The 243793-nt window shown below is 38.7% G+C and overlaps 8 protein-coding genes and 1 long non-coding RNA gene across 20 annotated transcripts; 3 read left to right on the top strand and 6 right to left on the bottom strand.

Annotated features, from left to right (window-relative positions):
• Positions 1–2957: 2957 nt before the first annotated feature.
• Positions 2958–14792, bottom strand: LOC307008700. Its single transcript, XR_013799878.1, has 4 exons — positions 14606–14792; positions 13070–13275; positions 12887–12967; positions 2958–5240 (listed from the first exon to the last, which is right to left on the bottom strand). It is a non-coding gene; the product is annotated as an uncharacterized lncRNA (long non-coding RNA).
• Positions 14793–36440: 21648 nt separating this feature from the next.
• arhgef37 (Rho guanine nucleotide exchange factor (GEF) 37) lies at positions 36441–56342 on the top strand. Of its 3 annotated transcripts, none has more exons than XM_079630146.1 (13): positions 36441–36833; positions 43110–43408; positions 43973–44102; positions 45305–45452; positions 45591–45790; positions 45928–46058; positions 46240–46344; positions 46640–46753; positions 48532–48849; positions 50343–50471; positions 51550–51745; positions 52715–52887; positions 54812–56342. In XM_079630146.1, the coding sequence occupies exons 2-13, from the start codon at positions 43121–43123 to the stop codon at positions 55019–55021; spliced, it is 2142 nt and encodes a 713-aa protein (XP_079486272.1). In that variant the 5' UTR covers positions 36441–36833; positions 43110–43120; the 3' UTR covers positions 55022–56342. The 3 variants fall into 3 exon arrangements, with proteins under 3 accessions (XP_079486272.1, XP_079486270.1, XP_079486271.1); XM_079630144.1 differs by having other exon boundaries at positions 36441–36821; positions 54812–56340; XM_079630145.1 differs by lacking the exon at positions 36441–36833 and adding an exon at positions 41324–41449 and having other exon boundaries at positions 54812–56341.
• A 42258-nt stretch (positions 56343–98600) lies between these two features.
• On the top strand, positions 98601–139457 carry ppargc1b (peroxisome proliferator-activated receptor gamma, coactivator 1 beta). 2 transcript variants are annotated; one of them, XM_079631731.1, is made up of 12 exons: positions 98602–98770; positions 126267–126452; positions 128040–128234; positions 130785–130907; positions 133536–134448; positions 135161–135206; positions 135604–135668; positions 136713–137253; positions 137340–137415; positions 137544–137662; positions 137764–137894; positions 138839–139457. In XM_079631731.1, exons 1-12 carry the CDS (start codon positions 98690–98692, stop codon positions 138928–138930), a joined length of 2568 nt encoding a protein of 855 aa, XP_079487857.1. In that variant the 5' UTR covers positions 98602–98689; the 3' UTR covers positions 138931–139457. The 2 variants fall into 2 exon arrangements, with proteins under 2 accessions (XP_079487858.1, XP_079487857.1); XM_079631732.1 differs by lacking the exon at positions 130785–130907 and having other exon boundaries at positions 98601–98770; positions 138839–139452.
• A 2016-nt stretch (positions 139458–141473) lies between these two features.
• pde6a (phosphodiesterase 6A, cGMP-specific, rod, alpha) lies at positions 141474–160147 on the bottom strand. The gene is made up of 22 exons (XM_079631730.1): positions 159553–160147; positions 156770–156922; positions 156328–156417; positions 156081–156221; positions 154782–154856; positions 154571–154635; positions 153769–153835; positions 153494–153541; positions 153205–153354; positions 151645–151788; positions 151323–151388; positions 151097–151243; positions 150141–150248; positions 149480–149589; positions 148674–148761; positions 148399–148499; positions 147224–147331; positions 146984–147047; positions 146307–146381; positions 145883–145966; positions 144491–144659; positions 141474–144029 (listed from the first exon to the last, which is right to left on the bottom strand). The coding sequence occupies exons 1-22, from the start codon at positions 160027–160029 to the stop codon at positions 143980–143982; spliced, it is 2580 nt and encodes an 859-aa protein (XP_079487856.1). The 5' UTR covers positions 160030–160147; the 3' UTR covers positions 141474–143979.
• A 681-nt stretch (positions 160148–160828) lies between these two features.
• Positions 160829–164656, bottom strand: tmem216 (transmembrane protein 216; the record flags this gene model as incomplete). 5 transcript variants are annotated; one of them, XM_079631734.1, is made up of 6 exons in its annotated part: positions 160929–161077; positions 161289–161490; positions 162872–162964; positions 163059–163152; positions 163257–163270; positions 164537–164656. In XM_079631734.1, the coding sequence occupies 6 exons, from the start codon at positions 164652–164654 to the stop codon at positions 161062–161064; spliced, it is 537 nt and encodes a 178-aa protein (XP_079487860.1). The 5 variants fall into 5 exon arrangements, with proteins under 5 accessions (XP_079487859.1, XP_079487860.1, XP_079487863.1 ...); XM_079631737.1 differs by having other exon boundaries at positions 163240–163270; positions 164537–164616; XM_079631733.1 differs by lacking the exon at positions 163257–163270 and having other exon boundaries at positions 160829–161077; positions 164520–164654.
• Positions 164639–178014, bottom strand: matr3l1.1 (matrin 3-like 1.1). Of its 2 annotated transcripts, none has more exons than XM_079631728.1 (22): positions 177891–178014; positions 175725–177211; positions 174885–174946; positions 174606–174644; positions 174464–174513; positions 174257–174384; positions 173208–173318; positions 172166–172291; positions 171788–171904; positions 171562–171686; positions 170296–171397; positions 169495–169570; positions 168863–168897; positions 168620–168751; positions 168140–168279; positions 167844–168030; positions 167589–167720; positions 167367–167497; positions 166671–166728; positions 166332–166470; positions 165433–165554; positions 164639–165311 (listed from the first exon to the last, which is right to left on the bottom strand). In XM_079631728.1, the coding sequence occupies exons 2-22, from the start codon at positions 176994–176996 to the stop codon at positions 165282–165284; spliced, it is 4314 nt and encodes a 1437-aa protein (XP_079487854.1). In that variant the 5' UTR covers positions 176997–177211; positions 177891–178014; the 3' UTR covers positions 164639–165281. The 2 variants fall into 2 exon arrangements, with proteins under 2 accessions (XP_079487854.1, XP_079487855.1); XM_079631729.1 differs by having other exon boundaries at positions 177895–177971.
• Positions 178015–187411: 9397 nt separating this feature from the next.
• LOC307008729 (uncharacterized protein) lies at positions 187412–214122 on the bottom strand. Of its 2 annotated transcripts, none has more exons than XM_079631811.1 (21): positions 214009–214122; positions 210133–211031; positions 209619–209680; positions 200418–200456; positions 200196–200299; positions 199648–199706; positions 199373–199489; positions 199156–199281; positions 198914–199075; positions 198699–198823; positions 198025–198586; positions 196397–196517; positions 196186–196205; positions 195950–196072; positions 194873–195001; positions 194670–194792; positions 194467–194597; positions 194070–194367; positions 188617–188755; positions 188283–188398; positions 187412–188107 (listed from the first exon to the last, which is right to left on the bottom strand). In XM_079631811.1, exons 2-21 carry the CDS (start codon positions 210898–210900, stop codon positions 188054–188056), a joined length of 3378 nt encoding a protein of 1125 aa, XP_079487937.1. In that variant the 5' UTR covers positions 210901–211031; positions 214009–214122; the 3' UTR covers positions 187412–188053. The 2 variants fall into 2 exon arrangements, 1 of the variants encoding a protein (XP_079487937.1); XR_013799898.1 differs by having other exon boundaries at positions 187776–188107; positions 194471–194597; positions 214009–214113.
• LOC307008008 (uncharacterized protein) lies at positions 206259–209147 on the top strand (the record flags this gene model as incomplete). The annotated part of the gene is made up of 2 exons (XM_079630563.1): positions 206259–206541; positions 206677–209147. 2 exons carry the CDS (start codon positions 206259–206261, stop codon positions 209124–209126), a joined length of 2733 nt encoding a protein of 910 aa, XP_079486689.1. The 3' UTR covers positions 209127–209147.
• Positions 214123–218811: 4689 nt separating the features above from the next.
• On the bottom strand, positions 218812–242307 carry LOC307008261 (uncharacterized protein). 3 transcript variants are annotated; one of them, XM_079630975.1, is made up of 21 exons: positions 242198–242307; positions 236960–237785; positions 236445–236506; positions 235291–235329; positions 235065–235168; positions 234427–234485; positions 234111–234233; positions 233821–233946; positions 233547–233711; positions 232787–232911; positions 232115–232700; positions 229159–229279; positions 227029–227045; positions 226806–226928; positions 226396–226524; positions 226180–226302; positions 225962–226092; positions 225564–225861; positions 219959–220097; positions 219335–219450; positions 218812–219151 (listed from the first exon to the last, which is right to left on the bottom strand). In XM_079630975.1, exons 2-21 carry the CDS (start codon positions 237650–237652, stop codon positions 219098–219100), a joined length of 3333 nt encoding a protein of 1110 aa, XP_079487101.1. In that variant the 5' UTR covers positions 237653–237785; positions 242198–242307; the 3' UTR covers positions 218812–219097. The 3 variants fall into 3 exon arrangements, with proteins under 3 accessions (XP_079487101.1, XP_079487100.1, XP_079487102.1); XM_079630974.1 differs by lacking the exon at positions 242198–242307 and adding an exon at positions 241746–241880; XM_079630976.1 differs by lacking the exon at positions 242198–242307 and adding an exon at positions 241746–241832 and having other exon boundaries at positions 236960–237672.
• Positions 242308–243793: the final 1486 nt, after the last annotated feature.

The raw sequence follows: 243793 nt of genomic DNA on the forward strand, positions 1-243793 counted from the left end.
CTGCATGTCCTATCATCTGTCTATCTAGCTTTCTGCCACATTTATTTAGCATAAAGTGACGACGGAATGATAGGGAAAAGGAAGGAAAAAATGGGTTCAGGAAATGTTGCAGGCCAGATCTGAACATGCACCACCTGAATAAGCACTACACTTCAATGTGTCGGAGCATGGGCACTTACTTCCAACTCCTGTCTTTGATCCCTTTTTCAAAGTAGAGAGGGAAATAGTCACAGTAAAAACGGAGGCCTTACAAACATTTCCACATGTCACTTTGTCCAACTTGAAAGGGAGGCCAGCACAAAATTGTTCTTTCCTGGTCTAAACTGCCAGTTCCACTCAGGTTCTAGACTGATGGGAGAACCACAGAGGGATATGGAGCTTCCAGAGACCAGAGACCCTAAAGCCCAGCTGTCATTTACTAGGTCATGAAATAACGGTGTCCTACCTTCTCTGCAGAGTGGTTCTAATAACTATGCTATTCCCAAAAGCATTGCTTTGAGTGATGAATGTGACTGGATGTTGGATGTTCACTGGGTGCAAACTCCAAAGAGAGGAAAAAGAATTAGTCTAGATTACAGCCATGTACAAAAAAAATATTTGCATGCATTTCTCAGAACTTATGTAAAAGCTCCAGCAACAGCAAAAAAAATAGTGAAAACTATGACAGACCGTGTTGATGTGCTTCATTGTCCCGGTCAAAGTGTTGACTAGATGAGTACAGTGTATCAAGTCCATGGTCATTTAATACTAAAGAGTCACAGCTGCATATTGACCTCAAATGCAGGACGGAAAACGATTCTAGGAGTTGCTGTTGTAAGGCTCTACGTTAGCAAGCACTTTGTTCTAAACCTGCTATTCTAGCCTGTTTAGTGGGTCAGTGAAAGAGTATAGGACTACAGCTATATCACACATACTAAATTGTTAAACTAGCCCACCTTCTCTCAATTACTGACAAATCACAGTAATTAGACTACCACACTTACTGTATCAGGAAGGCCACAGAAACACATGTCACAACGGTGGCACCACAAACAGACCAGGTGACAAGATTTAGTTAGCAGTGGTGATGAATGACAGCTCGGCTCATTGTCCAGGACAACCCAGCATGGAAATTCATGCTGGTCTAATTGTCTTTTTAGCAGGTAAACCCTAAGATACTGACATTAGATTTCAATTACACAATGTCTAATATCAAGTTAAAAGATATCAAATGTCTAGTGGTCAATTTTCTATCAATATAATCAAGTGACACAGCTGTTCAAGACATCTATTCAATACATCTATCAGCTCAATACAAACACATAAAAGCTGTTTTTTGTCCTCATTCTAATAACTGCCTTTCCTTGCATGGCTACAAGATATTTTATCACCCTCCGCCATCCTCAGCTCCACCTATTTTCTGACAACTCTTGGCCTCTAGTTTTGTTCCCAGTGGTTAACTTGAACTCACAGGGATTGCAGTCTGGACATCTGTTTAATTTATCTTCTATGTTATTATTGCACCTTTTTTTTATTCAACATTACATTAATTATTGTATTTATATTGTTGTAAGTTTAAAGTATAATGGACCTTTATTTGAAGAAAGTGGTCCGACTGAATTAATGTAACAGCCTTCGGTTTCATGTACAGTCAAACTTAAAAAACCTCAGGGAACCATCCTACATATTCAAGATGAATATACCCTTTCTAATCCACTGAATAATATCCAAAATTCACAATTCAAATGTGTAACTAAACATGGGCCTATGCTGTAAACATGTCCTGTTAAATTTACAGTAAAAAAAAAACAGCTGTTGTTGCCAGAAAGTACAATGAAAAATAATACGATGGCTATGTTTCAGGCAGATTGGTGCCTGTACATTCTACAACAGTTGTTGTCAATGGTCACCTTCTTGCATGGTCATTAAGCCATGGCCCAATTTTTTAGGAATTAGAACCAAGCTAATTTATTTCTCAAAAAATGGTTGACAAACACAAATACCGTCCCAAAACACTGATGAATGAGAATAATGCAAGGCTATTACACAGCATAACTACAGTTACCATGGTAAATACACAATACTAACCTGAACTGTTAATAAAACCAATGGATACTGCATGATCCTGATCAACAGAATTAACATCATAAATACATATAAATCCTTACCAGCTAACACACAACGTACCAGTTATGTAATTTACAGAGCTCAGCGTAAGTGGCCTGTCCATAAAACATGGCCAGTACTTATACTATGTAGACGGTGAACAAGGTCATACACACAGGCCAGAGTAACAAACATGACACTAAAATAATAAAATAAAGAAATTTTCGAGGAGGCTAGCAATAGTAAGCTAGCTTTGAAAGCATAAGATCTCACCCTCCCTTCAGAGCGTCTCCAAAACCACACCTCCTTCAAAACACATGAGATACAGCAGGGAGCAAACAAAAGCATCACGAGTGACGGCATTAAACTACCTAATGTCTTAAAGCACATAACATTACAATAATCATGAACACAAAACAACTTAAAGAGCACCAACCTGTACCACCTGACTGCTGCAGATTCATTTTGGCATTGATAGTGTTGCCATTGAAAGGCATAAATTCGAGTTACAAACCGCTTTGAGTATAACATCACGGATTTCCATCTCTTCCAAAGTACAGTAGTTATGGCGAGAGCGCAGAATTCATTGTTTTGGTTCAGGATGAACTTTAAAATGCGGCTGCTGTTTCAGTTGCGGTACTCTGTGACTCTTCTGTAGTAGTAGTAGTATTTTATTGATCCCAGTTGGGTAATTAAAGTGCATTAGCAGCAATACATTAAGACAGAACACAAAACATACTATACACATATCATAAACAGACAAATTGCCAAAAAAAAAAAAAAAAAAAAAAACTGGAACAAATGATCCAGAATCCTTTAAAAGATTTTTACTATATAATTTTAACAGTTTCTGTAAAAATTACAAACATATTTTTTTACAGTGTAGAGAGCTATAATACATTATTTGACTCTTTTACTGCTCAGGAGCTCTTGGCCATCACAGCTCAATCTTCTATTACACGCCGGATCCCCCACATGATGACATCAGTGATTTAGTGTTGCAGCCTGGTCAAGGTTACAGTCATGTTAATTGCACTTGGCCCAACCACTGTGAGTGTGGTCTGTAAATGGGATACTGCCCATAAAATCATAAAATACAGTCAGAGGCAATGACTGTTTCTGGGGTCCACCATCACTCCAAATCCTGTAAATGATAAATCAGTGACAAATCCAGAGACAGCTGCACAGCGTGACAACGTCCTTACAAATTCTAAATAAAAATTCGGAAGAAGTCTTGCTGTAGAATGACATGATGACCAATGATCTTCAAATGTTTGAGGTTAATTGTGAACCAGCTATTTAGTATCTCAACTATGCAAAATCTATGCTCCGCTGTTTATGAGAAAGTTTAATATGTAGTTTTGTGAGGTGCTGTAAACAGAGAAGATGTGGCAAAGTGTCGGATGGCCAGTTTGATTGGATCCACGTGGCTTTATGAGACTTTGGCAAGATTCAGGACTAGTTTTGGAAAACATTTATAAATAAATAAAGTCAAATTATTGCATTGCTTCATAATAACATAACTAAATAGTTAAAATTTATACGTTTTATAAAAGGTAAATTCATTATATTACTTACTTTTTTTTTTTAATCTCACGATCAGGTGGCTGAATTGCTTTCTTCCAAAAAGCAACAATTTTCAAGCGATGAATGTACACCCATGTATAGATATAGCACCATTTACAGCATAGACAATAAACATTTTTATGAAATTCTTGTTTTATAGCATCACATATATTGCATGCGTGTACGTATAATGTAAGGTTAACATTAATGTAACAAATGTAACATTTATTATGAATTAAAAATAGACTACTTGCTGTATTAAAGGATGACTGAAAGTTGCCTAAATAAGGGCCATTAAAAGGCAAATAACATCGCATTTGTTAGCTGGGTTACTTAAAGAAACCTGAACTATGAATTATGAAAATATTATATAATATAATATTAAAATATTATTATCTGCAATATCAAGATGATAGGAAAAATAAAATCAAACAACAGTTTGCCCCAACACAGGACGTGGACTAAAACTTGTGTGTACTGAAATGTACCTATTCTTTCCCTCTAGATGTAAAATAAAAAAATGGAAGTTCATAAGTAAATCCTCATTTCCCATCAGCTTAGGGGCATGTTGACATTTTGAATTAAGGTTATGAATGTCTGTGACTTTTATCCTATTGAATGCATGTGCTATTATTATATTATTATTATAATAAATATCCTAAAACCCCCCACATTATTTAGGGTCCAGTTCATAATTCATGTCTGAAGAAAAGAAAACGCTGGGATTAAGAGGCCAGGTTTCTTTTGATTAGTGTGGCAGATCTAAAGGCAGGAGCAGAGACTCGGCAAGAGTGAATGGATAGAGGTCAGTGGCTAATAGCAAACACCCCTCACTGGGGGCTGAGCAGGGGGCCAACGAGAGGGGCTCAGTGAGTGTCTGAACTAAGCTAATCTAATGTGAGCGGGGCTTTCTGCAAGGCCTCCGCCAGACCTCCACTGAGCCAACGAGTCTTCTCGGTCTTCCTGCTTTCCCTGTGCATCTCACAAGCTTCTTGATCGCTGCTGAGCTCATTTAAAGCTCCTGCTTCTCTGTATTTCCTATCCTTTATCTCAATCTACACTTCTTACTAAAGACTTCCCCGGCCGGCTAGCACAGGTGAATTTCATTATGCTGCTTTGAAGTGGGAGTGGCGCGGGAGAGTAGATGGTGGATCAATGGTAAGCCTCTGTTCTTCTACCATGGACCTATTCCCAATGATCCCCATTACTGCCGTGGCCCAGTGTGGGGAGGAGGAGAAGGGGGGCGCAAGCCCAGCATGGCCCTGCTGCTTGCCATTAAGACCTCTCCATGCTGATGGATATAAAGTCTGCACAGAATGAAAATGCATCTGTTGAACAATGACAAATCAGTATCTTATCAATTATGAATAAAGCAGCAGGCATGGTGACCATGTGGAAGATCTCAAAAAAAAAGAGAGGTTGAGCGAGTTCAGTACTGGTGCTCTAGGAAGCCAACATTCCTGCTCTGGATTCTAGGGAAACGAGGTTCTGTAAAGGCCATTCACATTGACGGTTCCTTGATCAGTAATTTAGTCATAGGTACTGTCTTCTCATTTACATCTGGCGTTCGGAAACAGCACATGGTCGATCTAGGGAGCAGAGACAATGACACAAAAAAACACAGTCAGTGAAGCTGAAATGGTCCCAGTCGAGGGTATTACAGGCATTTAACGCTGCCAGGGAAAGTATTTGTTTGAAGCCTCTACGTTTTGGTTTGCTGCTCTTTATATCCGGCACGATTTATCGCTGTTTTGATTGCCCTTTCTGTTATCGGACCGGCAGTGTTTTCACTGGCCGTGAGGAATGTGAGCAGGAATGTGTTGATGTTACTGTAAAGCCCAACACGCATCTCATACTCAGCACCTCCATCTCAGACCGATAACAGCCTCTATCAGATTGGAAAGAATGTAACTGGCACAACCCCCCAGATGTCTTGCTGTAGCCCATGAGAGTTAGGGGGCCCCTAATACACATGCTCAAGAAACTGATACAAACTTTGCAGACAAACTTTTTGAGTGATACAGAAACTCAAGTAAATCAAACCATCAAATGGGACCTTGAACCAAATTCTAGGCAGTATAGGGAATGATGAAAAATGCATGTGGACTGTTCAGCTGACTCTAATGCACTATGCCAAGTGAGCTTTAAGATAAACACTTAAGTGACTTGACTGATATTGAACATGTGATTTTTGGTGGGATTGAGTACGGTGCACCTGCAATAGTCTTGGCCCCAATAGCGAGGGTTATCTATAAAGAGTTGCTGGGTCACTATCAGTTCTGTCTTTAACACCCTTGCCTTGCACATCCACACATGCATGGGCAGAGGTTACTTATTGATGAAGCACAAAATACAAGTTGAACAGGTGAACTTTACAGCAACGGTGTCCACAAGACCTCATCTCTGCAGTCCTACATCTGAGAGCAATTCGTCGTGTTTTGAACGCATCCAGACTCGAGAAGAGAAATGACATTCCAATTTCTCTGCAGGTTATTTGTCATGCTGCCACCTCCGCCTGCTGGCATCATTAATCAAGGCCTGCCATTGGAGGATGTCCATTCAGGTCCCTTTAATTTCCAGCCCCTTTTATCAAATGAAACCGTCCCTTTTCATGACAGTGAAGAGTCCACATGCTTCAAGTTACTGCAGACGTCTAGCCACTGAGGGAACTTCTAACTTGCCGGCAGGGGAAACCGAGGCTAGTGTCGGGTGTCTCAGCTCCAGGTGTGATGTTATTTTATTGGGGCCTCCTCCTTTCTTCTCTCTTGAAGGTTCTCTTTCTCTCTCTCTCTAAAGATGGGGTGCCTCTGGAGTGGTGTTTGTCTTGAGGTCACAGTACAAGCTGTTGTCTCCAAATGAGGCCGTAAAACACATGATGTAAAACATTCATCCTGTGTATCGCTCTGTCTCTACTCCTGCCAAGGCTGGGTGAGCTGTACCATAAAACATCAATGCTGTTGTCTGACTCATCGCATAAGGACATGGAGGAAACACACACACACACGTGATCACAGCCATATGTGTCTGTCTGTGTGTTACCGAAAACACATCCGACAATTATACACACGCCATCTAAAAAGGTTGATAAATGATGCTGTATAAGAACAGGAAACGTTTGACCAAGTTTATAAGATTGCACTGAAGTTACATTAAGCAGACAACTGTTAGGATAAAAACATATGTTCAAATTTACAGTTAGCAAAATTTGTGACATGGAGGGAGAAAATGCATTTATCTAGATTTTTACAAAGGCAATTTAGTAATTTTGAATATAAATTTATGTAATTATCCAGTCGCTTGGGTAGAAATTAAACTAAATTGCTGGTTGTAATACAATGCTTGCCATGAGCTGATAACAGGGGAGGCTAGGCAGCAAAAAAAAAAAAAATCTGTGGTGGCTCTTAATACTAGTTTTATGCTTAACTTAATTTTGAGATTTTAAATAGGATGCTTTGCACAGTAATTTCAAGCCAGTTTATTGAATCAAAATCCAAGTGGTATGCCTTCAGTTTTAACACATAAGGATGTTAAAAACCCTTTTGTACTTTCATAATGTTTCAGTTTTCATTACCTGTCATAGATTTCCTTTCCCAGGATAATAATAATAATAAGGAAATGGCACAAGCTTGTAAAAAAGATATGTGGTGGGATAACCAGGATTAGTCCCGTGATTAATCCTGCTTTGACTAACTCCACTGGGAATTCCATCAAAAGGCCAGCGATTGTTTAATTGCCATCCCTGTTTTTCCCAATGCTTTACCTCCCTCCTTTCTGCCGGTGAGGGGGTCCTGCTGGAATCCGGCAGCCCCCACACACAGACATAGAATTGCTTTCAGATGTGTATATCGGGTTTGAGAGAGGGGGAAGCCAGTGTATCTAGTGTGGTTTAGGACCGGGCGAGTGCTCTTCAGAGCGCCAGGGTTCAAGAGCCATGCCAAGGGCTAGAGAATGTGAACATATTGGTCCTGGGGAGAAGACCTTTGCATTCGTCCCCATGTCCCACTGCTGCTTCAGTATGATCAAAGAGGCAATGAGAACTGCAGATAAGACGTACGGATTTGATTTCAGCGTTGCTTCAAACGGCAGGCTTTATCACAAGTCCCAAAGCCATCAGACTAAACCCCTCACAGTGGTTCACCTCATTCATCTGGTCTACGTTACAGATAAAGTACATTTTAGGGCCATTATACCCACTTTTTTTACTGATGGATCCATTGGGGGTGGGGAGCAGGATAACATCTTGTTTGTAGATATTTGTAAACAGTCTTTCAGTGGCAATGCAACTGATGTGGGAGTCTGAAACCCACTGATCAAACTACAGAAAACTGAAAGAATGATATCTCATCATGCCCCCCTCCACCCCCCACATAGAGGCATGATGAGATATCCATCTTGCTCTACCCTTTTCCAGATATCAAAGTGAGAAAAACTACACTGTGGATGAAAGGCTGCTACCATGTTACCATAGATTGGATGTTACTGTAAAACTTGTCCAAAGATTGACAGCAGAGAAATAATCAAAAGTTGGCGCAGTGGTGGAGGTTAATCTCGGTCTGACAGTTAAATATGACTGATCTTTCTTTATTTTTACTTTTGATAAACATGATTACACTCATAATTGGGTAACATTACAAACGGGCAAATACAAAAAAGATAATATAACAGATAAATATCGAACAACAAAGAGGCCAATCATCTGTGACTAAAACATTAAAAATATTAAATTGCTTCACCCCTTGTGGAGGACAATTGCAGAAAGTCAATGTAAGCTCTGGAAAGTAAAAGAGTATAAACAGTGTGTTAGCTGAAACAGCTTTAGTGGTGTATGGTATGAGTCTTGTTATCCAAAACTGGGGTGTCAGATAATAATCAGCAAGACACCTGCTGAGCTTTCCCAAAAGCCCCTCTGCATGGGGCCAGCATTAAATCCATATAATAGTCAGTTTTCAAGTGAGACTGGAAGCAATTTCAGCTTCTGATAAATCCAAGCATTCCTATTGGATGCATTTTTTAACGATTATTTAACAGGCATACATTAAGTAACAGGCTTTTAATCTGCCGGGTTCTTTGAAGAAATTGTTCACAGTTAAAAAGAGCTCAAAATAGAAGCTGCTTCGGGTGCAGGTTTATTTGTTTACTGTTGTTTAACAGGAATTCATGCAGTCGATATTCTCTTACTCTACAACTCCCGCCTAGCTTTTTGCACTCGCAACAGCCCAAAAATGATTCCTTTACACATTTTACTGCCAAATAGTTGCAGGAAACAGTTTGCCAAAACACATTTGGCAGTGCAAAACACACACTCGAAAATGACAATAAAAAATTTTAAGATGCTCCAGAGGGCCATTTTAGACTTCCCTTCCTCTACCATCCACAAGTGCCAGTTCTTTGGGTCCAAAGGGCAAAAACAAACCCCACAAAAGGCTTTTTGGCTACTGACATGGACTGGTTTGAGTTTGAGAAGTATCAGTGTGAAAAACAAACACATGCTGCTTCCTCACGCAATTAAACAGTGTGTATGCCACAACGCTTATGGCCAATAGCACATAGCAATAGTTCTCTTCTCCAGTGACCTTCTGCTAATTTTGATATTAAAAGATTGCACAAATTTATGAGTTCATTGTAGTCAGCAAATAGCTGCATGTTCTAAGCCAAATGTAACATCAAATTGTTCTTTGAATTTTCTACTTTTACGTTTATAATTAAATAGATGAAATAAGATCACTCATAATAATCGGCAGACAGGCAGAGTATGAAACAAATGAAAAAAGTATGTTCTATGATACACTGATAGTGTCAGATTACTTATACATTCAGAAATGTTTATTTTCGTTTGTTTACTTGCCCTGCCAACATTTTCACTTGCAATGTATTTTTATATTTGCTGTAATTAGGTTTACAAACATCACTATTTTCAATTTTTTCTTTAGTACATTTTTCCTTAGAGACCAAGCCAGTGGGCCATCCTCATTGAACTGTACACCCAACACTTCTATCTGGGAGGTATTCCAGAAAGCGAGATGGGTCTGTCTGCGGACTGCAAGAGAGGGGCGTAACAGGAAGTGGGCGTAACTTGAAGTGGGCGTAACTTGAAGTTGTCCAAATCACACAGAACCACGCGATATGTCAAACTCTAAGCGAGATGTTGTCGGTAATATGCCAGCTTGTATAGAGTCAACGGTAATAATAGTTTCCAGAGATAACCGTGTAAATCGAAGTGTATAAGTAATATTGCAGCCTTTTACATTGCAGCAAGGGCAGAGCAAAGCGTCTGGAACTTTGAGCTTGTCAATCTGTCTCGCTGAGTGTCACACAGATGCCAGGTCATTCTACAGAAACGTCCACTTCTATGGCAAGATGTCTTAAAATGTATATATTTTTCTAACGTTTAAACTTAGACCACATTATTAGATTACCATTTGACTTTATGAATACACATCAATGACAGCTTAATGATTTTTTATATTTTTTTGTGTATTTATTTAAAGACCGCATATACACCATTTTTTGTCACTGGTGTTACCTTACTTATTTGGCAATAGCCTATTAACGTTTTTTTTATTTTTTTGTGATTTTAAAAAGTGAATCAAGTTTTAAAAAATTATATTTCATTTCTAATTGTTTTTTGAACTTTCTTATTCACAAAACATAAAGCAGAACGACTGTTAATATTAAAATGTATGCATTTGGCAGACGAAAAGTGTGCTTGAATGAGGTTAGTTCATTTGCGCAACCATGTATTTGCTATAACTATGAGCATATTTGAACACCAGTTAAAATCAAGTAATGATGCAATCCTTTAAATCTTAACTTTTGAGTGTAGCAGAATTAAATGGATGTAAAATTAAAAATAATTTTACAATATGTAATTTTACAAATAACATATTGTTTTGTTTTAAAATGTAAAGAAATTGTAACCCTAAAGTGACTTTTAAGTGTAATATTTCTGTAAAGGCTAGGGGCAGAAAAATGGATATTTCCATAGAATGACCCAGTAGTAGATCACCCTGGAGTGGTCGCTTTCCATTTAATATTATATTATAATAATTATAATGTAAATGTATGGGTAAGATGTCACCTAATAGATGTAGGCTACATGCATAGAGGTCGCATAATTTATTGTTTTCTATATCAGTTTACGACTGTTTCCTCTTTAATTTTTTTGTGCAGCTGTGGTGCTTTTGAGGTTTTCAATTAAAATATTTTGTTATGGGTGTGCAGTGTGCTTGTTGTTCATTTGTCTCAAAAGTATCATAAGATTTGTTTGTCAGCGGCGCATTTAGCTGTTCATTAGTGCTGTTGATATCAGTCAACATTTTTAATCATCAGCAAATCAGGAATACAATAAGACATCAAAAGATGTTTAAAATTATTTATTTAAAAAGGAAAAAATAAATAAAAATAAAGCCCAATTCCAAAACGATATATTAGAGCATGTTCCACACTTTAGTTGAGGTGGGAAGAATAATTGATAGAAGGATTGCAATATTGTTTTCTTGCAATACATTATCAGTATCTGGCACTAATGCAGATTGCAGCTTGCTTTACTGTATACCAAAACAAGCATTTCGGTTCTTGAACAGCTAAGAGTCAGTTTAATCAACTCTACGCGAGAGCAAAAGCATACGGAACTGTCTGTTCTCAGATCGCTCTCACGGTACTTTGATATCATACACCGACCGGTCTGTGCAGCGCTGCTTTAAGTCGAAAAAACAGTGAGCAACTTGAAGTGGACGTAACTTGAATGGACGTAACTTGAAGTGGGCGTAACTTGAATTGACGTAACTTGAAGGGGCGTAACTTGAAGTGGGGTGTAACTTGAAGGGGCGTAACTTGAAGTCTTGCAGAATGCAGACAGATACTATTGGAGAAAGCAGGTTATGCATAGTCATACCCAGGTAATATGTTTACGGATAAGTCAACGGATGACTCTCAGCCTTTGGCAGAACCGTTGGCTGAATGTCTGATATAGGCACACAAAATGGGAAAGTTTCAAAATCATCATCTGATTGGTTGAATTCTACGGGATTTCTTGTCCGCCAGGAAACAAAGCCGTCATGACGTCAGACCTCCTCATGGAAGAGGAAATACGTCGCGTTTACAACTGTGACAATTTATATATTTATCATCAAACAAGCAACATAATTCTTGTTCACACTAATAAATAAAAAGATTGTAAAAGGATTGCACAACCACCCACTATACGGTAATATGTACTTGAATGTAAAATCACCATTAAACAAAAGACGTAGGAAGAAAAAGTATGGCACCAGAGATGGTGGCTAGCTTCAATAGCTTAAAAAATGCTGCCTTCGGAGGAAGGCATCAAGGCACATACGAATCCAATGTTAGCTTCACTTCCGGTCTCCTGAAATACCTTCATCTGGTTGGTTTTGGAAGGCATCATATATGTATTCCTCACTGCCTTTAAATAAGATTGTGTTTGATACATTTACATTCAGCATTTTTGCGAGTTTTGCAAGTTCAAAATAAAGGTCTGAGCTCGCCTTATGGCTCTGATGTATACTCTTATCACACATTAATAAATTACAGTTGAAATGAAAACTAGAGTCTGAAAGCTTTCAAATGATAGGGCCTATATAGTTTGAAAATATTTAGGTATAGCCTATTATAGAAATATGTAGGCTAATGGCAAATGTATATCCCACAAGTAAAATGATGACAGTTAACTAAACGGTCCCAGAAATGCAATAAAATGGAAATGTTAATGTAGTTAATTTGTGTTTTAAAATGTATTTTTACTTGTGAATGGAGAATGTGGTTGAAATTAAGGAAGACATCACTGAGGTTATAGTGTTTGATTTGGCATTTCCTCTTAGGATTGGTTGAAAGGTTTGAGAATTATCCCATTCCTGTACCACTAAGACAGCTGTTGTCTTTTTAAAATGACAGGCCAGATAACAAAACTGAGTGATGGATCATGGCAAAATCACAACTGACTGTGTGGAGGGGAATACACAGGTCAGCAGTGCAAATGGGAAGAAGGGACATTTTTCTCTCTATTCAGCCAATTGTCAATTCAATTCAGCAAGTCATTTCAACTATTGTACACCTTCATTTAAGCAGTGGTTTATGCGAACGTGCACTGATCACTACAGTCATATACAACTATATATGTTATAATATATAACACAAAGCACTCCCGCATGGCTAGTTTTCTTTCAACGTAGTGTGAAAACCTTTAGCAATAAATGATCAATGGAGACACACTGACCTGGTCAAAAGATATCAGACGTTTTATTAGGCAGAGAGAAAGTGAATCTCACTCCAGCACCTCCAAAGGCAACATCTGGACCTTGTCAAATATGAGAGATAGTGTTGGACAAAAAAAAAAAAGAAAAAAGAAGACCAAAAAGGTTTCAATAGTTTAAATGAAAAACATGTCATTCAGGTTTACCCCAAGGCTGTTGTTTTGTACAGCTGTGCCAAGATCCTCATCCCAAAATCAGGAGGTGCTGAACCGGCCATTGCGGAGATGAATGGACAAAGCAATGTGGCTTATGTTAAGGGCCCTCAGTAGGACACGATTTCATTGTACAGACTTTGCTCCCCTGAACCGTGGCCTCTTCTGCTGCTCATCTCAGGGAAGCAGCAGGTCTAGAGCTGCAGATTCGGAGAAAATTAGGCTTTTGTTTAAACAGAATGGGGTTGGCTCAGTTGCTTGGAGGCATAAATGTAACCACTAACCACATAATGATATAGCATGACTTGCAATGAAAGCCATCGCTATAAATTCACTTAAAGAGTAGCTGACATGATTTTGTCATTTTTGGATCCTCTAAATATCTCTGGATCAAATCGCTATTTTGTAAACAGCGTTTATTTGTCTTAGTGTGTGATCCTCTGGCCGTGATTTGTTTGCCGTTGTTCGTGTTTCAGGGCTTGAATTTCAGAAGAACGCTTAGTCTGTAGAAATCCAATCTAACTCTGTGATTAAAGCATACATTAACTTCACTACTTGTTTTTTTTACTCATCCCAGTCTTGGGGTGGACATAATGGGTAGATGAATCTTTGTTATAAACAAGAGAATCGTGTTGTTAATGGCTATCCCAGGTGAAAAAGACGTAGTATTAAATGGATTAAAAAAAATTCTTGAAATTCAAATAGTACTGTATGTATTTAATACTTTTGTATTCCCAACATGCTTATTTGAAGTGCATTAAAAAAAAATCTAAGTATACTACAAGTACCGTGGTAATAAATATAGGCCTATTCTCACTTTTAAGAAATAAAAACAAGCACACTTGGTACTTATGGTACACAAAAGTGTATAAATATATATTAGGCCTACACTTATATGCTGAACACAAGCTTACTTTTAATATATTTCTAAAAAGTAGGCTATACTAGAAGTACTTTGGTAATGCATAGCCTATAATGCTTAGTTACACTTTTAAGAAATATGCTAAACACAAACATACTTTTAGTGAAGTTTTAGTGTATTTACAGAAAACATACTTATGTTACTCTTAAAGTATATTTTATGTGTACTTTGTGTAAGAACATAGCAAAGTGATTAAGATTTTAGTGGGTTTAAAATATATGTAGGTTACTTTATAAACGCTTGGCCTATACTGCAATATATTTCAAATATTTATGTAGGCTATTTATCATTTTAATATTTTGAAAAACATTTTTTATATTTACAATGTACCGACTTAAAATGTATTATAAACATTTGTCAACAATTAACTTTTTGAAATTAGTTAATTTCATTAACTATTTCATCCCCATTTGTTACTGTTATGTCCAACAAGCCGCTATCACGCCCCACCACAGGTGCTCTCACGCAGTGAAAAATACATCAGGGAGCAGAGAGCACAATGACAACACGCTGACAGACAGGACAGAACAGGTTAGCCTACTTATGATATTACATAAAGTCTCAACTTTGGTAATTTTTAAACGAAATTTAAACAATAAATAGCCTACCGTTTTGTGGCTCTTTAATGTGTCTGATCGCTGTACAGCCAAGCTGCTCGTGAACCGATCATCTTTTCCTTCTAGTTAATTTATAGTATCAAATAAACATAAATGAACATAAGAAGGAATGTTGTTTTAAACGCGGAAAGACGTCAGTACACACCGGTTTTCAAGTAAAAATCCTCCAACGTTGATACTCTCCTGACTGCTTTGTCGGACAAAAATGGTGGATTCGGCAGATGGCGGATTATGATTGGTCAGATCGCCTGTCAATCAAATCGGAGCCTCTGGGTCAAATATAATAGAAAACGTAGTGTTATGTGTGTGTGTTTTTTTAACCCAACTTCAAGTTTGCATGGCTTTTGGAACCTCATGATTTTGTGATTCTTGGTAAGATTTGTATTAAATTAACGTTACTTGTGTCTGTGCCAGTCGTATTTTTTGACACAAAGTGTTTTTCAGTGCAGCTACGTCCAATTTGACCAATCAGAGCCAAGCTTTTCAAGTCGAAGTCAGACGCGAAGAGATTAAGATTCTGCCCTCAGAAGTTACTGGTAATTTTTTTAGTTTGCATAAATAAATAGCTCACTGTTTCGTTTTTTCTTAAGTGGATAGGTCTAAAAACTGTGATAAATCTGTTTGAATCTATGTGGTGACATTTATCTGTCTTAAAACAACTAAACATTGTCCAATGCATCTAAAACATAATTAATTATTATAACATGTACAACATTACATTAACATTATTTTTATCAGCAAAATTAAGCTGTCTATTTTTGATTTCCTGAACAATTTAGCTTCATTGTTATGATGTAAATTATCTCTGAAAAGTAAAAAATAAATAAAAAAAAGTTTTATTTAAACACACACACACATATATATTACTTTTTTGTGAAATATTAATATTTGTTGTTTTTCAGACCAGCTGCTATAGAAGAAGACAGAGACACGCAAAGAAGAGTGTAGTAAATTTAATCTCACATCACCTCTGTTATAGAGATTTTTGAATCAGGCCTTTTGAAATGTGATTTGGTCAGTTTTGGTATACACAGGTTTCTTGTATACAAACAATACCGGATGCGCGCGCATCCACGAGGCAAGACCGCTATATGTTATGCCGAGTTCTGTAAAAGAACATTGTAATTAACGTAGATTTCGCATTGTTTGTAAATTCTTGTTGACTCAATAATAAACTGCAATTTCAGAGTTGGATCTGTTTGCTTGTGTTTCATTTGCATATTAATATAACATTATGTAAAACGTTAGTTACTTGACTAGAATGAAATTGTCCAACTAAGTTTGCGAATCATAAAAACATGACATACCCTATGCATTTAGGTTAGTTTACAGCACAACAGCTCCGCGTCATCTCTGCTTCTGCTGGATATAGCCGTAAAGACTGTTGCTTTCTGCCTCTTAGATGCGCGCGCATCTGTGTGATGACGTTGCACAGAAACCCGTGTATAGGAAAATGTTAGCAACGTGTCCATTTCAGGTGGCTAATTTGTAATTCATTTGAGTCATTCCTATAAAAATCTGTTTATTTTTATTTTTTTTATTTTTTTTTGTAAAGCTGCAAGTCTATCCTAACTGGCAGAGATTAAGAGAGTGCATGTTAGCATGACCACAAGACTAATTCATGGGATATACCATAGGTTTAAATAAACCACAATTATCAATATACAACATCTCTGGTTGCTTTATTGCTGCAAAAAACTATCAGTGACTTTTTGATTGAACTCTGCTCACTGTAAGTGGTGTTGGGCTTCTTCTAATCTTATGTTCAATGTAACTCATAGAGTGCTGTATAGTGACGACAGACAAGAGGATAAAAATGGACACTCATGTCTAGCTTGATGAGGATATAGTCAAAGCTTTGAAAGGTAAACTGAGAAGTCAACGGAATTCTAATGCACATCTATGCAAATTATAATAAACATATTCAAACATGGATACAAAAATGTTAAAGGGTTAGTTCACCCAAAAATTAAAATAATGTCATTAATGACTCACCCTCATGTCGTTCTAAGCCCGTAAGACCGCCGTTCATCTTCGGAACACAGTTTAAGATATTTTAGATTTAGTCCGAGAGCATTCTGTCCCTCCATTGAAACTGTATATACAGTATACTGGCCATGTCCATAAAGGTAATAAAAAGATCATCAAAGTAGTCCATGTGACATCAGTGGGTTAGTTAGAAGTTTTTGAAGCATCGAAAATACTTTTTGGTCCAAAAATAACACAAAATAAGACTTTATTCCGCATTGTATTCTCTCCCGGGTCTGTTGTCAATCCTTCACAGTTACGCTGATGACGTGTATTTCTGGTGCGCCCGAGCTTCATTTATAGACTGAGGGAAACGCACGCTGTAAAAGTGTCTCATCCGCGACATGCACATTTACGCACCATTAAAAAAATGATATCCACGCAAACAATGTAGAATAGCTTGAATATAGCGTGCGTCTCCCTCAGACTGTAAACGAAGCTCGGGCGCACCAGATAACACGTCATCAGCGTCTTACGTCAGCGGCGTCACTGCGGAGTCGTGAACGCAGATTCACAACAGACCCGGGAGAGAATACAATGCGGAATAAAGTCTTATTTTGTTTTATTTTTGGACCAAAAAGTATTTTCGATGCTTCAAAAACTTCTAACTAACCCACTGATGTCACATGGACTACTGTGATGATCTTTTTATTACCTTTATGGACATGGACAGTATACTGTATATACAGTTTCAATGGAGGGACAGAATGCTCTCGGACTAAATCTAAAATATCTTAAACTGTGTTCCGAAGATGAACGGAGGTCTTACGGGCTTAGAACGACATGAGGGTGAGTCATTAATGACATTATTTTCATTTTTGGGTGAACTAACCCTTTAATCATTGGTTAATTTTATATCAATTCTTCTTCCCTTTTACAGATCCTATGATAAAGCAGTCTTCAAATAATACAGTATCTGAACCACAAGCCCTCAGTTGTGGAAAATGCGAGTTGTACTCGAAAGAAGTGACCGTCCACTTGGAGATGAAGATGTGACATTTAAACTCATCTGTTTTTTTGTTCAGCCGTTTGTAGGGCTAAATTAGCAAATAATGCACATAGACATATTTACTTCTGCATATTATTTTTCCGTAACTTTTGTGATGCTTATTTAGTGATGTAATATTAATAATTTTCAGTAATACAGGTATGACAGAAATGTCCTACAAAAAAATTATAAAAATAGCACTGCCATAGCATTTCACTGATCTTTCACGTAGTATGTATTTTGTTTAAGAGATTATATATGCTGCTGTACTTACTATATACTGTATTTATTTTGCAATGTACTCAAAAAGATAGTATATTAAATTAAAGTGTTCTTGATTTCAAAGTGTGTGTCTTAACATTTATATTAAATTATTTAGCACTTTTAATATACCATTTTGAATACTGAAAAAAACAGCTTTATAAAAAACTAGTAGTGTAATGCTAATACATTTCTAATGAGCTCAAATGCTATTGAAATGTTCTTGAAGCACATTTAAATGAACTGCAGAAATACACTTAATGTACTTGAAGTGGTTCCATTTAAGCACAATTTAATATATTAAAATATATTGTGAATAGCTTAAAATTGATCTGAAGGATAACTTGAAATACACTTAATATCTTGAAGTTGTTTCAAAATAATACATTTATTCCATTAGTAGTATAATTTAAATATATTAAATATGTCCAAAAAAAGCACAATTTAAATATATTTCCTTTTCACCTGTATTTCAAACACTTGTTTGCAATGTAAAATATACACTGAATACTGTCCAGTATGTGAAACAGTACTCTGTAATATTTAAACAGTATATGCTACATTGTTGTCCTGTGACCTCATCATGTTGCATGTTTAATGCACCAAGTGGTAATTAGGAATTAAAACAACTGACCAATTTTCAGTAAAAACGTGTTACAGAGGACATTCATGGGACATTCTGTGTACTCCAGAAATAGTAAGAGTCTATTGTAGCAAAGTTCGTTATTGTGGGAAGGAGGCGGGAACCGGCGAACATTCACAGCCCCTCACGGACGACTGCTGTCACATAATAAAACACAACATAAATCCAGTCCTGGCCTCTCTCGTTCTTCACTGTCGTCGCTCCTCCTTGTGTGCTTCTGCTCCTCCGTGAGAGATACGAGACCGGTGCGTCGCACAAGTGTCGCTCATTATCAATCACACCACCAGGCTCGTTCTCCCACGGCCCTCTGCCTCGTCCTGCTCGCCACATCCATCCATCCATCCATCCATCCATCCATCCATCCATCCATCCATCCATCCATCCATCCATCCATCTATCTATTTATGTCTATCTATCTATCTATCTATCTATCTATCTATCTATCTATCTATCTATCTATCTATCTATCTATCTATCTATCTATCTATGTATCTATCTATCTATCTATCTATCTATCTATCTATCTGTCTGTCTGTCTGTCTGTCTGTCTGTCTGTCTGTCTGTGTTGATAGATAGATAGATCTTGGCATCACTGGTGTGTATTTTTGTCTGTCTTTCTGTCTGTCTGTCTGTCTGTCTGTCTGTCTGTCTGTCTGTCTGTCTGTCTATCTATCTATCTATCTCTCTAACCTCCTAGATGATCGCTTTACACATTACCCCATTTGAGCCAAGGCATTGACAAAATAAATATTGTTCGCCCCATGTGTTGGGATCACTGGTGTGTATTTTCTGTCTGTCTTTCTGTCTGTCTGTCTATCTATCTATCTTTCTATCTATCTATCATATGTCTGTCTGTCTATCCATCTATCACCTGTCTATCATATGTCTGTCTGTCTGTCTGTCTATCTATCTATCTATCTATCTATCTATCTATCTATATCTATCTATCTATTTATCTACCTATCTATCTGTCTGTCTGTCTGTCTGTCTGTCTATCTAAATCTATTTATCATTCTATCTATCATCTGTCCGTCTGTCTGTCTGTCTTTCTGTCTGTCTGTCTGTCTGTCTGTCTGTCTGTCTGTCTGTCTGTCTATCTATCTTTCTATCTATCTATCTATCTATCTATCTATCTATCTATCTATCTATCTATCTATCATATGTCTGTCTGTCTATCCATCTATCACCTGTCTATCTGTCTGTCTGTCTGTCTATCATCTATCTATCTATCTATCTATCTATCTATCTATCTATCTATCTATCTATCTATCTATCTATCTATCTATCTATCTATCTATCTATCTATTTATCAGGCCACCTAAAAAGTGTAGGTAGGCTATATGAAATTCTTTGAAATCCAGTTAATTTAATTTCTTCTTCCTTAAAATGATATTGCAATTTCAATTCCGTTTATTACCTCAATTAAAATTCAGAAATGTATTTGGAATTTAAAATGATTTCTCAAATCAGTACCGAAACTCTTCAGTGCACTTTAGTGATCAGTTGAGTGATAATCTCTCTAACCTCCTAGATGATCGCTTTACACATTACCCCATTTGAGCCAAGGCATTGACAAAATAAATCTTGTTCGCCCCATGTGTTGGCATCACTGGTGTGTATTTTTGAGAACGCTGCCCCCTTGTGGACTAAAACAATGATCTTAACCTATGGCATCCAATTTGGCAACCAAACAGATATTTTTGAGGCATGCAGGCAGACGTTAACATTGTTTTCTCAGGGATAAATCACGACCTCATGGAGCACCACAGTCTAGAGCGCTTTCACTGTCATGCCCAGACACTTGCCATTTACCACATAGTTGTTTTGTTAAGGCAGCTCAGTTCTGCTGAAAGTGCTTCCCTTAAATCACAATGGGCAGAAGTGAAATGAAGATAAAGACTCTGGACACACTAATCTAGACTGCAGGAGGGATGCATGGGGACCAGGATGTCCCCTCTCCCAGCCCCCTGCTCCTCCTCACACAGCTCACTTTGGAAAAAAGTGACGCGTCAGCACTTTTATAGGCAACGGAGTCTGCCATTGGGCCACAATCTGTTTCCTCAGCACCTTCCCGGCAGTCCAATAATTCTGAGCATTCTGAAGCCCCCAACTGCACACCCCCCATCCAAAGCTTGGTCATCAATCTCTCACACCACTCTGGAATGGAGCCTTGGTTTGTTAAGGAGCTTGACAAAGCTATTTTGGTTTTGCGTAATTCCACCACTCCTGTATAAATTTTGGTTTTGATTTATTGCATGTGTTATTGCTTGTCACACTTAGATATAAATCAATCAGAATTAATCAAGCAATAAAACGCATCAGGAATTCCCATAAGAGCATGGTTTGAGTGTGTCTCCGAGATTTTTGTTGGCTCTTTATAAAGGGAATTACATTCTATGATATCATTACATCTGTCAGATTAAATGAGGACATCGACTGGATTTAATTAACGACTTGAAACATAAAGCATAATTGATTGGTGTAACTCAAAGAATGCAAGCCATTTTTTCTGGCTGCAATAGTCTCGGCTATTAAGGAAATGCTTATTACCAGAACATTTCTCAGCTAGAAAAACCGGAAAGCTGTTATGACTATAATCGTTTCTCAATGGTTTTTTGAGAACTTTATGGAATGCAGCCCCTCTAAACATTTAGTCTCTTCCTGAGATTGATCAAGTTAAAATATAACATGTTTCTGAAGTTTATATGACGTGAAACATTTCTTCCTGTGTGGCTACATTTCTCAGAGATTCCTTTTCCATGGCTAGAATAACTACCGAGATTCCTGAGTGAGAAAAATAATTGCTGTATCATTTCTGTGGATGCCAGAGCGAAATGTACATTTGGCACGTACTCAAACATAAAACTCAAACCAATTTTTATAGCTGCAAAAGCCGATTACTGCATATTTTAGGAATTAAAGGTGGAACATTACGTGCTTGTCATAATATTTGCAAACTGTGTCCAAAAAAAAAAAGATTCCGTTTACTAGTTTTCAGTTGACTGCAGGGGAAACCAGCTTGAGAAATTACACTTCATATGGCCTGTTGATTAAAGAGGCCGACACTAGTTTAGAATAAGATTATACACTACCAATATGTGCTTACACAGGCAAAACAAGATGGATTTAAAATCATTCTGATAATAATTTTTAAGAGCCAGATCAGGTTAAAAAAATAACTTTAATAACAGCTTTACATATAGGCCTTGTGACTTATTATGCTTGTGATATTAAACTGCAGATACCTTAAACGAAAGTTATTTATGGCAGAGATGTTGTAACATCAACAGCAGATCAGCTTCTGTATTACATTCAGCAAAACACTGCTTTTATTTAGCTATGCACAAGTTAGATTTCTGTGAATGGTTTCTTGTGGTTGTTTTATTTAAACATTAGCCTATAGTATATAGGAGCATGAGGGTAGGCAAATTCAGAGAGGTTAACAATAGCAAGTTAGCTTTAAAAGCATGAGATCCCACCCTCCCTTTAAAGCGTCTTCAAAGCCACACAACAAACACATTCTGCAAAGCGTTGCGAGAGACGACGTTAAATTACTTCATGTCTCAAAGCACATAATTACATTAATAACGAATGTAAACAACTTCTAGAGCTCTTACTTGTACCACCTAACGGCTGCAGTTTAATTTCGGCGTTGATAGTGTTGACATAGAAAGCATAAATGAGATCTGAGCACGTGAAAGAGTCTGAGGACGTGAAAAGCTTTAAAAGCTTCGGGTAGAATGAAGCCATTTTGTAATTACGGTTATGACATGAACGCAGCATAAGCTCGTTGTTTTGGTTCAGGAGAAACTGTAAAAGGCAACTCTACTATTTGTTTGCGGCTCTCTGGCCGTCTACAGCTCTATGCTGTATGGAAATACGCTGATGACGTGTGATGTCTGCGCGAGCAGGGTGTGTGGAGGTATGGACATACACACAAGGTAGTTGGATATCATCATTGCATTCAGACCGAATGATTGATCCAACATTTTTTGGTCCTCAGATATCCACAAAATATATATTTTGACCACTTGTATTATTGATTGGTATCAGGACGTGAAGAGAGTTTCAACCAGTAGCAAAAAGTGTTTATGAAACAAAAAATGCCTACCCTACCTTTAACAAACGCATTATTTTTCATTATCTCTTTGTTTAACTTTAAATCATATTGAACAGCTCGATTGCACAAGTCTGTCACTGGCTGGTCCAAATAAATCGAGGTCTTGGGTGAGGTGGAGGCATTTAGTGCTAGAACATTACGAGGTTGTCTGGAAAACATCTAAATTAGGGAGAGAAGGAGTTGTGTTTTTCTTGAGACTGATGGTGGTTCAGACTGATAAGAAATCAGACGAAACAGAGGGCTGGACCATATAATGGAGAAATGAGCAGAGTACTACATCTGCTGAACATTATGATCCCCAGAAGCACATCTGAAAGAACAGACTAATGAAGATATTATGCTCTTTTGATTAAAGCTGAAGTGTGTAATTTTTGGGATGTTTAAATACTTCTTCCTCACAGCTTAATATGCAGAGACAACTACAAATAAGTCATTTAGGAGTTGATCTCGCCAAAGAGAATAAATAATGTCGCAATGCTATTAAAACATTGCTGTATCCCAATATGCACTTCCCTATAACATGTTAAAAAAAAGTATGGGAAAAGAGTAGTATGTCTGAATTCACAGTACTTATAAACAGTAGATGAGACTTTTGATTAATTAGCTGCTATTGGTAAATTACTAGATGAATAACGAAGTGTAGTAAACGGTAAAACTATTTGCGCTAAAAAACGGTATATTTATGATTATGATGGTAGATTTGCAATAGTTTGCACGACCAATCAGCGTAATGGACTGTTTTTGGAGGACACAGAAAGCCCCACACATTCAAGTTATAATTGGCTGTATCCGCTCTTATGTTCTTATGCACCTGCTCTTAAATTAACTCTTTCTCCGCCAGCGTTTGTTTTATTATATTTTATTTATTTATTTATTTTAAAGTTGCCAGTCAGTGACAGCATTAAAAAAAAAAAAAAAATTCACAAAAATGTCACGGCACCCATAATATTTTGTTGAAAGAACAGAATCTCTGCTTTAAAAAAATACAAAAAAGATGGCCCAGACATGCATTCTTTTTTTCATTAGCACTTGAATGTTGTGTAAGTTTCATAGCAAGGCAACATTTTGAACAAAATGCTGAGAAAATAGTGTTTTTGTCAAAGACTATGTTTGGATCGGATTCAGAACAATGATTAAAAACATGGAGTAGATTGAGTCCGTCAACACCCCCAAAACTTGCACAGTCCTATACCTCATCCTGGGTCAATATTTCATTCGTTAACATTAAGCAGTTTTGATTTATATGCTGTTGAATGTTTAATGATTGCGCTATTTTACATTGCGCATAGGCAATGCTTCTATCGCTTGTTTCTGCTTTTTCTTTTCCTGTGTTTTGATCTGTAGATTCTGTACTCATTTAGAAGATGCGTAATAGCGCCCCCTACCGTACAACAGTGAAAGCATGGATTACCGGAAAATTCCATCAATGACGGGGAGAGAGTTAATAGTTGCAAAGTAATTACTTTTTCACAATACGCAATTTCGGACACAGGCTGACAACAGGCAGAATTCAGATTATCATGCTCTTACTCTGTCTGTCATATCTTTAATTAATAATACAGTGGGCTATATATAATGGGAGTAGTGTTCTGAAATAAGCCAATGGGGTTGGTTGGTTGGTTGGTTGGTAGTGGTGGAGAAATGAATTATTAGTTCTCCCCCCAAAAATGTTTAATGCTGTAATCGTTTACTCACCCTTGTGTTGTTTCAAACCTGTACAACTTGCTTTCCTCAGTGAAATGGAAAAAATATATATATCGAAGAATGTTTTAGCTGTTGTTGATACTCACAGATAGTGATGTAGTACTCGAGTCCGGTCTCGGACTCGAGACCGGTCTCGAGACCGATTTCTGCTTTCTCGGACTCGTCTCGGACTCGTTCCTTCAAAGACTCGGTCTTGACTCGGACTCGACCCTTCAAAGACTCGGTCTTGACTCGGACTCGTTCCTTCAAAGACTCGGTCTTGACTCGGACTCGACCCTTCAAAGACTCGGTCTTGACTCGGTCTCGGACCACAGTGGGAGGAGAAGGAGAAGGAAGGTAATTTCAGACCGAGTCCTCGAGTTTTTTTTCCAACGCATTTTTTTATGTTCATATAAAAAACACACAACAATAATAATAACACATAACAAAACACATAACAACAATAATAATAAAATCCAATGTTGACGGGCATTATTTAAAAAAGACATCCCATGGTGCAATGCATACTGCCGTCAGAGTCTGCTGCGAGAGTGTCAGTGCTGTGTCAGACACTCAGTGCTGACAGAGTCCGAAATAATAATTTCGGTCAGTGTCTTCTTCAGTTGCTGCCTGGTGTGAGCGGAGGCAAGATGAGCAATTTTTTATTTGCTCTGCATGTCCTAACTATGATTAAAAAAGTCAGGGTGGGCTTAACATGTTGATGACAGAGCAGCACTGTTGAAGCAGTTTAGAAAAATTGGCAGAAGATAATGCATGTGGTAGGGATTTTTTTAAAGATAGTAAAAGCTTAGTCCATATTAAGTTATTAAGACTGCTCCTCTAAACAATTCCCAATCTAGCTTAGTCTGTAGGCCTAACTGTTGATTATTAACTGGGGTGATATTAAATCATGAAAAATCACAAAATCTCGACTCGGACTTGCTTCCTCAAAGACTCTGTCTTGACTCAGACTCGACTGTATTTGAAAAACAACGGACTCGGTCTCGACTCGGACTCGACCCTTCAAAGACTCGGTCTTGACTCGGACTCGACCCTTCAAAGACTCGGTCTTGACTCGGACTCGACTGTATTTGAAAACCAACGGACTCGGACTCGACCCTTCGAAGACTCGATCTCGACTCGGACTCGGCATAGGCGGTCTCGTCCCCATCACTACTCACAGACTGTATGGTTAGCATCAAAGCTATCGTTTGCATTTTCAATCATCTCAATGACAGTGTCTCGGCTGATGAATTGCTTTGAAATAATATAGCCACGCTAACCAGCCAAACCTTGTTCCATTGGCATTTGACTTAGCGTTGTGCTCCCTTATTATTATCATCCCCGTAACAGAAAACAAACACATCACACATCTCATAAAAGGGCCTGAATTCTGTGAATGTAGTGTAAAATGCTGCAGTGATTCATGCCAGGACTAGTAATCTTTGAAAAATCTCTCAAATCATTTCCTCTTTCTCATTACAGAGCTCTTAAAATGCAGTGCCACAACAACAACACTGGCAGTAATAGCAACAGGGTAAACAACATTGACTGTGTGACAACATAGATGAATGGCCTTCGAACAGAGAGATGGCGGATCAAAGAGGAGAGCGCATGGCAACACCAGAAAACATACAGCGTAGTGTGTTATCAGCTGGTCGAGGGGCTCTCCCAGAACTTATCTCCCCCTCTTCTGTGAATCTCCTCCATAAGCAGGTAGATTACACTCATCACCTGCAAGCCCTTCAAAGGCGTATTTTCCCTGCATGTGCTTTAGCAACAGTCGTCAATGAGAAAAGCGATCATTGTCAGAGGTGTTGTGCAAAGAAATGCCCTTTTGTTGACTCGACTCCTGTCAGTGAGATCTGACCGCAAACGAGAGCGTTATCCAGTGGCGGGATCGAGATCGGGCCCCGTCACGCCGAGTCCTGTGTAGTTCATCCAGGGGGAACTGGGCTGACATCCTGAAAAGGGAAAGGAAGAGGAAAGAGCTGGAACACTGACGATGATAGTCACCTTCCCTCCCTGATTATCTTTCGTGATAGAGGAAACGTGCCTCGCTGCAGTCTGCACGGCCATACGCTGTCGACGGAGGAACAAGTCTTTAGTGCTCCATTGCAAAAAAACTCTTTTGTCTCATATCTGTTGTCAGGAAAAACAAGGGTGTTGGAGATATGGTAAAACAAACACAAAAACGCACACTACATCCTGGCCTGTGGTAAGTTTATGTGCAACAATCCTGGCTGAGGTAACAGCCTGGCCAAAGGTTTAGTCATTTTTAATTCCAGGTGAGAGAGTGAACATTAATATACCGCGGGCTCTTTGCAGAAATGAGCCCATAAAAGATTAAAACACGAGGAAAGTAATCTCACGTAAAGGGGCGCAAAAGAACAAGAGGGCTTTAAATCAGTAGGCTGAAGTCATATATGAAAATAAAGCACATTAAACCGGTATGCTTAATAATTTATAGAAACGACATCGGTGTGGAATGCTTTTGCTATGCTCAAACCTAATACATTTTTCATGCTGGACACACTGTTGATAAGTATGGATCATGACAGATGATTTACAGGTAGGCAAACCAAACGCTACATGGGACGCATATGGAGCAATGAGTCTGTGCTTTTTTTGCTCTTACTTTAAATTCAGTTTCTCTCCTCTGATACAAACCATCAGGCTGGAAATGAAATGACGAATAGTAGTTATAAAGCTTCTGATAATGCTACACAGAGTTTGTCACCTTGTCGCAGGAATAGTGTTTGTGTTAAGCTTTCTTTTCTCCCATAAATGCATTGTACCAGCTTGATGGGTGTGATTGGGGAACAACACAGCTATAAATCTTCAATCCAACCTCTCTGCAACGACCTTTTAGACCTCCGCTTACAAAACACTGCCAACCCTGTGTGCAGTTTGACTCGGAATATTTCAATGGTTCGTTATTTTTGTCTTTTCCATTTTTGCACATTCACTTCTGTGAACGCTTAAGCGACGGGCTTGTGTGTTCGTATAATTAATGAACTGTACGCTTACTTGTGTGGAGTGTTGCGGTAAACATGATCTTTACGAGTGTGGTGGCAGAAATGTTCTGACTTATCCTGGCAGGCCCAGTGCAGCAGGACTAGACTGGAAAAGTGTAGAGTATGAAGTCATAACTCTGACGTTAGAGTATCTTTCAACACTCATTAAAACAGGCCGGTCAGTTTGAGTGACCTCACTGCTTGGGTTAGGCTGGTATAATGATTTTGTTTGGAGACGGAATATTCGCATCAGATTGCCAGTGAAACATTAAGGATAGGATGTGAAAATAACAAAAATGATGTCTTTACCTTAAAATCAGTAGTCTCACATTTTTCTCACAATTCTCACATACAATCTGCTCCAATTTGCCACTTATTGTGTCCAGAAAAGGTCTAATTAGATGGTCAGAAAATGACTGACTGACATAAAGTTACTCTTTTTGTTTTTACTCTGTGGGGGTAGGTTATCTAAAATAGCTGATATTGCAGAAATAGTCTAACAACGGAAAAAAAACATTTAAATAATTGCACAGCAGTGTCAGTCAGCAGGCGGCTATAGGCAGAATACACCAATTAAAATATTATAAATAGTATATAGAAGTAATAGGCTTTGTCAATCTATAAGTAGTAAGTGCATTTAAAAAAAAAACTCAATGTACAGTTCTCTGTTTATACTGCCTCAAACATCTTTAAAGGTGTTTCAAAGCATTGATGCCTCTAATCTCAGCAAATGTTGTTAAATAGAGTGAGTTTTGTTTCTCAGAAATGCTATTTTTACATTTTAGCGTTATTTTTACATTAGGGAAAACACGATTTTTGTACATTTTTCTCCTTATGTTTTTCTTAAGGAGGACATACAGTATTATGCCCTTTTACAAGGTCTTACTAGAATAGGGTTTCATGCCTGAATGTTCAAAAACATTATTTTTCACATATTTATTGCAACACCTCTCTCCCCAGTCTGTCAGTAACACTCTGGGGTGTGTTTCTCGTACAACGACATAACTCGCTGCTTCACTACCATAGTACGGTGCATCGAAATCAACTACCGGTAGCTACAGTATTGTCGTAAATTGGTCATTTTTTTTGACCAACGACAGCTCTCGACCTGTGTTGTGTGTTAGTGTGTTGTGTTATGTGTTGTGATTGGTCACAATCAGTGTGTTGTGATTGGTCAACAACTTCCGAGTGTGTTTACCGTAACCGCAAGATTCAACACACTAATAAACCCAACTCAACTAGGCTTCGCCCCCCTTTTTTACGTAATGTATTTGGCGGGAATTATTTAAATGAGGAATATTGTGACATTTTCGTTCCAAGAAGAAAATTCAAGACTAGTTGAGGCATTTCAAGGAGTTCAGAAACAGTGCGCACTGATATACTGCAGTGTCCGACTGCATCTTGCATTACTACAAACCATGACCCAAAAATAGTACGCCCCAACTACAAGTTAGGTAGGTTCGACTTGAAGAGGCGCTAAGCAGACTGATCGGTTCCTGTGTAATTTATTTTATGTTTTATTAATTGCTGTTATTTCATACAAGTTAGCCTTACATTTCATCCATAAAGAAAAATAAATGTACTTAAAAAGATTGTTTCACACTTGTTTCTTTGCGGGAGTCAAACTTGTTTCTTTGCGGGAGTCGAAACTTGTAGTGGCTGTAACTTGTAGGGGTGTGGTTTGTAGTAATTCGGGTGCAGACAGACTCTTCTCCAGAAAACATCGATTTTTTTTCCTGTTCTTGTGCCGTTTGTTCTATCATGTTTTCCCTTGCAATGTACCTCAAGTATGTAAGTGGAAAAAAATTAAAGGGAGAAAAAATAGCCTCAATGAATGAACTGTAATGCTGTCTAATAAAATCAGCAACATTCATCATGGGGGGCCTTTGAGAAGATGGCATAATCATTTCATAATCATAATCATGTCAAAAGATTTCCAAGGTTTCAATCACACCTACAAATAGAGACATGCACAAGCAAGCAACACTTTCATAAGTTAAACAATGACGCGGTAATATGTGGAGTGTCCAACAGTTGCCCATTGTGTACGATTGGAAGACGGTCAATGCGAGAGATACATGTGCCACGGTGTTTGAGCGATGACTAAGAAACCCACACGGTTGTGATTACGGTGTATGACTGCTCATTGAGTTTGTTAACTCGGCGTGGCTGTATATAGTCATTTCTGGGTCGGCCAAGGTACCCTCCGGCTATGTTGAGCAGAATGTAATGCTTTTACAACTTGGCCCATTACAGTTTAATACAGGTTTATTTCCCCAGCTCATGGTAAATCTCTCCCCTTTCCTCAACAAGCCCCCTTTACCTAGCAGGGCCAGTTTTCTGGGTACCTGGTTTCGTCCAACTCAGATCCAGATGTGCAGGAGGAAGAACACTATGGCTGACCAGTGCGTATTTATCTATTCTCATTCTGCATTCTCTACATTTGAGAGTCATTCTGCATTTCTGCATTTGACCTCTCGGAGGTCAAATGTGCTCACTGAGAACCCCCTTGAAAGGGACCTGAAAATTGTGCTGCCAGCCGCTTTAGATTATTTGTGCCCTAAAAGTCCTGAAAAGGGAACAAGGCTCAAACCACAGCAGAAATTACTGAATTCTTTCATAAATGACTACATTCGTTCTTGCCTGCACCATTGTGGCTTGGCTAGTATGCCTTGTTTCTTATGCTGCAGGACATCCATTTTCACCTTTAAATGAATATATTGCATAGCAACTGACCACCATGTCTTTAAACACAATTAGAATAGCTCAGATTTACATTCAATTTCAAAACTGAAGGACGTTGGTAGAATTGGTTTAAACATTTTGATTCAACATGCTTCTGAGAAATAATAATGGCATTCAGAAGTATGAGGCCATATTAAAAATGTAAATCAGAATCTACCGGTAAATATAATCTAAAACCTGGCAAGTTTTCTGAAAAATAAAATGAAATAAATAAAAAACAAAGAAACTTTATGACTTAATAATACTTTATTCTAATTGGTCAGTCCTAATATTCAGCGGTGATTATCTCTATTCATCCTTCATGTTCATCTTGTCACTAGGCCTGTTGTTTTGTATATTATATTTAATAGAATATTATTTCTTAGTTGGAGCTTTAAAAGAATATATGATACTGTTAAAAAATTTGGCCTTGATAAGATTTTTTAAAATGTTTTAGAAAGACTCTCACGCTCACCAAGGCAGCATTTATTTGTTCAAAAATACAGATTTTTTTTTTTATATTGTCAAATATGATTCAAATTAAAAGAACGGTTCTTTATTTTAATATATCATTTACATTTTCTTCAGTGTCACATGATCCTTCAGAAATCATAATAAAATGCTGATTTGATGCTCAAGAATGTCAATCAATGTTGAAAACAGTTGTGATGATTAATATTTTTGTGGAAACCGTGATTTTTTTTTTCATGATTCTTTGATGAATAGAAAGTTCAAAAACAGCATTTATTTGAAATAAAATCTTTTGTCACATTATAAATGTCTTTACTGTCCCGTTTGATCAATTTAATGCATTCTTGCAGAATAAACGTTTTTATTTATTTAAAAACAAAAAAAACGTACTGACATCCTGATCGCCCAGTTGGGGTTTATTTAATGATGTATATTGAACGGCTGACTGCACATTATCCCTTACATATTTAAGATTGGTACGGAACAAACATATTTAATAGAAGGATTTTCACCAGTACTCAGACTTTTAAACCCCACTCTATTTATTTGTTCATTCTTTTCTCCCCTCTATCTTGCGTTCCCTGATTTTATTAGAGAGAACATGTTTGTTAAAGCTGCCAAACCAATGTACGCCATGACATGCACGGCCACGTTTCCCTACAACCTAAATTTGGACTAAGAGACAGAGTGTTGTGCTGAATCTCGATTATACAATTAGACAAGGCAATAAACATGTAACTTATATAAGCAAGAACCATGGCCAGCAGGCCAGCAATATTTTATTTGACATGGATACCCCTTAGCTGCAAATAAACCACAATTGCCTCGCATCAACCCAGACTTCTCGTTCACATCATTCAGCCATGATTGCTGGCAAACTACCAATTAGCAGCTTATGGGACGCGGCTATGCAAATGTGGGCTGACTGGGCTTAGACGCCAATCAATGGCAGGCTGAACCAAAATCAATGACACAGTTGACATGTTTTAATGGGCTCTGGGTGAAGCCAGGTGTCTCTGCCAGCCAAGAGATTATTTTTGCTTGTGGTAAATAAAAATGAAGCCTTACTCTCAAACCCAACAACCCTTAACTCTTCCTGCTCCAGTTCTCTCTTTCACTTATGACCTACTTCCTATCTGACCAAGTCTTACTCACAAAGAAATCACTCAGGTAAGGAAATTGTGAGCCAGGGATATTCTACCAATCTTCAAACACATCTTCACAGGAATCGAGACAGCCAGGAGGAGGTTGCGGACCGTGCCTCAGTCTGGCAGGTGAATAAGGCTCTCTGTTTAGTTGCTTTAGCGTCGGTCGCTTCTCATTCACTAATATTTATGTGTGTGGGTGTAGCAGACGTAGGCCAATAAGAGCTGTGCATGTAAACCTCACTCCCCTGGCCTCAAGAGGTGCTAGTGACTGACACTAGCATATGCAGTCTTTAGCATCCTTGCTAGTGCGTGCTTCCCACACCGGAGACACCGGTTCGAATCCTGCTCGGAGCGGGTCGAGTAGTACTGGTTACATTTGATGCCGTTGACAAGGATGTGACTGAGATTTAGGGGGATGACTGTAATAGACGTAGGCCAGTAAGAGCTGTGCGTTTAAGCCTCACTCCCATGGCCTCAAGAGGCTGCCGTCTTTAGCGTCCTTGTTAGCGCGCCCGCCTGCCACGCCAGAGATACCGGTTCGAATCCCACTCAGAGCGAGTCAAGTAGTACTGGTTACATTTGATGCCGTTGACAAGGATATTACTTAGATTTAGGAGGGTGACTGTAATAGACTAGCAAGAGCTACGTTTAGGCCTCACACCCATGGCCTCAAGAGGCTAGCGCGCCCGCCTGCCGCGCCAGGGACCCCAGTTTGAATCCCGCTCAGAGCGGGTAGAGTATAGGACCCGTTACATGGGCACACATATTATGACAAAATCAAATAGGACGTGGAAATATCTATATTAACAACGACAGCCTGCTCAGTATGAGGCTCTCGCTCTATGGATGGTGTTTATCTTGGGTGTTTCGAGGGACTTAATGTACCGCAAATTCATATGTATGAGTCTCTGTGTGTGTGTTTATACTGTATGTGGTATAGTGAAATACAGGGCAAGAACATGTGGGAGAGCTGGAACAAGCCCTGGAGTGCATTAGTCCAGGTTCTCTAGGTTTTTTTTTCTTAAGTTGAACATCAAAGGTAGCCAATTCTTTCTTGACTCATTGGACCTGGCGTACCCTCACAAAGAAAAAAAGAAAGAAAAAAGAATAGGTTACAGTCTATTGCCTGTTGCAGAGTATGAAAATCAGTGGAGCGTATGAAAAGAAATGGACGATCATATTCCATAAACTTTTTTTATAAACATAAACGCCTGATAAAATGAATCACGCCTCTTTTTGGTTCAGTTAATTAAGGAAAGGCTCGCTGCTGCTTCCAAATGCTTAGACTTGCTCATACTGCCCCCTCCTGGTGAATACAGGAACATGAGATGTTTATTGTCATTAATTGGCTGTCAGAGTGAGACTTGCATAAATTGACCCCCTGGTGAGAAACTAATTTCCCAGTGCTCAAAGGACATAATGGTCAGCACTTAACATAAATGACAAAGGTGACTCATGCTGTTGGCTATCACACTACAAATGATGGGGATCATCAGGAGACAGGGGACTAAATTAGCCTTTTCTGGTGGTGAGTGATTCGGCCATACTCATTTTGAACGAATGATTCTAAATTAAAGAAAATATCCCCTCTTAAGGGATTCCTGCTTAACTTTGTCCAAAGACAGATGTTCCCACCAAATATATACAGTATGTGGAGAGTGGTGATATCATTACAAAAGAAACCAGTCATTTCATGTCTTGTTGTTGGAACGTATTATGATTATACACGGTATTTTTTTAATGTTCATTTTAAAAAGCAATTGTTGAACACTCTACTCTTGTTTAGTGTTAACTGCATTGGTGGTTAGAGGACATAATGACAGGTTGCTGTTTCTGTGTGCTGTAGTTTGTTTGATAGGGTTGGGCTGTTATCTGTTGCCATAGCAGTGTAAAACTGACCTTTAATGTGTGCAAAGCCTTCATTCTCATGTGTTGAATTGTTTTTTTCCTGGAAGAAGCGTTACCTCACCAATATCAGGAAACCACAGCGCTTCCAATCTGAGTTGGAATCAAACATGCATTCATGGAAGAGTTATGTGTGGAATGCACTTACTGGCAGACAATTAAATGTGCGTAGTCACGATTTTACCTCATTTTTTACTTACTCAGTTGATTGTGCAAAATTACGTTACATGTCATGGCTAGCTTGTCAACTGGATGCAAAATTATACCTTTCTAAGAACAATTTAAGAAGATTTGTGGTGCTGTTGTAGGAAAAGTAGCCATGAAATAGGGAACATTTTATTGCATTTTCTTTTGTTTTTATAGCATTTTCTTTTTCTTTTAGAGCTTTTATTAAAATCTACTGTCGGAAAGCCTTCTGTAAATGACAAGCAAGGCAGATGGAAAATGTGCATACTGAAATAAATGGCTATATAGAGGTAAATATCTACAGTATAGGGGAGACCAGGGACAGTCAATAACACCATTAGTTTTAATCAAGAAGAAGAAGAAGTTGTAAGGCTCTGTAAAACTACAACAACAACAACAAAAACTCTGGTAAGATTGTCTGGTTCATGGGGCAGTTAGAGGATGGGCAAAAATTCCCACACATTTTAATGGACTAAATTATAAAAATGTCGGTAACACTTTACAATAAGGTTCATTAGTTAGTTAATGCATTAACTAACATGAACTAACAATGAGCAAAACATTTGTTACGGTATTTATTAATCTTTGTTATTGTTAGTTAATAAAAAAAATACAGCTGTTCATTGTTTGTTCATGTAAGTTAACAGTGCATTAACTAATGTTAACAATTACAAATATTAATTGAAATGAATATGAACTGGTGGAAAACGAACCAAATCACAAAATCATCATTACAATTAAACAAGTTCACCCCACTCTGGCACAACCCAGAATTTATGATACAGAATAAACCTCTATATTTTTCCATTTGGGCACAAAAAGGAATCACACATCTTCACCACTTATTTGAGAACCACTATTTCATGTCATTTAACACACTCACACAGAAATACGGGGTTGGGAGAGAACAATTCCTTCAATATCAACAACTTAAACTTCAAATTAAAGATAAAATCACACTTACCAACAATACATTACAGCCTTCTCAGCTTATAGAAGACCTTATGAAAGTTAATAACTTAAAAAAATTAACTTCTCAGCTATATACAATGATTTCCAACCAAAACACAACAATAACACTCCCAATAACCAAGTGGGAAACCGACTTGACTGTCTCTTCCAACCCTGAGTACTGGGAACAAATCTGTAGGAACATATTTTTCATGACCGATAACACAAATCTGCAGCTTATACAATATAAAGTCATTCACAGAACTCACATCACTCAAAGTAAAATGTTCAAAATGGGCCTAGACAATACCGATATTTGTTCACAATGCACTTTAGGTCACACAGACGACTATTTACACGCCATGTGGCACTGCCAACCAGTTCATTCTTTTTGGATTACAGTCACTGAGACACTTTCCACTATCTTGAGCCACAGAATCCCATCGTCATCATCACTTTGTCTCATAGGCGACTTCTCTGATATCTATATCCCAAAAAAATACAGGAATCCGTTGCTCATCTCTCTAGCTGTCGCTAAGAAAGTAGTTCTCCAAAACTGGAAATCAAAGAAATCTTGCCATATCAATCACTGGAAAAATTTAATCTCAGAACACATTTCAATGGAGAAACACAATGCACACAGAAGGAGGCAGATATCAGCCTTTGAAGACACCTGGTCCCTTTTTTTTTTTTGACATCTTGGACATTTCATAATATCAAATAAATATAACTACAAGCCAAGTACATTTCCAGACACATACCACCCCCCTTTCCGTTATATAAGTTTATATTATTATTTTTTCTCTTCTTTCATTCTTTTTTCTTCTTCTTGCTTTTGTCCCTGCAGCTATCACTTCATACATACACATAGGCATACACTATCGAAACCTATGCATAACATCTCTAAACCTTTTTTCCCCTCAAATACCCTTTTTTATTTAATTTAATTTTTTAGGAGAATTTGCTCAAGACCATTCTATTCAATAATAATTATACGTTCTTGTTTCCCAGTTGTGTTGTCTCCTTGTTGTTTGTCTGTCACCTTGTCGTGTCTTATATGTTACGTGTTACACTTTGTACGTGGTGCTATAATCCCCCCTCCCCTTATGTACCCAGGGACTCACAAAAGGTTATGCACCGTATATACATGTATTGTCTGTATTATAATATATTGTGTATACAGTTTGCTGTATTAAAAATAAAGTTGTCCTCCTAAGAGGGGGGGGGGGGCGTGGTGGTGGGCCAAAAAAAAATGAATATGAACTAAAATTAATAAATGCTGAAGAAGAATTGTTCATTCTTATTTCATATTAACTAAGGTATATGTAAAGTGTCACAGAAATGTCTATGTTTTATTTTAGTGTTATAACCCACCCTAGTGGAGTGTATGTGGAAACAGCTCTTAAGTAAGCTATTTGTTTATAAATCTAATTGTATAGAAAAAAAAATCTATTTTTAGTCGAGACTTAAGATATTGACCATGAGAAACATAAATACTATAAAGTGTGCCCAAACCTTTGATGCATATGTGGTTTGATACACACACAGTACTATATAAAATGAAAGCCTGCAATATAAAATTAAAACATTGCAAAAAAACTTTTTTCCCACTGATCTATAAGTAATCCGTCTAAAAAGATCAGTAGCTGTACCTCAGGCGCCCACGCGATGTCTCTGTTTCCCAGTTAACCTTTAGCTGCAACCATAACAACGGTTTGTCTTCTGGTTTACCACCACTGCGTGGCGGCTACTAACATTTCTAAAAAAAAAAAATCAACGCATCAGAAGCCTCTCTGCAGCATTCCTCCGATTTAAAATGCGAATGAGAAAAACAATGTATGTCATACTTCTCATGACTAAGCTACTCGCGCGGAATGATCGGAATGCGTGACGCTGGGCCTTGCGCGTGAACCTGTTCCTGAGCGCGAGGACCGTAAGAACAGGTGGAAGGTTTTCAAAGCAACAACATCAGTCTGTCTCGCTTTCGAGGTCGGCTTAAACTTGACAGAGCGTTAAAGTGCTCGTAGTTGCGATGTTTCTGTGTTCTACGTCCGAGGAATCTCCGCTTTAAACACAATACAGGTAAGAACACAGGTGAGATGCAAACGTGTACATTTAGTGCTACATTAGAGATTTCAAACATAACATTAAAGGGACAGCTCACTCAAAATGAAACTGATGCCATTATTTACTCAACCTAATTTTGCTTCAACCTCATGTGACTGACTTACGTGGAAATTTAAGATGACACATAATAACAGTCAGTCACCATTTACTTTTAAGTTTAATTGTATAGAAAATGATTTATTAGAGGCTGTAACTCTTACACGAGGGTGTGGAAATAGTAGCATACTTTTTTTATTTTTGAGTGAACTATTCGTTTTACGATGTTTAATGTGGAATTTTGTATTATGTGAGTGTAGTCTGTTGATTGTTTGTTGAATAAAGTGAAAATATGTATTCTGTTATGCAAGACAAATGTCAGACTTAAAATATTATCGTATCATAATCATACAACACTGTTTTTTTCACATTTTAATTTTAACCAATTTAATTTATTTGCATTTTTTACTTTTTTGTTTAGTTATCACTAAAGGTGTGTTATCACAAAATATATGTGTTGTATGTAGCCTACTTTTCTTAGTGTTGTTATGTTAATAAATACAATTAGAAAACAAACCCACACGGAATCTCCACTTTCCACTTAAGGCTGCAGTCTGAGGTTTTGTGCAGTTGACATGATACCTTAAGTATAGATCACACAAAAATGCTCACCTGCCTCATGTCATTCCAAACCTGCCAATGGAGGGAGAGAAAGCTCTCAGATTACACTGTAAGACTTTCGGTCACCTTCGGAACACAAATGAAGATCTTTTTGACGAAATCTGAGAGCTTTCTCTCCCTCCATTGACTGCTACGCAACTGCCATTTTGACGTTTCATAAAGGGATAGTAAAACTAATCCATATGATCAGAAACAGAAGCTCAACCGAACCTGCTTGACTCGCAAGAACAAACCTCTTGCTGAAGCTCAAACGTGCTGCGTAACACGAGAATGAACCTCATTGGTTCTTGCTGAAGCTCAAGCGTGCTGCGTAACACGAGAATGAACCTCATTGTTTCTTGCTGAAGCTCAAACGTGCCGAGTAACACGAGAATGAACCTCATTGTTTCTTGCAGAAGCTCAAACGTGCTGCGTAACACAAGAATGAACCTCATTGGGTCTTGCTGAAGTTCAAACGTGCTGCGTAACACACGAGAATGAACCTCATTGGTTCTTGCTGAAGCTCAAACGTGCTGCGTAACACACGAGAATGAACCTCATTGGTTCTTGCTGAAGCTCAAACATGCTGCGTAACACGAGAATGAACCTCATTGGTTCTTGCTGAAGCTCAAATGTGCTGCGTAACACGAGAATGAACCTCATTGTTTCTTGCTGAAGCTCAAACGTGCCGAGTAACACGAGAATGAACCTCATTGGTTCTTGCTGAAGCTCAAACGTGCTGCGTAACACACGAGAATGAACCTCATTGTTTCTTGCAGAAGCTCAAACGTGCTGCGTAACACGAGAATGAACCTCATTGGTTCTTGCTGAAGCTCAAACGTGCTGCGTAACACACGAGAATGAACCTCATTGGTTCTTGCTGAAGCTCAAACATGCTGCGTAACACGAGAATTAACCTCATTGGTTCTTGCTGAAGCTCAAATGTGCTGCGTAACACAAGAATGAACCTCATTGGGTCTTGCTGAAGTTCAAACGTGCTGCGTAACACACGAGAATGAACCTCATTGGTTCTTACTGAAGCTCAAACGTGCTGCATAACACGAGAATGAACCTCATTGGGTCTTACTGAAGCTCAAACGTGCTGCATAACACGAGAATGAACCTCATTGGTTCTTGCTGAAGCTCAAACGTGCTGCTTAACATGAGAATGAACCTCATTGGGTCTTACTGAAGCTCAAACGTGCTGCTTAACATGAGAATGAACCTCATTGGTTCTTGCAGAAGCTCAAACGTGCTGCTTAACATGAGAATGAACCTCATTGGGTCTTACTGAAGCTCAAACGTGCTGCGTAACACGAGAATGAACCTCATTGGGTCTTACTGAAGCTCAAACGTGCTGCTTAACATGAGAATGAACCTCATTGGTTCTTGCAGAAGCTCAAACGTGCTGCGTAACACACGAGAATGAACCTCATTGGTTCTTGCTGAAGCTCAAACGTGCTGCATAACACGAGAATGAACCTCATTGGGTCTTGCTGAAGTTCAAACGTGCCGAGTAACACGAGAATTAACCTCATTGGTTCTTGCTGAAGCTCAAACGTGCTGCATAACACGAGAATGAACCTCATTGGTTCTTGCAGAAGCTCAAACGTGCTGCGTAACACACGAGAATGAACCTCATTGGTTCTTGCTGAAGCTCAAACGTGCCGAGTAACACGAGAATGAACCTCATTGGTTCTTGCAGAAGCTCAAACGTGCTGCGTAACACACGAGAATGAACCTCATTGGTTCTTGCTGAAGCTCAAACGTGCTGCGTAACACAAGAATGAACCTCATTGGTTCTTGCTGAAGCTCAAACGTGCTGCATAACACACAAGAATGAACCTCATTGGTTCTTGCTGAAGCTCAAACGTGCTGCATAACACAAGAATGAACCTCATTGGTTCTTGCATGTCAAGCAAACATGCTTGAGCTTCCATTTACCACAACGGATGTGTGAGTTGATTAATGTGTATGTGAATCAAAGCCTAAATTCAATCTTTTCATCATTTGTATACAAAGCGATTGTGTCTTTTCAGAAAACTTGTACTAAACCGCTCAATTCATATGGATTAGTTTTACGATCCCTTTATGAACTTTTTAAAGCGTCAAATTGTTAGTTGTGTAGCTGTCAATGGAGGAAAGAAAGTTTTCAGATTTCATCAAAAATATCTTTTTGTTTTCTGAAGATGAGTGACAGTCTTACAGGTTTGGAAGACATGAGGGGGAGTAAGTAACATAATTTAAATGTTTGGGTGAACTATCCCTTTAGGCCTTGTCCTGCAGTGTGACATGCTATACTTCTTATAAAACTAGTTAAAAGGTGGCATGAAACGAAAGTTGTGATAGTCTTTTCTTCCCTATTGTGACATGTCCGAATGAAATGGCTTCTCGAGGAAGAAAGAATTTAGGGCGGGACTTGATTTTGTCCCTGGGGAATTGATTGGATGGTTGTGGTTTGCTATTGGTCGATCTCATGTGAGTCACAGGTGCCCTCGCGCCAGTAAACGGAGAAGAAGAGATGAGAAGAGATGTAGAAAGCAAAAGGGAGGGGAAGCTATTTTGATTAAAGATTTTGAGAGTACATGAGTTTAAATCATTTATTATATCCTGCAAGATTCCATAAAAAAAAAAGGAAATGTCAATTTTGAATTCCTTGTGACTTTAAACAAAGTCATCTAGGCTAATACTTAAATTATATGTATGTACATTTATTATGAGTACAAACCTCATATTAATTGAGACATTACTCTTAATATTTGTACTGTAAATTTGGCAAATGAATCCATCCATTTGTGTCTAAAGTGACTTGTAGTGGGTTTAAGGTATAGATTTTAAAATATTTTTTTATTGAACTGCAAAAAGCTTAAAACAAATGGAGATGTCTCTAAAAAAAATGTCTTACACAATTCAATACTGCAATATACATCAATATGTTTTCTCATTATTAATTACATTACAGCATAACAATGTGAAGACAAGTTAGCCTGAAAAAAATGAAGCATTTCTTAATGTCTTATGGTGCAGTCAAATTCACCGTTGTTCATCAAATTTTCACATTTCAATAGGAATCTACACGATTAAGAATTTCGAATAAAGGTGAAATATTTTCGCACACAGATTTCGCAATAGGTTCAAGTTGGTCATGTGGATTTGACGAACAGAAAACCGTTTGTTTTGAAATTGGTTTATACATTATTGACAATATAACAATGGACCTTTTTTTTTTTTTTTTGCCCATTTTGCTGATGTGACCGAACCTCTAGTATTTGGATAACCCCCTTTTTTTGGCCATACTTGCAGTACAGTGCAAGGTCCCAAATCCTAAAATTCTGTTTAAAAACGAGTTTTTAAAAAATGTCTAGATTTTCAATGGGGTTTCTAACTTGCATAAGTGTTTTGATCTCAATTTGTGCAAATTTTAACCTCTTAATGTTAAAAACACTTTGTCCATTTACATCATGAAGAATGTGTCTAAAATAGTTGGCTTAATGGCTTTTGTTTTTTAACAACTCTGACCATCAAGTTGGCGAGTTCTTTCCTGGCCACATGGGTCTTTTGTTTACTGCAGTTGCTGCACAGCTGAGTGTGTTGTACACCAGTTCTTGAACTCCTGCCATCCAATCAGCTTCATCCTGCGCAGGCGTCACTTCCTTCCCAATGGATACTGCAGTCAATCTGTGTATTCATTAAAGTGTGTGTCTCTGCAGTGGTCCTATCCGGGATCCCCACTGCTAAAATCCCACCTCCCCCCGGCTCAGTCCTCCCAGCTGACCCACCCATCCCCCCCTTCCCTCACACAGTCGTGCCACATGAGGCCCTGCAGTGTGACTCAGTGGACAAACTTACACCATTCTGAGAGTCTGGCCTGGGCTTTCCCCAGCTGCACACCTTGTTTTTTTCCAGCGCTAGAGACTCCAAGGGTTAGTTTTTCCCATTCTGTAAAGGTAATTATGCATTTGGTTATTTTCTTGGGATTGTTCTTGTAGTAAACCTGTCATTTCTTTAGTCCTTAAGTACGGGTTTGCCATACTGCAGTGCACCACTGTTAAAGCTCTTAGTGAGCGAGAGTAAGCTCTGCGCTACATGCTGAGTTTGTGGTTTTCACTTTGAGCGTGCTTGCCTTGAGCACTTGTTACAAGTATGTTGTTTCCTTATTAATGGCTACGGGAGTACGGATGTGGTAAAATTTGTTCACAGTTTTTGTTTGTGTGTATAGATGTGCTTGCATATCTATATGTGCTTGTGGGTGTAGCTGGAATTGTAACAGAGGTGTTGATGGTCTATGAACCTTTAATTATCTTCAATGACTGCACAAATATCATAAAAGTTTACTTAGTCAGACTTTGTCCTCGGTTGCTTTGAGTTTGTTTCTTTTTTGGATATGCATGTACGTTTTAATGCAATTGCAATCAAAAGCTGTCTTTAGTCATCTGTGAAAGTGTAAGGGTCTTCAGACACATGGTGTTTCACCCCCTCTGGGTAGGTGACAATACAGAGCGCTCAGCCCTTTACGGGTGGTCCTTATAGAGTGATTGCAGAGTCTGGTTTGTGTGTGTAATAGTCTTGATTGATGGTCAGCTTTAACATAATTGTGATGAATGAGCTTAAAAGGGAAGTTCATGCAGTTCATACAATCCAAGATCAGCATTCTTTTAAGCAGTCGGAAGTCATTACTTTTTAGTGAGACTTGGCTATTTGAGTTCAAATTAAAAATATTCAAATCAAATGTGTTACTTCCTACAGTGGGTTTTAGCCCAATCAAGCTATTAACTAAAATTATTTAAAATTTGTTTAAAGTAGGGCTGCGCAATATATCAAAATATTGCAAATGTACATATCGCGATATGCATATCATAACGGCTTGCAATAACTGGTGTCATGGACAAAGTCCCTTACTTGACCGAATAACTTTTTGTAGCTTTAATAAGAATCAGTGTGTATTTCATTCATACAGTGAAGATTAAGCAGTGTTTTATTTTTACATTTGATTATTCCGTTTCTGTAGTTAAGTAAACCTAATTTAGGCCTTGTGAAAGCCTAAACCCCCGCTAAGCTACAGTAAAACTGCTGTACTCTTTCAGAAGTTGTAGGAATGCTTTCTACTGACAAAAAGAATGTGAAACATGTATGTAGGTTATATAATTTTAAATATAATTGTAAGTTTTTTTACACTCTTTATGCTGTATCGAATATCGCATTATTTAATGAGTTATCGCATATCGCGTTTTTATTCAATATCGTGCATCCCTATTTAAAAGTTCTTGGTAATTAAAATGAAGCTGAAATAAAATATGAATATTAGATCAACATTATTTCAGTTAGTTGCCAGGGCAAAATGGCTAATTTTGTACTAAAAATAAATAAAAATAAAGCAGAATAAACTTAATAAAATGGCAAAAACACATAACAGAATTACTAAAAAAATGTCATAATAACACTGAATCAAGTTACAGTCTTTATTTTACTGTCCAAGTACACAACACAGTTTATAATTGATTTTCTTTGGGTCATATACATATTGTACCATCGGACAGGTAAACCGTGCTACCTATTAAGTTCTTGAGAAATAGAAAAGCTGTTAAACCACGTCTATATGTATTTTAGGCATTCCTGCTATGGCGAATTCGCTGAAGGCAAATGTAAGATTGATGGCCAAGGACGAGATCAGAGAGGAGAAGGAAGAAACTAAAGAAAGGAATGACACCCTGGAAGAGTCTGCAGAAGAGGAAGAGAATGAAGAAGAGAGAAAGGCACGGGCCGCAGCAGAGGAGACATCAGCCCGAGAGAGAGCCGCTCAGAGGCAGATCATGACTATAGAGGAGCTGGTGCAGACTGAGAAGAACTACCTGAAACATATGCAGCTCTGTACAGTCACCATCAACAACAACCTGCAGAAACTCCAGGTACTCAAGTTCTCTTGTAGTCACTTTCACCCATTAAATATCTGTTAATGTGCCACACATCTGTTATGTACATGGCCAACTGCCTTCGGTGTTGTATATGTATTGCTTCCACCACCACTGAAATACTATTGAAGCACTCTATCATTCCTATATAAATATAAACATATTAATAATCTAATTGGATAATACAACAATTAGCCTCTAAACTCTACTTTAAGTAAATGTGTTCTTACATTAGTTACAGGCCAACATACTACTTCTATAAAAACAAGAACTTATGACATGATCAAAAACTAAGCAAATATAAACAACAAACAATATACAAAGTAATATTAAAGAAAACAAGGTAAATAAAAAATAATAATTACATCATATAATAAAAATAATAAATCGAATTGGGATAATACTTATATTAATATTTGATTCAAACCAAGAGAGAATGGGCAATAAAGCAGAAATGGCTCATAATTGGGACTATGTGATTTTGCTTCTCTTATATTTGAAATGTATAACCATTGTAGGTAAACAAGCTTTACTAATATCATATTATTGGGTCCCTTGCAGCCTCCTCCACCGAACCTAGAGAACATGTTCCAGCACATTGATGAAGTGATGGATGTTTCCTGCAGACTCCTGAGCCTCCTAGACCAGGCACAGATACATCACAGCGACCCGAAATACCTGCAAACTCTCTGTGAGTACAGCCGGACAGACTGGAATTTCCAGTTCACATCCGATTTCTCAGTTCTTTCGCAGTCATGCTGTCTGCGTGTCATGCTCACCTACAGATCAACATATTTTTTCCGTGAGCTCATGGTTGAAGAATCCAGAACTTGAATTTCAAGATGAGAATAATGATGTTTGAGGTTTAGAATGTTAAGTGTAAATTCCTTTTGTTTGGATCTCTCTTATGCTGACTAAGGCCATGTGTCTACCAAAGGTAGTCTCTAGTCGCTCTAGTCGCTATTCTGAAAACACCTAGCTATAATGGGCGCTTGAGCGTTTTGGCAGCGCAGCATTTTTTTTCAGTTGAGAGAGATACTTTGCTTGTTATGATACGAAATATCCGCAAAAGTGTTACTAGTATCTCATTTCACATTTTGTTTATTTGTTGACTCTATATTAAAATGTTGATACAATATAAAGTATTTTCTCTGGCTCTTGTTGTAAAAAATTTTTTCCCATTATTATGCTTGTTGTTGTCATCTGTTGATGTTGTACAAGCAGAATGTGGCTGTTGGTCGGTGTGGTATTAGTCCCGCCCCTCCTCCACTGTGATTGGACGGTTGGGTGAAGTTTGCTATGAGCGCTGCGTTTACCCAAAGTTGAACATTCTTCAACTCTGAAAAAAACCGCTCAGTGCCTCCTCGTTACGCTCATGGCGTTTTAAAAACGTGGCGTTCCCATTGAAAACAATTGAAAAAATATGCCAGCCGTGTGAAAAAAACACTTTGGTGGATACACGGCCACCAAAAGTCTATACTTTTTTAAAAATCAAAAACGCAGTAAAAACAGTAATATTGTGAAATATTATTTCATTGTAAAATAACTTTTTATATATTTTGTTTTGATATATTTTCGAATTACATTTTTTTCCTGATGATCCTTCAGAAATCATTCTAATATGCTTATTTGCTGCTCAAGAAGCAGTTCTTATTATCAATATTAAAGACAGTGCTGCTTAATATTTTTGTGGAAACCATGTACAGAAAACTTTTATTTAAAATGGAAATCTTTTGAAATGTCTTTTCTGTCACTTTTGATCAATTTAATACATCCTTTCTTTAAAAAGAAAAAATCATTCTTACCCTAAACTTTTGAACGGTAGTGTACTGTATGTTATATGGAAATGTAAATCTTGTTTTATATTATAAAGTATCTTATTCTTTCTCTCAGGTGACTCTTTCCTTAGTCTGTCTCAAGATATAGAGATGGCCTATAAGGAATATCTTGCCAACTACAACAACATCACTGCTCTAGAGAACAGCTACAAACAGAAAGAGGCCCTCTGGTTAGAAATGATCCGAATCATCAAGTCATCTGCGTAAGTTCATAAACAACAACCAACTGAGGTTGTGTATGTCTCGAACAACAAGCACAATGACTTCCTTCCCAGACAAATACACAAGTGTATTACCCAACATTCCTTGCATTTTTGACCCCTGATCCCGTCTGTGTTCAGTCCTGATGTGAATGCGTCCACTCTGAGTTTCTTCCTGGTGATGCCGGTTCAGAGAATCGCCCGTTACCCCCTACTGCTCCAGACCATCCAGAAACACACAGACCCCCGACACCCAGCCTACCTCATCCTGGAGCACACCGCTCACACTGCGGTCCAGATCAACTGCAGGATCAATGAATACAAACGCTTCCGTGAAGTGGGTGAGAACATGCACGCAATTTAGAAAGCAAAGCTGATCGAAGCAAAGTATGGAAATCCATTGATGACAATAGCATAAAAACATGAAATGCTTGAGGTTGTGATTTGCTTGATTATCCTCATTCTCTGACCGTCACAGCTGACAAGTACAAGAAGACAGAGAACCTGACCATCAAGGACAAGATCAATCGACTCAGTGGCCACAGCATTGCCAAGAAGACGGCCCGGTTTAGCCAGTACATAAAGCATGAGACAGGAATGGTGCCACAGGTAATTGACATACAGTGATACTACACTGAAGAACAATGCTTGGTGTAAACAAAGGAACAGAAATGTCTGGCATGTTGAAAGAACCACATTGTTTCCATAAAGCATCAGACACCATTGCCACATAAGATGTCTTTTTACAAACAATTCTTAAATGATTATTTGTAAATCCATCCCATCATAGGTAAAGGATGAAGAATATGATGCTCTTGCTGGCTTCTTCTTTGTCCTGGAGAGGGGCGTCTCAGAGCTTCATGATAACATGGAGGCTTATCTCCACCATCTACAGGTTTGCTTTTACTGTTCTTTCTCTCAATGGCTATAGTTACAAATTAACGTAAAGAGTTGATCTCCTCATTTGTTTTGGCGTTCCCTCAATAAGAAGCAAGTACGCCCATTGATCAAACTCTTCAACATTTTCCATTGTTATTCCAGCTGGTGAATGAAAGGAAAATAATGTGTGAGGGTTGATCCCAGGGCAGATGGAAGGGGTTTCCAGAAATTGTGCAGTTGAGATTATGGCTGTGCGCTTGGAGTGTTTGTAAAGATTTATTTAACCATCTGAGCTCTATTTCTTTGTTCAGAGGTTCCTCAGCTGCAGACCAGAGGAAGCTGATCTTGATCTGGAAGGGGAGAAAACTGCCTTGTTCTCTAAAGAAATCACAGTAGCACTCAGACAGTGGATTTACCCCTCATATGTAAGACCTTAAGGAGATTACAGTTCACATCCTTCTGAGAGATTTAGTTCTTGTGAATCTTTCAAACTAAGTTGTGTTTTTTGGGTGGGAAACTTAAAACCATTAGTGTACATCTTCAAGCTTTACAGCTTCTCTAGCAAAAATGAGTATAAGAATTAAGTCATTTTATTTGGGATGAATGAAACAAGGATGTGAATGGACAGAATGACTGTTCAATATGTTGTACTGTACCTAAAAAAAAAAAAAAAACTATTTTTTTGGAGATTATGTATATTATTACTTAATATTAATTTACACATATTGGAGTGGAGCATGGATGATGTAATTTTGTAGGCAAACCAGCTATAAGCATCACAATAGGCCAAAGGATTTTCCCATTGACTTTTGGATAATTGCAGAAAATAAGCTCTGTGACCAACAACGACATGTTTTTTTAAAGATAACTTTCACAAATGAACACGTTATGAATTTCAAGTTAGTTTAAGTTAAAATACCGGTGCTTTCCAAGACAACAACAAACAAAACAAGACTGTAAAGACGGAATAGTGAGTAGATGAGTTTATCTGTTCAGCGTGAAGATATTTAGGGTCCGGCAAATTAGCATGAGCGCAATCCTATAAAAGCGGCAATGGGAGTGGAAAGTTCTGCCTGTTCTACTGACGATGCGCAAATTAAAGAACACCGACGCATCCATTTCCATAATGACCAACGCAATCTACCAAGAGGAGTGCAAATTAGCGTCTGGTTTAAAACATGCTTTTTTGTGAGTTAAATAACTAGTGCGCAAACACCAGTAAATTGGCAAGCGCAAACCTTACTAAATCACCTTGCATGATTCTTTTAAATACTCTCCTCCCATAAATCTTGCATCTGAAATGGAAACTCCTACAAATGCATATGCATAATTCATATTCAATAAGGTCAGGCAGTGCTAATTTTTCATTTTGTGTCTTTAGTAAATTCTGACAGTAGTTTTTTAATGCCAAATGAGGGTTTGTGTCAGTGCAAGCTGTTAGTAAATCTGGCCCTTAATGTTACCGACAACCTCTGTAGTCCCATTTAGTCACTTGTTAGCAATCGCCTTTTTCAAGACACATAAGCCTTTAAAAAAATCATAAAGGGGGATTACTGATGTATTTTATGTTGTGAGATAAAACCTCAAAATATCTTGAGTTTGTCTGAACTACAGATCTTATTTTAGGCATTTAACCAAAAAAAAAACACCCCATTGACTTTAGAACAATTGAACCGTAAGTGATATGTTAACTCGTTTCCAGGTTTTAGGACTCATTCCTGCAGCACTTTGTTACACGCTGTACCTCTATCCCTCACTGCCTCATTTTTGTACATGTCAAATTAAATATGGCATCTTTGAATAAAGTCTGGATCACCAACATTTGTCATGACACCGTATTTCTTCTCTGTGGTGCCTCTATTCGCCACTTTAGTTTTCTCCATTCATCAATGTCTAACCCTGCTGGAACCAATACAGCTGCAAAAACACCATGTATCATGTAGGGATACAAATTGTGCCAAGATCTTTTAACTGTTCACCAGCCATTGAAATTATGGTTGAAATGGTCGCACACAGCACCCTTTTTAGCAGTATTTCTCTTATTTGAGAGGAAGACAGCGGTTTATGCATTAAAGGGACGCAAAAATAAATAAAATTATATCATTGATCAGTTGTTGGTTATTGATTAAATTAACCATCTACATTTCTTGTACTGTATCTTGCCTCCTGAACTTAATTTGTACATCTAATCTGCTACTTACAGGAGAGTCGTTTGAAGACCCTAGTCTTCAAGCCCTTGAGCTCACTGCAAGAGCTGATGGCAGGACCACGAAACCTCATCCGCAAACGTCAAGACAAGCTCCTGGACTATGAGCTAATCGAGGAGAAGAGTAGCCTGAGTTTTGAGGAGCAAGCTATAGCTAACACCTACAAGACCATCAACACTCTGCTACTGACCGAGCTGCCGCAGTTCAACGGGAAAGTCCTTCAACTCCTGTGGGCCACGCTGGAGGCCTTCAGCTGCCTGCAGAGAGACCTGGCGGCGGATATGGAGCAGCTCGCCACCAGCTTTACCCATCAGGTACTTTTTATAGGAAAAGATTAAATACTCAGGTTTTACTAAAGGCTGAGGACAAAATACAGTGAGGTTTAGTTCACACTTGTAGTTTGGTTCTTTTGTTCATTTGTTCATTTAGTCCTGGTTAACTTAGCATTCACACTGTCATTTTTAACACTGAATCTAAAACAAAAAAACGGTTTTATGATGTACATTTTGGAACTTACCGAACATCCAAAACAATGTTGCCTGCTGGGCTAAATGCGGTATTTTTACCAGTTGAGAACTCGTTAAGATCTTATAAAATGTGTAGAGTCAAAACAGCGCCAGGAATTCTTTCACACACACACACACACACACACACACCCACACACAAACAAAGATCTGCTGCAAGGACAGGGCGTTTCTGACACCTGTACCAAACTATAGTGGGCAACATAGCTCATATGATGAGAAAAACTATGATCAGAAATGCGTCTCCTCGCAGCAGATCTCCGTTTGTGTTTGTGACAGAGCGATTCCTGCCACTGTTTTGACTACTTTACACATTTTATAAGCTCTTCAGGAGTTCACAGCTCCATCATATACCATTGTATATATGCACATGCACTCTTAGAAAAAAGGTACAAAAACTGTCACTGAAACGCTACCCTTTAAAAGGTTCTAATATGTACCATTTAGGTACCAATATTTACCTTTGACGTACTAATATGCACTTTTGAACCTTTATTTCTAAGTGAACAGCAAGCGCATTTGGCACAACACACTGCATTGTTTTAGATGTTTGACAAGTTCCGTTGAAAAATATACGCATTTTTTGTGGTTATTTGTTTTCTTTAGCTTATGTGTTAAAAATGACAGTGTGAACGCCAAACGAACCAAATGTGTCATTTTCTTTTTTGGTCTGGACCAAAAGAACCTAGAGAACCAAACTAGTGTGAACACACCCTAAATCGAACCAAACCTGAACACACCCTTAGAGATAACCTAGTGAATATTTAATTTCTACAGTGCCTAATTCTAGGGTGAATAAAAATGTATAAATGAGCTTACTACTTTCAATCAGATCCTATAATTATTTTTTTAATCAACCACAAAAATAAAAAAATAACAATATTAAATCAGCATAAATTAAATGCAGTACATATACTGTATACATTTACAAATTAAATGTTTTTTTTTTCACATGAAAATCTCAAAATACAAAAAATCTTAATAATGCAAAACTTTTAATTTTTTTGTCATGCTAAATATTATTTATATTCTTTTTCTTTCTTTATTTTGGAGTAAATTATAACCTGGACATGTTCTTCATAGGTGTCACGAGGTTCACCTTAACAGTCATGTTATGTCATCCTCATGATTACACTTGAATACCTATCAATTTCAACTGTTGAATGTTCTGTGCAATAATCCACCACTGAACGACACGGCAAGCATGTGGTTGGAAAAGTGTTATTAAATTTAGCTTTTTGCCGGCTGGCAGTGTTTATGAATTGCTCTCTGTCTCCTGGCAGCTCCCACACAGTTATTTGGAAGCTGGTGAGTTCTGGAAGTGGGCAGAGACTTCGGTGCTGGAGGGTTCGAGGAGGATGGAGAGCCTGTGTCAGAGTGTTCAAGATGAGCTCAATGCTCCCATTGTGCAGGTCAGTTCCAACACAGAGACGCACTATTGTCTGTTGCCGGGTGGAGACGTCTTCCTACGGGACACTTTGTCCCCTTACTGCAGTTTAACGGTGCCTGTGGACAGTGTTGGAATACAAGCATAGCTAAATGCAGCCATTCATTCATCTTGATGTAATTTAGACCTCATGTGTTTTACATCAATTCATCCATTAATTTCGAACATACCGTAGTAAAATATGTCATGTCCTGGGGTTACTGTATTACGGGTGGCCCTAAACAGCTGCTTTTTATTTAGTCAAATGCAAATAACAGCAAAGATATACTACCGGTCAAAATGGTAGTGTATTTGACCAAAAATGTTGGGTACGGGGCTTGATCATGCCTCAGAACTTGATTGTTTTGTGAAAACCGAGCTATGATATTTATGGGTCAAAATATCATTATCTTTTATATCATTATAAAATATATAAGATTCATTATCAGAAAAGAAAAGCTGCTTGAGAGGAGATGTTCACTGATTAATCAAGGAAATTAAGACTAGAAGCATTTACATTTAAATAGTCCATTATGATTTCATGCTGTGTAAATATTTTAATATCATCGTCTTTTGTCAAGGTAAGCAGAGACCGCACCATTGGCATGTTTCATATTTCATACTTCTCTGTCTGTGAAGTCATGTCATAGGCATTAGACCATCACTACAGCTAGTGACACAAACAGATGATATTACCCAGAGTCTCTGCGTTCAGGTTCTAATCAATATCATGTCTGCCATCACTAAGAAATCAGTCTTGATAAGTTTCAAGCGAAGGCAGAAGGATCAAACAAAGAGATGGCCTGTAATCTTCAGAAGTTTCCTGAAAAAAAGGGATTGGGATCCAAATGTAGATCACCGATGTAAATCATTGGAGTATCTTCCTCTCATGTTCATTTCCTTTCTCTGTTTCTCAGTTTAAAGTGATCCAGCACTGTAATAACTGCACTTCATGTACATTTACATTTTGATTATAATTTACTCAGCTGCATGCAATATCACGTTAAATTTGATTTGGTACTAAATAAAACTTGTTTTTCTGTTTCATGTCTGTGACGTCTCAGCCGCCCAATTCTGCGTGCGAGCAGCGTCTCAAGGCTCTGAACGCTAAGCATGGCTCGGAGAAGATCTACCAGCTGACAGGCCCTGTGGTGGGCACCCGTGACCTTGACCTGACCCTCAGTAAGGGAGAGCTGGTAGCTGTCGTCAGTGAGATGGACACGCGAGGAGACCGTCGCCGCTGGCTGGTTGATGCAGGAGGTAAAACTGGCATGTGGAAACCTGTGGAGAATTAGGTCATGGTGCATTTAAAGACAACTGAGCTGGAATCAGTTTATACCTGAAGATGTATTATTGGGGGAACAAGATTGATCCATTTGATTCTCTCATATACTGCATGCAAATGGGCCTAAGAACAAATTGGAAAATAGCTATGCAAATGCAAACAAAAGGTCTTTTCTTAAATTAAACTTGCTTTAATGCTCAGAACAACCCCTCTGCCAACATTTAACTGCTTTAAAGCAAAATGTAAACCATCTCATAATGCGAATTACACTTAAATGCAGTGATATTTTCATAGCATGTGGTATCTACAAAATGGAAAGATTAGGTCTAATGAAAATAATGGAGGTGTTCTGTAATAATAATCTATTTAAATAAAGTGGTGCTAGAGAACATAGTCTAAATGTATTTTAAACATTCATATTTTGTCTAAAATTGCTTTTCATATTGTTTCTGCTGCGCTGCTTCGTAGTTAATGTTTTGACTTTAGTACGTTCCTTGGACCCAGAGAGGTGAACATAAATCAACCAACCAGATTTTAGGTATCGGTTTATAGTTAATGTCAAGTTCAGGCGTACAAGAGTTAGGGGCTTCTACACTTCTATACTCCTTATTCACCTATCATTTCCCTCTGATTTAAAGGCATAAATTATGGGTTAGGGGTAGGAATAGGGTTAGGACTATGTTTTTGGACAGGAATTTTGTTCTGGGATCAACGTGTCTTATTTTATCTGAGTGTATATATATATATCATATACCCAGTATAGATAGTATTACCAGTACAACAATTGCTGCTGAAAGCCTTTGGTAATGCTATGACTGACATCTGCTGGTCAAGTGCAGTTAAAGCACTCTTTCAAATCAGCTTTCATCCATCTGCAGAATAAAGCTATTTAAATATGCGAATTTGAGTGTCTTGATTTTGACTTTGTTTTTCATTTTCTTCAGGCCCGAGGGGATATGTGCCTGCTTCAAAACTGCAACGCTACCACCAGATGACCGTTGACCCTCCACAGTCTCCTCATCTGAACGTCGTGTCCACTGGTCCAGGTCCCCGAAGACACTCCTACACACCCGGAGCCCAGCCGCTCCTAAACAACGTGGCCACGCCCTGTTTTCAGGTGAGTGACACACACAGGCACAGACGTGCGCTTTGACTGACGGGTCATAAGGCCGCCTAGTTACTGGGTCTGATTCGTGTGTCAAACAGAACGAGACCTTTGGAGATTGATGGCAGGTTTGCAGTATCTCATGATCATCAATCACACACTTCAGCATTTGTGAATTCAGTATTGGAAGAACAGAAATGAACTGCCGCTCCTTGTCAGATGAAGTGATATACTCCATTATGGCCACCTACACACACACACACACACACACACACACACACACTCACGGCACCCACACATACACTCTGGTTCAGTCATTTGCTTGATCTGACAGTCAAATGGTTCCATATCATTGTGGCTTCATGTTTAGGAAAGCAGAAATGTGGGAGGCAGATTTTGACTGTGGGAGAGAGACTGCTGTTGTGACTGTAAAAATGTGACACATTTTTCTGAACAACCTTCACAGGTTGTTTATGATTGTGACTGTGACAGTGCAGAAATTCTCTTTCAGCTTGTGAGAAAACACGACTGGCTAACATTTACGGCTCCCAGATCAATTATATATTGTTTGTAGTCTCATGTGGAATTTTTTTTTTTATAACTTTGCGTTTACAAAGCATTGTTTTGTAGAATGCGAGTTGTTTGCCCATGCAGAACTCACCACAGTGGTGTTCTGGGGGGCTTTTAGCATATTTATGACATTGCTTATTGGCACAAAAAAATCTCCCTAGATATGATTTAGGGCTCTCTTGAATAGATTTTTTGATTTAGACATTTATGCTATGTATTATAAATATACCATGTATCAAAACTAAAATTAGCTTGTCTATTTTTATTTATTAGTTAGTCATTCAAATATATTAGTCTAGTTTTAGTTTTAAAACTAATTTAAAAATGAGTCTGTTTTTTTGTTACCAATGTCACTTTGTGTGAAGTCGGCATGAAATGAATATTCTCCCTATTTTAAAAAAATGCATGTTATTGACATTAGGATAGATCTGCTGCTGCAACTTTTTCATTCAACTTTTAGGGCTATAGGTTTGTTCAAATCCCCGTGAGAAGGTGTGATCAATAGTGAAGCTAGCCTTAGCAAACACCACTAATGAACATGATTCATAAAGCATTATGGGTATTAGCCACAGGGGGGAGCACTTCATCTAATTTATCCTTTCAGATTTTCTTTTTTCCACCCAGCTATTTTTATTCACTTATGAGCTGTAATATCATAAACATCCCACTCTTAACACTTGAACATGTCTCAAGCACATTGTGTAACACTAAATACCTCTCGACTTTCAAATATAAAAAGATGTTGCATATACTCGACAGAGCACTCAAAAAACACATACCGGTACATTCTCTAGACAGATTTTTTTTTATTCGGTTTTGCAATTTGTGTGGGTTTTGCCATTGGCTGCGTTTACACTTGGCATTAACATGCGATCACCATGATCCGATCAAGCAGATCGGATCATAAGCCAATCAGGACACGGTGTGTTTACACCTGTCCACGATCGGACCTCGGGCAAAGTCGACCTGAAGTGGTGGATTTTCTTTTAAAAACAGTTTTCAGTCGGGGGACATTTTACAAATCTCGCAAAATGAGGAGGATGAAGAGGCTGCAAGTACTAAGAATGTGGATAGATGCCGTAATGGAAACGGTACAGGTACAATGGGTGGGGTTTTGTGTGACGTCCACCTGTGAATGCAGACCCGATGGCTGGATTGCGTTTACATTACACTGAGATCCGATCACAATGCGTCCTCGAAAACATTCCGATCAGAAGCGGGTTTACACTCGTCTTTTCAATGCGTATGTGGACAACATCCGGACACAGGTCGCATGTTAATGCCAAGTGTAAACACAGCCATTGACTCACAGAAAATAATTCTTATTACCAATCAGACTGAAACGCTCTCCGTTCTCCATTTGCAGGTGTACGCGAGCTATGACTTCACCGCGAGGAGCAGTCGGGAGATTTCTCTGAGGGCTGGTGAGCCGGTGCGGGTGGTGGAGCCTCACGATAAGCGTGGAAACAAGGAATGGAGTATGGTGGAGACACGCGGCCAGAGAGGCTACGTCCCCTCCAACTACCTTGCCATCCTCCCCTCTGTGATCGCCTCACCCACCTTCCCTTATCGCTAGCTGTGGATAATATCCATGACAAAACATCATCTGCTGCTGCTGCTATGAGTCTGCTAGCCAGTATCCAAACACACACACCATGAGAAGCACTTTCCCTTTAGGGCTCTTCATACGTGATGGCTGCTGTTTGATGCGTCATTTGACTGGTGTATGTACTGGAGTGGTGCTTGTGCCCTGCTGTGGAGTGGTCGTCCATATACTTGATCTCCGCTTTGCCCAGGGCTGTTACTGGTGGAGATAGTTTTATCCAATGAGAGAAGAGCTGCAGGGGCATGCAGACATGCTGTTGTAGCGCACAGCTACTGGTGGAGTGTGTTGTTTCCTGCACTTACCGCTTGGATCAACACCTCAGCCGTCCGTCGAAATGATGCTTTGGGCTGCCCTGGTACTAACTTGTCTGCTTCACTGTCTTAATATTGAAGAAACCGAGAATATGGATCTTATTTTATGAGTCAAACCTCTTTTGCCCTGGTTTCCAGCTAACTTGAGATGACTAACATGCAGACTTAAAGACAAGATTTTACAAAATATTATTACAAAATGATTGCTTTTGCACCATTTCAGTAATACTTGATTACTGTTTTATTATTTAAATGTATACACTGGATCTAAAAAGTATTTGGACACTAAGGACACAAATTATTTGTCCTATAAAATAATGCATGTCATTAATGCATAGATAACGAAATATCAATCCAACTGATATCATAAAAGCACCAAGCAGTACTTTTCACATAAAGAAGTTTGTTAGGTTGAACATTTTTAAACGATAGATTTATGGTTCAATATTAAGGCAAAAAAAAGTGGTCGACCAATATATTGCCTATGACAATAATTGCCATTTAAATATATATATTTATTTATATATATATACAGTTTGCCTGATAAATGTTGGCAGACTTTTATTTTGACAGTGATGAGAATGCCTTAGGATCTCCTGTTCTCCAAATTGGATGCGGAAAGGAGAATTCTGTTGTCACTGGAAACGCATGAACGACAAATTTTAAGTTCTTCACTTCAAACTATGCTGTGCTATTTATGAAATTAGCGTCAGGAGGTCTTTATTTGAGAAAATATGATCCCAGTGCGCACATATTTGCCAGATTACTGAGTTTACGTTCTATGCCCTTTTTGTGAAAAATACTATAATATGATTACAGAATCAAGAAGTTGCTATCTAAAGTATAAATCTTTTTATTCTGCAGGTTCGGTCATTATTTTCATATTGATTCATTTAAAAATTCTTCCAATTTAGTAAATATTACATCAAGTAAATACAATTACAATATGTGATATTTACTATTTTTACATTAAATTGTATGATACTATATATATATATATATATATATATATATATATATATATATCGGTTTTATATCAACCATTCGCCTCCCTGCTCTCAAAAAAATATCAGTTTTTATCATTATTTTTATCAATATCATTAAAAAAATCTAGCAGTCGACCACTCAAAAAAGGATAGCCCTTTTTTTACAGTCCTGTTCCCCATGTACATACTATATTACTTTATATTACCTAGTACTTTCTTAGTTAAGTAGATACACATAAGTGCACGTACTATAAAATAAAGTGTAGTGATACTTTCTAGTTGTCAAACATTAGTAGTTAATAGTTAATGTGATTAAATACACATTATTATGATTTGTTTGCATGTGCTTGTTGGATTGATATTTATTTATTAATGCAATGACATTCATACATTTTTAATTGCATCTTAAATGTCCAAATACTCTTTGGAGCCACCGGGTGGTGGATTTCAAAGACACTGTAATGATTTTGAATCGTTAAGCTATTCTTATTGCTTGCATGCAGATTCAGAACTGCATTGTTGTGTTGCTTACTTCATAACCTCTGTGATGAAGGACTTATTGAAAAATTCAAACGTGCCGAGGATCTGCTGCAGTGTCCGTCATAAACAACTGTCTGCCTGCAGTTGCATCTGCTGTCCACTGGAGGCACCAGAGCATCCTCTGTGAAGACTCATGTTACCTTTACCCAGTGTTGGATTAATCCCCCAAACAGAATCATGTATTATTCATCTGATCTTCACAATCGCCTTAACAGGGATCCATCTCCCAGCTGCTTTTCCTCCTGGTGATACTACCCCCTGAATATGGCATCATCTGCACATATGACTTTGAAGAGATATTTATGTTATTTATTATTCCTCATGTCCACTCTAAAATTGAACTGATTCAAGTCTTGAATTAAGCCTTCAGAACTGTTGAAATCCATCTCATATCTTCACATGTCTGCTGTTATTTTGAGAAGCTGTACTGCAAGCAGCTTTGGCTGAAATCTTCTGCCTGACCTCGGAATGCTCTATTTGTGACCAGCAGATTAAAACACTGACGTGAACAAGGCTGAGTGTTTCTTGTCTACTGCAGAGGTTTCTTTTGGAGATATGCATTGGGTTGGAGGCTGCTTTTAGCCCAAGTGCAGCTATTCCTCTGAGAATGTGCAAATGTCACCACGGCAGGGCTGATGATGACTGTGTTTTGTCGTGCTGCGGGCAGAGTAGACACGCTGCGGTTCATTGTCCAAAGAGAGCACCGCCTGTCAATCTCTCCTACTTCCGTTAAGAGCTGCTTGTCAGCTAAGCTTTGATCCTCTGAACGCCTACAGCTACTGCTTCCTCTATGCGACAGAACTCAAAGCTCTATAAATAAATTTCTCTATTCAATGGTCTAAAAATAGCCGCTTGTCGGCAGGACCCCTCTATGGCGCCCCCTGTAGGAGCTTTTGGGAACTGAAGCTGCTGTTCCTCTTCCTCCTCTGGGAGGTGGCGTCTCTCACATTACATTAAATCGTGCCCTGGCCCTTCTCTTCGTCTTCGCTAAAGAGCCGTGGGGAAATGCTACAGTAATTAGATATATTATGTATCCCTCACAACATTACATAGCCTACTATGAAGCATTTCCTAGTCGGCGAGCAAGCAAACCTAACACCCCTATTCTATCTCCCTGCTTTAGATGTTTGTTTGTGTGTGTATTAGATGGAGAAGGGCGGATAAGCTATGCGATAGGGGTTTATAAGTCTGCAGTAAATATTGGTTGTCTTTGTGGAACTGAAAACACACACAACCCTAAAGCTTGTTTTCATTTTCAGTATTTTTGTCTTATTTTCGGGAAATGGTATCTTTAACATCTTTAAAACAAACATATTTTAACCCTTGTGCATTGTTCAAATTTCCATCCTTTCGTTATGTTCGTGGCTGAAAACAGCCACTACTTTAAACTGCTGTAAAAATTGATCAGATAAATATTTTTTTGCCATTTTTTTTGCATAAATCTATTAATCAACCTCAGTCCTGTTCAAAACTACTAAATGTTTTAAAAAAAATCAAGATTTTAACTCTTTAATTGCCAAATTCATAAATTATGTAACTGATTTGGGAGGGGAAAAAACACAAAATTACTTATTTTCAATATAAAATGTGATTGTGGACTGGATTTTTTTTTACCTTTTATCACAGTCTTGGACATGTCAAAGATTAGAAACAACATTGGTTTTGATGCATTGATAGTTTTTGTGCAGCATCAGATTTTAACTTTTTCTCCCTCATTTACTGTTCGTGGCTGTTTTTGCCCCATTGACTTCCATTATAACCACATTTTTTGATTGCAAAGCCATGACACCATAAAATCATGTATTTTTGATTGTTGGTGGTTTTCCCTGTTGGGAAGAGGTAAAATTTGTAATTTTTACTGTTGATAACCAGGTGGCACCATTAACCCTTTAGATAGGCCTGTGCAAAAAAAAGCTTAGTTTCTGGCTTTTACATGGAGTTATATGGAGTATAATAGCATAATAAAGTGTGTGTGTGTGTGTGTGTGTGTGTGTGTGTGTGTGTGTGTGTGTGTGTGTGTGTGTGTGTGTGTGTGTGTGTGTGTGTGTGTGTGTGTGTGTGTGAGAGAGAACTTGATGCGTCTGAGAAAATCAAAATATGCACCTCAGCTCTCAGAACTACATGGAGTAAACAAAAACCAAGTAAGTGTATTTATGCACCTGCTGCCTTTTGATAATGAGAAATGCAGACTAAACAAAAACTAAGCAAGTGGATTTGAACACTTGCATGCAAGCCTGCTGGTCATTTGATGGTGAGAAGAGCAGCAAGCAACATGAGAAAGGGCTTGACTTGCAGTGAAGTTTTAGAGATGATCATGCAGCCCGACCCCTCCAGCGAGCTGCAGGATGTATTGTCTTCTCCCTCTGACACCACAGACTCAGGAGAGGCAGACCATTATTTGGATGTGGCACCCTCATCATCCTCTCTAGCTTCCACTGAAGGCGAGGAGGATTCGGAGGATCCTGGGTCTGGGTGGATTGTGAGAAACGGTGAAGTGTGGTTTTCCACCAACGCGGAGACAACTCCCTTTCTTCAGCCTGCCAGAGGCATGACTTCATGGCCGACGCGCTATGCCATCGCAAGGGTCCAGAACATTGATTCTGTGTTCAATCTGTTTTTTACGGGCGCCGCACAATGAGAAACTGGACCGGGGTGGACTCCACAGATCTCCGTGCATACATGGGGCTACTGATTTTGGCCGGCGTCTACAGGTCCAGAGGGGAGTCCACACGTTGCCTGTGGGATGATCACAGTGGTCGTGCGATTTTTAGAGCCACCATGTCCCTCTCAAGATTCAAGAAATCACCAGAGCTCTGCGTTTTGGAGGTTGGTCATGCTGACAATGAGGTCAATCATCTCGTCGGCCATGAAGTCATGCCTCTGGCAGGCTGAAGAAAGGGAGTTGTCTCCGCGTTGGTGGAAAACCACACTTCGCCGTTTCTCCCAATCCACCCAGACCCAGGATCCTCCGAATCCTCCTCGCCTTCAGTGGAAGCTAGAGAGGATGATGAGAGTGCCACATCCAAATCAGGATCTGCCTCTCCTGAGTCTGTGGTGTCAGAGGGAGAAGACAATACATCCTGCCGCTCGCTGGAGGGGTTAGGCTGCATAATCATCTCTAAAACTTCACTGCAAGTCAAGCCCTTTCTCATGTTGCTTGCTGCTCTTCTCACCATCAAATGACCAGCAGGCTTGCATGCAAGTGTTCAAATCCACTTGCTTAGTTTTTGTTTAGTCTGCATTTCTCACCATCAAAAGGTAGATGCATAAATACACTTACTTGGTTTTTGTTTACTCCATGTAGTTCTGAGAGCTGAGGTGCATATTTTGATTTTCTCAGATGCATCAAGGTGAGTTCTCTCTCACTCACACACACACACACACACACACACACACACACACACACACACACACACACACACACACACACACACACACACACACACACACACTTTATTATGCTATTATACTCCATATAACTCCATGTAAAAGCCAGAAACTAAGCTTTTTTTTGCACAGGCCTATATAAAGGGTTAATGGTGCCACCTGGTTATCAACAGTACAAATTTTAATTTTTACCTCTTCCCAACAGGGAAAACCACCAACAATCAAAAATGCATGATTTTATGGTGTCATGGCTTTGCAATCAAAAAATGTGGTTATAATGGAAGTCAATGGGGCAAAAACAGCCACGAACAGTAAATGAGGGAGAAAAAGTTAAAATCTGATGCTGCACAAAAACTAACAATGCATCAAAACCAATGTTGTTTCTAATCTTTGACATGTCCAAGGCTGTGATAAAAGGTAAAAAAAAATCCAGTCCACAATCACATTTTATATTGAAAATAAGTAATTTTGTGTTTTTTCCCCTCCCAAATCAGTTACATAATTTATGAATTTGGCAATTAAAGAGTTAAAATCTTGATTTTTTTTAAAACATTTAGTAGTTTTGAACAGGACTGAGGTTGATTAATAGATTTATGCAAAAAAAATGGCAAAAAAATATTTATCTGATCAATTTTTACAGCAGTTTAAAGTAGTGGCTGTTTTCAGCCACGAACATAATGAAAGGGTAGTGAATTTGCCCAGAGTGTACTGTTGAGTTTTTGAAAATTTTCAAAGCATTTTCCTAAAATATGTGTAAAAATAAGCTTTGTCACCAAAAATCATTCCATTTGCTGAAACACGGAAAAAGTTATGGCCAAAATAAGACTCAAAAATACCCCATAGTGGCTGAAAACAGCCACAACAGCACATAAGGGTTAAAGTAAAATTGCATGAGGTATTAAAATATGTTCACCAATATATCAATGGCTCAAAGATAACAGATTTATCAAAGATAAAATGCTGCAGCATTCAATGGAATTTATGGTTAAAATGGAAAAATCGGGGTTGGAGTAAGAAATTAATTTAAGATCATGTAAAATAAGTTGTACTGCCTTAAATATAACGTAAGTTGATATTATTTTACTAAAAGAAAAAAATATTATTGTTATATGAATTTCTAAATTCGTTGCGTTTTCCGGTAAATACCTAAACGCATTTACAGTACTTGAGAAGCAAAATTGCTTAATATATTAAGATGTTTTTTGAGAACAAATCTTTATATCTTATATAATAGCTAATACTTTTTTGTTTTAAGCATTGAGGAAAACACGAAAGTCTTAATATCTTATGTAAATATTGTGTAAATGTTATTATTCATTTTAAGTACATATTTTTTTTTAAATAAATTTCTGTACAACAAGACAAGATTTTTTTCTGTAGGAGGGAGGGATTGGTGGAAAATCTTTATTCAATATCCAGGAAGACTTTTTGTCCCGGCACAATCAGGAATCCTCTTGCTGTCAGAGCCAGAGGTTAGCAAAGAACAGCTTGTGTTAGTTAGTTGACCTGTCAAAAGCTGCTGTGTAGAAATAGACACTGTGGCCTTGTCCGGCTTACTGCTCAGACTGTATTTAGTAACTTTTTGGCGCTGGTGTCATGATTGTGTTAGGGCTGTCAGCTGATCTGTGGCACAACCTACTTTAACCCACACCAAAGCTTGTCTTGGCTTGATGTTAAAAGCAAAGTGTAGGCGATTTGTTCCAGAAATGTCTTTTTATTACACTGGTTGAAAGTCTTCAAATCCTAATAGCAATCACTATGTTAAGTGGTCTAAATATATTTATATCCATCTGTGGATGAATAGAACAATAACATTTTCGTCCATTCATTGCATTCGGTCCGAATGCAATGATACGATGTCCTACCTGCCCGTCAACATATATATTTTCATACCTCCGCACACCCGTCACACGTCATTATTTCATGCGTTTCATGCTATGAGTTACAGACATAAGTCACGAGCACTGACACTGAAACAGCAGCCACCTTTTACAGTTCATCCTGAACCAAAACAACGAGCTTATTCATGCCATAACTATTGTAATTTGGAAGAGCCTTTCAATGGCAACACTATCAACACTGAAATGAATCTGCAGCAGTCAGGTGGTACAGTTGTTTGTTCATTATTGTTGTAATGTTATGTGCTTTAAGACATGAGGTAGTTTAAAGGTACAATATGTAGTATTTTTGCAGTAAAATATCCAAAAACCACTAGGCCAATGTTATATACCCAGGGTTTCCGTGGGTCTAAAAAAAGTCTAAAATTCTGAACTTTAAATTTAAGGCCTTAAAATGTCTTAAAAACGGCCAGATTTTCATCCGAGGTCTTAAATTTTATTTAGTCAGGTCTAAAAAAGGTTTTACCCTCATTCATTTCCAGAAACGCTGGCTGCAGAAAGTTATTACAAAGTAGCAAAAAAGTATCGAGCCGTAGCCTAAAGCGGAGCTTTAGAGGCTCTCCAACACGCCGCTCAGCTGCCAGTAGCTCGTGGCCTGACTGGAGGTAGCTCGCCAAGGGGCCGTTCAAATGTCGCATCTTTTGCACGCTCAAGTTCGTTCGAATCTAGGTGTACAGCAAGCCCGCTCGATCAAGCCCCGAAGTAATAGTGAAAACGCGACCCTGGCACGCACTAGCAGCACGCCCGCTTTTGGTCCGACAGTGGAAACGCGGCTATTGAAAGCTCAGTCAACATGAAGGATGGGGTGCACCCAAACACAATAGGTGTTTTTCTCTTCTCCGTAAATAAATATTGTAGCAGAGCTACAGCAAGCGTTTATCAGTGGTGGAAATCCATTATCTACTAAACCTTTGTCGTTGTGGAGAGCGCGGTGCAGATCCATCAGCTTGACGACAAGATCCAGAATTCCGCTTAATGCTTTGCGTCATCAATATACGCCTTTTTTATTGTAAGAGGTTAGCAACCACTGCCGGCAAAAAAAATCCTACATATTGTACCTTTAATGCCGTCATTCGTGACGCTTTTGTTTGCTCCCTGCTGTATCTCACGTGTTTTGAAGGAGGTGTAGCTTTGGAGACGCTCTGAAGGGAGGGTGGGATCTTATGCTTCCAAAGCTAGCTTACTATTGCTAGCCTACCTTAAAGCCCAACTGAAGCCCCTCGATACGGAGGACTTGGTGCACAGTTTACACTCCAAGTCCCTTGCGGTCCCAATGCGAAATACAGCAACACTTCTCAGACACCTCCTTTAGTGACCTCTGAGCGTGTCTGTGTGAGAGGGAATGTAGACTCAACAGATCACACATCTGTTTATAGGACTGAACTCTAAGCTTCTTAAGTTCAGAGGTCATGGTCATGCCTATCTGACATTAGAGGCTAGGGTATTTTTAGAGGGTACGATGTGGAAAGTCTTGACATTTTTACAAGGAGATAACTTGTAAATCTTGTCAAGTTATAAAGCTATCTTTTTCAAGTCGTGTGCATAAACATCATATTGGCAAATAGAGATGAATGTGTTGACTTTCTGTTGACCTACATACACGCTGGGCCATTGAACTTTCGTCCCCTTAAATCCTATTGGCCTTTCAGTGCGAGACCAGGTAGTCATGGAGCCCGTCCAGCACAAGCAGCCGAGAACAGATCTGATACATTAGCTCACTGAGGATCCAAACATGGAGCCTCCATTTGCAGTGGTCTCCGATTTTCCCCAGGTTTGCATAATGTTTTCTCTGGATGTCGAAAAACACACTTCCTTGCCCTGCGAAATGTTGCATCGGAGTGTCATTTTCCTTGATTTGTGTATGTGTGAGTTCTGGAGAAGAACCATGTTGAGCGCCACAACCATCAAAATTGAGACTTACCTCATTTTGCATCCACCTATATTTAAACCATGCATATGTAACCTGCATATAGATTCCTGTCATTCTCTCAGATCTCTCCACCTTTGCTCTTCCCTTTCAAGCTCTTGTAAACAGTGCTGGCCTAGAATGTCAATGATGTCAGGCATCAACAGGGGGGCGTAGAACTTTGATCTTTGGAGAAAAGGGTGCGACGGGGTTTGTATATGTTTAGGGGTCATGTTCATGAGTGCTCTAGTTTGTAGCGCATGTCCCCTCTGGTAATCTGATGAGATACTTAATCGCTCTTGTCCGATGATCAACTTACAGGCTGTCAATAATTTTTACTACGTGAATTTCAAATGTGTCGCGGCTGAATACTTTGATCTCAAACGCTTTTCTGTGTGCGAGCATTCACATCTAAATTGACATCTCCCAGTGTTAGAAACCGCTGTGGTCAACAACGACAAAAATAGTATTATTTAAGTATGTTATAGTGATATTGATATATAATTTAAAAAATCGGGCCAAATTGTGCAGCCCCACAAACAAGCATAAAACCTTTTTTTACACATTTTATCTGAAATGATCAGAAAAATCTCTGTTGTTTTTCCCGCCCAATCGTGTAGCCCTAATACCAGACTCATTCTTGTCTACCAGCACAAAAACCTCTTCAAGAACATCCAGTAATTGTTCGATCCCACTCAAGGTTGGTTTTCTGATTGCAATAATCTTAAAAGTTTTATATTGTATCATATTTTTGGGGGGCTGTCAAGCTGAGAACACTTGGCAAGCCTCAACATATCTTAGCGCCTAAAAGCATTGATTGAAGAAGCCACTCAGCTTTGCAGACGGTATTTGCGCTGCATGATAATGCAGTTTGTGTAGAGACCCTATCCTATCTATTTGAAAACGCATAAGGCAGATTATAGCCATAAAGGAAGCTATAGCCACAAATGGGGATCATAATGGCGGTGGGAATGAAGTGACCCATCCGCTCGCCCACGCAGGTAAGATTTGTTGACCTTTCAGAGTCCATTTCACGCCCTCGTATCCAATGTTCCTGTGGCTGTCATGTTATGGAAGCCTGTCCTCCTCCTGATCATCATAAGGACATATGATGCATCTTTGAGAAGAAGGTTCTCTTATATCCATTTCATTGGGTCGGGTTGTTAGATGCGTGGAGGCTGACACTTCTTCCCTTCAACCAACGTTAAGCTAATAACAAAAAGGCTTATAAAAGCACTTTCAGTTATTTGTGTTAAAATGTGTATATTATTTGAGCTGGAACAATGTTAAAATGTTTTTTTTTTTGTTTAAAAGAGGTCTCTTAATCTCATTAAGGCTGCAATTATTTAATCTACAATACAGTAAAAACAGTAACATTGTAAAATATATATAATGTAAAAAAATAATAATATTTACATGTAATTTAACGTGCGTGTGTGCGTGCGTGCGTGCGTTCTATTGAGCTAATCTGAACCCAGAATATTCCTTTAAGGCCTTTTACAGTTCACTAGATTTGTCAAATCATTACTTACCTAGAATCCTCTAATTAATTCAGAGATATATAGCCTACACTGTGTATTAGGAATGCTCATAATATTGGATGTGTGCTGTTTATTTCTGTTGTGACAATCCCCTCAGTGCTGGCGAAGAGCTGTTATTGCTGGCAGTTCGAATACCAGCAGCCATCATTCTTTGAAAACTGACACGCGCAATCTTTTCATACAAGTGTGAGGAAAATAGCCCTGTCGTTCACCTTCCCAAAGGCTGGTGGCTGGGAAAGTATCCAGGCGGGAGAGGGGAGGGAATACTGCTGCTGCGGATCCCATGTCTTTACCCACCCCGAGTTCGATCTCACGGTTTGTTTTGAGACACAGTGATCATGTGCCCAACTCCTGTCTTCCCAAATCCATCATCTCCTTGTTCTTGAGTTATAGCTTTTCCCATCCTCACCTTAATGGGCCTGCTGGGAAAACGAATAGACATCATTTGGGTTTAGCTGTTGTTGGTAGACTATGTTTTGTTTAGATACACACATGGCGATGTTTTGAGAACTTGCTTGGTGGAACTTTGAGAATGTTCAGAGGAGATTAACAAAGAACAGAATGTAAACACTCCATGGAGCTGCTCCTAACACACTTTCATTAAACGTCAGTAAACCTGTCTGTCCAAAAGCATCTACATGTATCTGTTTAATGCGATCTGTTTAGCATTATTGGGAAACATTTTGGTGTGTTATATAAATGTAAACTAGATTTTTACATAAAAGATCATGTTTGTGTTATTGTTCCTGCATGTGTTTTGCGAAGATGTTTTCAGTGGGTTATTTAATTGCTAAAGCATTGATAAGTCATTGTTATGAAGTTTCTAGGTGGTTGTTCTGGTGGTTAGCACATTGTGGTGGTTGTTAAGGTGTTGGTATGTGGTTGCTAGGGTGTTCTAGGTGGTGGTGAAGGCATTGCAAGGGTAGGTTCTAGATTGTTCTGGTGATTGTTAGCGCTTTAGCACTTTCTGTTGGTTGCTAAGGTGTTGCTATGTGGTTATAGGGTGTTCTGGGTGGTTTGCTAAATGTCTTGTGGTGGTGGTTAGTGCATTCTGGGGTTGCTAGGTGTTATGTAGTTGCTCGGGTGTTCTGGGTGGTGGTTAAATGCTTTCTGGTGGTTTCTAGGTTTTCTGTTGGTTAGCACATTCTTTTGGTTGCTAAAGTGTTATGTGGTTAATATGGCATAATGGTTGGTTGCTAGGGTTATCTGAGTGCTGGTGAAGGCATTGCATGGGGTGTTCTGGGTGGTTAAATGTTTTCGGGTGGTTTCTAGTTTGTTCTGCTAGTTATCACTTTCTTTTGCTTGCTAATGTGTGGCAATGTGGTTAATATGGTTTTATGGGTGATTGCTAAATGTATTGTGGTGGTGGTTAGTGCATTCTGGGGTTGCTAGGTATTGCTATGTAGTTGCCAGGGTGTTCTGGGTAGTTAAATGCTTTCTGGTGGTTTCTAGTTTTTCTGGTGGTTAGCACTTTCTTTTGGTTTCTAAGGTGTTGCTATAGGTTATAGCAAACCCATAAAGTGTGCTAAGGTGTGGCTATGTGGTTAATAGGGTGTTATAGGTGGTTGCTAAATGTGTTATGGTGGTGGTTGGTGCTTTCTGGGGTTGCTAAGGTGTCGGGTGGTTGTTAGTGCATTTTAATGTGGTTGCTAAGGGTGTTTTGGTGGTTGTTAGAGCACATTCTTGTTGTTGCTAGTGCAATTCTAGGTAGTTGCGGTGGTGTCCTGGTGGCTGTTAATGTCTTGATAGATGTTTCCTAGGTTCTGTGTAGTTTCTATGGCATTGGTAAGTGGTTGCTAGGTTGTTACTATGTATTATAGGGTGTTCTGGTTGTTTCAAGTGTGTTCTATGTAGTTGTGGTAGTAGTTGACACATTCTGGGGTTGCTAAGGTGGTTGCTGGGGTGTTCTGGGTGGTTGTTAGTGCAGTTTGTATGGTTGCTAAATGTGTTCTAGTGGTTGAGTGGAGCATTCTGGTGGTTACTAAGGTGTTGCTGTATAGTTGCCAGGTTGTTCTGGTTTGTTGCTAGTGTATTCTAAGGGTGATCTAGGTGGTTGCTGTGGTGTTCTGGTGGCTGTTAAGGTCTTGGAAGGTTAATCTGTGTAGTCGCTAGGGCATTGATTAGGTGGTATCTAGGGCATTGATAGGTGGTTGCTAATGTGTTAGGCTACTTGGTGGTTGCTGGAATATTCTCTCTCTCAGAACGGTTCCACAGGGAGAGCAAAGGAAAGAGCGCTCTCTCTCTCTCTCTCTCTCTCTCTCTCTCTCTCTCTCTCTCTCTCTCTCTCTCTCTCTCTCTCTCTCTCTCTCATTCATGTCTGTAGCACAAATTGAGTGGGACAAGTTACACAGTGAAGTTTAAATCCTTAAGCATGAGCAGTAGTAATAGTGAGCAAGCACCACCAATCATTCTTCCTTCTGATCATTCAACAGCTTCCTCATTTCACACAGTTGTTGAGCCATTTAATCATTTCATTTCCCCCTGTAGGTCTGGTGTCTGTCCATCTCATCAAGTAACCTTTCATTTTCACATTCGCTGTAGCAGCTGCCCTGCTGCTTCTTGGTCAAGGTTGCTCAGCAGCTCAAGGTCAGGCGCACAATAGCGCTGACAGTCGAGGAATGCAACTGCGATAAAAATGTCGTTGGTCCCAGTCCTGAGGGCAGTGCTCCATGCAGCCTGCAGCCCAGAGAGATTACGGCTCCTCATGGGGCTGTATGCGATAACCACGAGCCACTGCAATGGAGCTCTTTCAGACCTCTCCGTTTATGGGGTCACCTCTGGCTCGTCACACGGTAATCACTCTTGCCGGAAACACCTGTTTCAATTCGCCAAAATAATCTTTAATGCAGATGAAGGGATTTCAAAGTCTAATCTTGGCATTTACTGCCTTTTTTTTATAAACCAGCCCCTCTGCACTGATGCACAACATACTGCAAACTTGGGACTTATTGTTTTGCCCCTACTGTAATATGCTTTGTGTGTAAACACAGCCCGCAACAAAACCCTGTTTTCAGTGTAAATAATCTGCAGGAGACAACTAGAAATGAAAACACAGTCTAAACCAGTTTTGATTCAAACATAAACTAATCCCAAGAAGTCATGAAGGAAAATTAACTTTCTTTTTTTTAATTATTCAAAGTCCTTTTTCTCATTTTAACTCCATGAATGTTCATAAAGACAGCCAGGCAGAGCGAAGGTGTAAATCCTATTGTGCTTGAATATAAAATAATAGTATATTAAAATGTGCCGTTTTTGTGTAATAACCGCCTGGCCTTTGAGCTGAAGCATGAATTGTGAATCCCCCTCAGGCGACCAGTCACGTGAATGATTGGTACTATTGCTGTCTGGAGCTGTATTTATGGACTGCTAATGTGACCACTAGGGGGAGTTTTGTGCTGCTCTGTCTGCCATTGCAGCAAAACAAATAAATATCCTTCCTTTTTATGTGTCTCATCTGTAATAATCTGCCTGCAAATCATAACAAGCAGATAATGCTTTTCCATAGTGGCAGTAATGAAACGCTCCACACACTTGCTGAGGCAGCGCGCCATATCTGAAGGTTAAGGTGTCCTCGACTTCCCGCCTGTGGCGAATAGAGATTTAAATTAACCAGTCATTTTCTCTACAGCTCTTTGATATTAAATGGGGGAAAAAAATGACGAGGCAAAGAAATGAAAAATCAGAGTTGATATCCGTGAGCAGAACTCTGAAATCATTCCGTTTTGTGGAGCACAGTGTCACTAAAAACCAGGAACTTCAGAAACAAATAATTTATCAGCATGAAATGACATCAAGCGGCACTCGTCTTCGGTTTACTGTTATTGCTGTCAATATGGAAACAGAGGGGCAGGTCAGCATGAGTGCAGTGCAGAAAGTACTGGCGAGTTTTCATAAACTGAGACGGGGTCATTTCAGTGCCCACAGTTGCTTGACCTCTGTTCCCCGCTGCCCTGCTGGGATTTGCGTCAGATTATGGCTTGCAAGGAAATTGCTCTCCATTTCTCCCTCCCTTTTTTGCGTCGTGCTGCTGTAGATCCCTGAAGTCACCCAGGTTTGTTCGGTCTATGGCAAACCGAGCCCTAAGAGTCTTAAGCCTAATTTGATTACATCATGATCGACAGCACTCATGTCTGACACGAGTCCCGGAAGACATTTTTCCGTCCTCCGCTTTAACCGGTCCAGTGAAACATTGACACAGTGGAAAAAATGATGATGAAATTTAGTTTTGTCAACACTAAGCTTTTGGTCCCATGACTATATACATCACCTGTCCAAATGTCACATAAATATTTGGGAAAATTCCCCATGGAAGCACATTCTCTTGGCCATGGACTTTTCCAAACTATTGTTTTTATATATTTTACATTTACCATCTATATACTACAACTATCTTATTGTTTTAGTATGGGTATTGTATATGCACATTTTCTTAATATTTTGCCAAAATGTTACGTACAACCAGAACCCTCTGGATTTGGGCTACTGTGTCCCATGATGCAATGCGCTTGTAAGAAACAAATAAGGTCGTTGAAGATTTTGATCAAGAAGTTTATTGTAGCGTAGCAGTGACAAAACACAGATGGTTCTCAGTTTACCTCACCTGCTCCCGTTCTACAGTTGATAATCATTTGCTCGTGGTGTAATCCACTCAAATGGGGCAGTAACAATAAAACTGGTTGACTTTGTTCTTCTTTATTCTTCAATGATAATTAAGCCATTTTGGGGAATGAGCGTGATCAACCGCCTATCTTGGAGTGGAATCTGGGTCGGGGCAGACTATAATTTCTTACACACTTCACTTTACCTTTAATTTCTGCGAAGAATGAGCCAGCAGTGATATCAACACTTTTAGACATCTTCTGGATTCATTTTTTTTATTCAACATGTCAAAATTAAGACAGTTAAGACAATATTGGAGCAATATGCAAAATAATGTACACTAACATTTAAATGTTTGTGTTAGTCTCACGTGCTCACTAAGGCTGCATTCTTTTGTATCACAAATACAATAAATCAGTAATATGGCGAAATATTATAATTTATTTGAATATGTTTTAAAATGTAGCCTTTAATCCAGGATTCAATGTCACATGATCTTTCAGAAATCATTCTATTATGTTGATTTGCTGCTCAAGCAACATTTATTATTATTATCAATGTTGCTGTTGTGGCTAAGCTTCTTTGAAGAAAACATTTGAAATAGAAATCTTTTGTAATATAATTGTTTTTATTGTCATGACCAATTTAATGTATTCTTGGTGAATCTGACCCCAGACTATTGACAGTGTTGTCATACCTGTACTACTATACACGGTATCATTTATATTTTGTTTGTTTGATTGTTTTTACTGTACCATGACTGCACTGTTTGCAATATGTATAGGCTACTATACATATCCATAAATGCGCATTTTCTCTATGCGTGGAATATGATGCCTGACTTACCAAAATATGATTTGCCAAAATATACATATATGCCTACTTTTTCCCACAATGCAATGTATTCAACGTTTCATTTCTAGTATGGCAAAGTATAAGCAATTTGTTTTTATCTTAATTCATTTATTGAAACCGCCAAAAAGTATACAATTTTTAAACATGATTACAGTACAAATACAAAATAACTGTAAAAGACTCTCTGATTTAAAGCAGAGGTCACGTGAAAACAATTTCAAAATCGAATATTACGTTTTGAGATATTTATTCACCGTACTGTTTACATATATTCCGTTTAAAGGTAGGCTAGGCAATTTCGGAGAGCTTTGAAAGATCCCACCCTCCCTTTCAGAGCGTCTCCAAAGCCACGCTTCCTTCAAAACACATGAACACACAGAAGAGTCTGCAAAGCGTCACGAGAGACGGCGTTAAATTACCCCATGTCTCAAAGCACATAACATTACAATAATAATGAATGTGTAAACAATGCACTGACCTGTACCACCTGACTGCTGCAGATTCATTTCGGTGTTAATAGTGTTTAAATATTCAGACCGCTTCTATTATTGATTGCTATCAGGATGTGACCTTTAAAACAGTATTTTTTTCTATATGGAAACTTTCTTTCCCGAACATAGTCAGAGATGTTTGGTACGAACCATCGCTGTTTGTATTTTCCAAAACCGCAATGACGAACTAACTTTAATATAGGGTCTAAATGTAATATATGTGTCATAAGCTGCCGTGTGATTTCTAAAAGCCCTCTGCACATCTGCGTATGTGATGAGTGATGCGAAGATGCCATGAATAGACACCTTCCTGGAACACCTGTAGGCTGGGCTCTAATCTAACAGATGGCTCTTCTGATCAGCACTGCTGTTTGAATACACTACAGATTTAACGCTTCTGTAGGGTAAAGTGAGAGCTCCCAAAGATGTTTTGGCATTTGTGATTCATGCTTTTACTATTGATCGCAGAACACTATCTGTTGAGATTGTTTGATAACGTTGCATAACTCGGTCGATTGCTCGTGCTCTAAGCCTTTATTAACCTATATCTAAGGTGGAACAACGTTGATATGCTGATGCAAAAAAAATGGATTTGTTCTTATTTCCTGTAGCCTTTCCTGGAGGTAACATGATGCTCAAAACCACCCCCTCGCATCGGAAGAATCAAGTAAGTAAGGCATAATGTACAGTCAGCTGTCATTATCGCAAAATAAATCCATAACAGGGTTTTTTTTTTTGATCAATGACCATGACTGTACATTATCTCTCTTATTACACAGCTAATTAAAGTAAATAAATGGACATGACATTCTGGTTTGAGTTTAATACAATGTTAAGGCCTGGTTTCACAGACAGGGCTTAGATTAAGCCAGGATTAGACCTTAGTTCATTTAAGTAGCTTTTAGAAACGTGCCTTAGAAAAAAATACTATTAGTGCGCATCTTGAGACAAAACAACTGACATATTTTCAGATTTTTCATGTCAGTGGAGTGTCAAGTTGCTTTCAGTTATAACAGCTCAAACGTGGATTTTAGTCTTGAACTAACCTAAGCCTTGTCTGTGAAACCAGGTGTAATAGGACATTAAAGAGCAAGGCATGCACAAGGATCACTTACACCGTCTATTTGAAATATAATTACAAAAATAACTGTTTTGTCCATATTATGAAAGTCACAGCGGTCCAAAAAAAGCACTTTCTCCTTATGTTCCATGTGGGAAAGTTGTACAAGGTTAGAATGGTATGAGGGTGAGTAAATGATGACAGAAATTTAAATGTTTGGGTGAACTATCCTTTTAAGGTCGCTGCACACATCACCAGAGAAAAGTCTGTTGACATTTTGATTAAACATGACAAGGTCAAAACATTTGATTAACGATACATGTCCATGGATGAATTGTTCACAATAAGATCTGTAAAATGCCTTTAGAAAAATACACAGGCTGAATTTTCATTTCATGCTGACCCTGGGACTTGGTGCAATATGTTGGTCATGCGTTCATGCAAGCGTTTGCAGATACCTGTGTTATGAATTATATGCGTTCAATACCGCATAGAGAGCAGCCTTCAAGATATGGCCAAGGTTTAGATGCTCCGATCCAGATATCCAGGCTTTCACTCCAGAATTGATGCACTCATGCGGAGGAGGTGTGTGTTCTGTGTCCCTGCCTCCTGCTGTGTGTGTGTGTGTGTGTGTGTGTGAGTAGAGAGCGTGATGTGCTCATCAGAGCTGAGTTCTTAATCCCAGGAGATAGAGCCGCCCATCCCCACGAGCTGAATAATGGATGGCCGCTTCAGCAGTCCAGCAATCCACAGCTCAGCAAAGACAGGACAGGACAGGACAGGACAGTCTTCCTGTGCTTTCCAACCTCACAGGTCACAGCTAAGAAAACCCTGACCGTGCAAACCAGTACTGTTATTTGAATGCACCAATGTGCCGTTTGCATCTAATACTTGACTGGGCGGATTTACATGTTACAGGTTAAATGTAGTAACTTGACCGTACTCATAACGCCAAACCACTTTTCCATATTTCCAACCCTCCATCTCTGGCCTCTAATCTGATAAGCATGCGGGCAGATGTTTATCCTGCCTAATTCATCCTCCCAGCTGATGCACGATGTAATCCCAGAGTGTATCCCACTGTGACATCAGACACCGTCTCGCGTGTGGTGTGCGAGGATAAAGCAAGGATGATTTCTTTTTCCATCCCGTGAGCTAGCGTAGCTCATAACGTTGTTATGACAGCACAGCCTCCAGCAAGAGACCGTTTGCTTGGTCCCTTGTAATTCCAGGAAGAGCCTGAGTTAATGTGTACCGGTCCTGTTTTTCGGCCTCTTTTACTTCCATGACCTGTTTATCACCCGCTTGCCCTTCATGCTAAAGTCAACCAGCAGTCAGACCACATGGTTAATTCAAAGCCAACTATTAACAAAACAGTGAACGCTTATCGGGATAAAGGTGAGCCTGTTGCCAGCACAATCTGTAAATGATTATTTCACAAATAAGAAAGCTGTGACCTCTGGATATTAAAATTACAAGCATTAGCAGTTAGCATGTAAATATGCCTCTTTTTTTCATTTAGAAGAATTGAGTAGGGGAGATTTCTAGATGTCACGCATCTCAGTAACTTTAAGATTTGTAGTTAAAAGTCCAGTTTCACAAATAGTTTAATGGTTTTGTAAGATGGTTTCAAACTCCTAGGTCTTCATTTAGGATCATTTGTTTATTCAATTAACAAATTAAAGTTGTAACGTGTTATTTGGCTGATTCACCATTGTTTAAAATGTGCTGAAAAGCCTGTAATAGGGTGTATATGGCAAGTTCCGGTGTGACAACATCATGCACTGCCACTGTGTTTAAAAAGTCTGTCATCATATCTCACCCTCATGTTGTTCCAAACCTGATTTCCGTTCATCTTTGAAAGATATTTGAATTAAAGATGAGAGATCTCTGTTCCTCCATTGAAAGTCTAATCCACCAAAACGTGATAAATATTGATCAACGCATAGAGCACATAAAATATGGTAAACATAAACTTGAACGTGCAAGCTAGCAGGTTTGAGCTACTGTTTACCATATCTGATATGCTCTGTGTGTGTGCGTTGATCAATGTTTATCTGTGAATAAAAGCCTAAATTAAATCTGTTTATCATATAAACCGAGTGTGTCTTTACAGAATGCTTTGATAAACCACTTGATTATAGATTAATTTAATGATTTATTTAAAACAAAATCCTAACGTTTTTATTTGGGGGGTTGGGGTAGGAAAATCCCGGCACCTGTGGTTGCCAGAATAATTTTGTAAAAATACAATAAAAATGCTAACATATTAACAGAACAACCTGTACATTTTACAATTTAAAACAGTAATTTACAAATAAATAAATAAATAAATAAACCGATAAATCCAACAGCCAGTTTCTGCTGAATTATCAAGGCCATGGTGATACTAAAATCTTTGTGTCTTTCACATGTAATGACAACCACCATAATAACACAGGGGTAAAGAGAAAACCACACGATGAATCAAATCTCATCACAAGTAGCTTTTCCACAAGTTGAGGTAAATACTAATGTGTCATACACACATACAAAATGCAATCATGGTAACAGTCGGCACTAAGGCATTCATTTAACAACATAAGATAAATAAAAGATACATAGCCTATATGTTATTAAGATGTAAAGTGTCGCACAGAGAATTACGGAAATATCTGTTTATGACTTTTCACTGTAATTCAAAAGATGATTTGTTCTTTTTACTTCCAAAACGGTACATTTAACAGTATTTTGCTGTAAAATTACAGGGAATAAGCTTAGATCTATCACAGTTATTCACCATATATAGTAAGGGAACTTTAAACATGATACAGTAAAAACTTGTTAATTGGTTGCAGTCTTTTACAGTTAAAATTACAATAATGTTTGGCCACATTTTAGAGTAGGGTCCAGGTCTCACTATTAATTAACTATTAACTATGACTTTTGCCTCAAACTCCTAATTACTGCATATTAATAGTAGTTAGGTATTTGATAAATTTAGGTATTGGGTAGGATTAAGGGATGTAGAATATGGTCTTGAAGAATAAGGCATTAATATGTGCTTAATAACTAATAAACAGCCAATATCCTAATATGCATTATACTAAGTGAGTTAATAGTGAGAATTACACCCTAAACTAAAGTGTTACCTAAATTATTTTACAGTAATGTCTCTCAGGTTTTATAAAAAATTTCTTCATCTGTGTTTTGAAGATGAATGGTATGCGGTATACAACAGTACCATGTGTGTATGCTTTATGGATTTGGAATGACATGAGAGTGATTAACTGTTGACAGATTTTTTTTTTTTTAATCTGTAAACTAACCCTTTAACATGCTATATCAGCTTTGGTGGATATGGATACATTCAGTGGATATATGGTGGATATATTCAGTAGCTTTTCTGTTGTCAAGACTTTAGTGAATATGTCTGTACAGGCATTAACCTTAAAAGTGTGTGGCAACTAGTTCAAGTCTTCTTTATAGCCTCCATATCTACTTTAACATCATTCCAAAGTTCTGCAGAAAATTCCTACAAACACAGCCAAACCCTTTTACTACAATGAGCTTGAGTAAAAAAAAATCTCTCACTCAATGCAATAGAAAACACCCCTGTCATAAATGATGTCTACATTGCTTTGATACAACCAGACTGCCCCACCCATACGCTATTCATGTTTACATAAAAAATTTACATTCTTAAAAAGATCCCAGACAGGACATGCATATTTAACGCTAGTTTTATTTAGAGGACAGATTTTATGGCTTTTTAGGGCTATGCTAATGAAGTGTTTTTGAGCTCAGTGCACATGCTGCTCATGTGCATGTTTGCACACACTGACTGCTGGCTATTTCAGCTGACGGCATTGATGTGGTGACCTCTATGTCCTGGGCCGGAACTGTGCTGCTCAATAATACATCAGCATGTTCTTATGAGAAATGCAGCAGTTGAGGTAAACCCAGCAGTGTTGGGTTTGGGGTGCATGCATTTTTCAAAGCCCACCTCTTCTTCTGTTTCCTTGCTGCTTTTTTAAGGCATGCTTCTCCCTCCATTAGTCATCAGCGTTTTAGCTGATCTTGGTCTCTGCTATAGTGAGTCAGTGCAGCCGTTCCACCCACTCGCCACAAAAACGTTCACGTACATATCCGCGTTTAATCGCTAGAGGTTGGAGACAAAGAAATAGTCACTCCTTTATTGGATGTAGTTGCATGAATCACTATGAAAACCACCAAATACGCGTGCAATGTTTGTCTTCATATAAATCATCCTTACAAACTAGCAGACTGGAATATTTTTCCTTGGTTTTCCAGTTATGTTGGATTTGGTAATGTGTCACTCAGCTAGAAGGAAGCAGCGTATGTAAATACAGTTAGTTTGAGATGTATGCCATAGATGAGTTGTTTTTAATTAATATGTCGTGAACGCATCTGAAGTGTCTTTACTGTCACTTTAGATCAGAGGTGTCAAACTCAGTTCCTGGAGGACCACAGTCCTGCAGAGTTTAGCTTCAGCCCTTATTAAACGCATCTGATCCAGCTAGTCAATCCTTCAGGCTTATATTTGAAAACTACAGGGATGCTTCGGATCAATTTAATGCATCCTTGCTGATTAAAAGTAAAATAAATACTGACCCCCAAACTTTTCAACGTTATATATTAATAGGCTAAAGTACACGTGACTTTCTTTGCTCCAGTGATTGTTGTGCCACGTTGGAAGTGTTGATCAAACCTCTGAGTGGGTTTCTATGCGTGTATGCTAACAGAATGGCCCTACAGCAAGCGCTCCCTCCTGATTTACAGGTGCGTGGCTTGCACTGTGTCTAATGAGAAGCCTTCAGCCAGGTGTTGAGGTGACTGGGGTTGCCTGGGCTACGCTGTGCACCTCGCTGAGCTAGCTGGAAGCGTATAGCGCTGAGCTAATGCAGAGACACTGTTCTGACAGGAACGGTTCCACAGGGAGAGCAATGGAAAAGATGGAGACACTACACCCCCCATCTCTCTCTCTCTCTCTCTCTCTCTCTCTCTCTCTCTCTCTCTCTCTCTCTCTCTCTCTCTCTCTCTCTCTCTCTCTCTCTCTCTCTCTCTCTCTCTCTCTCTCTCTCTCTCTCTCTCTCTCTCTCTCTCTCTCTCTCTCTCTCTCTCTCTCTCTCTCATAGTCTTCTAAAATAAATATATGTTTCACCCACAGTCTGTCTGGCTCATCATCGCTCCCGCTGTTCGCCTGCAAAGTCAAAGTATTGAATCCAGCAGATTAACAATATCTTGCCATTTTCAGCAGCTGGACTCTTACAGTGAGCCACAACTTGATGCTTTCATTACATATGAGAAATATCTATAGCCTTTGATTTTATGTGCTATGTTTACTTTGTTTTTTGAATGCCAATAGCTAGGCCTATAATGTCATGGAGCGAATACATTCATGAAGGTTTAGTTTTTTGATACACATGGAGTTTGTTTAATCTTAACCAAGCACATGCATTCTGGTTGTTGTTTTTATGCATGGCCTGGAAATTTTATTCATATCATAGTGTTTTCATCCAGCTTTTTTATGCAATATCCCAAAATGTTGTTGGGTGATTCTATAATTGCAGTAATTTTTTTCATGTTTATTTTTCCAAAAGTTATATTTTTTTATATATATTTTTTTACTCATGGTCATGGATCACAAGACCTTACAGGCCATAACAAGATAATATTTTCTGTAAAAAGTGTCTTATATAGCTGAAAATCATGATTTCTTCCGAATTAGTGCATTTTTTCCATCATGTTACATTTTGTAATCAAAATATTTTATTTGAATTTTCTTTCGGTAATATTTCATTTATTCTATTTATAAAAGCCATAAATAGTAATTTTCCTAATTCTACAACATTGTTTAAAAATAACTTTTATTTTAATAAAAATGTGTCCATAAATCGTGTGTCAATTCTGTTACCATACCGGTATAATTATCTCCCACAACTAAGATATAGTCACTGATAAGATCTGAAGTACTGAAAGGTATGTGTGGTCTCTCTGAGATATTTTTATCTAAAAAGTTCTTACACCAAGAGTTGTCTTATAAAACGTCAAAATTATTACCACAATATCAAAAGGAAAACAGAATTGATCACTGATCTCACACTGGGTTGTTTACAAGTCTTTTTAATCATGATTTCCTTAGTGCCATGTGCTCTTAGCATTTATGCTAATATGTGGCGTTTTTGGCTAAAAGGTTTTAAATTGTCAATTCTGTTACCGTCAAACTATGGTTACCAAGACTGAATAACAATGTTGAAAGTGTGTAACAGAATTGACAGTAACAGATTTGACAAACAATACTATAAAAAATTGTCTATATATATATTGGCAACTAACTGAATAAAAACATTTAATATATATGCTAAAATTACTAAAAACTGAAATAAAAAATCTATTGAAATATTTAAATAGAAGAAAACAATGTGAATACTGATAATATCAAAACCTCTAAATTCATATTTAATATGATATCACTATCTGTAATGAACCTTATTTAAAATATGATGTGAATGGCTAAAATAAATAAGAATTACACACTGGGTTGGAGTGTGAACAGAGCTGTGTTCTGCTCCGGTTTGATGTACTCTTTGCTCTCATCCCTTGAAACATTCACAGCTGCACACGTTTGCAGGTCTGTACGGCAAACATACATGCAGTAGAGATGTACCGCGTTCCATTATCCGCTTCATCAATACTGAATGATTCAAGGCCTGAATCTGCTGCCATCCCCTGAAACCAAAGCTGAACCGTATCGCTCTCACAGAATCCGCTCTCCTGCTCTTTCCTGGCACGTCACTCACTCGCTCCTTTCCCTTTCTCTGTCGCACTGTTTGTGAGACATTGAAATTACATTGGTTATTTCGGGAACGGAGGGGGTTGAAGTTCACCTTTGAGAGTTGTATTTCCGCCATACCGGAGAGGGCACACGGATCCATTCCTCCTTTGTGACAGGCGGCTATTTCCAGAGCTGATCACATGACATGACAATAAGCACGCATGCACATCCCTACTGACACCAGCCTAACAGCCAGACTGGAGCCAAACTACATGCACTTGGATGTGTTTAAACTTTAAACAGAACCTGAAGGGTGAGATGCGCTTGCTCCCCAAACTCCCAGCTGCTCTATTCTTGTTGTGTTAAATGCACCGGGTGTTTTTCACCCTCCACATGCGTGCGATCGAGAGAGATGCACGAGTCGCATTAACATGCTTAACTCCTCACATTACCGGCAGCGCGTTGCTTTCTGAGCAAATCTAATGGAGCTGCATCTGTTGGTTACACCTGCTGTACACCATGTGTTTCCCATGTTCTCTGTTTTCTGTTCTTCTCGGTTCACAGGGAAACATTTCACAGCCGCAGTCGCCCCACATGACTATAGAGAGTAAACAACTGAAATCTCTGGCACGCTCAGAGTGAGTTGAACTGTCTGTGTCAGATCGTGACATAGCTTCATCCTTGCACCAAGATGGGACCACCATAAGGCCCTTGTAACAACCCAACACAAGCACAGCTGCCTTATAAGGGCTTTACCCGCACATCAACACAAGTTTGTTGCACCTGCAAAGGGTTAAAGATCATGTGAGGTCTGTTTTCCGCGCTATCATCCATGTGTGTATTTTAAACAAACAATGTTGGATTTAACCTTTACATGCCGTTATGATAACAATGGGGGATGTCCAAAAGGCGTGGCCACAGTGCTTTGGTAAGAGGACGCCACGCTCTTGTTTTGAATTCCTCCACTCCAACTGTCCAAATATCCTGGGAAGTTGGCAACTGGTTCTGGTTAGTCACATGGTAGGAAAAGTACAGCTTTGAGCCAGAGGAAATACAGAATTTCACATTTGATAAAGATCTGACTAAAAAACTGCGGACACTTTATACAACTAAGAGTGGGTGCACACTGCAATTTATCCGACTGTTGCTTGTCAGACTGTACAAACATGATCATCGCTGTAAGCCATGTCACACTTTAAGATCTCAATTGTTATTAATGTCAGACTGTAGAACGTGTCCGGAGTTTTACATCAATCAATGACACGTTCGGTGACATTGAGCTGCATTACACGCGGGATTGAAATGGTGTTTACAAAGAAATCTTTAATGTTTTTTTTGATCATGGCTTGTCTTGAAAAGCTTTTTGGCCATGAGAGACCAATTTTGCAAATCCTAAAGAATCCTCTGATCCTAAAATCTGAAGTCTTTGGTTGTTAGTTTGACATGTTCACAGACAGCCGATTAATAACCATTATGATCAAATTTTACCTCTGACTAAATTCTGACTGTGTCAGAAGATTTGACTCACAGTCCTGCAGTGTGACTTCTTCCTATGACGACCGTCAAATTGTCTTGATTGATGTAAAACTCCAGACAAGTTTAAGGCAAGTGCACACTACAGGATTTTAAAATGTTGGGCTGAACTGTGCAGTTCACACTACATGACTTGCTCTCTGTGAAATCAGGAGTGTTCAAGTTGTTGAGCTGTTCACACCACACGACACAACGTGATTGATCCGCAACAGGAGGTAACTCACTACACGAGGTGACAACAACTCTGTCAGCCAACGATTCTATCTTGTCTACAAACCACGTTTTATCACGAAGAAATCACGCGATAAAACGAACCTGAAATGACGCATTACAGCACGCGCGCCACTACCCAGCGAAGAAGAACACAAGTACACAACACGCGAGTCTTTGTTTGAATATGGACGTCAGAAAGAAATTAGTGCTGCAAACTGTTTGCGCGATGATTTGCTCTGAAAAAAAAAAAATCCCATAGACCGTATATAAATGGTATTTTCCCAGTGACCTCAACCCATGCCTTGCTCTGATTGGATGTAGCTCATGACATCACATGTGGTTGAGTCGTGCGACAGCTCCAGATATCTAGCATGCTAGATATTTTTCTGGGCTCGGCGACGCGTTCGCGAGGCGTCTGCGAGCGTCTTTGATGCGTTGTTGGCTCTTTCATACTAACAGATTGGCGAGCGTTCATTGGCCGCTAATCCCCCGCGATTTGCACGCGATAACAACCCGACCTGTCGGCGAGCTCAACGCTTTGCAAATCGGGCTTAAATCGGGCTTAAAATCCTGTAGTGTGAACTAGGCATTACTTGCGTGCGTCCATTTTTAACACCTCTTGACTGTCGTCAGAGACAATTTATATAAGAGACATGCCACTTCCTCAATCCTCAATACAACTATAAATAAGGAAAACCCATAACGACAAAGATGGCGGTTGTATGCACATGTCCCGCCCCTCCCGCTGGAAAGCCAATCATCTGCTTTTAACAGTCAAGCCGGGAAACATTTAAGCCTATCGTCTGGTTCCACTGACGCATGCGCACAGTTGAGGTTTTGCCTGTTGGTGTCGTGAACCCTTGCGCTTGCGTAGTAAAAGTATAACCTGTGGGGGAAAAGGCGTTTTAAACCTTATTTTGGGGCAAAGTCAACTAACTTTTTCAGCGATTTTTATCATATTTTACTGCTGTTTATATACATGCAGTTTTTATGTCACTTTAAGTGAAAGTGCAGTTCTGACTCTCTGCCCATTCATTTAGATAGGAGCCTGGTCTTGTTAGTCCGAAATAGCTGCCCGGAGGCGTTGCCAAGATGGCGGCCGAGTGGCACGACTTGCCTAAAAGGACTTTGCTGTCGTACAGTCTGACATTAATGACAACTGAGATCTTACAGTGTGACATGGCTTACAGAGAAGATCATGTTCGTAAAGTCTGACAAGCAACAATCGTAAAGCACTATTATAAATCGCACAGTGTGCACCCAGCTTAAGGGTTGTTAACATTTGTTAATGCATTATGTATCATGAACTAACAATAAACAAAATAATTTACAGCATTAATTATAGCTTCATGTTAAATATTATTTATTATTATTATATTATGATTTATATGTTAAAGGGTTAGTTCACCAAAAAATCTTCTAAACCAAAATGAAGATATTTTTAATGAAATCTGAGAGATTTCTGTCCCTCCATCGACAGCTATGCAACTACCACTGTGACGCTGAATTGAGCTTAGTCCAAATTTTCTGAAGAGACTCACTTTAATTGATGGACCAATGAGTTTTATTCTTGTGTGTTACGCAGCACATTTGAGCTTCAGCGAGAACCAATGAGGTTCATTCTCGTGTTATTCGGCACGTTTGAGCTTCAGCAAGAACCAATGAGGTTAATTCTCGTGTTACTCAGCACGTTTGAGCTTCAGCAAGAACCAATGAGGTTCATTCTCGTGTTACTCGGCACGTTTGAGCTTCAGCAAGAACCAATGAGGTTCATTCTCGTGTTATTCGGCACGTTTGAGCTTCAGCAAGAACCAATGAGGTTAATTCTCGTGTTACGCAGCACGTTTGAGCTTCAGCAAGAACCAATGAGGTTCATTCTCGTGTTTCGCAGCACGTTTGAGCTTCAGCAAGAACCAATGAGGTTCATTCTCGTGTTACTCAGCACGCTTGAGCTTCTGTAAGAACCAATGAGGTTCATTCTCGTGTTACTCAGCACGTTTGAGCTTCAGCAAGAGCCAATGAGGTTCATTCTCGTGTTACGCAGCACGTTTGAGCTTCTGCAAGAACCAATGAGGTTCATTCTCATGTTACGCAGCACGTTTGAGCTTCAGCAAGAACCAATGAGGTTCATTCTCATGTTACGCAGCACATTTGAGCTTCAGCAAGAACCAATGAGGTTCATTCTCGTGTTACTCGGCACATTTGAGCTTCAGCAAGAACCAATGAGGTTCATTCTCGTGTTACGCAGCACAATTGAGCTTCAGCAAGAACCAATGAGGTTCATTCTCGTGTTACTCGGCACATTTGAGCTTCAGCAAGAACCAATGAGGTTCATTCTCATGTTACTCGGCACATTTGAGCTTCAGCAAGAACCAATGAGGTTCATTCTCGTGTTACGCAGCACGTTTGAGCTTCAGCGAGAACCAATGAGGTCCATTCTTGTGTTACGCAGCACGTTTGAGCTTCAGCAAGAACCAATGAGGTTCATTCTCGTGTTACTCGGCACATTTGAGCTTCAGCAAGAACCAATGAGGTTCATTCTCGTGTTACGCAGCACGTTTGAGCTTCAGCAAGAACCAATGAGGTTCATTCTCGTGTTACGCAGCACGTTTGAGCTTCAGCGAGAACCAATGAGGTCCATTCTTGTGTTACGCAGCACGTTTGAGCTTCAGCAAGAACCAATGAGGTTAATTCTCGTGTTACTCGGCACGTTTGAGCTTCAGCAAGAACCAATGAGGTTCATTCTCGTGTTACGCAGCACGTTTGAGCTTCAGCGAGAACCAATGAGGTCCATTCTTGTGTTACGAAGCATGTTTGAGCTTCAGCGAGAACCAATGAGGTTCATTCTTGTGTTACGCAGCACGTTTGAGCTTCAGCAAGAACCAATGAGGTTCATTCTCGTGTTACGCTGCACGTTTGAGCTTCAGCGAGAACCAATGAGGTTCATTCTCGTGTTACGCTGCACGTTTGAGCTTCAGCGAGAACCAATGAGGTCCATTATTGTGTTACGAAGCATGTTTGAGCTTCAGCGAGAACCAATGAGGTTCATTCTCGTGTTACGCAGCACGTTTGAGCTTCAGCGAGAACCAATGAGGTTCATTCTCGTGTTACGCAGCACGTTTGAGCTTCAGCAAGAACCAATGAGGTTAATTCTCGTGTTACTCGGCACGTTTGAGCTTCAGCAAGAACCAATGAGGTTCATTCTCGTGTTACGCTGCACGTTTGAGCTTCAGCGAGAACCAATGAGGTCCATTATTGTGTTACGAAGCATGTTTGAGCTTCAGCGAGAACCAATGAGGTTCATTCTCGTGTTACGCAGCACGTTTGAGCTTCAGCGAGAACCAATGAGGTTCATTCTCGTGTTACGCAGCACGTTTGAGCTTCAGCAAGAACCAATGAGGTTAATTCTCGTGTTACTCGGCACGTTTGAGCTTCAGCAAGAACCAATGAGGTTCATTCTCGTGTTACGCAGCACGTTTGAGCTTCAGCAAGAACCAATGAGGTTCATTCTTGTGTTACGCAGCACGTTTGAGCTTCAGCGAGAACCAATGAGGTCCATTCTTGTGTTACGAAGCATGTTTGAGCTTCAGCGAGAACCAATGAGGTTCATTCTCGTGTTACGCAGCACGTTTGAGCTTCAGCGAGAACCAATGAGGTTCATTCTCGTGTTACGCAGCACGTTTGAGCTTCAGCAAGAACCAATGAGGTTAATTCTCGTGTTACTCGGCACGTTTGAGCTTCAGCAAGAACCAATGAGGTTCATTCTCGTGTTACGCAGCACGTTTGAGCTTCAGCAAGAACCAATGAGGTTCATTCTTGTGTTACGCAGCACGTTTGAGCTTCAGCGAGAACCAATGAGGTCCATTCTTGAGTTACGAAGCATGTTTGAGCTTCAGCGAGAACCAATGAGGTTCATTCTTGTGTTACGCAGCACGTTTGAGCTTCAGCAATAACCAATGAGGTTCATTCTCATGTTACGCAGCACATTTGAGCTTCAGCAAGAACCAATGAGGTTCATTCTCGTGTTACGCAGCACGTTTGAGCTTCAGCGAGAACCAATGAGGTCCATTCTTGTGTTACGAAGCATGTTTGAGCTTCAGCGAGAACCAATGAGGTTCATTCTCGTGTTACGCAGCACGTTTGAGCTTCAGCGAGAACGAATGAGGTTTATTCTCGTGTTACGCAGCACGTTTGAGCTTCAGCGAGAACCAATGAGGTTCATTATCGTGTTACGCAGCAATGAAGGGACAAAAATCTCTCCAATTTGATCAGATTTCATCAAAAATATGACAGAAGACTTACGGGTTTGGGGGGACAGGGTGAATAATGTGATTGCAAAATTCAGAAAAACAAATAAGCTATTTGAACAAATTGTCAAATATATATATATTTATTTATTTATATTTAAATACATTTTTTATAACATAATTCGGTCAAACTTTATTTTAATGTGCCCTTGTTTAACTTCACAAACTAGTAATGATTAATGTTAACAACGTTTCACAATGTAGGGACATTAACTAAATGAGCAATATCAGAGCAGCCAGAAAACCCTAGCAACATGGTGGCGAGAAAATTAAAGAAAAATCTAGTTGCCAAGTTCTGTTGTCTTCGTTTTGATTCTCCTGTGTTTACACAGCTTACAGCAGGCTTCTGATAAAGCACCTGCTTTAGCGCAGCAGAATGAATGGTGATTCCTTCAGAGGTGTGGTGAATGAGGGTCTAAGCGGCCTTGAAATGGCCTTGCAGTGTAATTAGATGGAAGCTTATCATCTCCACCGGCATCCCCCTCCCCATGTGACCGAGCACAGCCATTGATCTGTGGGCTGCTTCTCCACTGACCTAAACCAGAGTCTCTCTCCGTGCTTTTCTCCGGGGAGAAACTTCAGGGAGGGAGAGGGTTGTTCCGAACAGAGATCCTGATTCAAGGATGAATCCTGAAATGGGACAGCCACATGTGACCCAGGGAGCAGGCGGCGCTCTGATGTAAATGGTGCTTGGAGGTCACCCTGGCTGAGCAGCTGACTCTCAGACATGGAGCGACACCCCTGGAATTCCAGGCCATTCGTGTGGAACTAACCTTCCACTTGTGGCAGTTGTCCTTGAGTAATGAGAGTGTTTTTTGAGCTTGGGTTGCTGACAGATGCTTTTTTTTCTTGTGCCATAAAACCAAGCCGACTGACCTTTGACCTACCTCAGCCAGGGCGGATTACTAAATGAACAAAAAGCCAATAAGAGCTTTCTTAAATCTCAATTTGATCCTTTTTGAACTGAGAGAATCTGACAGTTGTGATTTGGAGCTGCTGTACAAAAAAAAAAAAAAACTAATGCAGTTATTGTGACACTCAACCCCTCATCTGGAAGAGAACTTTCAAACATTCCACATTTCCTGTTAGTACTTCACAGGTGTCTATTAGCTCCAGACTTCCATGTAAAGTGATTTCATAATCAGATAATCTCTGAGGTATTCATCCAGAAAGCAGTAAAGCGTTCGTGAATAATGATCCGTAGATAAAAGGAATTAGAACAGCATCTTGGAATCATTTCATGAGCTCCACTTTCTTTTGTAGACAATAACCAACAGCGTTTTTTATTACTTTTTTACCCCTCTGTGATGGATGCAGCGTTTCCTCAATGCCTCAACACGTATCATCAGATTGATTTTGTCAGGATAGATAAGATAATGAATGCAAACATTCCAAGTCATCCGAGGTTGCACGGCGTGGAGGGCAGCAGAGAGCTTGGCAGTCTTGAATATCACAGGACTTGGCCAAACTTACGCTGCCCTTTGATCCTCTTGGAATAATAATTAATAAATGACGATGTCACGCCAGTCACCCCAATATTAATTTAAATAACAAAAAAAGATGGATAAGAGGAAAAAATAACTAGAAGAGAGATACAGTTTAATCACAAATAATTTAAGATAAATACAGGCTGATTATAAATGTATTATTATATATAAATATATTATATTTTATAATATATTATTTTTTTAATTATTCATGCAAAATCATATGATTTATAGATGCATGGTATATACAGTAATATCAATATTCATTTAATCAGAAAGGTTTCAATAAAAACAAAATAATTTCACGCAATATTTGCTATCTTTTTTTATTCTTAGAGTATTGTCCCATTCGCTTAGCTCCATGCTATCATAAAACTTTTGGAAATAAGTAATGGGTTTTGATACACATAATTACTGTAAATCGGGATGCTTTCCTGTTTCTGTCTAAATTATAGAGTATAATTGAGAGTATAATTAAATCACATTACTGATGGTTGGTTGGTTGGTTGGTTGGTTGGTTGGTTATAAGATGCAAAAAGCATCTTACACAGAAAAACACAATAGCAAAGAAGAATGGCGTGTATAAACTGTGTGTGTGTGTTATTCTGTTCCTTTTGTTCTCATTGGTTTCTCTTTTTTCCTTGCATTTATTTTGGACATCACAAAGCTTTACTATTGAAAGGTGATGTAAATGCAGTCTTTATTGGCACACATGCTCTTTACCCTTTGCTCTCTTTCAAAAGCTATTTTATACTTATTTTATCATTCCTATTTGATAAGTATTCAATTACAATGAAGATAAACCCCACTTTTACAGTTCTTGAAAAAAGGATTGGCCTCATACTCTATCACAGTGACCAGAGTTCAACTAACCTGCCTAAAGATGTGTATGAAGTACTGCAGTAATAACAAAACTTGATAACAATGATGTCAGTTAAGTTAGGCTGCTTCTAATTCAATGCTGAATATCAAATGTCTAGTCATCATGTTTCATATAGGACCAAAACTAAGTTCTGCAGAATTATGTTCCTGATTTCTGTGTTATTCTTGATATGTCCAAAAGAGAGAGACAGGAAGATGAATGTATCTACTAAAGTATTAGATGACCATGTCTGTGTTGCGGGGGGATCTTGCCTGAACTCGCTGCACTTCCTCCTCCACCGATGAATCAGGATTCACTTCCTTGTCATGTGGGAATGTGTTGTCATAGACCTGTCTCAACCTGATAGATTCTCACACTCCCCTCAGGAGGGAAACTCCTACTTCCCCTTATTTCATCTTTTTGTTTTGTTTTTTCATGAAAACTAGAACAGATTTTTTTTCATTGCGTTTTTGTGCAAGCTTATTTTTTGTCGATTTTGTGAGGTTGGGGATTTCTCAGTGGGTCATGTGCTAGATAATCTTTGTGTAATTGCAAAAGCTCTCATCTCATAGCAGCAGCTCACGAAGAGTTCTGCTGGGTAAGGCTTTGTTTCAATGGGAGTATAGGTAGTACAATATAACATATATTCCTTATCGGTTTTCTTTTGGTTTTATTAGCATCATTCTTTTCGCTCAACTCCTGTGCTCTCCTCTCTCCTCTCCTCTCATCACATCTCACTCTTCCACTGGCCAAGCCCCCAATCTCTAAGGTCAACGGATGTACCTTAACAGATGAGCAAATACACATTAATTATGTTGCGATGGCTGATGTCCTCTGGGCAGAATGAACCAATGGTTGAAGCCAAAGACCCTCCCCCTACCCTGCAGAGCTGTGCTTACATTAAGCAGACTTAGTAAGCTAGTATTCTGGTCCACCTCCAACAACAGCTGTTGAGAGAGACGGACAGAGGAAATCAAAGACACTGACATAGCATTAGTCATCTTTCCCCATTTAGAAAAACAAGAATAGTGACCCATTCCTAATTGCAGTAATATTCTCGATGAAGCAAAGCATCTATGTTCCAGTCAAGGGACAAGCATATGAATCCCAATGGAAAACTCATCAGTTTGTCATTTCAACCAGTGAAGCGGTTTGATTCGATAAGTGCCTCGGTAAGCGAATCTGTCTGCTGGAGACCTATTTTTTGTGATAATAAAGTTGCTGAGGGTCGGACACTTGGTGAAAACGCTGACAACATGTGGGCATATGGGCTGGAGGCCTCCAGCCGAGCCATACCGATAATAGATGAACAGCTTTGTTTTGGTTGTCAAGGATTATCTAAGTCACATGGGATCGTAATGGAGAGACCAAATGTAAGTTATAAGATATTTCAAACGGCATCTTGTGGAGCTCACCTAATGGCCTGATTCAAGTCAAGCTCTCCTGCTTCATCATCACAACGAAAGGGGTTATGAAGGAGTTAGCAGTCGGAAATTTACACATCAAGCTCTTTAAGACTTTGATGTGAATGGGAGAAAAGATCATCTTTAGGGAAAAACTAATCTGTGCAGCCTCTTACGTAACAGAGTTATGAAAGAATCAACGATTCCCATCCTTGGTCTGAGTTAAATGGAAGTAAGTCACGTTTACATGCGATAATCTTCATTGGTGCAAACGTATTCTTGACCTATCCAGAGATGCCACCAGATTTATTTCTATTTAGCTCCATTTTCCTGCTTGGTGAGAACAAGGTGGAATGAAGTGAGTTGTAGCTGTTGTATAATCCCCATATGACTAACCACTGCAGCAAGGATTGAACCAATAGCATCTTTCAGAGAGAGGAAGCCAGCATACCCAGTCACCACCTGACTGTCCCCTTTTTAAATACCATTCACAATCATACAAATAGCCCTGTGCATGATTCAATTACCTACGGATTCAGCACCATGGGAGTGTGCTTCTGTGATAAGAAGGTAGGGTTATCAGGACCCATGTCTCTTGGCTCCGAAGTGGCAAGGAATTGCAGAGAAGGGAAGAGAAAACGAGAAGCTAGGGGTCAGTTCCTTCCATCAATCTGCAGTCATCCTGTTGGGCCTGGCTCAAAGCAACCAATCATTTGGGTAATCACAGGCTATTGTGTGGAATTTCTTTGCATAGTCAGTTATGCTAAATGTGTTTGAAAGTGTGGGTCTGGTGGTGGATATTGGAAGACTGTGAGTGATGTGATCCTACTGCTCAGTCATGAGCAAAGCGAAATTGGTGTGAATGTCACATGTGGAGAGAGACTCCCTTTGCACTGTTTAACCTTCCTTCAAGCTCTGCTCTGTTGATAATTCTTCATCGTGTAAATGTCAAGATATGCCCACGATATCTCCAGATACGCCCTTGGGCTACCCAAGATTGCATAAATGTAAAAAAACAAAACAAAAAAAAAGAAACATATTTTTCCCATTCTTACCTGCTCTTCCATCTGTTCCCCTTCTAAGGTGACAGTCTACTGAACTCATATAATGTCCTTCAAAAAGCACATGATTGCGTCCTTGAGATTTATAGAGATTTCCACTTCGATGTGGGTTCTTTCATGCGGTGAACTCATACATGTGTATGTGTGTGCGATTCCTTGTCTTCAAGCGCTTGCAATTCAAGGTCTTCCTTCTCATTGAACAGGATCAATGTTTATGACTTTGATTGTTAAGCATTTTTTCAATATTTCTAAACGTGTTTGTCACTAAGCTTGTGAAACGGTGCTGCCGGGATTAGAGCCATTTGTCCCTCTTGGTGCTCATGGCCATAAATCAGCGTGTCTCAGAGGAGGCAGAGTAGCGTAGCGCTGGAGCGTACAAAGTGAGAATGGAGGAGCACTAGACTGCACATTGGTTCCAATTCTAATCTGGCCTACTTTGGCTGGGCGGCATGTGCACTCAGCGTTTCAGCAGGTGGGCTATCAGCACAGACTATAGCTCAACCTCTCCCATGCCCTGATAACACTAGATCCTTCACAAAACAAAGACCCAGCTGAGACCCAAATCAACCCTGTCTGATGTTATGGTTTCAAAATGGGAGGCAGTTATTGAAATTAGTTCCTGGGATCATGTATAGCGATAAATGGATATACCAATGGTATACCATGAATGGATTGTAAGTCGTTTTGGATCAAGACAACTGCCAAATGGATAATTGTTACAACACTGCCACTAAAACAAACTAGCAATCCAATCCAGAAGGGTCTTGTTCCAGCCACTTATATTCATTGGAAAGGAAACCCTTGTCTGGGAAATTTCATACTCATTAATTTTTAAACGCTTGGGTGGACAATAGACTCAAGGGATGACTGATAGGGATGGCCTTGCTATATAGCATGTAGCTAACTCAGCTGGCACCTTCTCTTGGCGTTCTGGGACAGTGAGTCTTTTAGATCCTGATTGACCATGATGGGCATCTCCTTCTGGTCTCTACCCCTCAGCTGTCCAACACTGTGACAGTCACATGTCAACAACTCCCTAAAGGACTACAGGCCTGATATCAGCATCTCAGTATCACTACAAAAACATAACACACTTCTTTCCAGTGGTGTGCAGCAATGGTGTCAACCATTCCTACCCATATTGATAATTACTGCATGGTTAATTATTCGGAAGCAATAACGGCCTTTTTCTTCTTTTCTGCAAATGCAGTGTAAATAGGGCATGCAGATGGGGAGAAGCCAGTTGCTACAAGTTTGGTAAATGCATATTCATGTTGAATTTAGGCACTTTCCACAAAGCCTAGTTCATAAACACAGCGCATTTGAATAGTAAAAAAAGGTGGTTGGGTTACTTTTGAAGGCATTGATGGGTGTGTCTTTGAAGACTCTGGTAGGTTTAGTGATGGAATGCCACACATGCAGCAGTGTACACACATGCTGGGATGACTAAGGCTCAGACACTCTCAAACCATTGCACATGGCCCCGCAGGTCAATCGCCCACAGACCCCAGACAGAAAAGGCCTCTATCTTTTGTTCAAAGCAAACCCTTGTTGTGATATGCACTGGAATAATGGGAAATTCCAGATAGTTCAGGTCAAAGATAAAAGTGAGGATTTGAGCTTCTTGGTCAAACCTCCAATTTTGGCTTTCACCTATTCCCAGAAGATGGACTGAGACAAGTTTCTAAAGCATCTTGTTTTTCCCAATTTAACTTAAGGATCCTTTAGGCTTCGATTGATGTCAGAGTCGCAGAGTGTGTAGTCTAAAAGAAACAACAGCAACAAACATAATTGTAAATATTTTTCTGATGCAAGTTTTTTTGTTTTAAAAGACATGCATTCTTCTGTCGTACAGTAAAGTGTTGTCCTAATTCAGTATCTGCAGTCAGATGAGATGTTGTCAGGCTACATGTCAGTCTCATTACTCAGACTTTATTTTCGTAAAGAAATAAAAAGTCTCTCACCTCAGAAAAATATAATTCCTATGTAACCAAAAAAAATAACCAAACCTGGTTTGACCCCTGTATGCATTCTCCAATTTGGCATAACCCTGACTTTTATTTTAACAAAAAGATTTCTGTAAATTGAGTCAAAGGGGTATTACACACCTTCATCATTTATTTTATTATAACAAGTTTATCTCCTTGATTTAATTTCTAAATTTGATATCCCTAAAGGAGAATTCATTCATTATTTACATATAAAGAAGCTGATTGAAGATACAATAAATATTAATTATTAATACACTTTAACCTTTTTCATTTGTTACTCAGATTAAAGTTATTTCACCTTTGAAAAAATATTATCTAAGTTTTATATATAGATTAATACGTAGCATACGTAATACTGAGGCCTTGTAAACCCTATACATTATGGGGTTGTAATTTTCCCACAAAGATGGCAATATCTGAAATCCTTGTTCTTGTGGGGACATTGTTTTGGTCCCCATGAGGAAAACAGCTTATAAACATTTTAAAATGGCTGAAAGTTTTCTGTGGTGGGTAGGTTTAGGGCTAGGATTAGTGTAAGGGGAGAGAAGATACAGTTTGTAATGTATAAAAGTCATTATGTCTATTGAAAGGTCCCATGAATCGTGTGTGTTGTGCGTGCGTGCGTGCGTGTGTGTGTGTGTGGGGGGGGGCTTGGTTTATTATACATTGTGGGAACCGAATGTCCCCACAAGGATAGTAAAACCTGAGATCACCTCCATTGTGGGGACCAGCCAGCGGTCCCCATGAGGGGAATGGATTAATAAACATACTAAATTATATATTTTTGAAAATGTAAAAATGCAGAATGTCTCCTGTGATGGGTAGGTTTAGGGATAGGGGCAGTGTAAGGGGATAGAATATACAGTTTGTACAGTATAAAAACCATTACGCCTATGGAATGTCCTCACAAGGATAGAAATGAAAAACTGTGTGTGTGTGTGTGTGTGTGTGTGTGTGTGTGTGTGTGTGTGTGTGTGTGTGTGTGTGTGTGTGTGTGTGTGTGTGTGTGTGTGTGTGTGTGTGAGATAGATAGATAGATAGATAGATAGATAGATAGATAGATCACGTTATCTGCTTCACCCAATGGCAGTACAGAGCACAATTTAAGCAAACATTTCTTCACTTTCATACAAGTTACAACAAAACAAAACCTGGATGTACATCAGAGGGCATGTTGCAAAATACAGTACATCTTACAATCATGTACAGTGGTAATAAAGTATACACACCCTTTCAACCAAAATTGTAATTGCAATGACAATGTATAATTGTTTCACTTATACATTATGTGCTGGTATTACCTTATGAATGTGATTACATTATAAGTTGCTACAGCTACAGATGCTGCATTGTTTTAAGTCAATATTTCAAACATTTCAAACATATTTCACTCAACCAGTGTTCACTTAATCAAATAATCAGTTAACCTAATATGGTATTTGATGCTACTTTGAAGTCTTCATCCACCATACCAGTGCACAGTTGCTTTAATATCTCTAATATTTTGTTGTAAATATTAATTATATTTATATAATTATGTTTCCCATTGAATATAATGTTTTTTTTAAAATGAAGATGCATGGCAAAATAAATATTTTTACTGGTTGGCAAGTAGGATATAATTCTAAATATTAAAATAATTCTCTATTTTTAGGTCACTTCATTTTGGCATGCTTTCCCTATTCCTTATATGTCTCAAAATAATATTTAGGTGGGGAAATGGCAATAGCCTGCTCAAATTGTTTGTCACCTTTGCTCCTGAGTGTTTGTGTAAGATTTGACAGTTTTCCTTTCAACTTTCACCTGTGCAATCATCCTTGTCTTTTCATCTAACCAACATGGCAAGCGTAAGCACTATGCATGGTCAGGCGCTGCAATGGAAAAAGGAGTCATGTGACAAGCATGCACGTGTTTGCTCATGGAAGCAAGTCTCTAATGCAGCTGCTTTACTCCACTCACTCCTTCTCCTACTATGCACAGAGACAGGAGGAGCCCCAGCCAATCACAGCGTGTCCTGCCTTGCATGCTTTGCATATCTGTAGTATCCCGGGCATTTCCTCCAATCACGACTTGGGTTCTTTTTTTTTAACTATGTCTTGTAGTTCAGAATCAGATTGCTTGTAAATGCTGCATACACAGTGGCACATTTTGATCCGGTCATTCTGCGAGTTGGACTTCACCCTTCAGGATATAATGAAGTCACATATTTCTGTAGTTAAATGCTCCAGTAGTTCTAAAGCAGGATCAGCTTGCTCTTCTGAAGGGCTGGTAGCTTATCAATGCTTAAGGTTAGAATGAACATTCCCCAATCAATTAGCAAAAGAGAACATGCATAAGTAATACAAAACATCACACAAAATTGTTGGTTTAACTTAAAAAAGGAAGTTACCTGGTTGCCTTAAAAGTTCATTAAGAGTTCATTGAAATGATACATTTGAGTTAATACAACGAAGGAGATTGGTTTAATCAACAGAAAAGTGTTATCTGAACCACTAAGGTGATTTGACAAAAGCAAAAAAAAAAAAGTTGTGATAACAAACCATGAAATTTGTTGGATCTAATAATGTTTATGGATGAGTGAATACATTGATGTTTTTAACATGACTGTGGGATAAAGTAGGGCGCGATTGCTAATGAGAGACAGATACCAGCGCCACACGCGAGTCCCGCGGGTATAAAGGAATAAGGACATTAATCTACCGAACACCCCGCAAGTGCTGTATTAATACTCACACAGGTCAGTTTATTAGATTAATTAAACTTGTGAGGTAACGCAGCGCTGTTTCACTTTGTCTACACTATCACACTAAACTGCATTTGAGTGTGGTGAAAGTTATAATGTTATTCTATGTGTTAGTTTGTTGGCTATATGAGACATTATCATATATGAGACTATATGATCAACATTAGAATAACATACAGATCATATTCTAACATTTCATCATGTTGTTGAACTATATAACATTGATTAGTTTTATGTACATTTGCTCACCTGTCTAATTAAGTACATGCAAGCGGATCCAAAGTCTGCTTGTAATGGTCCATAATGTTTGAACGAAACAACAACAACAGCGGGAGCGTGCTGCTAGACTTAACGCAGTTGTCCACGTCTGTCGCCATGGTTACTATGGCAGTACAAGCGAGAGATAACCAGCGATAACGCGGCTATATTACATCATTGACAGGCGACAAGTGAACAGGGATTCCGGGACGGCCCATTATTTAAAATTGGAATTTCTCTGTGATTAAAAATCTTTGGGAACTTTTGGGATATTGTAAGTACACAACTGTAGAAAAAAGTGATAGAAATAGAAAAAGAAAAGTGATTTTTGGATATTTTATAACAAAATTCTTACATATTATACCTTTAAGACATTTGAATTCCAGTATTATTTCATTGGCAATTATGGATAATCCAAGGCTATATGTGCATTAAACTATTTTAATGCACAACATGGAGGCACAGGCACAGAACCACCCGACATGAAGCATATTAATGCACTACGCTAATTTATCATTTTAATATATGTAATACAATAATGCATCGGATCTTCAGTAGCTAACACTAAATAGTATTACTGAACAATGGATTCTGTTGACAAGAAAGAATAAAAACTGAATTTTTTTGTCTCAATCACTCTTGCAGTGGAAGTGAAGTGCAACATAATTTGCTGTGACATGTCTGACCAGCTGATGATCGTTCTCCACATACTGTATAAGGTGTGAGTATGGGCCATTTGTTTACGTGGACACAACTGTTAAGATACTAAAATAGCTCAGTCTGAACAGAATAAAGCGTTTAATGTTGTCTTCAGACATTACATGCTGTCAGGAAACATGCTGACTTCAGTTGCCAGCATTTTCTTTTCCAAGGTTCTTCAAAGTATTTATTTGGATTGAAAAAAACAACTGATCCCTGAAATGCAGATTTCGTATTGTGCTCAAGTAAACATTAATGAGATTTGGCATAAGAAGGCCAGTAAACACTGATGCAAGATGCAGTTAAAATTGAGTGTGCAGAATATACTTCACAATGAGCATCTAGTAGCCAACATGTATTAAGGCAATCAGTCTAATATGGATTCCCCAACAGGGCATTTCACAACATCGGGACTCTGAAAGTGTCATTCTGAAATTTAAACCAATGTTCCAACGTGACAATCTTCATAAATTTATTGCAACAGCTCTTGGTGCATAAGCAAGTGTGCTCTTTGATTTGTCTCCTCTCAGTGCCCTGTCCATTCACACGGAGGCCCCCATTAAATCACCTTCTGGTCATAAAGCACGGTGAGAGATGTCTGCAGTATGCATAGACTTTAACACCAGCACCTGCAACATGCTGTCTCATTGATCAAGGCAAACAAAAACATGAAAAAACGTCATGCATGCTTCAGCATCAGAAAACAATGTGTGAATTCTATCGATTGCTGTCCTCGGACAACTGCAGCTGAAGGCACAATGTTGTTGACCTCCATACATTGGGGCATAATCAATGAAATGATATGACTGATGAAACGAACTCTTCTCTTGACTGATAACTCCCGCAGACAACAAACTCCTCCAGCCTGACAGCTGTCAGACACCTTCCAGACGCTCAGGGCTGTCAAATCCCCCCAGTGACCTTTCACACTCTTATGAAAGGTGGGCTTGTTGGCTTAAGTAACAATCTTGAAGTCCCACTCTAAATCCAGTCTCGAATGTCACTGAACGTTTGGTTTTCGTTGCATCTGTTGTCCCATTTGTTTTCTTTTTTTGCTCTAAGAATTAGCACAAACTACGTTTTATCGATCAAGCGTCTAAGAGCATAATGTTTTTATAACAGTGTGTTTTCAAAGAGGCATGGTTGGAATCAAACTTTTGCTTTGACCTCAAACATTCAAACAGCATGTGTTTGGTCGATAGCCGGCCAGTCAGCACACAGTTCAATAGACTGATGGGGCCTTGGGGTCATTTCTGATTTGATTGAGTTGTAATAATCCTTCGAGGGCTTGTCAATTCAGATTTATTAGTTTGCCCTGTAAACAGTTTATCTTAACATCTATAAGATTTATGTGTTAGATGCGAATCATTTATATGGCAGTTGACTCTTAAACTTCTCTTGAGTAAGAGGCAACTGGTGATCTTTGGGATGTCACTCTGAATCAAATGACTCAAGCAATTAAGTAGCTTGATTCATGATAAATAATATTGAGGTTACTTGAAGCTGTCAAAACCCCCACATCATAGAGAAAGCTTGTGAGTGACTGTACAACTGCACTTGACATGAGCAGCCAATCAATGAGTCTGATTACAGGGTAATTACCCTAATTGTTTACATAGATTTGAATGCTCTACTCATATATCAAACTTTATCACCATAAGCTGGGACCAGGCTTACAGCAGGCAGTTCAACTTCTTTTTATCTATCATATTTATTTCATTATTAGTACTAGGGTCAAAGATAAGTGCCTCCAATATAAAGTCAAAAGACTCTCTTGTACAGTTAAATAAATAATAATAAATAATATTTTTGCTATCATTTATGTGGACCAAGGCCAATTATATAATGCTAGTGTATAGGCTAATTATTAATTCAATGTAATGATGACTAATGAGATGTACATTTGTTAAAAGCAAGCACTCTAAATTCACCAAAAATTTACACTAAGGCCTGGTTTCACAGACAGGGCTTAGAGTAAGCCAGGATTAAGCCTTAGTTCACTTTGGGCATTTAAGTAGCTTTTATAAACGTGCCTTAGAAAAGAAAAGAAAAACATTAGTTTGCATCTTTAGACAAAACAATGGCAGTGCAAGTTGCTTTCAGTTAAAACAGCCCAAACATACAATTTAGACTAGGCTTAGGCCTAAGCTTTGTTTGTGAAACTGGCCATAAATGTCTACTATGATTAACAAAGCTGTCTTTAGAATTTGGAGCTGATACAAATATTTTTTTCTGTTAGCAGACCAACCAAGCACAGTTATTGGCTTATGTATTTGGGCACCATAAAGCCCCAAAAATGTTATGTTGTGTAGCCTATTATACTGCATTGTGTATGCACACTGTATAATATTAAAGAATGCAAAAAAACTAACAAAAAAAATAATTGGTGGGTTGTGTGGTCGCTATATAGGCTTACATGCACCAAGCTAACATGAACTTTAGACATAAACTAGCATCATAAATGAGTCATAGACACTGTAATGTAAGCAGCAAAAGCAGATTCAGTTGCAGTTAGGAACATGCATCCTCCTTCAGCCACCAACCCGTGTTAAACCCACCTGCACCTTCAAATAATTCAAGTTTCTGCTGTTTTATTTAATCCAGCAATGATTAGGAAGCACATGGAGTTCAGCATACTGCCCTCGGTCGGTTAGAGATCATTACTGCATGCGGGGAGGGAGAGCAGTATAGCAGCGCTCTCTGGCTCCTCTCCTCTCATTCTCTAGAAGATGGCGGACTGCGCTTCACTGTTAGATGAGGAGCTCTCTTCATTTGTCTTCAATTACTTGACTGAAAACTCCGGAAGCCAGGTAAGCCACGCACAATTTCTGGTAGAACGGAATCGTGGCTGTTATTCCCCGGGTGTATTTTTGCATGTTACTGTCTGTGGCGCGAGACACTTCCATCATTTCATCGATGCTGTCACAGCGTCTCAGCCGGCGTCTGGAGTCCCTGACGTCTACGCTTCACGTGGAGTTCACAGGAAATAATGCATGCATGCGAAAAGTGTCTTATAGACGAATAATGTACAAATAATCGCTCCTTTTAAGTCTACTTTCGAGGATTAGCGATTAGGGCAAGGTTAATGACTTCACAAGTGTAATGAAACAAGTTCAAGTGTGTTCGACAGTTTGCCAAAAATCACACCAATTTACCGGTCTCTGTGTGTGTGACACGTGGGAGCTCTTAACTTGACTAAGTTTCTTGATGGGATCTTGTAGTTTTAATAACTAAAGCGCATTGATTATTCCATACGAGTTCATTGTGAGAGATGAAAAGTAAACACAGAGCAGGAGAACTGTTGTTTTTTATGTTTATTTATTTTTTGTCTTTTTTTGTCTAATGCACCCACGTGTAATTTTTAGTCGGTAGGTTTCAGGTACTAATATTGATGCAGTTATTACAGAATAAAATTGAATAATTGCACAATATTCATAACTGACCTGTTTTGCTTGAGCTGTAGCCTAAGCTATTAAACAAACGCTGCATGCAAGTATAAAGTTGAAAAAACTAATACGCAGTAGGATACAAAATGTTTACAAACAGCTGTGATATAGGAGTATATTCGTACAATAGTGTAGAGATCGGAACTCTTTGCGCTCATTTGACATATATGTAACGCTATTGTTTTCGTAAGCGTTTGCGTAACTGTTACAAAACAGGAGCTTGGTGCCATTTAGTAGTCAAACGATCCGGTCATCTTGTGCTAGTAGCCTATGTGCTGTCGATATTAATAAATTAACGCTGTGCATTTTGCACTTTCGTGCTTGTCATGTCAAACAGGCTGTTGTCGCAATGCAAAATGTTTATTTATAGATACAATACACGCAGAACAGGGAGTTACAATATAACGCTTAGAATGCTTACTTTGAAGCATACGGACACTTTTACGTTACATCACTGAAATTATACGCATAGTGATGTTTAGACATGGACGAGGCATGGAATACTTCATCTTATATTAATTCATCTTAAATTCTGAAAGCGGCACTTGCTGTAAAAGTATGCTATGATTTTTGTATCGCGAATTAAATCGAATTTAATTGTGCATGTTTACAAATCGCGCGCTACGTATAGGCTACTGTGTGTCAGGTGTCACCGACTCGTTTTCGGACTCCTTAAAACATTTGAACGCTGTGAGAAAGCGCTCGGTGGTGTTTGTCCTTTGTCCTTATGTCAGCGGGAATAGTGTAAGCGCTGTAAATGTGCTCATTTCGGGTTATTGGTGTGTGCGCGCAGTCTGGTTAGTGTAATAGTACTCCATCCTCGTGACTGGAGTTATAGAACACTGTTACTGCAGTCATGTGCTCGCTCGCCGCCTTTAGACGTAGTAGAATGAGAAAGGGGCGGGACCACTGACGCGCGTCCACGACAGCCACACACTCCCTCCTCCAGGCGTGCACGTGACTGACTGACTGACTGCTGCCGCTGCGCAAAGTGGAGCTGTTCAGATCACGACTAATAATTCACCATCCACTCTAGGAGGATCTGAAGAGCATAAGCTTCGCACCTTTTTTCATTTATAAACACTATTTGTATTCATGCAGATAAGTAATGCTTGCAGGAACGTCTTCTAAGGATAAACTAAATTGGATTTACGCTTTATTTTTAATCTTCAAAATTCACTGTCCAGTAGCCTATACCATTTATTCCATGTTTTGATCTATGTGGAAAATTTTTTAAAAGAACTGCTCCCACTTTTTCATAGAAAAAAATGAAATTAAAGTCGACTTAAATTATTATGTGCAATGTATCATAATTGAGAAGCTATTCCAGAGAGCCACATATTAATTCGCAATAATGACCAGTTTACCTCATGTTGTCGTGCATATTACATGGCTGCTTAAAATGTTGATTTGAAAATATTTATTAGGATTAAGATGAGTAATATGAAACGAGTGAAGCGGGGGTTGCCATAACAGCATTCAAATATACACACGTATAGGAATAATAGCTCACAATTTGTGTTTGATAGTGCTTTAAATTCATCCAAAATTGATGCAAACAATTGTGCATTGTTCAAGATGAAACATGATGATGCTGATAATCTCAAAATGGCCCAATATCAGCCTATTTATCGGCCTGGCAGATATGTAGTTCTATCATTAATGCTTTATGTGAAAAAAGACCTTCAGTGCATTCCAGTTTTCTTTCTCCGGCTCGCTTTTTTCTTTATATTCTGCTGTTGACATTTACACATTCACTGCATAAAATCTGAACATTTGAAGGTTTTGAAATACATTATACTGCACCAGTTCTCATGCAGGCGAGCTCGCAGTTGTCGTGATGTGCGGCACTGCAGTACTATGTGTTCAGCTTCCGTGATATGGGCTGAGTCACCTAACTTGACAGAGTCAGGCAAATGTATTTACACCATGAAATGACTTCCCACACCCACCAGCTTGTGTCAGTCAGCTGTGCCTCCCCTCATTTCCACTCATAATTTTATGCTCATTCCAAATCATAAATATGCAGGGTTGACATGGTCTTTACAGCGGGTTTAGACAATTGGCTCAGTGTCTGCTTGTTTACTGAAACATTTTCTCTATCATTTGCCTTATCGCTGTGAAGTTGAGCCATAAAATCAAATCAGCGGCAATGAAATGATGTTTTAGATGTTCTGGTTGGAGTTTGCTGGTTCGAATTCACTTGACATCAGATTTGAACAAACTGCACATGTTTAGTCTATTCATTTGAAATCCACTCAGAGAGAGAGAGAGAGAGAGTAAAATGAGATACCATAAAACATCACAGGAATATAATTTGATTTGTTTTTTACAGAAAGGCTTTAGCTCTGAATGTGGCTCAATAAATTGGCTGCAGCCTCAAGATCGTCAGTTTATGTTTTGCTCTTTTCACTCCAATTACTTTATAGCGCTGTCTGTTGCCTTGCTTAGGGCACACTTGTATTTATTAGATGGGCTGTTTCCTCTCCTGAAGCCCCAGAGGTCCTTCATCTGGCTCCTCCATCTCTCTTTGGGGACGTGAGGAAGTCTGGGAATGCTCTGTAACAGATCAATGTCAATTTTGGACTGAAATGGGATAGACTGTGGAAAGAAGGGGTCTTGATATCAATGATGTACCCGTACTAATCCATCATCAGCTGAGAGCTCAACTAGCATCAAATGTTAAAAACCCTTTCATTGAGTTGTCTGGTAATATGGGACCGAGGATAGGATGTATGCCATTTAAAATGCTATTTTCTGTAACTATAGTCCCCCGTCTGCTGTAACATAAACTCTCTTTTATAGATTATCTGAAGGACAATCTATAGATGCACATTCACTTTAGTGTGTTCTGTAAATGACGCCTGTGATCATTACGTTATAGCAATTATTTACCGTTCAGCTGTAATATCGTTCCAAACCTTGCATTTCTTCTGTGTAACACACAAGGAGGAATTTTGAACAATGTGCTGGTCACTCATTTCCATGAATGGGTCCTGGAGTTTTCGTTATTGACCCAGTTCCTGGTCTTTTAGATGTGATGATTGAGTAACTGCCTGAGATAAGAGTTTTTTGTTGTGTCATACTCGTCATAGTAATGCAGTAACATGTTGGAATGTTAAAACGTCAGTTCTAGAAGAGAATGCTGTGCAACAGGACTTTAAGACAAACTTATTGTGATTTGCAGTGATGTGTGAATAAGCATTTGACAACAGCGTTTGAAGAGTCTCAGCAATTAAAAGATAGCCATGTTTGTTACTACAAAAAAACTTTCCTTCAGTCATAAGAGAGCAAAGGCCCATTCACACCATGAGCAACAACTATAAAGATAACTACAGCCATAACTGTTTTAACGTACTTCACACCAAGAGAAAATATTATTCTGTTTATTATAAGCATGCTGCAGTTAAGCTCGACTCTTAAAGTCGGATGGATTCTGATTGGCTGTCGATGTTTTTATCATTTGTCAGGTGGCCGTTCCTTTGTGTTTTCATTATAACTGTGGTGTGGACTTCTCAATTCTCATAGAATTATTCTCATAGAATCCGTGGAATTCTTACAACTTATAAACGATCAGATTTTTCATTTTTAGATGAACTATCCTTTTTGTAATAGAAATGGCCATTTCGTTTTATGATGTCCACTGTTATCACCTTGGATATGTGTTGGTTAATAGCTCTCATTTTTTAGAGACAGATTAAAGCTTTCACTAGATTTTTAGGTGTCTTGGAGAAATGCTTCATGCTAGCATTATCATTTTGCTGTTGTTTTATATCAAGGCATTAAGATGTAGCATGTTGCACACATGTATTAAAGCTCATATGTCCTAAATTGACCTCAGCAGAAAAAAGAAGCGGATGCAACCTTTGTATTCTTGGATATAGTTATATCTTAATCTCTGAATGACTCACATGGCACAGTATAGCGTGATATGGTTGTTTGGTCTCAATTAAAGTGGTGTAAATCAATGTAGTATGCATGAGTTTAGTAGGGCAACTGCAGGAACCATTTGCATGGTTGCAGGTTGGCCTGTATATTTGCAAGCTAAACAAAGTTGCAGGTGTGTTATTCTAATATCACATCATCCCCCATAAAAATAAAAGCACAGAAAGCTCTTGGTGTTAGATTCAGCCTCTCCTCTGGAGAGTACATTTGAGGATTATATAACGCACACAGTGTACTTTAGATCGAATGTACCTGACTATAACATTTTGGATGTTCATTATTATATGGTTCTGGTCTTTATATCTTGTAGATGAAACGCATCCTAATTGGGAGTGATTTGCCTCAATATTTTTCAGTCTTTTGACGATGTTTGATATCTTTATGTATTCTCTGAAAAATCTCTGAAATGGGTTTTTTATGTATGTATTTTTATTATTATTAGGAGGATCAAATGAATCAGATTTTTGAATCAGATCCACATAAATGTATCAATCCTACCAGCTCAAGTCTAATGATATGGTCTTATCAGGGAAACTTACCGGCCTAATAAAAGGTCATTAAAATCAGTGTGATATTCACAATTTTACTTTTATATTGCCAGTAAAATAATTTCAAATATATTTGGATTATATATTTATAATTAGTAATTAATTATATTTCCAAACTAATTTCTGAAATCTCAGATTATGCAATAAGTGTGTTTCTTGTTCATATTCAGCCTCATTGTTGTTCTGAAACTGAGCGTTAAGTTCTTTGTCTTATATCATACACACACAGCAGTGAAAGCAGCTGAGGGTAAGGAAACTTCCGCATGTTTTGAATGAGAAGGGAGCGTACCAGGCTTACCATAGCAACATGACATCAGGGGAGGGCAAGCTCAGACTGGCAGGGACTTACAGTGGGCAAATGGGAACATGTAAACTAAAGCATCATAAAATGCAAGTATATGGCGTAACATCAGGTACATAGACCGTACAAACATAGACCTGCTAGGTGTGCCCTAGCTTCCAGCCTATACATTTTAAATATGTTATATACTCTGTTTCTTTATGTAGTTTTCTACTTATTATGTTTTTTACTTACTTTGGTGGACACTAATTGGTGTTCCTGTTAATTAAATATGATAAATAAGATTTGTTATTAAGCAGCACCTAGTGACACAAGTAAACAAAAGAATAAGCTGGATTATAGTAACCCAGGAGAAATCTAGTGCTCTATCTTTATATGTGCTTCACCTATAAGGCTATTTTCAGTTTAGATGCTTGTATTGTGGATTTAAACATAGTCCATACTAGTATCAACCCGTATATGTTCATTTTAAATAATGTTATCATTATCGGCCCGATGAGAAAATTTGGCTGATATATTAAAGCCTATAAATAATGGATTTCCTTCAGCTGAGACACTTCAGATGTGCACTGTTCGACATGATGGTTTTGAATTGCTTGAAATATGATTGGAAACACTTTGAAAAGGAAAATACAATTAAGTCCTACATTCTCAGCGCAAGTCTGTCATATAGGCTACATAAAATGAAAATGAAAACATATTTATAATTGTGTGCTTGGGACATGGTGAAACTTGTTTTTGTAATCAGGCTCTCAAAAATTATATAAAATGTGGATTTTGATTTATCGGCCAAAATATCGGTTATTGGGTTTCAAATATATAAAGAATTATCGTATAGGCCGAAATTTTCATATCAGTGCATCCTTTGTCCATACTGTATGACTTGTGTTCCACAGAGACATGTAAATCTTATGAATTAATCCATATGACCGTTTTTTATTAGCCACAGACTGAATTGTGGTATAATTAATTTGAATCAAGGATCTTAAATGTAAATGCGAAAACTGGAGTTTAAACTGTTTTGTTTTGAGTCAAGTTTTAATTCCAAGTCTGGGTCAAGTGTTGTCAGTGATTACACATCAGGAATCACCCCGGAATCATATGGACTGAATTGACCAAATTTCCTGGTCTGTTAAGTGTTATTGTGATGGTTGAGTAACTATCTGAGACTTTGCTGCTGTGTCATACTGTACGTACTTGTTTTATGGAATGTTACAGCAGTTTTTTTTCTAAAAGAGAATCTTGCACAACAGGACTGTAAGACAAACCCATCATGAATTGCAGAATTGCTGAGGTGTGTGTGAATACGTATTTGACATAACAGCAGTTAGAAAATCTTCTAGCAATTAAAAAAATAACTTTTACTATAAAGATCTTTTATTCATCTGTAAGAGATGTCTGAGAAGACTATTGGCTCCTATGTCAACAACGACAATACACAGTGTTCTTGCACAGAATGTTATTGCTCGGGACAGCAACCACACCAAAAGAGACTCATCGACTCTCTGGCTGCGTTTACACTTGGCATTAACATTAGCCAATCATTAGCCAATCAGGACACGGTGCGTTACTGCGTTTACATTTGTTCATATTAAGTAGCCTCTGTATCTGGATAACCGATCGGATTTCTGTTTTTGCATAATATTTAAATTAGGTCTGTAGCATATATAAGAGCAAAGATGATACAAATTAAGCAATGTCCCAATTGCTTTCACTCCACTCACTTTACTTTCCTGTGCAATCTCCAGTCTTAGATCAAATGACGTTTTTTGAATGAAGGAATATTCCAGAGTTGATCACACAAAAATAACTGGGTTGATCATGTTAAACAAGTCACATCATCGATAATCGGGGTTTAAGGTTATTGCGTGCAACGACTATATGGGAGATTATTAAACATGCTGAAACAATAAAAACATTCAACATTTAAAACATTAAAAAATCTAAAGTTTATTCCCATTATTCCTCTGGCAAAGCAGCGCACGCTCTTCATTAAGATCTCATGCCTCACAGCTGTGATTGTACAGGCGATCGCCTCGTTCAGTTAATGTTGCAAAATTAAAACGAAAAATTACACACACAGTATCATGTAAGTCTAAATAAACTGTTTTAAATATTGACGTTTGTTGTAAGGTTCAAATAAGTTTAATTTCTCTTGTCTAAACTGCATCTGGCCATTATTTTCTGACAGCACGTGGGGAGACTAGGCGGGGATTTATATGACGTCCACCTGTGAATGCAGACACGATGGCTGGATTGCGTTTACACTACACTGAGATCCGATCACAATGCGTCCTCGACTACCTCTGGACCAGGACACGCTCAGAAACGTTTTCAATGTGTATGTGTGGACAACATCCACATACACATTGTTATGCATATCCAGCATGTTAATGCCAAGTGTAAACGCAGCTTCTGTCTCTCTTGTAATTCAGCGATCACCTGACTCTCATACCCCCTCGAAAACTCCATCAGAAAACCAGTTTCACCAGCATCTCCATTCTCCAAACGTGCACTCTGTGACTATGACCTAATTCAACAATGAATCTTTGATTTGGCAAGCCATTGTCAGTCTTGGGCAATTTCAACTGGCTGTGTTAGTAGTTTGCTCTTGGACTGAATGGCCTTTATACACTGTCCAATTCATTCACCTTTCCATTCTTGTTCTGTAAACTGAATTGAATCTTGAACTGGCTCTAAATCTACTTCTGATGCCGCAGTAATCGTTAGCACTCCTCGCTGTTGCTTCATTGTATTAAAAGAACCTGTACCCAGCCTACGCCACATTCCGTTTTGTTTTAAACGTGTCAAACGTGGGAACAAAGACTGTTTTGAAACACTAGCATTCCTTTCGCTAGTGAGGACCTGCAAATGATTGGGTTGTAGACACTCCCAAATAGGTGTCGAAATGGCTAAATAAGGAAGGAGTGTTATAATGTAATCTGGGAAATATATGTGAAAGCATATTCTTAACAAGTATTTTTGTATTAAATTCCATTTATATAAATATAAAACAATTCTGACAAATTTACTAGAGAAACAACTGTGCATAAGGTATTAAAATTTTTAGAGAATTTATCTTTAATACGAGTGTATTACTGTCCTACTAAACTGACATTTCTTTCCATTTATTGTAAGTAAAAACAAGTGAAAAAAATCTGCCAGTGCAGATATGTGATGATGTCTTAATATTTTATGCAGTGTTGCTTCTAAGGTAAAGTTAACTTGTTATAAGATTTTTTAGACATTTATACTGGAAAACAAATTAATTATTTGGTATTATGTTACTAAGTGATTACCACATTTGCATTTATTATATGGTACTCTGAGATACATGGTATTATTATGGTACTATATGTCTAAAATATTGCACTAATGTGGTACTTAGATTAGTGATGCGTTGGATGATTTTTTATTGGCCTACCAGATGATTTCCTGAAATGTTGACTTGCAGCATGGATCTTTGATATGAATTATAAATTCACTCACTAAGATATATCCCCATTTACATGCCCAGTAATACTGTGATTGTCCAAGCAACAATGCAGTGTCCATCTGTGGCTTAGGTAGCCCTTCTCAAACAGAGTGAGCTAAACTGTCTAAGACAAGCTCTGGATACAGTAGTTGTTTATTGCCACAGGGCAAATTTCAGCAATCACTAAAGAAAATTCCAGAGTCAGTTTGATTCTATGTCAAACACTTGAATTCGTCCCAATATACAGGATGTTTTCTCCCTCTTCCATTAGCCCTTTCATGTACTTTTGCAGAACTCTATGTGCTTTTCAGAGTCTCCCCTGATGCAGCGCAGCTGTGTGTGACCCTATTTCTAGACTCTATGCCTGGACGAAAGCAGGAGTAATCTCAATGGGCTACATTAGCATTTTCATTACAGTCATTTGAATATTTGCCTTGCATTTATGATACCACTGCACCAGATTTATCCGTAGGATTCGGTTAGAAGACGTCTAGCAGGATCTACAGGAGATCAAACCCCATGTCATTTTAGGCCCTAGGTGTGAAATATCAGGTGTAAACCAGACCTAGATCTATAAATATAAAGTTTACATGTCATATTTTCACATCATGGATGATGTAGAGTCTCAGTTCTTCTCAGTGAGACCCTCGTGAGGAAGACAAACATTGCTGGAGGTTCATTGAGGAAGTTAACCTGCCCATGATGGGTTATTGATTTCTTTGAATGTATTTCCCTCAGGTTATTTCACCCAAAGAAAACAGTTCACCAGACGGTCTTTTTGTGACAGGTCTCTAGTAATGCGTTTTCTTTTTCTTATATGTATTTTTAGTCTTAAGGCTAAGCTGTGTTGAAAACTTTCTGCGGATTTCATATTGTAAACTTTGTGTTGCAGATTCACGCTTTTCTCATAATCAAACTACACTATATCTCAGATTTTAATGGAAAACTGTGCTTTCCACTCAAATTCCCTGCTTAAAAGCGGAAATCCGAGTTTTTAAATGCCCACAGACTCTGGCAGCCAGCATGATGGCGTACAAAAGGCCAAAGAGACAGTTGCCAACTGGTGGTAGCTCATGTAATACTGCCTACTTAGAAGTCGGATCATGGATAGGTTGTAGTGATGGTCTTTCATGTGATGTGTATGGCTTTGTTTTGCTAGTTTCACAACAGAATTGTCTTTTGCTCTTGGAGTGACCGGAATGTTTTTTGGGGGGCGTCTCTTATGAAAGAGTCATCACGATGGGTGAGGCACACTAGAGTGTTTGTTTCTTCAAGTTTATACAAAACTCCAATAAAGCTGGGATTGTTGGGGACCTGAAGTTGTTTCCATTCTTGCCTTCACAGAGTTGCCCACACATCAACACTGGTTGTCTTTACAGACTTAAATACAATACTAAAATAATTCTAATGAGTTTCTGTTTAAAAATATACAAGTATAAAAGTGTAGGTCTAATTGCACAGGCAGGAAATGTCTGTGTGCAAATTAATGCTAAAAACGCCACTGTGTTTTTCCATTGCAGAGCTCTTGACATGTATAAGTGCATCCTACAATTCCTGACGCCCACTAATTCACAATGACAGAAGCCTAAAGATGTAAACTCCCACTCGCTTCCACAAATACATCAAACCACAAATACGTTGCTCTTAAGGTGACACAGAGCTTTCCCGATTTAAGCGGCACCTTTTGGTGGAGCATCCGTGGCGCTGGAGGGGCTGTTTTGCTTTCATTACAGTGTATAACACACATTAATATGTAAAGCCTTATGCAGGGGTTTGGTATCAGACACTGCTTTTCTTGCATTAAGAGCACATAAGGAGCAGAGAATAGACATATAGAGTTCACTGATATCAGTGGATGGTGCCTGAGGGAACCATTAGTAGAATGGCTTGTCTGTTAGTGCCAGAGAAGATGCACCCCAGAGGTCCACCTCAGTTGGGCCCAACCGGAACGTGGGTTATACACAGAGGGTGACTAGTCTGTGTGGTGGGACCTACGGCTGGGTGTGGTATTTTGCTGATGAGTAGGGTGATTTAGTAAAGAGGTCTTGGAGATGAATTACTCACAGGCCATAGGGCTTTCACAACACGGCACTGCTCTGCAACCGCTCTTATCTCACTCTTATATGGACACGGGAAAGAGTTAATTTTGCTACTACATGTTCAAACTCAAGCTGTGAGCTGTAAATTGTGTAGAATACAAGGTATGTAAGACCTTTAAATGTAGAAATATGGACATGGAAGTTGGAAAATTCCATTTTCTTTGGTCATTCAGACATTGACGCTCACTGGTGCTCTAATTACCGCAGCGTGAGCAGACGACAGCAGATTTAGGCTTGTGTGGAATAAAACACCCACTGGATGTCCAATCAGGTGAACATAAGGACAGTCAGTCCTTAGACGGAAGGGATGCACCTCTCAGCCATCTTGTATTATTTACTGCTAGCTTTAGGGGCGTCTGCAGCTTTTGTCGCAAAGCCTGATCCAGTTTTAACCTGCCTGTCAGAGATTTGCTGCAGTGCTCTTCAAAATGGCAGAGTTTTACACAGTTTAATGGCCAAAAGAAGTGGGAGATGGACATTTCCCTTTCTCTCCAGGGTCAGGCCAAATAATCATCATTTTTCAGATGCGAGCTTGGGATAAAAAAGGACGTCACAGAATGAGGCGGGCAGATCCATCAAAAAGAACAGGTGTTTCATAGCCCTTAGACTTTTGTCTGGCAGATTATATTTACATGTGTTATGGCTCCTTATAGCAGGATGTAATCTGGCGTGATTGAATTTGAAGGCGCGGATTGAGACAACAGATCAGGGAATTGGTTGTTTGTGGAAACTCAAAAGACCGTCCCCTTTGATCAGACAGCTGTGAAGTTCAAAGTACCCCTGCTCGTACGAAAGAGCACATGTGCTTTTGCACATGATTAGATAGCAGATGCATCGATAGAACATAAAGCTTATCATCAACATCTGATTTTCAAGCCCATTGACACAACATTTCTTAGATTGCACCTTGTCCTTTGAGGCTCTGGAGTTGTTGCTTTGAGAAACAAATGTTCTTTGTCTCTATTTGACTCAATCCAGCACTTATTCCTAAAATGGTACTGTGTGAACTCTAAAGTCGTATGCACAGCGACCACACAGATCAGTGACATTGCTGTTTCAACAACACTGTTTGACTGTATAAACAAGTTTTCGGCACTGATCTCTTCCCCTCAGGCATTTCCCCCTACTTTTAACACTAACCTAATAGATAGTTTGCTTTTGCAGACAGAAGTGTATTTTTTTACTAGATGAATGATTGTACTTAACCTTTAGCCTGTAGTAATGGTCTAAACGGATAAAAAAAAAAAACTATTTGAGTCATTTTGCACCTGTTCTGAGAGGATAACGGCACTGAAGAGGCCAGGTTAGGCAAAGACTAGTGTAATACGTAGCGCTTCTAACCCTGTGAACTGTCAGAGCTTAACCACTAAGCACTGGTTATCTCCTCATATTTGGTTAATCTTCCTTTACCACATCTATTTTGATTGATTCTTCTTGACCCTTTGCCCACTTTGCAAAGTAAGCCAAATAAGCATGCTTAAAGTCCATTCACTTTGTTTTTATACATTCATTGCATTGCATTCTATGCTGCGTTCACTTTGCTCCTCTGAAAATCCTCCTCGGTGGAAGTGTCGTCTGAGGTAAAGATGGGTTAGGCAGCCCTCCTCCCCTTCCCGTCCCCCAGGTGTCCGTGATGCTGTTAGCCTTAGGGAACGCATTTCTCTTTAATATAAAGCATCCAAATGTCAGCCACAGCCACTGAAAATAAACGAATACTGGTCGATCGCCATCGAGAATGGCACAACGGCCTCCTGAAACAGGCAGATTGTCAACCGTCGTGCTTCATTTCATCCGTTATCACTTAGATACAGACACTGCAAGCTGTGGCCAGGAATCATTGTGGCTGGGCTGGGCTGGGCTGGGAATCTTAGGGTTGTAACTCAAGTCGCAAGTGTGTAAATTATGTGTGAATTTGTTTACAAGTTGACCACATCCCCTGACCATTGAGGGTCTTAGGGCGAGCAGGCGGAGGGCTGTATTGTGGGCAGGTGGTGATTTACCAGGTTGAGATGATGAGTGCAGTACTAGCAGAGGTGAGTAATGACTTAGCGGCTCGTTGAAGATGTGTCACAGATTCATTCCTCAAGTTGTGTTTGGCTCCCAAGGACATCTCTGCTGATTGTGCTGGCAGAAGCCCAGCTAGACGTCGGCAAGTAGATGGGGGGCTTGTGTTTGAGGGCTTGTCATTTGAGCACACTTTCAATTGAAACTGTGCGCAGTTTCAAGCTCAAATGACACAACAGCACATTGTGATTCATGTTTGCGCCCAGCTAGCATTTAAATAAAGTAAAATAGTGAAAAGATTTACCATTGTTGTTGTTTATAGAAACTATGAGAAGTTCCCACACAATGTGTCTTTATATCATATGAATTGTGGTCAGTAATTACAGCTCCAGATAAAATTTAGTTTTTTAAATGCCAGGATCTGGTTTAAAAAATGCTAGGATCTTCTAAAATGGCAGTTACAGGTTGTGAAGGATTAACTATGAGTCTGCTATAGTGTGTGAGTGACAGGATTCATTGTGGTCAGGGGGTGTGAGTGTGGGCAGAGTCATAGCTTCTGTTGCGTGTCAGCGGACTAGACCTTGACAGGCATAAATAGCATGCGCTCAAGAGGAAAAAACAGCATCTGTTATGACCTCGCGGCATTCATTGAACATGGCAGCCGCTGGAATATATTGTACACAAAGTATTTAACACTGTTTTTTTACTTTAACTTTTAAATGATCTCATGACAAAGAAATTTCAAGTACTAAAAGAATAGTTAATGGAACCATGAAGAAACTAAAATCATTAAGAGGAATCTGAACTGGTTCCTATCCCTACTTTTGTGTCTTGTGTTACAGTCTGTGTTATCTGCATCATAAGCCTCAAAGCCAGCCTTGTATTGTTAGAAAAAAACTGCTGACTTGTTTCAGAATTATTGCTTCAGACTTTGAAGATATGGATACGATAGTGGCCAAAGGTCCCTAAGATAACATGAACAAGGGTTAGAAAGTGAAAGCAAATGAATGCTCTGTGCTAACAGTGCTGATTTTTGCAGTTTTATTAAAGGATGTCTTTAGATGACGGTTGACAGGGCCATCACTTAACTGACTGAGTGAATTACAGCTTGGGAAATGTTGAAGTAATGAAGATCACCAGTGGCTTTTTAAGGGAAGGGGTCGTATGGCTGCAAGGGGATAGCGGCAGGCCTCAGATGTCTGGAAGCGCACTTTGTTTAATTAAATGCGTCTATAATGAAATGACCATTCAGCATTACAACTGTGATGGGTGTTCAAACCAACACAGAGGATATCTTGAGTAATTTGATCATAGCTTAATGTTTTATGCAGTTCATATTTCTACATTTCAGTCATTTATGGTTACGATAATTACAGAGTCATTTGGTGCATTACCAGCTGCTCTAATGCATATTCTGGCCTTAAGTTCTGTTTTCTTCTGTTAAGGGCTATCCATGCACTCTCCATCCATTTCACTGTCCAATTAACATAATTTTTCGGGTGCAACAATGTGTTAATATTCATTAAGTGACTTCCAATGAAGTAATTGATAATCATGATTGAGGACGAGATTAAAGAATGGCATCAACAAGGGATTTGTTTTGGCTTATATCCAGAGAAACTGGAAGAGTGGAAGAGGAGATGACGTGTTTTATGAGATCCTCATAAAAGGAATCTGGGCCGTACAAGTGCAATAGGCCTTTGGAGAAGAGGATCACTTTCTCAAGGCATCTTACCAGACGGCAGAAGTACAGGTAATGCAGATCCAGCTGCCGCACGGCGGAGCACATAGCGTCCTTGCACTGAGTTTGCCCTCGTTGCTTTGCGAGCATCAGCAGAATTTCGGTAGGTGATGTCCCACTTTGGGCTAGGTGCCCAAAAGGGAATCTGGAGTCACCTCAGGCGACAGCTGTCTGTTAGACACAAGTGCCGCAGATAGCAGCTCACAGACAGCTGCTGTGGTGCAGAAGAGTGAATTGGATTGGAGATGTGGGGAAATAAGGAAAAGCGAGAGAGGAAGAGCAGTGAGCTGTGAAAGAACAAACGTGATGCACCTTGTAATGGTGCCGGGATATAGTGAAAGGCTTAAAAGTGGAGGAAAAAATTGTCCATTGAAAGCATCCAGCTTTTGCTTTGGCCTACTTGCTTCGTTGTTTGCTGATGCTCTGATTTCTGTTTCCTTTTAACATTTGCTCTTTTAGCAATTCCCTCTGCCCCTCACTCCCTTGTACTTCTGCCTCATGCAGCTCTCACTTCAGTCACGTGTACTGTACGTGGGTCGGCTAAGGACACAAGCGCCTCTAGCCTTTTTTTTACTCTCTTACATTGACACCAAAGCAGCTGAATCGAGGGGCCTGGTAAGATGCAACAGAACTGATCACTAAAGGAATTAATAAGTCCTTCTACAAATCAGTTGGTCAGATGGCAGTGAAAGGACTTGTACCCCTGTAGTCACTTCCTCCATCTGTGACTGAAAAGCTGCAGAGAAATGGCCCGGACCAGGTAGAATAGTGTTTCACTGAGTAGCATGTATTCAACAGCACTCAAATTATGTGAAGTGTGATCACTGCTCTGTGACAGCTAGGTATTTTTTGTTTGTTTTATAACCTGTGTGACATAACCTTTATTTTTCATGTAACAGGCCTTGCACTTTTATAACTACTTTATAAGGAATAGGTAGACTTTTTTTCATATGTAAAAGCCAATTCCGATGTCTGTTGTGAATTGAATGTTGAAGGACTGAATGGGTTGAGAATAATCACCTACAAGAACCATTGTGGATTTGTTTGTAAATCTGTTACCATGCTTGGCCTTGTCCCACTTCAGTTTCTCAGCAACAAGTTTAGGCATCAGTAGCTAAACACACCAAACCTTATTGAATTACTAAGAGACAATGAATGGGTCAGAGCATTTTGGCACGATGAGCAAATCTCGTAGTCAGTACCTCATCACACTACAACATGGCGAAGCCATCCAAACTGAAAAGCTACCAAGGAAGTTCAAAGACCACAGTCAAAGCCAATTAAAGGTTTTTTCTTTTACATTTGGTGGCCTTTGAGTGCTTGCTCCCTGACTTCACTGATGTAAGATCCTCAAAGATGAACAAGTTCCCTGTCTGTGTGTTTTTCATGTTTCTTATCACAGCAGCACAACAAAAGCTATGGAGGATTCTTGGGGAGAAAGTGAGGCCATGGATTACACAGTACAAACTAGCCTATGCTGATTTAAAGCTCTTTGTTTTCCATTTGAGAACCCAGCCTGAGATCAGCTGAGCATTAGGAGCTATTAAAGGCTTTTATTATGTGGCTCAAGTGGTGCACAATACATTGTAGATTGTGCTGTTTGAAATAAAACTTGTATTCAGTGCCTACTCTTCTAGTCTTTATTATTAATGTGTACTGCCAGAGGAGGAAATCACATTCATCTGATTCTACCAAAGGTGGACTTTAAGATGTGGTTGGTGGGGTTTTGGGCTTGAAGTCAGGTATTGTTACCCAAATAATGGAATCTTTCTCCTTTCCGTGCCAACAGATTTGGAGAGATCTGTTACTCATGTCATCCCAAGCTAGAGATCCTGATATTTGCACCTATAAGACCTGACCTTATCCAGGAGGAATGCTGAGACTAACACTGCAGGTTGTCAAGGGATATGGAGTACAAATCCGATGTACTCGCACTCACACTGAGGAAAGAGTGCAGGTGGCAGACCAGCAGTCTGGCTTCAGAATGAGACCTGGCAGCTTTTGATAGACTAACAAACACCTAAAGCATTTAGAACATGAATTAGAGACTAAGGAATTATAAAATTATACTCATTAACACAGTGTGTTGTTGATATGTCTACCCACGATTTGGGTCTCCTGATTTGAAACAAATCTGGTCAATAAAGGATCGAATTGGAAACAAGGAAGATAACATGAACTGCACAATGCCACACAAATGTCCCTAGAAATGTGTTGAGAAGGTTTGCCTTGGTGGGCTGCCAAAAGGGGAATTAATAACAATTTGTCAAAGGGAGCAATTTATTCGCTCGGAATTAGTGTGGCTTTGAACAGTCATGGTTGAGTGCACATAGTGTAAATGCATGAGGGGGCCTCAGACCTCAGACCTACTCACATAGCTGCTCTTCCAAATAATGAGTTTCAAGGAATGAAAGGAAACAATATTGATACACTTCATATACAGGACACACAATAAATAAAAATATATTTTCTCTGGTGTTTCCATCATAAGATGTTGGACACGTCATAGTATATTTTCAGGCTAATTTTAACCGTCACAAACATTCAATACCTGTTTAGAAATGTTTCCATAACTCTTGTCTTCAGGAAAGAAAACAATGAAAGAGATGAAATTGCTCCCCTGAACCTCTCCAGGCCAGAACTGTCAGAATTGTTATTCTGTGTAGTACAGTATAGGGTTTGGAAAGCTTTTGGGAAACCGATTAACCTTGGACCACCAAATGGCTGTGGATAGTAAAATTGCCAATACAGCTTGTAAGAATGTATCTAGAAACAGGAAGGAGCCAGTGGTATTTCTATGGTATGATTCCTAGCACTGCAGCCAATCTGTCACAACCTTGAGTCCCCCCTCTGTTTGGGGGTTGAGCATAGCACGTGTTATGCTGGTGTAATGTCCTTGACATGAAAGCTCCCTCACATTATCACAGGGAAACTGAAGTGGAAGAATCACCCCACCACAATTACCCTTAATAACCATAATACATAAAGTTTGAATGCAGCACCGCTAAACCTTTCCACCAGTTAAACACCTGCAATGATGTGAGCATCACTATTGGTTAGTTGGCATGTGGTAAGCTCTATTAATTTAGTTTTTTTTATAAACTATTTAATATTTGCTCAGATTCCGAGATGAGCAGCACGTAAAGGCCAGGAGACAACACACTTAGCTTACAATTCATGTCAGAACATCGCACAGTAACAAACTCTGCTTGCTGCTAAAGCAATGGCTTAAAGATGAGGGCTGGCAGATGGCTTTGCCTTCTGTTTGAGCATTAGGAATTCAGGGTGAGTCATCTTCCCGCTTCAGAGCTCACCCAGAAAGCCAGCGCAGAGATGTCCTGTGGACCACTCAATATTTGCCTGAAGACCACATGCAACAGTGCTGACTCACAAAGTCAGCGCCAGCTAAACTGCCTCATTGGATAGAAAAGTAAGAGCACACATGCAGTTGCCAGACAGGTTTTCTATGGATGATCTTTTCTCAAAGGTCACTTGTTGATGGCATGGCAGGTATATTTTGCCTTTCTACGGCAGGTGTAGCCAACCCTGCTGCTGGGATACCATCCTGAAGAGATTAGCTAATCAAGTTGTTCAGAATTACTTGGAAAATAATAAGCAGGTTTGTTGGAGCAGAGTTGGAACTGAAGTTTGCAGGAAGGTAGCCCTTGAGGGGCAAGTTTGGCTACCCCTTGTCTACGTCTTGTTTTGCAAACCTCCATCTCTTTCATATTTGAAGTCTAGGTGCAAAATAGTACCTTGTTTAGGCAGATGTTTGTACTGTACATTCACATTCTCTTCAAAACATGACTTTTTCACTTGAATCGCCAAAACATTTTTCCATCATATATAGCCTCAGAGAGTCAGAGGTCATACATTTTACTTCTAACTAGATCTGTTTTTTATTTTGTATCTCTTTTCTATATGACCACTCACATCAGGGCACTGCCGCATAGTTGTGTGTGCGACTTGAACAGTTGTCTGAGCACTGTCCTTTCAACCATTGAATGCAAGAAGCAAATGTCATCTCTGCATTTCGGTCTATTCTTGGATTTCAAAACAAACCCTGTGCTTGCTGAGTGACCCCCTAAAATAGAGATGGGAATATTATTTACCTTGATTTCTTGGCCAGTAGTGAGAGAAACTGGAGATCAAGATTAATAGCTATAGCCATGACATTCTGCACGACAGTGTTTTTAGCACCAATGCTCTTAGCCTTGTTCTTTTGTCCCCTTTGAATAACCACCATGCTGTGCTTAGCCTGGTGGAATTCAGGAACTAATGTTTAACTCTCTCGCCTTTTTTCACTTCGCTGCATTGGAACATTCTCCTTAGGGGCAGCTGGAGAGCAACCACTGGACCACAGCAGAGGAATTTTTTTCCCATATTTAGTCTTGGAGATGCACACTCAGTTATTGGTGCAGTCGAATGAAGAATCGGTGGTTCTAAATCTGAGGCAAAGACCTACAGCTGAGTGTCACTTACTATGAGCCATGGTTCTCTCCTTGACACTGCATGCAGGTTTATGTGCATGCTCTAAAATAGATACCAGGCATCTATATATAACTGCTATAAAGTGTTCTCAATCATGTCAAGGCACATGTTGCCTACATGGTTATGTGGAGGGACTGTTTACAGAGGACTTAGAGGTTTCGACTGGCCCCTAGTGGTGGTCATGAGCTCTTATTGTTTGACCCAGACTCATGACCTTCGCAACAGATGGAAACAAGGTACTTGTAATCCTATTATCCCAATCTCTCTGCAAAACACCAATCAATGCAACATGCATTATCTATTGTGTACGGTCACTGCAGAACTGCATGAAATGCTGCAGTAGTGTGTGCAATAAGGCTTTCCCACTGTGATTCCCAAATGGGGTTGGTGTTTTCTGGAGCAAACCTGTCTGGGAACACAGTGGAATATGAAACATGCACCATAGAGAACAATGCCAAGGACATCACAGCTTTAGGTTCCCGGCTTGCAGGGAATGGTCACTCTAGACGGCCCCTTATCCCTAACAGTGTCTTCTGCCCTCACGCTCAAACAGAGTGAGCAAAAAAAGCATTTTGATTTAATTACAGCCATGCACATCGACTAAGAGCTCAGACACTGACTGCTCCCAGTGAATTAGAAACAAGTTGGGTTGATGCCATCTTCCTCAGGCATCATGATCTGTCTGTGACCACCCAAGTCTGAAAAGACTTATTTTGCATCTAAGTCTCCCTGCATCTTTCTTCTTTTAACTTTCTCTCTCAGGTGTAATTGAACATATTCCCTTCATCCCGTCTGTGTCAGCTGGACAGATTGAACGCATTAGACACAATGAGAGCAGCTCTACCCGTAATCCAATGAGAGCGTTTTACTTATTTTACTTTCACATCTTTATCAAACTCAGCTGGTAATTTGTAGTCAAGGTGAGTCTGATATTTCTCTCTGGCTATTTAAATGACCTAAGATACTGCTGACTGGTTTCTGCCTGGAAACAGAGCTTGTATTGTCCTGCAGCCCCCCTCACCCACAGTCGTGACTGCAGGTAAACCCCAGTCTGAGGAGCGATGGACCCCCATTGTAGATAAGGAGGGGTTGCTCACCTTCAGTCTTGTGACAAAGTCTCTGCATTGCGTTACACAGTTGTGCAGGAAAATGTGACACCAGTCAACAACGTTATACAAGGCTCTGAAACCTGAGACTAGTGCTCTCATTGTGTCAGTGAAATGGATCCAGGTTGGAAGTAGAGGAGAGAATTGCTGACTACCTTTTGGATCTCGTGATGATTTCACTGGGTTTTTTTTTTTTTGGGGGGGGGGGGGGGGGGGGGGGGGGGTTTGTACTGCAGACATGCAATGACTTCTGATGCATGCGCTGGTGCCTATATTTACATCAGTGCTGGGTATGCTTTCATGTTTGCTGTGGTATGCATATTGAACTGTGGGTGACCTTGAGAGCTTTGGTTTCACAGTGACTGAATGTCAAATATTTAAGCTGGAGATCATGTCGCTATTAGCAGCCATAGTTGAGACAAGAATATTATGTGCATATATACAGTTTAATGTATACTTATTATATGTATATAATTCTATTACATGAACTGAGGCAGAGAGGTGAATTTTCAGGCATGTGTTGCAGTAGATTATCGGTACCAGAGTCTTTTTGATGGTATGTTATACATAGTTTTCATGTATGATATAAGCAAAACCTATAAAACTTACTTTTGCTTTTCAAGTTTTCTTACATTGTTACAAACAAGTAGGTATTTTGGATATAATTTTGGAATCTTGGCATTTTTTTTCCTTGATCCCTGCAGAAGAATCAATTCTGTGTTGTCTAGCTGTTTTTAAACACAATAACTGTGTGAGATGAACCCAAATCCAGCCAAATTATGCAGGTTTTCCTTAAGACCGTTTAGTCAACTTGGCATTTACTCATCTAGCCTAGTTGTTTTTATAAATATGTAGTTTTGCATATCCCTAATCTATTTATTTATTTCATAACTAGAGAAAAGATTCTTCCTTGGACACTGACAGACACTGAGACACAATGATGATCTGACATGATAAGAATAGCAAATTTCCTGAGCATAAGAGTAACTGCAAATTAATAACAGTTGCTGTGATTTTCTATTAAGTGCACAAGCATCCCTGTACCCCCTCCCCATGGTCGCCCACTCTCTGAGATGACTTAATGGAAGAACGAAAGCTGGCAGCAGCCTATCTTATTAGGATCGTCTTCTAACCAAAACAACTATTTTTAGAACAGTGGGCCTGGATGAATTAAACATCAGGGCTGATATCAAGGCAGAAAATGCCAATAAGTTATGAACTTATGGCCCCTTTACCAACAAGCAAATACATTCTTTTTCACCATTTCCCCACACACACATTATGCAATGTAGTGCTAAATGTAGTGCCATTTTCCAGTCATATGATTGGTTTGGTGCAGCATTATCAATATATGATAAATATCCCCCTATTATTCAACTAAAGTGCATTACACCTGAGGCCCTCACAGACAAAACTTTTTTTCTTGACTTACAGAGGTAACACTGATCTTGGCCAACTTTATAAACTGTGAGCCAGAGTGGCCTTATTAAATATTTCTGAAGAATAGATATTTTTGTACTGCAGCCAAAAATCCCACTTTCTTTTTTTCTTTTTTTTAATTAACCCTTGTGATGTTTGGCCTCCCTTCACTTCTAACTACGTTCCTTGATTATTACACCTCTTAATCTTGTTAAGGACTTACAAACATGCCTTTAGTGTCTATGGGTTATCAAGTGATGTCAGTTAAGAATAATCAGGTTGAAATAAGGACTGTCATGCCTTAGACATCACATGTGACAGGAATAACATATATATCTGTGATAAGTTCAGATGAAGAAAATAAAAAAGAAGGATCAAAGGATATAAACTTAATCCGATGCAAGACATCTTGACTACCATGAACCATTGCTTGAATAATTTACGAGGGAGTTATTTCAAACGAACCAGATGCATGTATCTATAGTAATGCTGGAACTGGGCTTGGACACGAAGCTTTAAAAGATTTAAGTCTATTTTTTCATTTCCCATGTGAATCCAAAGTCACAACTCAACTGGCAGTATATCAAAGTCCTGTCTCTAAGCACAGAATCCGCTTTCTAATCAGATCTCATTACTGTCCTACCTGGCTGAAGTGGGGTTGCGTTCGAGGGCACTAGCTCTCAGACATTCTGCATAATAGTGTCTCACTCGGACCAGTGCAATGTCCTTGGTTTGCACTTGATACCTGTCTCAGCCTAGAAGATATAGACTGAGTTTGACGGCTAATCTGAAAACAATTAAGTAGGATTAAAATTGGGCTCAATGGCTGTTAGGTTGCCTCTCAGAAAACTTCCAGTACACAGCCTCAGACTTGTCAAAGTTAATGTTGAAATGTATACAGCGAGTGTTGATGCAGACTTACTGCAGATGTCTCCAATGAAAGCGGGTGGTTAATATGTCTAAGCCAGTCATTAGAAGTTGAATATCTGATAAGACAGAAAGGAAATTTAGAAAATGTAGAATCTAAACGGCCATGAATCATCTAATACATTGACTCAATAAGGTTAAGGGTGATAACATGGTGAAATTGTGGTAAAATGAGGCATAGATTGATTTTTTGCAATTTTTGATTACATCGAGCAATGTCTCAACAGTTGATTGCGAAACTTAGACTATTGGAAGTCTTGAGAGACTGTGTGAGGAAATTTACTACATGGGAATTGTTAGCAAAGGTCTGAAGGATGAATGGGTTCAATAATCACTATATTTAAAGGGCTAGGCTGGTTTCAGAACAGACAAGATAAAGGTGGCCTGCTGGGATAGCAAGGTTGTGTGCGCTGCAGACAGTTAATTCCTAGAGGGATAGAAGAGAAAGGTTACTGCCAAACCTGAGACTTGGCCAATGAGGTGTCATGAATCTGTCTTTTATCGGTCTCATTCAACTGTACACGAGTGGCCCAGATCTTCCTTTAACTGCCCTACTTCTATCGGTCCGCTTTTAATTTGGGTTTGCAGTAAAGGCCTTGGCGGAAATCTCCTCTAAAGACTATATGCAAAGAGCTAATTTAATCGCTTCGGTTTCAGTTTAGCCACCAATTTGGGGTTTAGGAGAGTTGCGGTTTGATGACCAAAGGTCAAACAGTAAGTGAGGATGTACAGGTCGACAAGATGTATTGTGCACTTCGGGAACCCGTTGCTTCTGGAGAAATGGTGCTACAAAATCCTTCCTGTTTGAGGCTGGCTAGCTACTACACCCAAGTTTTCTATGGATTGAGTCGTGAGGGAATCCATTTAACAGCCCAGGCTGGATGTGTCTCAAAGGGCTGCATGTGTGCATGTCTGTGTCTTTGTTTCTGGGGAGGGAGGCTTAGGAGAGAGCCACTAGTTCCATCTGCGTTTGGCATGGGCAGCATTTAAAGCCTGGCCCGTCACAAGCAGCTTGTGTAAGAGCCAGTCATGAGACTGAGGATAACAGCTATATATAACACATCTTAGATAGGAGTAGGCTCAGAGGGGACAGGGCACCCAGATAAGAGCCTATTAGCTCGTAAATGCAAGGATTGAATGAGTAACCTGCAGCTTTACTACAATAGCGGTGTAACTGAATTGCGCTCGGATCAATCAGCCAATCAATCGGTCTATCTATAAATCCATAACAGAAATCCCAGATAACCCATTCTGTCTTAGATGCTGCATTTGATCGCCCTGCAGTTGGAAATGACAAACAATGTAAAGGTCACACTTTGTGTCTTTTCTCTTTTTTTTTTGCATACTTTGCCTCTAATTATCCTTAAATGTATTCATAAAATTCCCCAGATACCTTGAAAAGATGCCCAGGGACGACAGTACACTGTCAACAGAGGGTCAGCCTTGTATGGTTGTGTTTGAGGATCAAGTACTCCTGCACCTCATGGCTAGAGTTTTCGTAACATGCAGGGGGATGCTGTAAACCTATATGCTGTTACGTGCTTGTTTTTGAGTTATCTTGGTGTGCCCTTGGACTAGGGCTTACTATGCATATTCTTATACGTCAGATATGTACGTAAATCACCCCTCGCTGCCTGATTTTTATGTGTAATGACCTTTCTTGTTATGAGATTCATGGAACAGTTATATTTTTTTAAAGGAGAGTGAATAGAAAGGTCATTCTTGACTACACAGATCACTGATTAGTCCTTATCGCTTTTGCCTTGAGTAGGTCAGCTACGCTCATTAACTTTTGCTCATTTAATAGCATCAGTCCAGCACTAGCTGGTAGGACTTTTTTTTGTGCATTGGAAATGTGACTGCATTTTGTCGCCTCATAATAGCATGATCATGCTGTTAATGGGGTGAACCGGAGGTTTTATCAGCGTGTGAGTTATGCAGACGATTCCAGCACGTGTGAACAGCACCTCTGCTGCTCTTTTTCATGGAACGTGTGCATCCGATAAGAACATATGCTGCTTCTCTGGAACATCAGCATGGAGCCTTTCTGTTTGCATTTGCATAGGGATCGGTGATATGACCCAGATTTTTATGGTATAAATATATATCACAATATGTGTAATTTTATATCACTGTAACACATGTTGTTTGCATACTTGAAATTGATATAAATGTATATATGGATAAACCGACAGTGTATCCGGAATAGCAAAGTCACTTCTACTGTTTTGTGGTATATACCATCATACCGCCCTACCATTGCAGCATTCACACTCGCGCTTGTGACCTTAAACCTTCAGAGCCCAAGGAGATTTTTATTGATTGATATTGAGACTCTCCATAACACAGAAAAAGAGAGCAAGAGAGAATAAAAAGGTTGGGGAAAAAAAGATTGATTAGCTGGAGCTCTCGTGCTCCTGGGGAGGGGGTCTCAAAGGACGGAGATGAGTCAGTGGCATGTGAGGGGGATGCGAAGAGAGTGCTAAGTGTGTGTGTTTGCATGTTCTGTGTGTGTGTGTGTGTGTGTGTGTGTGTGTGTGTGTGTGTTGGATGATGAGCGAACACCTTCATTACACTTGCATTCGTGCACATGCACAACACCTTCAGGGCATCTCAAGTAGTCCCTTTAAAATGCTGCAAGTAGGAATGGATTTCCTGTTTAATTTTTCACATTTGCAGAAGCCTTACTACTGTGATTCCTTTTGACATTGATGTAAACATGCATTAATTTTATAACCACATCTCACTGTATTATTAGAGACAGACAAATAATAGGCTTGACGATATTCAAACTCTTCTGCTAATCAGTTTTTTCTAATTAAAATAAATTAAAATAAATTTGTGACCATTCACATAGCAAAACAACTTATAATGTAATATTATTATAATTATTATTATACACTACCATTGAAAAGTTTGTGCTCAGACAGTTTTTTTTGTAAAAAATGTATACTTTTGTTCAACAAGGACACATTAAATTGATTAAAAGTGAAGGTAAAGACATTTATAATATTACAAAAGAAATATATTTCAAATAAATGCTGTTCATTTGAACTTTGTTCATCAGAGAATCCTAAAAAAAAAATGTGTCGAGGTTTCCACAAAATTATCATAGTTATATTATAAACAGAAAACAGTTATTTTAAATTGTAATAATATTTCACATTATTACTGTTTTTAATGTATTTTTTATCAAATAAATGCGGCTTTGGTAATCATAATGTTTCAAAACTCTTACCAACCCCAAAAATTGGAACGGTAGTCTAAAATATATGAATGACTAATTAATTGAATAAAAATGCTATTAAAAAAAAAAAAGATTAAAATCAATATCATTATAAATCACTTAAACTCATAAATGGTACAGTAGGTGAATGTATTGGCATCATTCTCCCTCATTGTTTTCAACACCAGATTTCATCTGAAGAATTTTTCAACAATAGCTTAGTGTAAAGCAGATTAAAATGCTGCAGATATAATAAGATTGGGCTAAAACAGTGCAGAGGTATGGGCTACAGTATGTGACCTCATTTCATCAGAGCTCAGCAGCTGGTAATACAGTAGGTGCTTTAGAGACTCTGTAGAAAATCTTAGCTGTATGATTCCATGTGATTTGCTGCATTTTAAAACAGCGTTTTGGTGAACAGACATAAATGGCACCCGCTTGACCAGGCCTGTGTAAGTGTAAGAAAATAAAGGGAACTGAATAAGTGCAATCATCAGCTCTGTGAAACAGAGAGGGGAGAAATTGTGCAAGCAGTCATCAAAAATGCATCGCAGCGGCCCTGTAGAATATTCATGCTACGGCCTCTTGTAAACCGAGGCAGCATCACACCAGGTGTCCTCCAGGTATCCTCTCTACAAACAGACAGGAACTAGCCAAATGATCCGAGTGCAAAATGCAAAGCTCCATCGCTCACATGGAGATATTAAGGCATGTGTGGTTTTCTGCGGTACCCCTGGGGTTTAGACCACTTCCCTTCTCACAGTACTTATTGACACAGACACACACGCACATATTTTTTTTTATCTTTCTCCCTCTCTCTCACACACACACATTTTATCTCTCTTCACACATTTTATGAATGTGCAAAACTGCTTAAAATCAACTAGCCTGTAAGTTGCCTGAACAATTAGTCAACTAATCTGTTTTAAAGAAGCCCTATTTTTAATCTGGTTTGGGTTCACCTGACCCCAATCAGATGCATGTTCAAAAGCGGTTTGACGGAGTGCAGCATCATGGAACAGAAAGCAGGGGTCTTGAGAAAAGTGATTTCTAAACTATTTTTAGCATTAAAACACTCTGGCTATAGCAGCGCTGTCTAAAAAGCACAACTCCTCCGAGAAGGTTTTACCGTGAACACTGTCTAACAGCTAAAGTCAGCTGGTTAAATAAAGCACAGCCACTCTAAAAAATAAATAAAAAACAGCACTAGTGTGGTGTTGGGTGACTAGTCTACCATTGTGACTTATTCCTAACGTATGCACATTTGAAACGTATATCTTAGCAGTTCCCTCTCACAGCAAACCCCAAAAACCCATAGCTGTGGTTTTTAATTCAAGGATGTGCAACCATTGTTAAATCCAGGGTCAGCTTTTCGTCGTCTTTCAACTCTTAGTTCATTAGCCTTAATAAAGTTGTGCTGAAGGTTAGTACTAATTCAGATGACTGTTACGAGCTCAGGATCTCCAGTCACGGCATGTCTATTGATTTCCCAGCGTTTACAGCGGAGTGCATTCTTTTCAGATGTCCTCTGATGTTGGCCTTTTGACCTATCATTTTTTTCATTTTTTTCATTCTCAGTATGGGGAAGAGGAGGTCTGCTCAGACCGCCTTGATGCTGACTTCCCTGACTTTGACCTCTCGCAGCTGGACGCCAGTGATTTTGACTCAGTGAACTGCCTCAGTGAGCTGCATTGGTGCAACGAGCACTCGGATCACTCCCCTGCATCCATACAGTACAGTGCTGGAGACCCAGAGCTATTTGAGGTGGGAACCATCATCTGTACTTCCTTTATTGAGCACGTATAGATTGTTCTGATAAGTCGTAAAGCAGCACTATTACTATTGCTTATACATAAAGTTAGGGGATATTAAAAATCTACTTCGCTCAATGTATTTTTGCCCTCTGATTGGTTGTTTTTAGATGGACAATAATCATGGCAGTCCTCAGTCCCCTGTCCCAAATGGTGCACTTGATTTTGCAGTCTCATGGCGTTTGTGTGTCCACTACCCAACAAACGACTCAGAATTTCAAGTTTGGGCTTGAAAAGTTGAGGGTGCAATTTGGGAAAGATTATTGGGGAAAACATTAGTCTTTAAGGTTTAATTCACCCCAAAATTAAATGTTAAAAATCATTTACCTTCATGTTGTTCCAAACCGATAAGACTATTTTTGATATTTTCTCATAATTTTTGTCCTTCAATTGAAAGTCCACACAACCAAAAACGTTCATGCTTCAAAAAGTTCAAAAATACATCGGTCAAGTAATCCATATGATTTGAGAGGTTTAATCCAAGGTTTCAGAAGAGACACGGTTGCTTTATTGAACAGATTTATTTATTTCAATGTATTCACATATAAACATTGATATGTACATACATAGATCACATACAGTAAATGGAAGCTCAACCCGCACATCCTGATTTTGCCGAGTTAATATATGTTTTTGATCCTGGAACAACATTCTTGTCTGAAAATCTAATCCCAACAATATCCCTACCCCTAATCCTAACCCTACCCATAAATTATCCCTAAAATCAGGGAAACTATATGTGAATAACTCTGATGTAGAAGCACCAAACACTGATTGTTGACATTGACTTAAACTGTAAACTTGTCCCTCAAATCTGATTGGTTGATTAGAATGTTCTTCCAGGACCAACAAAGATGTTGATCCAGGAACAATTTGCACTTGGTGAAATCAGGTTCCGCCTTGCTTGACACAAGAACAAACCTCATTTCTTCTCAGGCGTCAAGCAAGCAGGTTTGAGCTTCTGTTTACCATATATGTACAGTATGTGTGCTCATCAATGTTTATATGTGAATAAAAGCCTTTTACTTTTACGATGCCTTTATGTACTTTTTGATACGTGAAAATTGTTTCCGTAGAACTTCAATCGATGGAAAAAATTATTAGAGTATATTTAAAAGATCTTCATTTGTGTTTTGAAGATGAAGGATGAGTAAATGATATATATATATATATTTTTGGCGAATTCATCCCCTAAAGCCTAGCTTAGTAAACCTTTTACTGAATGACAATGTTGTAAGATTAAAATATCACTGCTAGCCACATACCCACAGCATAGTGGTTAGTGCATATATACATTGTGATGATATTTTGAACAATGATGCTCATGTGAGAGTTGCAGGTTTGAGTCTTGCCTGCAACATTTTCAAATCCTGATTTCCCCTCTTTTATGAATAACCTCTGTCATTCTTCACTTTTTCTGTCTTATACATAGTAGGTATAAATAAAAAATATACTAGACATATGCAAGTTGTGTACATGCAGGTTCTCCTGATCTTTGCGTTGCAGAGCATTTGCCTTCATTTCTTTCTTGTTATTTCAGGAAGAAAATGCGGCACTGCTCGCTGCCCTCACAGACAGCCTGGACGGCATTGTTGAGGATGGAGTCGGGGGTCTGTCTGTGTTCCCTTCCCTAGGGGACGACCCTGAGGAGGGCGAGGAGGAGGAAGATGATCTCTCTTTGGACAGTGAGCCCTTCCCTGGCTCGCTGAGCCCAGAGACGGAAGAACCATCTCTAGTAAGAACCCTTCCTTCCTGTTTAAGGTGGATTTGGATGGGCCTCTGACTACCCCACAGCATGGGTATGATAGGCAACACAGGTCTGAATTTTTCTCATTTTGGGCTTTTTGTTTCTTTTTAAGCAACCAATCTAACAAAGAATCCTCTTCACAGGCAGGGATGAGGAACATGGACACAGTTTATATGGACTTTTTGGCTTTGACTTTTTTCTGTCCTTTCATTTTCCCACACATCCCACTCCTCTTATCTTCCTCTCAGCCTTTTAAGAAAGTACTGTGGTGGTATCAGGTGGCAATAACATGGATACCTGGCAACATATGTTATATATATACATTGATAATAACAAGAAATGCTTCTTCAGCTCCAAATCAGCATATTAAAATGATTTCTGTAGGATCATGTGACACTGAAGACTAGAGTAATGAGTGGTTCTTATTTCACAATATCACTGTTTTTGATAACATTTTTGATAAAAAATTGCAGTCTTGGTGAGCATAAGAGAGTTCTTTCAAAAACAGTTAACTTTTGAACTATAGTGTACTTCAACAAATCTCATGACATTACCATCATGATAGTGTCCAAAAACATGGCAATACCATGGTACTTTTTTAGGGGAATGCTTATGTCTACTTCCCAGATCTCTTAATCCTTCAGGAGACAAAATGGACTTCTACAGCAGCACTCTTTCATCCCTTTTCCCACCTTTTGTGAGAGGACCCTACTCTCTCTTGCTCATCTCTTTCTTTAGACGCCACTTCCTGGAATAAGATGCTGTGTTGTTATCTGTTCGTCTCAGCTCAAAAACCCCAGCAATTGAATCTTTGTACGTTGTGAAACCAGTTATAACAGTTATTACCCGTTTGACTGCTTTTCTTTTCCCCTCCTTTTTTCACTGCCTTTTCCTGTAATGCTGAACAATTGGTTGGCATGGCCTGTATTGTAATGTAGCTTTTTTTCCAGTTTGTCATGTGTGTTTTGTGATTTTTACCATAGAGATTGGTAGTACTTACAGTAATGACTGTCTTACATTTCACTCAATACCTTTCACAATTCACATTGTTCTAGGACCACATTGTTTGGTTTCCATGAAAGAGCACCATCTTATTACTGAGAGGACCAAATTATATAAGAGATGTCTGAAGGAGGGACAAATTATTCCTAAATTGAGGGAAATTATGTGTATTTATCTGGGAATAAGACTAGTACTTTTATGGTGCCACTAGGACAAAACATTACCAGTAGTCTAATACAACCTGCTGCTTAAAAGTTTGATTTAATCGCGAGTACACATAATATAATAAGTAATATGCTGAAAATTCAGCTTCGTCATCACAGAAATAAATTACTTTTTAAAATATATTAAAATAGAAAACAGTGCGGTATTACTGTTGTTAATGTGTTTTTGATCACATAAATGCAACCTTGGTGAGCTTAAGAGACATATGAACATTTGAAACGTAAATCTTAGCAGTTCCCTCTCTCGGCAAACCCAAAAAACCCATAGCTGTGGTTTTTAATTCAAGGATGTGCAACCATTGTTAAATCCAGGGTCAGCTTTTCGACTTCTTTCAACTCTCAGTTCATTAGTCGTTATGAATAAGATTAAAAATCTTACCGACCCCAAACCTTTTAACAGTAGTGTATACAAAAAATTATTATCATTAAACCAAGAGGTATTGTTATAGTTATTTTATGTAAACGTTTGTATTACAACAAGGTTCAATTTGTTAACATTAGTTACAGTTTACCGGTAGTTACAAAATATTGTAAAGTTCCTGTCAGTTATTTAGTCTTTTTGCAACCTTTTTAAAAACACTTTTGATTCTAGCATCCTTATTAAAAATGCCTGAAGTCTAAAAAAAATTGATTTCCATGTAAGATGATTCAGTAACAATGGAATTCTTCCAGTATAGTTTAGCTTCCTCCTTAAGTCTTAAAGTTTAGTCCGGGTATTAGTGTATCTTACCCAAGAGCTGAGAGCCCCCTCTGCTGGCAATGGTCACAGTTACACCTCAACCCCTAAATGAGGCCAGACTGTGTGCGAAACAAGGGGTGCATTGAAGCACCAGGGACAGGGACAGTGGAGCACATGTATTCATGGCATAGATGGCCATTGCATGCCAAAACAGTTTGGTACACAGAAGCTGAAACCCTCAGCGCCCCTTCAGTTTCCTCAATGGACACTGAGAGCCATGGACAGACCTGCCAAGTTGGCACATTAACAATCGCTTAAGGGACTAAACAACACAGTGCTGCTGCTTCTTACTTTGCTTTCTCTGGTTGCGCTGGTCATTTAGGACTGGCAGACTTCCATTTCAGATTTTCTTGAATATCCAGTAACTGTCTTGTTCTCTCAGTGGCTAGAGCTCAGAACTGCTTTAAACATTATACAGGAGCTTTTGGGTGTTGTGTTTGAGAACTGAAAGACAAAATGCAAACCTTTTTTTGATAAGCAGACATCAGAGATTGATTCGGTTTGTACTATCTGTGTTTTAAATGCATCGTGTGCCATCAAATTTTAATCCCTCACCTCTCATTCCCTCCACAGCTAAAAAAGCTCCTGTTGTCGCCCCCTAATGTGCCTGCGGGCCTCGAGTCGCACAAAGACGGCAGCGTGCATCGCCATAGCAGCAGGAACCAGCACGTCAAGCCCGTGAGGCCCGTGCTGAAGGTGAGAGGAAGTTACAGCCACTGTGATTGCAGGATAAACTCAAAAACATGTGGAGAAAACAAAAGACTTCACATAATAGGAAAAAGAGTTAACTACCTCAGTGTAAGCGCGCATACCATTCACTACCTGTTTACGCTGCGGCGTATTCTCACCGCAATGCTAATGCCTAATTAGCTTATGCCAGCCTTTAGAAACCACTCTGAGGATTTGCGCTTCAAAGTTCTAAAGCCTGTGAAGCCTGTGGTTCCTCATTCGCTCCCTACGCTTTGGCACATTGCACCATGGCTAAGGCCGCTGTCGCATTAGAGTTGAGTGCAGCCATCTGTCATGCCAAAGCCACAGCCTAAAGGGCAATGTTCACTGAGTTTGAGATTACTTAAAAAGAAACAGGCATAGTTCCTCAGATACCAAGAGAATATCTCAAAACCAGCCTCGGCACATTTGTCACAGTAACCTTAGAGCAGAATACACTCTGAAATAGCCTCTAGGGGGTTCAGCTGCCCTGCGTAGCTCGCATGTTTTGTCATTTCGTAAGGGTGTTACAAAAGACAGCTCGTTACATTCCACATAGATGACTATAATGGTTTCGATTTATTACTTCTGTCATTATAATGCTAAAACTGTTTTGGCACATGTGGTTTGTTCTATTTGATGACAGTAAAATTGTGTAAATGTGTAAAACTAATTTAAATCTGATTGGATTTCTGTAAAATCTGATTGAGGCCAATTTGTTGTTGTGGTCAAAAGTATTAGCAGTGATATAATCATTTTTTTTTTTTCAAAGTTTGCCACTTCAGTATTTGTAAAACATTTGGCAAACACATTCAATATATGCAGAGAGTCAATATTTACAGTGTTGACCCTTCATAACCTCTGCAATTCGCCCTGGCTTGCTGGATAACTGCTTCCAAGGCAAAGCCTGACTTGTAGCGATCCATTCTTGCCTTATTGTTCTTTGAAGTTGATCACAATTTGTAAGCTTCTGCTTTTCCACTCGCCTTTTGAGGATTGACCTCAGCTCCTCAATGGGATTAAGATCCGGGGCCACAGATCCAAAATTTCAATGTAATAATCTCCGTGTCACTTCATTGTCTTGTGACATGGTGCTCCATCATGCTGGAAAATGCATGGATCCTCACCAAATTGCTCCTAGGTCGTTGGGAGAAGTGCAGGACGTTTTGATACAATAATTCACGGCAGTGTTTTGGGGCAGAATTGTGAGACAGCCACTACCTTGGATGAAAAGCAACCCCACATTTGGATGGTCTCAGGATGCATCACTGTTGGCACGACACAGGGCTTATGGTAGTGTTCACCTTTTCTTCTCCAGACAATCAATTTTACAGATGTCCCAAACAGTTGGAAGGGGGGCTTCATCAGAAAATAACTTTGCACCAGTCATCTGCTGTCCAATCCTTGTACTTTCTTCTGAATTTTAAGTCTGTCCTTGATGTTTTTCTTGGAAAGATATGGCTTCTTTGCTGCCCTTCTGTACACTAGGCCATTGTCCAAAAGTTTTCTGCTCACTGTGCGTGCAGATGCACTCACACCCTTCTGCTGCCAATATTGAGCAAGCTATGCTCTGGTGGTGACACGGTTTCATAGCCGACTCCTGAGGAGGAGATAGTCCTGGCGCTTGCTGGACACTCTGGGATGTCCTGAAGCCTTCTTCACTGCAGTTGAGCCTCTCTCCTTGAAGTTCTTGATGATCTGGTAAATGGTTCTTTCAGGTGCAATATTCTTTGCAGCAATTTCCTTGTATGTGAGGCCATTTTGATGCAACGCGATGATGGTTGCACATATTTCTTTGGAGGTAACCATTGCTTACACAATAACGCAATGATTGGAAGCACTTCTTACCTCCTATACCAGTTATACCAGTCTGCTCTTATAATCCAGTCAAAATAATAGTGATTTCAACTGACTAGTACTTGTTCACACTTTCCCATGTGCTGATAATCTGATTAGTGAAATTATGTTAGCTAATAATTTTGTGTGAGGGCCAAAAAACGGTATATTCTATCCCCTAACGCTACCCTTAAACCTAACCATCACAGAAAACTTTCAGCATTTTTACATTTTCAAAAAACATCACTTAGTATGATTTATAAGCTGTTTTCCTCATGGGGACCAACAAATGTCCCCATAAGGAAAGGATTTCAGATATTGCCATCTATGTGGGGATAATGTAGGGTGTACCTGAACCACACACGCACACAAAATAAAATATAAAAAATATAAATAGTACACAATTATAATGTATGTACTCAATCATTACTCCAGTCTTCAGTGTCACATGATCCTTCAGAAATCATTCTTATATGATGATTTGCTGCTTAAGAAACATTTATTATTATCCGTGTTGTGCTGCTTAATATTTTTGTGGAAACCGTGATACATTTTTCCAGGATTCTTCGATTAATAGAACGTTCAAAAGACCAGAATGTATTTGAAATATTTTTTTTATAAGATGTAATCCACCATTCTGCATCACGCACTGAAAAACAGAATCTCTCAAGCTTAGTAAAATCCTGTAATGGACAGCCTGTTGAGGCTCATTGCTTGATTACATTTCTATTGTATTTAATATCAAAAGGGTAAACTAAATGTCGTCTCCTCCCTCCACAGAAGGACAAATCAAGCACACAGGAGCGTAAGCCACGACCAGTGAGGCCCACCGGCCGTCTTTGCACTGAACTCCACCGCCACCTCACCACCGCACGGGAGGCCGAGGACACAGAGGAAGAGGAAGAGGAGGATGAAGAGGACAGTGACTCGGAGGAGGAAGAGGAGGAGTCATCCAGCAGCGAGAGTGAGAGCATGGTGTGCATTGAGCCAGCAAAGCCCCAGTTCTCCTCAGAGAAAGAACTGCACTCAGTAGTGGAGCTCATCAAATACATGCACACGTACTGCCTGCCGATACGCAAACAGGCCAGCTGGGATCGCAAAGAGCGTGAGGCTTTGGCACGAAAGACCAAGCCTGAGAGCTCGCAGGTCCCACGTGGCCTTCCTCAAAGCTCTCAGAGACCGGCTCCCCAGACCAGCAGTGGGACCAGGCCGAGGGTCCCCTTCACTCGCCGCAGGGAAACCAAAGCCCACTCCCTGCTCAAGGAGATGCTAGAGGCAGTCAGTTCCTTTGACGTAAGCAAGCCTTACAGAATGCACAGCCCCCCTTATATCCACTGCAGAGGGGCTGCGACTCGGCCCGGCGCTGACGTTTCTTCCTCCCCTGCACGTCAGCCCAAAGCTGAAGCTAAAGACTCAGACTGTGAGTGCTCGCATAAGGCCGCAAAACGCCCCAAAAGCCCAGAGCCAGAGGAAGGCTCCTTTTCAGTCAGGCGTTCTCGCCGGCTAGCCTCCTTCCCCAGCCGATTCGCTAAGAAAGTCCGTGAGAACTGTGGGCGGTTGGAGTCTATTGCTGGGCAATCCAGGGAAGAGGAGAACGTGGTCAAACATCCTCCCACTGAGCCTCCTTCTGATAGCAGCCAGAAGACCAACTCCCACAAGGCTTCTGAAGGCCATTACCCATCCAGCAGGGACGGTAAGACATTACACAGTAGTCACCTTCATACATACATGGAGAAAATGTTGCACGTTCACTCCTTAAACTATAGTTTCGCATGAAAAGACACTTTTTTTTTTTGTCTCTGAATCTGTTAATTAATTTAAAAAAGCATTATTCATTATGAACATGTTTTTAGTTGCTGAATTAAAATGTAATAAAATATCAATTAAAATGTTAATTGATATTTTATTACATAAGATTAATCTGTCTTGAGAATGAAATTTAAAAAGAAATGGCTGAGAAAATAAAATAATAAAATATATGTAATTATTAAAATATTAATATTTAGAAAACTTTTGTCCACACTGTCAGTGTGGTGTAGCGTGCAGGAATTAAAATGTTGTTGTCACATGCAAGAAAAATGATAAAATAAGATAATATAAAATATATGAAAAATGAAATACACACACACATGTATATGTATATAATAAATAAATAATAATAGATAATGAATAGGTTAGTTAGGTCAATAAAACACCCCCAAAACATTGATATGTTTAAAATGTTTGAAAAGAAAATGGTATGTTTTTTTCTTTATCCTTTTAAATTCCTCAAAGAATGATTTCAGAAACCAAACGCTTATCTGAAGAACCATTAAACATGTTTTTAATCTTCAGAGAGCCAGCTCAGGTACTCTACTGTGTGTGCTGATCTCTAACAATGACACTGTCTGTTGTTCTGATTGTAGAGAAACGGTCCTGCCTCTGTCTGCCGCTGGCGTCCAAATCCAATGGGTATGTGTTCCATTCATATCTAATCTATTCTAGAGTCCTGGAACACTTCCAGGCCTGAAGTTTAAGACCACCATTGGACTCCGTCCATCTTTAAAATTGCCTAGAGGAGGCTTGTAGAGTCGCTGTTTTTACGTAACAAAACACTGTCTCTCACAGTAAAACTTTTATATACATAGCCCCGAGGTTCTTCTACCAATTACAGTCATTTGTTGTTTTATGCATATACATAGCTCAGACGTGATGTGGAGTAAAACAACCCAGATCAATCAAACCCTGCTACAAATAGAAAACTCTAAAGCAGTAAATCTGATGCATTGTGTTGTTGAGACTCTACCCCTTTTCTTGTCCATGTAAGTTTAATAGATTCCATATTCTCTCTCCATATTTTCCTGATCAGAGACACGCAGTATGCCAACAAGCCCTTTGAGCAGACTCTCTGTGTGGAATTGTGTGGCACAGCAGGTAATATTACGCACTTAGTCAGGGGTATTTTTATAAGTGTGCCATTTTTGGCGTTGTGTGAGCAATTAGCACTTGATTCACCTCATATGTTCTCACGCATGCTAGTAGCTTGCCAGTATTTGCTCAGGATTTAGAATGTAGGTAATGACGTTTGTAGATTAGGCTAGTGTATGTCTAAATTAACTGAATGGTAAAGGGCTTAGTGCTATTACTGAACCCTGTCAAATCAAATGTTCAAGTCTGTACCATCTACATAGCAAATAATGAGCTACCTTTCAAAACTTTGGGGTCAGTAGGATTTTTTTAAAAATGTTTTGGTACATTGCTTACCAAGGCTGCATTTATTTGATCAAAAACACAGTGACATTGTGAAATATTATTTCAATTTAAAATAACTGTTTTCTAATTGAATATATTTAAAAAAGTAATTTATTCCTGTGATGGCAAAGCTGAATTTTCAGCATCATTACTCTAGTCTTCAGTGTCACGTGGTCCTTCAGAAATCATTTTAATATGCTGATTTGCTGCTATTAATGTTGAAAACAGTCATGCTGGTTAATATTTTTGTGGAAACCGTGATACAAATTTTTTTTCAGGATTCTTTGATGAATAGAAAGTTCAAAATAACAGCATTTATTTGAAATAGAAATCATTTTTAACATTAAAAATATCTTCGCTGTAAATTTAGATAAATTCAATGTGTCTTTGCTGAATACAAGTTTTAAATTATTTTAAAAAATGGTACTGACTCCAAACTTTTAAAATTTTATATACATTGCTGAACTTTGTTTTAGAGGCTTGTATGAGCAGTAGCAATGGTGATAATTGCCTGAGATACCACTAAAAACAATTACTGATTCAAGTTAATTTGTCATTATTATATACTACACATGCTTAATATTGTGTATGACTCTTCATTAATTATGTTCATTGAATGCCTGCTGTGCACTGTGACTAATAACAGAATGTTTGGTGATATTCTAGAGCATTTGGTTGTGGCGCTCATGTGCGTGTCGTAGTGATTAATGAGCGTGTGTTTTCCAGGCCTGACTCCCCCCACCACACCCCCTCATAAACCAGTGGAGGATGAGCTCTTCAAACCAGACGGAAAAGCTGAGCTCACCACCAAGAGCTCGTGCCTGGCGCGGGCGCACACACGCAAGCTCCCAGAGCAGACAGAACTGTACGCCCAGCTGCGCAGGATGGGCCAAACGGGCGACACAGACTCTAAGGGTGGGATGCAACGTGCGTACGGGGACCACGATTACTGCCTATTGGGCCTGGGAGAGAGTCGCAAGAGAATGGCTGCGGCACTCGGCTCTCAGTGCCATGTGGAAGTGGGGGAGAAGGAGGAGGATGAGATGGATGTGAAGAACTGGGAGATTGAGGGACGGGAGGAGAGGCTCCTAACGAACGTCCCTGACTACCAGTCAACGACTGAGGACGAATCGACCACTGCGTTGTTCACGCCCAGTCCAGAGCAGACCAGTGAACCCTCACCTGTGCGTTCTCCCACCCCGGAGCTGGACGCCCAGTCCCCAGTTTCCTGTTCGCCCCCCTCACCCAGCTGCAAACTCCCCTTCAGGTACTGAATACTCTTGTGGCTTTTCTGTTGCTGTGCTACTTTCTTTTGCCATTTTGAAGAACTCAACCCTGTTTTCCTTCTTTCAGCGATGAGAGCTCAGAGACATGCCACGAAGCAACTGAAAAAAGGAGCAAGACAAAGTGTGGACAAGAGAATGATGTGGTAGGTTGAGATTTCAAGCCAATTGCAGCACTTACCTTATTATCAAAGGCATACATGCTTCTGAAATCTCGTTCATTTCCGTTAAGTGCTGTGGAGTGTATTTGTTCTAATAAGCTGTGCATTTCCAGAACAAGTGCCAAGTGATCTACATTCACAACCTTCCGAGCAGCGTCACTCAGTCCATGCTGCGTAAGCGCTTCGAGGCCTTCGGCCTTCCAGAGGACTGTAAAGTGGTCATCAAAACCGAGTGGGTTCCATTTTCGTCTAGTTGCCTGACCTTATCATGCCCTCCGCAGTGAGTGGGAGAAAGGAGTGCTGATGTTTCTCTGTGTCTGTGTGCCTGTGTAGGGAGCGTTGTGGAGTGATCACACTGAGGCCCACTCAGAATGGCCAGACCTCACGGCACAGGTGGGACTCGCTCGGTCCGAGCGGAGGGAACGGCAGCCGGCGGTTCGGCAGGAAGCGTTACATAGATCTGGGTAAGAGAACAGAGAGCTTTCTGTCTCTTTGATGTTCTCTTTACATCAGACGTCTGGTGCTCTGTTCTGAGTCAGAGGAAGGTGTCTTCTCATTTCTAAGCTAATAAACGGCCTAATTCAACTTCATTTGCATTTAAATAGAAAAAAAAAGACTTTTTGATTTTTGGTTGGCCCACTTGAAAAAAGCAGGGTGCCTTTTTAATTATAGTCAGGCAAGTACACTGCAGTGCTTTCCTATAACATCAAGTCGGGGGACTAAACAACGTGTGAAGTCAGTTCCAGACAATGGCGATGATAATGAAAAAGCGGCTTGCTTGATTTGTTCAATTTTAAATTTAACTAATCCAATCTAATGTGCTGAGTCACATTATAGCCAATATCAAAGTTTGGTGGGGTATAAATATTACAAAAATGCTGTCCTCGTAGTGGTCGATGGATGGATGGATGGATGGATGGATGGATGGATGGATGGATGGATGGATGGATGGATGGATGGATGGATAGATGGATAGATGGATGGATAAAAAGAAAAAAAATCACTGGGCCAAATATTGTATTAGTAATAACCGTATTATCAAACAGTGTTGTTGTTATTATCTAAACCTGAAACTATTAAAAATTGTGTTATGGAAACTAAAAGTCAAAAGCATATAAAACAATTACTAAACAAACTAAAATTCAACTGAAAATGTAAAAATAAAAGCTCATTCAAACACCAATCGGAAAATACAGGAAGCATTTTCTTCCTCCTTTTTTAAAGTTATCTTGCTATTCTGTCTATGCACAATTACAGTATTTGTTGTATTTTATTACTTAATATAATATAATATAATATGTAGAATTAATATTTATTTATTTTTCATTTGTAACCAAATCTAATTTTAAATTGATATTAGCATATTTCTTTAGTGTTGCAAACTAACTGTGAGTGTTTTGCTGTTCAGATGAGGCGGGTCCAGGTCCGGTGAAGAGCAAGTATGATGCACTGGACTTTGACGCTCTGCTGAAAGAGGCCCAGAGAAGCCTGCATCGCTGACACGCCTTACCACGCCTCCAGCGCCACGCCCCGTCCGAGACTCGCCTCAGCACCTCAACCAAGGCACTTCTTCATGTTTACATTTTGAACATTGGATTAAAAAAATAGACCTTGTCACTTCTAACTGAGGAATCGGAGGACATTGGGGCGGGAGGATTACAAATGAACAGAAACGGCTCTGAGACACCGGACACAAGTGCTGCTTCTCGTGTGTGTTTGATGCCATTCATGACGTCGCGAGCGGCTCGGGCTTCGTAGCAAACCGCACTCTTTTCCATTGGTAGTTGTGACGTGCGTGTGATTATTATTTTTTTCTTCTTTTTTTTTTTCTTTCGTACCCCTTTTGTCTTCTCTTCATAGACCTGCAAGGTGCTTTCACCATTTTGTCGTACAAATATATAAACAATAACTGCTTTGTATTAGCAAAACTTTGTGGATGTTCAACTCTGTGTGTGTGTGCGTGTGTTATGATGAAAAGTGGAAAAAACGACAAACAAAAAAATCCTACAAGGTAGAGTTTACAAATCAAAAAGTCAAGAAAAAAGTAGTCTTTTTGTAATTTTAGTGCTTCCTTGATTTCATCTATGCACTCAAACGAGGTAGTGCTTCTTTGGTCTGGCCTCTACCCTCCTCTGCTGTGGGAGGGGCTTTTGCTGCTGGAGTCCAAGCCCGACTGTACTACCTTAAAGCTCATTTTTTGACATTATAATGCTCTCTCCTATCCAATGAAGAGATTCAAGTAAACACAAATCCTGCAAAGTGTATCAAAATATCGCTCTGTTTGTTTGAGCAGCCTGACACAGCCAATGGTGTGAGTTTGGGGGCGGGGCTATCTATTTGGCTGACCAATTGTTAAGCGGTTTCCAATTTTTTGACTCAGAAATTGCTCTTCACCTTTAACTTACCGGTTTCTATTACTGTTTTAGTTGCCAGAACGCGACCCAATCCAGTGGGTGACAGAAAGGTTTTGATTGTTTCCCGAGAAATGGAATGTACCGATTACAAATGCGATTGTAATGCCCATCCTATTTGTCTTGATTTGAAAGTACAGTTGAGTGGTTGGACTCTGCCAGTAGCATAGCCCTGACCGGCATCCAGGCGGTTGACTCATTGGAGCGCTCCTGTCATCGGTTGAGAGAAGGGTGGCGGTAAACTAGGAGGAAGATCTTTCCAGAGCTCAATCTCATTAGAGATACGGTCGTATCTCTGCTTTGTTTACATGTCACTCTCTCATACTCTTTCTCTCTCTAAGCTCAAACACTCTTTTTTTACTCTCTCCTTTCTGACAGGGGAAGATCTGCGGGTTTTTTCTAGCTCTTACCTTGTGGCTACTTCTCTATTTGTCCTTTGTGTGTGTTTTTTGAAGTCTAAACGTGTACCAGTGTATAACTGCGTGTCGTCCGTGTCTTTTATGGGGTCTAGGGATGGGTCTCTGTCCCTTATTATATGCTGGGACCCGTTGCTTTTATTCTGCGGGGGTCTCCTCGAACCCTCGGCCTGTGGATCTAGTGCAGTTGTGAGCGAGTGTGCGCATGTATGTGCGTGCTGGTTTAGGGAGGGCCGTCCGTTGGCCTCTCTTTGCTCCCTGCCTCTCCCCTTTATCCCGAAACACACCCCCACCCCCCAAACCTGAATGTTTACATGACTGAATTCTCTTTTGACTTTTACTAGAGCGCACACTAAGTACAGAACGCCTTATTCAGTGTTAAAGTACCCTATCAGGACGTGCCTTTCGGCTTTCCCTTTTACGGTACTGAGCTGTTACTTGGACACGGCCTCTGAATATTACAGACCAATTCGCCCAATAAGATCTTGAGAAAACAAACTGAATGAGTGTTTGTGCTTAGTATGTATACTAAGTGAGAGATGTGCTGGTTTACATGATTATATATATAAATAGGAGAAGTATATAATGTGTATATAGCACTGTGTCTTGTGTAAACATGAGATGTATGGTTATGTGCTGTACAGCGATGTGGTAAACGTGTGGTTTTAAATGGTGGGTCTGATTGGTTGTTGGAGAACCCGATGATGCGGCGTTAAGCAATACAGGGAGATCCAGAAGGGAATTTTCATTGATATGGCTTCATAAGTCAAACACTGTTGTATAAAGTGTCCCTTTAGAAATGGTTCTTTTTAATTACTTTAACATGTTTTTCTTTTTTATGCAATCGAGATGCAATATCGCTAAGAGAGCCTCTCTCATTGAAGAGATTGGTTGTTTTAGGGTTATAGGGGAAATCGGATCTTGTACTGTATGTTGTAGGCGGCTCAGATCGTTCACAAAGAAGGTCGACGTTTAAGGAATTTTTTTCCAAGGAAAATACACAGTCAGCCCAATCTCACAAGGAGAGCCTTAAACCTTAGGGGAAAACAAAGCTATCAGTCCTATCTGATCTCCTTTACAATCCAATGTGTTTTCTTTACTAAAGTAAGTACACTTTTTCAATACAGCCATATTATAAAAGGTATATACATATATATAATTATATATACATATATATATATTTGTGTGTTTGTGTAGATAAATATATAGATGATATAATTTGTTATAGATCATTTTATTCAGTGTTTAAGAACACTTCAATACATTTCAACACTGTCAATCTAGAATGTACAGATCCAAATTAAAAATAAAATAAAAGATTTTAAAAAAAAAAAACTTCCAAAGGGAACCTTCTTCAATGCAATACATTTTTTCCAGCCCTCATTTTAGCAATCGCTAGACAAGTTGACCAAAAAGTACATTTGATGTTTGGATACAGGAGAAATGCGGTATCACATCAAATTCATTTCACGAATGTCATGATCGTTTGGCTTGGCCGTGTGTGTGTGTGTGTGTGTGTGTGTGTACATCTGATTTCTTCCACTCTTTTAATTTTACATTTTTTTTAGTTCATACAAAACGTCACTTTTAATTCACTACATCTATGGCCCTACAATTTGTTGTTCACAAAGTACATGCTCTTGAGAGAATTTTCCAATTGAATCAGCAGATTATATTTGGGGAAAGTTTATATTGTCTGTGTTAAACCTTGGATCATTTTTTATTAAGAAGGGGATCTAAAGTTTGTCATTACGGTGCCAGAGCATCAGATAATAAATCGCACATCCATGTCGCATTGTTTTGCTGCTTCAAGACCTTGTCTTTTGTGGAAACAAAATTTTAGTCAAAGGGCATATTTTTTTTCATTGTATTGTTTTAATGATTTTTTTGACTATTTACATCTAATGACTATCAAATTCACTATGATTTTTCTTTTTTAACGTAGTTTTTGGGAAATACTGCTAGTAAGATTTTATATTTTTACATATGTTTCATTTTTGAGTTTTTTTATTTATATGCCACTTGGTTTGGATGTCTTGAAATGGTGTTGGTTTTATTTTCGACTTTTTTTTCTCTCTCGGTATTGTGTGATTTTCATACATCTTGAGAATGTGGAGACAAATGCATTTCAGTATTTTTAAATTGTTAAAATCTAGTTTCCTAGATCAAATCTATATAGTGGAATTATTTGATGTCATAAATTATATTTTAATTCATGTAAATAGTTTTAAAAAAGCAAATGATGGCTTTCTTTTCAACTGAACACATTTCTCTTCCGAGATTGTTTACATTATTAAACTGTAGAAAGAAACTGATCCTCATATACTGTAAAAAAAAAGTACATATATTCATTGTTTTGCCTCCAAAAAAATAAAATCCATAATGAACAACATTCAGCTTTGTAATTCATTCATGTACTGCGTTACTATCCGTATTAAGCCAGAAAATAAACATTGAATGCTGCAGTAAACCGCAATAATACCTTCCACAGAAACCAACACTATTCTTAGAACGAGTGCTGAACAGCAACTTGAAAAAGAGGATTTTGAAAAACCCAGCAGCACTTGCTTTAAGACCGTCACTTTTTTTCTCCCATGTTCCAGATGACATTACAATGCGTATTGCGTAAACAGAATAGCTCAGCTGGAAACAGTCTGATTGGTTACTGCATTGACATGGCAGCCAATAGCAAATGGTGTTCCGTGTTGTATCCATGCAGACTGCCTAGAACTGAAGCTAATTGTGGCGGTTCCTTTCACTGAGGGTATGTAGCAGAACATGCTGAATGAGACCACTGTTAATGCAGCCATTCAGAGCTGGTGGCAATTTGCCGCTCTGCTGGTTTGTGATTCGGATGTCAGAATAATCATTCCCTAAGGCATTGCGTGTGTGTGTGTATGTGGGGGATGCACGTCTATCTGAAAAGGCGTGTGTATTTGCTGTCACGTCAGAGCTTATTTTGGCTTTTGCAGTGGTTGCAGATTTCCTTGACTCCACCTCTTTGCTGTGGGAGTAGGGTAAATGTTGCAAAAGACGTGACATCATAGTCGTTGACGTGCAGTGACTACGTCTGACATGACGTAAATGCTAGCATTGAGTCCGCCTCTATTTGCTGTCCTGCCAATCGGCTCTCATCCTTCTCAGTCGATTAGGCCAACACCCCCTAGGTGTTATCCAATGCTTTTGTAAGACTGTTATGTATGTCCCAGTGGGACAGTTAGTACTAGCACACACGGCACACAAGTGCAACCGAGCATACTGCGTCCTAGGGGCAGAAGTCTTATTTTGCACAGCAACACAGTTACAAAGCTTTGAAAAGACGAGGCTAGGCTCAAGAATTCCTCACTTTATTTATACATATACATAGTAATAATTAAAAAATATATTTGTTTATGTGGACTTTCAAAGTGTATTCATACTGTGCTCTCTAAGATGTTATTTAGTATGTAAGACTTCTATTCTGTACAGTTTCAGCCAATATTCACTAAAGTTTGATATTTATAGCTTTAAGAAAACTATCTGTTGATGACATAAACCTGGTGTGGGAAATGTTGCAATAGTCTGTTACTTAAACGCACTAAAGGGTATTCTTTACTTTTAAGCTCAAGACTAGTGTAAATAATTGACAAAGGAATATCCTGCAGAGAGAAATAATAAAAGTGGCCCAAATTATGGGTACATTGTTATACATTCTTATTGTCTGTTTTTGCGCAGTTTGACGTCTAGGAAAGTACACAGGTCTTGGACTGAGATGAGGATTGGCCCGCGCTTCCTGTGAGGAGAGAATGTGGATATGGAAAAGTAGAAAAATGACAATTGACAGTTGTTTGTAAAAATATTTTTTTTGTCTGTGGAACACAAAATGAGAAATTTAGAAGAATGTTCATGTTGCTTTTTTCCTTAAATTGAATGCAAAAAGAAAAAAAAAAGCACCAAAAAAGTAGTCCATATAAAGTCATATGATAGTGGGGGGGGGGACACTGAAATGTAAGTCTGTATTCACTAAAAATCTTGTATTCCGCAGTAGACTTTTCTAATTCTATTGCATCATTTTGTGCTCACTTTATGTAAAAGATCAGTGTAAACATTCTTTAAAACATCTTATTTTGTGTTCCACAGAAAAAAAAACAGAATAATACAGGTTTGAAACAACATGTAAATGAGCAAAAAGGCATAGTTCATTCCAAAATGACAATTAAGAAACATTAAGACACTGTTTGAGTCACTATTTACCTTGTCTGGCAGCTAATGCGGCAGCATCTGCTTCCTCTTTAGCTTTCTTGGCCTCTTCCAGTGTTGCTAGCTTGGCCTCGTGTATTTCCTTCAGAGCGTTCCACTCCTTCCTGTTGTTCAGCAGACGATCTAGCATGGGTGTGATCTCAACATGGAAGCGAGAGAACTCCTGCAAGAGGGATGGGACATGAGTAAAGGGGGAGTAATGGAGGTGGGTAAAATTGTTGATTACTAAAGAAACTTCAAGATCTTGTTATCCTAACTATCCATATCATAAAAACTTTAAATACAGTTATTGTGGAACCTCATTGGTTCTTGCAGAAGCTCAAACGTGCTGCGTAACACGAGAATGAACTTCATTGGCTCTTGCTGAAGCTCAAATGTGCTGCGTAACATGAGAATGAACCTCATTGGCTCTTGCTGAAGCTCAAACGTGCTGCGTAACACGAAAATGAACCTCATTGGCTCTTGCTGAAGCTCAAACGTGCTGCGTAACAAGAATTAACCTAATTGGTTCTCGCTGAAGTTCAAACGTGCTGCGTAACACGAAAATGAACCTCATTGGCTCTTGCTGAAGCTCAAACGTGCTGCGTAACACAAAAATGAACCTCATTGGTTCTTGCTGAAGCTCAAACGTGCTGCGTAACAAGAATGAACCTCATTGGTTCTCGCAGAAGCTCAAACGTGTTGCGTAACACGAGAATACCTCATTGGTTCTCGCATGTCAAGCGTACATGCTTGAGCTTCCGTTTACCACAACTAATGTGTGAGTTGATGAATGTTTATATGTGAATAAAAGCCAAATCTCAATCTGTTCATCATATAAAGCGATCGTTTCTCTCCAGAAAATTTTGACTAAACCGCTCAATTCAAATAATTTTACAATCTCTTTATTATTTTTTGAAGCATCAAAGTAGTAGTTGCGCAGCTGTCAATGGAGGGACAGAAATCTCTCAGATTTTTTATCAAAAAGATTAGAAGACATTCTAACTGCATTCAAATGCTACATCACACTGAAGAAAATGCAGTCAAGACTAATTTTTGTTATTAACTAACATTGAAATTTGTAAAGGATTTGAATCGGTAGAAGACAGAATTGCGATTAATTTTTTTTTTAAATTAAAGCAATTAAAAGCAAATTTACCCCCACCCCTACTTCTGTGACTCTTTACTTCACATTCTCTAATTCCAGCGGGCCTGCATCCTGACGTTCACAATCAATAAAAGTCAAGTATACGGACATCTGATCAAGACCATCGCTGTGCATTTATGCTGATAATTATGTATTTGCTTCCTGATGGACTCTCGTCTGGATCCTGTGAACATTTATAAGTGTAGATCAATGAATTCCCATATGTCATTTTGTTTACTAATCGAAATGGAGGACCTCACCTTGTAAACGAAAGCACAGACGAAATCAATGAAACCACACTGCAGTTTGGGAAGATCTTCCGCTTTGTTCCGGTCCATCATGGGCTGTAGATGAAACAGCATGTGCTTAATTTGTATCAAAATGAAACCCCACAACATATTGATGCAAACTGAATACACAGCGGTGGTGAAGATCCATTCGACTAAAGTAGAAAGTTTCAAAAGTTGGCATTATATTCCTGCATTACCAATCACAGTTAAAGAAAATGGGGAGTTTGGAAGCAGTCTGTTTGACTGGGCCATTGTGACCGCTCTTTCTGATTCACTGCACCGCATAATAGGCAGTACATCACGACATGACCCATGGGAACTTTTCATTCTTATTCCTTTTCTCTCAGCCCCCCTCCCAACACCTCCCACCCCTTCATTCCAGGCGCTCTCTCACAATGGGTTGCTGCTCCAGCACTGTCCTCTCCAGGTCACCCTGCTCCCAGAATTCTGCAGCAACAGACAGCGCCACCTGCAGGACAGAGAGCAAGTAGCCACGGTCAATATTAAGCTTAGATTTATGGTCATTGTAGATGCATTTGGAGAGCAAATATGGACTTTATGTGTAAAATATATTAACTGTGCATTAGAGACCATTAATGACTTCAAGAAGAAGCAGAAATCACTCCATAACAATGTCCACTGAAACAGACCTGGCATATGTCCCATTTGCAAGTATGAAATCTAGCTCTATCATCATTGTTCTTGGATCTACTTCATGAATATAATAATAGCAATACCAAAAAAAAAAACATCTTAAGAAGCAATATTCATTTTTTTATTTTTTTTTAAAGCATGACATCCAGCTCAATATAATCTCACGCATGTGGATGATCTACAGTGCCGTCTGCTGCGAATTGCATATAATAATGAGTGTTAAACAATGAATGTAAACAACCCATCCATGGATACATTATCATATGAATAGGGTTTCAGACTCATTATGCCGGCTGAGAGCCCAGCGATTTCATTTTCCTATGCAGTCACACCCTTGCCTGCCCTAGATGTTTGAATACATTGCTGTAGTATCAGGCCTTGCATGTGACATTGCATTATGCATTAGGAATATCTAACCTTGCTCTGAATCTCCCATGGCTTGGCAATGGCTGACAAATCACAGGCAGTCATCATCATAGCCCTGCAGTGAGGAAAACCAAAATACCATGCTGTGAATTCATATTTATGAACCCTAAATGGCACCAAATTCAAGCTGCTGCATATTTTCTTTTGGAAGTATATAAATCAGCTTATTTGCCAAACAGATATTATGGTTGATATAAGATTTGTAACCAATTATTTTCTCACAGCACTTACATGACAATCTCTTTCCGAGTTGTTTCTAACATCATGTATTTGGTCCAATTGTCCCAGCTCTCGTAGGTCTTGGACTGATCTACAATCTTTTGAAACATGGTCCTTTTCCTGTGGAGGCGCATCGTGATTAAATTCATGTTAATCATAGATATGCAGCTCTGACAGCTTCTAGCTGCAAGACTAAAGGCGCGTTCACACCAAGGACGATAACTATATTAGTGTCCACACCAAACACAATATTGTTGTGTTTATTCTAAGCGCAGGCTTCAGTTATGGCGTCTAGCACTTTAAATGCTCAAGCTCTTTAAGCCTCAAATGCATATCTCGGGTCTTTAGTGACCCGGGTACGTCATTCACTACCATCCTCCTCATTCATTTTTTAAAGTTAGACATCAACCTTCTTAGAATTCCTCAATAAATTCATTATAAACAATGTAGCAAGAATTAAAAAATTAAATAAAATGCCTTTTTTACCCCATACATTTTTGTAAAAAAAAAAAAAAAAATTTGTATAGGGTCACTAACGACCCGAGGTGTGTAACAGTGCAAGTATATTGTTTCTGCCCAACAATAATTTAATCTTTGATAACTGAATAAGTGGAATTCACCTTTATTTCACAAGGTGGTAATGTCTGATAAAGTGTCGTTTCACTCATAGTTACCGCAGGCAGAAAACAAAGAAAAAATATGTTTAAGATGACGAATATGAGCAAGATGCTGAATGTACTGAGAAATGAGCTCTGACGAGGACAGTGATGATGGTATAAAAACCTCTGCTCAAGCTGAACCTTTCCAAGCTCCAAAACGTAACAAAATATGCTTTATTTTATTATTCTGTATAATATCAGGAGATTTTTATTCGGGTCGCTAAAAACCCGAATATTTAATAATGATTGGCGAAACATTCATGCATTTAAGGGTTAAAGCAGGATGGATTCTGATTAGCTGTTTTTATCCAACATCAGCTGGAAAGAAAAACGTTCTGAAAATGATTCCAACAATATTGTTTCTCTGAGCCATTATTGTTGTGTGGTGTGTGGACTCTGCTATATTATATTTAGAATGATTTTTGGAACTATATCTTTATCATTATAGTCCTTGGTGTGAACGGGGCTTAACTCTAAATAAATAATTCACAAAGTATGTGCCACAGGGCTGAAATATAAATTTCTTACTTGAAATACAAGGCCAAGTCTGTTGCGATGATAGCTATGTCCATCAAATGGATGACGTTTTCGTGCTGTCTTCGGTTCAGATTCTGGTAGATATTTAAGGCCTTGGAAAACAAATTATTTCAGTGAGGAAACTGCTGGCTGTGAGTGAGGAGGCAGCTATTTATGGGGCTTATCAACTAGATGTACATTCTCAATGGTCTGTAGAGTTCAAAATTGTAATGATGACTGAAGCCTTCTGAAAAATGTCTAGAAATATAATTAATTTTCAGCATTACATCATCTCTAAGCAGAGTTTTTCCAAAGTCCAGATGGTGCCTCTCGAGAATGGAGGAACCATGCAGCTTTGCCAGTGGATTCGCAGACCTGGCAAAATCATCACAGAAAATGATTCTCAAGACCCAGAAGGTCACAGACTTTCAATCAAATTGAATGTAAATAAGCATAATGCAATTAAGATTTCAGCTTGCAAAATTTTGCATGATTAAAAACAATCAAATCTAAATGTTGCCTTTTGATATTCATGAAATATACATCCTTTAATCAGACACAATTCCTACCCAATACATTCACTTAAAGCTGGAGTCTGTATCTTTAATTGTGTTAAAGATTTTCAAAATGTATATAATAAGAGAGTACATTATGAATCCATTTTCCAAACCGTGTTCTTGTCTTATCCTGAATCACTACGCTACACCTATAATAAGTGTTTATATTCATCAATCAATACGCTACACCTATAATAAGTGTTTATATTCAATTTTAGACCGTTAGCTGGTTATTAGCAGCTCAAGCGCTAAAAGTTACGGACTGCAACTTTAACAACTACCTAACTATTGATAAGCAGTAATTAGTAGTTAATTGAGGCAAAAGTTGTAGTTAATAATGAGAATTGGACCCTAATCTAAAGTGTGACCGTCTTTTTAAACGTAGTCATGTCTTATCCTGCATAGATAACCATGTGTTCAAAAAAACAGGTGATTTAAAAGAGAGAAAGTCTTCAAACAGTATTTCTGAATATTGTTATACATGCGCATTTTTCTTTGATAAGAGCAGTGGTACATTGACAGTAATGAGTACGTACTTCATCTGGTAGAGATTGTTAGTGCCGCGGTGGTCAATATCATGACAGAGCCCAGCGGTCACCATCGCCATCGCCTCCAGGTCCGTATAGTAGCGCTTCAGGTCACCTGTCTGAGAAACATGATTATCGGTTTAATGGGCTTGAAGGCGGAGCCTCCTTAAGACACTCTTGTAGAGCAAGACGCTGACTAGTGAGGGCTCATTAGGCTCGGTGAAGCATGGGAGCAGTGCTGAGAGAGGCTCATTAGCAGCCTGGCCTGCATTTCTTCCAGCGCTCCAACACCCCGTCCTTCCTGATGTACGGCCAGTTCACTGTGATTACACATGACTTTACCAGGAGCGGGTTTACACTTGGATGATTAATTAGAAGGGTCTGCCATTTCAGAGGATAGGCCTATGTGTTGGAGGTGGGCCGTATCATTAAACATATTACCTAAAAAAAGGCCCACGACTCTAGAACCCACCAAACAGAGAGGCGAATTTATCAAATGCTTAGTTACAAGGGTAACATGACTGGTTTGTTTGTTAAGGAAAGTAGGGTTTCTCTAGCAACACTTGTAACTTAGGCGAGCACAGATTTTAAGGGGACTGATATGAGATTTTTAGGGCCCTCTTAATAAGGTCTAGAACTGAATTTTCTTATTCCGAGAGTTTTCTCTTACCATGAGCAGTGTAAACATGGTCTGGCCAACGTTGAAGCCATGCCTCCAGTTGTGGTAGGTGATCTTCCTGTAACCTTTACTGACTGAGTACACAAAGCGCACCAGGGTCTAGAGATAAAGCAATGTCAGCTTTTCAGTCTTACAAGGCACTGGAAATATTGTATTTACAATGTGCAATAAAGTATCTTGGAACTCAGTATCTCTTTAATGACTTGTAGCAGCAATAGTTGGGTACTCGCTAGGGTGGTACATACATAAGACAATGATGATAACTTTATATATTAAACTTTGGTGCATATCTTGCCCTGCACTGTTTGTGTTGTGGACATAAATTATATCTCGTTTTGCAAATGATAAAATTAGCAAAAAATTGGTTGAAAAGGGACCCAAGCCATATCTAGAGACCAGGGGCTTGATTCACGAAAATCTTCATAAATAAGTAGTCATAGAATTTCAAAAGTTAAATCGAAAAGTGCGTAAGATTGTTCCTAAGTACAATTCTTGAAATATTTTTAAGAAGTCTTCAAAATGTTTATTAACTTATTAGTAGTCTTTTTGCGCTGCCTGCAGATTAGTGTAAAACCACAATAAACTGCCACACTATTTTCGTTGTTGACTAGCTTGATGGGAGTTCAGCACACGGTGTCACATTGTGCCAAGAAGGTCTTTTGAGGAGATCTGTTGCATTCATTTATGAGTTGTCACTGAGTTTCAAATTTCAAAGTGCAAAATCATGACCGATAATTTTTTACATTATCAACTTTTTACATTTCCTTCAGAGTACTTGTGCACATCCCTAGCAATTGTAATATTATATATGAAGCTAGTGTTATGTTGTAATGCTTAATATATAAAACAACCCAATACATTCGTTAAACATTTGACCTTTTAGGATTTATTACAGCTGAGCTGGAGGTTATTCTAACTTTAATAGGTTACCTGGCATCATCACTCACCTCACGTGGAATATGGAACTTGTCTACCACACCCAGCTCATAGTACATCTTGATGCCACACTTCACTAGGTCCAGCTCGGTGAACTCAAAGTCACAGAAGTGAAACTCGAATATCTCTGACACCTTTGAGTCTGGCAGTGTTTCAGCCTGTAGAGAACAACAGCATGAAGACACACAGCTATAAAACAACGAGACTTTAAACCAAGTATGATTTTTTGTGTTTTACCAGAATTTTCTCCAGCTCGTCCTCTTCACATTCATCAGGCTCTTTCCCGTACAACTCACGTGTGTTCTTAACACACAAAAAAACACAGTCAGTTTCACACTGCTGATATTCTAAGATGTTTTTTTTATGGTCATACAACCCCTTTTAATCAGATCACATCAATCATAGTGTCATATGTGACAGCACTGCTCCTCCACATGATCAAGTTCCTTCATACTGTACAAATAGGATGTACTGCTATTACCAGCATTACTAATGTAGTGTAATTTATTTTAATTAGTGCATACTAGGGAATAAGCCCTGTCAAGTTGGTGAAACCCACCAAGACATTCTGAATCTCATCCTTTCTGCACTTGATATGGTACATGACCATGTCCTGAAAGATGTCCTTGCGATTTTCCAGCTTGTTCATCCTGTCATACGTGTCTGTATTTAGCACTGACCAGCCCAGGAACTGAGTGAGGGACTGAAATAGACACAGATTGGGGTTTAGAGTACGTTTACATCCAGGCTCACATTTAGGTTGAGAGTCATGTTCAGATTCACATTCAGGTTTAGATTCACATTTACATTCAGGTTCATATTTACCATAGGTTGAGATTCAGATTTAGATAAAATATTTCTTTCAGATTCACATTTACTGTAGGTTGAACTTCAGATTCACATTCAGTTTTGGATTCACATTCACATTTGCATTTACCGTAGGTTGAGATTCAGGTTTAGATTCACTTTCTCATTCAGATTCACATTAATTGTAGGTTGAGATTCATGTTCACATTCAGATTCAGGTTTAGATTTACATTTACATTCAGGCTCACGTTTAGGTTGAGATTCAGGTTCAGATTCACATTGAGGTTTAGATTTACATTTAGGTTCATACTTTACTGTAGGTTGAGATTCACTTTCTCATTCAGAAAACTTCTCAGTTTTAATATCGTTGTCATGTAAACATACCCTAAGATACACTTTCTCATTCACATTTACTGTAGGTTGAGATTCAGGTTCAGGTTCACATTCAGATTCAGGTTTAGATTCACATTTTTATGCAGGTTCACATGTTTAGGTTGAGATTCAGTTTCAGATTCAGGTTTAGGGGATGTTTACACAACACCGCTTTCAACTAAAAACGTCAAACTTTTTATGCGATTTGGCCGTTCGTTTACACACGACAACAGCGTTTTGGGTGCCTGAACACGAAAAGTTTTGAAAACAGGATTCAAAGTGAAATTTTTTCTGACGGTCTCCGTGTAAACAACAAAAAACGCAAATCTCTGGAGACGATTACGCCATGCACATGCGTATTACATGTTCAGTCTATAGTGTTTCATTGCCATCTAATGGCCTGGTAGCAGAGTACAGGGGTTTTTATTCGTTTTCGCGGATCCGTGTGAATGGAGATCGTTTTGACAAGGTGTCGCCTGTATGCGGAAAACTCGAAGGAAAAATTTACGTTGTCGTGTAAGCGTACCCTAAGATATACTTCTCATTCACATTTACTGTAGATTGAGATTCAGGGTCAGATTCAAATTCAGATTTGGGTTTAGATTTACAATTTCATTTCGGATTCACATTGAGATAAAGTCTGAATCTGACAGAAATCTGACAAGAAGATTAAAAACATTAGATCAGACAGAAATTCATCTGAAAACTACAAAACAATGTCACGGGCCCACAAAGAATGGTTGAACTGAATTAAAAATGCTTTCTGTGGACTGTAGCTCAAAGAGACATTAAGTACTTTTGCGTAGTCTTTAGAGCTTTGGTTTAGCTTTCAAGGGGCAAAACACACTATGGATAAATAATGCAGAGTCTGCTGATTCATCCATTATTGTATATTTAGCTATGACACACCAGTAGGTCTATACACTGTGGCCTCAAATACCTCCATTAGCGTTTCATCCTGTTCGTCAAAAGGCTTTCCATCTTTCCTGTTATAGAATGTGGCCACGCCAACGATTTCCTCTTTCTTGTTCACGATGGGCAAAGAGAGCACATTCTTTATTGTCCATCCAGATTCATCCAGAGGTTCTTTCTGGCAGGACAAAAATAAACTTTAATCAAAATATATTTAGTTTAGTAGATATACAAAAAAGGTCAGATATACAGCTTTTGGAAGACTGTTCATTTAATTGAATTGATTTTGTAGGAAGCATAAGATAAGGTGATCTCACTTGAAAGGCAAAGAGCTCGTCTTGAGCAGCGTTCATGATATTACAGATCTGTAAGACAGAGTGAAGGGAAAGCAGCAGTCACGCTCACTGAGAAGGGGTATTGCTTGCTGATTAATTACTGTTCACAAAATTACAATTATCCATCATTTCAGTGTGGGAGCACATTCTATTCTCCCTCACTGTGCACATGACAGGAGCATTATAAACCATAATAGCTTTCAAATTGTCTGACTACTGTGGCGTCAGTGAAGGAGGATGGAGGTCTGGACTCTCACCAGGCCGTTCTCTGCAACGTAGGTGGGAAGTCCACTTACTAATGCCCAGTGGTCAGGAGTAGGGTTACTGTAACGACAACGAATATGCGTCTGACCAAAACAATACATAACTTTCCTATAATAAACCCCATCTTTTATTTTCTAGGTGGTCTAGAGAAATCAAAAATATACACTGCTGTTCAAAAGTTTGGGGTCTGTAAGATTTTTTAATGTTTTTGAATGTCTCATGCTCACCAAGACTGCATTTATTTCATAGTAATATTGTGAAATATGATTACAATTTAAAATACTGTAAGTGTTTTCTATTTGAATATATTTTCAAATGTTGATTTGCTGCTCAAGAAGCATTTTTTTACAGGATTCTTTGATGAAATGCAGAAACAGAATTAATTTGAAAAATAATTATTTTGTAACATTATAAACGTCTTTTGTGTCAATTTTGACCAATTTAATGCATCCTTACTGAATTGAAGTAATAATTAATTTTTCTTAAATAAAATAAAATAATAATGGTAGAGCATATGTGCTAGGAACATAACAGTAAGTTATCTCAAAAAAATACTAAAATCATTATTGCTCAGATCTGGCTCCACAGGAGGGCCAGTTTGGCCCAACCTTGCAAACACCCATAACTGTCTGGCCAGCTTGCATCTCGCCATTTCTTAAAACGTTATAAGGTTAGGTACAGTATTTACAATGCATGTAATGTAGAATGATGCATGATAAAGCATGTGGGCTTAATTAAATGCCAAGTGGTGGAGCACAGTCAAATTTAACAGGCAATAAAAATGTATTAACTTACGGAATTACTTTGATGTCCTCCTTTCCATGCAATATGTAATCAATCACTTTGTAGAAAATCACTTCCTGAAGCAAAATGAATAGTGTAAGTCAAACACAACAGACGTGACAGCAAGTAAGAACTAGTAACGATTCATTCGGGGAAGTTTTGTGTTCCTCTGACATGATTAACTAAATACACATTTCCTATTTATGCAATGTGTATCACTCACTCTGCCATCAGGTGTCTTTGGTCCACTATATGGGGGCACCTCTCCCATTAGTACGGGCCAAAGATCAAAGAACTCCTACGGGCAAAAGAAATAAAAAAATAAAATATTTAAAAAATGCTTCAACTGGCAAATATACATGCGAATAAAAACTACAATTTACAGTCCCACTTTATTTTAAGTGTCTTTAACTACGATGTAGTAACATGTAAACTAGATGAGTAAAGTTAGATGACAAACTTTGACAAAGCCAGGTCTGAAAGGTTTTACTGTTGCTAGTATGATTTAACATGTTGCTAACATGGATTAGCATGTTGCAAGCATGTTTTAGCACTATGCTTGCATGAATTAGCATGTTGCTAACATGTTTTAACACATTGATAACGTTTTAGCATGTCGCTACCATGAATTAGTATTGTTTAACACATTGCTGTTTTACCACATTACTAACATGAATCAGGATGTTGATAGCATGTTTTACTATATTAGTAACATGATTTAACACATTGCTAACATGAATTAACGTTTTGCTAGCATGAATTACAGATTTCAACACATTGCTAACTTTTCTTATTATGTTGCAGGCCTGTGTTAGCACATTGTGAACCTTAATTTGCATGTTGTTAACTTGAATTAGAATGTTGCTGTCATGTTTTAGCACAGTTAGCATTATTTAACATGTTTCTGACATGTTTTACCACATTGCTAGCATTAGTATGTTTAACATGTTATCATGAATTAGCATGTTGCTAGTATGATTTAGAATGTTGCTAGCATGATTTAGCATTTTGCTAGCATGTCCTAAGCTAGTTGCTAGTGAAAGATATGTAGTGGATGAAGCTTAAATACTCTATTAGAGTTTCTGTATTAAAGTTTTGACCCCCTCAATGAAAGTCTATAGAACTTTTCGTAGTTTTGATCATCCGTTTAACGGAAATCATAAATCGGATCAGTTCGAAAAGACACAACGAGTCAGAACAGTCTAAAGGTCTGCCCGAGTTTGGTTTGTCAAGCCAAAATAATTAATAATTTGATACAATGCACTTATTGCGTTGCGTATATATGTTTTTAAATTGTACTTATATTTAAAAAAAAGACAGGCATGTAATTACATCTAATTACACTGACCCTTACCTTATCCCATAACCCACCCTTAAACCTACCCATACCACCATACCTGACCCTAACCATACCCGCAAAGTGTGACCCAAACTATTTACAAAAAGTTACAAACTCAAGTTACAAATCCAGCTGCTTAGTTCATAAATAGTTCAAATTATAAATAGATAAACAAATAATCACTTTAGTTTTGGTCATGTCGAGGAGGCCCACAGAGTAGCGGTCACAGTTGAGGAAGGCTCGGACTGTATAGAGGGCCTTGTGGAACTGTCTCTCAATGTCAGTCAACTCCTCAAACACTTTGCTGGCAGACCAGAGCAACACCTTCAATGAAGATATGAGGGAAAATGACAAAAGACTTCAAGTAGCAGTGTCTATTGGTAAATGTCTTAAAGTCTCGATAATGGTTAATGTCTTGAAGAAATCCTACCTGTCCCCTTCTGGTTTCACAGTTGTGCAGGTAGCTCAGGTGAAACACTCGAAGCACAAGATTGGCAAAGTTGAGATATTTCTTCAGCGTCTACAAGACACAGAGTTTGATTTACTTCAATAGAGCATTTAATCTGTTCTGTAGAAGTCAGTTTATTCAAAGTGCTTTCACTGTATTAATATTCATCGAAAAGTTGCTGCCTTAAATTGTTAACTTAAATTACATGAATCTGACTTCAAAGCGATGTAAAAAAAAAGCAAATGTAAAAGACTGTTGTCATAACTTTTGAGATTAAAAATATGTGTGGCGACAACCATGCATAATTATTATTTTCTGCATTGTTTACATTTCAAATTGGCATCCTCACCGGGACTTATTGTTGAGTTTAAACCCAAAGCGCTGTACTCACTAATAATACAGAGGATGATATGAGTGAATATACCTCCTCATCCTGAGCAGTGAAATGTGGAGCACCGATCTTGTTGACCGCCATCATGACGGCCACCATGTCTTTTCCGTTCATAATGGGAGTCGCGAGCACATTCTTGGTCTGGTACTCTGTCAGGGTGTCTATAAAGTCACTGAAGTGGCTGTCCTGGAGAGGGAAGCACATTTATCCATGGTGAGAATGTTAACGTTAAATCACTGTTAAGCCAAAACGTCACTGATCCGCACAATTTACCTTTGAATTAAAGTTACAATGCCTAGTAAAATGGTAAAACACTTTACAATAATACAAATGCATTAACATTAATTAAAAATCAATATGCAATAGGCCTATATTTGTTACAGTCTTTTAATGTTAGTTAATAAACAAAATACAACTGTTCGTTGTTAGTTCAACCTCAGGTCTATTAAATAATATTAAAAGATTAAAATTTTGTATTAGTACATTTTGAAATTAACATTAATCTAGATTAATGAATGCCTTGGAACCCTTTTTTTATTGTTAGTTCATGTTAAATAATAGTATTTAACTGATGCTAACAAATGGAACCTTATTGTAAAGTGTTACCAAATATTTTTTACACTGCAAACAAATATATTTTCTTACCCACCATTTTTGTCTTGAAATAAAAAATAATAATATCTACACTTTCTTAAATCAAGATAACATTCCTTAAGCAGCAATTTGACTCGTAGTAATACTTGTTTTCTAAAAAAATTATCAAAATTAAGTGAGCTTGAGCTTAAAACAAGAACATATATCTGCCAATATGGACAGAAAAAAATTTCAATTCAAAGGTGAAACCATCACCTTTTTTTATGATACTGGCATATATTTCTTTTTGTTTTTAGCCATAAATAAAAATAATAATTCTTATGTCATTTTGCATCTCAAGCAATTGTCTTAATATTGATTTAAGAATTGTACTGGAAAACAAGACAAAAATAAGATAAATAATTTTTTGCAGTGTGTTTAATGAAATGCGTTTAAATAGTTGGTAACACTTTAAATCATGCATTTAAACTACATGTAAAACCATACCGCAATCCTATAGTAAGTACATAATATTACTCAGTATTTACATGCATAATTACACACCTTAACATAAAGTGAAACTTATTTTTTTCTATGGGCCAATATCAGACAAAAATATAATTCTAGATAATATTTGAATAACTGATATTAATAAACACACAGGTTCCTTTGACACATAAATTCTCCATATTCTGTTCCACATCAACAATAGAAAGGGAAGGTTAACTGTAGAGTTTAATGTAAGCACTGATATTCTGCTGACTTGTGGAACATGGCGTTAGGCACTGACCTTTAGATTTAATCCAGGATCGCTCTAATTCAACTCAGATTAAAGACTTTTATCCCCTCCAGACCTGGTAACATAACAAACTGAGGAAGAGCGCTGACCTGCTCTAATCCACCAGCACTAGCCTTGCATATTAATAACTGAGCTACAGTGCCACACACATAAAAACTGAAGAAATATGACTCAGAATGTAGCCTACAAAAGTCACACACTGTCCAATGTGTTAAGCTTAAAAAGAGGGCAACACTTTTCACATTATGTGCTTGCTTACAAATATCAGCACATCTGTGGACAGTTGTGGTTACTCAGCAGTCTGGCAGACATCTTAAACTGAGATAGGATGCTGTCGCCACCTTGAGGGTTTCAAATAGGCTTACTTGGTATTTCAGTCACATAATGCCTTTGTCAAAGATTGAGAAACCCCATTTTTTTTAAGTGATTATGAGCAGTACAGAGGAAAGTATATTGCTGTCTGAGAGGCAGTGAAGCACATTGTGTGCCAAAGAAAAAGTAATTTATAATCAAAGAGAGAGGGAGATTTCATGGCTGCCTATGCACAACACATTCAGTCATATCTGTCTGTGCAACATCATCTCCTGCCCCATTTCTCAAATTTATCAGCAATGGGCCCTTATAATTAGCATAAAATCCTATTTAGAGATAGAGAATGTCTGTTGGCCCATTTATTTATTTTTCTTTTAATGCCAGAAAATTGTTTATTGACACGGTCGGTTCATACATAGTTCAATAAAAACAGGAAGGACAAAACTATCATTTATTCTGCTAATAAAAATGAAATTTTTAACAGTCACGCAGTCATTAACTTATATTTTGGTCTGTCTGATCATTACTGATGAAAATATGACTATAAAATGTTAGCGTTGCACTGCTCTCTACTGGTAATAATGTGAATTGCACTCTCATATTAATAAGTCACAGGACTGAGAGATACACTGTTGCTGCCTTAAACTTCCAAGTTGATTGTACTTCAAAATTTAAGTCATTTGAACTTAAATTACATAACTGACATTAAAATGAGTTGAATCTTGCATAACTTATCAAAATAATTGAAGCAATTTTCATCTTTGTTTATGAGTTAAAGCAATGTAAAAGCATATGTTGTAATAATAACTCATTGATCATATACTTTTTTACAGCATAACTTAACCAGGTATTTGTGGTATTCCTAAATGAAAGCTTGTTTCCATACACTGCCACATAATAAAACAATAAAAAGGTGTCTGCGACTTTTTCCCTCACAATCCTGAGTTATGGGTCTATAATCTCGCAGTTCTGACGTTTTATCTCAGAATTGCAAGTTTGTCGAAAATCTGATAAAAAAGTCAGAATTATGAGAGGTCAACTTGCAATTACGAGAAAATAAATCAGAATTGTACGATAAAAAGTTGCAAAAAAATAAAAACAGTATGGCAAAAACACACTTCCATAATCCTACCTGTGTGACATCAGGAATGTTGACGGTCTTCTTGGCAGTGGCCACATGGCCCACAATGCCTGTGTCCAGCGGGTACACAATCTCACTGTCCGGTGGCACCAGACACTCCTCCAGTGTGGCATCTTTATGGACATTGAAGATCCGCGTGGCCAGTTCAGCTATGCCGTTCCTCTGGCGGTACATGAAGAGACTCATGCGGTCTGCTCGTATCATGAAGGTGAGATGCCGCATGAGGTTGAACACGGCCCTCTCCATCTGTAGGTTTTCCTGCATGTCCCGCACCATATCGAAAATGATCTCGCACTCCTCAATAGAGCTCAGCTCGTGGTAAGAGCTGATGTTCACTTCTGTTTTCTTGGTGGTCGACAGAAGGTCGGAGATGACCTTCGCCCGGAACCTGGAGTCATAGTACTCCTTGGCAAATGTTGGATTACTGTCCAAAAACTTCTCAGCCACATCCTTGTCCACTGCAGCCATTTTATCTTAGCTGTCAGTGAAGTATTACACTTTTCTAAATTGCGTTATAGTTGTCCTATGAAACCTGGCAGCAGGACACCGAGGAACCTTTGGGATTACTGGAGATCGTTTTAAAGAAGCGTCTACGTGTGCTCATAATCCTGTCCAATAGTAATAAGGATTATGAAATTCACCTGACAGCAGCCACAGCCATTTTGCATAAACATTTGACGACACAATTAGAACATCTGAAAAATTAGTCGTTTTCAAGATTAAGTTTGTATGGAGACACCAAGACTGTATTTCAGTAAAGCACAAGAGGGTCTGCAAAAACTGTATCCCTACTCAAAAGGCAAACATAACTTTTAAAAGTTTGGGCGGCTTATTAAGTATATATTTTAAATAAATTATACATTTTATTTAGGATGCATTAAATATAATGCAATATAATATACAATATAATTTTTCAAATAAATGCTGTTCTTTTGAACTTTCTATTCATCAAAACATCCTGAAAATATTTGATCACAGTTTCCACAAATATATAAAGCAGCCCAATCATTTTCAACATTGATAATAATAAGAAATATTTTTGATGATAGTAAGAAATATTATACCAAATCAGTATATTTGGAGTAGAATAAAGACGGGAGTAATGGCTGCTAAAAATTTTGCAACAAAAATGTACATTTTAAAATATATTCAAATATAAACCAGTCAAATTTTAAACTGTAGTAATATTACACAATATTACTGTGTTCCTGTATATATGTGTGTGTGTGTGTGTGTGTGTGTGTGGTAAATGTATGACGACAATTGAGACAATTTACTCTACCATTTAATAATGGCAATCTTTACATTTACATACAAATTTGTGAACTGAAATTTGTTTTTTATAACATCTCAAGTTCTACATATTTAAGGCGCTTCAAGTATATTTTATAAAAAGTGTACATATAAAATGTCTGTTTTATGAAACATACATGTTTTGACAGCAGTCTGCATCTTATTCTCTTCAGTGATTTCATCCTGACATCAAAAAAGCAAATGGACTTAATAAACATTGGCCCTGAAAGAGAATAAAAATAAATACAGGGTATAAACATCTGGTATTTTAAAAACCTTTTAAAATAACTTGTATGTAAATACAAAAATTGCTTTAAATTCTCACTTTCATATATCTATTCTAATCCATGTATATGTCTCTGTATTATGTGTATGGCTCTTTAATACTATGAGATAAATATGTTGAAAAACGTACAAAATACAAAAACAGTCACCTTGAAAAAATAGAGATCATCATCATTCCCAGTACCAGCTCAAAGCTATAAAAGCAGAGCAGCACAGCATTGAGTACAAACTCAAGGCGTAAAACAAAGGTCTGAAGCAGCAGGAAGTAGACGCTCAGCACTGCACAGGGCACCAGAACACCAACACTCACACTCAGAGCCAGAGAGCGCTGACACAGGTTCCCCTTCCAGCCTGAAAGTCACATTTCACACCGTTTATTTCATTTGCTACATGGATCAATGCACTTTCACCAATACAAAGTGTACACAGCAAAAAGGGGAATCAATCTTTGTTATCAAGCAGTTATGACAATCATCCACTCATCGCCAAAGCAGGGTTGTGCTGCATTCAGAGCTGAGCAGAACATGTCTTCAGAATTCAATTCCACAATTAAAACTGAACTTAAACTGATGCTGCGCACAGAATGTAGAATTGCAAATCAAATTAGAATAAGCATTTGAAAAAAAAAATAGTAAAAGTAATTTCCATATGAAATGTTACTGTCTTGTTATTTGCATTTCATTAATGTTTCATTATAGTTTAAAAAAATACATTTAGTTTAAGGACAATGGAAAAACACGTTTCCAATGCAATAATTTATGTCTTCAAAATCAAGCCAAACAATATAAATCTAAACTAATTGAACTGAACTGAATTTAGTTTTCGGTAACACTGTATTTTAAGGTGACGTGGTTACATTGTACTGACTCAGATAAGTACTGAGTAATATTAATTAACTTATAGAGTTTCGGTCAGGGTTTGGTTTAAGGTTAGTTACTTGAATTATGCATCATTTACTGTGATTACTATAGTAAGTACATGTAGTAACTATGTCACCTTTTTTCTTTAAATGCCAGTAAGATAATTTATTGCATTCCAATTCTAAGAAATATAATAGCCACACAACAGAGGAATTAGTCTTACAAAAGTTTTACACAATAATAATAACTACATTATTCAATTGAACTAGACTATTTATGGCTTTTTATGCCTTGATATGTACATTGTATAATATATTTTTTCTCTGATTAACCAATTAGAAATACACTACCATTCAAGTTTGAGATTTTTTAAATGTTTTTGAAATTAGTCTTTTATGCTTACCAAAACTGAATTTTGATATAGTAATATAGTAAAAACATTAATATTTTGAAATCTTATTGCAATTCAAAATAACCTCTATCAATATATTTTACAAATTATTTTATTATTAAAAATATATTTGTTGAAAACTATTGTTTAGCTGAATATATTTGTAGAAACTGTGACTAATCAGTTAATTAGAGAAAAATGTATTGTACATAAAGTAATAAATAAGCAATTAGTGAAAATTAATAGTGTAATTATTAATATAATTTTTTTTGCACAACTTTTATAAGTTTTTGTGACAATTTTATTTCTTTGAATGGCAATACAGTAAATTGCTCTTCCTGGCATTTCAAGTTTTGCCCAACCCTGATCCCCAATGAGGGCTTCTGAATGAGGATACTTCAGTCCTCTGATTGACAGAGTCAGTTCTACAACTGCTATTGTATAAAGCACCACTCACAAAACAACATTTTATCACACTGACCATAGAAGAGTCTGAGGGTCTCAAGGCCCGGGAAGAGGAGCAGCAGGACAACATCCAATATCAGGTTAGCTTGTGGGTAAGGGAGTATCACCCCTACAAATGCCAGAGCAAACAGTGATGATTACATCACAAATATATACATACATACAGTTCAACCGCTAGACCCTTTAATGAGTCCATACCTCACCTTTATAGATAAACATAAGAGTCTCAGCGACAAAGAATGCTGCAAAATACCAGCCGTTCAAATGAAACAGGATCTGCAGTGGTGTGGAGGACAACTGAGAGACTTTGTTAAGAAGAAACATCAACAGAATAAGCAACGATATACGTGTAATTAATAAGGAAACTGTCATGTGAAGGGATGCAAGACCTGAAAGGATACAATAGGTTGTCTTCCTGCAAAAGTAAAACAAATATATTGAATTAATGAACATAACGTAGGTCTGGAGGGACTGGGGATGGTTGTAACTTTTTCTAGCTGGGTGTTTTTTGTCCTAAAGCTCACAAATATTAAAGGATTAGTTCACTTTTAAAATGAAAATTCTGTCATCATATACTCACCCTTAAGTTGTTTCAAACCTGTATGAATTTCTTTCCTCTGCTGAACACAAAGGAAGATATTTAGAAGAATGTCAGTAACCAGACAGTTTTTGGTTCCCAATGACTGCCATAGTATATTTTTTTCCTACTATGGCAGTCATTGGGAACCAAAAACTGTCTGGTTACTGACATTCTTCTAAATATCTTCCTTTGTGTTCAGCAGAGGAAAGAAATTCATACAGGTTTGAAACAACTTAAGGGTGAGTATATGATGACAGAATTTTCATTTTAAAAGTGAACTAATCCTTTAACACACATCTGACCACTATAAATATTTATAGATCTGTTTTTAGCAAACTTTAAGAAATGATGTTGAATAAATGGAAATACTTAGGCAATCTTTAACATTAAACATTTGGTTATCAATATTTTTCAGTCTCATGAATTTCTTCTTTTTTTAAATATATATATAAAACAGTTACACAACGAAAAAAATCCTAGCTGGTTGCTTTGATTTATCTTTTTTTTTTTATTTATTTTTTTTATTTTATATTATTTTTATTTATTTTATTTTTTTGTCAAAACTCAGTTTCACTAGCGAAACGACGCCTTTGGAAGTCTTCAGACAGACAGCTTTAGATGCAACTTCTACAGTGTCTATTAGACAGGAGCAACACAAATACCTCAAGAACAAAGTGGGTAACGTTATGTACAATAATGACAAAAAGACTCGAACTTCACCATGATTTGTGCCACACGCGATAACAAATTAGTAACCCGATTCAATCATCCCCGATCTAGCAGATCAATTAAAATAAACGTTCAGCACATAAGAAATTGAGATTCATAGACGACAGATAATTCAAAACCGTAAAGTTAATCTTTTTTTCTTTGCATGCCATAGCACAGGTTAGTGTTGTGAATGGCTAACATTAGCTAGACGATGCTTCCTCTCCATCCGATACAAAAGGTCACTATTTGACTGCTTTTTCACAAAACAGTTTATTTGGTTTCATTAAAGTCACGTACTGTATTCACAATAAAACATAAGATAATGCGTGACGACATTGAGCTAAAATCAAGTCGTTACAATAAAATCCCACACATCAGCGTCCTGCTTACCGTGCGCGGCCATGTTGGATCGCCATGGAAACGGCATACTCTGGGCGGAGACAAACATCATCCGTCCAATCAAACCCCGCATCAAGAAAACAAGCGCGCGTATTTGACAGCTGGACATGACTTTATTTGAGCAGAACCGATATTACTGTATTCTGTTTTACTTATAAATTTAATACAGTACACTGTAAAAAATGCATGCCTTTTAACAACACAATGACTGTTTTGTAGATTACTATATAAAAAAAGTAGATTACTAATAAAATCATTAATGAAAGAGAAGAACAACAACACAACAAACAGGGTGAAATTAAAACAAAATTGCATTTGAAATGTAACGCTAAATCACAACACATACAACATTATGTGAATTGAAGGTCTTTTTCACCCAAAAATTAATATTGTAATTTACTCACTCTTACGTTGTTCCAAACTGAAACATGTATGAGTTTTTCTCTTCTGTCGAACACAAACAAATATATTTTGAAGAATGTTGGTAGCCAGACAGTTGACAGTAGCCATTGACTTCCATAGTATTTTTTCCCCTCCTACTGTCTGGCTACCAACATTCTTCAAAATATCTTTTTAGTTCAACAGAAGAAAAAACTCATACAGGTTTGGAACAACTCAAGAGTGAGTAAATGATGACAAATTAAATGTTTTGGGTGAACTATCCCTTAAACTAGAGTATGCTATCATCATGAATGTCTATGAAGGATTTCTGGATTGGCTTGATTCTAGTCAAGGTTTATGATGAACCGTTTCGCTCCTTGTGCTCCTAAGAGAAAGAGAATAAGAACATATGTAAGTCCTGTAGATTTTGTTTTACCAAATTACAGATAAAATATCAAACATGATACACATGCAAACAGATTATTAGATATGCAATAGATTTATGCCTTCAGCTTTTGATGATGCAAGGGGGTCCTGCAGTGGTTATCCTTGGCCTCGTCCTCACTAGCATAGATGGCATTACATAAGCTGCAGAAGTAACCCACCACAGGTCGAATAAACTCTGTCCCTGTTGGTAAAGTGCCACAGATCAGTTGTGCAGAGGCAGATATGGATTATGCATATAGCACAGACATGAGTGCCTTTCTGCTTTTCTTATATGGTAATGCTAGCTACATAAACTTTCTTCTTTCAGCCGAACACAAATGGAGTTATTTTACATAATATCCTGGCTCTTCCCAGCTTTGTAATGGCATTGAATAGTGCCCTAGTTTTAGAAGCACCAAAAAGTGCATTCATCATAAGTAACCCATACAACTCCAGTGGGTTATTAAATGCCTTCTGAAACGAAGGTTTTTTGTGAGAAAAATATCCATATTTAAAACTTTATAAACTATAATCACTGTCTACCGGCAATAGCCGTATGCGCGTTCACCAGAGAGTGGAGTTCTGTTGGAAGGATCACCTCTGAACCAACGTATGGCATTCATGTGGTTTGGCAATTTTACTTAAAACTTCTAGTTTTAGACTTCTAATTCGTGACCGGCGTTTTGTTTTTCCCTATCCTCTGCGCTTGTCAATTCTAACCTAAGTTTACGCAACATATGTCGGGTCAGAGGTCACCCTTCCACCGGAACTCGACTCTCTCCTGAACGCTTTCAGCAAAGGCCAGTTTCAGAAGGCATTTATTAAGAGACTGGAGCCGTATGGATTACTATTATAATGAATGCACTTTTTGGAGCTTCAAAAACTCTTACATCCAGGTTTGTGAAACCCTACAAAGATCTTTCCGGGTTAGGCTTGTAACAGCAGCGTCTAAAGAGCGTGCAGTGAAACATGCTCTTACCCACTGGATCCATAATGGGTGTTTGTGCCTTTGACAAACTGTCTGAATTTTCAGCCTCCATTCCATTTCCATCATCAACGTCAGAAACCTGCTTCTCATCTTCCTTTGAGTCAACATCCTGATTATCACTCCACAACTCCTAAAACCAGTGTAATTCATCATTAAACACATCAGTAGGTATACCGCAGAGCAGCAGCTAAAAGCTTACAAAACAGGGATTTGACAGGTGTTTAAATTGTAAAATAATACAGTGACAATAAATGACCTCAACATTCACTGATGTTTGGATAGATGGCTGCTCACAAAAAATTATAATTTAGTTTTGGATTCATCATTTACCTTCTCCAACTCAGTAGATGTTTGTACAGAACCATCACTAGGTCCATGTAGAAAGTACCTAGCAAACAATACAAAACAGAAAGATGCTAAATCAGTATAGTGATGCAATGATTTATTATTTTCAGAATGTTACGTCTTTTATGAAAAAAATACATTGGTTTCCCCCAAACTATGTGCACATTGTAGGCTAAAAAGCAAAAAAAAAAACGGAATACTATAACACAAAATTAAGTGTTTTTCCAGTTTTCAATGAGAATAACAGTGACTTTATATTTCCTGTGATTGTAAGTGACTTTTATATACTAATTAATATGAATTAAACACCTACATTTAACTTCCAACAATTATTTAATTAGAATAAATATTTTATATCAAAGTTACTTAAGTTTTTTTTTCTGTTGCACTTCAACTGGCTGATATTAATCATTCGAGCTCAGAAACATCTAATGGTTACATTGTGTTGAGTTGTGCACTTTTTCAAATGTTTTTTTTTCCAATAGAAATGCATCTTTCATTACTATAAAGTGACATCACTTGACTAATTGATAATTACATTAATTGCTGACTACAACAATTTTTTGCAACTGACTCTTAGGAAAAGATTCTCCATATGGGTTCAAGTTCTGAATGTGCATTTTTAGTAACAAACTCCCATGAACAGTCAAGTGCATTAAGTACATAAATTCAATTCAATACCTTCTATTTAAATGGGAATGTTTGGTAGACACTGAAACCTTGGGATGTTTTCCAGCAACTGTAATTGTATTCATATTGGCCGCAGATACAACCTTCTTAGCATCACAGGCTTTTTCCATTTCAATCAACCCCTGGGCAAAAAAAAGAAGAAAGAATTGTAAGATTTAATTGATGAAACCACTGAATATGTTCGAAATATATATGGCAGTTATAATTACTAACTGTTCGATGGAGGCGTAACATCCAATGACGTTTTATTTTCCCATAAGGTTCTGCGATGCTCAGAAAATCTGCATCACTGTATTCATCAGGCATTGGAAGATTTCTGATCCGGAGGACTCTACCATACTCTTCCTGACGTATTGGAAAAAGAATGATACTGCAATGCTTACACGTTTTGTGGCCCCCAGAAAAATACAATTTGATTATATTAGAGATACATTTTAGACCCAGAGTTAAATTATTTCTTGATTTTACCTCCTCATCACTAGACATTTGCAGGATTGCATCCGTGTTGGTCTCAGCAGCTTCTTCAGAGGTCTCGGTCTCGGCCATCACTACTGTACTCTCCCCACTGGACGTCAATAAGCATGAGGGCTCCTTATTTTTCTCTTCAACATGTTTCTGACCATCCGCTCTCCCAGAGTCAGAGTCAACACTTTTCCTGAAACAGAATTAAACATCATCTGTTGTGATTCTCATATGACTGGGCACATCAGAACACCCAAGCACAATAAAGCAATAGGAAAAGGATTTGAGAAATTTCAAGTTACCCTTCATTTACTTGGCTGTACGTCTTTGACACCGTTAACCTCAATATTTTGCCACCTAGTCTAATGCGCTGCCTTTTAGACTCAGCTTCAAGTTTTGCTGCATCAGCAGCATTTACCATCTCAATTAATGCCTTCTCCACCTGCAATGAAAACATGATATAACCACCATGAGAATCTTCTGAAATGTATTCATTTATAAATTCTTTTTGGTAATCATTTCACAAAGATTGCATCATTTGACTTCTTTATCTTTGGACTTGTGATTATGTTAAGACAGAAGTATTTGATAACATCGATTGAAACTTGTACACTGATACATCCATAATTTATTTTCTGCGAGTTTCAAAAAGGCAGACATTTAATATGCATGCAAGTATAATGTTTTAAACCGAAATACAAGAATTATAGACTGCATATGAGCAGTTTGATGGTTTGCATACACGGTTTCCTTCTATTCAATGTCGAATTTAATAATTTTACCTTTCGATTGCAGCGAACCAAACAGCAGTCTGCCACATCTCCGTATTTCCCCCCGATTTTCAGCAAGTCTTTTTTACTGAATTTTTTAGCCAGTGGAAAACCTGCCACCTCAAGAACTTTGCCATACTTTTCCTAAAGAAATTAAGCAAATTATACAGAACTCAAAATCCATGCGTGTAATTTTTTCCCCATATATATATATAAATAAAATCACATACACTTTTGAAGGGAAAACCGACTAACCTCAGTGCTTGAAGCGGAGATCTCAATTTTATCACCTAAAACAGAATACGCATACTTCCTCAATTATCTCTGAAATCTCCAAAATCAATAAAGAAAAAACGTCGGCCATCTCTAGAAGAGGGAGTGTTGCGTAAGCTATAAGAATACTGCGGAAGAATACTGAAGCCAAAAATTATCCTTGATTCTGTATTATTTTAAAATGCATTTTGCTGCAGCGAGCAGACCTAGGCGAGGCAGCTCGCGTGCCTATTGGCTGCTCTGCGGCAACTTGCTGCAACCTATCGAAAGGCTGCCGTGACGTAAGCACCAATGAGGGCGCTGGATCTGGCTTATAAAGGCATAAGCCACGCCCATTCTGGCTGGCCGTGACGACTGAGGGCGCCAGTGCAGCCTTTCGATAGGTTGCAGCAAGTTGCCGCAGAGCAGCCAATAGGCGCACCAGCTGCCTCACCTAGGTCTGCTTGCTGCAGCAAAATGTGTTTTAAAATACAAAATTAAGGATCATTTTTGGCTTCAGTATTACCGAGAAAAGGGATTTTCCTGAGTACTCTCGTAAGAGAACTACACAAACCGACAGCATAACTTTATTGTTTTTATGGTTAAATTATTGAATAACTGTGCAAAATAAATACCTTGTTCTGTCAGCACTTCCTCTTTAAATTCATCTGGGGTGGGCAAGTTTTCTAGAGACCCTGGAAAATCTGTTGCCTTATACACAAACAGAACAAAAAAGTATTGTTTCTTTAAATTTTTAAATATAGAATGCAATTAATAACTGTGTATCACTACCAAATCATCTGAAATACACTGCCCGGTAAAAATAAGTAAGAAAATTCACTGTTTGGATTTAAATAGGCAAATGCTTAAGAGTCTATGACTGGATCATTATTGCAGTGATTATTATGTTTCTAGTATGTTATATGTTTGTCAACAGTTCTTCTAAACCATTTAATTGATGGAGTATGTAGGTTTTCATTTCCTAAGACACATGATGGCCATATTTCAGGATGACAATGTCTAGATTCATCAGGCTCAAACTGTGAAAAAATAGTTGGGAGGGAGCATGAAGCACCTCTGAGTCCAGACCTTAAATTCACTGAAAGTCTTTGGGATGTGCTGGAGGAGACTTTACAGTGCTCGACTCTAGCATTGTCAATACAAGATCTTGACCAAACATTGATGCACTTCTTGATGGACATAACATCACAACATTTATTTCCATCAAGGGGTGCATACATTTTTTGGTCAAGATCTTGATCACAGTATTTCCAAGTGAAATGGAATATTGAATAGAGGGCAGAGATTTTACTTTAGCGCACCTCCTCTCCATCCCTCACTCATAGCAGACTGACGGTTGGCATGACAATTGTATGATTTGTTTCCCTAGCTGCTGAACTTCAAAATATATGTAACGGTTACTCTGTTGCGTTTACCTCTTCCATTTCCACTGTTTCATCTTTTTTCCCTCCTTGTTGAAGCTCTTTTTCCTCTTCTTGTTGAAGCTCTTTTTTCCCTCCTTGTTGAAGCTCTTTTTGCTCTCCTTGTTGAAGCTCTTTTTTCCCTCCTTGTTGAAGCTGTTTTTGCTCTCCTTGTTGAAGCTCTTTTTGCTCTCCTTGTTGAAGCTCTTTTTGCTCTCCTTGTTGAAGCTCTTTTTGCTCTCCTTGTTGAAGCGCTTTTTGCTCTCCTTGTTGAAGCGCTTTTTGCTCTCCTTGTTGAAGCTCTTTTTGCTCTCCTTGTTGAAGCGCTTTTTGCTCTCCTTGTTGAAGCGCTTTTTGCTCTCCTTGTTGAAGCGCTTTTTGCTCTCCTTGTTGAAGCTTTTTTTGCTCTCCTTGTTGAAGCTGTTTTTGCTCTCCTTCTTTAAGCTCTTTTTGCTCTCCTTCTTTAAGCTCTTTATGCTCTCCTTCTTGAAGCTCCTGGGCTTCCTTACAATCACTTGATCTATCTGAAGTTGTAGCAGTTGGTACACACTCTGATGTCTCTGACTGTACGTTCGATGTGTCCATATCTGAAGGTTTAGTCTCATCATTGGACTCTTTCGCAGATTGGACGTCTTCAAGTGTGTCCTGTTCTGTCAGAGAATCTGCGATATCATATTCCTCATCATCTAGCTCGTCATCTACTGTGAGCTCATCTTCTGAATTCAGTTCTTCACCGTCATCTGCAATAACTGCCACTCCTTCAAGATCACTATCATCCCCCATGATGTCAGACTGATCGTTGTCTTGTTCAACCATCTCCTCCACACTCTCTTCTGTTGTTGTTTTCGGTTTCTGGTCTTTTGAAGGAGAACTTCTTTTGGTATGGGATTTAGATGAGCGGTCCCGTCTAGAACTCTCTTTGGTTTTCTCCCGAGAGCGTCGACTTTCTTCTCGTTTCTTAGAGTCGAGACTCCTGCGAGACCTGGACCTCTCTTCAGAGGCTCTTCTTTTGGGGCTGGGAGAGTCTCTTCGGGAACTACGGGATCTCCTTTTTGGGCTGCTATTCCTCCTCCTCCTGCTGCTATAAGGTACTGGTGATTTTTCTTTCTGAACATCACTGGACCATGGAGTGAAATAGCAAACATGTTAAACATTTTTATTTATTTATTTACATTAAATTAAGTTCATAATATCACTAGCATAGTAATGTCCAAATGCAAAAAAAAAAAAAAAAAAAAAGTGTCTTTACAAGTCAGCGTAAAATCAGCAGAATGGGTTTACCTAAGCGTCTGGTACTCAGCTGAGAAGCAAACGGTAATGGTTTTTCCTTTTAATTTGAGTAAATTGGTTGAATAGTGCTCCACCAATTTGTTGGCCTCTTCCATATTAGCCATCTCCACATATCCCTGTACAAGTACAAAGAGTCTTAACACTATATAGGTAACTGAAGAAACAGAACATGGCATAAGAATAAGTTAAATATTTCAACAATAATGAGTTTGGCTACCCGGCTTGGCAGAAACAGCGAATGTTTTACTGATCCGAAACGCTTAGCAATGGCCGTCAACTCAGAGTGTATGCCCTCTCCAGAAGGTAATGGTGAAAAGCTCACAACAAGAGAACTCTGTGAAACAGAGGAAATCATTCAATCAACATTATTGCAGAATCTCTAAAGTAAAACAAATCAAGTGGATGCAAGCCACTTGGAAAATATCCCAGAGCACATTAAGTTCAAGTGAATCATTCAATATAATAATCATATCCAGCTTTATATGCAGTTAAAATTTTAGGAAGAGGGTACTCATATTTGGTGGTCTAGCCTACAGCACATTCAATCTTTCAACAGGTAATCATTTAACATAAAATTCCAATGCTCATAATTCACCTGCAGGAAAGTGAATGCTGCAGACAGAGAAATTTGTATCATTTCTCCTCTGATCCACAAGGGGTTGTGTAAGAAATATTTTACTATATCCTCTGCCTGGCCTGCTGTTCCCATCTCCACAAAAGCCTACAGAAATGAAATATTTATTGATAAATTACAAGAACAATTATTAAAGCCCATTTAAGCATAAAATAGATTCAAATAATTGTGTTAAAGGATTTATATGGGCCATTCTACAAAAATGGTGCAAACTGCTGTCCACAAAAAAAAAAACACATTTAAAAAGCATTTAAGTATTAAAATCTTAGATGTTTACTAAGATCCTTCTATTATCTATTATTGGGTACTTTCAATTGACAGGTGGCGAACCCCTAAATTTCAACTTATGAAACTTACATTGAAATTATTTTTAAATTTTATTCCATTGCTGTTTTTAAAAAATATATTTGTAAATCAACTATGTAAAAATAATAATAATATGTGTCCCACATTTTCATGTCACTACCGAAACCAATGTTTTAGTCCACGGGATGAGACTGATTTAACCACACCCCTATATTTTTGACCAGGAAATATTCCTGTGTCCCTCTCTCTCATAGCTACATACCATAATTTTGAGGTAAATGTGTTCAAAAGTCTGAAAATCTGTATGTAACTTTAAGGAACGTCACAACCAAACACCTTTTTTTTCTGCAAGTAAGCATACTTTTTTTAGGGTGTAATTCAATAAAATGCTATTTTACTTGTTACGGATTTACCTGTGAAACATTTTTAATAAAATAGCAAAACAAAAATATTTGCAAGGTAGAAGATATAAAGAAATCTTAATAGGTCAATATAACCCTTTATTGTGTTTCGATAGTGACAAATTTGGGGAGAAGAAAAATATTCCAAAACTTTCTGAAAATACAATATGAGAATTAACTGCACAATTACTAGAAATGTGTACCTGATACATACTTATTTTCTTGATATTTTTTTCAAGATTTGTTTCCAATTCTGTAGAATGGCCCATATATAAATGAAAAATAAAATGCCATACCAATTTAGGAAACATGATAATTTTGACAATCGCTCCAAACTGGCCAAGCAATTTTCTCAGGTAAGCTTCGTCCACTTCATCCACTTCGAACTTTACACACACCACTTTGCACTGTATTCAAATAATGTCAAAACATTATAACATTTACAGCAGGTAACGCCACGTTTTTAAAGGAGAACTCCGGTCAATTTTAACATTGAGCTTAATTTTTAGTAAATTTGGAGTGCTGTCAATACAGAGAACAACGACAAAAATCGGTGTTGCCTACACTGTGTTATCCTCTTTTTAAAATTTACACCCTATTGACTTGAATGGGGCAAGTTTTAAACTTAACCAGTTCTTAGTCTTATCATCCTTGATGTGTCATACAAGTTCCCAGCCATGTTGAGTGATTCCTTCAGAGTGAACACGAGTGAATCTGACTGTAGTAGATGTGAAAGATATGAATAAAAATGATGTTATATCAGCCAGCGCAAATACCTGTATTTAGTTCCTGTTTTCGGTCGAAGTCCAAAGTAGTCGATTGTCGAGTTCACGCGCATAGGTTTAGTTACTATGATCACGCGCGTGAACTCGATAATCGACTACTTTGGACTTCCACCGAAAACAGGAACTAAATGCAGGTATGTGCGCTGGCTGATATAACATCATTTTTATTAATATCTTTCACATCTAATGCAGTCAGATTCACTCGTGTTCACTCTGAAGGAATCACTCAACATGGCTGGGCACTTGTATGACACATCAAGGATGATAAGAGGATAAAAGCAGGTTTAAAACTTGCCCCATTCAAGTCAACAGGGTGCAAATTTTTTAAATAGGATAACACAGTGTAGGCAACACCGATTTTTGTCGTTGTTCTCTGTATTGACAGCACTCCAAATTTACTAAAAATTGAGCTTAATGTTAAAATTGACCGGAGTTCTCCTTTAACGTCATAACAGCTTCAGAGGCTTTTTTTTCATGGCAAAAAAAGATGGTTAAACTATATCAGATGTTTACATTTATTTTTGCTAACAGCAAACAAAACATCAAAAACAAAAACCCACCTTTGTTGTGGTTGGGGTTTTATTCAGGTTTGTTGATGGTCCACTTTTACTGCTTGATGGTCCACTTTTACTGCTCGATGCTCCAATTTTGCTGCCTGACGATCCATTTCTACTGCTTGAGGTTCCACCTGAAAAAAAATAAAAAAAAAAATAAAAGAGCACATCTTAAAGATGATCAAATGACTATGGAGGGGGAAAAGGCTTTACCTCGTTCCTGCGTCGATCTGGACTTTGAATCCTCGGAACGGGTCTCAGTTCTGTTGAGTGTTATACGTTCAGCATGTAAACCAACACATTTTTGGAATTGTGCTGTGTTTTACAAAAAAATATAATGGGGGAATAATTCTACCTTCGAGCAGATTGGATTTTCTGATCCCACTCTGGATATCTAATGGTACACAAAGAGGTTACACCACATTATAAAACAAGATATACAAAATATTATTACTCCTTTATAAAATGTTGCAAAAAATTGCACATCCTTTGTTTGTACATTGACTTATGTTTAACGTTAAATTGTTACCGTCCTCACTCCAAATATGTTTCTTAAACCACTTGACATTTTGTGTTGGCCAGAAATTAATATCTAGCGACAACATGATTGACAACAAAGTTGAAGATAACTTACCTTTCCACAAGACTGAGTTGACTATTAGCATGTTGGGGTCCTTTTACATGCACAGACCAGTCCTAAAACACAAGTAACATCTCTCAATATTCAGTTATAACTTACCATAATTTATAATATGACAATCAAAGTAAATGTATAGACTTTCTGTGTCCATACGGATTATAGATATAAATTTTAAATGAAAAGCATTTACAAATGTCATGTATACGGTTTGTGCTGATTTCAGAGATAAATCTCAAGTCTTCCAACTGAATATTAAATCAATATCCACTACAGATTTGGAATTTTGGGTGTTCGAATTCTTAACAGAATAAGTCAAACAAATGCACAATGACCAGTATGTCAATTAACCAGTCATTATTCTGTGAAAATTTTACATTCCACCATATTTCTAAAATCTCATTCCTGCAGGTGCATGCGTCACACCCTGTATGGCATCAGTGACATCAAACTTCATTGGTTCTTGCATGTCTCGTGACCGGTCATGATGCAGCAAATTCGCATATATGTGAAAGCGGGAATGAGATTTAAGGACAATGGCAGAGGGACAACGACTTTAGTCTAGCTATAGGCTTCTGAAGATTTGGCATACAGCGCGCAAGGTGACTGCTTTTATGTTACTTTTGTCTTTATCATGTTTGGTACAACATGAGGATAAATAAATAACAATTTTCATTTTGGATTGAACTATGCCTTTAATGCTTTGCTTCCTATATGGATAATAAACATGCTACTTGGACTTACCTCATATGCCCAGGTATGCTCATGTGTATTTTGCTTGAAATTGTTTGGTAAATAGCTGGTAATGTAGAATCTGAGAACAAAAAGGGTACTTACCTTGTTAGAGAGGACAGTGATTTCGCAGAGTACGCATGCATAGGGAAACACTGGTGGAGTTTTCCCATGGAAATCTGACGCCTCCTTCCTTGTAGGCACTATATGAATCACCGGTTTCTTCCGTTGCTGTGTAGACTGACTGGCATCTCTGCTGGACAGGCGTGACGGTGGAGCAAGGTCTCTAATGGACAGGAGCGAGGGTAGACCAACGTCTCTGCTGGGCAAGAACGAAGGTGGGCCGATGTCTCTGCTGGACAGGTTTGAAGGGGGAACGATGTCTCTTCTGGACATGATAGAGTGTGAACCGATGCCTCGGCTGGAAAAAACTGACGGCGGACCGACATCTCTGCTGGACAGGAGTGAGGAAAGACCAACGTCCCTGCTTGACAGATGCGAGGACTGACTGACGTCTCTACTGGACAGATACGAGGACTGACTGACGTCTCTGCTAGAGCGCTGTGAGGATTGATTGATATCTCTACTGGACAGGAGTGACGGAAGACCAACGTCCCTGCTTGACAGATGTGAGGACTGACTGACGTCTCTGCCAGCACGATGTGAGGATTGACTGATGTCCCTACTGGGCAGATGTGAGGATTGACCGACGTCTCTGCTGTAGTTAGCGTAAGACTGCGAGACAACTGGCGCTTTCTGCCTCGATGGTTCTGTGGCGTAAGACGACGCATTATCAAAATAAGACGACTTATTGTCTTTCAGATGGTTGTATTCAACCACATAGTTTGGCTCTGAACTGGTGTATGTGTGTGTTTGAGAGCTTGTTTGTTGGACATCTCCCCAGCGGTCATCCCAGGTTGGAACCTGCTCTCGATTAAGGGAATATGACTGACGCACGGGCAAATCTAATGGATACTCAACCGACTGAGTGTGGCTCCTATCATCCCAGGTGTGAGTTGATGTACTGGCTTGGAGCGCACTGGACCTAGATGAAGAAGTGCTAGACATTTTCTTCTTTTTGATCTCTGCAAGAAGGTCAGGAAGAGCATCGGCTGTGATGAGATGCTCAGGAAGCTCGGCCAGAGTTTTCAGGTCTTCTGCATCCAGTCCACAGCTATGCAGAAAGGACAAAGCCTTACCAGGTGGGAAGATCGACATTTCTGATGAAGATAGAGATGTCTGCTCTTGAGATGTGTTCCTAATTCTTGACATGTAAGCGTTAGACTCCCGGGGATGAATTCGCTGTGAGTCTTTGTACTTGTCATTGTTTGCGCTGAAATCGTCTGGTGGGTTTCGATATGGATGATTGTAAGACATGTCTCAAAGTCAAAGTTCCACGTGGTCAAATGAGTGTAGGACCCTTCAGGTACTGCTAAAAAAAGCAACTCTTGCAGTGATGGCTGCTGCTCACCTGTTAAAAAGATGTCAATAAGGAGAATCTCCTTACTGATATTAAAATGTTGTAGAGGTCAGCTCCAGGTGGAAGATCTGCCGGTGAATCCAGAGAGGTGAGTCACCTGTTTCAGCCTTACCTTGAGATGAAAAATCAAATCATTCACACTTTGTGGATGTCACTGGATTTGCTTTTTAAAACTTCAGCTGTATCAAGCCAGTACTATGACAATTAGTAAAGTAAATAACGTTTGTATATCAATAAACTGATAGACATATGGCCATAAACTTTTCTTAGTTCATTAATATTTTAGGCTAAATTGTATACACGATAAGAGAAAGCAACTTTAACTGGGTACATGTAACGTTAGCTTATAAAAATATTTCCCCACTTTATTCACTTTTGCTTTCATTTCAACATGATTTTACAAAGTACTGCTGTGTAGTCTCCCTACAACTTTTAATCACTTTTACTTTCTTTTAAACAGGATTTTTACAAAGCACTATTATGTTTTGGCGTGTACTTACAATTAAAACGGCATTAAAAAAATTGTATTAATAAAAAGACAATTATTGCATGTCGAAGCTGGTGATTTCATATTAACTACCTCAATGGGGGAACTGGATGGAGTTTTTTTTCCCCTCAAACATGGAAGAACAATTTGGGATTGTTTTGCACGAGTGCTGGATCGTTTGCGTTTGGGCCTGATGCTAAGCGCCATATTTCCGCTAATGCAATCACACGATATGACGCATCACCAAATTACAGATATTACGTAGGAACTAATAATTTAGTTTTAGCCATTTATATAAACTCACCTACACAAGCTGGAATAAATGATCACTGAAGGTCTGTAAAGCAGCAGTTCTGATGAAGGCTGTTCTCTTGTCTCGTTTTTTTTTGTCACCGGAAACGCAATATTTTAAAAAAATAAAAGTCACCTAGACCAGTCAGTTCATAACATTTTATTTAGAAATAATTGCTTTAAAAAAAAACTGTGATAACTTGGCATTCAGCACAAATGTAATTAAATGACTGTCAATATTTAGCTATTGTAATTGGTGATGTTGCAGTAATAACAATAACTAAAATGCAGAGAAAACTGTTTTACACTTATTTACTTACAGGGGAGAACCAAGTCCAGAATTTATATTTTCTGGGCATTTAGTGTTTCTGTATTAAAAAGCCAAGTAGGCTACCATTGTCAAATAGTGGCAAGTAAAAATAAAATATACAAAAAAACAATTTAAAAAAAATAATTTGATTGGTTTAAGTTACCCATGTGATCTGGACAAGACTGATTAATTACATTATAACAATTAAGTAATTAGTTTACATATTATATCTCCTTTCACAAAATACACACACAACAAATTATACTGCAAGTTTAATAAAAAAAAGAGAAAAACAAAAACAGTAGTAGTAAGCATAAAATGTGTTAAACTTTGAAAGAAAATTGACAGAACAGCCAGAAATAGCTTATAAATGCACCAAATTTCATCACTATATTAAAATAAGCAACCCCTCAGCCTAATTATTTTTAGAAAAAAAAAAAGCGGTATACATATGAAGAGAAATCCAGCATGAGTTCATTTCTTTAGTCCTCTGTGCTCTGGCTTCCTCCTCTTCCAAATATTTCAGATGAAAAAAAAAGAAGGAACATTTGTTTCAGAGAAGTTTTGGTACAAGAACAATGTCACAGTTAGTGATGTCAAAAATTCTTCGGTTCTGCATTCTCACGAATCCTCTCATTGTAAAAACAAAGTGTAGACACTATGTTAATAAGATATTTGTTGTAATAACACTTCGATCATAACTAATTTTCGAGAGAGCACAGAACTCAGTGAGTTCATGCTAAGCTGAAGTGATTCACACACCTGTGATTATAAAGGGGGTGTTCATTTGCTTGCTTGCTTTTTTTTTAACTGCATTTTTGAACAAATATTTTTTTTCCACCATGTTCTGGGTCAGGATAGGCTGTGAAATCAAATGTATGGATTTGTGAAACAATTTATTAGCAAAAACCAAGCCATCTTACCAAATGAGACATTATCACGAGCAGCCAGGCTTGTTTCAAGCTTTATTACATGTGGTGCAGGTGAAGTGCCTTTTTCTCCAGTTTTCACAATCTTCTCTGATAAAACAGGAGGAGGAGTAACAGTCTCTTCATCTTCACCCTCCTGGTCAAAAGACAGCAAAGACAAGAAGTGGATAAATCTTTGTCTACCCCTTTAGGAGCCTGTCCGAGCTAATGTGTTTTGGTATCAGCCCAATACGAAAATTTGGCCGATATATTAAAGCCAATAAATAATGGATTATTTCCTTCAGCTGAGACACTTCAGACGCGAACTGTTCGCCATAATGGTTTTGAATTTCTTGAAATATGATTGGAATCACCTCAAAAAAGGAAAATACAGTTAAGTGCAACATGTGCAGCAAGTCCATCATACGGGCTACATAAAATGATGTGAACATTATAATTTGAAGGAAGATGGCGGATTCTGTGGGTGTGGGTGCGGCGGCTCGAATCTTTAGCCGCCCGTGTCTAAAACCACCAGATATATAGAACTATGGATGGTAAGATCATTGTTGAGGATGAGTTGCTTAACTTTCTTGCTGTTAAAATGAAGACAATGAATCAAGATGAGATTGTTTAGCTGGCTACAAACACATTTGACTCAGAGTGGATAGAGTCTTCCAAGAAAGTTTTGTTTGATCTCTGCACTACCACGCAGCGCAACGTTGCCCATAAAGGATCGCAGAAGGACATTAACAATATAAAAAGCTACCTCAAAGTGTTGAATGAGTGTGGTGAGAATATACCCAGATTTGTCTCCCACTATTTGGAAGAGCTGCCTCCTCCGGTAACTTTTTACAACATGGATGTCTCGTGTCTACTCGGGAAAGTGGAGCAGCTGGCATCTGAGGTGTGCGCTCTGAAGCGCGTAATGCAGCTGCAGGTGAACGTGTCTGAGGATCTGCGGGAAGTTACTAAGGATATTAATCGGCGAGTGGGTGGTTTGGAAGCATCTGACCTGGCTCCTGTGGGTGGCCTGGAGGTGTCCATGGCCTTGGGTGGAGGTGCTGCCGGCCCGGACGACTTGGCGCTCAGACGTGTCTCAACGGATGGTCTGGCGTTGCGTGATGGAATGGGGGCTGAGTCTGGGGATCCAGTTCATGGCCTGGAAGGGGCTACACACACGGGAATCCCGGCAAGCTTAACTGCTTTACCTGGCTCGCCCAAGTGGAGCCAGATTGTTAAAAAGGGAGGACAACACGGCCCAGCGCACGCTGGTGCCAAACCCGGGGTGCGTACAGTCATCTCGGGGCCAAAGAAGAAATCAGGCACGTCTGTTGTTGGGACTGGAGCTGCAGGTAACATCAGAACTGTCAAGACCAAGCTGGTGAGTGTGTTTGCTTCTAAGTTCGCACCTGATCTGGATGCGGAAGCTCTCCCCGGTTATCTTGGTGAAAAGCTTGGACGTGTGGTGTCATGCAACCGGATCGGTAATGGCAACGGCAGATATAGCTCTTTTAAAGTTTCTGCTGAGTGTCAAGAGGTCAGAGAAATGTACAATCCAGAGCTCTGGCCAGACGGGGCATTTGTCCGCCGATATTATGAGCCGTGCCGGGTGGGTGCTACTGGAGTTAAGGCTGTCTTGACTAATGCTGTTTTGTCTGCTGAGTTGAGAAGTGGATCTAATGGTGCTGTGAGCACTTACTAGTTCACTCATATGACTGGTCCTCTTCGTGTTTTGTCCTACAATTGTCGAGGCCTGCGTCTGGGCCAGGGCGCAGGTGACAGGGCTCGCAGTTTGGTTATTGACAATCTCTTGGAAAACTGTGAAATTTTGTGCTTACAAGAGACGTTTCTGGCAAAGACTTGGCAAAATTAAACATTCTTGATGTCAATTTTCATGGTGCAGGGGAATCAACAACTGATCACTGATCTTAGCTCGAGAATAATCAGGGGTAGAATACCTGGGGGTGTGGCCATTCTGTGGAATAAGAGACTTAACTTACTTGTCAATGTGCTTAGGCTTGATGTAGATTGGTGTATTGGTGTTCAGCTCAGTTACAGTGGCAGGGAGCTCATCATACTTAATGTTTATACACCATATGAATGTATTCAGAATGAAGCCGTATATCTTAATAGGCTTGCTTTTATTTATTATTTTATTCAGTGTAGTAATACTTCTTGTATTTATGTAATTGGGGATATGAATGCTGATATTGCGGACAGAAATTCACTGTTTGCTAATCACATGATCCAGTTTTGTCAGGGTAATAGTTTAAAGCTATCAAGTCAAGAGTTTCTACCCTCAAATACTTATACTTATATAAGTGAGGCTTGGCATAAAGCCTCGTGGTTGGATCACTGTATCAGCACAGATGATGCACACTCATCTATAGTGGGTATGGACATTTTGTATGGGGCAGCCACCTATGATCAAATGCCTGTGCTTATATTGATAAATGTTGAGGATATTCCAATGCTCTCTTAAGATAGTTCTGATTGTAATACTGAATTTTTGGATTGGTCTGCCCTTTCAAGGGAGGATATTGCTGGCTGTTTTGCTGATACAAATAGAGTGCTGAGTAAAATCAGTCTTCCCAGTGATGCAATTAGGTGTAGTGATCCTACCTGTAATGTCTGGAAGCACAGGGAGGAAATCTCCTCTCTATATGATCATGTTGCGAGAGCCTTTTATGAAAGCAGTAGACCCTATTTTAAACGGAAAAACTAAAGGGGTAAAATGAAGCCAGGCTGGAATAAGTATGTGGGCGGATATCATGAGGAAGCTAAGTTAGCGTTTAAATCATGGGTGATGGCGGGTAAACCAAGGCAAGGGCCGCTGTTTGAACAAAAGAAAAATGCTAATTCAGCGTATACATATGCTGTCAGATTTATTGGTAAAAATGAGCAAGCTATGAGGGCAGAATCTATGGCTGAGAAGGTAATGGATAATAACACTACTGAATTTTGGAAGGAGGTAAAGGGTCTTAACAAATGTAGTATACCACCCCCGTGCACTGTAGATGGTATCTCAGGTGTTGAGAATATTGCTGAGATGTGGAGACAGCACTACAGGACCTTGTTTAATTGTGTTAAAAGTGATATTTATATGTCTGACAATGTTAAGTGTGTTGATTTTAAGGCAATTTTTTCACATGAGGTATCATTCACAATAAATAAGTTAGCAGATAATAAAGCAAGTGGGTTGGATCACATCACTGCTGAGCACATTAAATATGCCAGCACGAGGTTAATACGTATAGAGATAAGAACTCCTCAGTTTTAATGAGTTTTATTGATGCTTCAAAAGCTTTTGACCGCGTCAATCACTACAAGCTATTTGACAAAATGAGTAAGAGAGGTGTATCTAAATGTATTGTGAGAATTCTGTCATACTGGTATGCCAACCAGTCTATGTTTATAAAATGGGGCCACTGTGTTTCTGCCCCTTTTGGGGTCAGGAACGGGGTCAGACAAGGTGGAATCCTCTCCCCTATTCTTTTTTAACATGTATGTTGATGAGCTCTCTGTCTGCTTGAATTTGTGTAACACTGGGTGTATGATAGGTAACACTTTAGTGAATCATATTATGTATGCAGATGACCTTGTGGTCTTCAGTCCTAGCAGTGCTGGTCTTCAACAGCTTCTTAATGTTTGCTCTGACTATGGAACTGTTCATGACATGAAATTTAATACGGATAAGAGTGCGGTGATGATTTGCAGAACAAATGAGGATAAACTTCAAATGTTTCCTCCTTTTAAATTGCCAGGTAATACCTTGAGAGTTTTGAGCAAATAATAGTATCTTGGGCATCTCATTACAGACCAGTTGAAGGATGACCTTGACGTTTACAGGCAATGCCGCTCTATATATGCTCAGGCGAATAGTTTGGCTCGCAAGTTTGGTGGGTGTACAGATTGCTTTGTTCAGAGCTTACTGCACTCCTCTCTACAATGCCCACTTGTGGTCTAGTTTCAGCAAAGCTAGCTTGCATAAACTTCAGGTAGCTTACAATGATGCACTGAGAATTCTGCTGAGAAGACCACGCTGGTGTAGTGCCAGTGAGATGTTTGTGGCTGCAGGTGTTAATACTCTGCAAGCCACATTGAGAAATGTTATGTACAAATGTATATGTCGGCTGAATAACTCAGATAATTACATAATTGTGGCATTGACCAACATCAACTTTAGCACTACACGGTATGAGTCCAAGTTATAGAAGCATTGGTATAGTTGTCTCCTCTGAAGTTGTATTTGTTTTTATTGTATTGTATTGTATTGTGTGAATTGTCTTGTTTTTTATTTGGACCGGTGAGTCTGTAATAAAGTTTATTATTATTATTATTGTGTGCTAGTTGGGACATAACTTTTGATGGTGAGACTTTTGTTTTTGTAATCAAGCTCTTAAAATTATATAAAAATTTGTACTTAGATGTATCGCCCAATATCATTATCGGCTTTCAAATATATAAAAAAAATATTATCGAACCGGCCAAAATTTTCATATCGGTGGATTCCATAGACTGTAAAAAAAGGTGGATCCCAACAAAATATTCACTCCCAAGTCTCCTAAATCAACCCATCATGCTGTTTGACATGTTGAAAATCAGATATAGTGCACTGTCATAAAATGCACTACACAACAATAAAGTTCCAGTTTCTGTGGAATAGCCTAACAAATTAAATTAGCAGGTGTCTCCGTTTATTAAAAGGTTAATACAAAATATATATTTTAACTATTATGCCCTTAATTAATTCCGATTCATCGACTTGTCTTCTTGTTATCCAAAGAAAAAGTAAAGTCACATTACAGTTTTAGAACAACGGAGCAGGTTTCGTTTTCATCAGAATTAACTTTTTTTTAAAACAACACATGCAGGCACAGCTGTTGATTTCAGGTATCGTCGTACATTTCCCTCGTCTGATTTGAAATCGTCTCGTGAGAAATGTTCACTGCACAGCCTCAAAACTTCGAAAGACTGAATGGGTAAACTGGTAACTTAGCCTATCTCGTTGAACCGCGAGCAGCCAGTCGCTCAGGATCATTGAGTGGGAATATGTGGAAAGTCAGCCTTTCCCCTGGAGATAACGCCCGCGGACGTAATCTCACTGCTTTCTGTCTGTTGAAGCATCCAGGAAAAGCACACATACGCACCATTTTGAAAAAGAAACAAATGCAGTTCAGAATCACATTTAAATTGGGGCATAACCCATGAAGTTTGTGTCCTCAGTTGTAGATAGCGCTCCCGGTTGTATCGTAAAGTTAATCACGTCAGCCCTGTCGTAAAACGCGCATGTGTCAAGATTGTAATTTCAACAAAAGGTTTTACCTTTCTCTCGGACCCAAAAACAATACCCTAATGCAACGGCTATTAAACGAGTGTCCCTAATGCTAACTAGGCTATATGTAATTTAATCATGATACAGTGAAATTTCTTTCCGTCGGTCAGTCAGTTCGTCCAGGCGAATTTGACCTAAAGGTGAAACAGTAGCCAATCAAATCTAAGGAGGCGGGGTTTACTGTTAATTCACAGAAGCTGAGCGGGAATTCAAGCGTGGCCGTGGCACATTGAATGCCAGGTAAGATAAGCAACTGAACTAAAAAAACAAATTTAAACATAGAATCAGGGATGTGCTTTCTAGAATTGTAATATCATTTATGTTATTCGTCGCACTAATGGACCCTTTTCACAGACTGCCATGACGCGTTAACGATCATCAGCATCGTAAATCCTGCAGTTTTTTAAATGTTAATTAAAAAATACTTAGGCTATGTACATTTATAATACTACTTATTATATTACCTTTGCATCAAATATAACGCTCTTTGTAAAATTGACATAATATTCTGACTGCAATCTGATTTGACCCTCTTTAGAAAGTTGTCAACATTGTGGAGTGTTTCTGTCGCTATTCTCTCATTCACCATTAGTTCGGCTGATGTGAAATGTTAAAGGGGTGGTTCAGGATTTTGGACATCGGACCTCATTTTCAAGTTAGCCTGGTTGTTATTCATCAGTGGAGACAGTTTTCAAAAAAAATCATCCAGTCCTTCCAGTTGCATAGTTTGCCGATGCTAGGCTAGCGCGAGTCAACGGTATCTGTGCTAGCCTGCCATTAAAAGCAGTTTTACCCACTCCAAAGTACACCAAAAGCAAATAAATTATAACGCCAGACTGTCGATGTAAATGTCTATTGAGAGAATAATGTTAGAAATCAAAGTACCGGTCCGGTACTCTTACATCTCAATGATCGCATTACATTTACAGGAACTAGTTTCTCAGCAGCGGCGGAATTTTACTTTGCTCCGGTTAGTAGTACTGCGCCGAAAAGTAAACACAGAACAGAAGCGCGCGCACTACAGACGGGACGTCTAGCTAGCTAGTAGTAGCCTTGAACAACGATATTGAAAAACATTCGATTATAAACTAAGGAATTGGCAACATGGTGATTCGTTGTGCATTTCGAAATTGTAAAAATAAACCAAATAGATGGTCATGCAAAAAGTTTCCACAAATTTCCATTGAGAGATCCAGAAAGGAACCAACTGTGGCTTCTTTCTGCTGGCTTGGACAACGAGACACCGGCAGAGACTATTAAAGTTGCGAATTTGTAGTGATTATTTTAGACCAGACGACTTTGAAAAACCCCATAATCGAAACGTTCATAAGTCACTGACAAGGAATGCAGTTCCAGCCGTCTTTCCAGATGCACCAACAGCAGATGAACAGGTACTTTTGTTAGGCTACTATAGCTATCTATTAAGCTAGTCCCTTTTCATAACTTATAGAATGACAATGACAGCGTTAGTGGAGATAACGTTACAGTTCAATTTCTGCCCTTTTAGTATCTATCTCGATTAGTTCTTCGTCTGTGTATTCCGGCTCATACATGTACGGTTCGTTGAATAAAACACATTCCTCGTCTCCAAAGTCTGAAACATTGGCATGGCTTTCAAACGTGGCCATAGTCCTATGTTGATTTCTTAGTGAAATATACTCTGCTTCTGTAGTGATGAGTGTCAGCGGCAGGTAAATACACTTGCGTCATGTGGAGACTCTCTCGGTTGCCTAGGTAACTTCACTCCGCCGCTGCTGTAGACTGGGCTAATAAATACAGGGAACAAAGTGTAACTATTGCAATGCAATGAAAGGGTAGTTTGATTTCTAACATTATTCTCTCAACAGACATTTACATCGACAGTCTGCCGTTATAATTTATTTGCTTTTGGTGTACTTTGGAGTGGGTAAAACTGTTTTTAATGGCAGGCTAGCTTATACCGTTGACTCGCGCTAGCCTAGCATCGGCGAACTATGCAACTGGAAGGACTGGATGAAATTTTTTGAAAACTGTCTCCACTGATGAATAACAACCAGGCTAACTTGAAAATGAGGTCCGATGTCCAAAATCCTGAACCACCCCTTTAACTTTTTTTATAAAAGCAAGAAAAATGGTACACATAATAGTTGGGGCCCTGGACATTTCCAGGGACATATCCGCCATAACTGAATTGCGTATTTTGTATTATAACTCCTGAACCAAACATGATAACGGAAAATGTCATGTTAAAAAATGTGAACAGTAGTCCTTATGTTTTGATGGTCAAGGATTACAATGACACCATACATCATAAACTGTTCACGTGCTTGAATTCACCATTAACTATTCACCTGAGCAGTTTATATAATTAACCCCCTCTACCATAGAACTGAAGATATACCCAGGATTAATTCAAATATAATTATTTGAATTAATGTTAAAATCATTAATGTTAAAATCATAGTCAAACTATGATTTTAGTGCAAGTTTTTCAATATTGTTGTATATTCGTATTTATAATATTCCTCTGTTACTTTTAATAAAGCTGTTACTCTGATGGAAAGTCCATCTGAACACACCCCTCTAATCACATGACTCTCAGGAAGTAGAATACTTTTTGGTGGCAAACTATTTACAAACAGAGTAAATATTCACCTTTTTTCAATGTTTTAGAATGAATAACCTATGTGGTGAAGCATAGCCTAGATCATGTCCACATTTATAATGGAAACTGATCATTTTTGTAATTTTGAAAATATGATTAATAAACAGGTTATAAGTCATCCTCCGTGATCACTACGCACTAGCTGGTTGTTCAACACATCAAGTGGTTTGCATGTATTTGTCTGAAAATGACTGTTGTCTGCTGCAGAAAAGCACCAACGCTACAGGGCACGTCGTGATGCAGACCCTGAAATAAGGCAGATATATACTTCAAAAACGAGGAGGAGAGGTGGATAAAGGACAGATATGCAGGAAGAAAAACAATTGTAGAAAACAGCTAAAGAAACTAAGCTGTGGCCCCCTTTTATTTTCTGTCCGCCCCTGACTGGGATGCCTATTTAGAAGAAATTCTAAATAGGAGAAGAATTTAACATCTCTAAATAGTGATGTTTTAATTTGCCCCAAAGCAGAAGCATACCCATACATATGTAGAATAGTACATGAAAAAAAACGTAATGGTTGGTCAGAAGTGATCAGGTGTTAGGGGCATTTAAATTTAAACCATATTTCATATTTATGCCGTATTACTGTAAAATGCTAGGTAACAATGATTAATTACATTAAACAAAGGGGCCATGAATATATTCTCCTTTCACAGAATACAAAATAAACAGAAGAATTATTAAAAACAGTCAGGCAGAGTATGAGGAATGCTAGAAGTTTAATAAAAGAAAGGAAAAACAAAAACAGTACTAGCAATTAAGGCATAAAATGTGTTCAACTTCACATCTAAATCGCTATGACTGAACAGCTAGGAATTGCTTATGAATGCACCAGCTTTCATTACTACATTAAAAGAAGCAATGCCTCAGTCTAATATTTTTTTAGAAAAAAAGTAAACATACTGAAAAAAAAAAAAAAAGAAAACGCGATCACAAGGACATAATGGACATATTAACAGATGTTCCGGTGTCAATGGTTCATTTCTTCGTCCCGTTACTCTGTGCTTTGGCTTTCTCCTTTTCCAAATATTTCTGATAAGAAGAAAACACGTTTTAAAAACATATACTGAACAACAACAAAAATGTCACTGTAATAATGCTAATATTTACTAATAAAAAAAGTTAATCCTCAAAATGTAATGCGTAAAGATCTCAATCCTGCACTGACATAACGATCAAGGACAGAAAAAAAAATAAAAAAAATCACCTTAAGTTTATCGTAGTGTGCTTGGCTACTGCAGTGAATTTTCTTAGCAGTGTCCTCATTAGAGTAAAACAGGAAGCAGATTCTGCAGTAGTACCCCATCTTCACAAACTCCACACCTGAAACGGGACAAATGAGATTCATTAATGTGGCTTCTTATAATAATTAAATATTTCCTTAGTCAGGGTCCATATGGTTTGGTTTAAAGCATTTTATAGCAAGCCAAACTGATTTAGTACCATATCCGACCAAAAAAACATTAGAAAATTCATATTTAAATTAATAGCTTGGTTATGTCAAACGTCTTATTTCTTAGCAAAAACCAAAGTCATCTTACCCACTGGGACATTAGGATCATATGGCTCTAGAGTAGAATGGCTAGTTTCAGGCTTTATTTCAGATGGTGCTGTTGTGATGGTCTTTTCCTCAGTCTTCACACTCTTCTCTGAAGCAACAGTTTCTTCATCTTCAGCCTCCTGGTCAAAGGACACATCAAGCAAAGCAGTGATTCGATCAATTATATCCTGTTAGCAGTGAGAAACCTTTAGTCGCCGTGTAAACTAAAGGCACATCCGATAAAATATTTTTACGTTTTCACCCGCGAGCGTTCTCGTGTAAACAGGGCCTTAGACTCGATATGTGAGACCCTTACTGAGTTGGCAAATTACAATATTTTTGTCATCCTTGATGAAATACTTCCACACCTCTGATGTGTGGTGTCTGTTGGTGTCGTTCACCATTATGAAATATTGTATGGTTAATGTACGCTCGAGTAGTCGATTATTTCCGACAGCGCAGACTAGTGGTTGAAGTAGTGCAAGCCCTACTCTTGATCAACATTCATCACAATTGTCACTTCAAAGATTTTACATACCTGACGTTTTCAAGACAGTTGCAAGGGATGTGTCAGAACTCACAAGTATTACAATGACAGCTCTTAATCCAGGTTATATGTGCAAAATTTGAGGTGATGAGTTCACTTTTTCATAAAAGCATAAAACTTGGTACTCTTGTACAGTTTGGGCCCCTGAACATTTTCAGAAATGGAGCCATCACAAAAACGCTTCGTGGAATCCATGGCAGCCATTTTACTTTCCGCCTTAACCAAATTATGTATTGTGTATCATATCTCCTGAATAAAACATGGTAACACAGAAAATATTATGTCTACCCCTATGTTTTGGTCAAGGATTACAATGATACCATATCAAACAAACTGTTCAAGTGAATTCAGGGACGTGATCACAGTATCTGAGAACCTAGGCTAGACTTTATAATATCATGTCTGTTGCATGCATGTTGTGTAGAGTTTAAAAAGCTTGATCCTTTGGTTCATTAAACCTGATAATACAGTGACTGTAAAGAGTAGAATATTAAATATGATCTTAGCAACATAGCTTAAAAAGAATGTGTCAAACACAAAGATTTACTTAAAAACTAAATCTATTTCAGAAACACATTTGTTCTATTGTTATTGTTGTTGAACCTATTCTTCAATGTCTCCTTCACAGTCTCCGCCACATTGACAGAACTGTGCACTTTTGCATTTGCAATGCCTTTCTTGCAGCCACAACTTATGAGTTCAAGGATGCGCGGCTTGCCTGTGGAAGAGTTGAGAACAATGGTGTCCGATCGCTTGGGTCCATCAGACCCCAGGTCTATTGGTACACTGAGCTCTTTTGAGGTGCTGCACTTTGTAAAGAAAGACTACACGTCCACACACCTGCACATTCAAACGTGCATGCCTGTGGACTGAACACATCATGTGCATGCCGTCGCCGTTTTCACAGATTTGGGTTTTTTGGGTTTACGCAGAGATGAGAACAGTATAATTTTCAAAAGCTTGCACTTTGAAACCTATTTCAGGGTTTGTGTTCTCGGGCCACCAGGCGCTGTTGTCGTGTGGATGAACGGCTGGAGTGCATTGAGGGTTTGCTCCATTCCTCCTCCCTTTCTTTGTGAACAACTCAAGACGTGTTTGATCGATGTTGAATTCGCTGCTGGTGCGATCGTAGAGGAGAATTGTGAAGAGCTCCACAATGGATATGACCTCCTCTCTGGAATGCTTTTTTGGAGCCTTTGACAGAGAAATGAAGGCCTGTGTTGCCATGCCATCTGCATTCCAGGTGTCCCATGCAGTCTTCTTGCCCCTGGTTGCAGATGCAGAGACTGTCACAGCCAGTGAAAGCATGGAACACAGGAAGGGCCTTGAATTTGTCAGGACCCAGAGACTTGGCAATCTTATGGACTGTATGCATGTATCTGAATTCTTGCCAGTCCCAAATGCCACCCACAACTCCTCAATGTCCAGCTCTGATACATGTGAAATGGCTAGAATGGAGTGGCATCCTTGAATGTGGCTCTTAATGTGTACAAGGGGCAATCTGATGATTGATGATTGAGTCTGCATGTCTAAACAACTTGTTTGGTAGTTGGCATTTCCACTTTTCCTGACCAGAAAGTAAAAGAGCTCCGTTTTGTTTTTATACACTAAGCCTTGCCAGTTGGTTTAACTTTTTTTTTTTCTTGTCGCCTTTTCTGGGACTTTAAGCTGTTAATTTCATAGTAGTCCCATACAACATCTACTCTGTTGACCCTTTAAAGTTTTTCTTTAATATAAGGTATGAAGATCTTGCTGGAAAAGTCATTGAAGGTTTTAGCTATGCCTGGTTTCAGGATGTTGATGACTGCTGACCCATCTACAGTATTTAAACCTCACTGTCTGAGGCATGTCTAGGGCACTGCTTGTACTGTTTTCTAGGCAGACCAGCCTTGTTTCCCAAGCGTAGTCCACCATGAAGTGAGAGTGACGGAAGCTAGGCCTGATTTTTTGAAGTTTTTTGAAGTTTTCTAGGTTCCCATCACAGGTCTGAAAGGCTATATCGTGTCTGGAAAACAGTGCAGTCATTTTTCATTGAGTTTTGTCTTGGTCTATCCTCTTATTGGAGCTATTTTAAAAAGAGGGAGCTTGTTCCTCTTCAAAAGGGTGGTGATGGGTTTTCGTGCCCTGCATCGTATCTGCAACAAAGAGCTTGTACTGGTCTTGCCCATCCTCTCTGCAACCCGAAGAGCATCCACAACAGCTTGGTCAGCTAATTCTCTTTGAGTTTAGCTTCAGAAGGTTGTTGCTGTCCTCTGCAAAGGGGTTTCCCATTCCTCAATCACATCAACCAGAGACACCCTTACTCCATGGCATTCTTAAACTCATCAATTATGCTGGGTACACACTAGGGCTGGGCGACTCAGATTTACAGATCCTTTTCCTGTGGTGTGAGGTGTGTTAAGAGTGACTGAATCTGCTCGGAAGAACGTCGGAACTGCCATCAAGCATTGCGTCATTTCAGGCAGGCCACGTCAGCCATGCACACATCAGCTGATAGCCAGCTGTTCCCGACGTGTACCAATCCAGTTTCGACATCCATCACAGTGACCCATTTAAATTCCCAATTCTTCAGCATCTCCTCTATTGCATCGCTGCTCGCAATCAAACTCCCTCCTCCGAACCCCAACTCCACCCAACCTGTAATCAATCGGACTTTGTTTTTTTCCATACAGTTCACTACATTGCAAGCATTTTCTATCATGTATTTGTATTTCCACAACTCATGTAATTGTGAATAGCAGTTTTATATGCATATACTGGTTCTGTTCTGTACCCCATGGGGGTTTGACTTGCTGCTTAGGCATAGATGCATGAACAGAACCATACCGCCTATACTAACTGTATGCTATAATTGTAATCAATTATATATACTTGGCGAAGTGGTCCTGACTGAACCGATCTCGAATCGAATGAGAAATCCTGTTGTGTGGGGGACCAACGAGGACCAACGTGCGCACGCTCTGGCGATTATCATGTGAAACGAAACAATACCCAATCAGAAAGCGAGCAGACAGAAGAATCACCTCCAGCTCATGCTGTAACATGTAAAGTTCATGTTCACACCATCTCCACAAATTCATCTAACATTTTTCTGTAAGGGTTGGAACGCCAAAGAACGAGCGCTAATGAAAGCTGACTGTGTTGACTAGAGCCAATGGTGCAGAACACAACTAACAACAAAACTAAGTTGTCCAACACTCAAAAACTGGCTGACGGCCGACCGCCAGCTTGGTGTGTCACTGGCTTAAAAAGCAGTCCATACACAATAAGAACCATTTCTTCTTGCCGTTCATCCGCCCACTTTGTTTACTTTAGTCACGTTTGATGCGAGATATTTGACGAGATTTTCCTGAGTTCTCAGATGGGACTCTTGTGAATGGACTTGTCTGTGAATGGAATCTGTGTGGTGTGCTTTCCTGGTCACATCGCAACTCCACACACACTAGCACTGGTCTTCAATCCTGCTCCTGGAGGGCCACTGTCCTGCAGAGTTTAGTTCCAACCTGCTTCAGCACACCTGCCTTTCTTTTTTCAAGCGATCCTGAAGAGATTGATGAACTGATTCAGGTGTGTTTGATTAGGGTTGGAACTAAACTCTGCAGGACAGTGGCCCTCCAGGAGAAGGATTGAAGACCAGTGCACTAGAGGAACAAGATTTATCCATTTATGATTTTTTATCACCATGTTTGTGGTCTCTCACATTTTGATAATATAATAAGATTTTAAAAAATATTTTAGTGTGGCCCCAGCTTCAGATGATATTCTCAGATGCTGCGATTTCATTGTAATCCTTCTCACAAAATCACTTAATTCACCATTAGGCCTAACTATTCACATGAAGAGTTTATGTTGTATATGGTATCATTGTAGTCCTTGTCCATCAAAACAGTTTTGACATCACATCTTCCATATTATCATGTTTGGTTCAGGAGATATAATACAAAATAGACTACATAATTCAGTTATGACGGAAAGCAAAATGGTAATGCCACGAGGCATTTTTGCGATGGCTCCATTTTTTTTCTGGTTGTAGAGAGCACTGGAGCGGTCACTATAAACAACTTTTTACATTCTTATGTCTGGACTTTTCTACTGAAAATAAAGATAAAATGTCTTGTTCCAAAAAAAAAAAAAGTCATAAAGGTTTGAAAGAACATAAGGGTGAGTAAGTGATGGTATACTTTCATATTTAAGTAAATAAGAGAATTGGAATTTTTCTTCGAAAAAATTCTTAGAATCAGCAGTTGAAATCATTTTGAAAAATTCTAATATTCTGATATTGGGTTTGTTTAAAAATGGCAGTGTTGTTTTGAAACAAATCAATGCTGCTCTTTTTAAAGATGTCTATGAATGTAAGCAAATATCATTTGGTAATTACCCGTCTTTCGAATATCTGGGTATTGTGGTTAAAGGTGCTCCACGCATTTTACTTCTTATTGTTTACAGGCCTCCAAAATACTCTTCAGTATTCAGTATTCACTGGGCAATACTGGTGTAAGACACCACCCCAGCAGAGGACGTCCCTGGATTGTAGGTCCAGTGGCACCGCAAACCTGCTCAATCCCTTCCATCTCAGATAGGGTTTTTATTATTCTTATTTCTTTTGATTATTTTAATTTCTTCTATGTAAAGCACTTTGAATTACCACTGTTAAGCTTTGCATTTACTGAATGAGCACTGTTCGTCCAACTGTTTGCACTGTATTTTATTTTCTAAACCGTTTTAATTATTCTTATTTCTTTTATTATTTATGTAATTATTTTAATTTCTTCTATGTAAAGCACTTTAAATTACCACTGTGTATGAAATGTGCTATATAAATAAACTGGCCTTGCCTTGCCTAACAACACTAATGTAAGTATGCTACCCTCATCCAATTCATGATATGAACAAAAATAGTCACTCACAGGTTCAGTTTCCATATTCTGGAGCTCTGATGCGTCTTCGCTTTCTTTCTCCTCTGACTCTTTCTTTTCCTCAGGAACAATTTCTGCTGAAACATTTTGGCTTTCCTTCTCTTCATGACTCTCCATCTCCTTAGCTTTATCAGCGACAGGCTCATCCACTTTGATCTTCTTGACAGAAGGTTCATCCTCTTTTTTGTCTTTACTTTTTCCAGAGGAGTTCCTCTGGGCCTCATCCTCTCCGGAGCGTTCTCTCTTGAGTGGCCGTTTATCCTCGGTCTCTGGGCTGGGTGGTCTTTGTCTGTGAGAAGATAATATTATCAAACAGATTCCATGTAACATTCTTTCGAAAGCCATTTTATTATTTCCCATTGAAAAAAAGTCTGAATGTCCAACTGACCCACGTTTGAGCTGCTTATATTTCCTGCTCACGTAGACAACCAGCCGTTTGCCTTCAAATTTAGGTCGATTTTCTTTGTAGGCCTCTGCCATTTTCTCAGCATCTTCCCCTCTTTCCATCTCAATGAAGCACTGAGCAAACATACAAATATAATTTATTTTGTCCTTGTAAATCCAATAAGAAAGTTCCATTTTTATAATTACCTCATTGCGCAATGGATTCAGAAAATATCTTCTGATGTTTCCAAATGGTTCTGCGATTTTCAAAAGTGATGCATCTGAGCCCTTGAAGGGTGGAACATTACCAACGTAGATGACTCTGCCACTCTGTAGATGTTGCACAGATATAGGCGTTAGATTTTAGATTCACATTTTATTCATGGTTAGTTAATAAGCCCAAGTCTTACCTGGATGGTTGAATAGGTGTGTGAATGAAACACCTTCACAGGTTTTCCACACACAGATGGTAGGACATTTCCACTGTAGAAACCAACCATTGCTCTTGCCTCTTGTTCATTGAAGAACTCCAGAAATGCCTAACACAGAGCACAACCACAATACTTTAAGGAAAAATCTCTAAGAATTTCTGATTTACAACTGATAGAATGCCACAAAGACATCTTCTCATAAAGTCATATTGCAAAACATTTCATTGTGGTTGAATACAATGAGCAAAAATCAACAGGCTAAAAAGCACTTACAAGGAACTTTTGCCTATGGTTTAAAAATACCATAAAAACAACTAGCCAAATTAATATAAATTTCAAGCATTATTAAAGACAAGTAAACACAAGTAATATATATATTTTTACAATTGCACAAATAAAAACAACTGAAAGATACAATTGAAATAAACAGTTTTACGGTTTTCAGGTATAGAAACTATATTTTATTCATAGTGCAGTTATTTTACATTTGATTACAAATAATATAGTTACAAAAGTTATTCACTCTTTTGTTGTTTGATTAACGTTATTAGAGAAGGCAGCAGCAATAATAGGCTGCTATCACTTTAAGAGCTGCACAGATCCAATATATTGTTACACGTGTTTTAACCAACTGTGTTTACAAAGATATTTTAACAGCACAGAAAACAGCACGGAATAGTTTAAAATCACTTTTTTCTGTGCACACACTTTGGATGTGTCTTCTTGCTCGTAAATGGTTTAGAATCCCAATCTGTGAGCGCGCTTAGGATGTGTGTGCAGCACAGAAAACAACATGCGGGTCTTTGCACATGAATGGTCAATTTAAAGTAATTTTCAAATGCACACAAAGGAGTCGATAAGAGGAATCGTAATTTAAAATTTTATAACAAGTAGGCCTATCCAATTCCTGACCATAAGTATTCATTCCAGAATTGGAATAGATTTTTGATTCCCAACCCTAGTCTAGCATCAGAAATCTGTGTGGATAGCTACAGTAAAGCTTCAGTGAGTGAAGCGGTCTGAACTACCAAGAACAGAATATCTGAGAGCTGTTACCTCAGGCCTCACGTCCAAGACCAGGTGCCGCACCACTTTACCAAATGGCTTGGCAAGATTAAGGATTTCATCTAGATAACCGTAGCCACGTTTAAATCCAACGACATTCACAACTCTCAATCCCTACAATTCCAAAACACACATTAATATTTAATACAATAAATAAATCAATGCACAGAGATTAGTTGTAAACTATTTTAAAACATTTTAAAGTGCCAAAGTAATAAGTGACTTACTCCACTATCCTTGGAGCTTCCTGAAACATTAAAGAAGAAATAAGGCATTAATACATGGACTTACTTTGGTTTAAAAAAAAGCCAGAGAGCACTGACATTGTAGTTTTCATCAACAATATGATTACAGGTATAACCTTTCATTATTATTTAACAGTGTCGACTCCAAAGAAGGATCACTGCTAAAGCCATTGACATAGCTCAAGGGCATTACCTGATGTGTTTGTAGTTTTGGACTTTGAGTCTTGTCTCTCACCATCCTCCTCCTCTCCAAGCTCATCAAGAGTAACAAACTCATCCATATTCTCAGGAAAGTCAGTTTCAGTTTGACTGTCCTAGAAGCAGATACAGATAGTCAGCAGATCTGCATGTCAAAATAGTGAACATGCAATTTATATTAAAGGAGACCAGAAAACTGGTCCATACGATTGTACAGCTTCAGAAGACTGGGAATATAGCAGCTTATGGAATAAAAACAAAATCGTACAAAATATTATTTAAATGGTAAACATTTAAAAAAAAAATTTGGTTAACCAAGTTATTGTAACACACAATGAAACATTGTAAATGGGTTAGATCATTTTACTGTAAAACAGTATAGGCCTATGCTTTTTATATACTATAAATGTTTTTTTTTTATAGAAAAAAAAAACTATAAAAACCAGTAAAATTACATTCCCAGAGTCCTCTACAATACATTTTAAGGTAAAGGCAGAATTTGGTAGTTCAAGAAGATTGGTATATTAATGTAATACATTTACTGTAGTTGTAAAATATACAGGCACCAATATGCCATCCTGTAAAACCACAGTGGACAGTTTTTACCATAAATATAACGTGATATTTTTTACGGTGTACTTCTATGATGTTTTTGGTCCTTTTTAGAGCTTGACCGCCTCTGGTCACTATATGCTTTCGTTGTGTGGAAAAGATTCATGAGCACATTCTGCTTTCGCACTGTTTTCATGAGGGTGAGTAAATGATACTCATTTTCAGTGAACTATGACTAGCCACGGCTTGTCCTTATGGGCAAAATATGAATCCAAACATAGACTTCTATATGCACTGAATTAATAATAAATTATGAAGGTGTTCAGCATTCTGCAACAAATATTATTTGGATTTTCTTGACTATTTTAAGTCAAAGTGAGCAGGATATAATATAGTGCATGGATTCGGCAGGCATGCATTTATGATACTAGGAGGGGCAGTCGGTCTCGGAGCCCTCCCTGGCTCTACAGCGGCGTACAAATTTCCAATGTAAATCTGTGGTGAAAACTGGAACTGCAGTGCAACGCATTCGAGTGGATTTCTCTAAAGCAATTGACTGCCTACTGACCTAATGCGTAAACATTACAGGAAGCGCACTAGCTAGATGGGATTTAAACTTTGTTGGCTGGAGACCCAAGTTTGGTTTGAAGACAAAAAACGTACCAAGCACAATGTTCTGCACCCTTCCTGATTTCTTACATACACTCACAGCGTTCAGTGTGGTCTTGCGGCTGTCAGAGGAGAAACTAAATCTGCTGCTCTCCATATTTTTTTCTGTATTCTCCAGTGGTGTTAATATGTAAATTGTGTGACCTTTTTTTGTCAATTAGATCAAAAGATCAGAAAAATTCTATACATTTACCTGCCCATAGTAAAAGTACACAGTTAAAATACACTGTTGTTAGGAATAGTTTAGTTCATAGTTCTTTTATTTATTTCGGTGATCGGTATAAGTGATCGGCCACTACTGCTTCCAGTGATTTGTAATCGGTGATCGTCTGATCGGAGCACCTTTAGAAAGGTTTGAGCAGAGGCATTTCAGATGATGTGCTAATGTGCAAAAGATCCTACCTGCTCTTCATCGTCTTCTTCAGCACCCTCATCGTCAGGTTGGTCATCATTCTGTTCCTCGAGGTCTTTAGGAAGCTCATCTGTGTTCTCCTGCTCAGCCTCAGATGTCACAGGTTCCTCCAGTGGAGTCTCTTCTTGTTTTTCACCAGAGTCTTTTTGGTTTTCTATGGTCTCATCGCTGGAAGCATTTTTGACTTGCTGCGCTTCAGTGTCCTCCTCATCCTCTAGGTTGGTATCATCAATATCTGGTGCTTGTTCACCAGTTTGCTCAGGATCACATGATAGGTCGACATCATCTGCAGAGGGATCTTCATCAAAACCCTCTTCGTCTCCATCACGTGCTTCCATAACATCAGCTTCATCTCCTGCCCTGTCTCCCAGGGCCTCTACTTCCTCAGGCTTTGGTTCCTCTTCTTTTTTTTCAGAGCTCTCTCTGGCTTTGGAAGTAGAGGACCTTTGATTCTTTGATGGTTTATCACCAGTTCTGCTGGTGGTACTGCTGCTACCGCTGCTCTTACGTGCTGGTTCTTCCCTTCCTTGGTCGCCCTTTCCTGGTGGGACCCTGGAACATCATGAATGAATAGCACATTTGTATAGCATCATGTATAGCACATTTGGTTTTGGTTTCTTTCTAAAGATATCTTTGGTCTCTCTGGATAGAAAGGACAACTTACGTTAGAGTCTTATACTTCGTGCAGATGTTCAGACGAATGGATCTTCCATTGATAGTCAAAGGATTGACAGTGTAGTACTTAACCAACATCTCTGCATCCTCAGCATTGCCCATTTGAACAAATGCCTGTTTTAAAAATGATCAAAACATACATTTAAAAAATGTATGTCCTGGAAATTAATGTATATTCTGGAAATTGCTGCATATGTAACTTGCCTCATCATTTAGAAAGAGATGTTTCTCAACAGTGCCAAATCTACGAGATACTGTGAGGAGCTCCATTTTCTTGTCACTCCCTCGTGGTAAATTGGAGAAAAACACCACCTGGCTGACTCCTCTCTTCACAGGCCTAGTGTCTCTGCCTGGCCTTCCACTTTTCTGTATTGATAAAGCAAATAAGCTTAATTGAGCCATTTTAACTTATTTATACTCATTTTTATTTATTTATTTGATCTTACCTCAATTGCCATCAGTTCCTTTGACAAATAAATGTGTATCTCTTTCCCATGCAAAATGGCTGGTTTTCGCTGATAATAATTAGCCATGGCCAAAGCCTCCTCATGAGTCTGCAGCTCTAGGAAAGCCTTTGAGAGAGAGAGAGAAAGAAAGATTTACTCAATTACATTGTCGTGACTTTTGATCTTAAATGACTGTTCATACATGCACAGACATTACCTTGTTTTTCAGTATTAGATGCTCACAGATGGTGCCAAAGGGTTTTGCCAAGTCAAACAGGCTGTTTGTTGACATCGGTTTTCTTTCGTATTTTGCCACGACCACCCTACTTCTTATCTAAAATAAAAATATTCATGAGTGCAAGCACCAAGATATGCATCCACTCAAAAGATCCCATACTGAATAGGACATCCTAAATATATAAAATATACTACATTTTAATTGCAGAACTGCAATTTGAACTAAAACAGTTAATTCATTCAGTGCATTATTACCTTGGGTGCCGCTGCATATGATGTCATTTTACTTGTCATTCCCACATTGGAATCAGAGCCTAAAAAAAGTGGTTTAAAAATTCTGTGACTGAATTAAATTAAGCAGCTTAACAATAAGACACAGGAAACTAACAGTGTTAATGTTGCAAAGTTCTTCAATTATGAAACGAATACAATTTCAGCTGTAAAGTAGCTCTAAAAAGACTATAGTGTCATCATTATTCAGCTCAATTTAGTTCAATAACACTGTCAATGTTACAGACTTCACAAGAAAAGTGTTTGTCATCTTTAAGTTAGGCTACTTGTACAAGTTAACACAGTGCACCTTTAAAGATTACAGAAACTCTTCTTAGGATACTGAATTAACTGGAATCTTTATTCATCATATATGACTATTATTTATTGATTTAGGGGTAAAACTTATTTTACAGGGGAAAATGTTACTTGGTGCACCTTTAACCAAAGTCACTAGTAAAATCCTACATTCAAACAAAAGATCAACTTGTAGAAAGATAGCAGACCAGACTACATCCTCTCAGATGTATTACCCCAGCTGGAGCTCATCCCTGTTCTCTGTAGACCACCACCAATTGGAGCTGGTCCCAGCAATCCATCCGAACGACTCTTTGTGTCCATGGAAAGGGATGTCGACCTGAGAGGAATTCATTTTTAATATGCTTTTCTATACAGATGCTTGTAATAAGCAGGATGCATCATACTTATGAAAGCCCTATTTAAAAAAAACTAAACAAAAAAAACAAGTAACATACATGCGACCCGAGGGCATTTGAGGATCCCAGTCCGGGTACCTATAAAACAACAGGAATGAGTTTTCAGTTGTTTTTGAATGACTGAGATATAAATGACACTTGCATGAAAACAAACTATTTCTAAGACTGCAAAAGCACAAATTAGCAACCATGTCTGTAAAAATTTAAAGAATTTTTACAAGGATTACAGGCTGTCAAATACTATAATCAGATGATTCTTATTTTTTTACGAGGTGAGGTTAGCATTTAATCAAATTAGTTATGTTCTCTTTTTTTGCTTTTCAACTGAACCTTCATGTTAGCAATAAAGACTACATTTAAACATCTAAAAGGTTAATAAAAAAACTAAAAGTTAATTAGCTTTATGGACCCGTTTCACATTTCTGGGTTTCTCAGAAGCAGAAGTTGTCATATTTGGGTAAACTTCTATAGTGGTGAATGGGAGACGACAGCAAACACATTTTGTATTCCCATTTGCTCCAATAGAAAAAACAAAACAAAAAAATCCATGATAGCATTTCCACAACTTTCCACAAAGGGTAAAAAATAAATACTGAGATATTGATTACGTTGATCAGGAGAGAGCAAGATGTCAATTTCTGTCAATCCATCAGCCATTGTATTAGAAACAACATTGCAGCAGCGTTAATTGATTTTCTACCATTGATAATTTAACAAAGTATAACATTATTTGTATTAATTTTTTTTTTAAATGTAATAATGAAAAACTTTACTAGAAACGGTCCTTTAATGGACCGTTTCCATTAAACCACTATGAATTCTTTTGTGGCTCCACTTTGATTGTTTCATGGTGATAATCTGGATTTCTTCATCTTTTTACTAAAAGGTTTTGTTCACCCAAAAAATTTATTCTGTCATAATTTTGGAATGCTTTCACTCCAATAAAAGTGAATATGCAGAAGAACAAATGAGGTTTTACATAAGCTCCATAATATCTTTGAGTGAGGAATTTAATATGGCTTTGAATATAGTGCACAAGTCATATAGGCCAATTTATGATGCTGCTTTTTCAAGCTAGACAGCAGTAGTAAATGCTTCTGGTTATCACAATGAACTGAGCGGTCTCACTGGATAATGTCTGATCCAAAAGATCCATAGTGGAACTGCGCACTGTAGGCCAAGTTTAGGCTTGTAAATGACTATCAAGAGGGTTTTGAAGATTATTTCCGCCACTGAATTAGCAGAAGAAGCAGAAGAAGCAGTTGAACAGCAAGAGAAGACATCTGTGTGTGAGTGTTTACTTTTCTCAGTCGATTTTAGCGCGGTTCTTTGTTGCTAGGAAACTTTGTGTTTGTTTGCTGTGTTTTACTCTGGTAAAACGCACGCGCACGTGGCATTTGTTTGTGTCGTGACTTTTGAGTTTCGCGTGGCTAAACAGTGGGCGTGGCCATAAGCCAGTTAAGCATTTAAAAACAGCTAGTCAATAGAAGTGGTCAGAAGAAGCAGTTGAACAGCAAGAGAAGACATCTGTGTGTGAGTGTTTACTTTTCTCAGTCGATTTTAGCGCGGTTCTTTGTTGCTAGGAAACTTTGTGTTTGTTTGCTGTGTTTTACTCTGGTAAAACGCACGCGCACGTGGCATTTGTTTGTGTCGTGACTTTTGAGTTTCGCGTGGCTAAACAGTGGGCGTGGCCATAAGCCAGTTAAGCATTTAAAAACAGCTAGTCAATAGAAGTGGTCAGAAGAAGCAGTTGAACAGCAAGAGAAGACATCTGTGTGTGAGTGTTTACTTTTCTCAGTCGATTTTAGCGCGGTTCTTTGTTGCTAGGAAACTTTGTGTTTGTTTGCTGTGTTTTACTCTGGTAAAACGCACGCGCACGTGGCATTTGTTTGTGTCGTGACTTTTGAGTTTCGCGTGGCTAAACAGTGGGCGTGGCCATAAGCCAGTTAAGCATTTAAAAACAGCTAGTCAATAGAAGTGGTCAGAAGAAGCAGTTGAACAGCAAGAGAAGACATCTGTGTGTGAGTGTTTACTTTTCTCAGTCGATTTTAGCGCGGTTCTTTGTTGCTAGGAAACTTTGTGTTTGTTTGCTGTGTTTTACTCTGGTAAAACGCACGCGCACGTGGCATTTGTTTGTGTCGTGACTTTTGAGTTTCGCGTGGCTAAACAGTGGGCGTGGCCATAAGCCAGTTAAGCATTTAAAAACAGCTAGTCAATAGAAGTGGTCAGAAGAAGCAGTTGAACAGCAAGAGAAGACATCTGTGTGTGAGTGTTTACTTTTCTCAGTCGATTTTAGCGCGGTTCTTTGTTGCTAGGAAACTTTGTGTTTGTTTGCTGTGTTTTACTCTGGTAAAACGCACGCGCACGTGGCATTTGTTTGTGTCGTGACTTTTGAGTTTCGCGTGGCTAAACAGTGGGCGTGGCCATAAGCCAGTTAAGCATTTAAAAACAGCTAGTCAATAGAAGTGGTCAGAAGAAGCAGTTGAACAGCAAGAGAAGACATCTGTGTGTGAGTGTTTACTTTTCTCAGTCGATTTTAGCGCGGTTCTTTGTTGCTAGGAAACTTTGTGTTTGTTTGCTGTGTTTTACTCTGGTAAAACGCACGCGCACGTGGCATTTGTTTGTGTCGTGACTTTTGAGTTTCGCGTGGCTAAACAGTGGGCGTGGCCATAAGCCAGTTAAGCATTTAAAAACAGCTAGTCAATAGAAGTGGTCAGAAGAAGCAGTTGAACAGCAAGAGAAGACATCTGTGTGTGAGTGTTTACTTTTCTCAGTCGATTTTAGCGCGGTTCTTTGTTGCTAGGAAACTTTGTGTTTGTTTGCTGTGTTTTACTCTGGTAAAACGCACGCGCACGTGGCATTTGTTTGTGTCGTGACTTTTGAGTTTCGCGTGGCTAAACAGTGGGCGTGGCCATAAGCCAGTTAAGCATTTAAAAACAGCTAGTCAATAGAAGTGGTCAGAAGAAGCAGTTGAACAGCAAGAGAAGACATCTGTGTGTGAGTGTTTACTTTTCTCAGTCGATTTTAGCGCGGTTCTTTGTTGCTAGGAAACTTTGTGTTTGTTTGCTGTGTTTTACTCTGGTAAAACGCACGCGCACGTGGCATTTGTTTGTGTCGTGACTTTTGAGTTTCGCGTGGCTAAACAGTGGGCGTGGCCATAAGCCAGTTAAGCATTTAAAAACAGCTAGTCAATAGAAGTGGTCAGAAGAAGCAGTTGAACAGCAAGAGAAGACATCTGTGTGTGAGTGTTTACTTTTCTCAGTCGATTTTAGCGCGGTTCTTTGTTGCTAGGAAACTTTGTGTTTGTTTGCTGTGTTTTACTCTGGTAAAACGCACGCGCACGTGGCATTTGTTTGTGTCGTGACTTTTGAGTTTCGCGTGGCTAAACAGTGGGCGTGGCCATAAGCCAGTTAAGCATTTAAAAACAGCTAGTCAATAGAAGTGGTCAGAAGAAGCAGTTGAACAGCAAGAGAAGACATCTGTGTGTGAGTGTTTACTTTTCTCAGTCGATTTTAGCGCGGTTCTTTGTTGCTAGGAAACTTTGTGTTTGTTTGCTGTGTTTTACTCTGGTAAAACGCACGCGCACGTGGCATTTGTTTGTGTCGTGACTTTTGAGTTTCGCGTGGCTAAACAGTGGGCGTGGCCATAAGCCAGTTAAGCATTTAAAAACAGCTAGTCAATAGAAGTGGTCAGAAGAAGCAGTTGAACAGCAAGAGAAGACATCTGTGTGTGAGTGTTTACTTTTCTCAGTCGATTTTAGCGCGGTTCTTTGTTGCTAGGAAACTTTGTGTTTGTTTGCTGTGTTTTACTCTGGTAAAACGCACGCGCACGTGGCATTTGTTTGTGTCGTGACTTTTGAGTTTCGCGTGGCTAAACAGTGGGCGTGGCCATAAGCCAGTTAAGCATTTAAAAACAGCTAGTCAATAGAAGTGGTCAGAAGAAGCAGTTGAACAGCAAGAGAAGACATCTGTGTGTGAGTGTTTACTTTTCTCAGTCGATTTTAGCGCGGTTCTTTGTTGCTAGGAAACTTTGTGTTTGTTTGCTGTGTTTTACTCTGGTAAAACGCACGCGCACGTGGCATTTGTTTGTGTCGTGACTTTTGAGTTTCGCGTGGCTAAACAGTGGGCGTGGCCATAAGCCAGTTAAGCATTTAAAAACAGCTAGTCAATAGAAGTGGTCAGAAGAAGCAGTTGAACATCAAGAGAAGACATCTGTGTGTGAGTGTTTACTTTTCTCAGTCGATTTTAGCGCGGTTCTTTGTTGCTAGGAAACTTTGTGTTTGTTTGCTGTGTTTTACTCTGGTAAAACGCACGCGCACGTGGCATTTGTTTGTGTCGTGACTTTTGAGTTTCGCGTGGCTAAACAGTGGGCGTGGCCATAAGCCAGTTAAGCATTTAAAAACAGCTAGTCAATAGAAGTGGTCAGAAGAAGCAGTTGAACAGCAAGAGAAGACATCTGTGTGTGAGTGTTTACTTTTCTCAGTCGATTTTAGCGCGGTTCTTTGTTGCTAGGAAACTTTGTGTTTGTTTGCTGTGTTTTACTCTGGTAAAACGCACGCGCACGTGGCATTTGTTTGTGTCGTGACTTTTGAGTTTCGCGTGGCTAAACAGTGGGCGTGGCCATAAGCCAGTTAAGCATTTAAAAACAGCTAGTCAATAGAAGTGGTCAGAAGAAGCAGTTGAACAGCAAGAGAAGACATCTGTGTGTGAGTGTTTACTTTTCTCAGTCGATTTTAGCGCGGTTCTTTGTTGCTAGGAAACTTTGTGTTTGTTTGCTGTGTTTTACTCTGGTAAAACGCACGCGCACGTGGCATTTGTTTGTGTCGTGACTTTTGAGTTTCGCGTGGCTAAACAGTGGGCGTGGCCATAAGCCAGTTAAGCATTTAAAAACAGCTAGTCAATAGAAGTGGTCAGAAGAAGCAGTTGAACAGCAAGAGAAGACATCTGTGTGTGAGTGTTTACTTTTCTCAGTCGATTTTAGCGCGGTTCTTTGTTGCTAGGAAACTTTGTGTTTGTTTGCTGTGTTTTACTCTGGTAAAACGCACGCGCACGTGGCATTTGTTTGTGTCGTGACTTTTGAGTTTCGCGTGGCTAAACAGTGGGCGTGGCCATAAGCCAGTTAAGCATTTAAAAACAGCTAGTCAATAGAAGTGGTCAGAAGAAGCAGTTGAACAGCAAGAGAAGACATCTGTGTGTGAGTGTTTACTTTTCTCAGTCGATTTTAGCGCGGTTCTTTGTTGCTAGGAAACTTTGTGTTTGTTTGCTGTGTTTTACTCTGGTAAAACGCACGCGCACGTGGCATTTGTTTGTGTCGTGACTTTTGAGTTTCGCGTGGCTAAACAGTGGGCGTGGCCATAAGCCAGTTAAGCATTTAAAAACAGCTAGTCAATAGAAGTGGTCAGAAGAAGCAGTTGAACAGCAAGAGAAGACATCTGTGTGTGAGTGTTTACTTTTCTCAGTCGATTTTAGCGCGGTTCTTTGTTGCTAGGAAACTTTGTGTTTGTTTGCTGTGTTTTACTCTGGTAAAACGCACGCGCACGTGGCATTTGTTTGTGTCGTGACTTTTGAGTTTCGCGTGGCTAAACAGTGGGCGTGGCCAGCTGTATTAAACAATCAGGTATTAGGCGTGTATAAATAGGCTTAGTGCTCCGCGGCAGCGGTCGCGGCGGCGTGAAGCCCTCATCGTGTGAAGACCGAAGAGTGTAAAGACCAACGACTCTACCTGTGCGACTCCACCGAGCAAGGACACCGGCAAAGCACTTGAGTAGTAATTTCTCATTATTTGTTTTATCGTTTCCTCTCTTTTCTAATCAACTTTCACCTGATCTTTCTATTTGTGAGCTCTTACACCATGTGTCTTCTAATCCCTACTATTACTAACATGCGTAAATCCAATGCCACACGTCAGAGGCATTCCAATCCTAACAACCTGCGTACCCTTCCAATGTCTTCTAGTACAATTTTTTCATTTCCTATTGCTCTCTGGAATTGCCAATCTGCAGTAAACAAAGCTGATTTCATTACATCTATTTCTAGTCATTTAGGTCTCAGCCTTCTGGCCCTGACTGAGACCTGGATCAGACCAGAGGACACTGCCACATTGGCTGCCCTCTCCACTAAATTCACTTTCTCACACACCCCTCGTCTGACTGGAAGGGGTGGAGGTACTGGTCTGCTCATCTCAAACGATTGGAAATTTAATAATCTACCACCCATGTGTAACAGCTCATTTGAATCACATTCTATTACCATCACTAGTCCTATTAAAATCCATTGTGTAGTTGTATATCGTCCCCCAGGTCAGCTTGGCAGTTTCTTAGAAGAGCTCGATGTACTACTCTCATCCTTCCCCGAGGATGGTACTCCTCTCATAGTTCTTGGAGACTTCAACATCCACCTTGAAAAACCTCAAGCTGCTGATTTCCACACTCTGCTTGCCTCATTCGACCTCAAACTAGTATCTACTACAGCTACTCATAAATCAGGTAACAAACTGGACCTTATTTACACACGCTACTGCTCCACTGACCATACTCTAGTCACTCCACTGCACACCTCAGATCACTTCCTCCTCACTCTCAATCTCAATCTGCCCCAGAACACAACACACACTCCTCCACAGGTCACCTTTCGGCGTAACCTACGCTCACTCTCACCCTCTTGCCTATCCTCTTTGGTCTCATCCACACTTCCTCCTCCAGACCAGCTCTCAGCACTAGATACTAACAATGCAACTGATACTCTTTTCTCCACTTTAACATCCTGCTTGGACAACTTCTGCCCTCTCTCCACCAGGCCAGCCCGCGCCACTCCCTCTGCCCCCTGGTTATCTGATGTTCTTCGTGAACATCGTTTGAAACTCAGGGGTGCAGAGAGGAAGTGGCGCAAATCCAAAGATCCTACTGACCTTGGTCTTTATCAATCCCTCCTCTCTTCCTTCTCTGCTAACATATCTACTGCTAAAACTACTTACTATCACAACAAAATTAACAATTCTTCTGACTCTCGCAAGCTCTTCAAAACCTTCTCCTCTCTTCTTAACCCTCCTCCTCCTCCTCCTTCGTCAACCCTAACAGCTGACGATTTTGCAACATTCTTCATAAATAAAACAACCACCATCAGCGGACAATTTACCAATCCACAAACTAACACACACATTTTAGCAGCTAACACACAGACTCTATCCTCATTCTCCTTGCTTTCAGAGACAGAAGTCTCAAAACTCCTTCTTTCCAGTCGCCCTACTACCTGTCCGCTCGACCCTATTCCCACTAACCTACTTCAAGCTATTTCTTCCTCTGTTGTACCCGCACTCACACACATCATAAACGCCTCTCTTCACACTGGCACATTTCCCACAGCATTCAAGCAGGCTCGGGTAACCCCACTGCTTAAGAAACCCACTCTAAATCCAGCACATCTAGAAAACTACAGACCGGTATCCCTCCTTCCATTTGTCGCAAAGACACTTGAACGAGTCGTTTTCAACCAGATCTCCTCCTTTCTTACGCAGAACAACCTCTTGGACAACAATCAGTCTGGCTTCAAAAGCGGACACTCAACTGAGACTGCTCTGCTCTCAGTAATCGAAGCACTAAGACTTGCAAGAGCCGCTTCCAAATCCTCAGTTCTCATCCTGCTGGATCTGTCTGCTGCCTTTGACACAGTTAACCACCAGATCCTCCTGTCAATCCTGAAGAGGAAGGGCATCTCGGGAACTGCACTCCAGTGGTTCAAGTCTTACCTCTCAGGTAGGTCCTTTAGGGTGTCGTGGAGGGGTGAGGTGTCTAAAACCCTACATCTAGCTACTGGTGTGCCTCAGGGCTCAGTGCTTGGACCACTTCTCTTCTCCATCTACATGACATCACTAGGATCTGTGATTCAGAAACATGGCTTTTCCTACCACTGCTACGCTGATGACACACAACTCTACCTCTCATTCCAGCCTGATGATCCGACGGTAGCCACTCGCATCTCAGCCTGCCTGACAGACATCTCTGGCTGGATGAAGGATCACCACCTTCAACTAAACCTTGCGAAGACAGAGCTACTTGTAATCCCGGCTAACCCAGCACTTAATCACAACTTCACCATCCAGCTAGGCTCTTCATCCATAACTCCATCAAGATCAGCCAGGAACCTTGGAGTTGTAATTGATGACCAATTGAATTTCACAGACCACATTGCTAGCACTGCCCGGTCATGCAGATTTTCCTTGTACAACATCAGAAGGATCAGGCCCTTCCTATCAGAGCATGCTACACAACTCCTTGTTCAGGCGCTTGTTCTATCCAGACTGGACTATTGTAATGCTCTCCTGGCTGGTCTCCCAGCTTGCACTGTCAAACCTCTGCAACTGATTCAGAATGCTGCAGCTAGAGTGGTCTTCAACGAGCCGAAGAGAGCACACGTCACTCCTCTCCTCACGAAATTGCACTGGTTGCCGGTTGCCGCTCGCATCAAATTCAAGTCACTGACGTTTGCCTACAGAACAACCACTGGCACTGCTCCCTTGTACCTGAACTCATTACTACAGACTTATGTGCCATCCAGAAACTTGCGCTCTGCAAGTGAGCGGCGTCTGGTGGTGCCATCCCAAAGAGGCACGAAATCTCTCTCTCGGACCTTCACCATGACTGTTCCCTGCTGGTGGAATGATCTGCCTAGCTCAGCCAGAGCTGCTGAGTCTGTAGCCATCTTTAAGAAACTGCTGAAGACGTATCTTTTTCGGCAGCACTTGAGCACTTAATCCAGTACTACTAACACTTTCTTATCTAAAAAAAAAAAAAAAAAAAAAAAAAAAAAAAAAAAAAAAAAAAAAAAAAAAAAAAAAAAATTGCGTTGGATTGTACTGTGAAGGGTCATAGCACTTACATATTGTTGTCCTACTGCTAGTTTAATTGCTTCTATTGTTTCTCATTTGTAAGTCGCTTTGGATAAAAGCGTCAGCTAAATGAATAAATGTAAATGTAATGTAAATGAATTAAAAATTAAGGCTAATTTCTACTTATTAATCTTACAATTCTGACTTTTATCTAGACTTTTTTTCTCAGAATTGCATGAAATAAACTCGTAATTGTGAGTCACAAGGTCAGAATAGCTTGATATACAATTGCGAGTTTATATCTCTCAGTTGCTAGAATTTATCTTTTATATTTTTTTATTCCATGGTAGAAACAAGCTTCCATAGTTTAACATCTGAACAAACAGTTCACCAGTTTTCACAAAGCAGTCTACTTACATTTGAAGGAGTTGTTTGCGGTTTTCAGAGTGCCGAATCCCAGTCGTGTGTTGAGTCCATTCCTGAAACACAAGAAAGGGTGAAAAATATCCTTCACAAATATACATGACCTTTATGTAACAGTAATTAGCTATGAAATCTAAAGCAATTTAAAGCCTTGACATACTGCATCAGAGCTAACTTAACAAGCTACCCTTCCTGGCTATGAATGCAATCTACAAATGACTACTGTAATTGATCTTAAAAAAAATATTAAAAAAAGAGTTCTTGATACTAACTGTCCTAACTGGAACCAAGCATAAAGAACAAGTCAGAAATACAGGTAACAGCAGTGTATACTATAAGTGTCCAATGAGATTTAGGGCCATTTTCTCTTACACAAAATTGATACTGAGCAAAACTAAGAGGTGCTGATTTAAATGCAACAAATGATGTTTAAAGATGGTCTTCTGAACAAGTAGGACTCAAGAAAAGGAAGTGTGTGTGCAGGAGCCAAGCAGCTTGAATTACTCACCATGACAGAGTGCACATCAAAATCACAAAGGGAGCACACATGGGGAAACATGAGGGGCATAACTCCCAAGAAATCCTGCACTTTTCTCTGAGACGGGGAGCCCATTCTTCTCTGCATGAACATGTCGTCAGATGCTGATGATGTTGACATGCCAAGGCTGCGATAGGAGTCACGGGAAAGCTCAGAATATTGGCGGTCTCTGCCGCTACCGCTGCCATAATCTAACATGTCGTACCCTCGACCAGATGTTTCTTGCATGGAAGTATAACCGAAGTCACCTTGTGAGCGGCTTTGACCCTGCCCACTGGGACGGTCCAACCTTCCGCCCTGCATGTCGCCCCAATCGTCCCGGCCGCCTCTGTATGAAGTTTCTGAAGAAAGAGTCGGCAGATCGCTAGCAATGTGGCGGCCGGATTCCATCTTGCGGTTCTTAAGTTGCATGATAAGATGGGGCAAGGTCTCCACGCTGATGTTCTCCTCTGGAACCTGTGCTAGTGCGTCCAGATCAGTCGGCGACAGACCTAGGCTGGCGAACAGTTTCATGGTATTGCTAATGTGGCTACCTGCTCGGCGGTGCAGCTGAGAGTCGTGGTCTTTTCCCTCACCTCCACCCATACCAGACATGCCACCATGTGACTGGGAAGACGAGCCGTAGGGGTCCGAGTGCGTCTCACCCATACTAAAGTTCAAAGTCTCAGCGGCAGCCAAAAGCCCACGACCAACAGCAAAGCCTTTCTGAGCATCAGAACCGGTCAATTTCTGGGACATGTCTTTGAAATAGTGGCGCTTTGGGCGAGTGGAAGAAGAGAAGAACAAAGTGAATCAAAAAGTCCCCAGAAAAACAATCCGTCAATTTAAGCCTGGATCGAGAAAAGAAGCTCCTCCAGAATGAAACAGCTCTGCAGAAACACAATGGAGCAATGATTTCTAGCATGCTCACAAAATGGTTAGCAGTGGCATAGGAAAGCAAGACAGTGAGCTCCACAAATCCATACAATGCAAGAAACAGAAGTAAAACTTATTTACAATGACAGAGGTACAAATGGTACGCTGACCAAATAGACCATAAAATGAAGATTTACAAGTACCATGAAGAGCAATAAGTATAATTTAATAAGAAAGTTCAATTGAGCTTTGAAGGGGGTTAAACGTCAATCAAATTTAGATCCTTAACTGTGTATGGGAAAGACAGGGAAAGGATTGCAGTTTCTTGGTCAGGAGAGAACCAAAGAGAGATAGCCTAGTGTTCATGTCTTTAAGTTGTACTGTATGACCAAAAACTAAAATAACAGAAATCAATGAGCAAAAAATTAAACGAAATAAAGCTAATCAATGCTTAACTGCAAAAATAATTTGGCATCAAGACGTCTTGACAACAGACAACCCAATAGTCGGGCTCAAGTGAAACATAAGGGTGCAAAGAGAGCACATGGTTATATGAACAAGATTTGCATCTTCATCCAAAGAAAAGTGAAATTTTACACATTAGCCTAACTGTGATTTGAAACTGTGGTGGTCATAATGGGAAAGACTATATCAAAATGGTCAAAAATAGAAAGAATATAGACAATCGTGTCACACTTGACAAGTTACACATTTTTACTATTTTATTCAGATGGAAACAAATGATGCAAAAGTTTGTCATCGCTGTTTTTGGATAATATTGTTTTCGGAAAGCTGAAATGACGTTCTAAGAAAAGTGTATAAAATGGGCTGCCATACAGACCGTGCCAGTACCATGAAGTAAAAAAAAAACACACATTTAAAAGGTTATCAAATAATGAAAATGTTATATAAGTAAAAAATAAAAACCGAATCGCTTAACATACAAAAGTTTTGATGGACATTATGAACACGTTTCACATGGATAGGAACAATCAAAATAGTAGGCACTATATTGTGAAAAATATAAAAACAAGCCAAAATTACTAAGAACAGAATTTAACATACGTTTAAACCAAACTCAGGATTGCAAAACGCAATCTTTAATAGAAATAATTATATGTTTTACTCCTAATTATAAAAAGCAATACAGTTCCAGCCATATATCACTGCATAGCACCAACTGTCTTTTTGCATAATGTTTTTATCTATGAAATGAAGAACATCACATAAATACAGTTAACAAAGACTGTTAAAAAATCCCTAAAGGAAAAATGCTTCTTGGAACCAAGGCCGCTGAAAAATTCCATATTCCAAAAATGAAAAGAAAAGTGGGTCTAGTCGTCATGCCTATGGACTGTTGGATAAACATCTGATGTACAAGGCACACAAAAAAAGGGAAACACTTCGGGAGTTTAGTCGTCATCTGATTGGTTGAATTCTACAGGATTTCCAGGAGACTCGCTTTGCATTCTTTAATGGTCTGCCTGGAAACAAAGCCATTGTGACGCCAAGCCCCCTCAAGGAAGAAGAAAACCTTCATGTTTACAACTGTGACAATGAGCGCTTATCAGGATCAACTAAACGCTGGATTTTCAAAAGTATGTGAAGTTCATGGCATAGACTCTTTAAAAGACATCCAAGAGTTTGAGGCACTTAGTTGAAAAGAAGAGATATTTTAACTCGTTTGCCGATGGGATATGGGAAGAAGAGTATTCTTTTCCAAGCCTGATTTGAAATTGTCAGAACAAAGTCTACAGACGTTTCCAACCGACTTAGGTGTTTTTCAAACAGGTCTCTTGATGAGCCATTTGGCCAGTAAATTTGAACAACGTTCTTGAAAGTATGATTTATTAGTCGCATGCTGGTCTGTTATTGTAGGAACATCAACTTTCCATTTTCACACCCCTAAACATGACGCAGAACAAAACAAACTGTAATTGGTTGTTGCTTACATGCTCTTGGCTGGTCTTTGGCCAATGAAAGTTGCAAAGTCCCTTTCAAGGAAAGTCTGATCATTTGGCAGCCATATTTGCAAAGCCTCTGAAATTGCAGTTTTTCCCATTCATAAGTAATAGGACTGAATAAATCTATAGTCTTTGATGGAGTCCAGACCTTTTGTCGTAAGTCTGAATTGTCTACATTTATCCTTAAGTTTAAAGCATTCTGAGCAGTAATGAAATACAAATTAATGTCAAGACCAGAAAGGATGCTGGAAGAGTATAAACACTATGATGCAAGGCATTAATGTAACTACAGCAGATACGATTTTAATATTTTATGGCATAACTTGCAGAATGACAACACTGTATCGAGAAGACTGATTAAGTTAGTTTGAAATTATATGCATACAATTATAGGCTATGCATTAGTAAAGAAAATATAGTTATATCAGAACAGTGTAAGTCAGAGCTAACAACATGAATCCATGATATTATGAATCTGTATTATGCAGAAATGTGAATTTAACACCTTAAAAACAAATTTGTAGAGATTGCAATGATACTATCCAGTTTCAGTGCAGACTAAGAACATTCAGGAAATATCAATAACATAATTCTTCCAAATGCTTAAGAAACATCCCACATCAAATAAACACGTTTTTTCAGCTTTAAATAAGGCAAGTTATTAACTTAAGTGTGTCCGCTGAGCGTGAATCCGAGGTTAACTGATACGATAACATTCATCTCACTTACGAACAATCAGATTAACGTTACATTCATTGCAAATTGGTGTACAATTTTATTTAGCCGAACATTTTTGACACAAGGACGATTAAATCCAAGAAAATAGCCGCTTTAAACGCAACAAATTGACGACGTGTGTTGAAATGAACTAAGAAAAAGCCACGAGACTAAATGTGCACAACAAGGCCTAAACAGCGACCGTTATCTAAAATATAAAATTCTGCAGCTCAGGTTTTACTATAGTCAGTAAATTACTTATAACAAGTGATATAACATTATATCCTTTATTCAACGAGTTGCTACTTACATTTTTTCTTCTTCTTCTCAACCTTCGGGGATGAAGTCCTTTACGTCGCACGAAGTAAAATGAGACCAAGCGCTCTGGCAACCGCGCACAACGTGAAAAAGGAAACGATTACGAAATAAAATTTCACTTCCGAGGCGAATTTCAAAATAAAAGCACTAATAATAATATAGGTGTTTGTCAATGCTTGTGGGTGATGCAAACAGCCTTGACTTGCCCCTGAAGAAAACAAGCTCTTATATGGTTCAAACTTGCAAATAATACATTCCACAAAAATAAATCCCAAAATGAAAACCCATGTTGGTGTTGGAAAAACAGATGTTTAAGATATACTGCCAAAATCCCATACTGTGGGGAGGATTTGTTTTTTTTTCAAAGCCACAGCTTTAATTAAATTATTATTATTACTTTATTTATTGGGGTTTAATTTATAGGCCTATTGCTATAAATGATGATATTATGATACTAAATCACCCTAATTGTTTTGCTGTTGAGCAATAAAGCTCTGACCTGTGATGACGTCACTGCTGTAATGACGTCATCAGAATTTTACAATATTCTGAGCAAAGCTGTTAGTTTAGGCCTATATGATTAGCTTGATCTGCCCAAGGCATTTACACAGCAGTCATGCTCTAATAACTTTTTTTAATGAATCCTCTTTGAAGGACAATCAAAATGGCAGCGTCCTACAATTGGTTTTCAGGAGAGGATAATGGTCAAACAAGAGATCAGGGGTCATTGCTTGTGAATAATTTGGACCAGATGTGACCAAATAAGAGCTGCATACATTCAATATTCATCCCATTCGGCCTCATCTGTCCTGTACAAGAGTGCCAAGATAGAAAAAACTAACACCGACCTGTCTCATGGATATAGTTTTGTGAACACCTTCGAACATCGATATCAAGATAATATTAAGATCCTAGCAAATAAAGCAGCTACCATGACAGGCATGTTGAAGAAATAGCAGGACGGAACACATCGAGCAGCCAGGAGAAAAAAGGCGTGCAAATATTAAGAAATGTTTTTTACAACAATTTTGAGCAGCCCAGAAGCCTTGTTGGCATCAGCCTGTTGGCTCTAGCATGCAGCAAAAGTTTTTCTAAAGGCCTAGAACACAAAGAATGCAACTCCAACATGCCACTGTCACCACAATACATAATGACACATCCAGATAATTGTGCTCTTATAAACTATTTTAACACAAACATTCTGGGGAAATGTTTGTAGATAAAAACTGAGAGTTGTCGGAAGCTCAGCGATGGTATAACGTTGAAGTTGTGGGACTGTGGTGTAGCTAGGCCTATTTCGTTTATAGCCTACCTTTAGCTTTTAACTTCTGGCGACTGCATTTCGACTTAAAAAATTAGTTCATCATCTGTGATAATTAGGCTATATTGATAGTCAAAACGTGCAAGTATCAAACTTTTGTTTTTAGTTATAATGCTAAAGCCTATGGGAAAATCCTATTGGGTTTTTCTTGAGGGAACCAGTGTGATGCAAACTGCCGGTTGACCTACAAAGTGACATCATACGTGCACATTAGAACAAAATATATGGATATGAGAACATGTACAGTATGCATACAACTAATTAACAATCTCTTACATATTTTCTAATTTCACTAAACAAATTTCATTTAGTTTCGTGAACATTTTTATTGAACATGGACCAACATTCATTAGAAAGGCTTATTACGCTATTGTAGGCTCATTTTGCAGAGTGCAGACATGCGCAAACTGGGTACCGGTGTGATGACACGTACATGCTCAGCTTCGCCTCGTTCGAAGTCGTGCGTCTTCGGAAGCGGAACCGTGTGGAAAGTTACAAAAATGCTGTGCACACCACCAAGTGAAATGGGGTTTTGCACACTAATCGCGCACATACTTTTTTTGTAAGTAGCCTACACGTATTTTTTTTTGCCGCGCACACCTTCGCAGTTCGCACTCGTGGGAACGCGGCAAGTAAACCAAGCTTTAGTGTATTTATTATATACCCTTTACTTTTTTTTTGTATGACCACAAGATCTTCATTTATTAATTCCCAAGGCATCCAGGGTGATTTTGTAACATTTTCGCAGCTCTTCTTCATTCATCCTTGTAGCTGGTGATAGCCCCTGATTTCTTTATTTTAAGCCCTGATTTTGCTTCATAAAGCCCCAGAACCAGCATTTGCCCACCTTTTGCTTCTCTTCTGAAAACCCTAGTAGGATGCCATTTATCTTGGCAAACTAAAAGGCAAGAGACAGTCCTCCTTAACGGGAAGTTTCTCTATGAAAGCAAGGATAGACTAACTCCTTCTCAGATCCAACAGGGATAAATGGCTTTCTTCCAGATGCATGCTCAGATCCCACAACAAGCCCTTTCACGCGTCTTTGAAGGGTTGTTTTCAGAATGTTCCACTTCCTTACGAGCAGGCCTCCCTGACTTGACCTGCTCTTTATATTCCTCTATTGCAGACAAAGCAACAGGATATCCAAGGTTTCTTTTTCAGAGATGGTGAGATGCAGTGCAGTCCAGGACTCCAGTGCAAGTCAGAGCCAAACTTCCACCAGGCAGGGCAAACAAACTGGTATCCAGCATGCATATGTCATATCCAACCGAAGAGGACCAGTGAGGAATACACCAGCAGCCGTCTGCAACAGATTAAAGTTGGAACTTGAGTATTTTATGCAATTTCGTCCTTTTCACCTTTACAACCAGTTCACAAGATCCACTTCCTAGAGAAACATATTCATCATGGTAATTGATTTGTTTTACATATACCCAGTGATGAAAGCTTCCACCAAACATGAGGGAGAGAAGGACTATTCTCTTATCAGGCTTCACAGCAGTAGTTTAGATTTCAAAGTTGACAGTGACAAAGAGCACCACCCAGTCCCATGTGGATCAGAATTTGCTGTTCCTGTTGGACCAAGGTCTAAAGGTACATATTCACATAAAAACATTAATCAATGCACACATCAGTTATGGTTAACGGAAGTTGTGCACCTGTGGCGACTGAAACACCTGAATTCAATTATTAAGAGGTATGTCCCAACACTTTTGTCCATATAGTGTATTTTTACCAGGTTTGTCAGATGTTCTCCTGCTTAGTCGTAGGCTACACAAAATATTCCCCAAGGAGGCTATTGTGAGTCAGAACTTTGTGGCCATATTGGAACAAATAGCAAACCATGACCCAATAGTGAAGAAAAAACTGTCTAGCAGAAATGCTAAATACACAAGTAATACCAGACAAAAATAAATCTAGCAGTGTTTGGCGGTGTTGGTTCGATAAAATATCATCCAAGAAATAAAAAAAGTGAAGCATTCAGTGTTCTAGTCAATGAAAGGACATGAAAAAAATAACAAATTTCACTGGGCCTGAGATGAACAACCATGTCTAATGAGCGACCTGGGAATTCCGAGTGAAAACTCTGCAGCTGTTCCAAGGCAGAGCATTGCCTACAGGTGTAGAGAACACACACTGCAATGTTTTCATAGAGAATGTGAAGCTACGTCACAACCTCAATATGGCGGGGTGGCAGCGCCATCTTAACAGGATCGCTCTGCTACTGCAATTAATTTCGACACCGGATTAGCTTTTTTGTTTTGGCCTTGAAATTAAATATTCACTCTTCTTGGTATCATTTGCAGGGAAGAAAAGCTAGTTTATTGCATGATAACTGTTTTTATCGTATTTGTAATTTTTTTTGTCATTGTAAATATTCACTTTTCTCTATGGCTAGAGGGAAATCAGAGATTGCAGGTCACATTCAGTGGACAGACACCGACACATGGTTTTCTTCAGCATTTAATTCAACAGATGACAACCAAAAACAAATCCCTAAGCTTGTAAACCGTTTTCTAGTGGCTGTTTTTTGTAATTCACAATTACAAACTAGTCGATTCCATTACAAGAATCATACTAGCAAAGATTAATTGATAATTATAACCAAAATAAGCAATGTGAATATTTTCTTGACTAATAGATTTGCTATTCTGCATCTTCTTGTCATTCTCCGCAACCTGCTTCCCGTAGTGTATTTACACTAGCGAAAAAACACTACATTGCTGTTTTCTCCCTGAACGTTGACTACAAGCTGGAATGAACTATGGAGACATTTTTCACAATCACAACATAAAACTCGCAAGCAGAAAGGCAGCGCGATCCTCCTATTATGGCATCTGCACAAAAGTTACCCAGAACTCAACTCGGCGTGACGTCATCTTCACAGTCACAGAGAAAAAAGTTAAATGAATAATGAATATTTGTGTGATGGTTTTTTATATTGTAAAACAGAATAGTGTTGTCCAAACCATGCAAAACAGTTATTCAGTACTAAATAATTTTCAGGCTTTTGTGCAGTGCCACATTTCATTTATTACCACCAATCTTAGGGCACAAGAGTCTGAAAATTATGGCCAATGTTTTGCTGCTATAAGCTATTATTTATTCTGACAGAATTGTCACATGCCATCCGAAATAAAAACAAAAAACATTGGATGGGACCCAAGTGATCAGGGGTTTAGGGCATTTAAATGCACGTTCTGTTAAATAGCGGACATTCACACACCATAAGCAATGGCATTCAAATAATACCTAAAAGAAACAATATGCCTGTTATGTCAAAAGGCCTTGTGGAATTTTATGGGATCTTATATTATAGGGCAGAGAAATTGATTTGGACAAAACTCAAATTTGTGCAGTTTTACTGTAAAATGCTAGGAAACATTGATTATTAAATTAAACAAAGGGGCCATGAATATATTCTCCTTTCACACAAAAAAACATAGAAAAATGATCAAAAACAGTCAGGCAGAGTATGAGGAATGCTGGAAGTTTAATAAAAGAAAGGAAAAACAAAAACAGTAGTACTAGCAATTTAGGCATAAAATGTGTTCAACTTCACATCTAAATCGCTATGACTGAACAGCTAGGAATTGCTTATGAATGAACCAGCTTTCATTACTACATTAAAAGAAGCAATACCTCGGTCTCATTTTTTTTAGGAAAAAATTAAACATATTGAACAAAAGAGCTGAACACAAGAAAACAAAAAAGACAGGGACATAATGGACATATTAACAGATGTTCCGGTGTCAATGGTTCATTTCTTCGTCCCGTTACTCTGTGCTTTGGCTTTCTCCTTTTCCAAATATTTCTGATAAGAAGAAAACAACACGTTTTAAAAACATATACTGAACAACAACAAAAAAAGTCAAATGTAATAATGCTAATATTTACTAGTAAAAAAAAGTAAATCCTCAAAATGTAATGCATAAAGATCTAAATCCTGCACTGATATCATGATCAAGGACAGAAAAAAAAAAAAAAAAAAAATCACCTTAAGTTTATCGTAGTGTGCTTGGCTACTGCAGTGAATTTTCTTAGCAGTGTCTTCATTAGAGTAAAACAGGAAGCAGATTCTGCAGTAGTACCCCATCTTCACAAACTCCACACCTGAAACGGGACAAATGAGATTAATTAATGTGGCTTCTTACAATAATTAAATATTTCCTTAGTTGGGGTCCATCGCTTTTTTATAATCAAAGTATCTGTATTTGTCTCCCCAAGGAGAAATTAGTTTTGCAAGAGTTACAACAGAGACACACCACAAAGAACAAGATGAAGACAGTTAAAAGACAAAAAGTACATAGGACATTAAGGCTACTCAAGGAGCTGTGCAAATAGCAAATTACCATTTTCTATAGGCTACTTGTGCAAAAGTAATATTATATAATATCCATACATACATTCAATCACAGATATACAGTACGTTAATGAATTCATGGTCACACGTTCATCGCTGCTAATACATTTATGGTTTGGTTTAAAGCATTTTATAACAAGCCAAACTGATTTAGTGCCATATCTGACCAAAAAGCTGAAGATAATTCATATAAAACACAATTAATAGCTTGGTTATGTCAAACGTCTTATTTCTTAGCAAAAACCAAAGTCATCTTACCCACTGGGACATTAGGATCATATGGCTCTAGAGTAGAATGGCTAGTTTCAGGCTTTATTTCAGATGGTGCTGTTGTGATGGTCTTTTCCTCAGTCTTCACACTCTTCTCTGAAGCAACAGTTTCTTCATCTTCAGCCTCCTGGTCAAAGGACACATCAAGCAAAGCAGTGATTCGATCAATTATATCCTCTTAGCAGTGAGAAAGCATTTATAGAAAAAAAAAAGTATAATCTTTAAGTATTGTCTACTGCTTGGGGAACTTGTCTGGGCTGAACTCTGATTCTCCTAAAACAACCTACCATATAGTTTGACAAGTTGTAATCAGATATAATGCGCACTGTCATAATGTAACGAGAGTGACGTAGTTCTAAAACACTCCGTCTTGTAGACTTCATAGAATATCAAATTAATTTATACGTTTGTATCTCCCATGAAGTTACTCCATCACATTTCTCTCACTGTGGTCCGCACGTCGCAAATCCCAATTTTCATAAACACATAGAAGATCTGAATGAAAAGTTAACTTATTCACTGTTTGTTGGATTGTGAATGGCACACATATCATAATTCGGATGCTGGAGTATTTATTACTTTTGCCAGAGAGCCTTGGAGCTGTAGCCAGAAAACTTTCTACTGAAGACAAAAGAAAAAATACCTTCTTTTGTGTTCCACGGAAGAAAATGTCATACAGGATTATACGCTCCCATACACTTCCGTGGTGAGATTGAACAACCATGTGATGCCACGTTGTAGCAAGGTGTTCTCTATTGTGGAATTGTTCCATTCTTGAAATGACCTTTTAAGTTCTCGATCAGCACCAGTAAAATTAGATCCATTGTCAGAGCACATTTCCATAACTTGACCCCTCCTTCCTATGAAGCATTGAAATGCATTGCTAAATGAGTCTGTATGCAAGGATGTTGCTACCTCTATGCGAATAGCTCTACAGGCCAGGCAAGTAAAGATGACACCATAGCTTTTCACTGTAGTCCTTCCACGCTTGATCTCAAATGGACCAAAGCAGTCAACTCCAGATCTGGTGAATGCTGGTTCATCTGGAAGAACTCCATTTCTGGGCTAGTCTGCCACGATTTGTGGACCAGTAACACCAGGATTCTTCTCATCAAGGAATTGGCATTGGGAATCTGGAACATTTGGCACAATCTAGATAGAATACAGTTGCGTCCACTATGTTTCTTTGTGGATTTCTTGCAGAATCAGCTCTGATATTTTGTGATCCTTTGGTAAAACGGCTGTATGCTTGGCTTCCATTGGCATGGATCCACGACAGTAGGGCTGTAGCGATACACTAATCTCACGATACACAATATTCAGCTCACGATACGATATATATCACGATATTCAGCCAACGATACGATTCGATATAATTCGATACGATTCTATACAATTCGGTACGCTTACATCATTTTCCGATAGATTTAAAGGGGACATAGTGATTTTGGTGACATCTTGTGTTGTGAGTGTTTCATTTACTTGGATTAATTGAAATGAAAACTCAAAAAACATCAGACAGCTTGCAAAATAAATGCTGGACAAAATTAATCAAAGATGTGTTGAGAAAAGTTGTATGGGGGAAAAAAAAAAACTTGCATCACAATAAGTTGTGATTGTCAAAACATTTGGTAACTTATTTTTATTAAGTTTACTGACAACATGTTACAGTGTTTAGCTGCATGGTTACAATTATGATTCATTTTGATAATTATTAGTTAGATACATGTTAAAAAATAAATCACTAATGCTGTAAACAGAGAGCCCTAGGCTATTTTTATTAAAGGTTAAAAATATCAACTTAAATAAAATATAATGCGTTCTTTATTATAATAACAACTTTATAATATTTTAATGATATAAGTAAAAATATATGTAGCCTAATATAGTGAACATATTTAACAAAACTATTAAAAAATATTTCCAGCCTATAAATGGTCATTAAATTGCTTTCCTGATGTAAATGTAACTTATGTGACATTGTTCTAGCCGACCTGTTTTATTGACTTCTTACCGCGGTTGAGAAACACTGATTGATCCGAGGCATACATTTCGGTAAGTTCTGGTTTATAATAGTAAAGAAGAGTTAGAGTAGATCGGGTCATGTGCCGCTTGAACTGAGGCGCTACAGAGCTCTGTCACGTCGCATTTACAAGCGCCAAAACGGTATTATTGTTTGAATTGCGTAATAAAATTGACAGAATCTGAGAGCTGATCATTTATTTTATATCAAAGTAACCTGCTCTGTCTTGTCTGTCGTTGTCAGTGTCCTCTTTGCTCCGCGATTTTTTCTGCGTGAGAAAATGGATGTGTGGCGTGAGAGCGTGTGATGCGTGAGTTGGCAGCCCTGCGTTAGTGCCACATAGCTTACAAACCGCAACGCTTTTATCCAAGTCGTTGCTTTCCTTCTTTTTTTTAATAACCAAAGTGCTCCCACACATCTGCTTTTAAGCAGGCGGGTGCCGGATTTATATTCGCCGCCATTCTCCGAATATCCTCGCTCTGACTTGGTAAACAGGAAGAGGTAGACGTCTGCGTCTGTGTAAAGGTAGTACGGGTAACTTGCTCTACAGCAACACTAGCGGCTGGCTGACCAAATCGCTCTTCCTGCAACGCGAACGGGGGTAAACACGGGGGATTTGAATGGGACGTATGTATCGATACTCGCGGCTAAAAAATCTATACTTTTTTTGGGAAAAAAAATATAGATTTATATCGCAGAATCGATAAAATCGCCCAGCCCTACACGACAGAGTATTCCGCCAACACGGAGAACTCCGTCTTGAAGTACTGGACATAGCTTGCATGTTTAACATGTCAAACAGGCGCTCAAAGACTTCAGATTTTGGCCTATAGATCAGATGAATCGTTTAGGATTCACAAAATTTGTCTCAGACAACCAAATCGTGGCCAAAATCGAACAGCATGAACTCGGCTTTACTCGTACATACGTGTCTGTTGGAATAAATCTAAAACATGAACTGTTACGTGATTTATACATAACGTGGTTCCAGGGTATATGCAGGAATCCTGAAGTTAATTTCAATACCTTTTTAAGACTTTTTGAAGACCTTCTCAAAATATTTCAAGACCTCATCGCCACTTCAAGTTAGGGGTGGGCGATATGGCAAAAATATCATATCACGATTTTTTTCAGGAAAATCACGATTCACGATTTTATCACGATTCCTTTTCATGTTGGTTTTACTATTTTTCAAGTGACTGAGCATCACAGCCAAACTAATGTCCCTATTTTAAAAACAAAGCCTTCGGTAACAAAATATAAAATAAAAAGAATGGCAGACATTTAGGCCAAAGTGGCGAAGATAAAAAATCTTTGTCATTATTTTCTTTGTTAAAAATCTTTGTCATTTTCTTTGTTATTAAAAATTAAGAACAAAGATACACATACACAACTTAATATACAAATGAAATAAACAGTGCTTTATTTTTTCAGCTACAGGTGTATTTAACAGCATTGAAGAAAGTAATTAAATGAACAAATATGAAAATAAAACAACTTAGACTTCACTGTATAAATTGTACATTGATTCTTATTAAAGCTACTATTAAAGTTCTCAGTCAAGAGTGAGGGATTTGCTCTTTGTATTTTGTTGTTTTATTAACAGGGGTAGTTCTCCCAAAAATTTGAATTGTCATCATTTAGCCTACTCTCTCAAGCCGTTTCAAACCCGAATAAGTCTCCCTCTTCTGTTGAAAATAAGTTATTTGGAAGAATGTGGGTAACCAAACAGTTGATGTACACCAGAGACTTCCATAATAGTTTTTTCCCACTATGGTAGTCAATGGGGACCAGCAACCTCCCGGTTAGCCACACTCCTCAAAATATCTTCTTTTGTGTTCAGCACAAGAAAGAAATGAATACAGGTTTGGAACAACATTAGAGAGTGAGTAAATAATGACAGAATTTTAATTTTTGGGTAACTGTCCCTTTAAGGACAAGCGGCAGCATGTTTACTATTAGGGCTACTGTCTCTTTAAGATCTGCGCACAACGAGTCTACACGCATTTGACAAGCAGATTTTTTTCTTAATTTTTTTCTACTGTTCTTTCACTTTAGACATAACCAACTTTGTTTATGTAAACCTTGTGTGTATTTGACAGTATTAGCGCAATAAGACTCGAAAGATAACTTAGTCCAGTATCTCTGTTAACAGGCTTTAGTGCATGTGCGCGTCGGGTTTTTGCATTCAGAAAAGCACTCGTTATAACAGCGCATCAGCAGCAAATGACATGTTTAACCGGCAAGGCTTTAAAGCACATGCAAATAATAATTTTTTATGAACTACAGTGTCCTGTTCCTCTGCATTTCATGTGAATATACGTCGCGCTGTACAGTATGTTGAGACGGAGGCGAACTGATGGAATGCACGATCCTACGATATTTCTTCAAAAGCAGACATTTGGAGACATTTATCATCCACGATCAAGAGATATCGCACACCCCCACTTCAAGTTCTAATCAGCAACAAACCTTTAACTTAATAAACAGTTGTTTGTGCCATGTAGGACGATGACATCACCTAATAGTTTTAGTTTTTTTATTTAACATCACCTAACCGCGCATTTCACAAAATACGTGACATCACCTGTATGCGGCGATCTGATCTCACTGACCGACTACGCCGTTGTTTTTTATTAGTAATGGGGAGGAAAATAAATATATTCATGCATACTTTTTGGAGTCAAACTCTTTGGACAAAGCTTGAACAAAATTTAATACCTCATAAAATCGGGATTAAGACTTTTTAATACCTTTTAAGGGCCTTAATTTTCACTAAATGGATTTATCAACTTTTAATACTTTTTAAGACCCCGCGGACACCCTGCTTACATGTGATTACTGTACCGCTGCAATGGATCAGTTCTAAATGTGCATTGTAGATGAAATATGATGTGAAATATAAAATATGAGCAATAGAATGAACAGAATAGTAACAGAAGCACATTTACACATTTTAAAAGGCACACGTTTAGTAAGATTTTTGGATCAAAATATCCCAAAACCACTAGAACAATGTTATATATTTTGTTGATTTGTGTACTTTTATTTAAATGACGTTTAACGAGAAAAGACGTTATTTTTTAAGTTTTTGTAGAGATGAAGACAACAACTCCCATGATTCCACAAAATCAAGGCGTCACCAAGCTATGCCTTTGTTTTGGAAAAACGACCTCTAGTGGCGAAAAATTACATAGTTTGCCTCAACCAGACATAATTAAAAGAATAGTTCACCCAAAAATTTTAATTGTCATTCTAAACCTGTGAGACTTACGTTCATCTCCGGGACACAAATAAAAACCTTATTGATGAAATCTGAGAACTTTCTATCCCTTCATGACAGCTACGCAACTGACATCTTGACGCTTCAAAACGTTCATAAAGAGATCATAAAACTTATCCTTATGAATTGAGACGTTTAGTCCAAAATTTTCTGAAGAGAAACGATGCGCACATCTACTATCTATTTGACATTGTGACACATCATAATGTCGATGCTGAAACGATATATCGTGCTGAAATTATATAACGTGTTGCCCTAGATATGAAAAAAATAATGAAGTCACTCACAGGTTCAGTTTCCATATTCTGGAGCTCTGATGCGTCTTCGCTTTCTTTCTCCTCTGACTCTTTCTTTTCCTCAGGAACAATTTCTGCTGAAACATTTTGGCTTTCCTTCTCTTGATGACTCTCCATCTCCTTAGCTTTATCAGCGACGGGCTCATCCACTTTGATCTTCTTGACAGAAGGTTCGTCCTCTTTTTTGTCTTTACTTTTTCCAGAGGAGTTCCTCTGACCCTCATTCTCTCTGGAGCGTTCTCTCTTGAGTGGACGTTTATCCTCGGTCTCTGGGCTGGGTGGTTTTTGTCTGTGAGAAGATATTATTTTGTCAAACAGATTCCATGTAACATTCTTTGGATAGCCTTATTTTTCTCAAGAAAAATAATAATCTTAAATGTCCAACTGACCCACGTTTGAGCTGCTTAAATTTCCTGCTCACGTAGACAACCAGTCGTTTGCCTTCAAATTTAGGTCGCTTTTCCTTGTAGGCCTCTGCCATTTTCTCAGCATCTTCCCCTCTTTCCATCTCAATGTAGCACTGAGCAAACATACAAATATTATAAACAACAAATCATTTATTATTGCCTTGTAACTACATCAGAAATCGTTCTATTTTTACAATTACCTCATTGCGTAATCGATTCAGATAATATTTCCTGATTTTTCCAAATGGTTCTGCGACTTTCAGAAGTGATGCATCTGAGCCTTTGAAGGTTGGAATATTACCAACATAGATGACTTTGCCACTCTGTAGATGTTGCACAGATATAGGCGTTAGATTTTGCTTCTTTTAGATTCACATACATTTTATTCATGGCGAGTTAATAAGCCCAAGTCTTACCTGGATGGTTGGATAGGTGTGTGAATGATAAACTCTCACAGGTCTTTCACACACAGATGGTAAGGCATTCCTGGTGTAGAAACTAACCATTGTTCTTGCCTCTTTTTCTGTGGAGAACTGCAGAAAGGCCTAAAACAGAGCACAACACATTTAAGGAAAAAAAATTCTTACACTTCAAGCCATTTCTGAGAATTTCTGATTTACAACTGACAGAACGCCACGGAAACATATTCCCTCCAACCAAATGGCAATTAATTCATAATTAACTCAGCTTGCCAATGGATAATAAAACATTTATACATACATTCTTAGATGGTCTAGCATCAGAAATCTGTGTGGATAGCTACAGTAAAGCTTCAATGAGTGAAGCGGTCTGAACTACCAAGAACCGAATATCTGAGAGCTGTTACCTCAGGCCTCACGTCCAAGACCAGGTGCCGCACCACTTTACCAAATGGCTTGGCAAGTGCAAGGATTTCATCTTTATAATCGTGGCCACGTTTAAATCCAACGACATTTACAACTCTAAATCCCTATAATTAGAAAATACACAATTATTCAATACAATCAATAAATCAATGAACAGACATCAGTTGTAACTATTTTAAAGTGCCTAAGAAGTTAGTGACTTACTCTATCCTTGGAGCTTCCTGAAACATACAAGAAGAAATAAGTCACTTTAACAGACTGACTTGAGGAAAAAAAAAAAAAAAGTTTAATCAACAGCTATTTAGAGACTACAAAACCATTTAAATGGGTTTGGGTTCTGTAGGATTTTTTCTCATTCTCACCAAGTCTGCATTTATTTGATCAAAAATACAGTAAAAATAGTAATATTGTGTAATAGTTATAATTTAAAATGACCCGTTTTCTGTTTTAATTATTTTTAAAATGTAATTTATTCCTGTGATGGCAAAGCTGAATATTCAGCATCATTACTCCAGTCTTCAGTGTCAAATGATCCTTCAGAAATCTTTCTAATATGACGATTTGCTGATCAAGAACATTTATTATTATCAATGTAAAAAAAAACAAAAAACATTTGTTCTACCTAATATTTTTGTGGAAACCATTAAACCTTTTTTGTCAGGATTCTGATAATGTTCAAAAGAACAGTATTTATTTATCTGAAATCAATTTGTTTTGTAACAATGCAAAAGTCTTTATTGCCAGTTTTGATCAATTTAATGTGTCTTTGTTGAATAAAAGCATTAATTTTTTACAAATCCCAAACTTTTAAACGATAACATAGGGTGCTCAGACCAGAATTTGTGCAGCCGATAGCAATTTTTGAGTCATTCACGCTTTATATAAATGAATAATTAAGCTCTCTGTTGAATGGCACTGTTTTTTTTTTCTTTCAGATAAATAATACCACAGACGTTATTTACAGTAATGCTACAGATCAGGGATGGGGAACATTGGTCCTGGAGGGCCGTCGTCCTGCAGAGTTTAGCTCCAACCCTTGATTAGGGTTGGAACTAAACTTTGCAGGACAGCAGCCCTCCAGGACTGACATTCCCTATCCCTGCTATAGATTCTTGTTTTAATTGAGACTAAAATAAATAAGCACAGCACATATTAATTTTACAAGGAAATTATAATAGACCTTTAGAAATAGGGCTTCTGCAAAACACCATCCATATTAGGATACTCTGGAATATTAAAGAGCCTACAAGATTTAATGATGTCAAACTGAACACAATTAAAACCCAAAAGGTGTTGTTAAACATTGTCCAATATGTGACACAGGACAAAAACGAATAGAAACACTTCAACTCCTAAATGAACAAAATGAGTAGTCTGATTAAATCAGGAATATTATTCAGCAAGTGCTGAGTATTTGTGTCCATCCTTTCTACGTCCTACTTAAGTAGGTAAGGCAGGATTCTCTTTATAAATTCCAGCTTTTCTGCATTTTGGGGAAATAGTCTATTCCTTTTTTCATCCAAAACATATGCGGGTGCACTGAATAGTCGCTCACTATTAACACTCCAGCGCTAGTAACATCATATCACAACATATGGTAATAAAAACATTTGATTAATTTGTGGGTGTCATCCTCTGTTCTTGTTACAGTTATAGATATCAAAACCAGAGGGCATAGTAGTTTTCACCGACAATATGACTAACATTTTATTATAATTTATTACATGGCTTGATAAAAAGGCGCAAAGGAAAGAAATACCTTGAAAAAAATAATACAGCCCCGCCAAATCCTGGACAAAATCAGAGATGCCGATTCGCACGGGACTAATATTATCACAGAACGTCGGTGTTCGGCGAAATATGGTAGGTCATTTGCGGAGGAATTATTACTTTACAATTTACAGACATGGCCGATTCACACGGGATTAAGATCACAGACAACCTCCGCAATTATTACAAATGACTAGAGGTCCCTAGATAATACTAATCCCGTGCGAATAGGGCTATAGGCCATCAATGTGCACTTACGATGGGAAATTTTTTAATTTGGACTTTTCTCTGCATGCTATTAGAGACATCTTTGCATGCTTTTGGAGGCAATGCCTATATACCTGCATTATATGACTGACAGACAAGAACGGTTTGACCGAAAAATATAACAAACTACTGCGGAGACAAAGACACCAACATCTTGGATGCACTTCAGGTAAGCTAAAACATACCAAACTTTAATTTCAAAGTGAACTATCCCTTTAACACTGTCGACGGAATCCAAAGAAGAGAGCGTTGTCATGGATCTCTGCTAAAGCCACTGACATTGCTCAAGGGCATTACCTGATGTGTATTTAGCTTTGGACTTTGAGTCTTTTCTCTTAGCGTCCTCCTCTTCCACTAGCTCATCAAGAGTAACAAACTCATCCATGTTCTCGGGAAAGTCAGTTTCAGTTTGACCCTCCTAGAAGCGGATACAGATAGTCAAAAGACCTACAGGTCAAAATAGTGAACATGTAATTTACAGTTGTAATCGAAATGATTCAACCCCCATTGCAAATCAGGTTTATTAGCAAAATTTACAGACAATCAGATGTTTGCAAATCAGGTTTATTAGCAAAATGTACGGCTGTTTGCAATGAACAAATCAAACAAAATTGATTGAGGTAACTCAACAAAACTAATGTTCCAAGTGGTTTTCCTAAACCCAACTTTTAATGACTGTTTCAAAATTATTCAACCCATTATTCAACCCCCTGAATAGAATCCCTCACAACAGCACAAATGTGCTAAACAGGTGCACACCTGATGCAACTAATCAAGGGCTTCATTAGTTGCACCAGGTGTGCTTGAGCTAGAACACATGAAATACCTGAACTGGCTAGGTTTGTTGAGTGTCACGTTTGACTGCATGTTAGACATATGGATTAGTCAAAAGAATGGTCCAAAAAGTTAAAGAGAAGATATCACTTCCCTTCACAAACAAGGCAAAGGATACAAAAAGATAGAAAAGGCAGTAAAAGTTCCTAGAGACACTGTTGGAAGTTCAAAGTTAAAGGAACAGTGGTTACACTACCTGGACTGGGCAGAAAAAGAAAGCTATCCAACGGCTGCAAACAGATTTCTGAGAAGGCAGGTTCAGAAAAACCCTCGAGTGACTGCAAAAGACCTGAAGCAAGACTTGGTGGCAACAGACACTAAGGTTTCAGCTTGGACAGTAAGGCACATACTAAACGCATGCCAGAACTCCAAGCCGTACACCACTACTGACCCAAAAGCACAAGAAAAGTCAGCTTCAATTTGCTCAAAACCAAATAAATAAGCCACGTTAGTTTTGGGATTATGCTCTGTGGAGCGATGAAGCGATGATTATGCTCTGATCTGGAGCGATGAACCAAAAAGTACACTGTCTACAGTTAAGCATGGTGGGCTCGGTGATGCTCTGCTCGGCACTGGAAACCTGCAGTGTGTGAAAGCAAGATGGATTAATTAAAGTATCAGGAAATCCTAAGAGAAAATGGCATGCCATCAGAGAGGAAGCTGAAGCTTGGACCTTCCAAAAGGACAATGATACCAAGCATACCTCAAATTCCACCAAGGCTTGGTTTGCAGAAGAAGTCCGGGAAGATTCTACAGAGACATCACAGTCACCTGACATGAACCCCATAGAAGAACTTTGGTGGGATTTAAAGGTGGTGGTTGTACCATGTAAACCCAAGAATATTACTGAACTGGAGGCCATTGCTCATGAGGAATGGGCTAAGATTCCTCAGAAAAGCTGCCAGAAGCTTGTGTCTGGTTATACATCTTGTTTGCAGTAGGTCATAACAGCAAAAGGGTGTTCTAGTAAGTACCAAAGATTATTGCCATAACTTAGATTTACTTCGATCATCCCGTGCTGTTGGCACATCTGGGTCACTCCAGCTTTGCAAGTTCTCTGCCAGCTTTTTAGCTTTGTCCCCAGGATACGCTGGCAAGCTTGAGAACAGTGATAAAGGTTTGATGCCAGGTGGTGTGGGGTCAACCCTGGCCACACTTGGCCCCCGGGGGGCACCAGCTTATTGCCATCTGGGGAATGTGATGTCGTTGCATTCGTAGAATATGCCATGGCTAGCCTGAGTCATTGTTGCGTATTTGTGACTTGAAGGCTGTTGGAATTTCCATGCCGCAAGACTTCTTCATTGGTGATGCAAACGATGTACCGGATCTTGAGAATCCGCCGGAGACATTGTTGGCGGAATGCGTTTATCCTCCGGACAGTGTTTGTCGTTAGCTTCCACGTTTTACATGTGTAGATTACAGTCGGAACAACAAGAAAGGTGTATAGTAGTAACTTGATCTTGAAGGAGAATTTTTTCACTGTCTCCAGTCGTGTTGCTTTAACGACGTTGTTAGCTGGCACACCTGCAGGTCCGGTCTACCTGATCTATGATTTTTCTGTGCTGATATGCAGGCCGATTTTACTGGCTTCATGGCCAAGTCTCTCTTAGTTGCGTCTTGGAGCCAAGTTTCATCTTCGGTGAACAGCGCAATGTCGTTGGCAAAATCTATATCTGTCAGGCGATCTTGGTCCGTCCAAGGGATGCCTGCTCCAATATGTGCAGTTAACTTCTTAATGACAAAGTCAAAAATTGGTTGAATAATTTTGAGACTGTAGAAGTCATTAAAAGTTGAATTTTCAATTGGATTTGGGGATGTCACTTGAAACATTTGTTGTGTTGAGCCATTTCAATTACTTTTGTTTGATTGGTTCATTGCAAACAGCTAAAAGTATACATTTTGCCAATAAACCTGATTTGCAATGTGGGTTGAATAATTTAGATTACAACTGTATATTAAAGCTCTAACGAGGGCAAAACAGCACCAGAAAAGTGTACAGCTTCAGAAGACTTGGATTAAAGCGCCTTATGAAATATAATTTTTTTTACATAAAATATGATATAAATGGCAAAAATTCAACAGTAAAAAAATTAATTGGTTAATTCCAAGTTACCATACCACGAACAGTGGAAAAACATTTAATTTACATATATTCTATTAGCAGATGCTTTTATCCAAAGTGACTTACAGTTGAGGAATACGACAAGCGATTTATCTAAAGAGGCAATAAACACGAGAAGTGCCATTAACAAGGTGTATGCTTTCATAGTGTGGAAAAGATCTGCATGCACATTCTTCAAAATATCTCCTCCTGTGTTCATGAGGGGTGAGTAAATGTTTTTTTTTAGTGAACTATTCCTTCAAGAAAGGATTTCTCAGTGGCATTTAAGATGATGTGCTAATGTACAAAAGATCCTACCTGCTCTTCATTGTCCTCTTCAGCACCCTCATCTTCAGTTTGATCACCATTCTGTTCCTCAAGGTCTTTAGGAAGCTCATCTGTGTTCTCCTGCTCAGCCTCAGATGTCACAGGTTCCTCCAGTGGAGTCTCTTCTTGTTTTTCACCAGAGTCTTTTTGGTTTTCTATGGTCTCATCGCTGGAAGCATTTTTAACTTGCTGCGCTTCAGTGTCCTCCTCATCCTCTAGGTTGGTATCATCAATATCTGGTGCTTGTTCACTGGTTTGCTCTGGATCACATGATAGGTCGACATCATCTGCAGAGGGATCTTCATCACACCCGTCTTCGTCACAAGCTTCCATAACATCAGCTTCATCTCCTGCCTCATCTCCCAGGGCCTCTACTTCTTCAGGCTTTGGTTCCTCTTCTTTTTTATCAGGCTTTGGTTCCTCTTGTTTTTTATCAGAGCGCTCTTTGGCTTTGGAAGTAGAGGACCTTCGATTCTTTGATTTAGGTTTATCACCAGTTCTGCTTTTGGCACTGCTGCTACCGCTGCTCTTACGGGCTGGTTCTTCCCTTCCTTGCTCATCCTTTCCTGGTGGGACCCTGGAACAACAACATGTATAGCACATTTGGTTTTGTTTTCTTTCTAAATATATAATTGGTTTCTCTGGATAGAAAGGACAACTTACGTTAGAGTCTTATACTTTGTGCAGATGTTCAGTCGAATAGATCTTCCATTGATAGTCAAAGGATTGACAGTGTAGTACTTCACCAACATCTCTGCATCCTCAGCATTGCCCATTTGAACATATGCCTGTTAAAAAACAAACAAAACAGAGTCGTCTATACGGTGTAATTTGATTAGTTTCACAATCCTTCCATTTTCAGCAATTTTCAAGTATATTAGATTGTAATAAGACCCCTTTTTGAAACATCACAAGAGTTTGTAAGCTTGATTAATTTCTGTATATCAGCTTAAAGTTTCAATTAATCATTTCAACATTTTGATTTGTTTGCATCACTCAAAATAAGTTCATGAAAGTCTCTGCATGACAAAAGTAAAAAAAGTTAAAATATGTAGATGATTACTGCCATCTATTACTGTTATATTGGCACATTAATACATTAGTATTATTTAAATATTATTCTTTCTCTTCACCAAACAAAGAGCAGGGAACAAAACAGCATGGAAAATGCCTGGATTACTTTTAACTAGATATTTACTGTATTTTACATGATTCCTGTAGCTCAAACAGTAGAGTGAGGCCGTAAAATTATGGTTCCTCAGATATAAAAAGTGTCAATTATATTAAAATAAATAAATAATAATAATTTCACCCTTTAGACTGAAGATTATTTTTTTATTATTATTGAGATAATAAAGAGATCCACGAAACAGGACATATTTTAATAATGCATGTTCTGAAAATTGCTGCATATGTAACTTACCCCTTTATCTACAAAGAAATGTTTCTCAACAGTGCCAAATCTACGAGCTATTTTGAGGAGCTCCATTTTCTTGTCACCTTCCCGTGGCAAATGATAGAAAAACACCACCTGGCTGACATCTCTCTTCTCTCTGGCTCTAGAGTCTTTGACCGGCCTTCCATTTTTCTGTATTGATAAAGCAAATCAGCATAATTGATCTGAAATTGCTTGCTTTGCTTAACTTTTTTCTACACTAAAAAAAACAAAACAAAAACTGGAAGACAATTAATCTTACCTTAATTGTAATCAGTTCCTTTGACAAATAAACTTGTATCTCTTTCCCATGCAACATGGCTGGTTTTCGCTGGTAATAATTAGCCATGGCCAAAGCCTCCTCATGAGTCTGCAGCTCCAGGAAAGCCTTTAAAAAAATTAAACAAAAAATGATTAACTAAAACAGACTTAATGGCATTGCCACAGGTTACCCTGTGACACAGGCATGATTTACTCAAAATATACCAATTATGAGCATCCTTATTCCAAATTGCGAATGGCTGCTCACACATAAACAGTAACAGGCAATACCTTGTTCATGTTCTTCAGTACTAGATGCTTACGGATGGTGCCAAAGGGTTTTGCCAAGTCAAACAGGCTGTTTGTTAACTTCGGTTTCCTATCGTATTTTAACACGACCACCCTGCTTTTTATCTAAAAAATTAAATAAAAAAATGAGTGCAAACACCAAGATTTAGCCATCCACTCAAACAAAAGATCACAAACTGAAAAGGACATCCTGATTATATCAAATTAAAATAATATTTTAACTGAGGGTGCATTGTCAATGCAATAGAGCTGATGGACCATTTATAACAAAAACAGAAAACTTTCAGTGCATTATTACCTTGGATGCCGTTGAATATGATGTAATTTTACTTGTCATTCCCACACTGGAATTAGACCCTAAAAAAGTTGTTTAAAAATTGTGTTACTGATTTAAATTATCCAATGCGGTAAGTCAGGTGAATCACATTTATTTATATAGACAAATATTAGACAACAGATTGTTGGAAAGCAACTTCACAGTAAGAGACTTTAAAAGACTGTACTGTCATTATACAGATACATTTAGTTGAATACTGATTAAATTTAGGTTAACAACACTGTCAATGTTGCAAAGTCACAAGAAAAGTATCCGCCATCTTCAAATTACCTGTACAAGTTCTTTGTTAACACAGTGCACCTTTAAAGAAACTTATTAGGATACTCTTGTAAATGGAATCTTCATATTTAAAATTAAAAAAATGTATTTGACTATTATTTATTGATTTAGGGGTTCAACTTTCACAGAAGAAAAATGTAAACTTTAACCAAAGAATTGACCAAACCACTAGTGAAACCCACAGGAAGATAAATGCATTCCACACTGCTCTAAACAAGACAGAGTTCAGCTGTTCCATGAAAGTGGATTACTGTTTCAACAAAAATATCAACTTGTAGAAAAATAGCAGACCAGACTACATCCTCTCACAGATTTATTACCCCAGCTGGAGCTCATCCCTGTTCTCTGTAGACCACCACCAATTGAATCTGCTCCCAGCAATCTATCCGAACGACTCTTTGTGTCCAGGGAAAGGGATGTCGACCTGAGAGGAGTACATTTTTTTAAAGTGCTTTTCTATTACAGACACACAAAAGTGGGATGCATCATACTTATAAAAGCAGTATTTATAAAAAATTCAATAAAATAAAAAACCTAGTTACGCACCTGCGACCAGAGGGCATTTGAGGATCCCAGTCCGGGTACCTATAAAACAACAGGAATGAGTTTTCACATGTTTTTAAATTAAAGAAATATGTTGTATGATGTAAATGTTGAACACTTGCACAACAAATTCATTTTTCAAAGAATGCAACAACTTTATTTTTGCTTTTCAACTGAACTTTCATGTTAGAAATAGGTTAAAAACTGTTTTTCCTATTTAGAACACCTAAAAGGTTCATAAAATAATAGATTCATTAGCTTTATGGATCCTTTTCACACGGGGTTCTCAGAAGCAGAAGTTGTCATATTTGGGTAAACTTCTATAGTGGTGAATGGGAGACAACAGCAATCAAAATGTTTGTATTCCCATTTGCTCTAACAGCAAAAGAAAAAATAATCCATGATAGCATTTTGACGAGTTTTCAAAAGAGATAATTCGATATTGATTACGTAATATGACAAGATAAAAGATGTCAAATTTGCTGTCAATCCTTCAGCCGTTGTATTAGAAACAACATTGTAGCAGCGTTAATTAATTTTTTGCCATTTACTGCCAACGTAATTTAACACAAAGTATTGCGTTAAATGTGTAATAAAATAAAGAAAAATAAACCTTTCCAAATTTCACAGTTATCAATATTGCAAATCTAGTAAACGCGTCATCGCAGTCTGTGAAAACGGTCTATTAAACCACTATGAATTCTTCTGAGGGCTCCACTTTGAATGTTTCATGGTGATAATTTGGATTTATTCATACTTTCTTTTAACTAAAAAGTATTTTCACCCAAAAATGAAAATTCTGTCATCATTTTGATAGTGGAATGCTGTCACTTCAAAAAAAAGTGAATAAGCAGAAAACAAATGAGATTTTACAAAAAAAATCCTCTCATACAGCAATTATGCAGCTTAAGAAAGCATCAAATATAGTGCACAAGTCATATAGGCCAATTTATGATGCTGCTTTTTCAAGCTAGACAGCAGTAGTAAATGCTTCTGGTTATCACAATGAACTGAGCGGTCTCCACTGGATAATGTCTGATCCAAAAGATCCATAGTGGAACTGCACACTGTAGGCCAAGTTTAGGTTTGTTTCTAAATGATTATCAAGAGGGTTTTCAACGTCTGAACAAACAGTTCACACAAAGCAGTCTACTTACATTTGCAGAAGGAGTTTTCGGTTTTCGGAATGACGAATCCCAGTCGTGTGTTGAGTCCATTCCTTTACAAACACAGGGAAGGGTGAAAAATATCCTTAATTATTAAAAAAATAAATTAAAAATTAAAAACATCCTGTATGTTACAGTGAAATCTAAAGCAATTCAAAGCCTTGAAATACTGGATCAGAGCTAACTTGACAAGCTACCCTTCCTGGCTATGAATGCAATCTACAAATGAGTACTGTAATTGATCTTAAAAGAGTTCTTGATACTAACTGTCCTAGCTGGAACCAAGCATAAAGAACAAGTCAGAAAAACCGCTAACAACGATGTATACTATAAGGGTCCAATGAGATTTAGGGCCATTTTTTGAAATTTAATACTATGCAAAACTAAGAGGTGTTGATTTTAAGGCAAAAAAAAATGATGTTTAAAGAGGTTCTTCTTCAACGAGCAGGATTCAAGAAGAGGAAGTGAAGTGTGTGTGCAGGAGGCAAGCAGCTTGAATTACTCACCATGACAGAGTGCACATCAAAATCACAAAGGGAGCACACATGGGGAAACATGAGGGGCATGACTCCCAAGAAATCCTGCACTTTTCTCTGAGACGGGGAGCCCATTCTTCTCTGCATTAACATGTCGTCAGATGGCGATGACGCTGACATGCCAAGGCTGCGATAGGAGTCATGGGAAAACTCAGAATATTGGCGGTCTCCGCTGCCATAATCTAACATGTCGTACCCTCGACCAGATGTTTCTTGCATGGAAGTATAATCGAAGTCACCTTGTGAGCGGCTTTGAGCCTGCCCACTGGAACAGTCCAGCCTTCCGCCCGGCATGTCGCCCCAGCTGGCTTCCGTCTTGCGGCTCTTAAGCAGCATGAGAAGATGGGGCAAGGTCTCCATGCATAAGTTCTCCTCTGGAACCTGTGCCAGTACATCCAGATCAGTCGATGACAGACCTAGGCTGGCGAACAGTTGAACGGTATTGATGTGGCTGCCCGCTCGGCGGTGCAGCGGAGAGTCATGGTCTTTTCCCTCACCTCCAACCAGACCAGACCGGGACCGGGATCGGGACCGGGACGACGAGCCGTAGGGGTCCGAGTGCGCCTCACCCATACTAAAGTTCAAAGTCTCAGCTCCAGCCAAAAGCCCACGGCCAACAGCAAAGCCTTTCTGAGCATTAGCACCAGTCCGTTTATGGGACATGGCCTCGAAATGGTGGCGCTCTGGGCGAGTTTGAAAAAGAGAGGAACAAAGCGAAACAAAAAGTGCCCAAAAAGACAATCCGTCAATTTAAGCCTGGATCGAGAAAAAGAAGCTCCTCCAGAATGAAACAGCTCTGCAGAAACACAATGGAGCAATGATTTCTAGCATGCTCACAAAATGGTTAGCAGTGGCATAGGAAAGCAAGACTAATGGAATGCAAGTAACAGAATACAACTTATTTACAATGACAGAGGTACAAATGGACAGTTTGGTACACAGACCAAATAGACCATAAAATGCAGATTTAGTACCATGTACCATGGAGAGAAATAAGTATATTTTAATGGGAAAGTTTAATAGAGCTTTGGAGGGAAATGAAAGAGTCTGAATCAGTTTTAGATCTATATATCTATATGCAGGAAAGAGAGAGAAAGCATTGCAGTTTCTTGTTCAGGAGAGAACCAGGGAGATATTATTCATGACTCTAAGTTGTATTATATGCCCAGTGCTAAATTTGTAAATTAATAATTGTCGGATCAAAAACAGCAATTAAAAGGCGTTGTGACCGACACTGGCCATATAATTTCAGTTTACCCAGAACATACAATAATGTCACTAAACGGTGACAGCACAACTGTAAGAGCACCGTTCACACGTTTCTACATGGCCCTAACTACAGCCTAGTGTATTAATCTGTCAAGCGAGAAGCGACGTAGGCTATATCGCTACGTTGAGATAAAAAATCATTCAGTTGATCTGTGATATTCTCCTTTTCCTTTAAATCGATTTCTGATTCTGACTGATGTATCTCGTCGATCGTGTCTCCCACTATCCTAATTAGTATTATCAATTCCACATTCGGGGTCTCTTTTGATTAGAAACACCATCAGCTTTAATTGTGGATATGGAAAATTTAAATATGAATAATTCATCAGGTCTCTCCAAACTTTATGCTACTCTCCAAACTTTGCACTTTACTGCGTGCAAAACAGTAAGCACCAACCAATGAGAGTGATTTTGAACTTAAAGGGATAGGCCTAGTTCACTTTAAAATAAAAATTCGGTCATCATATACTCACCCTCAAGTTGTTTCAAACCTGTATGAATTTCTTTCTTCTGCTGAACACAAAGGAAGATATTTTGAAAAATGTCAGTAACCAAACAGTTACCAGGTCTCATTGACTTCCATAGTATTTTTTTTCCCTACTATGAAAGTCAATGGGACCTGGTAACTGTTTGGTTACTGACATTTTTCAAAATATCTTCCTTTGTGTTCAGCAGAAGAAAGAAATTCATACAGGTTTGAAACAACTTGAGGGTGAGTATATGATGACAGAATTTTCATTTTAAAGTGAACTATCCCTTTAAAGAGGATCAAAAATATGCTGAGGGCTAATAGCAAAACCTAAATACATCTGCATTAACTCACTCGGTCTCTCACATGCACGCACGGTCACCCATGAAATGCACTCGTGTATACTGGATCATTTAAACCCAAATGCTGGAATGCAAACATCTAAAATCGGAAATTTTCTTGAACAGGACCCGGTTCAAATTAAAGGGCCCGTATTATGATATTTTAAGGTTTCCTAATGTTGTTTTGGAGTCTCCTACAACAGGTTTACATGCATCAAAGGTCAAAAAACTGTTTCATTTTCTCATATACATTTGCACATCACATTTTCAATGATTCTCAAACGACTCACTAAATGAATCAATCTCTCTAAATCCCTCCTTTCCGCGAGCTACTCTCTCTGCTCTGATTGGCCAGACAGCTCAGTCTGTTGTGATTGGTTTACCGCGTACAGCACGCATCGAAAACAAAAACCTCCTATTTCCAATAACATGTGTGAACATGCCATAGACCTGCTGCAGAGAGAGAGGCATATGTGGCCAGAGCAATAAACTGCAATGTCCTTAATGCAAAACACCTAAAACAGTGCTATAGGGAGACAGAAAGGACAGCTGATGATCCTTGCAGTGCCAAACCACATGTGATCATATGTCCGCCCAGATGGGTTCGGGAACTTCTAGGTGCCTTGGTGGAGGAGTGGAGTAAAATCTCACAGCGAGAACTGGCAAATCTGCTGTAGTCGATGAGGATAAGATGCAAGTCTAGTCCTTAATGGGATAGTTCACCCAAAAAGGAAAATTCTGTTATTATTTACTCACCCTCAGGTTATTCCAAACCTGTATGAATTTCTTTCTTCTGCTGAACACAAAATATTTTCAAACAGAAAATTCTAGTTTCTAATTCTACAATGAACGCTTCAATATAACATCATGCACCCATTCAGAAAAACAAATAGGAGTTTACAATGTTTCCTGTGGTGTGTCCCAGTGTGAACAGCCTCAAACAGTTGTGGCGAATGTCACGTCAAAATATGCACCGGTGCACAATCTGCACATCCGCTTGATGGGTTTATTATAAGCAAGACGCTCGCGTTCGCTGTATCAGTTGCTAACTTATGGCAACACAGCTAAAAGTATTCCTCATATGTTAAAGCTTTTATTGAAAAGTAGTCTATTTTTATCCGGCGAGACATGCCTTCACAAGCACTAGTAAGAGCTGTGTTTGTGATGTTTGAGTTGTTTGAGCGTTTGCAAGGTTCCTTCATTAAAAAAAAAAAAAAACCAGGAGACGACAGATATAAAACCCGAGTCCTGACAACCACTAGCCTATATCACCATGTCCGAGTCCTGTATTGACAACCTATGGAGCCCAGAAAGTCACTTGTAGGAGGGAAAAAAACAAGACCCGCAAATCCGTGGCCACAGTTTTACAATTCGTTCCCCTCAGTTAATAAACCGTACTCGCAGATATTCTTAAATTGTTCCCTCGGTTTAACAAATCGTTCCCACTGATTTATAAACTGGTCCACAAATTGCCAATCCATGCACTCAGATTTGTAAACCGTACCTTTGGGTTTTCAATTTGTACCCACAAATTCACTTGCTTAAATGGTTAGTCAAAAATGATTCCATAATTTTCTCACCCTCAAGCCATCCTAGGTGTATATGACTTTCTTCTTTCAGCCATACACAATAGGAATTATATTAAAAAATATCCCACATACATTTTTTTTTGAAGCCCGAAAAAGTGCATTTATCCATCAAAAAAGTAATGTATACGGTTCCAGAGTAAAGGCCTTCTGAAGCGAAGCAATGTGTTTTGTTAAGAAAAAAAAAAATCATATTTATAACTTTAGAAACTATATTTACTGGCTACCTCAGACTCAACGCATTATGTATTGACAAATGCAGAACCACAGAGGATAGAGCAAAACAAAACACCGGTCACAGCAGTGTATATGTACTCCTTATTGAAAGATTTTGGTTTTATAATTTGAAAACTCCCCTACTTTATTATTTTTGCCCCTCTCTCTATCTCTTTAACTTGTCTTCAACTTACTGTTGGGAATGATGTGTATTGTGTTGTGATAATTGTATGTAAGCTCAGTTTTTGTTTGTAAAACTTTAAATTATGAATGCCTTTCTGTTAATTTTCTACGAATATATGAATGAAAAAAAAGTTAACCCTACACTTTTTCTTGCTACATAAGCCGCTTCAATCGGATCTACGTCACAATAGGGACGAAAACAATATCGCAACTTCCGTTTTGGAGCATTAATGCAAACTAATGACAACCAGAAAGGATGGTGAAAGGATATAATGCAGAACATATATTGGAAAGGAACCTTTCAAATGCTTAAGAAATATCCCACATCACATAAACAAGTTTTTTTACAGCCTTAAATAATGCAAGAGTCCGCTGAGCGTGAATCCGAGATTAACTGATACGATAACATTCATTTCACTTACGGATAATCGATTACATTAATCGCAAATTGGTGCAACTTTACTTAGGCGAACATTTATGAAGCACGTTCTTAAATCTAAAAAAAAAAAAAACACGTTAAACGCAACACATGGACGAAGGTTGATGATAGCTAGTGCTACTAAGAAAAAGAAGGCAAGCCACGGGCCTAACGTTAAATGTTAATGACAATGCTCGGGTTTATTAAAGTCTATACTTAAAACACAAGTGATATAATTGTATATATTATTCTAATGCAGTGTGTTGCTGCTTACATTTTCTTCTTTTTCTTCTTCCCGATCCAAAACTTCGGGTTGAACGTCGCACGAAATGAAACGCTCAGTCAACAGTTCACGTGAAGGCGGAAACGACTACGAAATACAATTTTACTTCCGACTCCGAGATGAATTTCAAAATAAAAGCACTAATAAAAATCCAGAGCTGTGTCCTGGGCTGGGCATTAGTTGAGAGGACAGCCAATTGTATTGATGACCATATGAAACCATACTATATAGTGGACTTTATCAAGTGCAATCATTCAAACCCATAATGTACGTTAAGTTACTGCAATAACGAGCGTACAGCCGATGTACACTCAACAGGATAACCGGGAGTTTGGATCACACCGGTTCCCTCGACAAAAACCCAATAAGACTTTTCCAAAGTCTTTTGAATTATCGCAAAAAAAAAAAAAAAAACCTGTTATCAACAAAAGTTTGATACTTACACGTTTTGTCCATCAAAATCATTTTCACAGACGAACATAACGAGCTGTTAAAGCGGACTGACTCTGAGTTTACCTGTTCGGCGTGATGACGTTTAATCTCCTTGACAGCCAAGTACAAAAAAATAATAATAATAATACTTGATAGCAACCGACCCCTAACGGTGCAGTTAATTAGGTTTGGTGTTTGTTTGGAAAACAAAGAGTTTGATTTTGTTATTAATTTCTTATGTTTTGGAAAGTTTTTCATTCATAAATGAATGAATGAAACCGCCTTTTTCCAAGACACAACAGCTTAAAAAATCACGAGTAGGGAATACTGATGAAATTTATGTAATCGGATAAAACGTGAACATGAGCTTTCAGGGTTATAATCGTTAACGAAAACGAACGAAAAAACGAAAACTAGATGGGAAAAAACATTGTCGTTAACTGAAATAAAAATAAAAACGAGGCAAAACAAAAAAACGATAACTAAATAAAACTGTAATGTGTGGTTGACAAAACTAACTAAAATAAAATAAAATTATAGAGTAAATGTCCTTAGTTTTCGTCTTTGTCAATGTCTTTCCTTCGACGCTATTTAAAAACACGCAGAGAATTCGCTCAGCTATGTTTCCTTTCCCTGCTCTCCCTCCGTCTCTCTGTCACTCGCATGCATGCGCGCGACACACACACACACACACACACAGGCACACACCCCTCCCCTCCTCAAGTCTCCAGAGAACGTCTCCATGTGAACGCGTTCGACGCGACGTTAAGGCAAGTTCGCAAAAGGTTGGTATCTCATAAACACCTTTACACAATCACTTACACAATCACACACATAAAAAGTGGTTTACAAATATTTTATATTCTCTGAATATAATGTTCATATGAGAAGCAATTGGGCCTTCTTTAAAAAGTTAGTCAAGAACAAAAACTAGTCGCAAGTTTGAGGTAACTTAAAATGCACTTATGTTGTCGTTGTCAAAACACTAACGTTATAAGCTGCAGGGCTGGAATGGTAATCTGGCATTCCGGGCAAATGCCCGATGGACCGACGTACCTTTTGATTCGATACATCTCGGGATTTAATACTTTATTTCTTTTCTTTTTCAACGGCCTTCTGATCTACATTGGCAGCCCATTTGTCCCATCCTTTTTAAGTTTATATTTTGTTTTATTACATGGCTTGGTTGAACTCCAATGTAGAATGCGGTCTGTTATTTCTTGATAACACACCGCTGCGGAGTATAACAGACCGTTGCCATGAAAAACAGAGCGTTGCTATATGGACTCACAGAATTCTAACCGTAGACGGAGCGCACTATTTTCTTTGGCGGAAGCTTAGCGGAAGCAATACAATCGTAAACTATCAATAAACTCCTTTTTAAATCAACATTTTGTTTCAAAGTAGTGATTTATTTGATAGGTAGCCATGTAATAAGCGGGATAATGTATAGCCAGTCGGTAGTTATTGGGAATACAACCCCTTCAGGCTGCTGAAGATCCCTCCGCTTCGCGTCGGGCAGCCTGTCAGAGACAAAGACTAAAACTAATACTAAAACGAATTAAAACTAAACTAAAACTAAGCATTTTCAAAAAATAAAAACTAAA

Source organism: Phoxinus phoxinus (genome assembly GCF_949152265.1).
Source record: "Phoxinus phoxinus genome assembly, chromosome: 12".
NCBI classification, from domain to species: Eukaryota; Metazoa; Chordata; class Actinopteri; order Cypriniformes; family Leuciscidae; genus Phoxinus; species Phoxinus phoxinus.

What these genes read in the sequence shown, in the direction of transcription:
- arhgef37 (XM_079630146.1), top strand. Translation starts at nt 43,121, where the DNA reads ATGGCGAATTCGCTGAAGGCAAATGTAAGATTGATGGCCAAGGACGAG. An exon ending in CAAACGCTTCCGTGAAGTGG is followed by an intron (nt 45,791 to 45,927) that starts GTGAGAACATGC and finishes TGACCGTCACAG; the next exon opens with CTGACAAGTACAAGAAGACA. An exon ending in TCAATGCTCCCATTGTGCAG is followed by an intron (nt 50,472 to 51,549) that starts GTCAGTTCCAAC and finishes GTGACGTCTCAG; the next exon opens with CCGCCCAATTCTGCGTGCGA.
- ppargc1b (XM_079631731.1), top strand. Translation starts at nt 98,690, where the DNA reads ATGGCGGACTGCGCTTCACTGTTAGATGAGGAGCTCTCTTCATTTGTC. An exon ending in AGACGGAAGAACCATCTCTA is followed by an intron (nt 128,235 to 130,784) that starts GTAAGAACCCTT and finishes TTCCCTCCACAG; the next exon opens with CTAAAAAAGCTCCTGTTGTC. An exon ending in AAAGTGGTCATCAAAACCGA is followed by an intron (nt 137,663 to 137,763) that starts GTGGGTTCCATT and finishes GTGCCTGTGTAG; the next exon opens with GGAGCGTTGTGGAGTGATCA.
- pde6a (XM_079631730.1), bottom strand. Translation starts at nt 160,029, where the DNA reads ATGGCTGCAGTGGACAAGGATGTGGCTGAGAAGTTTTTGGACAGTAAT. An exon ending in ACATTCCTGATGTCACACAG is followed by an intron (nt 156,923 to 159,552) that starts GTAGGATTATGG and finishes TTCCCTCTCCAG; the next exon opens with GACAGCCACTTCAGTGACTT. An exon ending in GTGAAACCAGAAGGGGACAG is followed by an intron (nt 156,222 to 156,327) that starts GTAGGATTTCTT and finishes TCTTCATTGAAG; the next exon opens with GTGTTGCTCTGGTCTGCCAG.
- matr3l1.1 (XM_079631728.1), bottom strand. Translation starts at nt 176,996, where the DNA reads ATGTCTTACAATCATCCATATCGAAACCCACCAGACGATTTCAGCGCA. An exon ending in CAGCATTCACTTTCCTGCAG is followed by an intron (nt 171,905 to 172,165) that starts GTGAATTATGAG and finishes TCTGTTTCACAG; the next exon opens with AGTTCTCTTGTTGTGAGCTT. An exon ending in CATTCCCATTTAAATAGAAG is followed by an intron (nt 166,729 to 167,366) that starts GTATTGAATTGA and finishes ATTGTTTGCTAG; the next exon opens with GTACTTTCTACATGGACCTA.
- LOC307008729 (XM_079631811.1), bottom strand. Translation starts at nt 210,900, where the DNA reads ATGTCCCAGAAATTGACCGGTTCTGATGCTCAGAAAGGCTTTGCTGTT. An exon ending in TTGATGTGCACTCTGTCATG is followed by an intron (nt 209,681 to 210,132) that starts GTGAGTAATTCA and finishes CTTGTGTTTCAG; the next exon opens with GAATGGACTCAACACACGAC. An exon ending in AAGAAGACGATGAAGAGCAG is followed by an intron (nt 196,518 to 198,024) that starts GTAGGATCTTTT and finishes ATCTGCTTCTAG; the next exon opens with GACAGTCAAACTGAAACTGA.
- LOC307008261 (XM_079630975.1), bottom strand. Translation starts at nt 237,652, where the DNA reads ATGTCCCATAAACGGACTGGTGCTAATGCTCAGAAAGGCTTTGCTGTT. An exon ending in CAAATGCCCTCTGGTCGCAG is followed by an intron (nt 235,169 to 235,290) that starts GTGCGTAACTAG and finishes TACTCCTCTCAG; the next exon opens with GTCGACATCCCTTTCCCTGG. An exon ending in TGAATCGATTACGCAATGAG is followed by an intron (nt 226,093 to 226,179) that starts GTAATTGTAAAA and finishes ATGTTTGCTCAG; the next exon opens with TGCTACATTGAGATGGAAAG.